Below are 288,358 nucleotides of genomic sequence, written 5' to 3' on the forward strand. Positions count from 1 at the left end.
GTTGCTCAAATATTGAATCCTCATCACATCTCTTCCTTCATTGTCCTGTAATATGGGGTTTGTGGAGCAAAGTGATAGGGAGGGAAGGAGTAACCTGGGCTGTACCTCAAACTGTGAAGGATATGCTACTGCAGTGGTCTGAATTAAGAGCTACAGCTGATAGGGTTATGTGGGACATGATCCCATATGCTCTATGTTGGTCTATCTGGGTGGAAAGGAATGGAATGATCTTTAATAACAAGGGCTTTAGTGCTGAAAATGTGTGGGATATGCATACTACTCGAATAGCTTGGTGGGTGAAATCTTGGTGGTGGAAATGTCCTTATAGTGTCGCTCAGTTTGTAGCGGGATTCCAGCACATTGCGCTTCCAAAGAAAGAAAATATACGGGGAGAACAACAATGGCAACCGCCGGTGGACCCAACTTTAAAGTTCAATGTTGATGGATCTTCTTTGGGGAGTCCGGGAAAGAGTGGTGTTGGGGGTGTCTTGAGGAACTCCCGTGGGGATTTTTTGCTTTGGAGGTGGGGATTATGTGGCCTTACGAAGCAGAGGTTCATGCTATTTACCATGCCTTGACATTCTGCAAGCAATTCAATTTTTCCTCAATAGTATTGGAAAGTGACTCACAAATTGCAGTGGGGTGGGTTCAGAATACAGGAAAGAGACCATGGAGGTTGTTTCATGTGCTGGACAGAATTGATTTAATGTATTCTGAGGTGAACTGTGTGGAAATTAGGCATGTTTTGCGTGAGGGGAATGATGTGGCGGACTTCCTAGCAAAGAGTGGGAGGGATGGAGTCGTGGTACTGTGGCAGGTTTGTGATTAAATGAGGGTATGGCCTTGATTATGCAAAGCTGTCTTCTGAATAATTTCAGCAGGGATACGGTGTGAAGGTGTTGGGGGATATGTGGTGTGAGGCTCAGTTAGGACACTTTTGGCTTGGCTATATGGTAATTGTGGAATGGTGTAGAGGATATAGAAATGTGACGTGGTAGCCTCCAGGAAAGGAAAATGTGGATCACTGTGATATTGACAGTACATGTTTCTTTGCATTATGATATATGGGGTTGGCCTTATCTATGGTCTGGAGGTATGATGTTGCTGGATCATTCACTGGTTTTATGCAGGATCAGGGGATTGAATTTTCATTCTGAGTTATGTTTGGTATTGGGATTTGTAGTATAACTTTTTGTTTTTAATTTTTGGGAAGGTTCTAAGAATTTAGGATGGTGTGTTGGAACTTCATCAATTGGGGCACTCTTTTTCCTCCTTAGGTTTTTATCCCATTTGGGTTTTTCCTTGGGAGGTTTTAATGAGGCCCAACGCTTTGATGTCGTTTCGCACTTTGGTGGGTGTTTGGAGATAACTTTTACATGAGAGAGTTGTTCTCATGGTTCACTTATTATTAATAATATTCACTTTTGATGTCAAAAAAAAAAATATTTGATTTATTATATATTAGTTGAAATGTCTTGAGAAAGAATAACATAGTAAAATAACTATGACTAAAGTTGAATAAATTTAAGTCTAATAAATAATTCTTTACACTAAAAAATCATTTTTTATTATAAAAAATTAAAATTACTTTATTGTGGATATAAAGTGTAAAAAATATGTCATTATAACTTATTTATGATCTTAAAAACTTATTACTTGAATATATTTCAAATTCACATAATGAATTTATTTATTTTTAAATGAATAAAATATTAAGACTACTTCAATACTAATTATTTAATATCAATATCAATTACTAGAGTCTAGAGAGAAATGCACGCGTGTTTAATAACAAAGTTATTTCTCTTGAACATATATGAGACTATTGCTTGGTTTGTGTGTTTTGGTGGGTCAAGGGGAAGTGAAATGATTGTCGATATGATTTGGAACAGTTTGCTAGAGGCTTTGAGCGTATTGAATGACCATGAAAACAAAAGATGCCACGAACAATGTATTGGGAGTCACCGTCAGCCACTGTTTTGAAGTTTAATGTGGATGGGGCGTCGAAAGGGAACCCAATGGTGAGTGGTATTGGCATGGTTTTGAGGGATCAAGAAGGGGAGGTTTCAGGTTACTTTGCAAAATGAACTAAAATGTTGTGGGCTTTTGACGAAGGTTCAAGTAGTGTTACATGCTTTGTTATTTTTCCAGCAATTTAAATTTTCAAATGTGGTGGTTGAGAGTGATTCCTCCTTAGGGTTGGATGAGTGTCTAGGGGAGATAGGAGGTCAAGGAAATTGGAATATGTATTTAATCATATAGATCATTAGATGTCTATAATTCAGTGTGTTGGTGTGGTGCATGTATTGCGTCACTCTAACAAACTTTTTGGCAAATCAAGGGTGTGGTAGAGAACAACAGATATGAGTATGTTGTGATCAAATGCAATTATCTAAATGAGAAGGTTGTTCTCATTTTTATTGTGTTTCAATAAAGTTTTCTTTTTTTAAAAATATCAATTATTAAATTTGAGTAAACTCGAATTCTATTCAATGAAATGTCTCACCTCCATCAATATCAATATCAATATCAATATCAATATATATTAGAAAAGAAGAACTCTCATCAGACTGATTTAGTGACGTGTCATTCACACGTTAATTCTTGGTGACGTGTCGTTCTCACGTTAATTCTCATAAAAAAAAACTCACGTGTCATTCTCAGGTTAATTCTCATAAAAAAATAAATTTTTAAATTTTAGATTTGATTAGGATTTAGGTTGTTTATTTCTTAATTTTATCTTAATTTATTTTTAGAGTATTAATTAATTTTTATGGTATTTTTATTGAATTTTCAGATTTTTAATTAATTCAAGATTTTATGAGCTTTTATTGTGATTTGCTATATTTTGATAGTTTTTATCTATATTTATTTAATACCTTTTTTAAATTTTAGATTTGATTAGGATTTAGGTTGTTTATTTCATGATTTTATCTTAATTTATCTTATTATTTATTTTTAGAGTATTAATTAATTTTTATGGTATTTTTATTGAATTTTCAGATTTTTAATTAATCCAAAATTTTATGAGTTTTTATTGTGATTTGCTAGATTTTTATCAATCTTGACCTATTTTGATTTCAAACCAAATCATCCAAAAAATTTATTATATTTTTTTATCTCACGTGGCCTGATAATATCATTAAGAGTTGATGTTTATAATAAAATAAATAATCTTTGAAAGATAGAATACCAGACACATGAAAATCACGTTGGGTCATAATAACCTTATAATTGGATGTTTATAATAAAATAAACAAGAAGAAAAAAATTGATACATATTGGTGGGAAACATTAATAATTATAAAAATAGAAAATTGAAAAGGAGCTACCAAATAAAACGTCAAATTTTTTTTGAAACCAAACAAAACGTCATATTGTTAAATTAGATTTGTTAAATTATTATATTAGATTAAATTAGAGCATATAATGTACCTAAAATTTATTTCCATAACAAATCTTGAAACCGATTTTTTAAAGGTAATTTTAAATCTAAGAAACTTTTTCATAAAATATTAAAATTACCCTAATTATATAATATTTATGTAGATTAAATAAAAAAACTAAAAATTCAATAAAAATAATATAAAAATTAATTAATAAAACTACCAAATCACAATAAAAACTTATAAAATCCTTAATTAAATAAAAATCTGAAAATTCAATAAAAATCACATAAAATTTAATTTAATTAATACTCTAAAAATAAATTTTTTCTACACCTAAAATTTATTTCCATAACACATCTTGAAACTGATTTTTCAAAGGTAACTTTAAATCTGAGAAACTTTTTCATAAAATATTAAAATTTTAAAAGATTTGTCTTAATTATCTAAGATTTATGTAGATTAAATAAAAAACTAAAAATTCAATAAAAATACTATAAAAATTAATTAATAAAAACTACCAAATCACAATAAAAACTTATAAAATCCTTAATTAAATAAAAATCCGAAAATTTAATAAAAATAACATAAAGTTTAATTTAATTAATACTCTAAAAATAAACTTTTTCTACACCTAAAATTTATTTCCATAACACATCTTGAAACCAATTTTTCAAAGGTAATTTTAAATCTGATAAATTTTTTCATAAAATATTAAAATTTTAAAAGATTTGTCTTAATTATCTAAGATTTACCTAGATTACTCCTTACTAATACTGCATTAGCCATCTCGTCCCCTATATGTCTCTACTGTGAACCGGTTGGCATGGAGGAAAAATGAGGAAGATTACTCAAGTATGCAACTTGCTTCATGTGGTGTTGATAATTGTATAAGTTGATAATTGTGTAAGTGTTTGCCATAAATGTTGTTGAGTAATTAGATTATTTTCCTCATCCTCTTTTGATATATTTGTTAGAATGATTTTCATCATCCAAGTCTATTTTATTCTCTAAATCTGATTCTTATATGCTCTTTTGTTTTCTCTTTTGTAGGTCTCAAGTCGCCCAAGGTTCTCCATGCTTCTATGATGAATTATGGTTATACTATTTAAACGTGATAGCACAAATTATGGTTCCTTTTTTTTTTTGTTAATTTTATGTTTCTATTAAATGTTGAGTCAATAATTTATGTATTGAAACTTTCATTTGATCAATATTTCAAGCCCTAATAAAGCTTATACTATTTGAATGTCCGATTCAACAACTAAGCTAAATAGTACCCATGACGAGTAGTATTTGATGGATTTTTGAAGAGGGTCGACTTTTAAAGCTGGAGATATTGTTTTAATCATGTGAGTCTCCTTTCTGTGAATCTACTTTATTTAATTTTATGTGAAATTTAAATTTTTATTTGATTTATGTACTCTATGTTTCTCACTTGAGTTGCCTGTTATTGAGATTTTTGGATTTGATGAGGGATAAGAAAACTTCCTCATCTATAAGTGATTTTGTAGTTTATTTTCTTATTAGGTTTGAATTACTTCAGTGAATTTTTCATCATGTATTTTTTTTTTTGAGTTGGACCCCAATTAATTGGATTCATCTTACATCTTGAGATCAGGTATTTTTAGCCATGTCCATGATACTATTGTTGCAACTGCCCTAATATGTACTTCCCATGAACTATTCTCGCAACAATATTCTATTCTGAGAGCTTCAATTACAGTTTGTGAGTATGTAGGCAAGGTAAGTCTTTATACTTATTATTTAAAGCAAATGTTTTGATTCTTTATTTGTATGTAAAGATACCAATTTTCCATGCCAACCTGAAAATATTTGAGGATGAATTATCATTGTTAGTAATGATGTAATATCAGTTTCAGATTATGCACTACATGTTACCCCGGTTCTCTACAAATGTTACTTGGTGGATCTGTCACAACTTGACTTTCTTCACATTTCTGATTGAATGGTGATTTGTCTCTCTCTTGATTGCAGAGCATTGATTTCTTATCTCTTTTCTACAGGAAAAAAATATGGACATTCGTTGTGACATTGTGTGACAAGTGTTCGTTATGATGGTGTTACATTTGGTCACCCAATTTTTTTGAATCTGCTAATGAATTTTGCTCATGATGGTGATAGTCACACACTTGAGCCTTGAAGTATCGATTTTTGAGCTGAATGAAGATTTTCATGTGGCTGATGCATCTCCAAACGAAGTAAGTCCCCCTATGCTCTAACTGCCGCTAAGAGAATATTTGAATCTGTCCCAAGAAGCACAGTTGGAAGTTGCAGTCCAAAAGTTTTGAAGTTTGTGAAAATTTTCATTTATATTGTTAGCAATCTATCAAAAAAATTCAACTTCAACTATCATTGATAGTAATCTACCACATTAACTTGGTTGACATAGCTTTAATCGATCTAAAAACCAACTAACCATAAGTAGGATCTCATTTTGATAGGTACATTTAAATTTTCATGGCAATTATGAAAGTTTTTCCTTAGGCAGAATTAGCTGTCCTCGAAAACATTCCAATTCAACTGGAAATATCAAAATAGTGCATCATTTCAAAAAACTTTTTAACTTATTTCTATATCAGCATGTTAGAATCTCCATGCTTACCATTATTGGTTCTGTTGTATACAGGTTGTTGTGAATGAGATACATGGCAGGGAAATGTTATGAGGTTTCCTTCACACAGAATGCTCTCAAAGATTTTTAAAATTGTAGGAACAATACTAGCAATGTATAGATGCTTCCATTAGATTCCTTTGTACCAATAATCTAATAGTCGGTGCTTCCATTTTGGATTTTGTTTGAGAATGAATTTAGTTAATTTTAAATATATGCTTATATTTGGTGCTTACTAGACAGAGATTGCCAATATAAGATGAAGCATAAATTTAGAAGGTTATAAGAACCAACAGATTTTCTATAAAGATAAATATTTCTTAATAATTTTCTAAATGGAATTTAAATTCATAAATCAATATAAACTCTATAGTCTACATTCATTTTTGTTCAAATTACTCGGTAAAAAAATACCCATGGGGAGTTATAGTTTTATTCAATTGTATGAATCATCTGTCGTAGTTAGTTGTTGTGGAAAAAAAATTATTGGATGTATTCGATCTGAGTGTGAATATTTTATTCAAGCTTTGATTGAGATTTAAGGTTTTGTTTTATAACAACTTTTGAGAAATAGTTTATTTGAGGCCATGGCCTGTGAAAAGTGATATTTCAGTTTTTTCAAATATCAGACTCTAGGTTTGCTTTTGGGTGATATTTAAGCTTAACTAACCACCTTATTTCAAACTCTAGGAGGTATGACTCAATCTTTGAAGCATTGGGGAAAATTGGTCCGGTCAATAAGAATTTGGTGGATTCTTCACCAAAGAGGAAACTTTGCCATTTTTCAACATTGACCAATGGAGTTGCTTTTATTTTAAAGGGACTTGAAGGTCCCCTCCTTGAGCCACCAAGAGAGGCTCTTGACAATTCAAACAAGAACTTGAAGATCAAATACATATGTACTATAAATTTATGACCTAAATTTATTAGTGCTAACATATTAGAGTTACGAGATGTCACGGGAAGGAACATTTTACATGAAAAATGAAAATTTGTACGAGTTAAAAAAAATATAATTTAATTTTCCTATAACTTAAGTGTAATTTTAATAATTTAAACAATAATTATATATTTATGTATAGTTTTTTTTTTGAAAACAGAACAAGTAATCTATTAAATGAGAGAAAAGATCATGGGAACAAGACTCTCCCATGTAAGTCAACTGATAAAACAAAAAAGAAAACAGATAAAAACCATGGAGACGAGCCAAACCTAAAACAAACCAAAAAAAGCCCTAACGCTAAAACATCAAGAACACAAATCAGGGGAAAAAGCATAGGAGCCAAAAGCTAAAAATCTCCGGGACTGTACAACACAAAAACACAACCCGAGAGGCCAACAAATGGAGCAAAAAAAAAAAACAGAAGCATGAAGCATCAAAACCCCTTAGAATTGAAAGAAAGCTCCAGGGACAAAAATCACGCCACCTGCATTAAAATGTCGATCCCTCACGAAACTTTATGAGACGCAATATGTTTAATTAACCCTTGGAGAACCACCTCATATGAACACTGAAACACAACACCCACTTTTTTACTCACGATTAGAGCCCTTTTTGCTCTTGTGAGCACGCCATCAGAATCCTCCGCCTCCGGTAAAATCAAAGAATTATCACTGAATGAAGAAGGGATCTCAGACTCCCCCGACAAAGAAGAAACACTTGAGACTAAACCACAAAAACAACACCCTATATGTCAAGTATACATCTTCGCAAACAAAATTCAGTTATACCTCACATATGCAAAACTTAAAGATTTTGGAATATTAACTCCTGTGTTTTTCAAAATTTTTATATTAGTTAATTCAATGTATGCTTACAAAACACTAGAATTGAGTGTCTAAATTTATGCTCTTTAAATATCTGCATCTTTATTATGATTGTTCTTACATTCTTAGTATCTTAAAATTATTATAGTTTAAAATATTGATCGATGTATCAAATACAATAGACAAATTCCCCGTGCAACGCGCGGGTAAAAAGCACTAGTTATTATTTAATTAATTATATTTTATGATTACACATATTTTAATATTTATATATTTATTAAAACAATAATAATCATATATAATTTTTAAAAAATTATAAATAAACCCGTGCAACGCACGGGTATAATTTCTAGTGTATTTTAAAGAGAGGTTAGATGAAAGGTTAACTATATTCATTTGGTCATATTTCAAACTTTTTTCTTATTTGAGGCTCATGTACTGGATGTTGGTGGAGTTAAAAATGTTACTGAAAATGATCATTTGAAAGTTGAAAAATAAATAAGGAAGAATGCTCAAACTGTTTAAAATTGCTTATGTGACATGAAATAAGAGCAGATTTGTTTAGTTTGGCAGCTCCACATCTCAACTTCAAATTTAATATATTATTAAAATAAAACATGCGCAATGTCTGAGCATATAATTACTATGTAAGATGGTTGAGAGATTAGAAAATATAATATTAAACATATAAAAATAATAAAATAATAATACTTTTTTAATTATTTTCAAAAGTCATAATCAATTAGATAATGCACTATTGTATTGCTAATAAGAAATTAAATTACTATAATAGATTTATATGTACTTTCTAATTGTATTTAATTATAATGGAAATTACATTTAGAATAGTGGATGATGAAATATCTCTAGTCTCTATGAGGTGACAATTAAACTAAATATGTGATGTAGCTGAAGTAAACAACACGTGGTAACGCTACATTTCGCGCTTCAGAATTTATATATTATAATAGATAAAAGATGTATTCATACTGTGTTCCTTGGTTTTCCTTGAGAGCAAAGGGTGCTAACTCAAACTGAGACCCTGGTGACAACTAAGCTAAATATGTGATGTAGCTGAAGTAAATGATATGTGACAACGCTACATTTTGCGCTTCAGAATTTATATATTATAATAGATAAGTAATTTATATATTATAATAGATAAGTAAGACTATGTACCAAAAAGTACCAAAAAGTCATAACACAGTTGGTAGACTTCTCCTTAAGCATTTAAATGAGAGTTCGATTTTTTATGATGAGGATGGAGAATGATTTATTGGGAGAGATCTTCCCACTTAATGTGGTATCCGAGCTTTGAGAGAATTAGACTCATAACTGTCGACTGCGGGGATACCTTAGTAATACCAAAAAAAAGTAAGGTTATATTTATCGTTTATCTAATTGTTGACACATAAAAATATGCAGCCGAAAAGACATGTCAGCCGCTAGAGCAGTATTAACTGTTAGAGAAACATTCGAAGGCTCAGAGTTTGCCATTCACACGACAAGGTGAAATGGCAAGGCAAAAGAAATCATTTATGAGGACAAGATTTGAGGGAAGATACAAAAGCTTGGACACGAAGCTAGAAATATCTTAAAGCTTCTAGAATACCTTTAGGTGCGGAAGTCACCAACAGGTTCAACCCTGTGAAAATAGGGAAGGTGGTTTCAACCATCTATGAGTCCTTATAAGGATTGGGAATGTCGGTTAGTAGCAGGTGATTATCAACTGCTGTAAGTTAGGCAAATTTGGCCCCTACAAAAAGGGGAAGAGTCATTTGCACAGACACAACTCAACAAACAATCAAAATCTACAAATTTCTTGCATTCCTTTTAACCTTCAGTATTTTACCTTTCAACACTTTACTTTGTTTACGATCTTTCAACCATTTACCATTCTTTCACTTTATTTATTCTGCTTTCAGATGTTTATTTCTAGTTGTTTGAGTCTTTTATTCATCCATTTTAGTCATTTTTTTAGTTCGTTAGCCTTATTTCGTTCACATTTTTTCAATAGTGATCACTTAAAGCTTTTAAGAGTGTCTTAGAAACCTGTATTGAGGAACTGAATCACTTCCTCGTGTAGTCACTTGGATAAGAAATCATTATGTTGGTTTTTCAATCGACTCACACGGGCTACGTAGTCTACAAACTATTTGTAAACCAACACTAATTTAAATCATAACCTATAAAATTTAAATGGTAGGATGGCAACGGGTCCGTCTATGAATAAACGGGTACCCGTTTAACGGGTCTTAAATGGGTCCGGGTACCCGCGGGTCCCTATATCTTTTTTTTGTTTTATTTTTTTTTATTTATTCCATACAATATTTTCTGCTCCTTTACTTTAAGAAATTCATTAAGATATACAATAAATCCTTCATGCTAGAATTTTCACATATCACAAAAATAGTCATAAATATGCATGTATTTTGTTTTGGGAAATTTGTTCATTGGAATTATTTTATTCAAAGTCTAACAGATGTATAAAAAGTAAAATCATGAAACATAGGTTTGTGTGTCAATTTTCTGGAGCATAGATCTTGGGGGAAAATGTTTTTGTTATTGTTGTTGATTGTGATGAGTAGAAAATATATCAGAACTTTGAGATACCACTAGAGATAGTTTTCATGCGTGTTTTAAAATCATGAATAATACTTGTTGAGTTTATTCACGTAGCAGAAAGTGCTCTTTCTTGTAGACTTTTTTTTTAAAGGTCTTTCTTGTAGAACCAAATGGAATAAAAATATCTATGCTACTGAATAATAGTCACCCGAAATAATTTTTTTAATCATAAATGGGTACCCACGGGTACCCGGAGCCGCCCGTTTCTAAATGGGTAGTAAAAATACCTGCTTCATCTTCCTGCAGGTCCAATTACCCAAGCGGGTATTTACCCGTGGGTCCGGTTATTTTTGCCATCCCTAAATAGATAGATACCCTTTTATTCGTTTCCATGTACTCGTTGTGTTCTACTAAGACTTTAGTATGTTTTTTTTTTCAAAAAAAAAAAGACTTTAGTATGTGGTTGAATACCAATTGAGTTAGCGTGAAAATTAGGGGGCATTAGGGTTGTGGTTGACTCGATTAATCTGGTTGACCCAACCCGATCCGTAAAAATTGGGTGGTTCTGGTTCACAGGTTAGTTCGAGCAATTTTTCATTCAATCCGACCTTATTTGTTCACATCTTGGGCTCGGAGAATTAGAACCCAAACAAACCTGGAACCCCCTACAATATGCTCACATTTTATTCTTTTTGGGCCTGACTCTTTCCTCTTTTTTTGGGCCTGACTCTTTCCTAATCTGTGTGAGATTTTTTCATCGTGTGTGTGTCTCATTTCCAATTGCCACTCTCTTCAAACCCTAAGAAATTTTTCTTCCTTCTCTCGGCACTCTCTTCCTTGGTTCGTATGTCCTCGCCCAAAACCCGATCCAAATAGGCCTGTGTGCACCCCTAGTGAAAATACTTTCATCCCAATTTACAAGAAGAGTTTTCATTCACCTTTTACCTCGAAGTGGGTGATAACATCGGTTGGCACTGGAGCATCGGGTATCCAAACATAGCCTTAGTCTCCTTAGGTAGCGTAGTCTTCAACGGCCAGAAAGTAGTTTCTGTATCACAGGTAAAGAATTTATCACCTCTAATGTCAATTGCCTTTCTATGCTACTGATTAACATATCATTAAAGTACCCGATCGAAGTGCAAAATCAGGAGTCAGGACAGAAGTTGCATATACAATTTTCATACACTAATACAATATTCATACACTAACACAAAGAAGAATCCAAGTTTGAAGATAATTTTTTATTAAAAGAAACAACGTATCTTTATATTGGTGAAGCTTTTAAGACTACACAGAAATATTTGCTGGGTACTCTTTTGGATGATTTTTTACAGTCTCCTTCAGCCATTGCTCCTGCTCACGGAGATTGGATGGAGGGACATCATAAACATCACTAAAAATGTCCCCAAGCGGAGGTTTTTCTACACTCTCCGCTACCTGAATTGTATGCAGAAGCTGTAGCAGGAAATTCCTGAGTTAGAACTATTGAATAATGATTTTAAGAATCCACCTAAATTAAATTCAAAAATAATAATAACGTGATTGTGATAATGATCATAAATTTGCAAGACTCTTGGTAAATTTAAATCCAAAACTAAGTCATAACATTGTCCACACAACTCATTATTCCAGTAACATTACAGGTCTATTTAAGTGGGAGTAATTTACACACTACTTTTAGTTTTCAGTTTTGCTAGGTCGTTCAACATATTTTCTTATCAACATCAGTATAGCATTAAAATTTTAAGCAGCCGAATATTTAAATCCAAGAAAGTTAAATAATCTGCCTAAGGTTAACGATAAACAATAGTGTTATAGAGAAATGATACATGTTGAACTTATGAGGAAAGCATAACTACTATATGTTACGAAGGGAAAATGCAAGAAATGCTGATGAGGCAAAACTAGTATTATTTGACGGAAATCATGGAGGGGTGGTGAGTTTAACTTCCACTTCTAGTGTTTCGTATCATAACATTTAGCATCTTCCTAAGAAAAATTAAGGGTATCATGAGAAGATAATTAAGAGCTATACCTAGCTATTATGAGAACAGTTAGTTACAAATTAATAAAGTTGTTAATGGGGAATGCTGCACTACTTGATACAGTAGTATGGCATGTAGTACAAGCCAAAGGATTTATAGAGATGGATGTTTTACCTGCTGTCTCAAACTGTTTCTAAGCTCTGACTCAGCCACAGCATTCCACCAACCATTCCTTTCTATCCACTTTCTAAATTTAGCCACAGGATCGCGTGCCTGTCTCCACCATTCAATCTCACTGGCTGGACGATACTTGGTTGAATCATCCGATGTGGAGTGGTGTCCAACTCTATAAGTAAGAGCCTGTGAAAGCAAAAGTCAGACAAAATTGCTCTGCCATTAACATGATTTAATATGAGACCACAGCACTAAGGTTTGGCTTCAAGAAGTTATATCACATTACTTCTATTAGAACTGGTCTCTCTTCACTAATTGCCATTTGACGAGCAGCTTGAACAGCGCTATAAATGGCCAAGGCATCATTGCCATCTACGCGGATGCTACGAACTCCATACGCTTGTCCTTTCACGACAATACCATCACCTATGTTTAAACATAAAACACTATATGCCTTTAGACAATGCTAGAGACCTGACCAAAATGAAGATGCTGAAATAGAGAGAAAGGAAAATTACTTCGAAATTGATCTGACGTTGGGGTGCTAATAGCCCATCCATTATTCCGGCATAAAAAAATAACCGGGGCCTCCATAACAGCTGCAAAATTTAACCCAGCATGGAAATCTCCCTGTCAAGGCACTATATTAGAAAAGAAAAAGTGAAAACAAATCTCTTAACTTGCTGAGGATCCTTGACAATGATTGCCAATGAAAACAAAAAGCACTCTGGTTTTAACCAAGATATCCCCAGAACTGGTAGCCGTGAGACTAATCTTTTGCCCCACTGTCAGAAAAGCGGTAGGAGGCTGACTAATAAAGTTGTTCCATTCACAAGAGTTGAAAACAAAACGCACTCTATTGTACTCATTTACTGCAATGAGGTAAATGAATTTTTTTTACATAGGCAGCACTTTATAACCAGAAAGATATTGAGAGCTGAAAAGTGTTAGCCCAAAGAGATACTGCATTGCCTTAATGCCTTAGAAAAAATTCAAAAACAAAGTTTTAGTTACAAACTTTGTTTTTATCCCTTTTCAGTAAGGGGAGTAATGAGTCTGTTATTGTAATGCAGTTGAGTAATCTACCTCACTTGAGCCACCATCTCCAAAGTAAGTGACAGCGCATGCATTCTTTTTGTCCATCTTTAAGGAATATGCAGCTCCAACAGCATGGGGAATTTGAGAGCTATAGATCAAGTCAAATTTTGTAATTTGCAAATGTCATAGTCATGGTGCAAAGAAGGGGAAGCTTTCAGTACTTACGCAACTGTTGATGCCACAGTAATGTAATTGTGCTTGTTGGACCCATAATGGGCTGGCATCTGCCTTCCTTTCCCATTATCATATTTATTGGAGAAACACTGGTTTGCAAATTCTTGCAGAGTAAAACCGCGCCATAACAAAACTCCTTGTTCCCTGTACTGCAAGCAATCGCATTTCTTGTTGTTAGATCACACTTAAGATCATGATGAAGCAAGCGAATTATGATAAATCATGAGGACTAATCCCTGACGAGAATACAAAATTCATACTAGGAGAATTCTTGCATAGATTTCTGTATAAATTGCTCTCACATAACATTCAAGTGAAATGAAGATTATAAGTACACACATCATTTTCTTAGGGTCTTGTGGTTGTAACCTGAGGGAAAATAACATCATCCATGGTAAGAGCTGCAGCTGATGCAATATTGATAGCCTCTTCTCCAACGGTTGTTACATAAAATGATATTCTACCTTGCCTTTGTGCTTCATAAAATATAGTGTCCATAGTTTGGAGTGTCACCATGTCATTATACATCTTGACAGCAACTTCCTTGCTGACCTAATATTTTTTATAGTTCACTTTAATGTATTTTCCTGAAGTACATGCAAGAAAAATGAAATGGTTGGTCAAGTATGTAAAAACCTGTGCAAAATTAGTTCCCGAAATTGGCTGCCCATTGTCATCAAGGACGCGGTAGCAGGGTGTTCTCTCAAGAGTTGATTCAGGTATAAACCTCATTTCAGGGGTGAATTTCACCGTTCCACCAGGAAAATCTATGGCCTGCCATATGCAGTCAGTATGCAATTATTCATAGAGAAAGAAGGACGTCATTCAAGCCCACCATCCATGTATACATTATGGATCAACAGTTTAATGATTTTAAAATGAGTGACATCCAATCACAGTATGATAGGTAGGAGAATCTGTTACATTTTTTAAAATTTTAACTAAAATTAAAATATATTTCTGATTTAGCGGAATTTAATTAGATGTCTGTGTAAATAAATTTTACGTGCATACTCCTTTAATTCTTTTTAAATAATAAAAGTTGATTTTTATTTATTCATTTCAGATTTTCTAAGTTTAGAGTTTAGACACAAAGGGTCAAGATTTTTTATTCTTAGCATTATTAATATTAAGTATTAACTTTTTATATAGCTATGTTTAAAAAAAAAACTTTTTATATTGCTTTTTTCCCTTTTTTCCTCTAAAAATGGAAAAAAAAAAATTAGAGTTTAATGGTTATACACTGTAAATGTTTTACCCAAATGTTCAGCCGAGTACCACGTATTCAAAAGCATTTTTATTCATTTTTATTTTAATTAAATTAAAAGTTTATTTTCTGATTTGGCAACTCATAATTAGATGCATGTTTAAAAAATGTTTACGCTTACGGTGCCTTACCATTAAATTCAAAAAATTAAGTCATTGGAGAGTAAGAAATCTAGCAATCGTAGATGAAAATGATAAAATAATTGAAGAAAGTAGACAAAAAGAGTAAATCTGAAATGTCAAAAATAGTGAGATAGAAAGTACCTGATTCTGATTGGAATCATCAACCATGGGATTTTGCGCAGTAGTGGAGGCAAAACGGCGTGAAGGGAGAAGGGTCAACAACGCATTGCGATTTGGGTCAGGTTGATTCGGAGAACTGAAGAAGCGTGGAGGAAGAGAAGGAGAGTAGTTTATCTTTGATTTGAAACGGGCGAGGAAGGTGGTGGTGGATTTCCTCATCATGGCAACTTCAAATTCAGAAACAAATAACAGAGGAGATGATAATTGATTATTGAAGTGAAGTGATTATTGGGTGGGAGAAACAGAAACAGAGTATTTTGCAATTTACATATAAAATTGGTCTTGGTTCTTGTTTTTCAGTGTTGTAGGTTGCGGATTGATAAGGTCTAGTGTAGGATGTTACTGCCACGTAAGTCCATGTTGGTGTCGTCATTCGTCAACATTCACCAATGCAAATAATAATTATAAAAAAACGAGTCATTGTATCAAACTCCCAATCTATAATTCAAGGAATAATGATTCATAGACATCTAAATAGTAGAAACACCTCAAACACCCCTTTTTTCTGCGGATTTGGCCAAATAATACACTGAACTAACCACTTAAATACACATGACTAACCATAAAGCACAGAACCGTGTAAAGTTGAAATTCCTAAATTAGGAATTTGGCTAAATAATACACTGAACTAACCACCTAAATACACATGACTAACCATAAAGCACAGAACCGTGTAAAATTGAATTTATGAATTTCAACTGAGTTTACACGGTTATGTGCTTTATGGTTAGTCATGTGTATTTAGGTGGTTAGTTCAGTGTATTATTTGGCCAAATCCGCAGGAAAAATGGGTGTTTGAGGTGTTTCTACTATTTAGATGTCTATGAATCATTATTCATAATTCAAGTGTATGTGTATGATTCTCTTTAAATTAAGATCTCAATTTTGAGTCTTATATATGAATACAAGATGTTAGGGGTGTACAAGAAACGGGTTGGGACGGGTTTCGGTTAACCCTAACCCGGCCCTAAATGTTGATCGGGTCATTTCATAGACCCTAACTCGTCCCTAGACCCGAAGCAACTCGACATTATGCGGGTCCAATTTAGGACGGGTCTATGTAGGACGGGACCGGGTTGGCCCGAGGGACAATAAGTTTAACACTATTTGATACTAATTGTAAAATTTAAAGATAATAACATACTAAAAGAGTTATAAGTTGGAACTACTTTTTAGAAGAAATAACTTGAAAGGATCAAATTCTTTCATAATCTATTGCACTTGAGATGTTTACATTTTGTTTGATCATTTCTTCACTTGTCTCACATATGCATAATACACACACATGATTTTCTCTTGTTAGAGCATGAAAGTGTCCATAGTTTGACCAACGTTTATTTAATTCATAAGGTAGATGTTAAACATTTTAATCTCATTTATATGGTAAGATAAATTTGAGTACCATGTATCACATTTTAATCATTATAACAAATTAAAATTTTATAAAATATATATGTGGGACGGGCCGGGTGACCCGAGTGTCAACCCGAACCCGACCCTACCCGAAGTCGGGTAACTCGAAGATCAACCCGAACCCGGTCTCTTTTAATGATTGGGCCGGGTTAGGACGGGTTGGCGAGTAGGGTCGGGTCTTGTACACCCCTACAAGATGTGATCTAGACGTTAACTAGTCAAATTGTCTTATTATACACGAGCGGTTCTCAATCAAATAAACACATTTATGATTATTCAATTGTTGTTTTTGTTATTTATTAGAATTTGAGTTGTCGGAGTTCTAACTTAACTTATAAATTAATTTAAGAGTTAATGATCATCTTCTAATATATAAAGGTTATATTACTCATATCTCTGGTTAATGTAAAATTTCTAAAGATTCTGCCTATAAGGCTTAAATTGTCGTCACCAACTTTTCTTTGCAAGATCTAGGAATCACATTTGAGTATTTGACAATCATTTTTGCATCTTCGTTTTATTTTCATATCTGATTGCATTTGCTTGGAAGCGCAAATATCAAATTGTCAATTATCGCATTTCTGTCTCTTTACTTACTATTGGTGATCCAATTAGTTTCAAGGAACAAATTGATATAATCATGGAAGGTCGTCCTTGTGCAACAATGGCTATGTTTGGCACGTCTAGCTGAAAAACTAGTTGAAAGCTAAAAAGCTAGTTGATAGCTGAAAAACTAGTTCAAAGCTGAAAAACTAGTTGATAGCTGAAAAGCTAGATCATAGCTGAAAAGCTACATAATTTTAACAAAAGTGTTTGGTAAACTAGTTGTTGAACAAGCTGAAATTTAAAAAATTACATAAAAGGACATACTTGTATAATTTTTTTTATATTTAACATTACTTTATTTTCACATTAATACCTATATGATATTAATATTAAGATTATTATAAATATTTTAATTTCACTCAAGTTATTTATCAAATATAATATTAATTTTTCTTTATTTAATTTTCTATGTTTTTATTAAATTAAATAGAATAAAACAAATTATTTTTATTCCAATTATTTGTGTGCGGAAACCGTGTGCATATGATGCTATAACTGATAAGTAAATAGGTTTAGTAAAAAACATATAAGGCTAAAGGTGGAATTTTAATAGTATAATAATGATAAAAATGAGAATATATTTCATAAGCTATAAGCTTTAAGCTACCTGAGATAACTTATAGCTTAAAGCTTTAAGCTACTGAAATAAGCTCATTCACCAGACACTTTTATAGAGTTTTTAAGCTAGTCAAATAAGATTTAAGCTAGTCAAATAAGCTATAAACTAGCTGAAATTGCATGCCAAACATAGTCAATATATATACACACCTCATTTTTTAAACATTACATTTCCACCTATTTTTGACTCTATCTCTCTCCTCTTATCATCTATCACATCACATACTTTCTCTCTCATACTTTTTCTTTTCTTTCTATCTCTCTCCTCATTCCACCTCTTTCACCTCAAAAAGAAGTGTGTATTGTGTAAGTAACCTTATTGTGTCCTTGTGAGTATGAATCTTTAGTGAACCTGCTGAATATGAGTGGAAAATTTCAGTCACTAAACATTGATGAGATAGAGGCTCTTCTTCTTACTCAACAGTTAAGATTGAGAAGAATAAGAAAGCTCATTAACTAGAATTTTTTAGTTAATTTGGCTCAATCTTCTATACTTATATTATTCCTCAATCATAGCAAGTTAATACCAGTGTTTTTAATGGCGGATAGCGTCGCGTAGTGACGAGTCCAAAATCCGCAATAGCGCTATAGCGTGTCGCGCTATGGCCGCTACTGTTGTTACTTTTTGTTGTCTGCATTTTGTCAAAAACAACCTGATGTCGAAGCAGATGCCTTGACATCTAATTTCGTGCAGCTAGGACATTAGTCCTTTGCTTGGAACGTGTTTGTGGGCCCTTGAAGATTTTATGAAGATATGTTTTGTAGTTACTTGAGGATCAAGTAGCTGTACCAGAAGGGTTTTTATTTGTGGGTTGTTATTTGTTGAATTAAAAGATTTGTTTCTATCTTTACTTTTGAAAAACGCAACAATATCTTGGAGATTCAGTTTTGATTTGTTTTGTTGTTGCAATCTGTTACTTCAGCCCAAGCAAACCCTAGTGCCTATACTACTACTGGTGAAGTATATAAAAGGATGAAGACCTCAAACAAGGAGACTACGAAAGCTAATAGAGAAAGATCAAGTGTTTTAGGGTTGTTCATTGTTCTTTATCCTTGTTTCTTGTGAACAAACTTTGCTCCCTGATTCTATAAAGCAAAGTTGTGTTCTGTGTTCTTTGATTCTTAAAACTCTTATTGTTGATTGTTTGTTACCAATCACTGTGGCAGTGATTGAGAGAAAGTGAGAGAGACTCTCATACTTAGATTGAGATACTAAGTAGAAATACACTGGGTAGATTAGGAAGTGAACAATGAACTGTTGTGTTCATGAGTGTCTGTAATTCCTGAATCTTGAGATAGTGGATTTCCTTTCTTTGGGTGCATACCCTCCAAACGTAGGTGAAGTTTCACCGAACTGGGTTACCGATCATCTGTGTTCTTCTTTATTATTTTGCTGGTTTTGTTACTGTTAGTCAATTGTCGAACCGGTTGTCCCAGCATCGCGTTCGACATCTGTCCTGTGCGAGAACCAGAATTTCAATTGGCATCAGAGCAGGCACCCTATTCTGTTGGGTGAGCTCCAGGGAATATAATCTGTTCTCAAGGACAACATTATGGATGGAAGAAGATCAATCTATATGCCACCAATTTTGGATGGTACCAATTATGACTACTGGAAGGCTCGAATGATTGTGTTTCTCAAATCTATGGACAGTATAACATGGAAGGCAGTCAAGGGGTGGAAACATCCTGTGATAGCATCCACAACTGAATTGAAGCCTGAAGAAAAGTGGACAAAGAAAGAAGATGACGAAGCTCTTGTTAACTCCAAAGCCTTGAATGTTATTTTTAATGGAGTTGACAAAAATATGTTCAGGCTAATCAACACATGTACTGTGGCTAAAGAAGCATGGGAGATTCTCAAGACTGCCCATGAAGGAACATCAAGAGTTCGTATGTCAAAGCTTCAGCTTCTTACAACTCAGTTTGAGACTATGAAGATAAATGAGGATGAATCCATATATGAGTTTCACATGTGTATAAGGGATCTAGTCAACTCTTCTTTTGCCCTAGGGGAACCCATGTCTGAAGAAAAGTTAGCAAGAAAGATTCTCAGGTCTCTCCCCAAGAGGTTTGATATGAAGGTAACTGCCAATGAAGAAGCCCAAGACATCAGTAACATCAAGGTTGATGAACTCATTGGTTCCTTGCAAACCTTTGAGATGACTCTAAATGGTAGATCTGAGAAGAAGGCGAAGAGTATAACTTTTGTGTCCAACATTGAAGAAGATGGAGATCATATGGAGAAGGATACTGATGCAAACATTGCAGAAACTATATCATTACTTAACAAAGCGTTGAAGAGTTTGGGCAGAATGTCAAATACACATGTCCTGGACAATGAGTCGGACAATGTGAAGAATACTGAATTTCAACTCAAAGGCAAACATGAGAATGATACAACCAAGGCTATTCATGTAAAGGCTCTCATTGGGAAGTGTTATTCTGATGCTGAGTCAAGTGATGGTGATGAGGAAGAACTAGTTGAAACCTACAAATTGTTGCTGGCTAAGTGGGAGAAATCATGTGCGTATGGTGAGAAAATGAGAAAAGAAGTCAAGGATTTGATTGCTGAGAAGAAGCAACTTCAGAGTAATAACTCCAGTTTTCAGGAAGAAGTAAAGACCATCAGCAAGTTGCGTGAGGAGAATGAGGAACTTCATATCACTAATGCAAAGCTGCAGGAGGAGGTAACATTACTGAACTCAAAGCTTGAAGGTATGAAAAAGTCTATTCGTATGATGAATAAAAATACTAATGTGTTAGAGGGGATTCTAGAAGTTGGGAAAACAGTTAGAGATATGGAGGGGATAGGCTTCAGCTACAAGAGTGCAAATAAGTCTGCTTCATCCGAAAAGCAAACTAAGCAACCAATGTCAGACCCAATGTCGCATCATTCTGTACGACATGTGTACCCTCAGTTCAGAAAATCCAAGAAATCTACTTGGAGATGTCATCACTGTGGAAAACTTGGCCATATAAGGCCCTACTGTTACAAGCTATATGGATATCCTCAATCTCATGATCAACCAAGGACTAATCCACAAGTAGCTCCAGCAAGGAAAGAGTGGAAACCTAAAGAAGGAGTTAGAGTCAAGTTCTTCGGCGAGGAAGAGATGTCTCCACAGCCATCTAGGGTGAATAGATCATATTCAAATGATGTTGCTCTTCTTAAATCTCAGAGTTCTGGTGTAGATGTTATGAAGGAGTGGAGGAAGAAATTTGTTGCTGCAAGTTCTCTTGAAGTCTCAAATGCACTAGCAACTGTTCATACAAGCATAGGTGAATCTGTAAGTGCAGATGCTAATGCTATTGTGCCTAATGTGATTCATGAGATATCAGTTGAATCCGTTTTTGTTCCCAATGTTGAACCCCATGTCGAGACATTAGTTGAGACTATTTCAGATGTGAATATGGAACTCTCTGCTGGAAATCCAAACCCCATTGTTGACACATCTGAACTTGATCTCCAAATCCATCAATCTACCTTGGATTCTAAACCATCTACCGGTTATAAGAAGTCAGTTATTGAAAATGTTCATGAATTGTTGTCATTCTGGTCTTAGAAGTGATGGTTTGTTTATGTTGTGCACCCTTTGTCAAATTTGTGTTAAAAAGGGGGAGTAGTTTGTGGTGAAGAATCTGTGTTGTTTCTATTGCATGTTTGTTTTCTGTTGGTAGCTTTGGTCTGTAATAAGTTGAAGACTCTTTCAAGACAAGGCAAGTAACTGGTTGTGTAGTACTCCAAGCTGCTACTGTTTTATGTTTAAGTTGCTACTGGTTTACTAGTTTGCATTTGTTGGTTAGTTAGTGTGTTTTTGCTGCTATGTTCTTTGTTCCAATTATGCCTTTTGGAGTATGATTGTTGTTGGTATGGATGCATCATTTGAGGGGGAGTTCTGCTACTAAGGGGGAGCTTTGGTTCTCTTTGTTTACCCTCTTTGATTCTCAAGTTGTTTTAGACAAAATTCGACAAAGGGGGAGATTGTTGTTACTTTTTGTTGTCTGCATTTTGTCAAAAACAACCCGATGTCGAAGCAGATGCCTTGACATCTGATTTCGTGAAGCTAGGACATCAGTCCTTTGCTTGGAACGTGTTTGTGGGCCCTTGAAGATTTTATGAAGATATGTTTTGTAGTTACTTGAGGATCAAGTAGCTGTACCATAAGGGTTTTTATTTGTGGGTTGTTATTTGTTGAAACAATCTTTGTTAAAAGATTTGTTTCTATCTTTACTTTTGAAAAACGCAACAATATCTTGGAGATTCAGTTTTGATTTGTTTTGTTGTTGCAATCTGTTACTTCAGCCCAAGCAAACCCTAGTGCCTATGCTACTGCTGCTGAAGTATATAAAAGGATGAAGACCTCAAACAAGGAGACTACGAAAGCTAATAGAGAAAGATCAAGTGTTTAAGGGTTGTTCATTGTTCTTTGTCCTTGTTACTTGTGAACAAACTTTGCTCCCTGATTCTATAAAGCAAAGTTGTGTTCTGTGTTCTTTGATTCTTAAAACTCTTATTGTTGATTGTTTGTTACCAATCACTGTGGCAGTGATTGAGAGAAAGGGAGAGAGACTCTCATACTTAGATTGAGATACTAAGTAGAAATACATTGGGTAGATTAGGAAGTGAACTATGAACTGTTGTGTTCATGAGTGTCTGTAATTCCTGAATCTTGAGATAGTGGATTTCCTTTCTTTGGGTGCATACCCTCCAGACGTAGGTGAAGTTTCACCGAACTGGGTTACCAATCCTCTGTGTTCTTCTTTATTATTTTGCTGGTTTTGTTACTGTTAGTCAATTGTCGAACCGGTTGTCCCAGCATCGCGTTCGACATCTGTCCTGTGCGAGAACCAAAATTTCAACTACGCTGTAGGAGGAGGAGGAAGAAGGACAGAGCAAATCTCAGTTTTCATCGTGAAAAACAGAGGAGAACGCAGAGACAAATTTGAAGAAGGTTCAAAACGTAGCATTCCAATTAAAAATGGGAAAGCCCCATAATGCCCTTAAAAAGTTTGAAATAATGTTTTAAATCTAGGGGCATTTTGGGGATTTTGCCCTAAATAGAAGGGTTTTTATCCCTCACTTGAAACGTTGCATTTCATTAAAGAAAGGAAAACCCCAAAACGTCCTTAAATAGTTTAACCTAATGTTTAAATTTAGGGGCATTTTGGAGTTTTCGCGCCTGAATCTTAGGGTTTTTCTCTCTCTTTCTTCCTTGCGCCGCTATTGCGCCATTTCAGCGATTTGCTCCGCCACGCTCCACTGCTATTGCGCCGGAATAGCCCGTTGTTGACAACCCTAGTTAATACTATCTCCTAATTTTGGCTATCAAATTCAACAATGTTTGCAGTTATAGTTCTTGAGTCTGTGGTCGTGGTAGAGGCAAATTTGGTATTTTAAGATATATTAAATTTATATAATAACTTTACAGAGTGTGCCAACTTAAGGAAATAAACATTTTTGGTGGGCATACAATTGCCAATCCTGCACACAAAGAAGTCCTAATTATATCGTTCAAAGGCCCATAACTGAGACATTGTCACTAAAGTGCAAGCCCAGAAATATATCTATATCTAGCGTTACATACATATTATATACACGGAGTCTAATTTAATTTGTCATGCTAATTATTTCTTCCGGATCCTCATCCAACGAAAGATAAACTTCATCAAGCCATGAAAGCTCGGATCCACTGTCATCGTCATCGCTGCAGCTGCAGTTTACACATTGTTTAGACCTCTTCTTTTCATACACTCTGCATAAAACCCACTTGCTCCAATTCATGTCCTGTCACACACCATAATTGATTATTAACAAGGATATGTCTAGCATACATAGAAAATGGTACACGGTTTATAATTACAACATCAATCAAACTGGTGTATGCTAGAATTTTTAAATTAGTAGAAGGGTCATATATCAATTTAAAAAAACTACTAAACTCACTCACAGGTTTCCTTCTTCCCCAAGCACTTGGATATGGTGATGAGTCCAACCCAGAGGAGCAAATATGATATTCTTGCATCATCCAACTGGTTTCAGTGCCTTGTGGAGGTTCGCCAATGTAGAACACGAGGTACTTCTTAATTCCCACTTTCTCATCAACTGCTGACAAAATAGGTTCTGTGACACCTATTTCCTTCCAATACCCAATTTCTGTGGATCTGTTTCCATTTACTTTGCTGAAGAAATAGTATTGATTTCCACTTGAGAACGCCTTACCTGTACATATATGTTCAACATATATGAAGTTCATTAGGTGCATGCATTCAGCATATCTAACTTACCCTTCAATAATGCTATGGCTTTGTCTATTAATGATCAAGAAAAGTCTGATTTTAGCACATCAAAAACACATTGCAAATAAGATATAGGAAATGAATTTGTCTATTGTGACTCAAGAAAAATGTACAAGTTAAAATAGTTTCTCTATAAATTAATTTTAGCATATAAGAAGCATATTGTAAATAACATGTATTAAATATTGGAAGTAAAACACATGGTTCATGTATGGACCAATTTTTAACATAGTCCATCATAAAACTGTCCAATAAATTTTATCTTTTATAACAGTAAATATATGATTCGTAGGTGAACCAATTTTTAAACGGGCTGCATACCATAGAATTATCCATTATTTTATTTGTAACAAATTAAGTAACTAAATAGGTGTAATTTCAATTAACTTATCTTAAATAGTATTATATTAATCCACCTAAAATGAGTTTATGTAAAGGAGATAGATTTCAGAGATGGAGAAAGATAGGAAAATTAAGAAAATCTAAACAATTATAGTGACAAAACTTAAGCATACCATTTAATTCCCAAGGATCAAGCAGAGAGTGATGAAGTTCAGGGATGATGTTTGGATGGCAGGGTAGAAAAGAAGCCTTGCAATGGAGAAAATGAAGGACAAGTTCTTCATCTGTTGGGGAGAAGAGAAACCCAGGAGGAAGATTGATGCTAATTCCATCTGCCATATCTTCTATAGTGTTGAATTTGTTTTCGGTGGACTTTGGCAATGCATGAGATTATATAATTTTGTCAGTATATATAATAGCTAGATAGAGTAGAACACTTGAGAGAGATTTCATGGATAATTAATTTATTATTAAAAAAAAGGACTTGAGTAGTTGTTGGAAGAAAGACGGCGGTACGTGTAATACCATCATAAAAAGGCAGGTCCCAGAAGAAGAAAGGTGCCGGCCCAAGGTAACTAACAAAACAAGTGATTATAGCTATATTAATAATTTAACATTAAATTATTGCATATATAATTATCAGCAATGAAGGATAATTAGTATTGAGACACTTTGATACCCACCTTTATATGTGCATAATACATCTTTTCTCCATGTTTGTTTAATTATCATTTCATATAGTTGGTTCATGTGGTATATAGATATGATTTCTCTACAATAATGTCTCATGTTCGAGTTATATAAATAAAAAATGTTCTTGCTTAAAGAGTATATAACCCCATAATGTGGATGATTTAGACGATTTTCCCGCTCAAACAAGATTGATCACAATATGGTGAGGAAAAGAATATGTTAATGTGTTACCTTAATTTGTATGCAAATTTACGAGAGGAACAGGTGTCTTATTTAAATAATCTTGTATAAAAGGGGTTTTGTTCACTTTAATTTGATTGAAGTACAGAAAAAATTGCAGTCATATAAAAGCATCGTTGTTATTGACAGCTGCCCTCGGATGTGGCCAAAACAATGGTACAAGTGTGTGGCGAAATCTAAAAGATGTGCTCTGAAGTGAGAAAAGATGGCACTCAATGTTAATAAATTTGTTTGCATCTAACTAAGAACTTTACCATTGGAGGGGCTGACATGAAGCTTAATTCTTAAAAATAAGAACTCAGTTCTTATATGAGAAGTTTTGCTTTTGAGTTCTTAGCTTAAAATATTAATTATTTCTCTCTCATTCAAATTACTTTATTACTTTATGAGTTTTGTTTTTTACTTTATGAAAATAAAAAGTATAAATAATGTGGTTGGTGTGACCAAATGAATAGTGGTAAGAACTAATAACTCATGATTGGAGCAAAATTACTTGAGAGTTGTTTAAGCACATGTGATAATACGGGCTAACATAAATAGTGCTAAGAACTAAAAAATAATAACTAGGATTGAAGTATTGGAGATGCTCTTTTAAAAAAGAAAGGTACTAAGATTAGAAATAAAGGTGTAACGCGTCAAGTTAGGTGTTTATGTTGCCATGTGTTCACTTAACTCAATGGCACACTATTCATCATAGGACAAATGTTTGTTTGATTTGCTTTTTACTAGTAGTAATAGTGAATGATACTATATATAATCAAGTTACTTCTGTGTCCTGAGCTAAATTGGACAAATTAATATAAGAATTTATCAATCAAAGGTGGGAACTTTGATGTATTACGTAAACAACAAACCAATGAAAAGATAAACTTTATATATGGCTTGATGTGTGATCATCCACGCTTCAATAAAAAGATGATGTGCCCCCTAGTCATGAAGTAGTTGGCATGTCACATTATCCGGCACTGAGTTGATCTATAGACAAGTGTTTTAACTCTGTTGTGCTTGCTTTTCATCATTTTGATATTGGATTTGAACCTTATCCCATTCCCATGGCCCTTCAAGCCAAAGCTAGCCAAGAAAGAAAAATCATCAAATAATGGGGAGTTAGCTAGTGGCAGAGTTTTGTTTGATAGTATGAAAGAACTTAGAGTTGTTAAAACGGGTTAGTCGTTCGGCACAGACAAGCTAACTCGTCAGGGTTGGAAAAAATGGGTTTGGATAGCTCGACTCACATTTAAACGAGCTAGCAATTGTGGAACTCAGTTTGACCTGCCGGTTTTGTTTTAAGGGAAAAAAAGGAATTTTTTTTGAAAAATTTATAAAAAATTACTTATGACAAATTTAGAATGGCTGAAAATGTCAAAACATAGTTCAAATGTACAAAATGCAAACCAAATATTTAAGTCCAACATAATTTAATAACAATACTGAACCCGCGAGTTAAATGAGTTGGATTTGACTGGTTCGAGGTATGTCCGAGTCATATTTTAACCAACCCAACCGCCTACGAGCCGAGTTTGACAACAGGTTGGAACCTAATTTGACAACTCTAAAGGAACCTTTTCAATCACATTTACAATAACCTTCTACTACAATATCGATTTTTGGAATGTTTTCCTTTCCCTCTTCCACTAAAAGGATAGATTTATAAGACTCTTCACTAATTGGCCAACATCGAGAACTAGTGGCGGCGGCGGAAACTTAAGACTAGAGGAGGCAAAGATCAAAGAATATGACATGCTTACAATAATTTATACAACTCACATACATATTTACCACATGTAGAAAAAAAAAATTGAAAAGCTGGGAGTCACGGGTACTAGTCATGGCAGTACCATATGTAATATGTTTCTAAAACTATTCCTAAAATAACTACATGTAGCTCAGCATATGTTCCTAAAACTACACAAATAATTAAGTCTATATTTTCCTTGAACCAAACGCTACAAAATTCTGCTTGTTTTATTGCCACTGTAAATAGCTTGATGTATTACTGCTTGTAAATAATCATAGTTACTATAGTTAGTTTTTTTTTTAACAAACTCAGTTACTAACTAAGTAAAACTAACTATGGTAACTATGGTTATTTACAAGCAGTAATACATCAAGCTATTTACCGTGGTAATATGTTTTACTATTTGTGAAATCACTATAGTAAGTAAGGAATATATATGATCGGATGCAGCACATCATACATTGGTAGAAGGAATAACTGTCTCACCAAAAAGACAAAAGAACTGGCCACACATAGCATCTTATTAGGGACACGTGTAACCTCAATTCATTCTTTTTCTAAGAAAAGGAAAACAGACTAACAGAGACAAAAGTCTAAAGTGGTGATTTGGCCCACCAATTTTTACTAAAAAAGCTTGCTTGTCTAATCAAATAACACACATTCAATTTCAATATCTAAATTACTTTAGGTTCATGGGCAAGTATAATGTTTTGTTCTTCTTAATCTCCATGCCAGTATGAATACTATTATGTCATAATAAGCTGTTCATAACAGATTAACAGAAAGGGTTCACGAGTTTTTCTCTATGAGACAGAATCACATATGGCTATTTTTCCTCTTAATATTGTATAGATTCCTTATTGGACTAGCTGGACTATATTTTGTTGGGAATCACTTTGGTTTCCATTTATTTAAGTCAATTCTAGATGATAATCTTGCAGCAAAAATCTCATCTGCTAATGAAATTTACCTAAGGAAGACTTTCCCGATTCGTAGGTGAAATCTCAAAGATTATTTATCTAACAAATAAGACATCGTTACATTTAAGAATCTCACTTTTCAATTCAAGAGCTTAATGACTTGGTCACATTGCAAACAAACGAAGAGTTTCTTTGGTTTGAAGCATTTTGAGTTGAAACTTGAAAATGACTTTCTAACTTTGTTTGTAAGAGGGATCAGTAATCATATTTTATGACAAGTTTTCATCAAAGATAACTGTATTCTACAAATCGTCGGACTTTAAGACAGAAAAAATTGGTGTTCTTGTCAAATAACAAAAATTAAGATAATCTGTTTGGTGTTTCTAGCATTATGAAATTTCATCCACAAATTCCCAAAGGGACCACTTGGTAAATGTTCAATTTATTGTGTTCTTACATTTAACTAAAACTCCTATGGGTATGAACTTATTGGTTATTCTACAATTACATCATTAGCCTTTAAGCCTTTAATCTCATTAGTAATCATGTTCATGAAATTCACAAATAAAAAAATTCTGTACTTGTAAGCTAAAGCTAGTAAACTAAGCAGAAACTGTCCCTCTTAGCAAGACTAAATATTACATTCTCTTAGTTCTAATTTTGCATTGTTAAATGACTTATCCAGTGTGTGTAATGTATAGCCGTCCATTTTAACAAAGAGAAACTGAGAATATACACTTGAACATTATTATTTGATTTTGAACAAATCTAGTTACTATGTCAATTTGGTAGAGGAACAACATGAACAAATATGCACATGAACCATGTATACAACCAAAAACTGCTTAGTGTAGAAGATGTTCAGGAACCAGGAGATGAAACAAAAGCTGAACAAAGATCGTGCAGAGAACAGAGACGAAACCAGAAAAAAATTGGTAAGAGGACCGGAAATTTAATACATAAAGTAAAATCAATAGACTAATTGAATGAGGCAATATTAAATATTATAGGGGAGACAGAAATATAACATTTGAATACTATTATATTAAGAAAAAATATCTCTTAGGGGCGATCACCCCATTTTGCTCTAACCTCGGTACATCCCTGGCAGTGGAGTTAGGCATGTCCTCAAGGATGTGTATAGCATGGCCAAGCTGTGGAAAATTCTGGCGATTGTTGGGCCAAATGGAGCTGGAAAATCATCCCTGCTTGAGATTCTAGCTGGTAGAGGTAGTGCAAAAAGTGGGTCTATCTTGGACCACGGTGAACCAGGAGCATGTAGATAAAGCTCAGTTCAGGAAGATTTCAGGGTATGTTATACAAAAGATACCTTGTTTCCTGTACTTACTGTTGAAGAAACCATGATGTTTAGAGCAAAGCTAAGGCAAAATCTTGCTCATTAACAACTATGTTCCAGGGACAAGTCAATGATTCAGCATAAACAAACTAAGTTTTTTTGGAGGAACCCTTACCTCAAATATCTAGCCTCCACTGGATTCTAAGAAAAGAAAGTTTGATATCAGATCTTTCAACTTTCTTTGTAGGATACCCAAAGCTATTAGCCAAAAGAATTTTATTTTATCCAACTGCAGCATCTACAGCCATTTCCCTTTCACAATGCAAGCTAAGTTCAGAGTCGCTTTCCTCCTCCTCACAAATCTCATCATCCTCAACTCCCGGCACATAGCCAGCTCGCTTCATCTGTTCTGTGAGAATTTTCAAAATTGAATAGATATCTTTCTTAAGAGGATGCCTTTTATCTTTCACCATGAAAACATGCACATGACTCTGAACTTCAATCCAACTACAACCAGGTTGCTTAATCACTCCCAGTTGCCTCATTTGTTTTCGGACTATAGCCACATCTTTCCATCTACCAAGCTCAGCATACATATTTGAAAGAAGAACATAAGGTCCTGAGTTTGATGGATCAATCTCTAAGAGCTTTTCCGCCACATACTGCCCTAATGTAATGTTCCCATGAACCTTACAAGCAGCAAGTAAAGATCCCCAGACAACAGCATCAGGCTCCATTGGCATTGCCTGTATCAAACTGTTTGCTTCGTCAAGGCAACCCGCACGACCAAGTAAATCAACCATGCAGCTATAGTGGTCCTTCATTGGTACTAAACCATGATCAACACTCATTGAATGGAAGTAATGTCGTCCTTCTTCAACGAGTCCGGCATGGTTACACGCAGATAGAACTTCGATCATAGTAACACGGTCTGGCTTTTCTCCAGATACCAGCATTTTCTTGAAAATTTCAATGGCCTCTGTACCATAACCATTTTGTGCATATCCCATTATCATGGCATTCCATGAGACATTATCCCTCTCTACCATGTGCTCAAAAACCAAGCATCCTTCTTCAACCATTCCACACTTCATGTACATGTTAATGAGAGAATTCCCCACAAAAATATCTGATTCTTCTCCAGACTTGAACCAAAACCCGTGCTTCAAAATGTGAGCATGAGCCTGTTTACCGAGCTTCAGATGAGCGAGATTTGCGCATACGGTGAGGAGATTGCCAAAGGTGTAATGGGTTGGCCAGACAGATTCCCTTTTTAGGAGGAGGAAAAGCCTAACTGCCTCTTCATTCTCCCCATGATGTATATAACCTGCGATAAGCGCATTCCATGACACCACATTCCTCTCCATCATATTTGAAAACATCAATCTCGCATCTTTCACACTTGCAGCCCTTGCATATCCGCTAACCATGGAGGTTTCAGACACCACATCCCTAATTGGCATCCTATCAAAAACCAATCTAGCTTCATTAACTCTACTGCATTTTGCATACATATCAACCAAAGCATTTCCTAACACAAGGTCCTTCCGAAATTTATCCCATTTCATAACATGAGCATGAATTTGTGTACCTTCCCTAATTGCTGACAAGCTTGCGCAAGCACTGACCACACTGGCAAGAGTAACCTCATCAGGTTCAACCCCGCTATTCATCATCCTCACAAAAACCTCTAGAGCTTCTCCTGCAGGACCATTTTGCTCATAGCACGTAATCAAACTGTTCCAAGAAACTCTGTTCCTCACTCCCATGCCATCAAAAGCCCTTTGAGCAGAAGCCACCGCCCCACACTTGGAGTACATATCAACAAGAGCAGAACCGATGTGAACATCAGACAAGTAACGAGACTTTGATGTCAAAGCATGGACTTGAACTCCCATATTCAAATCTGTCAACCCTGCACAAGCACTAAGAGCACTGCCAAACGAATACTCATTGAGCATAAAACCCTCACGGTGCATACCAGCAAAAAATTTCAAAGCTTCCGCAAAGCGATCATTTTGGGCAAAACCTGACACCATAGCATTCCACGAGCACTGGTCAGGCTCAGGCATACACTTAAAGACGTCCAGAGCCTCATCAAGGTCCCCACACTTCACCAACACGCCTAATATCGCGTTCCAACTGAAAGTGTTCCTCTGCGGCATACGATCAAACAGCTTGCGTGCATCCTCCAAACAACCACATTTCCCATAAACATCAACAAGCCTGTTCTGAATAAAGACTTCAGATGAAAACTGAGTCTTAATAATTCGAGCATGGACGCGACGAACCTCAAAACCAGACCTGTACCTAACGCACGAGTCTAACATCTTCGCGAAGAGTGACGAGTCCATGAAGGAAAGGTCACCCACAACTCTTCGAACCAACCCATGTCTATCCATTCCATATATTTCAAGTGTGGGAACTGTTTAGTCTTCGTTAATAGGCGCTCCTTTGACCCAGAGAAAGCTACAAGGCCATGCTTCCCAATGATATCGGTTTCTTCATTGAGAAATACTCATCTCTGATTTCTAAGTGTGTCACGGTGAAGAGCTTAAAGCTTGGCAACGCCGTGCACTCTCACCTTATCAAAACCGCGCTTTTCTTCGACCTCTTCCTCGCCAACGGGCTCATCGACGCGTACTCGAAATGCGGCTGCGTAGAAAGTGCCCACAAAACCTTCGATGACCTTCCGAACAAGAACACACGCTCGTGGAACACGCTGCTCACGTTTTACTCGAAAACGGGTCTCTTCGAAAAGGCTTATAACCTGTTCGATAAAATGCCGCAACGAAACCTCGTTAGCTATAACTCGCTCATCTCAGGTTTCGCGCGCCACGGCTTCCATGAAGATTCGGTTCATCTCTTCAGGGCAATGCAAAATGGTCGTGACGGTTTAATGTTAGACGAGTACACGCTTGTTAGTGTTGTTGGAAGCTGTGCTAGTTTGGGTAACGTTAAATGGTTACGTCAGGTGCATGCAGTGGGTGTTATAGCTGGCGTGGAGTGGAATGTTATTCTTAATAATGCTTTGATTGATGCTTATGGAAAATGTGGAGACCCCGATGTGTCGTGTTCTGTGTTTTGTTGGATGCCAGAGAGAAATGTTGTGTCTTGGACATCAATGGTTGTGGCTTACACTCAGGCATCTAGATTGGATGAGGCGTGCAGGGTATTTAACGACATGCCGGATAAGAATGCAGTTTCTTGGACCGCTTTGATCACGGGTTTTGCGAGAAATGGGCGTTGTTGTGAAGCTTTAGATGTTTTTCAACAAATGTTGGAAGAGGGGGTAAGGGCTAGTGCTCCAACTTTTGTTAGTGTCCTAGACGCTTGTGCAAGTGAGGCTCTTATAGGAAGAGGTAAACAAGTCCATTGTCAAATTTTCAGATGTAGCAACTTGTTGTTGAATGTGTATGTTTGTAATGCTTTGATTGACATGTATGGTAAGTGTGGAGATATGAAATCAGCTGAAAATTTGTTTGAGATGAGTCCTGTGCGGGATGTTGTGTCTTGGAATACATTGATAACTGGATTTGCACAGAATGGTCAAGGGCATGACTCACTTGCTGTTTTCAGAAGGATGATAGAAGCCAACATAGAGCCCAATCATGTCACATTTCTTGGGGTGCTATCTGCTTGTAGCCATGCTGGTTTAGATAATGAAGGGCTAGAGTTGCTTGATTTGATGGAAAGGAAATATGGAGTGAAAGCTAAAGCTGATCACTATGCTTTGTTAATTGATTTGCTTGGGAGGAAAAACAGACTCAAGGAAGCAATGTGGTTAATTGAGAAAGTGCCTAATGGAGTTAAGAATCACGTCGCGGTCTGGGGGGCGGTGTTGGGTGCTTGTCGCGTTCACGGGAATTTGGACCTTGCTGGCAAGGCTGCAGAAGCTTTGTTTGAGTTAGAACCAGAAAACACAGCTAGATATGTCATGCTAGCAAACATTTATGCTGCATCTGGCAGATGGGGTGATGCTAATAGAGTTAGAGCAGTAATGAAGGAGAGGTGTTTGATGAAAGAACCAGCTCGTAGTTGGATTGAGTTAAGGAATGGGAAACATGAGTTTGTGGCCAAGGACAGGTTCCATCCACAGATTGAAGAGATACATGAAGTGAACAGTAAATTAGTTCTTCATTTGAAGGATGCCGGATATCAACCTTATATCGATTACCCTTTTCTTCCTGATGAGGATGATGGTTTTCTACTTTAATTTGATCAGCCTTTAAGGCCTCGTTGATGAGAAGTCTCCATCAGAATGTGATATGCCGTTTGCACTCGTATTAACGAGTATTCAAACATAGCCTAAGTTGTTACAAGGTACGACCCATATTCAATGAAGCATTTGTTATCTGTCAAAACTAGTAATCCAGAAAGCAAGAAAATGTTCAATGAATTTTTTGTTACATTCAGTCTCCTTATTGGCCCTCACAGTTAATTGCCGGCTAATTTGTAAAATGGTATCATAAATAATATTATCTGTTTTCAGTCCTGCGTTGACTCTTGTAAGTTTAAACTGATGAAAGTCAAGGTTTCTAGATAGAGTGACAAGTTTATCTTGGAAACTAAAGTACTTTGAAACTCTTACGGCCAAGTACTTTGAAACTCTTACGGCCCTGGATCAATTTTCTTTGAAACTTCCTGTTGTAATTCTAGAAGCCTTCCAGGATCAGCTTATTTTTGATAAAATCATTCTTGATACCCATAAGCTACTTACAGCAGCTTCTTGCTAGAATTGATATTGTCTTTATAATGAACTTAAGAAGGATTTCCAAACATGCACTTCATATCAATGTAAGCTTTGGTGCTTATCAAAAAAAAAATGTAAGCTTTGGTAGAACTCTGAAAATGTAGAGTACCCAGCTATCTATTTCTATTTCAAAGCTACTCACAGAAGCTTCCCACCAGAATTAATTTCGACTTTAGAATCAATTATGGAAGGACTTCCAAACCTGCACGAAGTGCTTCTTGAAGATGACTTCACTAACGTGAAAAATATGTCATCCCAGTTTTTCTGGAAAAGTATTTGAAAGATATGGATGTGGAAAATGAGTATTTTGACTTGACCATTTACTTTTACTCCCATAGTAGACGGCAAAGACCATCAAGAAATAAAGGCATTGACTTGATTTTCCTATCATAATGTGGACCTCTCTTCCGTTTCTATCTACTCAAAATCACCATTACCTTTCTCCTTTCACTCATCTCTCTCAAACCATGAGCTCAACCAAGCAAGCACACACTCGTCATGAGAGTGAAGAAGACAAAGAATTCAGTTTCTGGGGTTCATCAAATACCATAGCTTCTGAAAATGATTGTGATAGCAAATTTAAATTTGAGCACTCACCTTTTCTCCCTGGTAGTTCAGACCCTTCGCGGAGCAAAGCGATCGCTGAAGGAAGGAGGGAGCTAATGGAGTTGATGCAAGACATGTCCGAGTCCAGCTACGAACTCTCTTTGCAGGACATGGTGGTTGAGCAGCAACCACAACCTGATCAAAATGAAAAGTCTGTGGACAACACACTCATGCAAAGTAGTGGCAATAAAGCTCTGAAGAAGAAAAAGAAGAAGAAAAGCAAAAGCAAAAGCAATAAGCCCGATCGGATAATGCGGATTGAAAGCATGGAGAGTGAAACCTTCCTCCTGAAGATGTTCTTTCCAAGTTCTCTTGATTGGATGAAGAAGGCTAAAGTACAGCAGAATGTCTCCAACTCCAAGGTTTCTCAAAGACCATCATCGAAGGAATCCATAAAACAAGTAGATAAAGAATGGAGAATCAAAAGATTTTTCCTTGCAGGAGACAACAAAGGGGACACTGAAGATGGACTAAGTCAAAACAAAAGCAGGTACATAAGGATTTTTCCTCAGAAAATCTTTGTTAGAATGTGATAATGATCATGAAGTAATTGAATGCATAAAAAATTTCAATTGCGGTTCAATTTATAGCATATTTGGATCAGTTTCTCTTTTATGAGAATCAATTCTGGCATTCCCCATAATTGGTTTTGACTTCAGAATCAACTGCAGAAGGATTTCCAAACATGCATTTAGTTGAGAAATTTGCAATAGCATATAACATCTAATGGATTTTTGCATTTTGCTTCCCCAGGTATGTTGATCGCAGCTTCTCATTCTCACATGGTTGCTGGCCATTCTTTCATTATATGAAAGGCAAAGCAAAGAAACTGGGAGGATTAATTGATTAAAAATATGAACACTTTTGTTCATTTGTAGCAATGGCTTTCATTTTGCCTATTTGATCATTGAAATTTCTCCTCTCATGTGTGGGAAAGATGATGGAGAAACTGTGTAGGGCGTGTAGTTGAAGCCACATGAATCTGCTTCTTTCACTGTATGTCTGTATGTATCAGCTAAATATTGGTTAGTTAAAAATCCATTAGCTCATTATAATGAGTCAAGGAATTAGGACACTTGCCCAATCATGATTTATCTTTCTTTACATAATACGTTGTATCCGGGAATGCTACTTTATAAATTTATTACACTATGACCTCAATCAATGTCTCATCATATTCATAGGGATAGGCAAGAACCAGCAAGTCAGCAACTAGAAGATGAGATATTGTATTACAGAAAAGACTCTAAATGAAAACTACTGGGAAATTACCGTTGGAAAACTGGTATGAGACCACAAGTACCATTTTTCTAGTGGAAGAAATAGTCAAACAGATAAAAGCCTAAAAATGATGTCAAGAACCCCAGAAATAAAAAAGAAAGAAAAACGTGACACGCAAATACTATGTTAGTGCACACAAAAGAAATAGTCATCATACTTAAGACCACTATTAGGATGACAATTTTCACCCGATGGGAGATTCTCGTGGGGATTGCCCTGTTTAGAGTTCTGATTTTGGGAAATTTTTCCTTGTGGGGATGGTGATAAGGACGAAAATCTCTCTTATAAGAATTTGGGGACGGTGATAGAGATTACTCTCCCTACCCTGCGTAGTCACCACCCTGTATATATAAGTTAAAATACAATAACACACTTATAAATATTGAACTACTTACGATACAATTTATCCCCTCAAGTGGTAAGAGTTAGGGGACATAAGGGTTTGGTGGGATGAAGGGTAAGAGTCAAGGGTTCGAACCCTTGAGGATGGACTAATTTACTAATATTACTAACAACTAACATTTGCCTATAAAAATTAAACTTACAATACGACTTCACTTTTTGGATGAGTTAAATGCTCGATAGAATATTTTGGGTGTTAGACTTCAAATATTTTATGAGTTGAATGTGGTACTTTACATTTCAAATTATTTATTTTATTGACTTCATATATGATGAATTTTGTTTAATCTTATTTAAACTTTATCATATATTTATATGAATTTGATGTAGTTGCATTGTCACCTATGGTCTATAACTTTATTGCATAAACTTGTGCTTTATGTACTTAATTTAAAATTTTAATGACATGTTAGGGATCCTTTGGGGAGATGGAAAACATGGATGAAGTGAAAATTCACTCCACAGCGGGGAATGGGGATGGGGAGGGGGACAGAAAAGAGGTGTAGGGACGGGGAGCGGGAAGACATTTCCCAAATATCTTTATTTTTCACTTTATTTCTTTCTCTTCTTGTCACATCACGTCATATATCACATCAATTACTCATCTCTCTTTTCTTCATATTTTACTCTAAATATACATATATACCCCAAGACAAATCATTTTTGCTTGGATATATGGTGGCAATATCTCTTTGCACTTGTGTAAACGAATGTCAGTAGTATGCATTTTCACTCAATTGTTTTCCAAACACATCTTTAGAACATGTTTGAAAAGTCATTTTCTGCTAGAGGTGTTAGGATCAACAAGTTAGCCTTAGGACTCGTTCAGTACACCGTATTAGGCATGATAGTATAAGCTTATACAATACATTATGAGCTTATCCATTGTTTGATACTCACATTGTATTGTATAAGCTTATACATCAATCTCCTCTTATACATCAAAATGATGGATTATATAATCCACCCTATAGATGATGGATAAGACATGATAATAGTGTAATGTATAAACTACTTCAATATATTTAATCGACCGTCACCACAATCACCACCGCCTCCACCACCACCACTGCCACAGCCGCCACCACTGTCGCTGGTACCACCACCACTGTCACTGGCACCACCACCACCACCACTGTCGTTGTCACCACAACCACCATCCACCACCACCACCACCACCACCGCCTCCCCCACTACTGCCGCCACCGTCGCCGCCACCACAACCACCATCCACCACCACCGCTTCCACCACTACCACCGCCACCACCACCACGCTCTAATCATCGTTATCGCCACTACCACCACCCTCCACCATCATCGCCGCCATTACTGCCACCACTACCACCACCGTTGTCGTGACCACCACCACTGTCGTCGCCGACACCACTGCCACCATCGTTGAAACCTCCATACCACCACTGTCGCCTCCACCACCACCGCCGCCACTAACACCACCATCCACCACCACTGTCACTATCACTACCGCCGCTGCTACCACTATCTACCACCACTACCACCACCATCACCTTCCAATACCACGACTACCACGCCACTAGTGTTGCGATCAAACTATACAATGTATGACCAAACGTTGTATTATATTAAAATTTTATCAAGCCTTATTCTATCAGGCCTAATACAATCATGTCTTATACTATCAAGTCTTATATTATACAACGTGCTAAATTGTTTTTTTTCTTCTTTACTTGTATTGGATTGAATTACCCCTTGTACTTCTCTTCAATACAAGTTCATTGTTTATCAAAAAAAAAAAAATACAACGTACTAAACAACCCTTAATATCCGATCAAAAATATAGATTGACCAACAAGTTAGCCTTATTGTTTAGATTTGCATTAGTTCGATCCGAAATTTGATTGGTCTGGCACTCTGGCCCAATTCATTTTCACTTTCTTTTTCAACAAGCAAAATCGATTTTTTAAAAATATAAAGTGAGAAATTCTCACGTATCAGTTTTAACTGAAAAAAATGTGTGAAATAAAATATTATTCCCTCCATTCCTATTTAACTGTCTAGGAAGAGAAGAAACACATATTGTTCCGGGAATGGACATTCAAGAGAGGTATAGTACCCAGAGGTAGAGGGATTGTGCTAAGAGAGAATCAGAATGAGAGAGAGAGTGTGCTGAATTTCAAGTGTTATTTCATCAAATGAGCCAAAAGTCCTATACACCTGATAACTACCTCCTATTTATAGAGCTTGGGTACTACCTATTGGGCCAATTGGGCCTCCGAGGTCAAGGCCCATCTGAAGGCCAGGGCCCCGCCTCAGGGCGGGATACATGCTGGGCGTTGCCCCTCTAGGGGCTCGCCCAGTCCACTAGTCCACAAGACACCGAGCTCGAGGTACGAGAGCTAAGGGTGTCTTTTAAATGCTTTTACATATGTCTTACAGTACACCAGAATCTGCACTGCCAACATGGCTTGAGCAAAAGGAAACTTGCATTTTCAGTTACCCAGTCCACTGACTTGACGAGCAACCCGAGCTGGCAAGTCCACTAGTCCACAAGCGGCGAGAACGACTACTTTGTATTGGTGATAAGTTGGAGCAGGTGCATGATCGCTCGCCGGCGGGAAAGGTGGCAGGCATGGGTCATGTGCCGATCATTCAATCATTGACTGGCGGTGACCCCGGCGAGCGACTGAACCTCGTTGTTGGTGTCAATCGTCAGGCGATGGCGTTTGATCCTTATAGTGGCGAGGCTTTTCGCGCTTTCCCTTATTTTAAAACCCTTTCAAATTTCTATCTGCCTCACGTGGCTGCCCCACGTGATGTGTTGGTTACATCAATTTCCCTCTTTCTCCGGAACCGTCACTTCACCTTTCATAACCGTCTCATCGTGCGCAGTAACTCCCCTTTGCACGCGACCCACCTCCCCAAAACCATCATGACTTCCAACCTTCCACACGCGTCTAACACGCGTCACCCTTCCAGCTTCTCCCCTTCTCCTATAAAAACCCTTCTTCCCCACTGTCATCCCTTTCCGAGACCCCTCTTCACTTCCCTAATCGCTACCAAACTCCCTCTGCCCACTTCCGCTCCGGAGCCGTCGCTTATCACCCTTTCCGCTACCCACTCTTCACATCCTACTCCGGTGAGTCCCACTGTCCTTATCTTTACATCGCACACATACTGATCTTTTCCTTTCTTTCACCTCACTGTCTTCTAAAAATGGCTTCAAACCCTACCTCCCCTAATCACTCTTCTTCCTCCTCCGAAAGCGACCCTGACTCCACCGCTGCCGGCGGCCTCCGTTTAGAGGTTCCGGAGATCCCAGCTCACCGACTAAAAACTTACGCCACTCTGCCCCTTCCAGTCCAAGCAGCCCCCAAACACGAGGCTATAGATCAACCTTCCATCTTCCAAGATAGCGATCCCATTGTGCAATTCGTGAACTCCCTGGGTGGCTTGTCCAATGACGATGAGTTTAACGCCAAACTCAGGATCTGGGTTTGCAGTCCCGGGGATCGCCCCTGGCTTCACAAGCCAGACGGCGACGTAAAGAGATCCCATTTTTTCTTTGCGTACGAATACATGTTTAGCGAGCTTGGAATCAGGCTTCCTTTCTCGCCCTTTGTCCAAACCGTCCTCCGCGACATCAACGCGGCTCCCTGTCAACTCCACCCTAACGCCTGGGCCTTCATTCGATGCTTTGAAATCCTAAGCGCCGCTGTCGGCATCGCCCCATCCCCCACCAGTTTCTTCTACCTTTACGACGTCGACCCCAAGTCCATCAAAAACAAAGGATGGATTTCCTTGAAGGCCCGAGCCGGCCGGAAGTGTTTGCATCCCCACAAAAGTAACGCGAAGTCCTCCTTCGCACGAAAGTACTTCCGTGTGGCGGTTCATCCCGCCTACCCAGAGGCATTCACCCTCAGAGACGGGACCGCCCTCTTTCCTCTTTACTGGACAGAGAAGCCCAACGGGATCACCGATCCTTCAGAGGATTCCTTGTCCGCCAACGATAAAGCCTTTCTTAATCTCCTTGCCCCACTTCCCATCCTTGACTGCACAACAGTCCTTGAGGGCGCTGACCTCTCAAGAACTCCCAAATACTTAGGTTGCCCATAGCTCACTTTTATTATTGACATTTCCTTTCTCGACTCCTATGTTATCACTGATCGTTTTTTTTTTTATTGTTACAGAAGATATGAATTTCACGAACGCCGAGCTCCTGAAGGCCCGCGAGAGGAGAATGGCTCGCTTTTCCCCAAAATTCAACACTGAGGGCGACGCGAAAAAACAGGGCGGTGCTGAGAACCAAGCCGAGAGCACCAAAGCTCCCAAGAGGAAAAGATTGACCAAAGCCTCCTCCAATGCCGACACATCCAACCCTGGCGCTCAGCCCACCACTGCTGCTGCGCCCAAAGGCAAAAATGTCGCTGAAGCCTCTGTCGCCGCAGCTACCGAGCCAACCGCCGTACCAGCTTCTTCTCCTGCCTCCGCCGGTGCGACCGCTGCTGTTGCCGCAGAGTCCTCTATTGGCGTCACAGCCGCCTCCGCCGGCGTTAACGCCACAAAAGCTGCTGCGTCTTCCGACACTCCTATTGGAGATAAGGAAAAAGAAAATGAAACCCCAAAGTCTCCCCCTCGCCAAGATGCGCCTCCTAGCCCGCCCTCAACACATGATGCAGGCTCCATGCCCTCCCCGCCTCATCAAGGGGAAAAATCCTGTCCTGGCGCTGCCACTACCTCTGAAGCAGCTCAAATTGAACAAGCCCCTGCTCCCGAGGTCGGTTCTTCCAGCTATTATAATATGCTCCCCAACGCCATTGAACCCTCAGAATTCTTTCTTGCTGGTCTCAACCGTGACGTTATAGAAAAAGAAGTTTTGAGTCGGGGCCTGAATGATACTAAGGAGGAGACCCTTGCTTGCCTCCTACGCGCTGGGTGCATCTTTGCCCACACGTTTGAGAAGTTCAATGCCGCCAACGTTGAAGCTGAGCGGTTGAAGGTCGAAAGTGCTAAGCATCAAGAAGCCGCCGCTGCTTGGGAAAAGCGTTTCGACAAACTAGCGACGCAGGCAGGAAAAGACAAAGTCTATGCCGACAAGATGATTGGCACGGCGGGGATTAAAATCGGCGAGCTGGAGGATCAGCTGGCGCTGATGAAGGAAGAAGCAGATGAGCTTGATGCAAGCCTTCAAGCTTGCAAGAAGGAAAAAGAGCAAGCTGAGAAGGACTTGATCGCCCGAGGCGAGGCGCTGATTGCAAAGGAGTCAGAGCTTGCCGTACTGTGCGCTGAGCTGGAGTTAGTGAAAAAAGCGTTGGCGGAGCAAGAGAAAAAGTCTGCGGAGTCCTTGGCCTTGGCGAAATCTGACATGGAGGCGGTGATGCAGGCTACGTCCGAGGAGATCAAGAAAGCGACCGAAACTCATGCCGAGGCCCTCGCCACGAAAGATGCTGAGATTGCTTCCCAACTCGCAAAGATCATAAGTCTAGAGGACGAGCTGGCGACGGAGAAGGCCAAAGCCATTGAGGCGAGGGAACAAGCCGCTGACATCGCCCTTGACAACCGCGAGCGCGGTTTCTACCTCGCCAAAGATCAGGCCCAACATTTGTACCCGAACTTTGACTTTAGCGCCATGGGAGTAATGAAAGAGATAACCGCCGCAGGACTGGTTGGTCCCGACGATCCTCCCCTGATTGACCAAAACTTCTGGACAGCGACTGAAGAAGAAGAGGAAGAAGAAGAACAGGAGAAAGAAAACAATGAATAATGTAATTTTAACATTACTTTAGCTTTTACTGTCACCTTGTAGTGTACTTTTCCACCATTCGTCTATGTTTAAGCAACCCTTCGCCATAGCTTTTTATATCGCCGTTGGATATTTTGTAAATCATGTTGGAATGCTTCCGCCGTACATTTTTTAGTCGCCGCCGCATCGTCATCACCATCTTGCTTTAGCCTTATAAGAAATTAGTTTGACTTGCTCGCCACTCTCAGCGTAAGGCCGCCACCATTTTGCGGTAGGTCGCTACCCTCATTTTTGGCGGTAGGTCGCAACCCTCTTGCGGTAGGTCGCGACCCTCTTGCGGTAGGTCGCCACCATTTTGCGGTAGGTCGCTACCCTCATTTTTGGCGATAGGTCGCGACCCTTTAGCGGTAGGTCGCCATCCTCTTGCGGTAGGTCGCGACCCTCTTGCGGTAGGTCGCCACCCTTAGCGTGAGGTCGCCACCCTTTTGGCGACTTTTGTGTGTCTAAACTGAGTCTTACAGGTCGCCACCCATAGCGTTTGGTCGCCACCCTTTGGCATGAGGTCACCACCCTAGCGGTAGGTCGCCACCCTTGGTGTGATCGTCCCATTTTGGGACTCAAAGTGCTTTGGGTTCCAATGGCCAGTTGGATTACCAAAGCGGTGCTCAGTAGAATGGGCAATTTGTACCCCACACATCGCCAATGAATCCGGTGGTTACGTGGGCTTTTCCGGGGCTAATTTAGTTCATCGTGAAACTTGTTTCACTTTGTAACTAAATCGCGCCATCAGGAGCTTGTCCCACCCAATAACAAACCGCTTATGGAAGAGTCTTCCAAGTTTCATAAAACTTTAATGGTGTGCCTCAATTCACCCACTCCTTCTCTTTGATCCGATTTGCTCCTCTCTGTCTGAATCAAAACCAGTGAAGACAATATAACTTCTAATATCAACTTCAAAATAAGAAAATTAGGAAATACAACAACTGAGAAGGGAATCAAATGAAAGATGGAGGAAAAGTTTGAAGGAATTGGAAAATTTGTTGCCAGCGATCTTAACCATAGCAACGCTTTACTCGCCAAACTTCCACGGCCAAAACAAAACGTGCCCGCCAGAATTCCGCCGCCAGAATAAAACGTGCTTGCCAGATTCCAACGCCAGCGACGTTCTCCCGCCGCCGAACTCCATCGCCAACAACACTTGCTCGCCGCCTAACCTCAAAACGTGCTCGCCAAAGCCAACGCGTGCTCGCCAAAGCAAACGTGCTCGCCAAAGCAAACGCGATCGCTAAAAAAAACGTCTCGGGATTGGCTCTGCTCTTCATGTATTGTGCTCTGGACAGTTTCCTCGCCTTCGTTCTTTTCTTCGTCATTACCAATCTGCTCTCCCTCGCCTACATGCTTCCTCGATCTGAAGCATCACCTCTGTTGACGCTCTTCATGGTCGGTCTGAACCGTGTTGCTCTGATCTGCCATCGCTGGATGCGCCTTGAAGAATCTCGATCTGTCATTCTCTCGTGAACGCACCTTGTTCTTTCCCCTCCGCCTTGCCACCGATCTGAAACTCCTCCCTCCGCCTTGCCACCGATCTGAAACTCCTCCTTTTATCACTGCTTGGGCGACGTGTCGCCCTTTTCCAACTTCGCGCGCTTTCTTTTGAAAGCGTCGTCCTCCTCATCAAGAATATAAGTGCTGGCGCGAGCACGCATCTCCTCCATCGAACGCGCCGGCTTACGTGTCAATTTGCTGTTCAACCCTCCCGGTAGCAAACCGTTTTTAAATGCTAAAGCACAAGCTCGAGGCTCCTCGTCCTCAACCTTGACCGCCGCTGCGCTGTACCTTGCCATGTACCCTTTCAGTGATTCTCCTTCTTGCTGGCGAATATTATATAGGTCGTTGATCGTCACCGGCTGATTCTTATTCGCCGAGAATTGCACTAGAAACTTGGATGAGAAGTCTCTGAAATTTGAAATCGATCCGCGCGGCAAAGTTGTGAACCACGCCATCGCCGTCGATTTGAACGTCGATGGAAACATCCTGCACTTCACCGCATCTGACGCCGCACTTATCACCATCTTCGTATTAAAATACAGAAGATGATCCTTCGGATCGGAATCTCCGCTGTAAGAATCCAGAACTAACGTTTTCATGTTATCCAGAATCGCCACACTCTCGACATCTTCCGAGAACGGACGGAACTCAGCCACGGAATCTGCTTCTCTGCTTCCATCACCTCGCTGCTCGCGGCGGTAGAAATCTAACTGAGCCTGTAGATGCTCATTCCGCTGCTGGATGTTGTCAATGCTGCGCATCAAATGGCGCCATTGCTCCTGCGTCACCGCCGGTTGTTGTTCCGGAGCAGGCGAATTCTCTGGTGAGCGCTCCAGAGATCCCACCTGTGAAGGTGATGGAGGAGGAGAAGGCGATTGTACTCCTGTCGTTCGTACCGGAGAATCCAGGACCACACGATGAGGCCGCCGAGGCGGCGAAATCCGCTGTCGCATTGGTGAATGATGTTGCCTCCTGCGTCGAGTCTCCATCCAAACCAGAAACGATGCAAACTCGATCGGAAAACCAATCACTAATCACAGAATCAAAATCAGAAAACCAGAGAATTGCCTAATCACAATCAGAGGTAACTTCATGCACAATCAATCCACGTGAATGGGAGTAGAGAATTTACGATCCCCACAGACGGCGCCAAAATGTTCCGGGAATGGACATTCAAGAGAGGTATAGTACCCAGAGGTAGAGGGATTGTGCTAAGAGAGAATCAGAATGAGAGAGAGTGTGCTGAATTTCAAGTGTTATTTCATCAAATGAGCCAAAAGTCCTATACACCTGATAACTACCTCCTATTTATAGAGCTTGGGTACTACCTATTGGGCCAATTGGGCCTCCGAGGTCAAGGCCCATCTGAAGGCCAGGGCCCCGCCTCAGGGCGGGATACATGCTGGGCGTTGCCCCTCTAGGGGCTCGCCCAGTCCACATATATTAAGGAGTGCAATTAATTTTGTTACTTTCCATAAAAATATTATTTGATTTCCTATTTCACCCTTTAAAGTATATATTATCTTTCTCATTTATTGTTCCTGCAAGGGCATTTATTGGAAAAACATTATTTAATGTCCTCTTGAAACACTAAATAGACAGATATATAGGAACAAATTTGTTTCTTCAAAGTGGACAATTAATAAGGAACAGAGAGACTACATTGGTTAACATTTGTAACAAAAAAACATTGGTTAACATTTTCTCTTGCTATTACAGCTAGATATTGAATAGTGTGATATTCTAGATCTCACGCGCTTCCTTCAAATAGAAATGGATAGCTGCCAAATTCACATGTCTCATGTCTCATCTCTCATCTCTCATCTCTCATCTCTCATCTCTCATGTCTGGTCAGTACTATATATTATTTCCTGTATGAAGCATGCGAAGAATTGGTAACAATCCACCAAAATCTAAAACATGATAGCTATTCCAGTAGCATATATTATCATATGATACATTCAAATTTATCATAAATTCTACAAATATTCAAACCCTCGTCCATGTCGGTGGTGGTGTGCACTCTCCAAACCAAAATTTAGCTGCACTCTCCAAATGGACAAAATTGACATAAAATTATTTTCCATTTTTTCTAAGAAACAAGTACAAATTGAAAAAAAAAAAAAGAAGGTATGGCTGTCACGTTCTTGATCCCAGTCTTGAGGTTCCATTCCCGATATATTGTGAGCTGATTATCAAGCTGAATCTGATCGTAGTTTCAGGCTGAAGCGAAAATCCAATACTATTTGCCACTTGCCAAATGATAAATTAAATTGTTTTAAAAATAATTTAACTAATTATGTTTGAGAATGTACGCTTTCAGTGGAAAAGTTCCCGCTAACATTGTCGGTTGTTTGTTGATTCTGCTCCGTAGGCCTTTGGTCAAAAGCACAGAGTCAACTTCTTTAGGCTGTTTGGATTTTTTTTTGAATGAATTGGCCTATTGTAGAGTGAGGAGATGAGGATTGGCTTAAGGTAAGGAAAATCATGGGACTCAAAGTATTTAAAGATGAATGTGTTGTGCTACAATCATTAATGACGGTTATTGATACAATGAAGTTACTTTTATTTGCATTTTTATGAGCTCTTCATTATTTGAGATTGAAAAGGCTTAAATAAGTTTGTAAAATACATTATTTTTTTCGTCCTTATAATTTTTTTTTAAATTCTCTCAAAATTATACGCTTTTTTTAGTTATTGTTGTCACGTTTTTCATCCAACCTAAACAAAATTACATGTGGCATGAGTTAAATGGTTATTATTTTAAATGGTTATTGTATTTATTCATTTATATTCTTCCATTAATTGTATTTATTATGTTTAGGTTGGATAGGAAATATGACGGTGAAGGCTAAAAATAAAACTTGTAATTTTAGGAGGATGTTAAGTTAAAAAATGATTTTATCTAAGGTTGAAAAAACAAAAATGATACATGTATTTTGCACGACGAAAAACTTATTTAAGCTTTTTTTATATATTTATTCACATTTCCTATCACATCACTATCATATTATTCCTTTCTTTTTCTTCTCTTCTTATCTCACACTTAGTATCCCCTCCTTGTAAAAAAATATATAAGTAAAATTAAAGTACGAATGAAATATGATTTATTTCGAAAGATAAAAATAGTAATTTTTTATAGAAAAAAGTAATTATAAATTGATAAAATATCCTCTTTAAATAGGGTCTATGGAAGGCAATCTAATTTTATTTACACTCCAATTTCATTTATATTTCGATTTTTCCCCAATTAATTAAGAGGGTTAATAAAGCCAGAAGGAACAGAAAAAAAACAAATTACAAGCCTCTATGATAAATGATCGAGGCAACATCTAACAATAATTGAATTGAACAAAAATTAGGAAGGACTTCAAAAAACAGTGAGAGACACCAACAAATCTACCATGCTTAGCTAGAACACCTACAACATAATTTGCTTCCTTGAATATGTTACCCCAAGTGACGTAAGAGAAATTAGTCATATCAAGACAAATTAAACCCATCAACTGCGCTTAAGGATGTGAGTCTGCACACCTAAATCTCAAAAGACTGACGCTAAAGGAAGAGTCTAACTCAATAATAACCTTTTGGAATCTCCTTTCAACAACAACCTTAACTCCAATAAAGTCAAATTTCAATTCATACATTACATACCTCATTTTTTATCCACCTCAATTTCACTAACTTTTATTTCTATATCTTTTATCCATTTTCAATCACATTTCAGGCTTTCTTATTTTTTTTCCTCTTATTTTTTTTTTTTCATTCTATCTCTTTATTACCACTTGATAACAAGTGTGATTGAAATTTGAAACAGTAATCACAAAGTCCCTGCATCAAAAGCTCATAAGGATCGGAACCTAGCTTCTATGTGAAAGCAAAAAGGAATGCACCTACATTTGGATAGAAATAAGATGTGATATTATAATTAATTCAAAAAAAAAAAGATGTGATATTATAATAATATAAAAAAATAGACATAGACATAAATTTAATGGAATGTGGGTGAATAAATGGAGATCTCATGGAAAAGCATCACCAAGTTGCATGTGGCTTCGTTTTCGTTTAGCTGGCTACGCAGTGTGTTTAATTCTTTCCTCCTCAGTCCTAGATTCCGCTTCCGTATGTCACACTCTCCACCCTCCGGCCATAACGATCATTTTTTATTTAATCTCTTTGGTTAATTACTCGAATATAATTATTTTTTAATTTCCGTCGGTTCGGCAAATCTGAAAGATATTTAATTTAATTTAAAATTAGGTAATTCATTGTGACTTTGGCAGCAGAGCAACTAGCTAGCAACTAGCAAGCAGCAACTAAATTCTCTCCTTTTTCCTCGACTCTCTCTTTCTGTATTTAAACACCTTCCCCTTTCTCACACTCTCAACCAACACCTTCCATTTCACACCTCTCCCTCTGCGCAAGCACCATGGAGAGATAACACCACCTCTTCCAACAACCACAGGTACGTACCCGCCATTTTTACTCTTCAGATCGCATTCCTTCTTTCAACTTGTGCATTTCGATTCGAACCTTATCGTTTTACTCTATTAAGCTTCGAATCTTGTCCAGTGTTAGCGTCAGATTTTCAGTTTTTGTTCCTCACAATCTAGATCCATGTGGTTTGATTGTTGTTGATTTCAACTTCTAAATTTGTCATGATCTATTCTCGCTTTGTTGATTTTATTCTGTGTTGATGTTGAATCTTGCTGGTTATCATGCAAAATATTTAGTTTCAACTTTGAACTGTGTAAACATTCTGATCTGCTTGTTATATGCTGTGGTTTTATGATCTCACTTGTATCTGATACATGTGCCATGTCCTCCAGGTTTTGTTAGGTGAGCATTAGGTTCCTTTAGCTTTTTAGGTGTTTGGATTTATTAACTAGCTATTGCGCCGAGCAATTTGGTTCGCGATAGTTAGTTCGTATCGTTATATTTTTACTAGATATGGTAGTAATGTGGAAGGGAAATTGCTTTATGGTTGCTTTGTCTATATAAGGAAATTATGAAAATCAGTTCATGGTTTCCTAACAATGTGAGTGGTGTTCAATTATTGTTTGGTTTGTGATCAGGTATAAGTTGTCTGTGAATTCCCTCGACGACATGGCGATAGGGAAATATTCTAGAGTGGATGGCAGAAGATCATCAGGTTACTGTTCGACGGTGACTGTTGTCGCGTTTGTGGCTCTATGTTTGGTGGGAGTCTGGATGATGACATCGTCTTCTGTAGTTCCTGAGAAAAGCGGGGATGTGTCTCAGGAGAGTAATAACGAGGTGAAAGAACAGACTGAGGTTAAAGAACAAGTTAGCGAGACTGATAATAGCAGCAGTAGGCAGTTTGAAGATAATCCTGGTGATTTGCCTGAGGATGCAACCAAGGAGGACAGCAATGTCTCCTCGGAAGATAGCTCTAACTTGCCAGAAAAGCAAGAAGAGAAATTGCAGGAAAACTCTGTAGATAATTCTTCTGAAGATGCAAATACAGAAGAAGCAGATAAGAAAAAAGAGGATGAAGGTTCCAAGACAGAGAATCTTGAATCAAACGCAGATACTACAGATAGTAACAAAGAAGATAGTGGTGATACTTCCAGTAAGGAGTCTGATTCTGATGAGAGTGAAAAGAAAAATGAATCAGATGATGACAAGAAGTCTGATTCAGATGAAAATGAAAAGAAAACTGATAACTCTGATGAAACAACAGATACTAGGATAGAGGAGAAGGTGGAACAAAGTGATAACAAGGAATCTGATGGAAGCTCTAGCGAGAAGAGTACAAATGAGGTATACCCTTCCGGGGCTCAGTCAGAGCTTCTTAGTGAAAGTACAACACAAACTGGGTCTTTTTCAACTCAGGCTGCAGAGTCAAAGCATGAAAAGGAGGCTCACGAATCCTCCAAGCAGTACAAGTGGAAACTTTGCAATGTCACCGCTGGCCCTGACTTTATCCCATGCCTTGACAACTGGAAAGCGGTTAGGAGTCTTCGGAGTACTAAACACTATGAACATCGAGAAAGGCACTGTCCTGAAGAACCCCCTACCTGCCTTGTCAGTCTTCCTGAAGGATATAAACGCCCAGTTGAATGGCCGAAGAGCAGAGATAAGGTAGAAATTAACTCAAACCTTATGAATTATCATTCTCTGTTCGACTGTTTTCTCATTCTTAAAATAATAAGTTGTTCTCATGCAGATATGGTATTACAATGTTCCTCACACTAAGCTTGCTGAAGTTAAGGGACACCAAAACTGGGTTAAAGTTACGGGGGAGTACCTTACTTTTCCTGGTGGCGGAACCCAATTCAAGCATGGTGCACTTCATTACATTGACTTTATACAAGAGGTAGAATGTATATATATTTTGTGTCAATTGACTTATATTTATTTCTGTTGTTGTCAATGTGTCCACAAATGTCCATATAGTTTGTTTGTGCTTAAGTATTTATGACGCATTCAGGGTTTCAGACTTTATGACCAATATATATAGACAACTTAATTACTAACTTGTCATGGACCTTGAAGGAAACATCATTCACAATTATTGCATCTTAAAAAGCTGTGTTATGATCCAAGTATAACAAAAAGAAAGTGATGGCAACTCAACCCTGCAGACAACTTAATTCCTAAGTAGGATGTTCTACCACCAAAACTCAATACCAATAAAACTATCATTAGATGTTCTACAATGCGCTTCTTTATCATTAGAAGATGTGCTGCATAGTATAACATGTTGAGAAATCTTTATGCTTTCATCCTAGAACTATTCTAAACTATTGTAATATGTTTACTTGATGTGGGTGACCATTTTACCTAATAGATCTTTGATGATGCAGTCTGTACCTGACATTGCTTGGGGAAAGCGCACACGTGTTATATTAGATGTTGGATGTGGTGTTGCTAGCTTTGGAGGTTTTCTCTTTGAAAGAGACGTACTTGCAATGTCACTCGCACCAAAGGATGAACATGAAGCTCAGGTTCAATTTGCTCTTGAAAGGGGTATTCCTGCTATATCTGCTGTGATGGGCACAAAGAGGCTTCCCTTCCCTGGGAGAGTATTTGATGCAGTCCATTGTGCAAGATGTAGAGTTCCATGGCATGTAGAAGGTAAGCTTGCATAGCAGCATGCATAGCTTTTATTTTGGTGAATTGATGAATTCATTGTATAGCATTTTCAAAATCAAATTCATTTAGGCATTTCACCTTCAAGATAACATATAAATTGAAGTGACATAAAATACATGTAAATGCAACTACCTTTTCATCTTTAACAGTTACTATTTTACTACTGCAGGTGGTAAATTACTTCTGGAGCTGAATAGAGTATTGCGACCTGGGGGTTTTTTTGTGTGGTCTGCCACTCCTGTTTATCAGAAGCTTCCTGAAGATGTTGAAATATGGAATGGTAGATTATTACTAGACTTATGTCTGCTCTTTTATGCATCTTCATATTGGTTTGTAAATCTTGATATTTTATGAATTCATTCACAGCCATGAAAGCACTAACAAAAGCGTTATGCTGGGAACTTGTGTCGATCAACAAGGATCAACTTAATGGAGTTGGTGTAGCTGTATACAAGAAGCCACTTTCTAATGAGTGTTATGAGAAACGATCAAAGAATGAGCCTCCGCTCTGTGGGGACTCTGATGATCCTGATGCTGCATGGTATTCTTCTTTAACCTTGTTTAAAATCCAAAACTGAAGATAGAAGGTGATTTTACTGAGTTAATCGGCGAATTCACCTTTGACTACATTGTGAGAATAAACTTCAAGAACAAGCTGATATCTATTTCCCTCTCCCTCCTGTTTTGTTGAAACAAAGGAACATTTTTTAAACCAATATTTATAAAAATGAAACACTGAAACAGGACTTTGGATACAGTTAGAAAAACCTAGATGTTTCTGCTTCGAATGAACAATTTTTGTAGTTGCAGATTTATCAGCCAAAGATTCTAAAACAATAGTGTTACAACGTCTTGTGTGACAGGAATGTTAAATTGCAAGCTTGTATGCACAAAGTGCCAAGCAGTTCAAGCGAAAGGGGCTCAAAATTGCCAGGGCAGTGGCCGGCCAGACTGACCAAAGTGCCATACTGGTTGTCGAGTTCCCAAGTTGGAGTTTATGGAAAGCCTGCCCCTGAAGATTTCACTGACGATTATGAACACTGGAAACGTGTAGTGTCCAAGTCTTACCTAAACGGCATCGGAATTCAGTGGTCAAATGTGCGGAATGTCATGGATATGAAATCTGTCTATGGAGGGTGAGCAAAAGTCACTTACAAATGTTACTCTGAATTATATTTACTTGCTAATATGTCCATTGTGTTTGACATCTTCCACTCATTGTTGTGGCTTCCAGATTTGCTGCAGCTTTGAGAGATTTGAATATCTGGGTAATGAATGTAGTTTCAATAGACTCCCCAGATACCCTTCCCATTATTTATGAACGAGGTCTTTTTGGTATATATCATGATTGGTGCGAATCATTTAGCACCTATCCTAGGTCGTATGATCTCCTCCATGCAGATCATCTGTTCTCGAAGGTTAAGAAAAGGTACAAATAACTATTTCAGCATTCATAACCAGCAAACTCTTGGTTACTTGTTTAGTTTAAAAGTTTATGCTACTCAGGATTTGCTAATAATGCTTATTGGTCACACAGGTGCAGTTTAGCTTCTCTAGTCGCTGAAGTTGATCGGATTCTCAGGCCTGAAGGTAAGCTTATTGTCCGTGACACAGTTGAGATCATCGACGAGCTTGAGAGCATGGTAAAGTCTATGAAGTGGGAGGTTCGCATGACTTACTCCAAGGATAACGAGGGCATGCTATGTGTCCAGAAGTCCAAGTGGCGCCCTAAGGAGGTGGAAACACTCAAGTATGCTATTCTTTAAGCATGGATGAGAAGCCAAAATTCTTGGGTTTTGGGTGCTCAAAATTCCTGTATAACAGTGTACTTCCACTATTAGTCATGTATCATGTTAGTTAGGAATCTGTATTAGTTTTTTCCTGAGTATTAATTTTGATATCCCCTATTTATATTTAGAGATTAGTGGCTTTTACCTTGTAACATGGTGCCATAGTGTGAAGGAAATTTGATCATGTTCTTGCAAATGTAGAGAACATTGATTTATATGCACAATAGCTATTATTTAATGTCTACCAATCCAGTAATGGTAGCACGTATTGCTTATCTAGTTGAGGCGGTCTAGCTGTTAAACTCCAAATATTTCTGATCAGTGATTACGCTCGATGAGCAGAATCACTGTAGTTGGAGACGTTTAATTTGCTGTCCTACCATAATGGTTTACTCAGGGCACTGTAGAGCTAACTACATAGAAAATAATATGATCGATATTGGCCAAAAGAGCTCTCCTTGAGTAATCTACATATATACAGTTGGACAAACGTATTGATATATGGTGGAAAAACCACTGAGACTCTGAGAGTCACAATTGATGTGAATAAAAACATTTTTTCTTAACTCTTGTGTCTGTTTACCACAATTTTGACTTCATTATGGTTTTTTAATGTGTATTCAAACATGCATGTAACTAGTTGACATGTTAGCTGCTAATATTGAAATGGCAATATGAACATGATCATCGAAACTTGCTACCTGCTATTTTTCTGTGCCAAATTGTGAAATAGGCATCTAGGAACATGCAGCCTGGTCAAACGGCAGTGATTTAGCGGGGTGGCATCAGCTTCTTTAAGTCCAAGAAGTTCAGACTTATAAATTGGCGGAGACTGCGGAGTAAAGAGCAAATAAACAAATGGGTAGTTTGGTTTAGAGTAATAGGAAGAAGGTTCATCTATATTTAAACGGTAATTCGGTTCATTTCCCCCGAGGGTTAGCTCAAGTGGTAAGAGTTAGGGGACATAAGGGTGGGGAGGGGAAGGTCCAGGGTTCGAATCCTGGAAGGGAACTTTGAAGGGAATTTCTGACTTACTAACAACTAACCACTAACATTTGCCTATAAAAAAAATTCGGTTCATTTCATTAAATGCGTTTTTAACTTATAAAATGCATACTAATTATCCTTAATATTATATTGTGATAAATACATTTTCTTGAATGCACTTTATTTTTGTTTTTTAAGAGCAATGCTACATAGCACGACCCTTTACCATGCACGATAGCGGAATGCTAGACTTTTCATAGTCTTACGGCTCATGAGGGGGTTGGAAGTTTACCATCCACACATTGATTTAAGAGACTAAGAGCATAAGTGGTCAATGACATCATCCACATACATTCACCACAAAACCTTAAAGCAATGGAGTTCTTATCAGTTGGGCTCCCGAAAAGAAGTTGCAACTTGTTGTCATGAGTAGTACCAATCAAATCTTTTATGCCCTCCTCAAATGTATAGTCCATCCCTACACAGTCTCGGAATACCTCTTGTTCGGGTGTGAGATCGGCTCATTCCTGTGACCCTCCGCCTAGAAGCCTGCGATGAGTCGCTCCTTGTTCGTGCCTCACTGCACCGACGATCACTCCCCGCCCTCGTCAGCCCCGGGTGTCACAGGCCCACCAACTTCTGCTTGGTTCGTCCTCGAACCACACCGTACTGGGAGAGGTTGGCTCTGATACCACTTGTAACGCCCCGATTCCTTGAGTGTCACACAGTAAACCAAACGTCACCATTTTCGTAAAGAATTTTCGTCGTTCAATTATTAATCTTGAATTTATGACAAAAGTTCATTAATTACGAAACTCTTGGAACTTTACGAAATAAATTTGCGGAATAAATAAGAAATGCATAACTGAATAAAATAACTCGTAAATAAAAGAAACCATAATTCCAGTACATAAATTAAACCCTGGGCTAAAGCCCTACATCAAATGAAATCCCTGAAAATAAAGACTGATAAAAGATAGTTCAACACTACGAAACACTCAACCTCCAGCATGGCAACATCAGTCACTCGTCGAGCCAACCGCATTGTCTCTGGCGCTTCTTCACAGGGGCCCTGACCTCTGGTGCATCTCCATGCCCCTCCGTCTCGACATCCCTAGGTGCATCAGCTACTGCAGCGTACCGTGGAGCAAAGTCCTCCATAGGCTCAGCAGGGACTGGAAGGGACTCTAGAGGCGGAGCTGGAAAGTTGTCAATGCGTGCCCACCAATCTGGAGCCCCGAACGCCCGTGAAGAAACCTCCCCTCCTGCAACCCTCTTTGGAGAGTTTGAGCAAGAACCCTCATCTCCTGGATGCAAGAAGCGACAAGGTACAAAGGGCATCTTGACCTTGCCCCACTCCATGATCTGAGTCTCGACGACGTTCCCATGCCGGTCACGTCCCGTGATCGTAGCGCTGCCGACGTAGATGCGACGTACCTGGGCAGAGTCGGTCTGCCAGGCGTTGTCCTTATGCTGGTCATGTAAATCTATCGTCCACGAGACCACTGCACTCTTGACCTTAACCATCTGGCCCCCCCCAGAATAACACATAAACAAATAACAGGGTCAGATCTCATATTCTCGTATAAACATTCACATAATCATGTAACTCTCATAATCAACAAGGTATAATAAGCATAGTTTTTAGGTTATATCTCAGTCAGTCACCTAAGTTCAGTTAGGCTAGCGACCTCACCATTCACACAACCACCTCAACACTAATGACCATATTCACGATCATCCGCAGATGAACAATTCTCGGAGGGGACACACCGTACAACCCTCAATCATGTGGGGGGACACACCGTCCGCCGGACACACCGTCCGTGCACAGAATCACAAGGTGACTGCAGTCAACCAAATCACGTGGGGACACACCGTACAACCCACAAAAACACCCTCGCGTGCAAGTAACCGTTTGTCTCTAACGGTACCATTGTTCTCATGGCCCATAGTCTTCACTAGACCTATGTCCAATTATTCACATTTACTTGCAAGCGATTAAGTTCTCATTTCTCTTTATTAGGGCTCTAATAGTCAACCTAGAGTCTTAACATCTTCACAAGACTTATACAACTTAGTCACAAAATAATCACAGCACCAAAGGGGATTACAGCTAGATGAGGGACCTTTTGGCAATAACCAAGTTAAACATAAATAAGCTATACTAAGCACTTAGTCATGTTCTCATGTATAGCAATACTTCAGTTATGACAACTTCATAAACCAAGCCAACACATAAACTTGTGCCTGATATGGAAGTAAGAAAACCTACCGAGAACCACAGAAATGGCTCGGCTGAATCCTAAAGGACTCAAGGGTTTTCAAAAACACTTTCTTCCCTCCGTATCAAGTCCACAAGCCAATGTCCAGCCAATCAACAATAGGAAATTCCTCATAAAATTCCAGAACTGATCATGTTACAAATTGCATGTTAAAATCATGTGAAAAACTAGGCAAATTTGGCATAAAATCATGGTTTTCACATACAAGACCTAGGTTCATTTGCCAAACATTAACCTACTGATCATGGCATCATACAAGCATCATTAATATGGTAAAAATTCCAGTAGCAATCAGCAACAATCCATACATCAAAAAGCTCAAGAAAAATTCACCAAAACCCAAGGTTTTGGCCTAGCCGAGAGCACCATTGCCCTAGGTTTCTCTCTTTTTTTTGAAAACATTTTGGCCATCATCTAGGCCTTTGTACAGCAGCAAGAGATCATGCTATTCATCATCATAATCAGCCTTAAACATACAAAACAACACATAATTCGTTCTAGGTAAAAACATGGCAAAGTTGTCAAGTATGGCATCAATAGCAAGTGATCATGGCATCAAGCTTTGATCAATCTCATGGCTGCACATATCCAATACCCTAAGCATGTTCTCTAACCTCAACCCTCATACATCACCATCATCACGAAATTCAGATCATAACCATGTAAATCATGCAAACCTTCATCATTTTGATCCTAGACTCTACCCACTAGATCCACCCCTTACCTTGGCTTTTGGTTGTGAAAGAGATGATAGAAATGTGATGGAAAAGATGAATGGAGAAGCCCTCTCCTTGCTGCACCTTCATCCTTGACTTGATCTTCTCCTTTCTCTCTTGATCTCTCTTGCTTTCACTCCTTCTTCTTCTTCTTTCTCTCCTCTAGCCGCCACCCTCTCTCACTCTCTTACTCTTTCATTCTTTCTTTTTTCTTCTGAATGTGTGTGGGAAAATGAGGGTTTGTGTTTGGGTTTCTCACTCAGCTCCTTTTGTTTCTAAAAAATCAGAAAACTCTCCCCCTTTTACCCTCAAACCCGCGGCTATACACACCCCTCCTAAGCCTTCACAAAACTTCCACCAATTTGAAAAGAGACAAGGCATTAATGGCTCATCATTTGCCTATAATTCCCTTGTCCCAAAACTGATCAGCACTTAACTAAGAGACATAACTCCCAAATTTCCCCTTGATTCATGCAAACCAAGTGAACAAACACTACTCTCCTTCCCTAAGTGAAATCGGCTAGCATACATCATGGGCTAGGTTTTCCTTTTATCTTCTCCTTTCATAACTTGGCCCAAGTCCAACTAATTACTCTCCTAACTACTGATTAAAAGTATAAAATAAATCAAGGCAAACTCCTTCCCTTGATTTTAAAGAAGTAAATTCGGAATTAAGAGAATTTCTTCTAGCAAAATTGCTTGTACAGAACAGCCTGACCTTCCGTCACTAAAACATGGCTATCTCGGGCTACAGAGGTCGGAATGACCTGAAACCAACGAGAGAATTTAGCTAACTCAGAGAGCTACAACCCTCATGAAGGAAGCTTTTCAAGATTAGGTCTTTAAGACCTCTCAAAAATTCACACAAGGTCACGGACAGATTAGCAATTAACTCAAACTTCACTAGAAATTTCACTTTTATTCAATAAATCACTTAAGCAATACATAAGCAAGGTTAGGGTCTTACAATACCACCCTCCTTAAAATAGTTTCGACCTCGAAACTATGGTTGTACAAACAACTCGGGATGTGACTCCCGCATCTTACTCTCAAGCTCCCAAGTAGCGTCCCCCGTCGTTTGATTCCAAATCACTTTCACCAAGGACACCTCCTTGTTTCTCAAGCGTTTGGTACTCTTGTCGACAATCTTGATGGGTGGCAACACCATTGTCAGATCATCCTTTAGCTGAATGTCGTCAGGTTCAAGGAGAAGGAGGAGAAGAGTTTTTCGCCGATTCTTGCCTGATCGTTCCACAGTTCGTTGCTACGCGTAGGCCTCAAGGTACTGATGTTAATCCTTACTTCTGATCGTCAATTCTGTCGCTTTTCTCTATGCCTTTTTGTGCTCTAAGTTTTGAGCTTTTTGCAAAACTATCCAAATAACTTCATCTCTCTATCTAAACTTATTCCCTGCATGCCCAAGAACATGTTTAGCGGATTACATTTCGCCGAATCTCGCCGAATTGCCGCCGAGTTTCAATTCTGCTTGAAAAAACCCATTTTTGGCCAAAGCTTCGCCCTTTAGACTTAAAACTCTCGACTGAGCTTAGCGTTAGTAGGATTAGTCGTCATAATCGTCGTTGGTGTCGACCCCATCTAATTTGTTTTTCGAAATTCTGATTTTGAGTTTCCGAGCTAAAAATCTTGACCAAAATACCCCTGTCATAGTTTTCGATCCGATAATTTTTCTGAGAGTTTCCCTGGCCTAGATATCGCCTAAGAATACCTAGGAATTGATTTAGATCAAAGAAAAAGTTCAGAAACCCTATTTTTGAGAGTGGCCGAAACCTATTTGTTAAGGTACCATGTGTAACACCCCGATTTCCGGGTGTCACTTAGTAACTTGAAAATAAAATAAAGCGGAAAATGCAGGTATATTTTTTTTCGTTTTCTTTTAGAATAAAGAACATTTTAAACTAGAGACTCAACCCCAAAATGCGATAAACATAAACTAATATACAATACTATTACAGTCCTGCTGTAACTAAAAGCATCGTCACGAGTATCCTCAAGTGACGGCAAGGTTTACAAGTTTTCAGAAAGCATAATTAGTTTGAAATATTATACAAGTGACAGAAGGGAATAGTCAGCCCCAGATGGCCTCCTCTAGACCTCTACAACCGACTACTCCATGTGATTCCCAACAACGGAGAACCACACGAAAGTAACGTGTCGGGGACCTACCCTGCCCCAAAATATGAATGACGAATCAGAGCTATGACAGTAACAACCAACTCAAAAGACTCTAACCACCCATATCCCACGCTACTATCATCGACCCTCCCTCGATCAGGCATGAAGTCCGGGTCCTCGTCGAAAGCTTCAGTAATAGTCATTTCGCTCCGGGTCTTTCCCGCACAAAGAATCATCATGAACCGGCTGACGGACGCCTGACAGCAGGCCGACCGCCCAAACACAAACATACAAACAAAGCCAAGGCGCTAGGGTCAACTTACAGAATACAATAGATATACAATCAACATGCGATAAAGGGGGTATATATATATGTTGTATATATACATATAAGTTATGTATTGCCTACCCTAAGGTATATACATAGCATGTTATCAAATCTCTTACACAATTCAATCATCAAAACACATAACGATGTTTATCAACATCAAATCATCAAATCTCCACAACTATAGTTAGAGTGCGTGGTATGTCATGCAACGTCAATCATAATAAGATGCATTGTGTGCCAATGCAGCATATGCTGGCACAAATCCGAATAACGTCACTCTGCTTGACGACGGGACAAACCAACGGTATTGCCACTTAAAGGCTGGGCACCTCGAGACGGTCGTAACACTGGCCTCGTGTTTAACCATTTCTGTTCGGGCGTCGCTTATCACCTTTGGCTATAGTCAAGACGATCCAACTCTACACGGTTCGACCATTTCTGCTTGCTATGCCGGACATCAACAGGAGCGATACAACTCTACACGGATGATCGTTACTTCCTGCTGTGCCAGGTATAGTCAGGACCGATTCAACTCTACACGGCTGATCGTTGCTTCCTGCTATACCGAAGTACTCCGCTTGGCACTTCATCGCGTGTATGCATATGTGCAATATGATTAGCAAACAACGATTCGTCCTCACAGGTAAAAAAATTGGTTCATTGACCAAAGGCTTCTACAACGAGAAACCTAGGCTATAGTCAAATCGGTTGTGACCCTACGGGTTTAACCATCCTGCTTGCTATGCCCGACATCAACAGGAACGATACAACTCTACGCGGCTGACCGTCACTTCCTGTTGTGCCAAGTATAGTCAGGGACGATGCAACTCTACACGGTTGACCGTCAAATCCTGCTACACCAAGAGTATTCTACTAGGTACCTTACCAACGCCCAGACCCTTGGCTAAAGCCCGTCCACAAATTCTTTCCCATAAAATGAGTTCCCTTAAAAATAGTTCTCTTATTAGGTAAAATGTTCCATCGTAAGTTAGTCCATTATGTCGTTAATTCCAAAGTTCAGTTTTTATTTCCAACACCTTTCAAAATAAAGTTCCCAAAGCTAGGATCACCGACCCATTCCCGTTTTCCAAACTCACTTTCATTCCTAAGTCTTTTCCGTTGAATCATCGTCATTAATTAAAAGCATTATATTCTTAATAAATATATTATGGATTTATTTACATGAAACAGATTATGATTATTTTCGGTCCAAGACTCTATAAGTTCAAAGTTCCCATCAAACCCAAACAACTCCCCGAGAAAACACCAGATCCCCTAAGACAATAAAGGTTCAAACCTTGGTTCGACCTAACAAACATTCCCAAAACAACCCGTCACTGTCATAACGAAGGTAAGTGTATTCTACACTCCAAAAGTGGCATCAAAATGCACGAATATAGTCAGCACAATTTAATCACAAATGCAAATACATCAAGCTCTATCGAGCGATGAATCAATATGGCAGTGCTGTAAACATAACATTGTCATATCCACTAGAAAGCGATAAGATAGAAACCAGTAAACGGCCGAAGCCTCTCAGAAAAGGAGACACGCGTCTCATATAAGTTCACTCGGCCGAAGCCTCCAGAAATCATTTTCTCAGTTCCAAGCAATAATCGAATCAAGCAATATTCAATATCAACACAATAACCAAGTCGAATTAATCGACGCCTAGTGACATTATCTAGCAAGTAAGTTGCCCTAACCTCGAGTTTCTCCAGCCTCGTGGTCTAAGTTTCCTTCACACAATTGCTCTGAGAAACCCAAAGTTCCTTCAACTGAACCTCGGAGAAAACAAAGCAGAAATCCAAACAAAATCGATTAGCTCGATCGCAACACAACTAATTAACGATAGACAAAGCATTCGAAGCTTCGGAATACAACAATCGAGTATGAAAGGACAAGTTTTCGAAAGCGAAAAACTCCCCCCCCTCACTAACATGCTCTCGGCCAAAAGAGGAAAAGAGCTCCGGCTCTTTTTCTTCGATCTAATCTGATTACAAGGTAGTTTTAGGGTAAAACTAGGGTAAAGAAACTGTCGGAAAAATTTTCGGACAATCGGATCGAAATACGGCTATTCAGGGGCGTTTTGGTCCAAAATAAAAGCTCGAAAACTCAAAGTTAAAACTTCGGAAAACAAATTTGATAGCGATGTTCCTAACGACATTTGTAGCAACTAATCCTAAAGGCACGAAGTCGGATTGCGACTTTTCGACATTAAAGTTTCGATATGTGCACAAAAAGGGTTTTGAATCAGTTTTTTAAGATCCTTGACAACTCGATCAAAATCGGCGAACAACGGCGAGTGTTATAGATTCTTGGGCAAGTATAGAAGATACCCCAAGCGAAAAATCAAGAAAAACGGATAGTTTTACGAAAAGCTCGAAACTTTGAGCATAGAAATAGCTAAAGAAACGCAGTAGAAACAATGATCAGAGTTAAGAATCAAGCTAGTTACCTCGATACCTTGAAGTAGGAACAAACAGCTCGAAGATCGGTCGAGTTTCGGCGAAAATCTCCCTTCCTCTCCTCCCCTTCAAACCCGCGGCCTCTATGGTGGAAATGAGGAGATATTTTGATTTTTTTACTATTTATAGGAAGGTGAAATCGCGGGAAAATGAAAATTTCGCGATTCTGATTTTTGCAGCACGTTCATCGGTGAATTCTAAGCGAGATTCTGGCGGCAGAATTTCAGAACTCAAAACAAACCTCTAGAATTAGGGAAAAACGATCTCTAAAACCCCAAAAGCGGTGTAAGTTAATCTGTCCCGAAAAACTACTTTTTGCTGTGAAGGTCGGACGACAAAACTTCGTTCTGAAGAAAGATTGGAAACATCGAAACAAATCTGGCAACGTGGATAGAAACTTCGTTAAAAGCTCCGAATAGAAAAAGTCTTCATTCAGTGATTGAATTTAGGGTTTTCGAAGAAAAGAAATTAGCGTCGTCGGACTTCCGAGAAGTGAATACTATCGTGCGTACAGTCCAGGGTTCCGAAATGAAACACTGGTCGAAGGAAAAATAAAGAGAACTTCTTAATTTTCCAAGAATTTGAAATCTCACTTAAACGTTGCTTTAAGAGCGAAATTAGCCTATTATGGACACTCTCGCCGTAAGGCAGGTGTGCAGACGACTCGCACTAACTCCTAAAACGACTATGGTACTATCCTCAAGCAATTCCTGAACTTTCTTCTTCATTAATCTTTCTCAAACGGCGAACTCCTGTCACGCTTACACTGATCCTACGCGTGAGTCGAAAAGTAAACGGTTCTGTAAATCCGGGTCTCACACTGTGTCCACAAATAATTTTTGGGTCTCTATGACCTGAGCCATTGCGTAGCTCTTTCAATTGTCGAAATTTTGGCGTTGGTTTCGTGTCATTCTGAGTTCTGTAGCTCGAGTTATGCTCGTTTTAGCGAACGAAGTGTCCGTTGTCCATTCGTGCCCAAATGTGAACTCTGAAGCTTTAAAAGCCTTCTTTACGATTTCGATTAGTATTATTAGATCGTGTTGCTCCTAGTGAGGCTTGTGTTGATGATTGTGTTTCCTTGTTCTAGGTTCACAACTTCCATGCACAACTTCTACTCACGAAGGTAAGGGTAACTCAGTTTTAGCGTGTCTTTGAGTCTCTCCTGCTTTTATCGCACTGCCTGCGTTTGAGATGAAGATGTTTATATTGATTGACATTGGATTATGATTATTATGCTTGCAATGTTGTATGCTTGCTTATGTTGAATGTTTCTGAGGCTTGTGCCAAATGTTTTCTGAAGGCTTCGGCCGAGTAAACTTATTGAGACGTGTGTCTCCGTTTTCTGAGAGGTTTCGGCCGTTTACTGGTTTCTGTCATTGAACTGAGTGGGTATGCAATTGAATTGAGTTATGTTCGTTGATAATAGGAATAACATGTGGTTACTCCGAATTAATCATTGGTTTGGGCATTGTTGTTGACTGACTTGGCATATAGGCTTTGGTCCTTAAGTGGCGATGAGGTGGGTGTGGTCCCGCGTGATTGTCCCGTCTTTCAAGGCGTTATAAAGTGGCAATGAGGTGGGTGTGGTCCCGCGGGATTGTCCCATCTTTCGAGATGTTCTAAAGTGGCGATGAGGTGGGTGTGGTCCCACGCGATTGTCCCGTCCGTAGTGGCGTTAAGTGGCAATGAGGTGGGTGTGGTCTCGCGCGATTGTCCCGTCTTGAGAGACGATATTGATCGATCCATTTTGGTAGCAGCATATAGTTGCATTATAGGGAACTAACACCTGACACTATGTTGTTGGATTTTAGTTATTGGTTTATCGATATCTGGATTGATATTATATTGTTGAGGTTGTTGATATCTGAATTGATGTTATATTGTTGAGGTTTTTGATATCTGATTTGATGTTATATGTTAAGTTGTTGATATATGAGTTTAGTTATGTTGCTAGTTTATTTACCATGATAGGTAATTAAATTTGAATAGCATGATTTTCTCTTTCATACATGGTAATTGCATGGAGTTAACCCTTTCTATTTGCTACTTGTTGTTTGGGCGCTTAACGCTATTAGGCGATGGAGAGCCTTCCGCTGAAGCTTAGCTGTTCGAGTTGGAGACCGTGACCGTGGGCGGTCGAGTAAAGGTGGATGAAGCAGTTGCTTCTCCCTTTTTGGTGGACTATGTCTGAGTTTCTTTCTCCATCTGAAAACTCTGTTGTTTAAACCTTATCTTCACCACTCTTCTAAGTGAGCGTACTTATTTTGGAACCCCGTTTATGGTGTTGTGAACTACTCTATGTTATGTACACTATTATTATATGTCGGGAACGGGTTGTTTAATAAAGTCTATGTTATGTATTCAACTATGTTTAGTTGTTTCGAAAAGAAAAAAAAGATATATCGTGTTTTCTTAGGATTACGAAATAGTCCTTAGACTTTGTTAGGTTACTAATGTGACTCCTCAGTTGAGAAACTGAGGTGTTACAACAATGGGTGAATGGGTCCTTCCACTTGTAAACACTTTAACTCTTGCTTACATATCCAATGTGGGACTATTTCCTTCATTCACACTTGCATATTGTAACATCCCACACTCTAACCAATCAGGTGATGACCGTTAGTCGACGAATTAACCTTAGAACTAGGAATGGACTCGGATTAGGACTCTAACTAAACCTGAGGTAGTATAAATATCTATCTATATATATATATATATATATATATATATATATATATATATATATATATATGTGTGTGTGTGGGTGTGTGTGTGATGTGTGTATGTGTGTGTGCTTGTGTGTATACATATGTTTTATTTTCTATACACGATTTACGATGCGACGATAAAACGTCAATGTGACGATTAGATCGACCCGACAATTGAAAGTACCAAAGACATGGTTGTAACGCCCTGAATTTCAGGGTCTTACAGTGGTCGTCATGACTCCCATTTAATTGAGTAACTCGAGTAGATGAGGATAGGAAACTACTCCGATCAAATCTCTTGACGGTAGTAACACACTGTCTCAGATCGATCGATAGTCGGACCAACGAACCAAACCCTAGTATACAATATGTGTTAGTATTAGGCATTTAGAGGGGAAATACACTACTAGAGAGCCCTCAGTAATCAGAAATGATGAAGCATAGTAGCCAATTCGTCCCGACTTGAAGACAGAATAAAATAATTGACCTACGGGTGCCCTAGGTTACTATTCATCCATGATGACACAATATTATTCATCAATAGTAAGCATCATGATGACTTCTAGTTCCCATAAACCCCTCCTGAATGATGCCTGGACGTGTTCAGACCTGCAACAGCCCCTGGAACCTTGTGATAATCAGCTTGCATGCAATTCCATAGGTGGTGCAACTTAGTTAAGCTCTTAATCTTGATTTGCTTAATTTAGCCACTTATAAAATGGTACCATTCGAACCTCTTGAGCCTCAGAATTTCCATTCCAACACTTAGCTTCCTCATATAGTGCCCAGAGAGCTCAGAGTGAGTGAGAGACCGAGAAGAGCTTCACAAGCTTCTTCTCTTCGATTCTCCCAAATTACTGAGTGTTAGAGAGTAATTTTTGGTCCAATGAGTTCCTGATAGGGTGAGGATTCGATCGGGGTTAGTTTTGTGAAGTTTTGAGCAAGAAAAACCCAAAACTGAGAGCAACCTGCAACTTCGGCGAGCATTCCCCAGAATCCGGCGAGTGCTCCGACATGCAACTTGACCTTTCTCGCGCTCCAGACCTCCATAGCAACACTCATTGGCACCAAACTCATCACCATAACCTGTAGATCAAGTCCCAATGCCTAGAACATCACATCGGTGACGATTTAGACATCTCCGATCGTCTTCTCCGGCGAGTGAGTTTCTGCAACTCCCTCATTTTCACGTTGTTTTCGATTCAAAACCTACCCTTAAGCATGTTAGGACATTTTTAGGAAGCTTTAGACTAGTTTGGAGCCTCGAATTAGCATGAATTAGTGGAACCAATATTTGAATTTTCAAGCTCGAGCATGCTATCGGGTTGAGCTTCAGGCCTCGAATTAGAGTGCCAAATTGATTAGTTTATGCTTCTGGAACATGGTAGAACCTTTTAGGATAGGTAGGAACGATGATAAAGCTCTGAGGTGAAAAACCCCAATTTCACCTCACGACCGATTGGAAAACTGGCCAATTGAGGTAGTTACAGTACTCAGATGCTTCTGAAAATGGTCTAGATGAATTCAGAAGGTTGGAAACTATAGGAGTAGAGTATCAAAAGTTAGTTTTAGCTTAGTTTGTGTATTTCTTAATTTGCAAGTAAACTTGGAATTAATTTGAACTTAAGCTAGATTAATCAGCTTAATTAAGTGATTCTAAACTTGATTATGAGATAGGAATGTTAGAAATAGAATAATGAAAAACCAGTCAGAGGTTAGTAGGCTAGCATAATGAATTAGAAAGTTAAGTTAAGTAAGTTAATGAATAAGTGATTTTAGCAAGAATGGCTTAAAGATTAAGTTAAAAAGTTTAGAAGTAATTATTGACTTAAGAAGCTGAGTAAAATAACATGATCAGGTCAGCAAAGGGAATTGATTAAGTCTAAGAGTAGAAGGGTAATAAAAAGAAAATAAAATTAGTACATGAATTAGTTTAATATTTTTGGCTTAATGAATTTATAACCCGACCATAATCCATGATGCAGAGAGTGAAGAATCAGGCTCTCGAGTTTCAAAAACCATTGAGTCACAGGTAAGGGGAGTTCGACAAGACCTTGTCTTGGTACATGACGAATAAGTAACCGTTAAAGCGATAATAGACATATTATTATTTACTCGCCTGTTTACAATTACTGTTGAATTTTATGAAGTGATGTTGAATGTTTTCTTGTGATTCATATGTGAATGGCTTGTGGATGTTGTATTGCTGCATTATTAGAAAGGAGACAAAGTATACCATGGGATATGGTGATACTTAGGAAATTGACCTAATGGCCCGAATTAAAGGATTTGTCTTATGACAATATAAAAATTAAAAACATCTGAGGTAGGAGGGTACAGGGAAATAATTCGCCGGCTTAATGTGTTATCCTTACTTAGTTTTGAGACTTGACCTACCCGTCACATGCTAGGAATTACCTTGGGGAGATAGACCATAATAATAATAAAATGAAATTAATAGACGATAGGTGACAACCCCTTTTTATCAAATCAATTATGAAAAGTACATAACCATTACCGGAATGAATAAGTATTTCCTGCCTTAAACCCCAACTACTTGGTCCCCACAGATCTCGCCTCCAATCATATTGAGGCGTACTGACTTGAAGAGTAAGGTACAAATGTTTGTTTCTAACTGCTAGAAACTATTAAGAAGAATAAGGGGGCGATGGATGATGTTTGTAAACGAACTCGTGGAGCGACAAGGAGTAGGAAAGTGCTGTCACTACCACTGATGAGAGTGGGAATACAGAGACGCCAATGGTGGTCTTGTTCAGAGATGAATAGACTTGGGACTTACACAATGACTCTACCACTCCATCAGCTACCGGCAGTGTCCGGAGGGCCGACCTGATGCAACGTACCAAGGGTCGCGAAGTTGTGTATTTCTGTCCGTGAGCTATTGAGCGATCATGTCCGGTAAAGAGTGGACTGTAAGGAGTGTCCATGTTCCCGAGACGACTTTCCGAAGATTTAAGAAGCCAAGGCTTCGGGCCCTATAAAAACATACTCATCACATGATAAACATAAATAAAAAGGTTGGCGATGAACTCACCATTTCGCAAAGAAGTAGTGAGAGAAGTCAATTCGAAAGACGAATGTATAAGGCGGTGAAACCTCATACTATGTGTGATTTTGTATGTGCTTGTTAACATGCTTGTTTTTAATAGTATGTTATCTTGAACTTTATCGTTTATTTGTTTGACATGTGACTTGCACAAAGTCGCGTTTGACTCACCCTTGCATTATTTTTATCATAAAGCAGATTACAGGTTAGACGATGAGCCTCCCTCCAGTGCTCTCCATTCACGCTGACTTTCCATCCCGTACTGGCTAGTATCTCGACCCCATTACCGGGTTTTGCTTTTACACATGACTGACTATCTTGTGGTGCAGGGTACCTGGATCTGACGAACTTGGCTACCCAGTGACTATCCCTCTCATGTTTTCATTCTACATGCCGAGGCATGCCAGGAAATTCCGTCTGCCCGTTCCTAATCTGCCACCACAGCCTCAGCCGGAGGTGGATTTAGCGCCCCAGACCGGAGCATGTCCCGATCCGCGAGTTGGTGTGGATCCCGTGCCCCAGGAGGAGCCATACCGACCAGTGTCAATCCGAGTCAGGAGCCCACAAGAACTCTTTGCGCCTGGTCAAGCACCGCGGGAGTCAGTAGATTCTCTGCCCCGGAGGACTGCACCGTGCCTCAGAACCACAGCTAGGAAGAGGGTTCGATCACCAAGTTTTTTCAGGGATGCCCGGATTTACAGACAGCGGTTCGTGAAGCCCGATGGGTTGGGAGAGGGAGTACCTATGCCAGTGTCGGAGGAGGGGAGCAACGGAGAAATGGAAGAGGATCCGGAGGAGGAGGAGGTTGGGGAATGAAGCCGAATGGTCCGATGATAGTTCTCACCAGTTTTCTTGATTAATTAAGTTTTTATTTGATGATGCCTCGTGGGGATACATGTGTCCTCACTTGAACACTCTATTAGCTTCTGTCATTTGAACTCTGTAGTGGCCTTGGCCACGTATGCTATGTGTTGATGTTTTATCTGTTGCTAACTTGCTTGTCTTAGGATACGGTCATCCATCTGAAAAGGTTAGAGGGGAACTCTGCGACTGTGAAAGGTCGTAAGTGGTCTCTGAATCGATGCGTAATTAGAAAGGGTAACACTAATACAACAAAATAAAAAAAATTGGGTCGCTCATTCATAAGTGATAGGAGTTGGGCAAATACATCACTTGTGAAAGAGGGACGCCACACATATACTTCAACAATTCAGTTAAATAGCATTACTTATTTGATTAGTTTTAGTCCTTACAATCTAATGTTTAGGTTAGCCTATCGTGCACCATAATAAAGTGGTCCAACTTTGAACTTCTTATTTTAAGTGCATATAGCAAGCCCTCTCCAATAACTCGATGTCTCGGCAAGACATGGACATTGTTCGATGTCATCAGCAGGAGGAGTCGAAGGTCCTGCTGGAGGCGTTTCAACGGAAAGCATCAAACGACCTTTGAGTGGAAAGTGTTGGACAAACTGATACCGCGGTGGCCAAAGGATGACATTGCAGCACTAGTGGTGTTGGCAGGGAAACTGGGTTTAAAACTGGGGAAGGGTATGAAATGGGAAAGTGTCAGGAAACACAGAAATGAGAAAATTTGATGGAACTCATATCTTGTACACCACAAAGTACAAGCCTTGTGACCGGGCGTATTTCCAATGCCAACGCAATCACTAACTCGATTAGCTTCATTGCTCCCCCTCCCTCTCAAATCTGACCTCTTCAGGTAACTCCATAGACCTCGTCGATTTGTCGTCGTTCTCCACCCAGCAATATCCTTCACTACAAATCCCCACCATAATTTGCGGTCACCATCTTGGTTCAATGAATAGCTTCTCCTCACCTAACCGCTCCTTTCCGAGTTTCCCACAACCATCCGCAAAACGACCACTGTTCCGAACCTAGGCTGTAAAGCCACTGATGTTGCACACCCTCGACGTTGCGCACAAATCTAATTAAATCACACAAGAATTGTTCTATGCGTCGACTATGAATAATATTTTTATTTAATTAATTATTGTGTTTAAGTTTAATTCGGTGGTTGTGTGAAACAACTTTTACAATTCACCTAACATTTTCACTTTCTCTTATCAAGAAATGCATGTGTATATCTTTTGTAAATAATGAGTCTTTATTTGTTGGATTGAGTCGTGGCAGTTCCATGAAGTGCTCCACATCAAGAGCGAGTTCAAGGGGTTTCAGTTTTAGAGAGGTCAAAATCAACGGTATCCATTTTTTTCTTCTTTTACTTGCAACTCTTCCTTCTTACTTGCCTAATTTTGTGCTCTTGTTTCATTTTTATCATCTATGCCATCTCATATCTTCTAACAGGCTATGGAAGATGAGATTCATCATAGCAATTTGCCAAATGGGCTCATCACAGAAAATTACCCTGTCTCAAAGAACAATCACCACCACCAACACCACCACAATAGCAACAAAGAACAAGATCGCTTTCTCCCTATTGCCAATGTGGGCAGAATCATGAAGAAAGCAATCCCTTCCAATGGGAAAATCTCAAAGGATGCAAAAGAGACAGTGCAAGAATGTGTGTCAGAGTTCATAAGTTTTGTCACAGGGGAAGCCTCTGACAAATGCCAAAGAGAAAAAAGAAAAACCATCAATGGTGATGATGTCATATGGGCCATAACAACATTAGGATTTGAGAACTATGTGGATCCATTGAAATTCTATCTTGTGAAATATAGAGACATTGAAGGAGAGAAGCTTAATCTTCCAAAGCAACAACAACAACATCGTTCTTCACAACATCATCACACTCAAGATCATCAAAATAACCATCTACCTTTAAATAGTGTTGTATATTCCTCAACAAGTCTCATTTCTCAGCCTCCATTTGTAGCCACGGATCCGATGTTTTCTCTACCATTCTCATCAAATTCAATGCAGAAACAATTGCAGCAGCAACAGCAGCAAGACCAGATTGATTCAGTGGGGCAATGGTAAGATTGGGATCGACCAGGGTGTTGGATGGACCAGTTTTTCATTTTCACTAGTTAATGAAAATTTTACATATACTTGTATCAATATGTATAAAATTAAAGCAAAAGTTTGTTATACACACAATATATATATGTCATGTTTGAGTTAATTTTCAAGGAGAATGCTTAGAGTATCTTGGTTTGTATTGATTAATGACATCAATTTTCAATATTGTCAAGTATAAATTCATTCTCTCGAACTCAATCTTATGAACCTTAAGTTTAGGTACCAAACTTAAAAATAAACTGATTAAAACTCAAACACAAAGATACCTTGACACACGACAGAAAATTGAATTTCAAACAAACATCTGTACAGGGTACTCAAAACAAGGGTATCATGATTCATACTAGACAGCTAGTATGCACAGGTAGTAAATACCCTCCTGATATCACTTGACAGAATAAGAAAAAGGAGCGAGACTTGAAGTATAATAGTACTAGTGACCAATAACTAGGTCTTAAATTGCGGTTGTGTGCAGACAAATGCGGGTTGATGTGACCGCAATCGAAAACCCTGCTAGTGACATTAGCCAATAGCAATGGTCATGAACAGCTAGGCAACTAGAAATTGGATGGCTTGGAAGAGCAATGCCATTGAATGAAGCTTTGGAGAGTAGTAACATCAGCCCTGTAGTGCTTTTGTGTGAATTCGAACAATTTGGACCATGTGAAATCAGGGTACTTCCTTGGCTCATTTCTGCTTAACAGACTCTCTGGGGGTCTCACCACCTTGTCTTCTCTTGGGGACACAAAGAAAACCAATGACCTCCTCTCCAGGTATGTGTTAACCAATGCCCTGTGGAGACAACTCTTGTATCTTCCATTTGACAATGCCTATGATTAAAATGCATGGAAACTTAATCAAAGATTGATTTCTAACTGATAAGCTAGCTGAAAGATGAAAAATTAGTTAAAACTTTATAAGCTAGCTAAAAAACTAGCTGATTGAAAAAAAATGTTTGACATAACTAAATACAATTTTACAATTTCAGCTCTTGTATCTCCCATTTGACAAGGCCTAAGATAGATAAAAACTTGTATTCGAGCACACCTATTTGGTAGTTCAGAACTTACTTGTAACCAACATATTCACCATTGCACATAGACATACACATTTCATCAGACATCTATGGGTCGAAATACAACTTAAAGGTGATTTTTACCCTCGGCTAAGTTTTGCAGCAGTTAAAAACCATTACTAAGTTATATGTCCCAAGAGTGTCGGCCAAAATGATATGTCTGCCAATCATTTTTGTAAATCTTTTGTGCTTTTGCATAAAACCAAAAACATGATCACGAGGTGATAATAAGGTTAAAAGGGGGGAGTAATTTTTACCATGAAAGTGTCACCAATGTTTATGACCAAGGCTTGAGGTCGAGGTCGAACAGCCATCCATTTGTGATCTGCAAAAACTTCTAGACCTCCAACTTGGTCTTGATGAAGAATGGTTAGTGATGTCGGGTCTGAGTGAGGGCCAGTTCCAAGGGTGAGGTTGGAACTGTTGCAAGGAGGATAATAGTTGCACCTCATTATTGACTCACCATCATGGAAAAATCTTCGATAATGCAAACGATCCACCCCCAAACTAATGGCCAAAAGCTCCATAATTACTAAAGAAAGTTCCTTCATTGCTTCACAGTACTTCTGATACACCGTCCTATTCCAATTTAAAAAGAAAATGTAAAAAAAAAAACGAAAAATGATGCATAGTGCAGACACTAGAGTGGAAAAGGAAGAAGAGAGAAAGAAGCAATGAATGTCATATATGATGGATGTGATCAGAAAAAAAGATAGAGAAAAAAAGAGATATTGAAAAAGAACATATCCAAAAGTTTGTTCTGTGTGTGACTGTAACTATTGCTAGTGAAGTTAAATGTAATGGAGTTTGCTTGCAATAATTGTGGTATATCAACAAGTTGGTTGTCCTTGTTCAAGTACTTTCTGTATGGCTCACAACAGTGTTCTGTGGGGTCCTAATGAACTTTATCTTCGAGTAATGATATATACACACCTCATCTTTTAAACACTTCATTTCCACATAATTTTGTTTTTATCTCTCTCCTCTTATCATCTATCACATCTCATACTTTCTCTCTCATACTTTTTCTTTTCTTCCTATCTTTCTCCTCCTCCACCTCATTCTACCTCATTTTGAGATAACATTTTCCTTTATCTTCAGTTCCCTGACCATAAGAGGAAACAGGTGGTGGCCAGCCAATGTTAAGGATAATCTCAACTGACATAGTAACAGTTGTTTTTATATAGATAAAGATAACACTGTTTTTGCTTTGTTTGGTTTGGTTCGAAGATTAGTTCCGAGAAAAGTGATGAGAAACTGAAAGATATTATGTTATTTGGTATATAAGTGAAATAGAGAAAAACAATTGTGTCTCTTCTCTCATTTTATTTAGTTAAGTAGAGTGGAAAGAAGTATTATTTTATACAAAATAATATTTTTATCTTATGAATAAAACGGGAAAGTGCGTAAAATGATAATGAGTCTCACTTATTTTTCTCACTCCCGTATATGTCGCATCTTTTATATCATTTTTATCTCATCCATTTTTAATTAACACGATATTTTAAATATCACACATTTGAATCACCAACAATGATGAGATACAAATAAAAGAAAAATAAATAGGTGAGTGAGAAAATAAATAAGGTGAGTGAGAAGTGAGTCTCATAAAAGAAAATTGATGAAGGACATATAGTGGGGCAAGTAACAACCTAATGTAACAAAATTGTTCCTTGTCATATAGTAATCAGTGAAATCAAGACCTTACCCTGTGTGTTGAAGGTCTTCTCCTAAGACAGACATGAAGTAATCAGGAATTTGGGACTTGGAGTTGTTTTGATGATTGTATAGGAAAGAAAATGTCTCTTTCCATGGCAATTTGGAAGAGTAGCGATCTGCATGAGCACCTGAGTAGCCAGAGACCCCACCAGGTTCCCTCTTAGCACTGAGCTTCTTGCTGATGGGGAGCTTGAAAATGGAGTCAGTTTCATGATAAGCAGCATGAATGAGATCTTGATCAACACCATGGTTGATCACTTGGAAGAAGCCATGCTTCATGCAGGCTTTTCTAACAAGCTCTGCAGCAGAAGCAATAGCTTTTTCATCACCTTTTTTCATGACACTTAAGTCTATGAGGGGTTCCTTGAGCTCCTCTTGGGTGGTGTTAACCATGTCACCACATGGCCAAAAGAACTCTTTGGGCATGACCTGCTTTTGCAGCAAATTTGAGTCAAAAACAAAAGCCTCATTCTCATCTTTGGGTTCCTCAGGTTGGGATGCAGGGTAAAGTACTAGAGTGGAAGTGCTTAATTCCATCATGGGAGACTTTTTTTTTTTGAGTTAAGAAAGAAGGAGACTAGCTCTATGAATAGCTAGTAGGGGAGTATAGTTTTTCATTTATATAGAGATCAATATGTAAAGGAGAGTTGAAAAAATAGCATTAATCACATTAGCAATAAGAGCATTAAACACATTAAGAAAGACTATGAAGTCATAAATTAAAAATAATTTGTTACCAACTTTTGAGTTTCTTATAAAAAATAATTTGTTAAGTATCAAATAAAAATAGTTAGAATTTTAATTATTAATAATAAATTGAGAAAAATTGAAATACTTTTTAAAAAAACAAAGAAATATATTAATATGTAAACAGTATTAAAAATTAGATTAATTAAGTAAAAATAATATTTCTTAATAAAACTCATTAAGAAAAAAATATTTGAAATCTATCTATCTCTCTATATCTATGGGCCCGTTTGGTGATTAGGACATGATAGGATATGACAGGATAGTAATCATATCATGTTGTTATCTGTTGTTTGTTGCGTCAGCAGGATAGGATAACACTATCCTGTCTCCTATCCTATCATGTCCAGCTAGGATAGAACATGATAAGATATCAGTTATATATTTTCTTTCCGTATCCTAACTCCAAATTAATTTATTTTAATATTATATAACTTATAATTTATAATCATATTAATTAATAAATATAAAAATATTAATTTAACTAAAATAAAAAATAAATAAAATTATTATTCATAAATAGTAAAATAGACTACTCTCTTGCAAATATTTTTTTAGTAATAGTAATAGACTAATTTAATATTTTCATCTCCTATTGTTTAAAAATTATTTATCTACTTATATAATAATTTAAATATAAATTATTTTTAAATAATAATATTTTTAATTTAGTTAATTTTTATTAATTTTCACGTGTCACAATTAAGTGAAAACAAATTGGTTACAAATATTGATTTTTTAATAGTAATAGAATAATTTTCTATATTCATCTCCTATTATTTAAAATTATTTAGCTACTTATATAATAATTTATAATTTAAATATAAAGTACTTTTGAAATAATAATATTGTTAATTTAGTTAACTTTTATTGTTAATTATCATGTGTCACAACTAAGTGAAAACTAATAGGTTAATTGCATAGTTTTATTTAAAATATAGGCTATCTTCAAAACAATAAAATATGCTAATTAATAATATTTAAATTAATTTAGTTATTTTAAAATATAGACTCATTTATGAAAATGTATAAAAAAATAATTTTAATATAATGATCAAATTTTAAATGTATTTTTTATTCAAATATAAATTTGTTACATTTTTTCTTATCATATCATGTCCTTATCATGTGCACCTCAAACGCAGGATAGGATAAGAGTCTCATGCTCTTATCCTATCATGTTGTTATCTTGGTCACATATCATATTCTATCCTGACCACCAAACGGGCTCATAATATCTATATACATATGGAAAGGAGACTTGAAAAAATAGCATTAATCGCATTAGCAATAAGAGCATTAAACACATTAAGAAAGACTTCAAAGTCATAAATTAAAAATAATGTGTTACCAACTTTTTAGTTTCTTATAAAAAAATAATTTTTTAAGTATTAATTAAAAATATTTATAATTTTAATTATTAATAATAAATTGAGAAAAATTTATATATTTATAAAAATAAATAAATATATTTATATGTAAACAGTATTAAAAATTAGATTAATTAAGTAAAAATAATATTTATTAATAATATTCACTAAGAAAAAATTATTTGAAATCAATCTATATCTTCTTTAATATACATACGTAAATGAGACTTGAACCGTAGCATTAAGTACAATAGTAGAAATTGGACTGGGCGAGACCCCAGGGTCCCTCGCCCAGGATGCTTACACTCAAGCGCGGGACAGACCCAGGTCTTTTGGGCCTCGCACCCCGAGGCCCAACTAACCCATTTAAACAGACTAAAGGCGCGGAGGCCCGACTCAGCCCCTATAAATAGAAGGGGAATATCAATTGTAAGGGACTCTTAGCTCATTTGGCAATAACAACATTGAAATTCAGTTATATTTTCTCTCTCTAAACAGTTAGGAGTTCATCTCTCTAAGATTTCCGATCACACTCCACGCACTCTAGGCACCATGCCCTGATTCTATGTTCTTGACCGGAACATTGGCGCCGTCTGTGGGGACGGTAGATTTCAATTCCCGGACAACGTGGATCACGATTTCAAGGAAGGTGCAAAATCTCTTGTGGAATTTTCTTGAGTTGATAGGAGCCACCATTGGAATCAATTCGATGGGAGGGTATCATCGATTGCGTGGAAGACAGTCAAAGCGTGTGCGCGATCAGCCAAAACAAGACGTAAGCCCACAGGAACGAGACGAGCAGGACAAGCAAATGCCAGCAAGCGTGAGCACGCAGTTTCCAGAATTGGAGGCTGACGGAAGTTGGCAAAAATTGATCGGTGAAGTCGTTGGCCGTTTGGAACAACAAGATGAGGCAGTTACCATAGTGGACGCGGCGTTAAAACCTAGCGGATTATACATGAAAAGCTACCGAGGTTCCGTGAGGAAGTTAGAGTCTTCTTCGGCGAGGGATAGGATGACGGAGGAGTGGTGTGCTTATCACCAAGTTTCTGGTCATGATACCGGAAAATGCAGAGCTTTACAGCATGCAGTTGCGAAATTGATAACACAGGGAAGACTATTAAGGCACAATCGCCGGCAGCTTTAGCGGAGGATGAATCACTAGTGCAGCGCGCAAGCGATACCTCAGAACGGTAAATGTGGTCGCGGAAGCGCCTTTCGGTTTCCAGCATCCGGACATCACGTTTTCACCTGCTGATTTTTTCGGTTTAAAACCACATCTGGATGACCCGATCGTGATCTCCCTTCGGGTTAACAACTTCGACGTACAACGAACACTCCTAGACCAGGGGAGCTCAGCAAATATCATCTATAACGGAGCGTTTACGCAGCTCGGAATAGGAGAAGGAGACCTTATCCCGTATGAAGGGACCTCGGTAGGATTCGCAGGTGAACGAGTGTGGGTAAAAGGAGTCATAGATCTTGATACCACATTCGGTGAGGGCAAGGATGCCAAAAAACTAACAGTAAAATACTTGGTCTTAGAGGCAGAAGGTTCATACAACGCGATCATTGGAAGGAACACTTTGAACCGACTGTGCGCCGTGATATCAACAGCTCATCTAGCAGTGAAGTACTCGTTGGCGAGCGGGCGAATAGGACGGATTGTGGTGGACCAAAGGGTTGCGAGGGAGTGTTACTGTAACGCTGTGGATCGGTATGGTAAGAAAAACGCCTCAACAGGACATCGTTGTAACGAAGTAGAGGCTCAGGAGGACGGCTTGGATCCAATGGGCGAAGGGCGAGTCAATAGACCACCCCGATAGAAGAAACCAAAGAGTTGAAGTTTGGCGAGAAGATACTCAAAATAGGGACCAGGCTAAGTGAAAGCCAGGAGCAGAGGTTGTCAAAGTTGTTGGGAGAGAACCTGGACCTTTTCGCTTGGACTCACAAGGATATGCCTGGCATAGACCCGAACTTCATCTGTCATAGATTAGCACTGAATCCAGGGGCGAAGCCGGTAACCCAGTCTTGGCGACGCATGGGCGATGAAAAGGAGAAGGCGACCCAGCAAGAGGTGAACAAGCTACTCGCAGCGGATTTTATTCGCGAAATTAAGTACCCTACCTGGTTGGCGAACGTGGTAATGGTCAAAAAAGCAAACGGGAAATGGCGAATGTGTGTGGATTACACAGACCTAAATAAGGCATGTTCGAAGGATTCCTACCCTCTACCTAGCATAGATAAACTGGTGGATGGAGCCTCCGGGAATGAACTTCTGAGTTTAATGGATGCATACTCGGGGTACCATCAAATCAAAATACATCCATTTGATGAAGAAAAAACGGCTTTCATGACCGCAAGGGTAAATTACTGTTATCAGACCATGCCATTTGGGTTGAAAAACGCGGCGGCGACGTATCAGCAACTGATGGACAGGGTGTTTGAGGGGCAAGTAGGAAGGAATATGGAAGTGTACGTCGATGACATGATCGTTAAGTCAGTTCTGGGGTCGACTCACCACGAGGACCTATCGGAAGCCTTTGGCAAAATCCGGAAGCACGACATGAGGCTCAATCCAGAGAAATGTTCTTTCGGAATACAAGGGAGTAAATTTTTAGGCTTCATGATTACGTCAAGAGGGATTGAGATTAATCCGGACAAGTGCAAGGCGATACGGGAGATGAAGAGCCCAAGCAATGTGAAAGAGGTGCAGCGGCTAACCGGGCGAATCACAGCTTTGTCTCGATTTCTGCCTCATTCGGGTGATAAGTCAGCTTCGTTTTTCAAATGCCTTAAGAAGAACGCAACATTCGAGTGGAGTCCAGAATGTGAAGAAGCTTTTACTCGCCTCAAGGAAATGTTGTCAGCACCACATGTCCTTTCGAAACCCGTCCAAGGTCTTCCCCTGCATTTGTACTTCTCCGTGGGAGATCACGCGATCAGCTCGGTAATCCTTCAGGAGGTAGACGGGGAATAGAAAATAGTTTACTTTGTGAGCCACACGTTTCAAGGGGCCGAAATGAGGTATCAAAAGATAGAAAAGGCGGCGCTTGCCGTCCTTGTCACCGCCAGACGTTTGCGACCCTACTTTCAAAGTTTTCAGGTAAAGGTGAGAACTGACCTTCCTTTGAGACAGGTATTGCAGAAACCAGATTTGTCAGGAAGGCTCGTCGCATGGTCAGTGGAGCTGTCAGAGTATGGATTGCAGTATGATAAAAAGGGAAGAGTTGGGGCGCAGACCTTGGCAGATTTTGTGGTAGAATTGACTCCCGAGGAAGGAGAAAGAGTAAACACACAATGGACGTTGTTCGACGATGGTTCGTCGAACGACAACGGAAGTGGAACCGGAGTCACACTGTAGGGGCCGGGAGAACTGGTGTTGGAGCAATCTCTCAGATTCCAGTTCAAGGACAGTAACAACCAAGCGGAATATGAAGTTCTAATTGCAGGACTAAAGCTGGCGATCGAGGTGCAAATTGACAGTTTGTTGGTAAGGACGGACTCGTTGTTAGTGGAAAATCAGGTTAATGGGGAGTTCCAGGTCAAAGAACCGGCTTTGATAAAGTACCTAGAGCGTGTGCGATCGCTTAAGAGTCGAATAAAGGAGATTGTGGTCGAGTACGTGCCGAGGACACAAAATCAAAGGGCTGATGCCCTAGCTAAGTTGGCTAGCACCAGAAAACCCGGGAATAACCGAAGCGTGATTCAGGAAACACTCACCAACCCAGCATAGAGGGAGAACTAGTGGCCTCAGTAGATCGCCAGGCAACTTGGATGAACCCCATCATTGATATCTTGGCGGGTGAGCCAGGCGATGTGATAAAATACTCAAAGGCTCAAAGGAGAGAAGCAGGGCATTACACGTTGCTCGATGGCATCCTTTTCCGGCGAGGATTCACTTCACCCCTCTTAAGGTGCCTACCGCCAGAAAAGTATGAGGATGTCATGACGGAGGTTCACGAGGGGGTTTGCGCGAGCCACATCAGGGGAAGCTCTCTGGCGGGTAAAGTCCTCAGGGCAGGTTTTTATTGGCCCACGATAAAAAAGGACTGTGCGGAATTTGTAAGGAAGTGCGAGAAATGTCAAAAATTCGCGGATTTACCTAGAGCCCCGCCGGAGAAATTGGCCATGATTAGTTCCCCTTGGCCCTTCGCCATGTGGGGAGTTGATCTCGTCGGGCCTTTTCCCACTGCTAGATCGCAAATGAAGTTCATTCTCGTGGCGGTGGATTACTTTACTAAATGGATAGAGGCTGAACCTTTAGCAAGCATAATGACAGCCAAGATAATAAGTTTTTATTGGAAAAAGATTGTGTGCTGATTTGGAGTGCCAAAGGCGATCGTCTCGGACAATGGGACGCAATTTGCAAGCAATCAGACCAAGGAATTTTGTGAAGAAATGGGGATCCAGAGGAGATTTTCGTCGATGGAACACCCTCAGACCAACGGCCAGGCGGAGTCAGCGAACAAAGTCATCTTGCGAGGATTGAAACGCCGACTCTCGGATGCCAAGGGGGCTTGGTTGGACGAACTTCCGATCGTGATTTGGTCATATAACACGACGCAACATCCGTCTACGGGAGAAACATCGTTCAGGATGACATACGGGGCAGATGATATGCTCCCCGTGGAAATCGACAACAGCTCATGGCGAACAGCGCCAAAGTTTGAGGGCGAGAATGCATCGAATATGGCGATGGAGCTGGACCTGCTGTCAGAGACACGCGACGAAGCTCGCCTAAGGGAAGCGGCGATGAAACAGCGAGCAGCGGCTAAGTATGACATGAAGGTGCGACCAAGAGAGATGCAAGCAAGGGATTTGGTGCTTAAGAAACGAACAGGGATTACGGGAAACAAGTTGAGCCCAATCTGGGAGGGACCATACAGAATCTTGAAGGTCCTAGGGAAGGGAGCTTATCACCTGGAAAGCTTGGATGGGAAGCGGATGCCAAGATCGTGGAACGCTGCCAGTCTAAAATACTACTACAACTAACGAGGTCAATAAAAAACGCCGAATCCGATGCAAAGATCGGCAGCAGACTTGGCGAGGGAAAATCCTTTTGTACTTTGTTCAAAGAAATTGTTGGCCGAAAGTGCCTGAATGGTAAAAACAAAGACACGTTCTTGTTCTCCATCTCGGGAGTTTGTTGACTATCACATCTGATTGAAAATACAAAAATTGTATCCAGCAATTTCAATCACACTGAATTGCGGCGAGGGCTCGGTGGGAAAACTTCCCTGAAGGTGGCAATCCCAACACGACCTTGATGTCTGGGGATTGCTCCGGAAAGTCCGACGCAGCTCGCCGTCACTCGTCGGTGATGTGTGCGGATAAGCTTCTTATCCCGATAATCTCCCCGAAATATGGGCGAGCATTGTTCAAACTAGACTCAAAAGACTCGAGTAAACCCATATGGCCATTGGGCCCTGAGCAATTATAAGTCCTCGCCTAATAAGGCTGGCGATGCCACACTTGATCTTACGGGAAATATGCGTGTGAAAGAAAGCCTCAGTTCAGAAACTGAGCCAAGAGCCCTAGTGGAACCCAACACACCATCAATGTCGTCAGACGTAATTCAGAAATTAATAAACAAAGCAGGGGGGAAAAGCGAATAAAAATCGGAAAACATTAAACCATGCGTAAAACGCAAAGACAAGTAGGAACTAAAATAAAGCAATTCAAAGTTAAATTACAATGATCCAAATAAGTAAAGAAGCATTATTTTTATCTATGTTCTCATTCCTGTTTGAACAGCATCCCATAGGTCAACGCCAGCAACCCCCGGAGGATCTTCAGCACCTTCCAGCCCAGCAGGTGTAATCTTCTTAAAAACTCCCAAAGAGTCAAGGTTAACATCAGGATGAAGATGTTTGACTTGAGCCTTGGCGATCAAGAAGCCCCAGATGCGTTCAACAGCTGCTGTCTGGGCTGCGTCGTTCTTCATTTGCTCCTCCAAAATTTTGGTTTGAGCATCTTTATCGGCCAGAAGTTTGCACTTGGACTCTAGATCAGAACGAGCGTCGGCGAGAGCCTTGTGCCTGTCCGATAAATCCTTGCGCAGTTGGGCAATATCTTCTTCCTTGCTGATAAGATCTTTCTCTTGAGCAGCTAGGCGGCATCCTTAGTTTCAAGGGTCTACTTGAGTTCGTCAATCTTGGCTTCCAAATGCTCTTCTTTCTCATCCGCCGCGGCCCGTGCCAGTTTTGCCTCAGCAAGTTTCTTTTGCATCTTTGACGTTTTCTCCGCCTCAGAAGCTAGCTGGCGGCGTAGGTTGGAGCAAGTTTCATCGAATCGAAGGTTGGCGGCGCGCAGATAGAGGGCGAGCCTGCCAAGCTACCTGGGCAAATAGGCAACCCGCGTGAAGAAGGTTTGACACAGCTTCCTGAGCCACATCTTGCGGGTTCTGACTGGGAACTTCCCTCAACTTCTCAAGATATGGATGAGAGAGAAGGAAGGAAAATGGATCGGAGTTGGAGTCGCCAGAGGGGCCCTTTGGGCGATCAGGCGAGGTTTCCTTCCCCCCATCGACATTCTTTGGAGAAGGAGGAGTTGGTAAAACATTGGTGGGAGAGTTCGGGCGATCACCAGACGGCGAGGGGTGAGCTGTAGCAGAGGCATTCGCCTCGCCCTGGTGATCGGCTGCAGGAGACTTGCCCGCATCTGAGGAGGAATAAGGGATGTGAATGATTCCTTCTTCGCCAGAAACAAGGGAGATGACGGAGGGATTCGCTTCGCTCGCCTTACTCTTCTTTGGGGCACCTTCGTCAATCGGCGAGCTCTGTCTTTTCTCCCCGGCATGGGCAGAGGAAGAGGCCTTGGAGCTGCTAAGAACAAAGGCACTCAACAATTCAGCAGTAGAAAACTTCATTGATCTACCTGAAAAAGGAAAGGAAAAACAGTCATCAAGGGGAAAGGCGAAGAAGAAAGTAAGCGACAAGCATACAGAAATCAGGACCTAATCGAGGAAGCAATTTAGATCCTGGGGGGGCATCAAGCAGGTCAACACAATTCAGGAGCGGGAATTGAAGTAAGGTTTTCAGGGCAATACTGTCTCTGGGGGAAGGAGACATGGTATGGGGGCCATTTAAAGATCGAGGGGATGAGGTCCAGTAAAGAGGGAAAAGGGTTTTTCCTTCCCTCTCCGTGAATAACGAGGGGTAGGCAGGGTGGATAACGATCCGGAAGTATCTTCGAGCGAGATAAGATTCTGAGCCCACCCCGTAAGGAGTGAATCGTTCTCGACCGGGCCTAGGGTCCAAGACGACCCAACCTTGAGATCTTTGAAGATCCACCTCAAAAAGAGGGAAAAAAGGGCAGGAGAAGGCGCTACATCAACACTGTGGCAAAGAATCTCGAAACATCGTAGGTAGGCCCAGGAACAAGGGTGAAGTTGGTAAGGGGAAACATTGATGCTGCGCAACATGAGGGTGAGGAAAGGGGAGAAGGGAAGTCTTATGTTCAGATCAAGGAATAGGTATTCATGGATAAAGAAAAAGTGAGAGTATCTGAGATCGTTAAACTCTCGGTGCTGCCAAGGGCGGTCTTGTTCTTGGCAGCCAGTGGTGCGAAGGAGGTCATTAAGCAAGGAGGAGTAGCAAAACCCACCGACTTGATGGGCAAGGTTAGAGACAGATTCGCTGGTTGACAGTTCAGATGATTGGTCAAGGATTTCTTGGTTGGGTGCCTCCATGATAAGGGGGAGAGTGGCGAAGGTTCCCAAGCGGTGAGCCTTGATTTCCTTTAGAGAGGACAGAGCCCCTGCGGAGAACATGAAAAATAAGAAGGAGAAGAGAAAAGAACTAACCAGAGGAGGGATTGTGGTAGGAAGAGCAGGAAGCGGAGCAAGAGATTCGCAGGATTAGTAAGGGAGGCCGGCACAGGAATCAGGAGCGAGTGGGGAGATAGTTAACAAGGAAATAGGGGAAATGTGGGGAAGATAATTTAAAGGCTGAGAAGATAGAAGGTGAAGGCAACGTGTCAGGCGAAAAGTTGTAACCGTTGATGCTGATTGGTTCGAATTCAAAAATGTCAAAATTAGACGTAACGCATTAAAAGGAAGGTACAGTAACGGAAGGTTATCGGTCGAAATTTGGGTTGGCAGGGTTCGTTGAGATTTGAAAATACATTTCAAAAGTGACAGTTGAGATTCAGTAGATTTGCTGACTTAGGCATCACTTCAGGGCACAACGCGTGGCGAACGCATGACACTTGGCAAGATATCATGATTCAAGGCACGTTCGCAGGGCTGGCGAGGCGAGCGGGTCGAATGCCATCGTCGTGAGATTGCTTGTGGACTCAATTTGCTTGAAGAAGGGATGGTGCAGCGAAAAGTTTGAAATACGTAGATTTTCGACTTTATTCTCTCGGCCATGTTTGCAATTGCTTTGTTATTCTGTTAAGTTTTGGCGTTGTTTAGTCTTTTATAGTCTTCGCCTTAGATTCTTCTGTTTAAAGACACACTCAACTCTCATACTTCGAGCTTGGTGTCTTGTGGACTTGTGGACTTGTGGACTGGGCGAGACCCCAGGGTCCCTCGCCCAGGATGCTTACACTCAAGCGCGGGACAGACCCAGGTCTTTTGGGCCTCGCACCCCGAGGCCCAACTGGCCCATTTAAACAGACTTAAGGCCCGGAGGCCCGACTCAGCCCCTATAAATAGGAGGGGAATACCAATTGTAAGGGACTCTTAACTCTTTTGACAATAACAACATTGAAATTCAATTATATTTTCTCTCTCTAAACAGTTAGGAGTTCATCTCTCTAAGATTTCCGATCACACTCCACACACTCTAGGCACCATGCCCTGATTATATGTTCTTGACCGGAACAGAAATGAAGACCCCTTATTTAACTCTTAAAAAAAACTCATGACTTTTTTCATTTTTCATATTGCTTACTCACTATCTTTAATGATAAAAAACCAAATTTGCATATATAAACAAATTAGACACTCATAAAATGAAACTAGGTAATGTTTTCATATATGAACAACTACTGAGAATTAATGTTAATTATTAATAAATTATTTAGACAAAATAATGTAAAGATTAAAATTTTCGCAATAAGGTGTTTGTGTATTATTTGGAAAAAATTATATATTTTTTGATCTATTATATATTAGTGAAAATGACTTAACAAGGAGGAAGCTAATTACAAACAAAAAATTTACGTTATTTAATTTTTTTTGAAAGAACTATTAAAGTTACAAGTTATTATAATTTTAAAATTACTTTTTTTGTTGTTGATAAAAGCACATAAAATATGTTGTTTTTTTTAGTTGAATATGTTGTTATTATTATAACTTATTTGATAAAATATTTCAAACTTACATAATTTTTTTAATTTAAAAAATAAATTAGTTATTAAAAATAATTGAAAACTAATTATTAAAATAAATTATTGAATTTGACTATGTATTTATTCACACAAAGAAGACTCTAAATTGTCTCCATATTTTTATAATACTTATAATTTTTTTTAATATTCCTTTAAAGTATAATAATTTTTTTGTAATGTTAAAACATATTGTAAATAAACTCGTGCATCGCACGGGTATTATATCTAGTTAAAAATAGTAATTGTTAGAATATAATATAAAACAATTAAGGTACCCTTACCCAATAGCTTAAGCTTTTGAGATTAGTGGTTGCTTGACATGGTATCAAAGTCTCTAAGGCTTAGCGGTCTAGATTCTAGAGGTCGATCCTTACTCCCCTCATTTCCTAATTAAAAAGTGAAATTTAAGCACATGGTAGGCGGACCTGTGCATTAATCCACGCTTTAAGCCCAAATGGTTGTTGCGTGAGGGAGCGTGTTAGAATATAATATAAAGCTATTAATGTGATCGTTACCCGACCGGCTTAAGCTTTTGGGATAAATGGTTACTTGAAAGTAATAATTGTTCCCGACATATGTGTTGGGGAACGAAAGGTCTAGAGGTCAATCCATGTCGGACGCGATTTAACTTTCCTATGTAAAAATAAAATCAACATCAATATCAATATCAATATATATTAGAAAAGAAGAACTTCCATCAGGCTGATTTAGTGACGTGTCATTCTCACGTTAATTCTCATAAAAAAATTCCACATGTCATTCTCAGGTTAATTCTCGTAAAAAAATATTAATTTTTATGGTATTTTTTTTGAATTTTTTAAATAGAGATAATATCTATTTAAATAAAGATAGGTTTAGATAGATTTAGTTTCTTTTTATCTCTTTGTTAGATTAATAATAAACTAAATCTTAAAAGATATTCAACAGAGTCCTTATATATCTTTGGCTTCTATACATTTTCAGGACTTTTGGGTTAAATAACATTTGTGATTTTTTCTCCTTGATTTGTAGGTTGATGAAAGTATTCGTAATGACGGGATTAATCCCATGGCAGAGCGGTGTGATTACCTTTGAGACTCACGATATTGCTCAGGTTGGTGCTACGATCTATGATGGAAAAGTTGATGTATGGATTCTCATCATTTATTACTTTTTCCCTTTTTTTAGATTTATGATTTTGGAAAGTGATATCATTTTTTCTTCCTACTTTCAAATTTTTTTTATGGCTCAAAGACAGGTCAAGGTTGATGGGGATATCTAGAAGAAAGAGCATGGGATGCTATCATTGAAAGGTTTGGAGTTTACATGACATTTACTATTTAGTTTTTAGATTAATGTCATGCCTTAAAAGTAGTAATCTCCTTAGCACATGTGAGAGAAAATTAGATTTGGGTTTTTGGGTTTTGAGAAGCTAATTTCAGAGCTAGAGAGAAATGTTATGCTTATATGTTTCCCTTTTTTCATTCCCCTATCTGTTTGACTGTAGTATCTAAAAAGAAAAACTTATCACTCCTTATATGCTTCTCAAAGAATAACATGATTATCAAGTAGAAAAAGTCTATAATGTTAGCTTCCAATGAAGTTAATTTGAAAGTTTGATGCATAAGAAGATGAATATATAGTTGATAGCTTAATTTCGTTGTTTGTCTCATGTTTTCATGTGTCCAATTGTCTAACATTTGTGTAGCAAAGATCTGATCTTTCAGTTCCTATTGGAATTGTTATTATTGATTCTTATGTTGGGGGATGAAGGATACTTATCATTCATATGAAAGTTTTGAGATCCATTTATATGCATTTTTTTTCTATGTTTCTGGCCATTTATATTGATTGATTGTCTTTTCCTTTATATGCATCTTCTATAAACAATCTACAAAGTGTTTAGTTAGTAATTATGGGTGCTAAGGTAACATATGTTCTACTATATGATGGGTGTCTGATTCAGATTGTAGGCTTAGACTTAATGTAGAACACCGATGTTGTTATATGGTAGAACATAGATGAAGTACCAACCATATTGTTGTGTTTTTAGATGATTTTATGATATTTTTCTTGCATTCTTACAACGTTTTCTTTAAAACATTGAATGCATTATTTCCCTGAGAACAATAATTTTAAATTCAAAAAAATTTAATTTTTTATGGTATTTTTATTGAATTTTCATATTTTTAATTAATTCAGGATTTTATGAGTTTTTATTGTGATTTGCTAGATTTTTGTAGTTTTTATCTATCTTTATTTATTACATTTTTTAAATTTTAGATTTGATTAGGATTTAGGTTGTTTATTTCTTGATTTTATTTTGGGTCTTTTATTTTATTTTGAGAGTATTAATTTTTTATGGTTTCTTTATTGAATTTTCTGATTTTTATTTAATTTATGATTTTATAAGTTTTTATTGTGATTTGCTAGATTTTGATAGTTTTTATCTATTTTTAATTAGTACATTTTTAAATTTTAGATTTGATTAGGATTGAGGTTGTTTATTTCTTATTTTTTCTTAATTTGTTTTCTTTTTATTTAATATTAATTCCAGGAAAAATGGAGCTGATCTGGTGCTAAGGGTCCATAGAGCTACCATGGACACGCAGAGATTTGATGGTTGCTAGGTGAATTTGGCAGACTTTCTCATTAGCTGCGGACTGCGGTTATTTCTACATTGTTTCCATTTATCACCTAAGAGAAGTGTGTTTACTTAAATTTTCAAACTCATGTAAGGATGTAACAGAAGGGAAAATTAATCAAGGACTGCTAGGTTAGTTAGATGTTATTATAGTAGTTACTTAGTACTAGGACGAGATGAGCTATAAATAGCGGGAAATCAAATTTGTATGGTATTTTTATTGAATTTTTATATTTTTATTTAATTCAGGATTTTATGAGTTTTTATTGTGATTTGCTAGATTTTGATAATTTTTATTTATCTTTAATTAGTACTTTATTAAATTTTTTATTTGATTAAGATTTAGATTGTTTATTTCTTGATTTTATCTTAATTAAAAAAAGATTTTCTAAAATTCGACCTGGAAATACTGGGATGCACACTCCTTTAATTCATATTTTAATTTCATTCGATAAATATATCATGCACTCATGAATTAAAAATAAACACTTTCAAAAAAAAAGAATTAAAAATAAACATGTAATATCAACGTTTTTTGACTAGAAATTACGTAAAATCAAAGTAAAAACTAGCATAAATCACTAAAAAAAATTCAGCCACTATGTAACATTATATTTAATGTAAATGAAAATTTTAAATTCCTCATCTCTTGATTGTAGAGTCGTGCTATTTTAGGTGATAAACTAGGTAATGTATTATTTTTTGTTTATAAAAAAATTTCATGTGCTATTCAATTAGATAGCTTCTCTTTTGTTGACACGTGTCATTCCAAATTTCAAAAGATTTTATCTAATTATCTAATATTTACCTAGATTACTCCTTACTAAATTTATTTCCAAAACAAATCTTGAAACTGTTTTCATTATCTCTTCAAATTAGGAAAAGTCTCAAGCCTAATTTACTGCATATTTACCGGAATCCCCTGATTTCTCCTTTTATTCTTTCTCACGATCTACAATATATAAATAAAATATGTAGTGCTGAGATTATTGAAACATTAAAATTTTAAAATATTTTTCCTAATTAACTAAGATACTGCATCAGCCATCTCCTCTCTTATATGTACCCGCAACTCGACTTAAAATTCAAAAAGCAAACAAATAACTATCATATCTTATTTCTAACAAACTCAATCTCCTAATATCATAAATTAATTAATTCCATTATAATTTTAATAACCAATATAAGAAAATAATAACCGACTCAAAATATATTAAAATACACACTCAACCAAGAAACATGGATAATTGAACAAGAGTGTTACCGGAATATGAGTCCTACATGAGTGTTTTTAGTAATCTAAATTCAAAGTTTGATATATTGAGCATTTGTTTGTTCAATTTAGAAGCCAGTGTGTTGGTTTATATTATCATTCTTTTTATCCGCGCGTTGGATCAATCTTTTTATTAGTTATTCAATCGCACGAATTTCAATCTATGCAACAAGGGTTTCAATTTCAGACTTTTTGACCACTTTGCTTAGAATTTTAGACTATTCTATTTCATATGTTGTATAATATGTTGGTAATTCCTTATATCTATGATTTGTTCTATTGTCTTCTTGTTTATGACGAATGTCAAACGAATTTCTGTTGATCTGAATCAGGCTTAAAAGAGAAGTCTTTTTGTTCACTTTGCTTTGCATTTCATACTCTTCTATTTCATTTGTTTAATATATTTTTTTAAACAGCGTATTGATTAACGTATCAAATACGATAGACATATTCCCTGTGCAACGCACGGGTAAAAAATCACTAGAATATATTTGAACCGTTCAGATTACGTAAAGAAAAGTTAAGAGTAATTATATTTATATATGTATAGAATTATAATAATTTGATAGTAAGAATAGTATGATGAATAAAAAATATTAATACATATGTACTATAAATTTATGACCTAAATTTATTAGTGCTAACATATTTGAGTTACGAGATCTCACGGGAAGGAAAATTTTACATGAAAAATGAAATTTTGTACGAGTTAAAAAAAAAATTTATATAACTTAAGTGTATTTTTAATAATGTAAACAATAATTATATATTTATGTATTGTTACATATTTAAAACACAAAAGCAATACCTTTTATGCAACACAAGTATACATCTTCGCAAACAAAATTCAGTTATACGTCATATATGCAAAACTTTACAGAATACTAGAATTGAGTGTCTGAATTTATGCTATTTAAAGATCTACATCTTTATTATGATTGTTCTTACCTTCTTAGTATCTTAAATTTTTTATAATTTAAAATATTGATCGATTTATCAAATACAATAGAAAAATTCCCCGTGCAACGCGCGGGTAAAAAACACTAGTATATCAAAAAAGAAGAACTTCCATCAGCCTGATTTAGTGATGTGTCATTCTCACGTTAATTCTTAGTGACGTGTCATTCTCACGTTAATTCTCATAAAAAAATTACACGTGTCATTCTCAGGTTAATTCTCATAAAAATACATTTTAAATTTTAGATTGATTAGGATTTAGGTTGTTTATTCCTTGATTTTATCTTAATTTATTTTTGATTTATTTTTAGAGTATTAATTAAAAAAATTCACGTGTCATTCCATTTGATAGATTCTCTTATGTTGTGTTATTTTATCTTGAAACCGAATTTTAAAAGATATGCCCTAATTATCTAGATTCACCTAGATTACTCCTTACTAAATTTATTTCCAAAACAAATCTTGAAACCGTTTTTATTATCTCTTTAAATTAGGAAAAGTCTCAAGCCTAATTTACTACATATTTACAGGAATCCCGTGATTTCTCCTTTTATTCTTTCTCATGGTCCACAATATAAAAAAAATGCAATGCTCAAATTATAATCCATTAAAATTTAAAATATTTTTCCTAATTATCTAAGATACTGCATCAGTCATCTCCTCCTCTATATATTAATATATATTATTAAAAAAATTAGATAACTTATCTTTTGTTGACACGTCTTTCCTAATTCCAAAACAGATTTTGAAACCGAATTTTAAAAGATTTGTCCTAATTATCTAAGAGTTAAACAAACACGCATAACCACATTCATGATTAATTGATATATCAAATACAATAGACATATTCCTCGTGCAACGCACGGGAAAAATACACTAGATAAACTCCACGTGTATATTTGTTAGACAGCAAATTTCACGTGTCAATTTGATAGATAGTTTTTTATGTTTAAATCTAAGAAACTTTTTCATAAAATAATAAAATTTTAAAAAATTTGCCCAAATTATCTAAGATTTACCTAGATTAAATAAAAAACCAGAAAATTCAATAAAAATACCATAAAAAATAATTAATAAAAATTATCAAAATCAACCAAATCACAATAAAAACTCATAAAATTCTGAATTAAATAAAAATCCGAAAATTCAATAAAAATACCATAAAATTTAATTAATACTCTAAAAATAAAATTTTTCTTCACCTAAAATTTATTTTCATAACAAATCTTGAAACCGATTTTTAAAGGTAATTTTAAATTTGAGAAACTTTTTCATAAAATATTAAAATTTTAAAAGATTTTACCAAATTATCTAAGATTTACCTAGATTAAATAAAAAAACTAAAAATTCAATAAAAATTAATTAATAAAAACTCATAAAATTCTGAATTAAATAAAACTAAAAAATTCAATAAAAATAACATAAAATTTAATTAATACTCTAAAAATAAACTTTTTCTTTACCTAAAATTTATATCCATAACAAATCTTGAAACCGATTTTTTAAAGGTAAATCTGAGAAACTTTTTCATAAAATATTAAAATTTTAAAAGATTTATCTTAAAGGTAACCAATTTCTATAAAATTTTTACAATCTATTTAATATTTGATTGGTTTTTTCTAATTGATAATTGGTTGCAATTACATTGTAACAAACTTTATTCATGGGTTAGAGCAACTTGCCTTGAATTTGCTTTTCAGTTTAAATTTCTCTTTTGATTGGGATGTATCTTTGTTTTGTTACATGATGCACGCAAGTTGTTTTTTACTTGGAAAAGAGAAGGAGGTGGATTGTTAGAGATTAATTGTTAAATATTTGAGGAATAGTTGTGATAATAACTTGATGATCTAATAGGAAAAATCTTTATCTGCACTACCGAACGATAAACAGGGTATTTTCAAGCCGTCGTTGTGCCATTAAGTTATGTAACATGGACACTTGACACAAGCAATCCAAGTAAGCCTAACCACCTGCAAAATTAAACTAACTAAATAAATTCCAAGTTAGCTTTTTCAGTAATACAAGAATGTAACAAGTTGTTAATTTTATTTGTGCAGATTCTATATAAGAAAAGGGCTAGAAATTTAGGTTTCCTAAGTTTGTCTCCTTTGGGATGCTTGCCAACTCTTAGAGCACAGAATCAGGAAGCTGGCAATGGTGGTTATTTTGAAGCAGCTTCTGGACTTGCTCTAGCACACAATAATGCTTTGAGCAGTATTCTCACAAGCCTTGACCACATACTTAAAGGGTTTAAGTACTTTCATTCTAATTTCTATGATTGGCTTCAAGATAGAATAAAAACCCTGCAAATTATGGTATGTATTGAAATTTGCTGACCGCTCATTTCCCAACCATACATATGCAACCAAATAGTTTAGACACTCAACTAACATCTCATTTTTCACTCGGGGTGTCTGCTAGGTGTCTTCAATGTGCGGATGTCTATGAATCATTAATCTTAATTTCTCTACTGCGACTGTATTTCAATCACAATGTATAGACCAATTCAATTTTAATTTTCGTTGAAGGTTTTAAGGAAGGAATTAATGCTTGTTGTGGGATTGGCCGATATGAGGGCATTTTTACTTGTGGGGGCACCAAGAAAGTTAAAGAGTATGATTTATGTGACAATAGTGGTGAGTATGTATGGTGGGATTCTTTCCACCCAACATAGAAGATCCATGAGCAAAGGAGAAAAATTACACGTGTCAATTTTTTTTAAGGCATAAGTTTTATTAAATAGAATGGTTGATTGTACAAACATAACTCAACAAAGTGAACATAAGCCCCTCCAATGTTCCCCAAGAACACCTAAAAATCACATTAAACAGGTCCTAACCCGGATCAAGCACTAATCGACCAATGAGAAAGACCAAATGTCAGGGACATAGATGTGGTAAACAAAAACCACATAACCTAACAAATATGGAGCTCGCTATTGGAGGGGACGCGAAACAACACACGACATCAACCAGAAAGCAAAGGCAAAAAAACCTAAAGGGAAAAACACCAGACAACGACCCTAAATAGCACACGCCGACCCGAAATTTCACCACCTTCACCGTTGACCTTGAGCAGCACTCCGGCAGCCCAGAACCATAGCGCCCAAAACAAGAACCATAACGCCCCAAAACGATCTATGACAAAGAACATCTCCGCACCGGTTGCGTCGTGCCTTCAGCCATAACTCTACCTTGCAACACTTCACGAACAGAGCTGGAAGAATCATCAGATCTTCCGTTAACACCAAAGTTGCAAAAAGGCTGAGGGGAAAAACAACATTTAGCACTCCGAAGCATCAATCTGAACAAAAACACGGCGCAAGAAGCATCAAACTAGCTTCATAAAGGACCCTCTGTTGACAAATGCAGAACACAGACCAGCCATAAAATTAGGAACCTGAATCCCACGTGTCAATTTGTTAGATAGCAATATAAATTTTTTAAAATCTATTTAATATTTGATTGGTTTTAAAAGGTGTATGATGAGCAACTAAATATTGATTTTTTTAGTTAACAACATCATTATTAGTTTTTTTTATTTTTTTATTTTCTAAATCAAATAGATATTGATTTTTTAAAAAAATTTACATCATCAATATTTTTTATTTTGATTTTCCTGAAAAAAAAATTATTTTGTATATATTTGAAGTAATTCATATTTTAATTCGAAAAAAATTAAAATTTTAAAATTAATATTCTATATAATTTTTATAACAATATAAGAAGCACAAAATTATATAAATTTCAAAATATATACAAAATAAAAACTAAATAGGAAATAAAAACACAATAATTATTTTTTTAAGGAAAAAAACATTAATTATCTGTCTAGCCAATTAAGAATAAATAGAATCAATATATGTCCGGTTCATAAAATAATCAATAATATGTCAAGATAATATCAAGCTTATTTTAGAAGATGATATTAAGCTTGAATGAAATGAGCTACTGATTATATCTAATATGCAGACAGAAAATTGCTTTCAACGTCAATATTGACTCAAACTTGGATGACTTGGAATAAACACAATAATGTCATACTTTAAGATTTATCTTTCACAATTCTGATCTGTGCTATTATCACATTCTTTTTTTTTAAGATTAATATGTTGCTAATTCATTATATTTGTGATTTGTGCTATTGTCTTCATATTCACGAACAATGTGAAACGAGTTCCTGTTGATCTCAATCAGGCTTAGAAGATAAGTCTTTATGTCCACTTTGCTTAGCATTTCTGACTCTTCTATTTCATCTTTTGTTTAATTTTTAATAATCAAGGTATTAATTGACGTATCAAATACAATGGACATATCCCCCGAGCAACGCGCGGGTAAAAAAACGCTAGTAAAATAATAAGGATAAAAAAATTTATAATAGCATTTTCATAATTATATTTGTTGCTGCACCCTTTGTACGGATTTCTTGTACAAAAAGAGTTATATTTGTTGTTTACCCTTTGTACGGATTTCTTGTACAAAAAGAGTTATATTTGTTGTTTACCCTTTGTACGGATTTCTTGTAACCAAGAGAACAGATCTTTGGGATGAAAAAAAATTGGTGCTACTTTGGATTCTTACATTAGAATCTGTTCATATCAATCAAGGTCTAATGTGATTTATAGATTGCAAAGAACTGACAAAAAAAGTAAACTTATTTGTTTCTTTTTATGCTCAAATAGCAAATGAAGAAGTTTTTGTGGGATGAGTGAGTTGTTAATTGAAAATGATAAACTATATCAAAACCCACATGTCTAGGGAAAAAAAGTCCATTTGGAAATGCCAGTGTGTATTAGTGATGCACATCTGGCAGCCATGTGGGGTTTTCATCTAAATTTTTATTACACTTGGCTCATTCATACTATTAAATAAAAACTCGGCTTAATTCAAGTTTGGGTCTCTGATGTTTCACAAATGTGCGATATGTATCCCTTGTGTTTAAAATGTGCGGTCAAGCTCCCTCATATCTCTAAGTTGCGATCTAAGCTCTTCCGTCTGTTGACCAAACGGAGCTCACCGCCACGTCATTTATGTCCGGTGTTTAATGAAATAATTCATTTTTTCATTTTCACTTTCATCCTCAAACACTCAAACCCAGAAAAAGAAAAGAATTTTTTCATCATTTTCATCCTGCAGCAACAAATACCGAGAGCTAGATTTGCCACCCCAACCATTGGATTTCACACCCCCAATTTTCGGATTTTCAAGTTCCGAATTATTTCGGAATCTTAGATTCCGAAATTAATTCGTGATTTTTAGTTCAAAATACATCTAACACCACACTTTTGAGTAAAAAACCACACTTTTGAGTAAAAAACTGCTTCGGAAACCTTATTTCCGAAATATTTCGGAAACTGAGTTTCCGTAAGTGGGGTGACATTTTTAATGATTGGGGTGTCAAATCTAATGATCACAAAAACCCAGTAACCAACATCATCACATTCATTCTTCCAGAAACCCCTCTCCTTCCTCTCTAAGAAAAACCCGAAGACCTCTCTACCCAATCCAGCGTCGCCGTCGCCGTGACCACTTCCTCTCCTCCTATTCCTCGCTGCCACCACCCTCTCATTTCCTGAAGAGGGATTGAAGAGCAAAAAGAAATGGCAACTTTGCTTCAACTGATGCATCACAACTTCAAATCAATGAAGATAAAGCCAGATCTAGAAATGGCACCTCCTCTAGGTGTTCAAATTGATGCAAATCGATTCAAAACGGAGATTTAAATCTAGATTCAAATTGCCACCTCCTTTACCCAATCCAGATTTGGAAATGAAAAACTCAGATGAAGAACTAAGAAAAACCCAAATCTGTTTGCAGAGGTTGAAGAACACACCATGATGAAGATGAAGACAAAAGTGGGACGGCGACGGATCTGCTGCATGAACAAGGATTTCAGCGTGCGGTAGCAAAGTTCCAATGCAGCGGTGGTGGAGGAAGAAATTGATTTTGAAGAGGGGTGGAGAGGTGAGAAGCGGAGGAGAGTGGGTATGGGTTTGAGGATTAGGGCAGTGGCGGTGGTGGTGGTGCGGGACTACGGGTGTAGAGGAGGGAGGGGTGGAGAAGAGGAAGATAAGCCATCTTCCAATTTCCCTAGATGGCCAATTTCCCATGCGCCCTCAATTGAATTTGTGGAAGAGATGGAAACCAAGGAGATGGGGGGAGAGAGAGAGAGAGAGAGAGAGAGAGAGAGAAAGAGAGAGATATTGACGCTCAGATGGTCCCTTTTACTATGACCTCGCCGGCAACGGTGGTCAGTCTCCTAGTGCGACACGGTTTGAGTACGACGTCGTGAGATTGCGGTGGAGATGACAGAGGTTAGAGAAGGAAATGTGTGCGAGTGTGACGAAATTTTGTGCTTTGTTAATGCTTGTTAGATTAATTAATTTGAACCATCAGATGTATCTCAAGTCTCAAGCCATCTTCTATTTTTTTTGGTTAAAATAAATGTTTAAACAAACTTTTACTAAACACTGGACAAAATGAATGACGTGGTGGTGAGCTCCGTTTGGTCAACAGACGGAAGGGCCTGAATCGCAACTTTTAGAGACATGAGGGAGCTTGACCGTACATTTTAAACACAAGGGATGCAGATCGTACATTTGTAAAACATCAGGGGCCGAAACTGGAATTAAGCCTAAAAACTCAAAACAAAAATAAAAAAGAAGCAAATAAAAGCCTAGAATATGGAGAGGGATGACCTCTTTTCCGTGACGAAAGTGTTGAGATCCTCATTTCCTTTCCTAGCTAGTTGGTAAGAAAAAGTTAAACAACCTTGGGGTGAACGGTAAACATCATTACTAAGGGATGAAGTGAAGAAAAGGAAAGGGCAAAATGACGAAGAAGAAAAGGAAAAAAGGAAGTGACGGCCCATACAACCAAGGGTTTTGGTTGGGTAGGGTTAGTTTTTTTTTTTTTTTGATAAGCGGTTGGGTAGGGTTAGTGATGTTTGATTTAGTTGGAGGGAGTTAATAAGATAATGACGGAGGAATAGGAATAATGTTGTTTTCACACTTCTTTTTGAGGTGGAATGAAGAGACAGTTGGATGTATAAATCCACCTTCGTGTTTTACCCTTATTTACGGGTATTCTAGTCCGTCCAAAAGGCTCAATATCAACTCAGTCAACCTAAAGATTTCACGACTAAGTGAGTACCTTAAGGGCGGGCTAGTTGACTAAGCCAAATGAAAAACTCGTCCTAACTAAAAGTCGATTAGTCATTTGACGACCCAAGGAGTAATGAATAAGCAAGGCGGCCTAAACCAAACCTTGTACTCCGGAGACTATTCATATCGGCTTCCTAGAAACTTGTAGAGACAACAACGACGAACTTCGGGCATATAAGTACAATGCTCTAAGTTCTTCTTAGATTCAAAGATATTCTCTTTACTCTCTCACTGACTTGAGCATCAAAGTGTCTTCTACAAGTACGTCCTCCATTGTGACCACACAACTCTACTCCACTAGCAAAGCCGAACAAAGCGACGCACGACCACCAGGGGGCGGGGAGAATCTAGTGATCTCATTCACCGAAAAACAACGGGATAATTATTTTACAATGATATGGAGTCATGTTTTGACATTAATTAAAGAAGCTTAAGCTTAATTTTTAAGTAGATTTCTAATTTTAAAGCTTGGATTCTCTTAAGAGAGCTTGGGAGTGGAGGATTTTGCAAAATTTAGAAGAGTTCTCTCATTTCTCTAATCTTACTCGATTAGACACGGTTGCTGCTTAATCTTTACTAGTATTGAATTCATGTCATGCACAACACACACGTATATATATACAATAATTATTTGTCCACACCTCTAAATTGAGGTGGAAAAAGGTGGAGAAGGAGAGTGATAGGAAGAAAAGAAAAAGTAAGAGAGAGAAAGTATAAGATGTGATAGATAATAAAATGAGAGAGAAGAAATAAAAATAGGTGAAAATAAAGTGTATAAATAAGGAGGTGTGTATATATCATTACTCTATATATATATATGAAGGACATGAATTTATAATAAAAAGATAAATTAAACATAAATGTATGTAATTTAGGATGAAAGTTTATGATCAAAATTTGAAATACCTGCTATTAGACAAATCTTCGGCTTTGAATATCAGTTGACTTATCACGAATCGTAATAAATCAAAATTTCAGATAGTCACAGTGGCAATTTTGAATGAAATAAATGTATTTTTCTAAGGAGGAGTCTAACGCATTACATTTTCTACTTTCATTCGCAAACAATTGACATGTGTATTTGACTCATTAGTTGACAATAATGGTTAAACAAATTAAATTTGAAGTTTTCTTAATTTTATAAATAAAATTGAATGATTTTAGGAAACTAAGTAATTGTAATGGCTAAATTTTGCGATAGAATTTATTAGGTTTCTATAATAGCAAAAATTGAAATCAATAATTTTGAAATTGTATCAATTTATTGCCAATTTTCTACAACATGACACTATGATTAATTTGCTATTTTTAATAGTAAAAGTAAAAAATGTGCATAAAAATTATTTATGACATCACCACGGACTACAACAAAATTGGTTTTTACCAGCAATCATTATGCAGCGGTTCAATGAAAACCGCTGTTAGAAGTAACTTTGCGGCGCTTCCTGAGGCAGTTTTTATAACTACAACAATTGTATTACATTTTGCGGCGGTTTATTTTATTTAGCGACGGTTTCTAAAGGGTCAAACTTGTAAATTAGAAAAAGAAGCATATAATTTAAATAGGTTGAGAAGGTGCCACCTATAGAGACTTGTCACTTTTTGGGTTTTAATTTAAATTATAGTATTAGATTAGATTTTTCAGTAAATTTAATTGATTGTTGTGTTGTGATTGGAATTCTCTATTCTTAATGCTAGTGTGTGTTTGTCCAACATTAAGCTCTAATTTACAGTTGCATGTTTTTTTTTTATAAGCATTTAGAGTTGCATGTAACATAGCATTATATCGTGTTAGCTTTTCAACATTAGTTGAGGATTATTATAGTTATAGAAGTTCTAAATTAATTGAGGATTGAGGATTATTCTTGTTATAAATAGAAATGAAGAATTAGAAGAGTAAAAACCATTATGATATCTCGCTGTTGAATCCAACAACTTCCAGAGCTCCTTCTCATGCCTCCTAAGTCTCATTGAAGTTCTCTCTCAATTTTCTCTAAGTATCTCTCAAGTTCTTCCTCTTTTCCTCTTAAAAACAACATTTTTATGAAAAGTAGCAGGGCTAGGTGCTGAACCCTTTTTTCTGAGTACTCAATGTCATTTTTTCGTTAAATTGGAGTTTTCTTTGCGGTCAGAAAGGCACTGAGCGCTCAACTTTTTAAAAATCTCAATTTTCTCAAAAAAAACTTAAATGGTATTCCTGATTCAACCGTTCAAATTAAATTTTCATGTATTGTGAACCACATATCTAAATTTTAACTTGATCCAACAATTAATTAATGAATGTGGTGTTGCAATTTTTCTTGGACAACTTTGAACTTTCAGTATCAAAAAGTTGGGATTAGAATTGAACATGAACATAAATAGCTACTAAACTAACCGATTAGGGATTAAAATAATATAAAATGAAACACACAAGTTAATAAGTGTCTAAAATGATATTCAAATATACGTAAAAATAATGCTTACAAAAAAGACACAAAATTGAGTTAGGAGGGAGCCCTCCACCACTCCGCTCATCGATCCCCTCCCCTCATTTCCCCTCCAACTAAACAGTATGTAAAGATGGGGAGAGAAATAGAGAAGTCACTTCCCTTGAGTCAATCACAGCCTCATTAAAATAATGATTGACAATAGTATAGTGAGTTTTAAAGCTCCCGAAATTCTAAAGGTTAGGAGGGAATTTTTAACAGTGATAAGAGCATCTCCAATGCTAGTTCTTATTTCTTAGTTTTTAACACTATTTATGTGGGCCCGTATTGCCACATGTGCTTAAGCAACTCTCAAGCAATTTTGCTCCAACCTTGAGTTCTTAGTTCTTAACACTATTCATTTGGTCACACCAACCACATTATTTATACTTTTTATTTTCATAAAGTAAAAATAAAACTCATAAAGTAATAAAGTAATTTGAATGAGAGAGAAATAATTAATATTTCAAGTTAAGAACTCAAAAAGCAAAACTTCTTATATAAGAACTGGGTTCTTATTTTTAAGAACTAAGAGCTCCATGTCAGCACCTCCAATGGTAAAGTTCTTAGTTCTTAACTCAAAAATAAGAACTACGAACCTTGCATCGGAGATGCTCAAACATAACAATTTTCATTTAAACTAATGATCTCAAATTATTTCAAATTATTTTAAAAAACTTAGCATGTTTTAGCAATTGATATATGACCTCACCAAAAGGATATTAATTAGTATGCGATTTAAATGAATCTAAAAATTTTAACATAATCATATCCTTCTACTCATCCTAAAGTTGTTGAGGAAAAAGAGTACTGTTGGTAATTTTAGAATCATCAATGTATTTTAGTAGTAATGTGATATACTATAGGCTGATGCAATTACGCGTTAGGCTCGGAATCGAGTCAGGTTAGTGCGGAGTGCACGCTCGGTGAGCCAACGCATAATTGACCGTGAATACGAACCTGGTCCAAGGGCCGGAGCCCCTGGCTGGGGTCCCGCTGGAAATTTTTCTGAACGTTTGTGACCCTAGTTTGAAATTGTTTGAAAAATTGTGAACTTATTTTCGAACGGTTGTGATCATTTGTGCAAACACAACCTCTTATATAAGGTTACTTGCAGCCTAAGGAATTCTGTACAGAAAAACCAGAAACAGAATACAGAAACAGAAATACGAAAAACAGAACATCTCTACTTTCTTTATCTGTTCTCTTGTGCCAAGAAACAGATTGATTGTCAAGTATTATCCCAACAAAGATTTCGTGAACCCAGGCAATTATAGGGTTTCGGAAAGTGGACACTCACGATTCTTGACTTTATCCAGGATTATCACAACCAGTTTTCTAACATTTACAATGGTCAGTGAAACTTTTCTCTTCCCTCCTTCCTTAGGCGCCATTGCCTCTCCTAGTCCCTCATGTGACATATCGTCTCCTAGTCCCTCATGTGACATATCGTCGATTAAGTTAGTTCTTCGATTAGGTTTTGTCAACTAACAATTTAACGGGACTGTTAATTGTTAATGTGGCATGTTGGATGGCAACGTAGCAAACTATATACTTGGCAGCTAGTGATGGCCCAACATTTTGTTAGTATCTAGTATCTACACACACTATTATACATATCTTTAGAGTATCATCAAATGGTTACGGTGGCTGGAATGAGTATCTACGTAAAACAATGGTATATATACATAAACGGTTTGTTTTTGGACTCGAGCCGCCAAGAGAGCATGACAAGGCGTTCAACATTTTAGATTTTTAAGCTTTAAATTACCAAGCCATGTTGGCAATTGCTCTTCATTTCCATACCTTATGTTTAGCATTAGTTAGCTTTTTATGGCCATCGCCTTGTTTTCTTTTGTTTAAAGACACACTTAGCTCTCATGCTTTGAGCTCGGTGTCTTGTGGACTTGTGGACTGGGCGAGACTCCAGGGTCCCTCGCCCAAAAGTGATGGCCTAAGGCGAGGAGCGGACCAGGGACTTGGGCCTTCATCCCGGAGGCCCAACTGGCTCATTAAAATGATTTAGAGGCGCTAAGCCCAACTCCCCCAACTATAAATATGGGAGGGATACCAAATGTAAAGGACTCTTAGCTCATTTGAGAAATAACAAACTTGAAATTCAGTTACACTCTCTCTCTAAGCGGTTACACTCTCAATCTCTCTAGGAATCTCACATCACGTTCCTTGCACTTTAGGTACTATACCTCATCTCGATGTTCATGAAGGAACATTTGGCACCGTCTGTGGGGAACGGTAGATTTTGATTCTCGGACTACGTGGATCGCGATTGGATTTAGAGAAGTTCGATTCTCTATGTGAATTTTCCTCAGTTTTAGTTTTCCTCTTGAAATTCTCCAGTTCACTAACCAAGATTGATGGAGACACGTCGTCGACGACGCGACGAGGATCAGGAGCGGCGCCGCGGTTCGCCTCCACATCGCGTGAGAGGCAGGCCGCGACGCGAGCAAGTTCGTCGTGAAGAAACCGATCAGTTAACTCCTCCTCCACCACCACCTCCACCTCCTTCTCCATCGCCTCCGTTACCTTCTCCGCCAACTTCACCGAAGCAGCAGAGATCACCAACGCACTCACTCGGAGCTTCGGGGGAGGAGACTCCGGCACCGCAGGCACCGATCTCCGACCAAGATTGGAGGCGCTTGATCCGTAGCGTTGACGATATACGGCAGCGAAACGATTATTTACAAGAACAGCTAGAATATTATCGTTCCGAGCAGCAGGATGAAGGGGAGCGCGAAGCGGAGGCCGTAGCTGAATTCGAGCCGTTCTCAGCGGCAGTGAGGGAGGTTGCCATACCAAATAAAATGAAAAATATTGTCCTTGAAACCTATAGCGGGAAAGCTGATCCCAAGGAGCACCTGTTATATTTCAAGACAAAGATGGTGATCAGTGCCGCTTCCGACGATGTGAAGTGCAGGATGTTTCCAACTACGTTCAAAGGCACAGCCATGGCGTGGTTTACCACGCTACCCCGAGGATCCATTACTAATTTCCGTGACTTCTCATCAAAATTCCTTGTTCAGTTTTCCACAAGTAAAACCAAGCAAGTGACAATCGAAGATCTCTACAACGTCCGCCAATCTGAGGGCGAGACTCTAAAGCAGTACGTAAAACGATTCAGCGCGGCATCAGTAAAAATTGAGGAGTCAGAGCTGCACGCCTGTGCGCGTGCCTTCAAGAACGGGTTACAGCCGAGGAAGCTGAATAGCAAGATGAGCCGCAAGCCGGCTCAGTCCATGGCGGAGATCCGGACGCGAGCAAACACCTACATTCTAGACGAGGAGGATGATGCTTTCAAGAGAAGGCGCGCAAAAAAGGAGAAAGACGGCGAACAGGAGGACGCTTTGCCAGAAGAGAAACAGAGTAAGGAGAGAGGAGAGGGCAGCAAAAAGCGAGACAGGAAGGTGAGGACAGGAGAGAAGGTTGCGAAGGAATCGTTGTACCCCAAGAAGGAAAATTTTGAGCGCCGCAGACCGTGACATCAAGCTGACCCTCGCCGGTGAGAAGAGTCAGGGAGGAGTCTAAATGCACATTTGACAGAGTTGCTTCGAGAGGTCAAGGCAACCCACGCGGTTGAGGAAGGCGAGAAAGAGGCTGACCCGCCTCGAACGGCGTTGGATAAAACGAAGTGGTGCGAGTATCACCGCTCGGCGGGCCATGACACGGGAGATTGCTTTACCTTGAAGAACGAGATTGAGAGGCTCATTCGAGCGGGACGATCGCAGATGAACGACCATGGCGATCGGTGGAATGGAGAACGACAACAAGGGAACCGGTACAAAGGGGTCGTCAGCAGGATGACCGCAGGCGATACGAACGCCGACGTACGCCAACCGCTGACAAAAAGGAAACACTGGCAACAAGGAAGAAGGGGGCGGAAGAAACCTTTAATAAAGACCTTGAGCCGCCAGTTGGGACAATAAACACAATCGCGGGTGGCTTCGGCGGGGGCGGAGACACAGCGTCGGCAAGGCGAAGGCACGTGAGAGCAGTGACATCAGTGCAACAGTATGAAACTCCATTCGGTTTCCAGCATCCAGACATTGTGATATCGTCGGCATATTTCGAAGGGATCAAGACACACAAAGACAATCTCGTGGTTGTGATGATAAGGATTAATAGTTTTAATGTGCGGAGGGTTCTTTTGGACCAAGGAAGCTTCGCTGATATCATCTACGACGATGCTTTTGATCAATTAGGATTGACGAACAAAGATTTGATGCCCTATACAGGAACGTTGGTAGGCTTCTCGGGCGAGCAAGTCTGGGTACGCGGATATGTAGATCTGGACACAGTCTTTGGTATCGACGATAACACCAAACTACTCAGCATAAGGTATCTTGTGTTGCAGGTTGTGGCATCCTACAACGTCATCATTGGACGGAACACACACAATCGCCTCTGTGCAGTAATTTCGACGGCACACCTGGCGGTGAAATATCTGCTGATGAGTGGAAAAGTGGGAAAGGTTGTAGTTGATCAAAGGAGGGCGAGAGAATGTACAACAACTGTCTCAGCTTGTATGGAAAGAAAGGAGTTGGCGAGGGACACAAATGTCATGAGGTTGAGGTCGTCCAAGGTAACCAGGGCAGGCAAGGGGGATCGAAGCAGGGGGTTGACAGGAAGATAGCCAGATCAGGGAGCAGCCAAGGACGGGTCAGGATAGATGGCAGGACGGGCAGGGACGGACAGTTCACGGATGCTCATGCAGAGGAGCGTTGGGCGAGTGTGATCATAGATTTAGAGGCGTATAAATTCGGCAGGGGGGTGTTGGTGATCGAGCTCAGGCTCACGGTTAGTCCAGAGAGACGCTTAGAGAAGCTAGTAGAGGACAACTTTGACATCTTCAGCTGTAGCTCAAAGGACCTAGAACTCTAGAAAATGCCAATGTTCAGGAAACCGAATCTCTCGAATTCAGGGCGAGATGAGCAAAAGGGAAAAGGAATCACGGTTCAAGGAATGGGTCAGAGAATCGTCTAACATGGCAGCGGCGAGAAAAGAGATAACAGGGCGCGCGAGCGGTCTAAGGACAAGAGGAAGGCGAGGAAAAGGAACCCAGTGAGTCATCGCCCGGGTAAAGCAAAAAGAGAGTCAAAATATTGGAAGCCTGTGGGTTTGGTAGTTTTCAAGCCAGGGACGTCCAAGCGCGACAAGCAGAAGGGAAAGATAGGAGAAGTTCCTCATTGTCACGAGGCGGGCATGGAAGGAAGCCAGCCCAAAAATAATGAGGAGTGGATAGCGAGCACGTCGGGCTCGAAAGATGTGGTGATGGGGATAATACTTTGACCCGAGGGGCTGGAAACGGAAGCGTGTGGAAAGCAGGGCCGAGGACGCAGCAAAGGAAGCAGGAACGAGGACACAGCAACAAAACCAAAAATTAGGACCAAAAATAAAGATGCACTATTTTTCTCCAACACGAGAGTTTTTTAATGAGGCATCCCTCTTATGTAAAACTTTTACAAATCAAATACAAAAGGATATTCTCAAGTAATACTCCTAGCTGGACTACCATACGACGGTCGCTCGGTGGGAAAAATTCCCCAAAGGTGGCGATCCCAACACGACCTTGATGTCTGGGGATCGCTCCGTGAAAGTCCGACGCGAGCCGCTGCTACCCAGATAGCAACTCAACTTACATGTCACGTTCGCCCGGTGGGAAAAATTCCCTTAAGGTGGCAATCCCAACACGACCTTGATGTATGGGGATTGCTCCGGAAAGTCTGGCGCGAATCGTTGACCTCTCGTTGGCAATGTGTGCGGGTAGGCTCCTTGTCCGAGGACAAGCAGTTTATCCCAAAAGTCTCCCCGAAATATGGGCAAACGAGACCTCCCCGAAATATGGGCGAGAACAAAAACTAGGCATAAGTCTGGGCAAACCTATATGGCCATTGGGTCCCTAGCACCGTAAGCCCTCGCCGAGATAAAACCGGCAAGGCCACACCTGCTCTTACGGGAAATATTGGTGTGAAGGAGAAAGCCTCAGTCCAAGGCTGAGCTAAAGTCCTAGTATCGCTAGCACACATTCAAAATCGCTACACGAGCACAAAATGCAAAGCCCGAAGGGCGCAAGGGCGCGAACGAGGAGAGAAATGGACAAACGAAATCGCAGCAAATTTTCATTAAATAACGTGGAGTGATATTAATTACAAAAAAAGGGGGTTAAGAGAAAAATCAATACAAAATATTTACACTACATTAACGTCTTCTGCTTCTCCTGCGTTTTCAGCAGTCGCAAAATATGCAGCATTGAAACCGGGGGATCGTCCGGGCCGACCAATCCCTGGGGGTAACCTTCTTGAAAGCTCCCGTCCCGCTGAGGTCAATCCCCTCATAAAGATATTGAACTTGAGCTTTGGCGAGGAAGAAACCGCGACCACGCTCTTCCACGGCCTCAGCAGCAGCCCTGGCCGCCAGCCTTGCCCGGAGAGTTCTGACCTCAGAATTCGCACGGTATTCCACGTCCGCAACAACTTTGGCCTTCGTTTCTAATTCAGATCTCACCTCGGGAAGAGATTCGTTCGTCGACCCCGTCTCACTTTGAAGGAACGCAATCTCTTTGTCTTTGACGAGGCAGGCAGCCCTGCCCGCGGCAATCGCCTCAGCCTTGGCTTTCAGTTCCCGCTGCAAATCGTCTCGCTCGCCTTCCAGCTCTTCCGTTCTCTCTTCACAAGCGGACAAGTCCTCCTCGCGACAGCTCATCTCGATACCCAAGTTGTTCAGTTTAGTCAGTTGGGCCGCAACTTGGGTCAGCAACTTGTCACGCTCGCCATACGCTTCGAGTGTGGCGTGGCGGTAACCCTCAGCCCTCTGGCGGAGCTCTTCAACTTCAACGGCTGTGGCTGAATCCTGCGACAACCTGGCGAAAATACACCCCGCACGCAAAAGGCACGTGATGGCTTCTCGCTCCACACCATCAAGGTTAGGAGTCTGAGTTCCTCTTATGCTGCCAAGAAAAGGGTCAGTTAGCATAAAGTCAACAGGGGAGGGTTGCTGATTTGAAACAAAGCATGTCTGCTCGTCAACAATCGGATGGCTAGCGACGGGGGAAGAATGGCGAAGCGGAAGCGAAGCAGTGGGAGTTTGGTCTTCACTACCGTCACTCATGGTGGGAACATGGGAGATCCTAGGTGGGCTTGCCTGAGCCTAGCGACATGAACGATCAGGGGAGAGGGTCGTTTGGGGAGCGCTATAGGGAACGTCTTCAGAAGCATGTTGATCAACGATGACTTCCTCAGGAAAGGGCGAGAACCCCGCATCGCCCATGGGGTCTGGCTTTTCCCCGCCCACCAGGTCTTGGCGAGGGGCAGATGTTTCGCCAGCCCTTGGTCTTTTGGTTTTCTTCTTCTTCTTTCTTGACTTTGGAGACGAGGGGGTCACGACCCTCGATTTCTCATTTGTGTCAGGGGCGACCCTTTTGGATTTTTGGGATTTTCTTGTTGGGGAAAGTTGAACAGCATCGCCGGTGGACATCGGAGCCGGCTCGTCAATCTCAAGCGGAAGGATGGGGTCTGGTATTGAATCGCCAGACCCCATGGCAACGACGTTTGGGGTCGCCACAGCCGTTTCAGAAGGGGCAGCACCGGATCTTCTGGTCCGTTTCTTTTTAGGGGAGGCGGCGACCCCAGCATCAGCATCCGCGACAACACGTTTCCTCTTAACCCCGTTAGTATTAAAAACGGGAGGAAACTCAAGTGAGTCAGCAGCTAGGGCATGCTTGAGCGCGACTTCAGTGAAGTTCATTCCTCCTAGAAATGAGCGGAGGGTGCTTTTGCGAGCGGCTTCAAGCAACTGTGAGCACTCAAGGATGGGGAGCCCAGCGAAAAAGCCAAGGATGGCTTTATCTTCATCACTCAGCGATGTATCAGATGGTTGCGGGACATCGCGAGGACTCATGGTCCAGTAGAAAGGGAACAAAGCGGTCCCGTCCCGGCGGGTGAAAGCTTCAGGGTAGGTAGGATGTACGAGTATGCGGAAGTACCGGCGCCCGGGTCCCTTCTTGATGTTGCTCTTGTAAGGGTAGAGGCGTTGCCGACCTGTACGAGATTTCAGAGAGACCCACCCAGGAGTCGGGGTCTTCAAGGATTTTGGCTCCACACCGTAGAAGTAGAAAAAATGGGAGGTTTTTGCTTCAAGACCGACGACGTCGCAGAGAATCTAAAAGCACCGAATGAAGGCCCAAGCATTCAAATGAAGTTGGCTTGGGGCTACATTGATTTCCTTCATAACCTGGCAGAGGAAAGGGTAGAAGGGTAGTTTGATCCCCAGGTCAAGGAAGAGGTACTCGTAAACATAAAAGAAGTGGGGTTGCTTCACGCCTTGTTCGATTGTGCGGTGCTGCCAGGGGCGGCGGATTTCCAATCCCCGACCGGTGATGAGGACATCTTCGAGGGACTTCTCGTGGCAAAGTCCGCCGGCCTGGCAGACTGTCTCGGCAATAGACTTATCAGTGGATTGCTTAGAAGGTTGGCAGATGGCCTCCTGAGTGGGGTCTTGAGTTATGGACTGGGGTAAGGTGGCGAAAATTTGGTGCCAGAAAGCGTTCTTTTCATCTTCAGTAAGGGGAAATCCCCTAGAGGGGGGAGGGTTAGCCGGAGAAGGAGATGCGGGAGCGGCGCTGCGGGATCGAGAGGATCCTTTAGTTCGGCGTTGGGGGGTCATTTTTGCTAGGAAGAGGGTGCTAGTTTGTCAATTTCAACAGATTGTGGGAATTTCAGAAGTGGTGAATGAGTGAGGGAAGGAGATTTTAAAAGTTGAGATAAGCAGCGGTTGGGGAATCGTGCCTCATCATGGCAAAGGTGGAATGATTCACTCAAGGGAGTGTGGCGCGGATTTCGGGACACGAAAGCAGCGCATTAAATGAAAAGTTACAACGGTTGAAGCTTATTGGTTTGTATTCAAATTGTCAGGCTTCACTATGATTCGAAGGGAAGTTTCAAAGGTAGTGGTTGAGATTTCATGGATTTGCTGACCTTTGCGTCACTTCAGGGAGCAACGCGTGGCGCAGGCCCGACACATGTCAGAAAATCACGATTCAGGGCACATGCGTAACTATGGTGGGGCGAGCAGATCCAGCATCATTGCCACAAGTTTGTTTGTGGACTCGAGCCGCCAAGAGAGCATGACAAGGCGTTCAACATTTTAGATTTTTAAGCTTTAAATTACCAAGCCATGTTGGCAATTGCTCTTCATTTCCATACCTTATGTTTAGCATTAGTTAGCTTTTTATGGCCATCGCCTTGTTTTCTTTTGTTTAAAGACACACTTAGCTCTCATGCTTTGAGCTCGGTGTCTTGTGGACTTGTGGACTGGGCGAGACTCCAGGGTCCCTCGCCCAGAAGCGATGGCCTAAGGCAAGGAGCGGACCAGGGACTTGGGCCTTCATCCCGGAGGCCCAACTGGCTCATTAACATGATTTAGAGGCGCTAAGCCCAACTCCCCCAACTATAAATATGGGAGGGATACCAAATGTAAAGGACACTTAGCTCATTTGAGAAATAACAAACTTGAAATTCAGTTACACACTCTCTCTAAGCGGTTACGCTCTCATTCTCTCTAGGAATCTCACATCATGTTCCTTGCACCTTAGGTACTACTCCCTCTGGTCCTTTTTATAAGAAACACTTTGGAGATTTTTATTGGTCCTTTTTATAAGAAATACTCTTATAAAATTAAGTCAGATAATCAATACCAATGCAAATGGACTTATTCCCAATACAAAAATATGGAGGGAAATTGCAAGCACCCAATAGTTATGATCAACATTTATGGTAATTAGCATGATTGTTCTTGTAAAAAGGAAAAAACATCATTGGAATTAAGCATAGTAGTTAATTTTATAAAAAAAATTAGTTTCCTTGGTTTGTGTGATTTTGTCCAAGTTTTTCTTATAAAAAGGACCGGAGGGACTAGGGAGTATACCTCATCTCGATGTTTATGAAGGAGCAGAAAAGTAAAATTTAATGGATCAGAACTTGTCATTTGCTGATAGTTCCACCTGTCTTTACTTGTTACTAGAAATAATACCCGTGCAACGCACAGGTTTATTTACACTATTTTTTTAATATATTATAAAAATTATTATTGTGTAATTAAATTTCTTTTATATTAACATTGAATTAATTTTATAAACTTTGGTGGTAACCTATTTATTGATTTGGGTTCTCTATTTTTAGATTTATTATTGTAATTCAATTGTAGAGGGGCTGATTTATCATATATCCGGTTGTAAACATTGATACTCAATTAGGGGAAATATTGTCCCCAAATGTTATTCTATTTTTCAATATCATAACTAATCTTTAAAACCCAATTTAATAATTTGAAAAATCCTTAAGTGAATTTGAAATATTTTAAATCAAGTAATAAGGTTTTAAATAAGTTATAATAACATATTTTTTTTATACTTTTTTATCAACAATGAAATAATTTTAAATTAAAAATTATAATAAGTTATAAGTATCGTAAAATATTATTCAGTAAATTTAAATTTATTCAACTTTTGTTATAATTATTTTTCTCTGTTATGCTTCCTCAAGTTATTTTTACTTCTATATAATATAATAGATCAAAAATCATATTTAGTTTAAAAAAAGAATCATATTAAAAGATTTTTTTTCAAATAATATATACATTCGATATAGTAATAATAATATCTTATAGAGTCATTTTGTTTTTAATTTTCAACTATTTTTTCAACATTATTTATTAATAAATATTTTTATAAGAAAAAATGTAGTAATAAGTTTTATTTTTTATTTTTTTTAAATTTCTCAACTTATGATTAATAACTAATAAGATTTATAATTATTATTAACAATTAGTAGAGAATATAAATAAATTATTATTAACAATCTATTATTGTCATTAATGGAAAGCTAGTCAATTTCAATTATTATTATTTTTTAAAAAAATCGCCTCAAGTTGTGATGAATAAATAAAATTTAAATATTTTAAATAAGAGAAATTGAAAAATTTTAAATTTTAATATTTACTTTTTTTTTGGTTACTTAATATTTACTTTTAAATATGAGAAATTGAAAAGTTTAACAATTAATAATTAATATAATGAATAATAAAGTGGATGTAGTTTTTATTTTAGTTTTCAATTTTTTATTTAATTTTTTTAATTCAAAAGAAATTTACTATTTTTTTATGTGTTTAATGCTATTTTTTCAAATTTGCTTTACATATGTATATACATAGAAAAAATTTTATTTTAAAAGTATTTTATCTAAATTATTTATTAATAAATATTTTTTTAAATTTTTGATTTTTCAAATTTGTCAAATGCAAAGCTCAAGTCAATTTTAAGTCTATGAATGTTGTTATTTAATATAAGTAGTTGAATAGTTTTTTATAATACAAATTTTTTCAGTTTTTAATTTATTAATTTATTAATTTTTTAATGTATTTAATATAAAGGTATGTGAGGTTTTGTGGATTAATACATTTATTGCATGCAAAAACACAAGTGTGCTTAACATATATTTATAGATTTGAAGAGCATTTCAATTATAAATAACATATACTAACATTATGAACACTTTTTAATCAGTGATTAACTTAAACTATATACTAAAACTGGATAGAAGAGGCACCCCGTGAGCTTGATGTTTTGCTCCAAGCTGATGTTTCAGCCGCTTTGGCTCCTTGAGGTTTTAATGGAATTAGAGTTTCAAAAAAAAAATATACTAAAAATGGAACCCACCTTAATTAGAAAGAAAAGACGGAATGGCTGCGCGTGGATCTGTGGGTGATTGTTGGATCGCAAAAACCAAAAAGTATAAAGTTTGGGATTCTCCACATTAAATTAAAAAGCAAATGATAAGTTGATTGAGCACTAAAATATTTTATTCAAAACTTTATATGTATTATGTATAATTTTTCTTAGTTATAAACTGTTCCAACATTATATTTTTTATCTATTGTGAGACTTCTTTCTCATACTCATACTTGATATTTCAAAAGTGATGATAGTATGAGATTACTTGTCACCAACTTATAATCTCTTCAGCGTCTCACATTGCTGCCTAGTGCATGCCCAATTGCAGATAAGATATGTCAACCACCCACAAACGCAGCATAAGCCAAATGGCTTAACATATGCTAGGCACGTGAACCCGACCACAAAGGTTGCTACGATACGATGGGCGATGGCTTCGATTTATGCCTAGAACAGGTTGTCTTGTTGGATTTTTATGAAAGTTGAATAATTGTGATGTTTAGTACTTCTGATGTCTCATTTTTGTCGTTTGTGTTTCATGGGATTCTTTCACTAATTGAATTATTAGTATGATGATGTACATAAGTAGTAAACTCTAGCTATTGTGAGGGGCCAACAATGATATATACACATCTCATTTTTAAAACATTTTATTTCCATTCATTTTTATTTTTATCTCTCTCCTCTTACTTTTCATTTTCTTTATATCTCTCTCTTTATTTCACCTCCAAAAAAAGTGTGAATGAAACATTATTCGTGTGGGGCAGAATTAAAGAGAAAATTTAGCACATTAACTAAAAAAAATTATCAATTGAAGGAAAAATAGTAAAAAAAAAAATTATTGAGTAAAAAAAAATTATTGAGACAAAAACAACATTTAAACATTATTTATTAAAAATGAAATTACTTGAAGGATAATTTCCCATTTTACCCATGTCCGTATGTGTATGCATCTTTGAATGTTTTTTTTTGGAACGTTAAAAAAAAGAGAGTAGTACCCAAGTTGAAGTTGAATGTTACTCTTTCCATCTCCTTCTCTCCTTTTATTAATCTCGTACTACTATCTACTTCATTTATACATCACATAGCATGATTTGAGTTCCATCTTATCAACTTCATTAATCAATTAATGAACATTTGTCCGTGAGTTTGAACTTTGAACCATAAAGTGATTTCGAGATGTTTTAATTGGGAAAAAACAGAATCAAAGATGAAGGATGGGGTCAAAGGATTCTTCATTTTCTAAAAATCATTTAAGGTTATGTTTAATTATTAGTTGAACTAAAGCACGCTTTCTTTTCCTATTTTGGATTATTGCAAAACACTATAAGAAAAGTGGTCATTAGCATCGGCCTAGAACATATGCTAAAGCCGAATTAGAATTGACTTAGTGTCTGTGTTGAAATTGACGGTAAAATGTTTGAAACAAACATTCTACACCAGTTGCTGGACCGAAGCTACAACTTATCGTTGGTTAAGATAACTCTAAGCCGACCTACATTGATGCCCATGACATATGCTAAATTGTAAATATTGGTAGCTATCGTACAGACCGACAATACTTTAACATGCAAATTCATGTTCAGAATGATATTTATTATACTAGAAATGATAAGTGAACATACAGATTTCATCTACGACGTTCAAAATCGCTACTAACATTTGTAACGGTAAAAAAACCGCCACTAAAGTGTATGGTTATTGGATGTTTAGTGAAAATTGAATGTCTATATAATCTTATAAGACTCCAGCACTTGTTTGTTTCTCGAGTTGAATAGTTTGATAATAGGTGACTAATAATTAAGAAACATGACTATGGGATTAATCTAATGTGCCTTTTCTTTTTTAGGATCTTTTATGACTAGGCAATTAATGTAATGTACTTTTTCTTAGTTTATTTCATAAGATGAAAGATACTAGTAACAAAATGGTAAAATAGATATTGATCATACTTTGTTATTCCATTATTTTTTATTGACAACCACTACATAGTAAAATAAAACTCATATAAATTAGCATTCAAAATCACTTGAGAAAAAATAAAATTCACCAATAGAATTAAGCACTCATGACCAGATCGAACCACGCAATCCCAAGCTTTAAAAAAACTAAGACTTGGAGAACATAAAGTACACATTACATATTTCAAATCCTCTTAAACACATGTTCTAACTTAAGCGTCGGAGTACCATTGCAGGGACCCCTCTCGAGCACATCAGACAAATGAGCACCATGAAGATCATCATCTTGCCTCCCTTCCTCGCCAAAGTTTTGCAGTTCCTCTTCAATTAACACCCTTCAGGTGATTTAATCATATTTGTCTGATCAATACTTGAACGATTGAAAATTGATTTTCAATATAATGTTAATATTAATTCCTTAATTATCAACTTCTTCTTTGATTAAATTAAAAATCCTTAAAATCATAACTAACGCATAATCTGGTCAAACAACGCATTCTAGTAATAGACTTTGGTTGTTTTACTCGGTCATTCTTCTTCAATTTTTTATGATGCCATATACTCGCTCTATTACAAACTAATTGACGTGTAATGATGTTTCTACTAGTGTTTTTGACCTGCACGTTGCACGGGAAATATGTCTATTGTATTTGATACATCAATAGTCATGAACGTGATTATGCGAGTTCGTTTTCCGTTATTATTTTTTAAATTCTAACATATCTATGTTTTTTTTTAAGTTGTTCCCAATATATTATCTCTTATTTCCCTATTAATTCTCCCTTAATTGTCTATTTTTCTCCCGCAATTTCGTTCCTCTCTCTTTTCTCTCTTCTGACATTTTAAATTTTCGGTTTCCCTATATTTTTTTCCTATTTCCCCATTAATTGTCCTTCTCCCCCCCCCCTCCCCTCATCCCTTCTTTCAAATTTCCCTTTCCCCCATTTATTTTTCTATAATAATTTCTTACTTCTGAAATAATTATTAAAATCTTTCATTTTCTTAAACATTTGGAAACCAATCAAATCAAATATTGTAATCTTCCCGTATCCATCAAATAATAACTGCTTTATTTCCCCAAAATAATTAAACAACCTAAATCAACAAATTTCCCTACGCCTGTAATTCAACATATTTTCATTACAAAGAATGCCTCGAAAATCTAGTGAATCATAATTCTCCACAAATCCCAACCAAGTCAATGTTTGTACATTTACCAAATCTACAGACAATGACAAACCAAAATCTATCATTCGAGATGCTAAATTTTACTTCCACTTATATTAATAAAAGAACTATTTCCCCACAACCTTCCCACTTCTTGTTTCATCTCAATCATAGCTCTACTTGCTCTCTTTCACCTCAACATGCTTCTTTACCGCCAGATGTAATATAGAATGCAACAAGGCCAACTCCTCGCTAGCACTGGGGAATGGTGTGCTTCTCCTTTGGTTAATGCAAGTTTTCTCTTATGTTTCTTCTACTTTTTCCTTTGACCTTCTTCAAAGAAATACATATTCTTAGTGTTTGCTCTTAAGATGGGCAAGTTCTAAAAGATAGAAAATATGAGGAGATTTTAGATATTCGTAGAAGTAAAAAAACTTGAACAAAGCAGATCCCACCAAATCTACAGAAACAAACAACTATTGCATTCGAGTTTCTACCACATCTAGCGGACATCTAGACTAGCTGGTAGAGTTCCTGCAACAAAACCAGCATTGGAATCATCTCCCAAATAAACTAAGAATATTTCTTCAAGTCTGCAAAGCCAGAGTAGTTGGACTAAATAAAAACTAAAACCAAATTCAGTTTCCAATATGCTTTCCTCAAATAAAATGTGAATCAAATCCATATGGTTTCATCCTATCTTTTCTTATAGAAAAAAAAACCGAGCAAACCCACTAAAAAAAACAAAAAAAATCCAACAAAATCTATTTTCTCATACAATTAGAAAAGAGAAGAATTGCATATCTAAAGAACTTCTGCAAATCACAGCGAGTAGATGCCATCAAAAGAGAAATACAGAGGGAGAACCACATATTGCATCCGTCCTCACTTTCTACAACTTGTTCAAAGATGCAATACTTATTCGTGAGAAAAATCACACATTACAAAACCACATGTAAAGAGACCCCTTATTTTAAAGTAAAAGAGACATACCAAAAAAACGTACTTCAGTCAGGTGGTTCATGGCCAGCGCCACCACCCACATACTCAAATCCTTGTATCAAGCTCTTTAAACTACAACAGAAAATTCAGGCCTAGGCGCACTTATCACAGTAGATTACAATAACAAAAAAACTCAAAGCAAACTAACTAATACAGAAATAGAAAAACATAACACTAAAGATTCGAATAATCAATTCACAAAAATCCTTAAATTAAGAAAAATTCACCGTTAGACAAAAACATCAATCTCCAATTCATGAACTTTGTCTAATCTACGTAGTTTTCACCACTCCACACATTAGCAACTGCATGGGTTGTATGAGAGCAGTTTCTTAAGCATTCCTTCTCACACTGTTCGAAGAAGTGTTTCTCGGAACTCGGAAGAGACTCTAATCCAGAGATTTCTGATATGAACCCAACATGAAATGCAAAAATAAGAAAATGCTCAAGCTTTTACTTAGCACATGTATAGAATGATAAGAAATAAGAAGTAAAACTGCATTTGACACCAAATTTTGACGGGCCTATCAGCATAAAACACTTCTGATATTTGCTCTGATGTGTGATAATCAACACTGGAGTACAATTGTGCTACTAATCAAATCGAGTGAATCAGATTCACATCAAAAGTTACAAAAATCAAAGGCACATTTTAGTCAAGTGAAAAAAAAAATGATGTAATGCCCCTCATGTGAACACCACAAAAAATTATTCATATATGTGAGAAAAGAACAAAATCTCATAATTCCCCCATCGAAAATAATTCTATCCATAGGATCAACTATAAGTATCAAGACAGGTTAATTCATAAGTTATGTAATGCCAAAAGTAATTGTGATTACTTCACCAATGAACTTATACTAAAATCAATTTAAATTGAACTAAAGGAAATATATAGAGTAAAGTAAGATATGTCACCCAATTGACGTACTAAAACATGATTGATTATATGTAAAGTTGATGAGTTTCAGGGAAAGATGAACCAACCTTAAGAATGAGCTAGACATGCTCATGAAGATTAAATATGAGCTCTTCACATGCTTTCATCAATTTGAGTGACATGTGCATCATAAAAAAAAAATCATCAACCTTGCTTCTTCGTAAGAATCAAAACTGGAACCGGATCAGGAATATTGGCTACGTTTCAGACCCTAAGGAAGTTTTAAAGGAAAAAAAGTGAATCAATTTTTGAAATCAAAGAAACGTAATCACAATATGCACAAAAATCTTCGATGGAGGAAGGCGCAATCTTAGATAATTAGGGCAAATCTTTTAAAATTTTAATATTTTATGAAAAAGTTTCTCAGATTTAAAATTACCTTTAAAAAATCGGTTTCAAGATTTGTTATGAAAATAAATTTAGGTTTTAATATTTTATGAAAAAGTTTCTCAGATTTAAAATTACCTTTAAAAAACCGGTTTCAAGATTTGTTATGAAAATAAATTTTACGTGAAGAAAAAGTTTATTTTTAGAGTATTAATTAAATTTTATGGTATTTTTATTGAATTTTCGGATTTTTATTTAATTCATAATTTTATTAGTTTTTATTGTGATTTGGTAGATTTTGATAGTTTTTATCAATTAATTTTTATCGTATTTTTTTGTTTTTTACTTTATCTAGGTAAATCTTCGATAATTAGGGTAAATCTTTAAAATTTTAATATTTTATGAAAAAGTTTCTCAGATTTAAATCAAAATATGTCAAGATTGATTTGATTTTGAAATAAAATATGTCAAGATTTTATTTAGTAATTAAGTGTGACACGTGTCAAAAGAAGTGAAGCTCAAATGAGAATTAATCTGGGAGTGACACCTCACCAAATTGACCTGAGAATTAATCTGGGAGTGACACCTCATCAAATTGGCCTGATGGAAGTTCTTCTTTTCTAATATATATATATATTGATTGATATTGATTGATTAGCATCTCTATACAAAACTTCTTTCCTTGAAATAAAACCGCAAAAGTGTGCATATCACTATTACAAAAAAGGCGTTGGGTAGTGGTTAAAATATAGGGTAGCGGTTCTGCATGCTGTGCTAAACAAGACGTTGCTAGAGTTGGGCAACAGTTAGAAACCACTACGAAAAGTAATAGAAGAAAAACGGAAGGGAAGACCTATATTGCAGTTAACAAATACTAGAAATTTCAGAAAGATCACAAACCTGGGGAAAATTAAGATAAACATTCATATGTTTCTGATCAGGGAAGGACCAGCTCACTATACCGCCTATATTTTCTCAATCAAGGAGTCCAATTCCTCAAGTTTAACCCGTAAATATCATTTCACTAGGAAATTGAATCTATAGACATTAAGTGAATCAATTTCGTAAATTGTATGTTTTGGCAGAAAAATGTTCTACGTTCAAATACCCCCTCCCGGATGCTGACGTAGCACTTAACGGTCACATCGTCCATTTTTTAACATCAGAAAACAGGATATAATTTGTATATCCTCTATATTGGCGGGAATACTTTTAACTTCAAGTGGTAAAAGTTGGAGGACATATGGGTTGAGGAAGGGAAAGTCAAGGAATCAATCCTTGAAGGGAGTAATTTATCCTTCAAATGTAAAAAAAAGATTGTAAGGTGTTATTACTTTTTAACTAATAATAATAATAATAAGACTTATATGAGTTTTGTTACCCGAGATGTGGATGTTTCCAGGGACATGAGTTTTTAGTCCCTTATTTTATGGTTAAATTTAATTTTAGTCCATGTACCATCTAATTTGTATGGTTTTAGACTTTATTTTGATAAATAATTTTGGTTTTGGTCCAACTATCAATGCCTCATTTTTAATGTGGTTAACAAATGCGGAGTATTTTTTCATGTATCTTGTTTTTTTTAATTTTCTACCAAAGTATTATCACAGTCGGTAATTAGACTGATCCTCTCACGACTCAAAGATCACATTAAATGAGTAGATATCTTCTAATAAATTATTCTATGTAAATACCGTTCATAAATTCAACTTTCAACTAAATGCTTAAAATATAAGTTCAGTTATCTGTGTTAGACCTTATTAATTTATGTAGCCTATTTTGTTGTCAAAGTCAAATTTCAAGCTACCTCTTTTACTAAACAATATTTTCATAGCCATACAAAGCCTCTGAAAATTAAGTTGTGTGATCATAGAAAAACTCATTATAAAAGTTAGCCATTAGAAATGACTTGGCAGCAAAATAGGCCACATAATATTATTCTAGATATGTGGCAATGATGACATGGTCTTTTGTTTGTCACATCACCATAATGAGGGTTGAAACCAAAATCATCAATAAAATAGGAACCAAATAAAATGAAAGACTATAAATTATTTAAACTAAACATTAAACCCAAAAATTAATTACATATTTCGGGTTTAACTCTCACCTCCCTATAGATTGAGAGTTTGAATCTCTCTGCGTCCAATAAAATCTTGTGGAAGTCTCTCGACGCTCCTACCAATAAATGAGTTTCTACTTGTCTCCCATAAGGCGACACCCTACTTGTTAAAAAATAAAAAAAATTAATATAACTTCTAATTATACAACTCTTAATAATTTCATGTGCAAAGATGCTCCGAGACCACGTTTACTATGGCCACCTGCCACTTACAAACAAGAATGCTGGAGTCAATAACATAAGATTTTTTTTTTTTACTCAAACCCTTGTCACAACAATTTACAGTAGCCCTTTATTAAAATTCCTAGTAGTTTTCCGGTTTGCTATTAGGGAAGGGAGACAACTAAGTTTCCATTATTTCATGGAGGGCAGAGCAAAAACTAAGTTTCTCTCCCTTCATTGAGGACTCTCTACACACAATATGTGAGTTTTTCCTCCCTCTTTAGTGAGTGTTATCCCTCTCTTCTTTGAGAGATCTTTTCTCCTCCACCTTTCCCTCTACTCCTTTACGCCAGCCCCCACTCCTTGTCGTGTTTGTCTCTCTTCTCTTCTCCATTTCCCTACTTGGACTCTTTATCACCATCAGAGCCCAACTGCTTTGGTGAAGTAAACATCTACTGCAATTTTAGAGAGGTTCGAGAAATCGATGATCATGGCCTATTTTTTATGTTTTGTGGGGATGGATTTTATCATTTATCTGTTTTTACTTTTTAGTTTCTAATCCTATTTAGTTATATTATAGATTTAGATCAAGCAAGTCAAATTAATTTTCTATATGGATTGCTGTAAAAAAAAATTGTATATGGATTGTGTTTTTTTATTGCTTTTATCATGATTCATTTATCCTGTACTTATAAGTGTCGTTTCCCAAGACTTTAATTTAGGAAAAAAGAGAGCACCAAATTACAATTTTCAATTTATTTAGAGTTTGATTTCCATACACTATCAGGTGTCAGTGTAACCGACATTCAATTATAATATGACACATAGAATGAGCGGTTAAAATTCTTTTTAATTTTAAATAAAATAAAAATGTACTTTTTTTGTTTTTTTTTTCTTTCAAAAAATGTACTTTTTTATATGACAGAAATGAATTGAATGTGGGCTTCAAAAAATAAGTGGATCAAGAAAACAAGTGCATCAACTATTTTAGTGATATAAATTTTCAAATCAGAACCGTTGATTTTTTAATATTGCATCGAACGGTGTATAAAGCTTCTCACAGTGTGTAACCTGGTTATATTTCAGTCCTTCGCCCTAGCCTCAGCCTCTCTTCGCCGCCCTCATTTCTCTCCTCTTGAGGTTCGTCTCCTCTTCATCTTGTTTTCCGATCATCTCTCTGTTCCCAAACTCATTCCCTTCGTTTGTTTCTTCATTCTGGTTCGATTTTGCGGTGGATTATGTAACTCTAATGATTTGTTGTTGTTGTTTTTATTTTATCATTTCTGCTTTTGAATCTGATAATATCTAGGCTAGGGCATGTTAAGTTTTGATTTTTATTTTGTTGGAAATTTCAGTTCTTTTGCTTTTCTTCCCTGAAAGTTTTTAGCTTGAATCTGATGTTGTTTTTTCTTGAATGGTAGATAAGGTAATCCCAAAGGGTGTTGTTGGATTTATTTGTCTGGTGTTCTCTGATTTGTAATCGAAAAAAATTGATCTTGGTTTATAAAAATTCCACCTTTGAAATTTTTTAATTTACTTGTGTTCATTTGTTGAATGCCACTTGTGTGTTTTGAAGTGATAATGTAGCATCTTCGTATTTTTATCCGTTACATGCACAAGTGACTGGGTTTATGGTGTTATCTTTGTGGACATGAATAGTTGTTCTTAAACAAGTGTTCCTAACCCTAAATATACTGAAAATTTTATCTGTTCTGATATAATGTGAGTGTAGTTGAAGCATGCTGATTGTTTAGTTTAGCTTTTGTTTTTTTTATTGTTAGCAGTAGTCGCATATTGAAGCATGTTGATTGTTTGTTTTATTGTTTATTTTTGACTTAGTAATACCAATTACTCTGAATTGTCCCCTTTTGTTGCCTCCCTTGTGATAAAACCTATTTAGCTAAATCCAGTGTTTTGATGTTTCAGCACATTTTTTCTGCGGGAAAACAAGACTAGTCAAAATGGTAAGCTGATGAACTGTGCTCTATGAAATTTTGTTTATTTAGTTTGATTGGATATTCATAAGCTGATATTGAGATTTGTTTGTTTTTACAGGTGAAGTTTACAGCAGAGGAGCTGCGGCGGATTATGGACCTTAAGCATAACATTCGTAATATGTCTGTCATTGCTCATGTTGATCATGGTATGAATTAACATAGGTTTTTTTTGCTTCCTGGTTACTTTCTCTATGATGCACTTTCCTGATTGTTGTGATGTGTTCTCTGACCCTATATTTTGATGAAGATATGATAGAGTGCTTTTGTTTTAGATTATAATAAAATGATGTTTAACTGTTAAATTGATGCTAGTTTTTAGAAATGTAAAGAAAATGATAAGCTGATTTGTGTTTAGTTACACTAATTTAAAGCTCTTTTTTATTTTCCCTCATACATCGTAACAACTTTTTACTTGATAAGCTTATCAAAGTAGCTTTTTCAAATTATCTGATTTCAATCTTAATTGAAATTCTTTAAAAAAGCTTACACAAACACTTAAGAAATTGAATAAATGTTTGATTTTTTAAGGAAAAAAAACTAAATCAGATTCATTCATAATTGGTGTTTGTTTGACAAGAATTATGAGTTATATTTTTGAAAAGTTCCCTTGATATAATAGTAAAAAACTGCCTTTGATATTTATTTCAGTTTTCTTTTGAACACCCATGATATCAACAATGGTTTGTCGTACAAGTGTTTAGCTGTTTGTTGGAGTGCTTTGTTCTTTGTCATATTATAATTATCATATGTTTTCTTGTCTGGATAACAATTTATGCTTTTGGTTTCTTATTGTAGGAAAATCAACTCTCACGGACTCTCTGGTAGCTGCTGCTGGCATTATTGCACAAGAAGTAGCAGGTGATGTCCGTATGACTGATACCCGTGCAGATGAAGCTGAGCGTGGTATTACAATTAAGTCCACTGGTATCTCACTCTACTATGAAATGACTGATGAGGCTCTCAAGAGTTTCAAGGGAGAGAGAATGGGCAACGAGTATCTCATTAATCTCATTGACTCACCTGGGCATGTTGACTTTTCATCTGAGGTTACTGCTGCACTTCGAATTACTGATGGAGCGCTGGTTGTGGTGGACTGTGTCGAAGGTGTCTGTGTCCAAACTGAAACTGTTCTGCGACAGGCCTTGGGAGAAAGGATTAGACCTGTTCTGACAGTCAACAAGATGGACAGATGCTTCCTTGAATTGCAGGTGGATGGAGAGGAGGCATATCAGACTTTTAGCCGTGTCATTGAGAATGCTAATGTGATCATGGCTACATATGAAGACCCATTGCTTGGTGATTGTATGGTCTATCCAGAGAAAGGAACAGTCGCTTTCTCTGCTGGTCTCCATGGATGGGCTTTTACTCTGACAAACTTTGCAAAGATGTATGCCTCTAAATTTGGTGTTGACGAGTCAAAGATGATGGAAAGGCTCTGGGGTGAGAACTTTTTTGATCCAGCCACAAAGAAATGGACCAGCAAGAATACTGGCTCAGCTACCTGCAAGCGAGGGTTTGTTCAGTTCTGTTATGAGCCTATCAAGCAGATAATTAACACTTGTATGAATGATCAGAAGGATAAGCTGTGGCCTATGCTGCAAAAGCTTGGAGTCACCATGAAATCTGAAGAGAAGGACCTGATGGGTAAACCATTGATGAAACGTGTCATGCAGACATGGCTCCCAGCAGCTAGTGCACTCTTGGAAATGATGATCTTTCATCTTCCATCTCCATCAACAGCCCAGAGGTATCGTGTTGAGAATTTGTACGAGGGTCCTCTTGATGATCAATATGCTGCTGCTATCAGAAATTGTGATCCTGAGGGACCTCTAATGTTGTATGTCTCGAAGATGATTCCTGCATCTGATAAGGGTAGGTTTTTTGCTTTTGGCCGTGTCTTCTCAGGTAAGATTTCAACTGGTTTGAAGGTCAGAATTATGGGACCAAATTATGTTCCTGGTGAGAAAAAAGACCTGTATACCAAAAGTGTTCAAAGAACTGTCATTTGGATGGGAAAGAAACAGGAGACTGTTGAGGATGTTCCTTGTGGTAACACAGTTGCTTTGGTTGGTTTGGATCAATTTATCACCAAGAATGCTACATTGACAAATGAGAAGGAAGTTGATGCCCACCCAATTCGAGCTATGAAGTTTTCTGTCTCACCTGTTGTCCGTGTCGCTGTTCAGTGTAAGGTTGCATCTGATCTTCCTAAGCTTGTTGAAGGTCTTAAGCGGTTGGCTAAATCAGATCCTATGGTTGTTTGTACTATTGAGGAGTCTGGAGAACACATTGTTGCTGGTGCAGGAGAGCTTCATCTTGAGATTTGTTTGAAGGACTTGCAGGACGACTTCATGGGTGGAGCTGAGATTGTTAAATCTGACCCTGTTGTGTCTTTCCGTGAGACAGTTCTAGAGAGATCATGCCGCACTGTCATGAGCAAGTCTCCCAACAAGCACAACCGCCTGTACATGGAAGCAAGACCATTGGAGGACGGGCTCGCAGAAGCCATTGATGACGGCAAGATTGGACCAAGGGATGACCCCAAAGTTCGATCCAAAATCTTGTCAGAAGAATATGGTTGGGATAAGGATCTCGCCAAGAAAATCTGGTGTTTCGGACCTGAGACCCTTGGACCAAACATGGTGGTTGATATGTGTAAAGGAGTCCAGTATTTGAATGAAATCAAGGATTCTGTTGTTGCTGGATTCCAATGGGCCTCAAAAGAAGGTGCCCTGGCTGAAGAAAACATGAGAGCTATTTGCTTTGAAGTGTGTGATGTTGTCCTGCATGCTGATGCCATCCACAGAGGTGGTGGTCAAATCATTCCTACAGCTAGGAGAGTCTTCTATGCTTCCCAGTTGACTGCCAAACCCAGGCTTCTTGAGCCTGTTTACTTGGTTGAAATCCAGGCTCCTGAGCAAGCCCTTGGTGGTATCTACAGTGTTCTTAACCAGAAGCGTGGACACGTCTTTGAGGAAATGCAGAGGCCGGGTACTCCACTTTACAACATCAAAGCATACCTCCCTGTCGTTGAGTCCTTTGGATTCTCCGGCACTTTGAGAGCTGCAACATCAGGTCAGGCTTTCCCACAGTGTGTCTTCGATCACTGGGATATGATGTCCTCGGATCCATTGGAGTCTGGATCACAAGCTGCAACGCTTGTTACCGACATCCGTAAGAGGAAGGGCTTGAAGGAGCAGATGACTCCACTCTCCGAGTTTGAAGACAAGCTTTAAATTATTTAAACTAGTTATGATCTACTTATGATGAACTTAGCTGAGTTTTACATTGTTATCTTGAGGAGTTTTGTCCGTGGTTTCATCCATGAATCGCTGTACTTCGTACTTTTTGTGTCTGCATCGATGTTTTTTGGTCCATACTCCACTGGATTTGCTTCGGTGTTGTTTAATCTATTTATGCCAAATTTTTATTGATGATAATGATTGCGTTTCTTTTTTATGAGATGGTTCTTGTGTGGAGAACGATCTAATGAGAATGAGGTTTATGATATGGTGCATGTGATAGGGAACTTCCGATTATAAGTATCCTTGATAGAATGTTTGGTGAATTAATTAACCAATCACAGTTAGGTGGGTAAGTAGATTGCGAGCCTGTTTTGCTGTGAGGACACTGATTGATCGAATCTAAAGTATTTTTTTATTATTGGATGAAACGTGCTTGTACAAAAATCTGATTACTTACACCCTTTAATGAGTTTCTGGCCACTCTAAATAAAGTGAGATTATTTTCCGATGTACCAAAAAACAAAGTGAGATTTGGTTGTGTTTTGTGTCCAAGTCTCTTAAAATTTTGAAAAACATTAAATCTCTCTTAAAGTTACAATATTAACTGAACTTTTTTTTTGTCTTCACTGTCACAGCTGCCGGTTAGTAGTCGCGAGATTAATTTTCATGATAAAAGCGCACTAAGTGAATATGGGGCTAACAGTTTTTTCCACTATTTTAATTGCATAGAGTAAGGTAATTTTTTTAACTACCTCATTATATAATGATGATGGAAACAAACAGCTTACTAGGTAAGGCAAGGTTTGTTTGTTAATTGAGACAAAGAGAGCGTAAAGCAAGAAAATTGATTCAGATGGATGGGTTTGGATCCTCTCATGTGTAAAAAAACTTGAGAGTGTCAAGTTTCATCATCTCACCATTAATTTTATTTTATTTTATTTTACATTTATTATCTACACAAAAGTTAATGGTGAGATGGTAAAACTTGACACTCTCAAGTTTTTTTACACTTGAGAGGATCCCGGCTCCAGATGGATAATTATGCAACCGCAGTTAAGGGAAGGGAAGCAGCAAAGCAACGCGTTTTCAACGAGTGCACGCATAAGAAAGAGAGTAGCCACCACGTCTAACCATTAAAATATTACTTACTACACAATAATAAAAAACAATGGTCATGGTCATTACCCCTCTCTTCTCTCCTCAACAAAGTTTTCAACTGCACCACCCTCAAACTTCAGAAAAACCAAACAAAGCAAACCAACAACAAGGTCACCTCTCTCTCTCTCTCTCTCTCTCTCTCTCTCTCTCTAGCAAATCAGAGACAATCAGGATTATAGGATTCTCAATCCTTGTATGTGTTTTTTTGGAAAGATAAGGTGATTTTGGTGTTACTTTTATATGCAGCTGACTATTATTGACTAGTTCTGGGCTTCTTATTTAACTTGTTATGGTAGATTTTACTTGAGAAAACATCATAAGGAAGTTGTATGCTGCTCAGTTTTTGTTTCCTTTCTTTTTATTTTTCCATTAACAGGATTGAGCTGTGATATTCTGGTGCTGTGATTTTTTTATCCTACTGTATTCATTTATTTATTTATGTTGATATTGGTGAAAGCAGGACAGTCATTATGGGAAATGCAGAGTCAATGGATGAATCTCAAGATAATTTTTACCAACAATCCCCTTATTATGCTGGGAGCTCAGTTGTGGATAACAGCTATCATCAATCCTCTTCTTATGCTGGGAGTTTGGATGATACTACTATTACTACCCATAATCAACACTCTTCTAATGCTGGGAGATCTGTGAATACTCGCCATCAGCAATCTAAACACATAGCTGACAATTTCAGCTCATTGGATCAGGTTTTCACTGCTTCTTGTGCTCGGTGAAGTTTTAGTCTTTAACTCTCCAAGACTCCAAGTGTAGTCACCATTTGTGAGCTACATTGAATGGTTTCAAATTGCAGTCTGCAACTGCAATTGTGGCCGCATTGGCATCAGGGCCACAATTGCGATCGCATCAACCTGCATTTATCTGCAATTCCGCGACGCAGCGGCAACCGTGACTACAACCACAATTTAAATTGTATAAAACTTTTTGGTAGAAGCTCCATGCTTATAGAAGTTATGTGACATTTTCAGGTTGTTTCTGCTCTCAGAGAAGCTGGTCTGGAATCTTCAAATTTGATACTTGGTATTGACTTCACCAAAAGCAATGAGTGGACAGGTAATTATTCCTTTCAAATATGGAATTATTGTACATGCTTTATATCCATGAGTGTAGAGAATCACACCTTGATAATTGTAGGCAAGCACTCGTTCCACAGGAAAAGCCTTCATCGTATTGGAAACACTCCTAATCCGTATGAGCAAGCAATCTCCATCATTGGCCGTACTCTGTCTTCTTTTGATGAAGATAATCTCATACCGTGTTTTGGATTTGGGGATGGTGAGTAGATGTTTCCGACTTTAGAGAAGATAAAGGCTGTTGTGTTTTCTCTTCTGTTAATTATTGTGAATTTACTTTTGCAGCTTCTACACATGATCATAATGTGTTCAGCTTTTATAATGGTGATAGATTTTGTCAAGGTTTTGAGGAAGTACTTTCACGCTACAGACAGATTGTTCCACACCTGAAATTGTCAGGTTTGTTTTACAAAATTATCTTCCTTTCTGGCTAGATTTTTACAGTTTTACTAGAAGTATCTGTCACAAATGTATTTGAATTTTTTCTACAAAATAGCTTACCATAGTTGTTCTAGATAGATAGAATTATATTATGGTTTACTGCATATCATGATTTTAAAATTTCAAATGCCTCTGAACATAGGATCTGTTGGGACCTAATCCTTGTTGAGCACAATGATTGAGGTTGAGCTGCTGGTTCTAGACCAGTCTGATGCTATGCTAAATTGCTTATTTTGTACTTCATTATTGGCTTACATAAACTTGAAGAGTTCTTTGACTGTAAACACTTCTGATTTACTACTCGTAGAGACATTTCCCAAATTATAATTGTAATACTTTTCCTTTATACTCAGTTGTGGATATTGCTTGTTTGAGGGTTTGTCAAAGCTCCTTCTAAGGTTAAGTTTTTTGTCTGTCTAGTGGTACATACTAGGATTTACACGCTCAAGATTTTTTAAAATAAATAGCCATATATCGAAATTTTGAAGGTAGCTTAGAGTTTATAAAATAAGCAGTATGCTATCTGAAACTCTGAATAAATATTGAATCTGTGCACCTTATTTGTTAGTCTTCATTTCTTATTATGATTGTATGCTGACGGTGATATGATTTAATTGTGAAAACTCGCTCTTTTTTTCTATAGGTCCAACATCATTTGCCCCTGTAATTGATGCAGCCATTGACATTGTGGAAAGGAACAATGGTCAATATCATGTTCTTGTCATTATTGCTGATGGACAGGTTTTATCTATTCTTTTTCGCAGTTCTTTTCGTGACATGAGTTGATTGTTTATTCCTAGCTCTCTTTTCCTTATTCTAGAGTGTCTTGTTTTTTCTTCCTAAGGTTACTAGAAATCCAGATACACCACATGGAAAGCATAGTCCACAAGAACAAGCAACCATTAATTCTATCATTGCTGCAAGGTAAAGCAATTTTCTTATAGTCTTTTGCCGTTGTTTATCGTATCTGTCTTTCATGTGGTGATTTTCTGATTGTCAGTCACTATCCTCTCTCAATTATTTTGGTTGGAGTTGGAGATGGACCATGGGATGAGATGAAGAATTTTGATGATAACATTACTGGGCGCTTATTTGATAACTTTCAGGTACTTATACTTGAACATTCAATATTGTCTGCTTTATGGTAACTTTCACCTTTGATATTGGAGTTAGAAGGCCAGGAGTTTGGCATATTAACGACAGTGATGATATTGTGTCAGCTAATTCCAAAACCAAGATCAGATGTGTGATGTGTCTTTTGTCTCTAATTTATTGGACATTAGTGAAAGACACTATGTATAGTTCTTGTTTATATTATTTGGTTTCAAAGCCGGAGCATGTTCGGATCTCTAATTTGAAATGTTTCCAATGATCTCGAGGTTTGAGATTCTTGTTTATATCATTCGGTATCAGAACTTGCGCGGGTTTGAATCTTCAAACCTTCCTTAAGATGGAGAAAATGGTATGCCCAAAGGGTATGCATATTGGGTTTGTGGATCTAGTGGCCCATGCCCAATAGGGAATAGCCTGTTTTTGATGCAGGGTGTTATGGGTCAAATTCTAGTATTATGAATTTTCTTCTGCTTTTATTGATGAAAATGATATATTTTCTACTTTGTTTTCCTTTTGATTCCTTTAGTTTGTGAACTTCACAAAGATCATGTCTGAGAACACAGAAGCATCAAATAAGGAAGCAGAATTTGCACTTGCTGCCCTAATGGAAATTCCATTTCAGTACCGGGCAGCCCAAAATATACAACTTACCAAGTAAGGCATGGACTAAAGGCTTCTCTTTCTATATTCTAGATATATTTACTGAGTGTTGAAACTTGATTCATTGATGCAGTAGAGACCCAGATCATTATCAACATAAAAGGCCTCTCCCTCCACCTAAGGAAGTAACAGATTATGATAATGCAGTCACAGCAATTCCACACATGACAAACTTTGAATCAGTAGAACCAACAGCTCCAGATGTTGTGGAACCAGTATGTTTACTTGCCCCTTGTTGGTATCTTTCTATTCCTATAGATTCATATTGAGATCACTAAGCAATGAGATAAACATATTTCCCTTGTTCAAGGTATGCCCGATTTGCCTAACGAACCCGAAGGATATGGCTTTTGGATGCGGTCATACGGTAAGTCGATTTATTGAATCTATTTTGTTTAATGCTTTTGTAGATCTATAGTAGGCAGTCTTACCTTGCATTTTTGCAAGAGACTGATTTCAAGGCTCAAACCTGTAACCACAAAGTCACATGACAACAACCTTACTGTTGCACCTAGACTCGCCTCTTTCATTGGGAAACCAATCTCTAATAAATTTGTTCATAAAAATTAACAAATGGCAGAAAAAGCTTTTCATTTTGACCCACCAAGGGGAATTGCCATGCAAAGAAGAAAATTGCATATTCATGTATCCTGCATGTAAAAATGTCTTTGGTGTTCATTTACCTTGTTTTTTATGCAGACTTGCAAGGAGTGTGGTGCGACTTTATCATCATGCCCTATTTGCAGGCAGCAAATTACAACTCGCCTGAGATTATACACTTGAGCAAGATTTCTTGTTGATTTATTATGTATCATTATATTTCCACCATTAATGGTGGACAATAGCAATATCCATTATATCATTTCTTAACAATTCACCTTACGAATGAGATGTACAGAAATGTTGTGTTTGTGTAACACTGCTTAAACAAAATGCATAGAAAAAAATTTAGGTAAATTTTACCCAAATTATGTTACTACTCATTTTGAATTCCTATAATTTACCCACAGAGCTATACACTATGTCCTGAAACATTTATGTTCAAGTCCTAAACACGATAATTAATCAGAATTTGTCTTCAAAGTTGGAGATAAACACATATTGTAAAATGTGAAAAATCATGAAAGATTCTAGGGAAGTCTTGAAAGCAAGGGGGATTTAAAGGGGGACGTAGACGTTGGGAATGGATTGTGTACTTAGTTTCCCATTTGTGTCAATACAAATGGAAAAATACAAATATGAATGCAGAAGTAAGATTTTATCAGAATTTTAATGTGGATCAACATTGAGCTCAATCAAAATTTAAACACACTTTGTGTATTTGATTTCATAGTATATTGTCATATGAAAATTTGATGTCCATATTTCAGTCAATAAGTCTGGTTCTTGGATAAATATCACCCTAAATTACCCAAAAGTCCAAAAAGTCCTTGATCATTGCCTTCAACACTATGTTTTGTATCCATTGAAAATACAAAATGCTCAAACTCTCAATTCAAATTTTTTTATGCGATCTATTATCAATGCTACCTGCAAACCATTATATCACTTATGGATTATGTGTTCTGTTCAAATTATGTTTTGCCTTTGGTTCAATTATTTTCATGGTTATTTTGTTTTGTTGATTTTGTATATGTAATGTTAGGGATTTTGGCCATCGAGAGGAAATGAAGTTATTAAATTCATTTGATATGATGGTGTAACTATATAACCCAATTATGTAAATTACTTTGTGTAAAATTTTGTTGGTTGACTATTATATTTTACCGTTACTTTTAATTAGCTCTAAGTTATAAGTTTAAGAGGCTTATATTCTTATTTTTAACTTTTCATTTATTTGCTCACTCGAATTTCCAACTAAGACTGTCGTATGCAAAGAACATTGGTTTTTATTTAAAACCATTTCTCACCTTTATCTTCAAAAGAACTCTTCATATCAAAGGAAACAGATCCAATAAAAGCACCCCCATTAACTCTTTTGATATTCATTTTTTTTCATCAACCAAATCCTCATCAATTTTTTAACATCAAAATAATCGTAACTACTGCTTACAGGAACAAATTTACTTTCATCCAATAATTAAAAAAGATAATTTGAGAACCAATCTGATGTCAATATCCATTAGAGAGCACACTTAAGTTCACAGAGTCTTTCTATTTATCAAAATGTAAGTACTCTTGTGGTGACATTAGTAGCTACTGTCGCCTTCCCAGAATCACGAGGTCACATCCTGCACTACATGATCAAGCAAAATCATAACTAAACTACCCTATGCAGAAAACACACCTTCTGCTATATGTACTTTCTCTCCAAAATGTAGAAGTTCCATATCTGTGACAAAATCTAGAAGTTCCATCTGTCCAATTGCAACCTTGCTTCAGCCATATCTTTCTGCGCTTTTTTACGTCGATAAAAAATGGGACAATCCCGACTGCAATGCCAATAGTGCAGCATAAATCAGTGGTAAGTAAATGCAAGGAAAATGTAAGTTTATGTAAATTTTCTCATAAAAACAGATAGGGATGTGATTGATTAACACTGTCATATGGCACTCTTAAAATAAAAAAATTGTACTCAAGCCGCCCAAGCAATCCCTTGACATGAATTTCAAAGAAATATAAACCATTATAATGATGAAATACCTTGTGCATAGAACATCTTGATGAAGTGAACCTTGGCACTCCTGACATTGTGTCCACAACCTCCCAAAAAGCATCTCTAGGTCAGACACTGCAGCCACAACACCACTTATTTTAGCCAAAAAAACAGCTAGAGCCATCCATTACAACAAAACTTGAAATCGGTTTGAAATTGGGTATGCAGGGCTTAAGACATGCTACCTTGAGCTACTGTTTTACAGTATAGTTCAGGTTCCCTTCCTTTGCAATGTGAGCAGAGAGTGTGGTTTCCATTGCTGAGTCAAATGCAACAAAAAGTAGTATTATTAGGCCTTTATAATTATCTTAATTCATTAGCATCAGAATACATACACAAATAATCACTAATAATCATCAACATTGAATCACTTAAAAAGCAAGACCAAAGTATTATCAAGAATAGTACTTGGGAAAACTACAACTCGACAGATAAAGGTGCGAAGTCTATCATCTCAATCACTTGACAACAATTGGTTTTATGTTCCCAAAACACATGAAGAATCTAGTTTTCCTTTTAAGACTTATAAAACCATAATAAATACTCATGGAAACTGGCATCAAGAAGATATTCAAGATCTCAAAGTGGCTCAGACTAACAGCACCTCCTGCGATGCGGTATCTCATTAATGGTAACTAGTGAAACAGATTATTGAAAAGTAGGAAATTTGTAGAGAATGATCAACAATTATGTCACTTAGATGCTCTAAACTTCTTAAATGTTCATTACAATGATGTCTTAAGGACTTGCATTGCATCTATTACACATGTCCTGATGTTTTTTCAGCTTTCTTCTCTTTTAGGCTTGGGGGATGCTAACATTCATAAAGCACAGTTATTTCCATAGTAGGTGACTTACACTGTTTCCTGTGCCTTTTCTTTACTATAATTAAATGAAGTAGCTGTTAAATATATATATATATATATATATATATACATAAAATTAACCAGAAAAGTTTTAGAGCTTCAAAACAAAACAATAAGGAGAAAAATTGATACCTAAGTAAAGCTTTGCAACCAATGCAAGTAAGTTGTTTCTTAGCAAATTTCATTATACCACCGTTTGTCGGAGTAGAAATAGAAATAGATCTTGTGTGGCTTCCATGGAGAAGTTCATTGCTAGCATTCTTCAGAATTGGCTCAAATATTCTCAGAATTGGCTGCAACATGAATGGAGCTAATAAGGGAGTGTAAAAATTAGAGAAATCTAAAACATTTCTTGAACTAACCTTGCTAATTTGATTCTCAAGATAGTAATGAGGATCTATTGGAATGTTGTTCTCTAGGACAAAGATGGGATCTTCTGATTTCTCATAGTTCTGATTTACTCACACGGTTAGTCCATAGAAAATCTAAGCGAACGATTCATAAACATGTCCAAGAAAGAGTAGGAGGGCAATGTGATATTACCTTAGCACCTTTTGCAGCTTTAATAATAACATAAGGTACCCTATCTCCAACATTTGGAGCAGTTGCGGCATCTCTCTGTCAATAAAAAATCAAATAGAATACATTTATGGCCCAAAACAGGAACATGACATGCTCATTAAAACCTAAACAATCATATTATCATCTAAAAGGTAAAGACATGATTTTATATTACACTTCTAAAACACTCCCTCACACCTTGTGAACGTGAATATGGACATTGCACAGAACTGCCAATCTTGTGCTACAATTTAATTTTTAGTAGGAGAATGGGGGTGGAAAGGGATGAACTCTATAAACCACTTGGTACCATGTCATGTACCAATTATCCTGCAAGTTTAAGCTATAGGGTGAAGACACATGAATGAATGGTTTTATATTTATATTTCTAACATATATAAATCTATAGCCGTAATAAACACTGCATAGGTCCACATCTGAGCAATGACAATACAGAACTCTATCATCTAAGTTCAAAATTCATTGTTCTCTCTCATGTTTTCACACATATTGTGCATACGATCATATACTGTCATACTAACTTGTTTTTACTTTAAAAATGAATCTCTTTTGTAAAAAAAAAACTACATTTTACTATCACCACCTACCTTGCGCATCCTTTCAGCAAGTTCAACATGAGCTGCCTTCACTTCATAATCATCACCAGTCTTTGTCAAACCCTACTAAAGCAAGCATACATATTAATTGCAAGTTTAAAGCGAAAGTATTCTAGAAGTGCACTTACAAGTTACATCAAATTCAAATATCAGAAGAAAGCTCAACAAGAAGCAAATAGCAATATAAAAGATTATTATAACGATTTTCTACCTTTGTAATAACCAGAAGTGATAAATCCATACGGTTCATGAGAAGATCTGAAATCGCATTCTTGACATACTGGACTGCCCCAGGAATATCCCTGTCAATGAGTATTTTGTGAAGGCAATCGTTAACCAGGTTCTTGACCAATAAGCAATTGTCTCTTCGAACTGTTTCAATACCTGTTAAATGAAATTGTAGCGTAAGAGGACCTTCAACAAAGCACTAGGAAGATAATGATTAATGTTTACCTTTAGCGTCCATTTTGTCAAATTTGTCCGGTTTTGTCCAAAACAAACCAGCATATCTCTTCTTGCTAATCAGGAGATATGGAAAGTAAACCTTCTCAAATTCTAGTTTGATGGGCTTCAAAATCAAAATGATTACAAATACATAAGTAAAATTTTTTTTAATTATAAACACATTTAAACAAGCATAAAAAAGTACAATGGCAACTCGGTGGTCGGTGCTATAAAGGTCCCACCATGGTAGCACCCTGAGTAGGATCTGACCTATTTTGGGTCTACTGAAGGCGCAACTTGCATTTGCAAGAGGCTAATCCCATTGCTCGAATATGTAACATCCTAGTCACACAACATCTCCAACCATGGCGGCAATGATCCCCTCTATTTAAATCATCTTACAGTGACATTTTCATTCTTGTTTAAACAAAAATGAAGTTCTACAAAATCTCAAGAAAATCTAAGTTTAGAGATTTCTTATTTGTCATGAACCTATTATCCCAAAAGTCTAAGTTATTGGGTAAAGGACACATGAATGAGTTTATTTTATATTTCTAACGCACCCTCTCACGCAAGAGTCCACTTAGACTTGAAGCGTGGACAATGCACATACCCAACTACCATGTGCTGAAATTAAACTTTTTTTATTAGAATAAGAATAATGGGGGCAACAAAGATCAAACTCTAGACCACTTAGTCATAGAGGCTCTGATACCATGTAATGAACCAATTATCCCGATAACGATTTTATATTATATGTCTAACAGTTTTAATCAGTTGGTAGAATTTAGACATGAAAAAGCTGCAACTTAAAATTCAAATAGATCAAGATCAATACCACTTCAACAACTGTTCTTACAACTCGATGCAAGTCCCTGAATTACACTGTTGCTATTCATCTATCTATACAATACAACTAGCAGACTATGATGCAAATTTTGTGAACTGATTATCAATTAAAAAATTCCCATGTAAATTGATGAAATAAAACATAATAATCCCTGAGCCTGAAATATATGAAGAATAATGTAATTTTTTGTTTTGATTTCGAAAGAGTAATGAATGATTGGAAGAAACAGAACTAAAAAATATATTTGTTTTGCAAGCCTATGGGGTACATATATTACAGTCATGTGTTAAAAAAATTATTTGAGTCAATCATTAAATCATTGTTTGGAGAAATTAGAAAAAGAAGAGCAAATTATGACTATTGTGATGAAAAAAATAATAATATTCAATTGCCATTTTCATGAAAGTCACAGAAAATAATAGTTTTCATGCTCAAGATTTCATCGCTTTCACATTTCAACAATTCAAAAGCAACCATATAAGGGCCTCACATGCTAGGAACTAAAGAAAAAGATAAAAAGTAATATGAACTGTTACTTGTATGAAAGTTCCACTAATATATTCAGCAGCTTCTCTCCCCAATTTCATAGCCTCTTCTACAGAAGAAACACCAAACTGTACCATGACTGAATCTGTGTCTCCATATATTACCTAGCAGCAAGAATTAAATTATTTTGCAAGTCATTCGAGAATCTGAATTAAAATCTGCCCAATTGATTATGATAATAGAGCTCAAAAGTAGACTAAAGCTACATTAAATCAAACTCAAAAATATATATGCATAAATAAAAATTTAAATTTTATTGCCAAGGATGAAATTTTACACCATTGACTGATTGATTCAATGTTAAACTTCCCACGCCATATGCAGCACTATAGAACTATAGAGAATCATGTTTTGGTGGAAACTATATAAAATCCAATGACCAAATTAAAGCCTAATAGAGAGCACAATCTTTCAAAGACCAACACGTTATTTTCTAGCTGTTTAGCATTTATCAGCTAAAAATTATCAACGATGAAAAATTGTTATCATGTGAATGAAGTTTGAAATAAGGAACAATAAAGACACCTTAGGTCCTTAACTACTAACCCATGAAACCCCATAGAACATGGTGGGCATCAAAACAAGAATTTCTAAATATCATACCTCAGCAGTGTGTCCATAACCATTCAGCATTGTAAATTTATCTTCCACAAGTTTTTTAGTGTGCTCGATCATTTGCCGACCTTTGCAAGGCATCAACAATCCACATAACAATAAGAACTCAATGGAGTTGTTAATTCAATTCAACAGCAGGATAATTGTAAATAAAATACAGCATCACAAACTAATAAACGGGAGCAATACCATAGCTAGTTACACTTGACGATATCTCTAAGCATGGCAACTGACCAATAGTAGCTCCTGTAAACCCATATACAGAATTTGCACTAATCTGAAGAAGAAGAAAAAAAGAAAAAAAAAGAAATTTAAAATGTTACCAAGAACTAGTCCAGTTATTATATGCGCTATGCAGTAGAGCAAACTAAACAACTATCATAAGAAAAAGACATAGAAAACAGACAAATTAAAATGCATAGCTTACCTTCAGGGCTAGCTGTCTACCATCTAGCACAGCCTTCTCAAGGGGATCCTTTGCCTCCTAAAGTAGAAATGTAGAAGACAAATCATTCAATAACATAAAGAATATAATATAGTAAATTCAGAATTGATGAAATTCTGCACTTGAAACCAAAACAAAAAAAAAAATAAAAAAGCCAGAGTCAGTATTCATATATGTACAGAAAGGATACCTTTAAGTCTGCTTTTGCCCTTTTACGGGCTGCTAATAGCTCTTCGAGTATTTCAGGAAGTATGCCCTAAATTTATTCTCATTATATCAGTGCCTAAACTTCATTTAAGCTTTACCTTCTAATATGAAACTTGCATTCAGCCTTAGAGGAAAAAGATCAATAGTAATTTTTACAAGCAAGATACCTTTTGTAAATTTGACTTAACAAATGTTTCACCAGATGGAGTTTTGTTCACTGACTCAGGAGGAATGTTGAGCTTTCGAGCATCTTCCGGGGTCACCTTAAGAACAAAAAAATATAAGAACTTCTACCAATTGTTGCACAATTGAACTGAGCCGATGAATAAATTAATATTAAAGAAATGCGAAAAACACTTTGAAGTCTCAAGTAGAAACTATAAAAAGTGAAAGATTTACCAGAGTGCAATAACATAAGTTGTAGGCCATCATAATGGACGGATACAAGGATGCAAAATCTAAAGTAGCAATTGGCTTTTCATAAAATCCAGCCTGTGGCTCCAATACCTGCATGTTGCAAAATTTAAAAAACATGCATCAAAAGGCAACAGTAGGACAACTAAAACATCTAAAAAGCAAATAAGGAAAAATGTGTGGCAGCAATACTTTCTCCAAAGCTCACGTTAAGATACTTAAAATTGAGCATGCTTTCAAATTTCACGTATTAAAAGAAGAAAAAAAAATTAATAAATCATGTTTCACGTATAATAAGTGCATATTACATGAACCTATATAAACAGCAAAAGTTACTCTCAGTAGGTGAAACATTTCACAAACTGTGGCCTCTATGGCTGAATTACGGGTCAAAATCTAATAAATCATCACAGCATATCTGCATTTCTGCATCTCTGAAAAATCAACACATGTTTTTCATAATTCAATGTCTCTCAACCATTAGAGAAATGATTAAATGAACTAAATATCTCAATTACGCTGTGTTTGTTAGAGATGGATTGAGTGGAGAGAATGTGAGAAGAGAGAGTTAGGGTGGAGAGAGGCAATCCAACTGCGATTGGTTGCTGTAAAGAGAGAAGAGGGAGAGAGATAAAATGCAGGCCACACTACTTTTCCAAATCTTCTCTGCGATGCAAAGAAATCTGAGGGAGAGAGGATTTTCATTGTCCCATTTATACCCTCTATTAAACTGAATAGTTTATTCATAATTAAATTTCAATATTTTTATGTTAAGGGTAAAAATGTCATTTGACTTAAAAACATCTTCTCTGTTCCCATAGGTGGAAAGTCAGATAGGCTCAGGAGGTTTTACATCCACATTGGGCTAAGATCACAAGTGATTTGGACATCATCCACGTACCTTCACCACAAAACCTTAAGGCAATAGGTGAGTGGGTCCTTTTGCTTATATACTCCTTTTCCCTTGCTTTTCCATCCGATGTGGAACTTTTTTATTCACATGTATACTGCAACACTCCACCTCCCCCATCAAGTGTGAATCCATTTTTTTCACCTGGGCTTGTACTTAAGCGTAACCTCAGGTCGCCGAACTTGTGCTCCTTCATCGGAGTCACAGAGGCCTTACGGTTTGCTTTGTTTGGGCTTGTACTCAAGTGGAACCCCAGAGGTCATTGGACTTGTGCTCCTTCGTCTTAAATTGAGTCTCAAAGCCCTATGACTTGCTCTCTCTTTTCTTATTGAGCCCATTCTTTTTTTGGATCATGAGCCATTTAGCATTTTTGGCTCTGATATCATATTATACTTAGGTTATTGTTGGGTGGAGAGCGAGATAGGCTCAGGAGATTACATCCACATTTGGCTAAGAGCACAAGTGATTTGGATATCATCCACAAACTTTCACCACAAAACCTAAGGCAATGGGTAAGTGGGTCCTTTCAATTATATATTGCCCTTCCCTTATTTTTCCATCCAATGTGAGACTTCTTTGTTCACATTTGTAACCAAGTGTCCACAACATTCTTTCTCTTTTTTTTCTATTATACCAAACAACCTACAAATTCTACTATCTTTCTCACTTCTTTCTCTCTCCTCATGTTCTCTCTTCTCTCTTTCTTTCCTAAACCAAACAAAGCATTAATAGAAGTCCACCAAAAATTCGAATGCATATTATAAACTGGCATAAAATAGAGTAAATAAAAAGTTCTGCAGACACTGGGGGTTGGTTCCTCTATTAGGAGCAACATAAGGTTACCAAACTCACTTGACCGGCTTATATGAGGCCATGCACCAAACTGATGATGTATATAATCTAATTTGTAGTGACAGAAATGTAAAAACATAAATATTACTTTTAGAAAATAGAAGCCATCGATTAATTCTACCACTGGATTGCAAATAAGACCTTGTATTTTAATATCAAATTAAAAAACCCATAGAGAAAAACATGAATATTCCTTGTTCTGACCCTGACCCTGCCTGTTTGACGTAAAGAATAACTTACAGTGGCACCTTCAAATGTTCCTTGTTCTGACCCTGACCCTGCCTGTTTGACGTTAGGAATCACCATATTTCTCTGTTTTGCCTTCCTAAGAAGTTGAGAAAGTACCTGGAAGGGAAGACAAAACAAGATTAGTGCTAAAAATTACATGTTAATTATTTTCAAATTTTTATCAAATGATATGAAAAAAAAGAATTTTAATGATTACCTTAATACTTTGGCCCCTAGAAAGTAGAAAAGAAATTGGTACACCAGTAACTCGAGCCATCTCAACATAATTGTAAATGAACATCAACTTATCCAAAAGTCTCTGGGGTAGATATGCATCCTGCAATCAGACAAGCAAATTATGATTTTTGACTAGTAAATTTGTTTCACTTTTAGTTTTCGTTCATGTGTAATATACTCATAGACCATAACGGATAAATCATATTTGTTTCCCAACACCTTAATGGGTAAAACCGTAAAATGTTCATGTAACTAAGTACCTAATATTCACATTGTGATATATGTAAATAAAATTCAGTATTTAGAGTCAAAAGGTTCCAAAATGGAATTTAGGTTGACAAAAAAAAAGTTGATGAATCCATTAGCACGGGAAAATAATTATTTCATCAAAATTTGTCAGAATGTTAGGTTATGCTAAAAATTCAGGTCAAAGAAGTAAATGAAACCGAGCAGCCTCATTTACAACTTAATGACAGAAGGCAACAGCCACCAAAGAACATGGCAATTCCCTTCCTAACGAAGTAACTATAAAACTCAAGGTTATTAAAACCGGACCGGTGATCAAACCGGTGAAGGCACCGGTTCAAGGTTCATTGGTTCAACCGTAGTTAAACCGTGGTCTAACCGGTTCTACCGCTATAAATTAAATAATATGATTTTAAATAAATATAAAATATAAGGTTATATCAAAATCCAAAATATATCAAAGTAGAGTAGTAATATAAAATTATGTGAAAAAATCTAGAAAAAAAATTTGATGGATTAGTCCGTTGGAAAACAAGCAAGTACTTAAAAGATGACTACTAGTATATATCAAAGCTCTCCTTCCAATGTCAAACGTGACAGCTTCCTAGAGCCTATTAATTGCTATACTAATTGGAAAACGGGAGGTTATGGACAAACCTAAAAAGTAATTATAACCTATACTGATAGACAAGGGGAAAGCACGCATGAGACACACTTGCTCTCACATCATAGCTTAAAAATAAAATTTCACCCACAAGGCTTCTCCCGTTCTCCTCTCCCACCGTATCAGATCTACTCAGTGTTTGCAGTTCACAACATTGCTTAATGGTGCACAAATTAGCACCAACAATATAAAGGAAGGCTGGGAACGTAGTGGCACACGCCTGGGAGAAGCCTGGATGAAGAGGAAAACCGAGCTGGAGATGATTGTCGCCGTTCGGAGCTTTTATTCCAGAACCAGTTAAACCCAGTGGCTGCACGACAGATCTGATGAAGACAATGAGAGCTGCAGTTTCTTGCCTTTTTTTTCAACCTAAAGATCAGGATCTAGGGTTTCTTGCCTTGTTTTTTTAGACCTGATGTCTACTGGAATGAGCCCATCCTTTGTTTTTTGGTCTGTTAGACCCATGTTTGTCTAAAAAAGCAAAAAAATATAGCTTTTTCATTGGACCGCCCTAAACCGCCAACCGGCCGGTTTTCACCGGGTCGCCCGGTTTTTGACCGGTTTTCCGGTTCGTCTCCGGTTTTCTCACTACACGGTTTTATGGTTACTTTAGACCGGCAGAGGGTCCGGTTCACAGTTCAAACGGTTGAACCAGCCAGTCCGGTTTTAATAACCATGATAAAACTTACAGTGCCTATCACATAGACCACAACATGAATTGGCAAACTGTTTACCTAGATGGATAACTCTCACCATTAATCAACACTCCAAAACTAAAAATCCTTGGGCTAATTATTGTCAAACTCAAATTTTATCTCCAAAAAGTTTACATACCAATGAGAAACTAATCAGAAAAAACTGAACAATGAACAATTAAACAGAAGGTAAGGTAGCAACTAAGAGCAGCCCAAGATAGAAAGAAATCAGAATATGAACCTTCAAACAATACACAGCGAGGCGCCTCCTAGTTTCTGCATTTCCATTTTGAAGATCAGATATAATTGAATGATGAACATCTTCTTTCTGCAGAAGATAAACATGCAGAGGGTAATTTAATTTGTTTATTCCACAAATCCAGAAAAAGATGTACACACACAAACATACAAACAGCACAAAACATAAGCAGATAGAAATTTACTATGCTAAACACAAAGCCAGTGTAATCCATGTCATCTCAGATAATAGCTAGCCTACAGTATCAGGTAACTCTTGCACCAAATCACGATGTGCTATATCTATGATTACCCCACGCGGGGGGGGGGGGGGGGGGGGGGTACAAGATCTCTGAAATGTTCCTTCGAATTAGTTCAAGACTTATAAATAGTTCCCACCTGTATTTGAAGAATAAATAACAGAAAGAATATAATTGCTTGAATGATGGTAACAGCAAAACTTTACCTGCTCAGAAAGGAAGTGAGCCGAGACAGAATTCAATGAATAAGAACTTAATTTATAGTCTCTTTGCATAACCTGTAAATAAAAAATAACGAATAAACTTATTTAGCAATAAGTTTCAATTTTTCAAGCATCAGCTGGTTAGAGCAAAACTAAATATTGACAGAACCTGGAGCAAATCAAACTGCACTCTCCCTTCAACTGTTACTTCTTTACTTTCCCTGGTCCCTAACTGCCTGCAGAACCAATAAGTATCACTAAGGGGTTGAAATAATTGAAAAGCCAAAATATAGAAGGATAAACAAAGTAATTCCCAAATTCACAAAAAAAAATTAAAAAAATTAAGGACATAGAATGTTGTACTAAGGACTGCAATCACTTGTAGAACTAAAATCCTGCTTACAAAAAATTTGATGAAGCTAAATGAAACCTACCAACCCACATAATACCAGAAATACAAATAGTATACTACAAAAATAATGGGAGACAATTACAAAACAAGTGACTATATCTCTACCTTGATGAGAAAGTTGTATCTTTTACTCGAACTCTACTGTTCCTGATACGGCCCAAAATTGGGAATTCTGCTATTTTCAAGGTGGCAGCTCTCTGAAATCAAGAAAAGAACAAATTAAATTATAACATGAATCATAACCAAAAGCACAGAACTTCCAACTATCATCTCTAAGCATACTGTTTAATATCAAAGTTAAATCAACACCTCAATAAGATATGGCAAGTCAAATTTGCATATGTTATATCCAATAATAATATCAGGATCCACTTCACGGATAAAATCCTGCAAAAAGAAAAATCATTTCATCAATCAATAAAAATGTAATAGATACAGAATTATAGTTCATTCAATAATTGCACAATATCAAATAGACTCATGACTTCCAAGTTCAAGAGACAGATAATGATATTTAATATCGTCTATGATTGATAAAGTTAAAAGCACTACAAAATACCATACTATGTCGCAAGACATGAAGAGTGTTAGATATATAATTAGCATATCTTAATAACTACTACTTTATTTAGGGGGGAAGGTAAGTAATCAAACTTGGAGTTTTGTTGAAATTCTCATATACATTCAGTCATACACAAGAAAAGAGAGAAAATAAAATACCCTCCAAGCTAACAGGACTTCACTTTCAGTATCAAATGACATCACATCAACACCGACAATAGGAGAACATGACTTAAGGGTCATAACATTACGAATAAAAGGTTGGTCTTCTCCTTGTAAAGTAACCAGATTAGCTATCTGTAAGAAAATAAGAATTTTCAGTTCAAAAATAAAAAATAATTGACATTAGGCATCGATGTTCAGCTGTATAAAGAGAAGCCAATTGACCTGGATAACAGGATCATGGGTAGGCTCGGGAAAATGACCTTTACGACCAGCACACTCAATATCAAAACTCAAAATACGAAATGGAGCCATCTTTGAATATTCACCTTCTGGAGCATGACTGATCAATTCGGAAAACCTATGACATTGTTAAGGAGACATCTAAAAGTTTGGAGTTCAAAATAACCCTCTTTTATCTAGAAATTGGATGTTACACATGAAAGGATACAAGCAATCAAACTCTAATTGGCAGTGAGACAAGGCTTTCTTTGCCTTCTTATATTTTCCAGCAGGAATTTCAATCCAATTTCCACCAACTACGTTGCAATCAATCATGAAACGAAGGGCAAAGAGTACATTGCTTTCATAAGTCATGAAGCTTTTCATGCCCAGACCATCAAGCTGAATACCTCTATCAAGAATACCTGCCAAGTTTTGAAATTTTGGCAAGAGTCAAATTAACCATGAGTTAAGTTCTACTGACAAACACAGCAATTGTCAAAACAAAAATGCCAACATATTATTGTCAAGATGCAAAAAAAAAAACAATTTTACCAAAAATAATGTGTCCGTCATGCTACCATGATATAACTATTCACCAAATGAGAACTAAAAGATAGCTCAAACATCAATAAGGTAATAGTGGACACGATTAATATATTGGATATGACACGAAATGAATACAGATAATATCCATGTTTACCACGGCAGCTGGCCACCATTGTAGGGAGTGCAACAACAATTTTGAGAAAGGGTTGGCAATCCAACTGTTGATAGTACATAATACTCCTTCTCTGGACCATTTCGATACGGCGAACGAATTTTCCCACATTATTATTTCTATTGGCTTCTCTCATCCTTGCCTGAAGAATTGCAAGTTGTAAAAGCAAGTAAATAAAGGCAAATTCAAAGTTGAAATGATGATATTTTCTTAATTTAAAACCTGAAAATACTTTTATCTTCAAACACTAAGGCATATACCTCAAGATTTTGATGAAGACGGGAGATATCATCTGGACGCATTCCAGGAGGGCAGCTTATGTAAAAATATGGCTCAAACCCATGAACATTACAGCAAACACTGTGTCCTAACAAAAAAAAAACAAAATATAAGGTTTTTATAGAATTCCTATAAGGCGATGCAAGATTGAGAGCCATAATTAATAAGTGTAATGGTATATAATTTTACTTCAAAGTTTAAAACAAACACTTGATTAGTTCTTTAGAAACAGATATGATTCTAGGAACTGATACTGATGCATGTAATGTAGCTTGATGAATATCATATGAATTATACTAGAAAGAAACTGAGTATGCAAGAAAGTGAAATCCTTTGATGTTCATGTTTTAAATTAGACAGTAAGTACCTAGGATGTCAACATTTATGCAAAATACACCTGTAGACCTTCAAAAAGGACAATTTGGAATTCATAATTCATACCATTTTCCCACACAATTAAAGTATATTTCTTAAATATTAGTTGCAAAATCATGTTGGGTTCTATTTCAGGAGTAAGAGAGGGGAGGGATGGATCAGCACTAGTTTGACAGAGCATCATTTGCCCTCTTTGAAGTATTGATCACCACATATCTAGACTCTGAAAATATTGTTTAACCTCAGAAATTAACTATATATATTGACTGGTAAAATTTAATTCAGCAACCAAAAGATGAAAATTGAACAACCTGAATTAGTTTTGTTTCCTTTATGTTGATATGATCTGGTTAAGTTTTCCAACTATGTGTAGTACTGTAGTCAGCTACATAGATCAAATGACACTATAATGCCCTGTCATGAATTAAGGCCTCGTTTGGAAGAGCTTATTTTATAGCTTAAGCATTTGAGAATTAAGAGAGCTTATGTAAATAACTTATGACCTACCTATAAGGTGTTCTAAGCTTATTTGCATAAGTTGCTCTCATATTAGCTTATGAATAAGTGCTTATACGTGCCAATAACATATTTTGAGCTTATTTCAATAAGTCTCTCAAATTAATTTATGAATAAGCATTTATGGCAATAGAAGCTTAATTAGGGTATTTATCAAAACGCACGCTAAGTCTATCAATAGACCATTTGACTCTAAATCTCTCTTGAATGAGTTGACTTCTAATTTTCCTTAGCCTTATTCTCTCTCTAAGTATTAGACTATCATGTATCTAGTTAATCCTTCAGACCAATACTTCTATAAATCTTTTCCATGTATGCCTAAACCATCTAAGAGACTTTATTATCTTTATGGGAATTCATGAAACCACTCGAACTAAATAATTAGTTATATATCCATCTGTTGTCTAAAATATACATATTTACAGATAACTAGATTTCAACTCTTTTTACAAAACTCTTCAGTTATTTTAGTTTATCTGTCTACTGATTATACATTTAATAATATCTTTAGGGAAATTAGTTGCTGAATGGGTCGGAAAATAATAGATATAGTGAAGTCAAATTGGAGTTTATCAAAGAAAATAGTACTTGATCAAAACCATGTGGGACTAAACCGAACCAAACCAAATAGGACTGATCTTGTTATGTTTGATTAAATTGTCTAATTAGAAGCAAACCAAATGCTCCAAGCACTCAAATTTATTAACCATTCCCTTGTCAAATGAGACATTCATAATTACTTCAACCCAACACATAAATTTGCAACTGTCAATTGCGACCAAAGTTTCGCTGCGCGGAAGAAAACAAAAAAACACAAGCTAACCTTCCTTTGTAACTCCAAATATTCTAATAATGGCAGCAGGTCCAGACGAGTTCGGCAACAATTCTCTATGAGTCTCTCCAATCACATAATCAATCTCCAATTGCTGGAAAACTAAAACTCAACAACAGGAAAACAGAAAATTATCAAATTACAAAACAGCCCAAAACCCTAGCATCACAGAAAAGGGGAAAATTGACAGAAATTGCAGCAGTGCAATCAATTACTCACGGACGCTACGAGATTGCGAGATGTAGTCCGGTGAGAGAGGAGGACGGGTCCATTTGGAGAGACGAGCGGCGAGGGCCTGGCGCTGCTCGATGTCACGGAGGATGAGGGACTCTTCGTCTTCGGAAAATAGGGTTTCGTTCAGGAACACGTCTTCGTCGACGAACTCGTCTTCCTGAGAGAAGGCCCGCCTTGTAGGCGGGGGTTGGGACGGTGGCGCCGTCGCCGGCGTAGGGCGTTTCTTGGAGGCGTTGTTGCTCATCGGAGAGTGGGAATGGAAGTGAGTTAGAGAGAGGATGAGAAAGTGGAACTGTGGGAAGTGTGATGAGATTATGAAATTCCCGCCATTTTATGTTGGATGGGATGAAAATTGTCCAAGACTTTACTAGTTTTTCTGATTACAGTTTTAAGACAAACTGTTTTCTATTTTAAAAACTAAAAAAATTTAAAATGTCACAGCTTTTCTTTAAAAAACTGTTTTTCAAACAAATCTTAATTTTTAATTTTTAAAACTAAATATCATAACATAATGAAATTTTTTAAGTACAATTTTTTTAATATTGAAAAGCATTTTTCAAAGATTTTTTTCTATTCTTTGAAAAACAGTTAAAAAACAACCTTAAGCTGGGTTCAGTTTTGCTTACACTTTTTTTTTGGTCAAGAGTTTTGCTTACACTTAAAATTTTAAAATTTCAAGACCTAACTGTTTTTTTTTTTTTTTCGAAGGTGGAGCACCGGTTCATTAGTTCATTTAGAGTTTTAGACCTAATAAAGATGTGTGGCCCACGAAATAGTGTAGCCCACTTTTGACACTTATGTTTGTGGTGGTTTAAACCGCCACAAAAATGGTAAACTTGCTTTTTGCTCCATTTCTCACTTTGTAAAGTGGGTGTCCTAACGTGGTCACCACTGTATCGTGATTCGTGTATCAAGATTATTTTAGACCACTGGAGTCATTTGATATAATATTAATTAAATGGACAAATAAGATTGATGACCCACTACTTGTACTAGTGAGTATTGAAGATTTTCAATCAATGGGTTTGTCTCTTCTAAGGTGTAACTATTCAAGTATTTATATTAGGTAATCACTATTAATAGTGAGTTACTTTACTCACTTTAGATGAGTTAAATCCTTAATCAATATCATCTAAAGTAATTGTCCATAACTGTAAGAAAAAAAGTGATTGTACAATTTGATTTTCTTGACAATTGAAACGAGAGTTTTGGCCAAACTTTTTTAATTTATGAAAATTGGATCATTCTATTAGAAAAGCGTCCAAAATTTAACAAAGTATTAGTATGTTGCAAGATTTTGAGGATGGGCAATGAATCACGTTAGTGTTTTGGCCATGGTTCAGCTTCCAATGATCACGTGACCACTTTCCGATAAGTTCTTCACGCCTCCGTGAGTGCCAACTCCTCCCTGCCACCTTCCACCACCATCACTGAATCTCTTCTTCACCACAACATCCTCGTCATGGATGCGAGTTTGGAACAAACCCAAAAATTGAAATTTAAAGGAGATTCTCACAAGGGTTTTTGGGTTCATTGCTAATGAAGGAGCTTCTCTCATGATAGATGCAACTCTATTTCTAATTCTTCCTTCCCTTTCAATTTCTCATATTGTAATCATGTCATTTTCTTTTTCTAATTTTTCATTCACTCTTTGCTATTTCTAGGTTGTTGGCTACATGGGGTTGGTCGATCGATTGGAAATAGGGTTGGGACTTGGGAGTGAAGAAGGAGAAGAATGGGTGAGGGGGGATAGGGGTCAAGGTTAACCGCCATGGTGGTGATATGACTTCAGAAATGCGTCATAAAGAAATATAATAAGAACACAACTACAACACAAGAGTTTAACGTTAAACTTTTTTAAGTAAAAAAATTATAACACTCTAATTTAATGGTCGTTGTCTATACCAACAACAACTAGAGAATAACACTAAGTAAAAAAATTATAACACATGAACTTTCCTCTCAAACACCCAATGACCCCATACACCCACATCCCTAAAGAAAAAAATTAAGTATATTAACAACACTCTAAGACAAGTGTAAAAGAAAGAAAAAAGTCAAATACAAGGTTAAAGTGTTTCAAGTGGTGCTAGATATCATATATTATATACTATTTTTGAAACAAAAAAGTGACAATTCCGACAAGTATCATCTCCTCATGTTCATAAGTTTTCTCTCTCATACTATTATTAGTAGGTAAATGATGTCATATTTATATTTTCTAATTTTTCAGTAATTTAAATATTTAATAATTCCATACTTTCAAGAATAATTATTGTATTAATATTTCGAGTTTATGGTCGGAGTCGGGTGCTTTATCCTTTCTTTTGGTCCTTGAGTCCTTCTGGTCTGTAGCTTTGGTCTTTGCTATTTCGGGATCGTTTGTTTTTTGTTGGGTTTAGGGTTCTAAGTTGTTGTTTAGCTTTTTGGTTTGGTTTCTTTTGGAGATCGTACTTCATTGGGGGGTGATTAGCTTTTTGTTTTTACTAATCACCCCCTTGTTTGCTTTTTTGTCTCCCTTTTAGCTTTGTTTTCAAAGCTGTAAATAATACACTCTTTCACTTTCTAAAAAAATTAATATGTCGTTTAACGATTATTAATGACATTAAACTAATTAACAAAATTCAATTGTGTCCCCGTACGATAGCTCAAGTGGTAGGAACAGAGGGACATATGGATTGGGTGGGGGGAGTTCCAGGGATCGATTCCTAACGGGTGCAATTTATCTTCCCGATGTAAAAAAAAAGTCAACTGTGATTTTTTTTCAAAAATAAATACTATATTAATATGACATTTGATGATTATTAATGACATTAGAATAATTAACATAAGTTAATTGTGATTTTTTTACTAAAATAGTTTATGTAATTTAATGGTTATTATTGGTATTAAACTAAAAAAAAGTCAATTGTGACTTTTCTACTATTAAACATATTTAACAATTATAGTATAATATTTTTATATCAAATTAGTTTAAGAATTTTTTTAATGATTATGGTTATTTTTTTAGGATTACGAAAAAAGCGAATTATTTAAATGGTTGTTAAATAACGTTGTAAATGTGGGTTGGAAAAAAAAAACATTGTGAATGTAACTAGGATCCTAAACATACCCTTTTTAAATGGCTAATAATTTGTAACGTAACTTTTTGTAATGATTAATGATTTGTGACATATCAATGACTTTGGATTAGACACAAAAGACAAACTAGTGTGTTTCACCCGTGCGTTGCACGACAGATTTTTATTTTCGGATTTTACCTATGATGATTGATATAAAAGAAAAAATAGTTTCACGAAAACAAAGATATGACTTTCGTGATTGAAATACAACGATGACAAAAATGTTGTAAATTGAAGATTTAAATACAGATAAACAAACAAACGACAACAATTAACGAATGATATAACATTGGAGTCAGCTACCATTTAACATATATAGATTAGTCTAATGAGTAGATAAATGTCTTGATAGAAATCTTCAAAGTTAACTATGTAGGGAATCCAAGTCTCCACAAACCATGAAGTTGCAAATACATAGATTTGTATAGATTAGATTAGGTTTATATGGTAATAAACAAAAGTTAGTTTCAATAGGCATTAAAATAAAATAATTTCTTTCAATTATAACATTGACTACTTTGAATACAAATTTTTTAGTTAATTTATATTAAAGGTTAAAAAGCACTTTTGACCCCTGATGTTTCAAGTTTGTGCAAATTCTGCCCTACTCTATTTTTGTCGATAATTCTACCCTCAATGTTTCACAAATGCGCACTGTCTACCCCTCTGTCTGTTTGACGTTAAAAAATTAACGGAAGGGGCTTAGTTGGCACTAGCAATGCCACATCAGCATCTACGTGGCGTGACACATCACTAATTATAATCAGAACTTGAAAAAAGAGGTGAGAGGGATTCAAACTCAAGTCATGTAAGTGGAAAAACAAACCCTTTTACCAGTTGAACTACATACATAATTGTCATATTTTGCAACACGATTTTATTTATATTATAACTTTTGTTCTTCCTTCATGCCACGTAGATCCTGAGGTGGCATTGCTAGTGCCAATAAAGCTCATTTCATTAATTTCTTAATGTCAAAGTGGCGGAGGGGCAGACAGTGCAAATTTTGGAAACATCGAGGGTAGAAACGTCGACAAAAATAGAGTAGGGGTAGAATTTGCACAAACTTAAAACATCAGGGGCCAAAAATGTTTTTTAGCCTATATTAAATGTTGTTTCCACTATGTAAAAGGATGAACGAGTAAAGATTGATTTTTTGACTTTTTTGTTACAAAATAATAACTGATTTTAGGATCAAAATCATAATGTTATAAAAAAAAACTTAGATCATTAGAAAACAAACCTTTTAGATGTTGTCAAACACTTCTTGGTGTACAACATTCTTTGTTGCATTTGAGAGGTTTCCTTCATCATCTAAAATCAATAATTTCAGCTTTTTTCTTGACTTCACTCTTGAAATAGCAACATAGAGCTCACCATGAGTGAAAACTGGTCTAGACAGATATAGGCCAACATGTGATAACGATTGACCTTGACTCTTGTTTATAGTCATTGAAAAGCATAATGTGACAGGAAATTGCCGTCTTGAGAATTTGAACGGTAAACCAGAGTTAGATGGTATTAAGTTCATTCGAGGGATAAATACTTTTTCTCCCATTTTTTACCTGTTAGAATTGATGTTGCAGTGACATTTTTTGTCAGATCTGTTACTATCAAGCGAGTTCCGATACATAAACCAATGGACTGGTCTATATTCCGAAGAATCCTAATTGGAACACCAACCTTCAAATTAAGTTTGTGGTTTGGAATTCCTGAACATTTGACTTCATTCATGAACTCAGAAGTGAACCAATCTCCTTCTATCTCTATGACCTCATCTGACTTTCATGTAGTGTCAAAGCTCAAATATTCCTTATCATCACCAGGAACCATGGAAGACATGAAATTATTGACATGCTCAACACTCTCCAAAATTAAGGGTTGGTGCCAAAATTGCTCTTTCTTCAAAGAATGAATGATTTTTCATGTTGGCAATCATTTTAGGATAAGCAAAATTCACCAAGCTAAGTATAGGATCATCTGATTTTTCTATCAACAAATATGGAGGTATTTCTATCATTGTTTGAGCATCATCAATTGTGTTCATCGTACCATCTCCAACTTGTAGAATCCATTATGCAAACTCCCTAGTTTTTTCATTGGTTGATGACGATGCAGAATTTTGTAATCTCATGTATTTGGTCAATTTCAATACTTTGCATGAATTCCATAAGTATGAAGAGTTAATTGAAGATTCAATGATATCTGCTCGGCTACCTTTCGGAACAACAGGAAGAATTTGCCTAAAATCACCTCCCAAGACCACAACTTTACCACCGAATGGTTTATCATAACCAAAATTCAAACGGATTTTCATGAGGTCATTCAAAGTTCTATCTAATACTTCAAAACAATGTTTGTTCAACATTGGTGCTTCATCCCATATGATCAAACTTTTCTTTTAAAGTAATTCAGCCTTTTGAGATCCTTGTTTGATATTACAGGTTGATATATCATTAATTGATATAGGAATAGAAAACCTTGAATGAACAGTCCGGTTTGTTTTTTTAAAGCATCAAATTTGCAAAAGAAAAGGAAGTTCACATAGGAAACAATTAGTATAACTATATGTGGAACACGATGGGAGTTTACACATAGTGGGTTGTTTTGGTTTATTTTTTAAATGCAGAAATTTGAAAAAAAAGGAAGTTCACGTAGGAAACAAATAGTATGGAACATGATAGAAGTTTATACATGGTGGGTGGTTATCAAAGGAAATAGACGTAGTGGGAGTTTAGAAAGTTGGTTTGTTTTTTAATTGCATCAAGTTTGGAAAAAAAATGAAATTCAGGTGAATAATGGAGGTTGAAATTAGGTAGTTGATTTTTTAAGTGAGTGAGAAGTTATTTACTAAGTGGGTGAGAAGTTATTTTTGTAGTAGCATTGTGAACAAAAAAAGTTACCCACTACATGATAGAAGGACATGTGGCAAGGAGGCTCTGAAATTTACTTTCGTAGCAGAATCAATGTGGTGATGCCACGTGAAAGGATTCTTCTTGGAGTGATTTTACTTTATATTATATATAGATGTGGTTTTGCTATCTATCTCAAAAAGAAAAGAGTTTAATGGTGTTGCACTGACAGAGTAAACCCACTTTACACAAACATTTAATAGCATTCTTACTTTTTGTCACGTCAGTTTAATATATTTTCTTGTAATTTAAAAAGTAAAAAAAAAACTCCCCTCAGCCATTAACAGGTCCTGTAGCACGGGGATTTTTGCCTTCCGTTTTCAATTCACCCTCTGAACCTTGGTATTCTCTGAATTCCGTTTTCTACTCCTTGTCTCCTCCAATTTATTCTTTGGTGGTGGCACAATCCCGGCGCTGCTATTGGCATAACAACCGGTACACCATAGGTTGGCCCAACCCAGTCCTCTCGTACTAGGGTTGGCTCCTCGCAGTTCTCCCTTTAACACCAACGGTAGATATGAACCGAACTGTCTCACGACGTTCTAAACCCAACTCACGACGCCGGCACAGTGCACCCATTGGTGTCATGACAGTCCGGTGGAGAAGCCCAATGACGGTACACGGTTGCTCTGGCCACGATTTGGCGATGGTGACTCAGGCTTGGGGAACGTCATTGATTGGGTTCACGGCGATTGCTACCACTGACAATGGTCCTGCAATGGTAGAGGTTAAGGTAACGATGAGATCTGGGTCAGTGAAGCTTATGGTTTAAGATTCAAATGCACTACCGTCCAGATCTTATCAGATGGGGGTTCAAGGCAATTCATGGAACAGGGAGAACGTGTTATGTTTTTTACCTGAATTTTATTTTTAATTGAACAAAATTATTTTAAAATAAATTTGACGTGGCAAAAGGTAAAAAATTAAGAATCATATTGGATGTATGTGTAAAGTGAATTTACATTGTCAGTGCAATTCATGGAACAGGGAGAACGTGTTCTGTTTTTTCCCTGAATTTTATTTTTAATTGAACAAAATTATTTTAAAATAAATTTGACGTGGCAAAAGGTAAGAAATTGAGAATCATATTCCATGTATGTGTAAAGTGGATTTACATTGTCAGTACATTCCCATTAAATTCAATATGTTGCTGTCAAGGTATTATAAATACCCAAGGCTTAATTGCAGTTTTCGTCCCTGATGTTTACCTCTTGTGCAATTTTGGCCCCCTTTGTTCTGATTGCGCGATTTAGATCATCTATGTTTCAAATTGTTAAAATTGGACTCCTCCGTCACATTGCCGTCCAATTTTTAACGGGACTACTATTCTCACCCCTATTTTTACTAATTACACCATCCACACATAATTAAAAAATTATAAAAAATAAAAAGAAATCAGAAGGTCCATCTTCTTCTCTTCTCCTCAACCTTCATCATCTTCTTCTTTTCTCCTCCTCACCCAACCACCACCATCATTCTCCTCACCACCCAACCACCACCACCACCACTCTTCTTCTCCTCCCCACCGACAACCCCCCAACCCAACCCACAAATTGCAAACCCAAAACCCCAACATCTTTGATCTTCATCCCCATCTACAAGCAAACAACAACAACAATATATCCAGAACAAATCAATAAATCAAACAAAGAAAACCCATAAAACCCCAATCCAGAAAACCTAGATTAGAACCCAAAAAATCCAGATTGAGAAAACCCATGACCACCAAGATTTCAGAGGAACGAAGAAGAGAAGGTCTGATTTAGATTCAATCTCTGAAGATGGGAGATGATGTTGCAACGAAGATGAAGAGGTGGGAGGGTTGAATTGATCTCTGGGTTGAAAGAAGGTGAAAAGGTGGGTGAGAAGAGTGAGTGGGTTGGGGGCGGTGGGTAGAGTGGGTTGGGTTGGAGAAGATGAAGGTGGGTGGCGGCGGCTGGTGGCTGTGGGTGGCGGGGTGGATTGGGGAAGATGAAGGTGGGGTGGCTGCTGGTAGCTGTGGGGTGCGTTGGGGAAGATGAAGGGGGGGTGGGGGGCCGTGGTGGTGGGGTGGGTGGTGGCGGTGAGTGGGGGTGGTGGCTGGTAGAAGGTGGGGGAGGTGAAGTTGAAGAAGGGGTTGTGGGTGGGGTTGGTGGTGGGTGGTTGGTGGAGTTTTGAGTGTGAGAGAGAGGGGGAAGAAGATGAAGGGGTGAGGGTAAAATAAAAAATTTATGATTTACATTTAATGATAAAATAGAAATAATAATTTTTTATTTTTTTTATCTCTGAAGGAGGGGTGCAAATAGTAAATGAAGGAGATGAAAATAGCATTGTCGTTAGCAATTAGACGGTTGACTAACGGAGGGCCCAATTTTAACTATTTGAAACATAGATGATCTAAATCGCGCAATCAGAACAAAGGGGGCCAAAATTGCACAAGAGGTAAACATCAGGGACGAAAACTGCAATTAAGCCAATACCCAAATACATCGGGGTAGTTATCCAACGAGTTTTCTTTCAACAGTTTATTTTTTCTATCGTTCTTTGCAACTTGGGTTTTTCAAAAAACATAAATCCAATGGCTTTTTTGTGTGAAAATATCAAAAGCATCATACCTAGGAAGGATGTGAAATTCATAGTAATAATTATCCGGCTGTGGTCTATTCCAATTTTAAATGATTTTAGTGTCCCATATAATATGGACATGACTCTACTTAACGCAAATGTTGTTTTGACACTCTTTCTTTTAATTTTTTCTCATCAAAACTGTGTTTACAGTGTTCTCAATTTCCTTATATTTTTTCCCATTTTTTCAGGGTGATAAAATTGAAGCTTCCATTGACAATAAAATTGTAAATACCTTCTGAGACCAAACAAGTGTTGAAGATTCTTGCACCTGATAATGAGGGAAAGACATGTTCAACAACAATGAATGTAGTTTACAACAATGTTTTAATAGGATTTGATTTAATTATTTTTAAATGTTTTTATGACGTACATGTGTTACTTTATCTTTAAATTATACAGTCTTGTTCTTCATTCTCCATTCGTGCATGACACGGGTTCAATACTAATATTATGTGATAAAGAAACTGAACTGAGGAGCTCGTTATTTACAAGCACTCCTCGATTACTATGCATACACATTTTGTAATTTTATGGTTATTATGCACTTTGAGTTAAATCACTCTACTCCAGTGATAGATTAATCTAAGACTAAACGTAATTTAACCTACACTTTCCTAAAACTCCATAAAATATTAGTAAAGTTATACAATCAAAAACATCCAAATATCAGTACATGATCCCTTTAAAATAAAAAAAAAACATTCAAATATCAGTACATTATGTCCTATAAACGAGGGAAGATTGCATGAGATCTTACTATTTGTAACGTCCCGAATTTCAGGGGTTACGGTAGCAATCTGATAAAGTAAATATGCAATATTTTCCAAAAGAATGTATAAACACGAGTATATTTTTTCTTTTCAAATGTATTTCCAAAACATGTCATGCATACTCCCAACTACAAAGGGATTTACATCAAGCCTTGAACAAGGCGAGTACCCGAAACCCCAAATATAAATTTCTAAAATCGTTATGCAAGCTTAAACCAATAATGGTTAGCTCTCTAATTCAAGGCTCTAACTCTACACCCGACTCTATTCTTCAAGTCTTCCACAGTTCTTCAAGTTGTCCTCTCTGACTCGTACGAAGGTCAAGCTCCATCGAAGATTCTCCATCGCCTAATAGCGTTAAGCGCCCAAACAACAAGTAGCAAACAGAAAGGGTTAACTCCATACAACTACCACATATGAAAGAGAAAATCATGTTATTCAAATTTAATTACCTAGCATGGTAAGTAAACTAGCAACTTAAGTTAATCCAGATATCAACAAAACCAACAATATAACTAAACTCATATATCAACAACTTAACATAGATGAACTCATATAATAATAACCTCAACAATATAACATCAAATCAGATATCAACAGCCTCACAATATAATCAAATCAGATATCAACAAACCAATATATGAGTGCCTCGTAGTACAACTATGTGTTACTACCAAGACAGGTCCAATCAAAAGCGTCTCGCAAGACGGGACAGTCACGCGGGACCACACCCCACCTCATCGCCACTTTATGATATCTCGCAAGATGAGACAATCACGCGGGACCACACCCCACCTCATCACTACTTTAGGACATCTCGCAAGATGGGATAATCACGCGGGACTACACCCCACCTCATCGCCACTTTAGGACATCTCGCAAGATGGGACAATCACGCAGGACCACACCCCACCTCATCGCCACTATATAACGTCTCGAAGGATGGGACAAATCCACCCCATCGCCACTTTAACGTCTCAAAAGACGGGACAATCGCGTGGGACAAATCCACCTCATTGCCACTTTATAACGCCTCGACAGACGGGACAATCTCGTGGGACAAACCCACCTCATAGCCACTTCAAGCAAACCAAAACATCTCATCCAACTCAGTGGTCACTCAAACATCAATCTCAAATTCAATAATCAAATCAACATAATCACATGTTATTCATATTATAAACAAACATACTTCTCATCAAAATGCACACTAGCTCAGCTCACTATTTCAACATAACAACAATCAAGGTATCAACAATAATAATGTTTTATCCACTAGAAAGCAGTAATGACAGAAACCAGTAAACGGCCGAAGCCTCTCAGAAAACGGAGACACACGTCTCAATAAGTTCACTCGTCCGAAGCCTCCTGAAAACATTTTCCCAGTTCAGCACAATAATCATAATCCAATGCCAATCAATATAAACATCTTCATCTCAAACACAAGCAGTGCGATAAATACATGCAAGACTCAAGGACACTCTAAAACTGAGTTACCCTTACCTTAGCCAATTTCTTCATCCAAGCTCAACATCTTAGTCCAATCCAAAATAAAGCTCCCGAACTCAGCAAGAGGATAAATAAGAACAGATTCACATTTAAGAACAAAACCTCAAGTTTGCAAACACAAGAATATTAAAAAGCATAAGACTAACTATGGAGTTTAGCAACTCATAATAGAAAAGAGAGAGAGAAAGGAGGAGGAGGAGGAGGAGGAGGTTATGGTGAGATGGTGTGGTATGGTGGTGAGGTGGTTCCTAAAAAAAGCATAAACCTCACTTATTTATACTAATAGATAAACTTGTTCATCAAGTAACAATCCTTGTTATCTAAATCTTCACAAAATCGGGCCCACATAAAGGAGTAAGCTGCTGAACAATCAGGCATTCGCGGGTCCTACAAGAAGTCTGAATCTTCAATCGAGGTAAACATAAGAGTTATAGCTCTTTAAGTTAGCTTCACGGGCCTTCAATTAGATCTTAATTCGGATTTATGTAGCCCAAGATATGATTATTTTAGTGCAGACTGTTCCAGACTCGCAAGATCAGCGACTGAAACTTTACAAGGAAATTATGACCATGTTAGAAGCTTTTTCTAGAATTGTGCTGAACATCAAAGTTGTAGGGCTTCGAGTTAGCTTTCCAACGACATATTATTCATCATATATAGATATTTATAACTCCAGATTCTACCTGTTCTAGCAAAAGAGTCACATAAACTAAAAGTGTAGAATTAAGCACTTTTCTATGAATAATCCAATTAAGCACTAATGGCCAGAACATGGCTAAGTGATAGCAATTAAGCACAAAAATGTATATAATGAAGCTTAGAAAGACAAACATAAAGTGCATCAATTATACGCTTCTCAAATTCCCCCACACTTAGTCTTTTGCACTCTTGGGCAAAACTTAACTTCAAAGAAGAATCAGGAAATCACTTATGATGACAAGTACTTCCTAAAACATAAAAACTGAGCTCACACTTTTCTTTGAGAAGTAGATATTCAGGCTTATGGGCAAGAACACAACCACTTTAATTTCCACAGAGATTAGACAAACAAGAACTCCATCACCTACATTCCAAGCCAACAAGTATTGCAAATTGAACATCAAAGTTGGATGCAAGTGTTATGCTCTCTACTCTCAAGTGTTTAGGCTTGTGTTTAATCATGCTTAAGAAACTCTCATCATCTCATGAAAACATACATCTATCATAGGCTTGACAAGATTCTAACACTCCAATTAAATTGAACAAATGCACACAAAGATCAAATGACTTTTCAAGGTTGTAATGAGGCCAGGGTCAAGGAAGGATTTATGAAAGATATTCAGAGTTAAAACCTTAGTAAAAATAAGAGCAATGGAGAATAATTCAAATTAAACTTACTCGCAATCCCAAGAATTAACACATTCTTCCTTTTCACAACTTTCTTTTTACAATTTTAAATTTTTTTTTTCCTTTTGCAATGAGTACCTTCCTTCACTTTGTAACTTCACTTTTTTTTCAGCATTTCCATTTTTTTTTCTTTCAACTTTTTTTCAGCTTGCTTACAATTTATCCACAAGGAAGGTACCTCTTTTGAGCAACTTAGACCATGCATTCAAATAATTCACCCCCACACTTATTGAATACTCATTCTCAAGACAACTCCAAAGCTCTTACATTCCCTAAGGTAAGGTATCATCATTGTTTTTCACTTAGGCTTGTAATGAGCTACAAAATAATGAAGATATTAGGCTCAAAGGGGCTAAAACAAAGGTTAAAACATGCAATGTTAGCTTTTAAGCCAGTAGCTTATTGAAAAAGAATGCCTTATCACTTCAATGTATGCACATGAACAACAATTTTAGTCAGAATCAAGTCAAGTTCTGCAGTGCATATAAACATGAGGAAATCACACAAGAAAGAAGAGAATCAAGGCAAAGATATTACCATTCAAGTGTTTGGTCCAAAATCTCACAAGGTAGTCTCACATGGCAAGCATATAACACAATGAATCCAACAAATCAATTCTCAGTGCAAATCATGATGAACTCAAAATACAAGAAACTTCATCCAAGAGAGACATGAAACTTAACAGAGAAGTGATTATATAGCTCACAAACTCAGCATCTCTAAAACTCATTGAAAAAGTGTGAACTATTTTTTTGAAAACAATAAAAACAAAGCAAATAAATTGAAACTGCAAACTATCCTAACTGAGGTTCTACTACTCCTAAATAAGATTCCCACCCACACTTAAATCACACATTGTCCTCAATGTGAGGCACAAATCATCAAATAAATTAGACAAGTGTAATAAAAGAGAAAGGTTAGGAAAAACCAGGGATCAAGGGAGCTGGCGGCGCATGAAACCTGGTAATGCTCTGAAAATGCTATCGCCTGGGTCCGGTGGAGGCCTTGCATTAAGAGGAAGCTCATAGTCTTGAGGCATAACAGCAACAATCCACAAGTCAGGTGGCTTTGGAGGGATCTCATCATCAAAAGGCTGAACAAACCCAAACTGCTTTCTAGCACCTTCAGCATGTCTCATGAAAATGATCAGTTTCAGTGAAAACTTTTTTCGAGCATGTGTATCACCTGAAATAAGAGTAAATGAAAAATTAGTACATTCAACAATCAACTCTTTGTCTGGAGGCTTTGGTAGAGGTTTCAAAAAGTATTCCTCCATTGAGGTAGGCTCCTTGCAATCAATCCAATAAGCACAACTTTTTAAAAAATGTCTAGATTAATTAAAAGCGGCTTATGTGGAAAAATTGCTAATTTAGATTCACGTTCTACATCCATCTTCTTAACTTCATCCCCTGCAAAACACTTGTTGAAATCATCCAAAATTTTATTTTCTTCTTCACCAGGATACATCTTCTCACTCTCATAAGTTCTATGTGGAAGAGGGAAATGTATTTCTTGTTTGTTGTCTTCATCATTAGAATTAGCATCAGAAGCAACATTGACTTCAAACTCATTAACATCACCAGAACAATCAGTGCTAGCATCAAGATGAGTATCAACACAAGGATTAACTTCATCATCGATCTCCGCATCAACTTCATGTTGCAATTTGTGAGCGCGTGCGGCTAGCAGTGTGTTTAATGAGGTAGCCATCTGTCCTAATTGGTTGGTTAAATTCTCAATGGAGACCTCTTCTCTTTCAATGAAAGACCTAGTTTCTTGAATGAACGATCTAGTTTCTTGTTGGAATTGCATGTTCTGGATCGCGAACTGCTTCACCAATTCTTCAAACGACGACTCTTTAGATGGTGGCGCAGGGTTTGCTTATTGATGGAATTCCTCTTGTGTATAGTAGCATTGTGGAGTATAAATAGGCTGCTGGAATTGCCCTTGTGGATGATAGCAAGGTGGGTCACACTAAAAATTTTCAAAATTCTCTTGTGGATATCATTGAGGTGACTCAAACTGTTGTTGATGGTTCTTGAGCAACATTTGTGAAACAGAAAATAGTAGCTCGTCGAGTCTGGCTTCTAGCTTATCAAGCTTACCTTCCATCACTGAAAAACTTCAAAAAACTAACACTGGTTCCATTACTTTCAAATCTTTACCAAAAAAAAAAAGATAAACAAAAAAAAGGATAAAACAAAAATATGTTATTGGGAAAAAAATAAACGTTAAAAAAAATAATAAATAAAAATAAACGAAGTTAGTAGCGGCAAATATATAAAAGAAAAGAAAAAGAAAATCTAAAGCAAAACCGAAAGGATATGAAACAAAAAAAAAAGTTAGTATACCATAGAAAAAAAACAAATAATAGTAATAATAGAAAAATAAAATAAAAGATAGAAAAGATAGAGAAATAAAAAAAAAGATAATGATATAAAAATAGAGATAAGAAAGAGAATTGAAAGATATGAGATTGGGATAAAAGATATGAGATAGATATAGAATTGGAGATATAAAACCAAAAACAACCTACAATCTAATAAATAAAAGTTAATCTAATAAATAAAATAAAATCTAATAGTAACCGCTGGTCTCTTTTTTGTTTTTTTTTAATAAAAACGAAAAATAAAAATAAAAATAAAAATACTCTAAAAACAATTAATAATCACCAAAGTCCCCGGCAACAGCGCCAATTTGACGAAGGCACTGTCGCAGGTGCGTGTCAAAGTATTTTTGCTTTGAATGCAGTACAAGGTGTTGAACACCAGGATCGTTCTCACAAGGACTTGATAAATTATTAATTGATATTAGAGTAAAACAAAAGCAAATAAAAAGGGGGGTTTTGATTGATTAGGTAGAAGGTAAAAAAGCAATAATTAAATAGATTAGATTGAAGAAAGAAAGCGTTAGTCATCGGATTATAACATTCAAGTGCAACAAACCTTCATTGGTTACAAAACATTAATTCTTTCTTATCAATTCCCTAATTCGTGAGAACTAATTAACTAAGCGAAAATTAATTCACAGTTTCCTAAACTAAGCGATTAAGAAACAGTTACGAACTAACATGAACTAAGCGAACATGCATCAAGTCTTATTTCTAAAACTACGGAATTAAGCAAACCCTAGATCAGAAATAGAGATGAAGAGGATAAATAAGAACAGATTCGCATTTAAGAACAGAACCTCAAGTTTGCAAACACAAGAATATTAAAAATCCTAAGACTAACTATGGAGTTTAGCAACTCATAATAGAAAAGAGAGAGAAAAAGGAGGAGGAGGAGGAGGTTATGGTGAGATGGTGTGGTATGGTGGTGAGGTGGTTCCTAACAAAAGCCTAAACCTCACTTTTTTATACTAATAGATAAACTTCTTCATCAAGTAACAATCCTTGTTATCTAAATCTTTTCTAAATCTTCACAAAATCGGGCCCACATAAAGGAGTAAGCTGCTGAACAAACAGGCATTCGCGGGTCCTACAAGAAGTCTGAATCTTCAATCGAGGTAAACATGAGAGTTGTAGCTCTTTAAGTTAGCTTCACGGGCCTTCAATCGGATCCTGATTCGGAGTTCTGTAGCCTAAGATATGATCATTTTAGTGCAGACTGTTCTAGACTCGCAAGATCAGCCACTGAAACTTTACAAGGCAATTATGACCATGTTAAAAGCTTTTTCTAGAATTGTGCTGAACATCAAAGTTGTAGGGCTTCGAGTTAGCTTTCCAACGACATATTATAAATCCTATATATATATTTATAACTCCAGATTCTACCTGTTCTAGCAAAAGAGTCACAGAAACTAAAAGTGTAGAATTAAGCACTTTTCTATGAATAATCCAATTAAGCACTAATGATCAGAACATGGCTAAGTGATAACAATTAAGCACAAAAATGTATATAATGAAGCTTAGAAATACAAACATAAAGTGCATCAATTATACGCTTATCACCCGAGAGTCCTCCTCAGTTGTGAAACCTCACCAATTGCTCCAAAGTCTCTTCCCTCAGCTCAACTCGTTCCAAACCTTAAGCAAAGTATCATTGCTTAGTCGCTAAGAAACAATACAACTAATAACACTATCAAAACCCGAAAAGAAGCTTTCGAAGCTCTAGAGTTCGACATTTAGGCACGAACGGACAACGGAGACTTCGTTCGCTAAAACGCGCATAACTCGAGCTACAGAACTCGGAATGACACGAAACCAAAGCCAAAATTTAGACAATTGAAAGAGCTACACTATAGCTCAGACCATACTGACCCAAAAATTATTTTTGGACAAGGCACCATAACACTAAGTTTCGGCCACTTTAGAAAATAGGGTTTCCGAACTTTTTCTTCGGTCTAATTTAACTCCTAGGTATTTTTAGGCGACATCTAGGCCAGGGATACTCTCAGAAAATTTATCGGGTCGAAAACCAGAACAGGGGTATTTTGGTCAGTGTTTTTAGCTCGGAAATTCAAAATTAGAATTTTGAAAAATAAATTTGATAAGCTTGATCCTAACGACATTTATAACAACTAATCCTACTGGCGCTAAGCTCATTCGAGAGTTTTCAAACCAAAAAGCAAGGTTTTCTCATAAAATTGGGTATTTCTACAGAATTTGATCTCTGCGGAGATTCGGCGAGATTCACCAGAAAACAACTGGATATTCATGTTCTTGGGCATGCAGGGAATAAGTTTAGACAGAAAAATCAAGTTATTTGGACACCTTTACAAAAAGCTCAAAACTTTAAGCACAGAAAGACAAAGAGAAAAGCAATAGAATTTACGATCAGAGGTAAGGAATAACATCAGTACCTCGAGGTCTACGTGTAGCAACGAACGACACGTCGAACCGTCAAGAAATGACGAAAAGCTCTTCTCCCCTTCTTCCTCTCAAACCCACGACCATCTATGGTGGAAAAAGTGATTTTTTTTTGTTTTTTCTTCTGTTTATAGGAGATGGAAAACGCTGGAAAATGAAAATTTTGCGATTTCGATTTTTCCTGCACATTCCTCTGTGAATTATAAGATAGAATCCGGCAACATAATTCTAGAACTCAGAACAGGTTTCTTGGAATTTAAACAAACGATCCAATAACGGTATTAATCGATTTAACCCGAAAAATTACTTTTTGCAATTGATATCGGATGAGAAAATTTCCTTCTGAAGAAAGATTGGAAACATCGAAAGAAATGGGTGTGCGCGTGTGGAATCTTCATTTGAAGCTCCGAATAGAAAAAGTCTTCATCCAAGGTTAACTTTAAGGTTCTTGAGTTGTCAGGAACTTAGTTTCGGCAAACTTCTGAGAAATGAAATCTATCGTGTGTACAGTCCAGGGTTTCGTATCGAAACACTTGTCATGGAAAGGAGTGAGAGAAAATTCTTACATTCCTCTGAAGATTTTTGAATTTCGTTTCTACAGCGCTTTAAGAGCAGATTAGCCCTTTACTAACGCTTTCGCCCTAAGGCGGAAGTGAATAAAGCTCGTGCTAGAACCTATAACGACTATAGTACTATTATTGGTCATTTCCTGAACTTTCTTCTTCATAATACTAATCCAAACACCAAACACAAGTCAAGTTCCCCTCACGCTTACACAAAATCCTATGCGTGAGTTGAAAATTAATTATTTATTTAATTCTAAAATCCTGGGTCTTACACTATTTGTTTCAACAAATATGCAAAATGGAAAAACTAAGGCATGTTTGATTGTGTTTTCAATTTTTTTGTTTTCAAAATAGTTTTCTAAAATATTTTTTAAGAACTACTTTTCAAAACAATAAAACAAAAAAATCTATTTGGTAATATGATTTTGAAAACAGTTTTAAAAATAAAAAAGCAATAAAACTTGCTTGATAAATTTCTTCCAAAAATATGTTTTAGAAAGAAAAAAATAGAAAACTCGTTTGATTGCGTGCTAAATTATTGATATGAATTTAATGAGTCAAATTAATTTTCATCATAAGATAGAATAATACATTGGAATGACATCAATTTGCATCTGCATCTGCAGATCCATGCCCAACCATTGAATGGCAATTTTAGTCCTAACCTTGCAGTATTTGTATGCGAGATAAGAAGCATAGCTACCTACTTTCAAACTTCATCCCATTAAAACAAATTTAAGCATCAAGAAAAGGCACACGTCCATGTGTTCAATTGAGTTCAGATCAAAATCAGCGCCTCTAATTCCACTTTTTAGAATTGGAGGGTTCATGTCCACGAGTTAGTTATTTGTAGATGGCATTGTGAACTGAGATTAACTGAGATCAAAATTATGTTAGATAGCATTGTGAACTGTAACTGGAATGATGAAATGTGCAGGCTGTGTATTTCAGATCTTGAGTCTCGAAGGGGAAGGGTGTGGTGTGTTGAAAGCAAAGACGGAAATTATAGTGGGTGAAGGGGTTCAGTGGAGAATGGATTTTGAGAAATTTCTCCTTCAGAACAATCACATTGTCTGCTTTTCAAATGACAAAAGGATTTCATGTTCCATAGAAACACAGGGAGAAAATCAGAGAAGCAAAGCCAGAGGAGATGAAAAGAAGGAAGAAGCGTTCAACTTTGAAACCCTTATTTTTCTAATTGCTAATAATTACATTTGTTCCATTAATGAGAGAACACAAAACATGTTGTTCTCCGTGTTTTCTCCCTTCCAAAACAGAAATTAGAAAATAAAAAAACAAAAACAACTTTTTTCTGTTTTGATTTTCTTGTTTTAAAAACAAAAAAATAGGAAACTGTTTTTAAATTATTTTTTTACTGTTTTTAAAAACAGAAATCAAACAAGCCCTAAGTTACCTAAGTTAATACTTTAACATATATGCATGAAGGTTGGAAGGGACTAAATATTTTTCTTCTACCCTTCTATGAGTTGAGGCCAGCATCAAGATTTTGTAAATGTACCACCCAAGGTACAATGCAAACATGATAGTAAGTGAAAAGAAGTGGGTGATTAATTGGTATCCATATAGCAACATTCGATGAATATTTAAAAATTCTTCTACAATTAATTTTGAACTCGATCAGAATCAAATATTGGGAAAAGGTTCTTTGAATAACTTATGAATTGAGATTTCGAATTGATTATGAACAAAAAAATAATCCAATAATACTAACTAATGGTGGCATGACGGGGTAGTTGAAGCTAAAAATTCCAATATGATCAGCCGGTCATTGATTTTGCCAATGGCATCTCGCTCTCATGCGAAGCAATAGTTATGGCCCTATTTAAACCACTATTTTGTTGTGTTACAACCCCTGAATTCTCAGGTGCATTTCCAGCCCCAACGCCAACTCTAAATATAAATCCATAACTCTGAGAAGATTCGATACAAGGAGGTGAAAAGCCAAAAAGCCCAAGGTAAACAAACCAATGTGACCCCAACAATCTCTAGCAAACGTGTCATTTGTGATTCAGGAAGGACCAAGTACGTTGTGAGGCACCCTCCTCCGGCAAGTATAGAAAGGAACAGAACACACGTGATGAGCCATATGAAAGTGCGCTCGGAACTTGGACCAACATCAGGCATTTGATTAAATGTGTGAAGCCTAGATCAAGATTTAATTTCTTCTCTATCATCATCCATAACTCTTGGTCCCAATCCCAGTAAAGGAAGATGATTGTGTTAGACCTCAACAGCCAACGTAAAACTAGTCAGTATCTTTAATATGGACCATCATTGATTATGTTATTGTTAATCAATCGATGGGTATATTAATTTTTTATGGAGGAGGAAGAGTGGCATGGCGATATGAGAAAGTTCCAATGTTTGGAGATGTTTTCCAGTTTTTCTTCTTTGTGAGATGTATATGGGCAGACGAAGAGCCTGAAAATTTGGGAATTTGTCAAATTGTTGTTGACTGATCCAAAAGTTGTTTCCACCTTAACTAAAACATGGTTAACGTAAAAACAAATTCGCCCACAAGAGCGGGGTTTCGTTTATGGTTAATTATGCTCGTTGGGGGTTTGAGTTGGTTTGAATTTGATAGATGTGGGTGAGGTTAGTAATAACATAGGAATAGGATGGTGTTGAAGTATATTCAATTTAGGAATAAATAAACGTAAGATTTAAATGGGAAAAAAAAACGATAATAAGATATGACATAACTTAATAGGTTATTAAGCCTTTGCAAATGGAAAAAATGTCACGATACGATTCGTTTGGTATGTCGTATTAAGCTTAATAATGTAAGTGTATACAATATATATATTATGACTTTCATTATTTGATGCTATCATTGTATTGTATATGTATAAGTTTATCCATCAATTTACTCTCATATTTACTAATGGATCATTTAATATAATTTACAGATGAAGGATAAAACCTAATAATATTGTTCGGCGTATAAGTTACTTGAAAATGTTTAATCTCATTTCACAAAAAATGTTTAATCCACCACCACAACCACAACCATCAAGGCGAAACCAACTTCGTAGTACATCTTTTTTTTGTGATTTTTTTTAGATTAACAATTCGTATGAACCCATCCGACGAAACCGTTATCAGTGCAAGCCGAACCTGAACAACCCGTAGGTGGTGGGTTTGGTGTCTTGATATTTTTCACCTGAAAAAACCGACTATTTTGGCCTGAGTCCGACCAAAATCGACCGATGGAAAGTTGAAAACTATCACCCTTCATTACTGCCACTACCGTCTCACAACACTGGGGCATCACCACCACACTCTCCACAACCACAACCATCACCCTCCACCACCCTCCACCACCTTACCGCAACCATCGACCACCGTTGCCACTACTGCTATCGCTATTGCTCAACCGCCACCCTCCAATGCTACCACTACTACTAGTGTCGCCACCACCACCATCACCACCTCTAGCTACCGCCCTTAACACAATAATATGATAAATTATATAATGGTGACCAAACGCATGATAATGTTCAATTACTATCCAACTTTAGGCTATATAGCTTATAAAAAATAAAAAATAAAAAACTTTAGGCTATATAACATATCTATTACGCCTTTAATTTTTTCTGAAGTGAGTAGACTTGAATACTTCAAGGGGTGGATAAGCATATATAAGCCAACTACATCCGGTAAAACCAACTTGGTGGAAGGGTACACTTTAGGAATAAATAAATGTTAGTTTGAAATGAGACAAGCAATCAAATGGAGAATACTTGCAGTCAATTTAACATACATCCACGAAGAGAAAACCCGGCCTATATAAATTACATATTGCAAAGTCTAAACTTTATTTTCTCACCTCTCATTTGGTCTTTCTGCTCTCACCACTCACATATTCTAAGCTCGGACATTTCTCTGTCCCTCCACTTAGTACACGCACATATACATTCGGTATTTATAGAACAGAATGAGTATCAAACCAGCACACAAATATTGACAAAATTTGATGCTTCGAGACAAGGCATGTGCAGCCTGAAATGCATGAGGCGTGGCTTTGAACAAGAGCAAGCAAGATTTATGGACTCCAACAGACCAACAGTAACATGATTTCCACCTTATCATTCATTTCCACCTCAGCAAGACACTATACCAGTAGTGTGACCAAAAAAATAATGTTAGAATCTTTGCTTTCACATTTCACTTTATTGTTGATTCTTCTTGATCATGTTAATTTATGTATGTTTAATTACCACCATTTAATTTTTCATAATATCAATCAGTCATGATTCTAGTTATCATATAAAATTCTTCAAATATATAGAAAATCGAAAATAATAATTTGGACTTGGGTTCAAAGACTGCAACAATAGCACGACACATGAATCAATCCCTAAAATGAGAACGTTATTTATTGTATGAAAACACCATGTTGGGATTTCTTCTTTATGATCTTTGCATGCAGTATTTTTGTGTCCTCTTGTCCGACAAGGCATACGAGTCAGGGAGGGACAGAACTACATGTTAATTAGGAAATGGCCTCCCAAGAAAATTTTTGTGTGTTTTTATCTGGCACAGAGAATTTTTTTGTTTCATATAATAATATTTAAATGTTATATTAGCCTCCTTAAAATATTTATATTGTCTATTTCAATTAGTGATTTTTTATTTTGCTTAATGCATATTTTCACTCCTTTTTACCAACTTTGTCGGGTTCCATTCTTGGATGCTGCTGCGATGACTGAACACCATATGGAGGTTGTTAACCGACCATTGGACCCAAATAGCACAAGACACAAATGTTCCTGTGTCTGAGGTGGCAAAACATAAAGTTCAAAAGAGAGAGAAAAATGATGGTGAAGGGTCATGATGCTCTGACGAGGTTCTTGTATTGTGGCTAATGTTAGGGATGGCAATGGGTCGGGTAGGGTGCGGGTTTTGCCAAACCCAAACCCAAACCCGAAATCAAAAACCCACACCCGCACCCGCACCCGAACCCGAAATGGGTGGTGAACTTAAACCCACACCCGAACCCATTGGGTTTCGGGTTCACCCGACCCGTACCCACACCCGCACACAACCTCAAACAAACAGTTGAACTCGGAAACCCGACCTGAAAAAGACTGTGAAGAGAGCTATATTATGTAATGTAACATTGTAATTGTCATGTTACTGTTAAATTAATATGCAAGATGCTGCATATATTGTACTGCACAAGCAGAATACTTAGGTTTCACTTATACAGATCCGGGTTCGGGTAGGGTTCGGGTGCGGGTTTGGCCAAACCCAAACCCGAACCCGAAAGTGATCGGGTAAAACCCGAACCCGAACCCGAACCCATTTAACTCGGGTTTTCATCCAAGAAATCGGGTCGGGTCGGGTGCCCATGGGTTCGGGCTTCTCTGCCATCCCTAGCTAATGTCCAATGAATTATACACGGGCTGAAAAGAAACAAAGGGAGATTAAAGGAGGTATGATTTATTTACACTCACATTTTATTTTTGTTTTCACTTTTTATGTATATTTTTCTTCTAGTTTCAATCACATCACAGTGATCACACCACTCATCTCTTAATTTCTCTTTTTTTTCTTCATATCTCTCTTCTCTCCATTCTATTTTCACTTATATGAGAATATGAATGAAACTTAATTTGAGATTGAAGTTAATTTTGATACCGTTCTATGCATTCTATGCACACTACAGTAACTATGACTCTCGGTGGAAATAAATAATGTGATGAGTTTGATTGGAAAACAGTACAGCAAGGTCACAACAATAGCACCACAAAGCGTGTACATCATGAGGTTGTTCTAACTTAAGCAAAAGCCCCAAGTTCAAGTCTATGTAAATGCAGCTCCGACATTAAATACTTGTTAAAGAGAGCTTTGTCGCTCATAGTAATCAATTGGAATTTCGATCACTGCTTCACTGCTAAGTGCCAACTATAATTTCCCATACCACGAGATTGAAAATTCTTTGATTTCATTTGCATCAGGATCATAATTACCTGTTTGAAACTACACTTCTATTTTAAGTAAAGTACATACAATATCTCCAAAGTCTAAACTCACAATACGTTTTCTTTGACATTCGGCAAAGAATAGGGGAATCTGTTCAAGTCCCTTACAACATCCAAGTTACTTGGTTACTTAAAAGCTCTCCCTATGGTAAGGTTCAAGGAAGAACAGCCTAATTAAACGACCTATGATTTATGGTGGAAAAAATGAAATAGATAAATAGAGGCATATATGCCAACTTTCAACATAGGACTAAGCCAAAACGTATAGTATATGTGCACGCAAACAAAGACTATATTGCCAATGAAAGTAACCCTTGTGCTTTCAGTTTTATCTACACCACAAGAAGGAAACTAGTTACAGTTAAAAATGGACAAATAGAGCTACACATGTTTTGACTATAAAGAAACAACGCTCTAGGCTGTGGAGTTTGGATGTGACACACCATTGAACAAGAAGCAAGAGGTCATTCTCTCATGGTACAATAAATATATACTTTTCGTAGTTTCTTTTTTTGGTAATCTACACAATTAACCAGTTAGAATTTGCTCCAGAAAGCCTAGATGCTCAACAACATGAAGACTTTCGTAAGTTAAACCCTTTCCGTAGCACACGAACTGTGACGTAGCTACATAGTCAAGGAGGGGGACAAATTTGTAGGACCTCTCTTCCAAGACCCAATCAGAACTTCGAAGATCTAACCTAAGAAAACAAAATAATAAGTGTGAAACATACATTTGATTCTGCTATTGTACCGCAACGAAGTGGTTAGTCGAAACTAGAAGAGCGACTCCATCTTCCCTGCAAATAGTCCTCCATTGATACATTCTGCTCACTGCTACTGATAGAAACTGCATCATCCTCCAAGTCCAGCAATGCAAGGTTGAGGTGGGACTGAATATTGGTTAGAACCGGTTCCTCATCAAATCCATCATGTTCCTGTGGTGCACTAACTTCTAGTTCTGCCCATCTTGTCACTTCTTCGTCACCACGTAGAAGTTTCAATATCTGCGATTACAGATGAAACATGAATGGTATTCAAAAGGACATAAAAAGGAAGGACAAATGGATTGGAGTAAATTTGCACAGGCAAAAGACTTACAAGGCTGATTTGAGGTCGCAATCTAGGAGCTCGTCTGACGCAGAGAGTAGCAGCCAAAACCATTCTATTGATTTGGCAATGATCGTAATCACTACCTATGCTTGGATCAAGCAACTGGGAAAGCTTCCCATCTTTCAAAATTGGTGTTGCCTGAATAAGGTCAAGATGTTAAGCTCTTGTACTAATGAATGTTTCATTTATTTATTTACAATGTTTAACAATCTTATGCTAAATTTATAACACAGAAAAGAACTTACCCACATAACAAGGCTCTCCTGACCCTTTGGAGATTCATTGTTAATGGGCTTCCTATTTGATAGAAGCTCAAGGAGTACAACACCAAAAGCATATACATCAATCTTGTCTGTTACTTTACCGTGCATAAAGTATTCAGGTGCTAGGTATCTGCCAGATAAAACATGATTAGACCAAATTGCAAGTAAAGGTAAACAAGCCAGAGGAGGAAGAAGGAGGCATGCTACGTTGCTACTCACCCAAAAGTTCCGGCCACATCAGTACAAATAATATGGGAAGAAGTAGAAGAATCCCAACTAGCCAATCCAAAATCTGAGAGCTGAAAAAACAAACACATGACTTTGAGAATTGTCTCAAGTGGAAAATTTTCATAGGGTAACAGCACCTATCCGAGTAAGGGGTGAAAATACTTTACAGCACCTGAGCTTCAAAATCATCTGAAAGAAGGACATTTGAAGATTTCACATCCCTATGGATCACAGCCTGTGCACAGCTATTATGCAGATAGTCCAATGCCTCAGCTACATCCACAGCCACCCGGTACCTCTCTTGCCAACCGAATGCATTATGGTCCTTCTTATTACCTATGCCAGAAAGCACAAGGAAAACAAATTAGAGGATGTGAAGATATATGTAATCCCAAGCAGACAAGGCCAAATAAATACTTACCATGAAGGTTTTCTTCTAGGCTTCCCCTTGATAAAAAATCATAAACCAGTAGTAAATAGTTGTCTTCTAAACAAAAACCAGACAGTGAGATTATGTTCTTGTGATTCAAAGTTGTAACTATCTCAATTTCCTGAACAAACTCTTTAAGCACATTTTCAGATGGCTTCAAAATTTTCACAGCCAATTCCTTGCCATCTGGAAGACATCCTCTGTAAACATTACTACTACCACCTTTGCCAACCAAATTTTCTGAAAACACAATGGAAAACAACAGCTTATCAGAGAAATCCTAAACAAGTGACTATAGTGACAAAAGTTGAAGTGATGAAATCTAACCGTTTGAGAAGTTGCCGGTTGCAGATACAAGTTCCTGCAAACTATATATTCTGCATGAAGATGAGTACTTCTCTTGCAAGCCCATCAATTCATCAGGCAAGCTATTCAAGTCACTGCAAAAGGATGGAGCAGGCAAAATAGAAGTAGATCCAAATGGCACAATGGCACCACTCACCCCATCAAGGGTGGAACCATCATTCTGCTCAATAGTAACTTCTTTATCATCTGGATGGACTACAGCTGAAGAATGATAACTAGGTAATGCCCTTTGTAGAACAAATGAATTTTTCATGGAAGACTTGGGACTATGCTTTCTGGGATGAAACACCTGGCGAAGAAATGACCAACCAGGTTTTGACTGTTTAGAATCACCCACTGTAATTGAATAAGAACAAGCATCATCATCACCATCAAGTTTCTGATATGGTACCATAGCAAGTGGATTTTCAGGAACCCCTTGCTCAAATTCAGATTCAGAAGCCTCTTGCAATGCACAAGTTTCACAATTCTTCACCCTTCTTCTCTTTGTATAAGGCACCAACGATTTCGTTGAGAAATTTAGATCATCATGTAATTTATCTGCCATAACAATAAGAATATGTATCATTCTCAACTATTAACAAAGATTCTACAAATATACCAAAACAACTACTAATCATGAAAGGAAATGCAGAAAGGGAAAGGGTAAAGCAAAACCTTGTTCACTAGTACTACAAGTTCTAGAAGCTTCTCTGTGGAATGCAATTTTGCCATTATCAACAGCAAACACAGAGACACACTTAGGCAATTTCTTTGCGCAGTACTTAGCAACCTTTGCCGACGACCGAATCGGATGATGAGACTTCGAAGTTCCGAGAATCACCGTGGCCACGCCGGAAGACTTCGCCTCCTGTACTAGAAGCTTCCGAACCGATTCGCCTCTAAGTACTTTGAGCCTGAGATCAACCTGTTAAACAAACAGCACAGCACAATTTCAATTTCCTGGTTTTCTCAGCATCCAAACATAGAAGAGTGAAAAGCGAACCTGCTTTAAATTGCAGAAGCCTTCGTAGACGGCGAGAACGGAATCGAAGGTCTTCACGAGAGAAAGCAGCGACGAAGTTCCTTCTGCAACAGAAATTCAGATTTTTCAGCAAGAGCAAAGTGGAAGGAGAGAGGGAGGGAGAGAGATACCGGTGATGGTGTCGAGGACGTGAAGAGCAATGACGAGGTCGCCGGGCTGTGCTACCTTGACGAGAGCCCAAGTGAGCAGTTCACGGCTCCGGGGATCTAGCTTTACTCCGACGAGTACTTTCCGGCCACCGCCGGCGCCACCGTCGCCGATTAACTTCATCGGAATCAGTTATGGTTTTCTCTCTCTTTCTCTCTCCCACTCACACACACTTTCTTTCTCTCTTTGTGTTGGATGCTTTATCTTGGGAATGGCGAGAGAACAACGAATCGTGCTCGAGGACCGTAATGGCGAACTGTTTGAGAAGAATGTTACCATGATTCTCGCCTCCATGTGGCTGATTTGAGAATCGATCTGGGCCGTTGGTTTGGATGATCGTGACCGGACGGATAAGTTTATTCGTATGTAGTACTTGGCAATTATTCATGTTGTTCCTGATTCTGTAAAATGTTGGTTAGGACTAATTTAATTGACATTTTATCTAACCATAATAACTAACTTGACTGGCATTTTAAACAATCACCAATCACAATTCTAATAACAAATTTATCAATGTCTAACATATTTAGAGATCAATTTGATCATTTGTTCATTCCTTCGCAGTACTTAGCAGCCTTCGCTGACGACCGAATTGGGTGTTGAGACTTAGAAGTTCCGAGAATCACCGTGGCGACGCTGGAAGATTTCTCCTCCTACACCTGTAGCTTCTGAACTGAATCCCCTCTAAGTACTTTGAGCCTGAGATCAACCTGGAAAACAACCCGCACAATTTCAGTTACAAAAAGTTGCATTTACATTTTCACTTTGTGTTTTTACTTTCCCTCGTTTTCTCAGCATCCAAACAGAAGAGTGAAAACTGACCTACTTTAAATTGTAAAAGGCTTCGTATACGGCTAGAACGAAATCGAAGGTTTCACGAGAGATAGCAGCGACGCTGTGTTTTCTGTACCAGAAATTCAGATTCTAGTTTCAGCAACACAGAACAGAACAGAGTAGTGAAAATGTATAGAAGGAGAGAGAAAACCGGTGATGGTGTCGAGGACGTGAAGAGCAATGACGAGGTCGTCGGGCTCCGCTACCTTGACGAGAGCCCACATGAGTAGTTCACGGCTCCAGGGATCTAGCTTTACTTCGACGAGGACTTTCCGGCCACCGCCGCCACCACCGTCACCCATTAACTTCATCGGAATCAGTTATGATTTTCTCTCTCCTTCTCTCCCACTCACACAGTTTTTTACTTCAGAAAGGTTGTCAAATTTGTCTATGAAAGTATTAGGCGCTGTCAAGTTTATACATGTATTTAGACAGTATTTTTGCAGTTTTTGACCGTGTAAAATTTCGGTTACAACTAACTTGACAGACATTATATCAGATTGCATGAACTAACTTGACCGATAACTCTATGGTTAAAGCACAAAACTACACCCAAGAGCCCTGTGATGAAACAACCCGCTGCTTCGGCAGGTCCCCTCCACGTCGGCCCGGATGTGAGTTGCTTGTTGCCTAATCAAATTAAATTGTTTCTTAAATATCTGTTGATTAATGTTTAATTAATTAATTTAACACCCCACCCAAGAATTGAAAAGATCAAAACCACACCCAAGAACCCTGTGATGAAACCACACCACAACCAAGAACCATGTGATGAAACCACACCACACTATTGAGTATTTCTTTCTACTAATGACAAATTTATCAGCGCTAAACACCTCCCTGATAGATGGTTATGGGAGCCAGAGTTGGGAGCCTGCGCCTTCTAGAGAGAAGGATCATATTGTGGATTTCATTCAGACGTTCTCCTGGCACTGGATTAAGGCAAATGCGAGAGGTTTTCAGAACTCTTTGCTTAAATGTGAGATAAATACAGTTGCTTGCTTATGAGTTCTGTAATTTTGGGTGGGGAGTTTGAGCCGGTGCAGTCTTGCATCTTATAGGCTTGGTCATGTTTGGTGGTTTTTTTGGTCTAGGCCTCATTTGTTAGTTGTGTTTTAGTGGGTGGTCATTACCTTTGTTATTTGCATGTCTTTGAATTTCTAGATTTGTCTTTCTTTTCTTCTTTTCTTGTATTTGGGTTTAACACCCTTGTGTTAAGGTTGAATATAATTTATCGGCTTATAAAAAAACCTTTTAGGGACCAATTCAATCGCTAATGCTTGTGTACTTGGATCTAAGCTCCGAAATTTGCTTTTCTTTTGAGATGTTTGTCAACACGGTAAAATATGCATGCTTGATTTTGAGTTTTTCAAATTGATACTTTTTTTAAACCTAAATTGATAACTAAATTACGTAAAAAGTTGAATTGATTGTTATTTTGTACTATAGGCTAAAATACATAACATTCAACATACTTTCTTTTTAAAGGTGCTGAAATTGTTCGTTGAGACCACATGCATGAGTGTCATAATCTCAGAAGATTTCAAAATAGGGAACCTGATTCGGAGTATTAATTGATAAACGTACGGATTAGATTTGTTTCCTTCATTTGGCAAATAATTTGGCATGCTCTGATGTTGATTATGAAGGTTGGCTAAGATATTATTTTGTGACGATTCTAATTAATAAAAATGTGTGACAAATAATAGTGTTAGAGGTCAAGTCATTTAAGAGAAACTTTAATATGTGCGGGGTCCATCTTTATTTGGAATGATTCTTGACCGTTTATGTGAACAATGTTGATTTGATTAGTGGATGGAAAATGATGACGAAACACTATTTTTCTATAGTATTATTAAAGTTCTCATCAATATTACACTATAAGTTTGGTATTAATAATGTGTTATTTAATTAACTGATTAATAAGGGGTTGTCTAAATGACCCATGGTAATATTTGAGTTAAATAACCCATGACCTAGGTGGACCAATCACATTTAAGATAATGAGTTGAAATTTTTATATCTTATTGATTAATTTATTTAGGGTTAAATATGTTTTTGGTCCCTAACTTACACATAAATATAAAATGGTACTTAAAGAAAATATAAAAATTTTAACCCTTCAAAATTTTATTTTTCATCTAAAATGGCTCCATTGAATATTTTTACATCTATTTTAGTCCCTTAAAATTTTCTTCAATCAAATTAAGTCCTCTTCTCCCCTCATAATTATGAGGGGAGAATGATGTAATTTGATGGAAGAAATTTTTGAGGGACCAAAATAGATGTAAAAAAAATCCATATGGAACAATTTTAGATCAAAAATAAAATTTCAAAGCACTAAAATCTTTATATTTTTTTCAGGTACCATTTCATATTTATGTGTATAAGTTAGGACCAAAAACATATTTAACTCTAAATAAATTAATTAATAAAATATAAAAATTTGAATTAATTATCTTGAATATAATTGGTCCACCTAGATCATGGATTATTTAACCCAAATATTACCATGAGTCATTTAAACAACCCCGATTAATAATTAGTGTTATTTAATTAGCTGATCAGTATTATGCTGTTCTTTAGAAAAAACTATTATGTTGTTAAATACAATTTTATCCATGATTAATCAATCAAAAGTGTGTAGAAAAACTGAAAAAATGTAGTATATATATAGATAAAGTAGTTCAATAGTATATAGCTTCCTTTAATAAAGTATCCTTCTAAAAAAATAATCTGAAAACCACCTTTTATAACCGAATATTCTTCACCTCAAAAATTAAATCATGAACAAAACTAGTATTAAATGAATCATCAAAACTAGTCAACAATTTTTACAAATTTCAGATAAGTCTATTGCAGTCCAATAAAGCCAAACGCACACGAAAAAACAGAGTATCATAACTAACTAGGTAACATACTATTAATAACTAAACTAATTTTGGTACTTACATAATTTTATAATTCATATATTAATTACATGCACACGTATATAATCTAAATTTTAACGATTTGTTCTTCAAATGGTTGCAAGCTTTATCATATTTTACATGTGATTACCGTCCACAATAAATGTATATCGCCCAACATAGGTTTCCATTTATTTTGGCCACCCTTTATTCAAGTTTGTCATCCATCATTTATGGTTGTTATCAGAAGGAATTGTTTAATCATAGAAGTTTAGAATAATAATCGGATGAAACTCGGAGATAATGAATCTAATTTATGACTCAATCTACCATCACTCTTTATCTCGCTGTTCTTGTTTCTTGTTCTTCATTTAACTTATATAGCGCTTGTGATTAAAAAAAAACTTATAACCCCTTATTATTCATCTAACGGGTTATGGTGCAATAGTTTTTCTCTTATTGCCAACTAAAATCATGTTTCAAAAAAAAAAAAACTAAAATCATCGTAAAAATCTACACGATATATTTAATTATCAATCAAATTTATCATGGTTCAAAGCTTGTGTGAAACTACTGTTTTTCTGTTCAATAAAATAGAGGAAACATCATTGAAATGATAATATATAATAAGTAAAATCACACATAGCTAAAGTATTACGTGTATATCAAGAAAAATGAGGCGTGGGAAAATATGATGCTTATGAATTATGATTCCAATTGGAGGAAGGTCACTAAAGAATGTGCAGAGAGCACCACAAGTTGTTTTTTGTTAATATATAGCCGTTCCAAAAGCATATAAAAGACGACATATTATAAGAAAGTTGTGGGAAACCATGGATTGCTTATGCCGTCAGAGATACCCTGAAATTAAAAAGTTTGATTCTTTCCCCTCACAAACAATAATATTTTGAGTATACGGTATTAACAATGTTTATTTAGCCGTTGCTCTGATGAGTTAAGTTTGCCCGTTATAACTATTGTAGGGTTGGGAAAATCACAAAAGTTAGGAAGACTAAGTTTCATTCCCACTAAGTGTGAATAGGGTGGAGGAAATAGAGATATGAAGAAAATAGAAAAAAAAGTGATAGAGAAAAGAGATATAACTAAATAAAAATGAATGTGAAAATAAAGTAAGAGTGTGAATGAATCATAGCTATCCTAGAAAAAAACAAAATATTTACCACATGAAAAAAAATTCAATACTCGTGCAGTGGCGGAACTAGAAATTTTAGGAAGCCTAGGCAAATTTTATGATTAAGTCCCTAAACTTTATCTTTTCTTATAAATTTGTCTTTTCTTTATTTTTTTTTGGTCAAAAAAACCTACCTAGTCCAAAGAAATTTTCATTTTTTTTTCTTTGAGCCAGGGCATTGGACCTACCAAGCCCTGTGGTAGGTCCACCCATGTACTCGTGTAAAATAGCTAGAGTGTTTGGTACTCCTTTCACTCAAACCACATCAGTACACCATCATGTGTGGTTAATTAGCTATCCATACTTTAGTATATTTTTTTTTTAAATTGATAATTAACTCTGATTTTGTATTAGGATACTAAGTGCTCAATACTAGAACACTAAAGATTTTCTCAATTTCTAAAAAAAGACAACTCAAATTTGTTAGATTGTGAGTCTTTTCTAGGTAGTTGCATACTAGCATAACCCCAAGTAATAAGAGTGTGTTTAATTCTGCGTCCTCTTCTTCCAGAATCGAGTCTGGGGCACTAAACGTGTATCTCAAGCAAAAATTGATGTTTGGGTGCTCTATTTTGAAAATCGATTTTATCCCCAAACTTGGATCTTCGTGAAGCAACTTTGAGTCGCTTCTCCGTTAGAGAGCCGAAAACTTGATTCCATTTATGCCTCTTTCTTCCTTGCCATTGATATTGACAACTTATATGGAAGTGTGGAAGTTGCCACTGATATTAGCAACTTGTAGTGTGGCAAATATTGACAATTAGTCACTATTTGCTTGTATGTTAATTAGTCACTAATATAAAGTTAAAAAAATGATGCAAGTACGTCATGTACTTAGTGATCATTACTTGATTAAAATCGATTCTAATCAAAGTTATCCAAATAAAATTTTGTTACGGAAATCAATTCACAATAAATGTATTCAAACATAAATCACGTCATTCAAACTCACGTTTACTAGATTCAATTCTGGTCAAATCTAATTCTGCTACGGATCTATAAACACACTTAGACAATGCATACACTGATTTATTTTTTTATATAAAATGGATTAAACAATTTTATCATCAAATGAAATTTGTATCATGCACATTATTTTCATAAAAAATACCAATCCACGGATTACAAGAAATATAGATAGGTCCTTTTTTATGAACACAGAAGATAGATTAGTCAAATACCTTATGTAGTTTGCATCCAAATATCAATGAGTCTAGGTTACTTTAATACCATTATCCTAGTCCCTTCCTTCTCAACTTTGTGTTTATTTTTTATAGAAAAGTAAAATATATTGAACTTGGTATTACCATTACCATTATCCTAGTTTGCATCCAAAGGTGCTTGCTGTGGTACCTTAATCCAGATCAAGGTGTGGTACCCTAAAATTATATAGAGCAATAGAAAACATACAATTCAAACTTAGAGGAAGAGGATGGAGAAAGATTTAGATGTTTAATATGGGTGGAGCATGAAGGAAGAAGATCCGGACATTAAAGGAATTTAGATGATCTCTCAAAATTGCAAGTTGAACTAAAAACCGTAATTTTTATATTGTGTACTGTATAACATAAACAAGCTTAAAAAGTGTATGTTATTATTCATTAAGTCGATTATTAACCTTTTTAAAATTGCAATAGTAAATCCTTTCACCTTTTTTCAACAAAATTATAACTTAAAATATCACATAGGGTACCACACCCAGAAAAAATTCTGGGTACCACAGAATTTACCAATTTACTTTACATGTTAAAGTGTGCACATGTAGACAACTTGTCCTATGTGATTGCGAACCTGGCTAAACCATCATCTATGTACATACCTAACCTTGGTAGGGATGGGATCATTAACCTTTTATTGCAGCGAATTCAAAAAAAGTGAAGGAAAATTTTAAAAAACTCTAAAAACAACATATGAGAAAGATCTTTTTCCCCTCTCTTCGTGTTGGAAAATGATGCTACCCACTACCCTTTGGAATGGTCGAAATTGCACTCAACGAAGCCAAAAGGCATTACTTTTCAGGCTATAGAATAAGCTACTTTAATCTATACGACCCTTTGAGTTGGTGAAAAATTATTGCCAGCTTTGGACATGATTAATATGTTAATTTCGTCATCAGTGGATCTTCCAGTGCATAAATAAAACCCAAGGTGTCCACTTGTTGCATTAATGACAGGTTTATATGCATAATATTGTTTTAAAAGTACTCTCTCCGTTCCTATTTAACTGACATTTTAAGATTGTTGCACAAGTATTAACAAATAACAATTAATGTTCTTGTTTTATTAAATTTACAATCTAACTTCCTATTATACCCATTATCTCTCTTATTAATTCTACTTTTATAATTTTCCTACCACCAATAAATGAAGGGTACAATTGGTAAAGTATAATTAATGCTCTCTTGAACTTTGTAAAGTGACAGATAATTAGAAATAAAATTCAGATAGAAATAGTGTCAGTTATTTAGAAACGGATGAAGTATTAAACACAAGTTTTTTGTTTTTTTAAATATAGTCCTTGCAGAAAGCATACAAACGTGTACTGTTATGCTGAAAAAGTTGAACGGTCAATTATTCTTAACAACAATGTGTTGATCCAGAATGGAATGGACTCAAGCCTCTTAAATATGTGGTATTGAGTTTAATTTCTGAACCTATTTTATTATTTTTTATAATGAATTAGACTGAAATGAAGTACAAGGGTACTTCAACAGTACAAACACATTTAAGAGAGGTTCTCACTTGAGTGCCTACCAATACTCCAAGAGATTAGTCACTTAATACTCTAGGAAACCGTATTACCCTTGCTATTACACGAGAAACACAGTGGGGGATGGGTAGCTCACATGGTTGAGCCAAGGATAATTATAGATGAAGAGTTAGGATTCGAACCCTAACGAGAGATAATTTACACTAATTTACTAACAACTAACATTTACTATTAAAAAAAACATGAGAAACACAGCATCGTTATATATAAATATCAAATTGCTTTAGTAAGTCACAAACCGACTACAGGTTTAGTCGTTATAAAGACTTCAGAATGTTCTGCCTTAACATTCCCTTATAAAAGGCTTATGATTAAACAAGAGATTAACCTTCTAGCCCTATTATTTTTCCGTTCAAATTCATTGTGCACCCGGGGTGAGAATTACTTTTTTGTTTGAAAAAAATGATTGTGGCCCAAAAAAGACGATATATGCAAAAAAAAAAATCAACAGTTCAACCCACATGCACAATATTTTAAAAAATGCAACAAATGATTAGATCAGTAAACACGAACAAGTTGAAATGTTTTCTAACAGGAATAATGATTCAATGGCTCTAATCTCACCATAATAAAGTACAATCAGCTTAGTCTAACAGCTCAAGTTCCATCTCACATAGTGCTACCATCATGCACATGCAAGAATTCCTCAATAACATAATATCGAGAAGAATATTGAGAAAAAAATTCAGGGTCTCGTTACAGAGTATGAATTGATTCTTCCCTCCTTGCGTGCAGTCAAACAATTCCTCGCACATGTTCCTGTAGATCTAGCAAATGGATTGTTTTGTGACTGCATACCCACCATGTGCTTGATAGAAGGACAGCGTGACTAAATTTCCAGAGTTTGAAAATGATTGAACCTAAATATTACAAAATACACACTGGTTTAATGCAAATAGAACAGAACTATGTTTGGTGTTGCATGCAATGCATCTGTGGTTCTCATCTTTGACCTAAATAAATACATGAGGAGCAGACACTACAGACTCTCTTTTATGTGAGCAATAGATATGTTTTTGAAGAAAAAGGATACTGGTCCACTCATGAACTAAGTTTTTGCAACTAACATTTGGTGTACATTAGTTACAATATGGTCTTTATGTACTAAAACTAATTTACAAAGAAGTTCTTCTAACTTAAAAGCCATATTTTTCTTGATCCACGGTAGATAAGCCTAATCTTTCAGTTTACTTTTATATTTTAAAAAGTTGATAAATTAGAAGTTTTTTTCTTGAAATAGAAACTTAATCTCATCCTTCTCTTTCTTTTAAAAATCGTTCATCCAAATTCCAAACCCACCCTTGAGGAAGAGACATTATCCTATTTAACCGGCTTCCACAAGGGCTCATAACCATATTTTAGATGACCGTCCAATGAAAACATATTGACATGAATAGAAAAGTCTCAGGTTGTTACATTAAAAACCCTATCTACTGGCTTCAAGGGCATAAATGCAAGTAATGGAATTTAAAATGATATCTTTTCCCTGGTTTCGTCTACCGTGTGTCAGTTTCAAACTGACACACGGTGCTGCAGTTTCATTTTTCACCAATGGATATAATATTTTTTTAATTCAATGGCCAAGATTAATTAACATTAAAAGAATTTATTTGTTAAATATATATTAATTTACTAAAACACCCCTACTTCTTTCTATTCACCCACATTATTATTTCCTGTGACATGTTAACTCCGGCCACCACCATTCATGCGACCCACCACTTCTTCTTCCTCCACTGCTACCCTTTCTTCTCTTTCCCACGGCTCTTCATGTTGAATATATTTTGATGCAAGATCTGGAAATTTTGAATTTGGGATTCATCATGTTGCAGCTAAAAATTAAAATCAACAATTCCAAATCTACTTTGCTCATACCAAAAGGGAATAGAAATCTCTGTAATCGTAATGGGTATTTCCAAGTTCCAAAATTGCAACCAAAATGACATCAATTCCAGCATGATAGAGCAATTTAGCTAAATAGGGGTGCAATTGATCCATCAGTAACAATCTGAACAATCCTCTTGAACGCAATATATATTGAAATTCCAACACCCCCAAATCTGTTGAAATTCCAACCACCGCCTCTCCCACCGAAACCGCCACCGCCGCTGAAAGGACCATCTCCACCACCGCCACCTAATAAAAACCCAACATAAGCAAGAATGATGAAACAATCAGATAAATCTTATATGCATGCTGCTCCAAAGAGAGAAAACCAGAGAAGGGTTTTGAAGAAAGAAGAGAGCAAGGGTCGGATATGATTTTGGACCCTTTCATTTCGACCTCAAACAGATCGGAGATGTTGGCGGTGGCTCAGGTTTTGCAGATCGGAGATGAAGAAATTGTCTCGACGCCACCATCCTCTCCGGTTCCGCCGCTACTGGTTCTGGATCTGGGTATCATGGGTGTGCGATCTTGAGTGGTGAAGGCGGAGGAGGGTGGCAGCACTGGCGGGTGGAGGTTGCGGCGGCGGAGGAGCTGGGGTGGAAAGGGAGGAACAACAATAACAGTGTGTTGGTGACGGTGGAAGGAGAAAGATGGAAAAATTTGAGCAAGAAAGGTTATTTTTGTCTTATCCCTCAAATAGTAAAACTGAAGCACCGTGTGTCAGTTTGAAACTGACACACGGTAGGCGCAGCCCTTTTCCCTATCCAAAAAACAAAATTCAAGTTGAAAATGACTCTTCAATGAATTAGTTTTGAATATGCAAATGCTACAAGTTTCTTTATGCCAAAGATAAATGATGAGAGAAAACCAAAAAAAAAAGATAAATGATGAGAGTTTCAAAAAAAAAAAAGATAAATGATGAGGCCATTCAAAAAAAAAAGATAAATGATGAGTGAATAAAAGAAATAAATAAAATCGACAGTTAGCATTGGCATATAAAAACAGTACCAACTTTTTGTAATGCAAAAAAAATTGACGTAAATACTTTGTCAATGCTTAAAAAACACTAAAAATAGAAAGGTTTGGAATGCCCAACCTAGTTTTCTTCTATACAGCTGATAGGAATCACTGAGGAGACATCAGGCTCCACGATTGGGGCAGACATTAGCAAAGTGAGATGGATCACCACACACAAAGCACCTTCTACCAGAAACAGGATCCCCGGTGGCTGACACAAAAGTCCCATTAGAAGAGTTGGACGCATTCTGTCTACCTCTGCCACGAGATCCACGGCCGCTATTTCGGTTAGAGTTGGAAGGTGGAATATTATTTGAACGTGAAAAACTTCTTCCTCCAGTTCCGTTGTTGAGGCTATCCTCCCATCTGTAATAGAGGTGATAAGATTTACATAAATAAACAGCCATCATCCCAAAGCCATGCAATATGTATAGTTTCTCTATAAGCTGCTCCAGACATCATTCATCACAATCACATAATTGAAACCAGGGTTAATGTCTCTACAAAAATTAGATTCCCAGATTACATAATGGTGGTTAGAATTAAATCAATTTCATTAATGTTCGCTCGTGCTATTTGTGGATGAAAATCAACCAAGGGGAAAGAAGTTGGCAGGTTAACCATTCTGGCCTATACAATTATTAAGAGTCAACCATGAGATAGGTAATTAGTAACAGCAATTTGGCAAAGATAAGGAGTTCACATACACAAAAAAGTTGCACTCCTGTGATGGACATGAGTAGAACTTCCTTCCCCTATTATTTGCTGTATTTGCAGTACGCAAAGCACATGGTGTTCCACACGAACTGCATGAAACAGAAGTTTCCCCTGCATAGTAATCCATCCCCCAAATCCAAAATCAGTGTTTTCCAATCATAAAAACCAGAATCAGGATCTTCATCTACCATTGTTGACTATCACCAGCTTGCTCATATCCCTATGGCCACACTAAAATATCTGACAAACACGTTTCTTATTTTGCTAGACTACCTGCACTGTTATGGCATTTTTGAAGTTGCAGAGACCTTACCACTTTGTTGGTTCATTCTAGGATGTTGGGCATTCCTGGAGCGTAAAGTCAATGAAGGACAATCATTAGAAGCATGCCCTGTTTCTTGACAGTTCATACAAACTGTTTGCCTTGGGTTATTATGGTTGACGTTGCTGCTGGTTGATGCAGTGGGTCCCCGAGCTCTTGCTGGAAAACATGGTTATAATCAGAGGATTCCAATAATTATTCATGATGAAAATTGGAAATTGGAATAGCTACTAACAGGTTAAAACATGAATTCTGTCTTGTCAATGACTCGTGACCACAATTGTTTTAGACTTATTTTATGCTGTAGATCAAAAGAAAGGAAAATAAAAAGGCGAAGCATATAAACTTGCTTAAACGCAATAAAAATATTCATTAGCAAATGTTAATATCTCCCAAAAATGCTTGAATGTCATCATTCAAATTAGTCAGAATTTGGACTAAAGCTGTCATATACACACAGGTTATCTAAGGAGTTTTTATTAGGTATTAAACACTTCAAAGTTATTTGATTTATTAGTTATCAAGACACTTCGGAAACTGATACATAGTGAGAAAATGAAGTTGGTTGTTAGACCCCTGAATGCAGCGGGGCCTTTGGTGCAAGATAAAGGTGGGCCTAAGACTTGGTTAGTTTATTCTAGAAGGAAGAAAGGAGTCACCAAGCCACCTGGCAACTGATTGTGCTAGATTCTAACAGAAAGGAGAGAGGTAGTGATTGTAGCCATAACTGTATAAGAAGGTTTAGAGAGAGGTAGAGGGGGATTCTGAATCATTGTATTTCATTCGATGGATAGGAAGCAATGAGCTTCCTATTAGGAGCCTAGCTCTTGTCAGATTGAGGAAACCATTCCTTCTCTGTGTTTAACCATTTCACTGTTAATAAACAATCACATTCAGTCCAATGATTTGCAATTTACTTACAGTTCCATTGTTAGGAAATAGTTTCCTAACAATTTGGTCCGACCTGCCGGATATTCTTGATCGGAGACGGTGAATGCCACCGAAGAAGACGAAGGCGGCAGTAATCCAGATGGAATCGAAGATCGATGCGATGGAGAACGAGCTGGCGGCGATACGCACGTCATTGGCAGCCGTTACCACTGCGATGAAGGACCTCCCTTCGATGTTAGTCACGATGGTTGACAAGGCGATGGGAAAAACCATTGCAACGGAAGGGAACAACATCAATGCTTCGCCGGGGAACGTCGAATCTGGGAATCAAACCCTGGGTTCAACGCCAGATCTGGGAGGAGGGGGCACGTATCAGCTGCACGGCGATGCCCTCACAGAATTTAGACAAGCGGTGAAGAAGGTGGAGCTACCGGTTTTTGACGGCAAGGACCCCGCCGGTTGGATTTCTCGCGCCGAGGTGTACTTCCGAGTACAGGGAACATCACCGGAAGTCAAGGTGAGCTTGGCCCAGCTCAGTATGGAAGGAGGGACTATTCATTTCTTCAACTCTCTTCTCGAATCCGAGGAGGTACTGACATGGGAACGTTTACGGGACGCACTGTTGGAGCGATATGGTGGAAACGGAGATGGAGACGTTTACGAACAATTATCTGAGCTCCGCCAGTGCGGCACGGTGGACGAGTACATCTCAGATTTTGAATATCTCATTGCCCAGATCCCAAAGTTGCCCGAGAAGCAGTATCAGGGTTATTTTCTACATGGGTTAAAAGAAGATAATCGGGGCAAAGTGCGCAGCTTAGCGGCCATGGGAGGGATGAATCGGGCACGTTTGCTGGTTGTGTCAAGAGCGGTGGAGAAGGAGGTGAGAAGCGATGCTGGATCGGGCCAATCTCGGAGCAACCGTTTTGGCAACTCGGGGTACCGTTCTGGAGGAAGCGGGTCAGGAAAGTCGGGTGGAGCGGATTGGGTGTGGGTTAAGGGGGCAAAGGAAGTGGGCTCGGGAAGTAACAACCACAACAACACAAAAACTGAGCAAACAAAAAATGGAGGAGAGAGAAGGGTTGGGCCTCGCGATCGCGGGTTCAACCATTTGACATACCCACAATTGTTGGAGAGAAGGCAAAAAGGCCTTTGTTTCAAATGTGGCGGATCTTACCACCCAAATCACCAATGCCCCGACAAACATCTTCGCGTGTTGATAATGGAGGATGACGAGGAGGACGCCGGCGACGGTAACATCCTGGCGATGGAGATCAACGAGGAAGCAGACGAGTCTGAGGCGGAATTGAGCTTAATGAGCTTGGGGAGCATGGGAAGAGCATCAGAAGAAGTTCCGCAAACCATGAAGCTTTTGGGTTCCATCGAGGGAGTACCAGTTCAGATTCTGATCGATAGCGGGGCTACTCACAATTTTGTGGATAGCACCCTGGTACGCAAGATGGGATGGAAGATTACGGATACGCCTCGTATGTCAGTAAAAATGGGAGATGGGTTTCGGTCCCAAGCGCAAGGACGCTGTACAGGGCTGAAGATTGCGATGCAAGGGTATGAGCTTGAGTGTTCTCCGCAATTGTTTGAGCTTGGTGGACCTGACATCGTGTTGGGCATCGAGTGGCTTCGGACGCTGGGAGACACGATAGTCAACTGGAAGACGTTGGCGATGAGTTTTTGGAGTGGTCAGCGGTGGGTCAACCTGCAAGGAGTTCATTCAGGAAGAGAAGATCTTGGTTCACTACAAAGCCTTTTAACCACTGGGCAGGCTAAGGAGCAGGGAGTGTGGCAATCGCACTCAGAGCCAACCTCTCCAGCTGCCAAGGGAAGTCTCAATCCGGCGCAACAGAAGCAATTGCAGGCACTGTTGGTACGCTTTGATGAGGTCTTTAGGGACAAAACTGGGTTGCCACCGGGGCGAGGGAGAGAGCATCGTATTACAGTTCAAGAGGGTCAGGGACCTGTCAATGTTAGACCGTATAGATATCCACACCATCAGAAGGCTGAAATTGAGAAGCAGGTGCGCGAAATGTTGGCATCTGGAATCATAAGGCCAAGCACGAGCGCATATTCCAGCCCAGTGATCCTTGTCAGAAAGAAGGATCAAACTTGGAGGCTATGTGTGGATTATCGAGCTTTGAACCGTGTTACTGTTCCCGATAAATTTCCCATACCCGTGATTGAGGAATTGCTTGATGAGCTCCATGGTTCGCGCTACTTTTCCAAGCTTGATTTGAAGTCGGGTTATCACCAAGTCAGAGTTCAAGAATCAGATGTGCACAAAACCGCGTTTCGCACACACGATGGTCATTATGAATACTTGGTAATGCCATTTGGCCTCATGAATGCCCCATCAACCTTTCAGAGTTTGATGAATGAGGTTTTTCGCCCAATGCTGCGCAAAGGTGTTTTAGTGTTCTTCGACGACATCCTGGTGTACAATCAGTCATGGGAAGCACACTTGAATCAGTTGGGAGAGGTTCTGCAGCGCCTACAGGATCATAGCTTGACTGCAAATCGCAAGAAGTGTCATTTTGCTACGCAAACAGTGGAATACCTAGGTCATTTGATCTCTGAAAATGGTGTAGCCGTTGATCCAAACAAGGTAGCAAGTGTGAAAGCTTGGCCTGTTCCCAAAAATGTAAAGGGAGTTAGGGGATTCTTGGGCTTAACAGGTTACTACCGGAAGTTTATCAAGGATTATGGGAAAGTGGCACGGCCTCTTACGGATTTAACCAAAAAGGACGCGTTTCAGTGGGGTGAGGCAGCTCAGTGTGCCTTTGAAGAACTGAAAAATAAACTGGTAACTGCTCCTGTACTTGTGTTGCCTGATTTTTCTCAAGAGTTTCGGTTGGAGTGTGACGCCTCAGGGGTAGGACTTGGAGCAATTCTGCTTCAAGGACATCATCCCATTGCTTACTTTAGTAAAGCTCTAGGCCCTCGAAATTTAGCCAAGTCTGCTTATGAGAAGGAATTGATGGCGGTTGCTCTCGCAATTCAGCACTGGCGTCCATACTTGTTGGGGAGGAAATTTGTGGTGTCCACTGATCAGAAGAGCTTGAAGGAGTTTTTGCATCAAAAGCTTGTTACCGGGGATCAACAAAATTGGGCTGCAAAACTCTTGGGTTATAATTTTGACATTGAATATAAACCAGGAAAGACAAACAGGGGTGCTGATGCTTTATCGCGTATGACAGAAACAGGGGAATTATGTGCTTTGATTTCTTTTCCAGTTTGGGGTGACCTTAAGGAGGTTCAAGCTGAAGTAGACAATGATGAGCGATTGAGGACAATCATTCAGAAGTTGGAGAAAGAACCACAAGCTCATCCAGGTTACAAGCTCACTCAGGGAACCTTGTTTTATCACAATCGATTGGTTTTATCTTCAACTTCTAAATTCATCCCTGATATGATCAAAGAATATCACACTACACCTCAGGGAGGTCATTCAGGATTTTTGCGTACTTATAGACGCTTGGCAGCGAACCTGTACTGGCTGGGCATGAAGAACTCTATCCAAGAGTTTGTCAGAAGCTGCGATACTTGTCAGCGGCACAAATATCTTGCTGCGTCTCCTGCAGGGCTTCTCCAACCGCTTCCTATACCCAATCAAGTATGGGAAGACATATCCCTTGACTTCATCACAGGGTTGCCTCGTTCAAAGGGTTTTGAAGCCATTTTCGTAGTTGTGGACCGCCTCACAAAGTATTCCCACTTCATCCCAATCAAGCATCCTTATACTGCAAAGAGTATGGCAGAACTTTTCGTCAAGGAGATTGTGCGTTTACATGGCATCCCATCTTCGATTATCAGTGACCGTGATCCCTTGTTTGTGAGTCACTTTTGGAAAGAGATGTTTAGATTGCAAGGGACTCAATTGAAGCTTAGCTCTGCGTATCACCCCGAAACGGATGGGCAGACCGAGATTGTGAATCGATGTTTGGAAACATATCTCCGATGTTTCTCCGCTGATCAGCCTAAGACCTGGGCCACTTGGCTTCCATGGGCAGAGTATTGGTACAATACTTCGTATCATTCGGCAACGCAAGTGACTCCCTTTGAGGCTGTGTATGGACGGAAGCCACCAGTGCTTACGCGTTGGGCTGTCGGCGAAACCAGAGTGGACGCGGTGCAACGCGAGTTGTTCGATCGGGACGAAGCTCTTCGTCAATTGAAGCACCATCTATGCCAAGCTCAGGAGCGCATGAAGGCGCAGGCAAATGTCAAACGCAGGGACCAATCTTTTTCAGTCGGAGAGTGGGTTTTTGTCAAGTTGCGTGCACATCGTCAACTTTCAGTTGCTAACAGGGTTCACGCAAAGCTTGCACCCCGCTACTATGGCCCTTACCCCATCATTGAAAGGATTGGCGCGGTGGCATATAGACTGCGGCTGCCGGAGGGCTCGCGGGTCCATCCTGTGTTTCACGTCGCATTGCTAAAGAAGGCAGTAGGCCAATATGATGTAGAGCCTGATTTGCCAGACCAGTTGGATGGCGATGAACTGCCTGTCGTGCAGCCAATGGATATACTTGCTCAACGCGTGCTGCATATTCAAGGGAGTGATGTACCTCAGGTGTTGGTTCAGTGGCAGGGGAAGTCCATTGATGAGGCCACTTGGGAAGACAGGGTTACAATTCAAAGTCAATTTCCCTCCTTCAACCTTGAGGACAAGGTTGGCTCTGCAGAAGGAGGTATTGTTAGACCCCTGAATGCAGCGGGGCCTTTGGTGCAAGATAAAGGTGGGCCTAAGACTTGGTTAGTTTATTCTAGAAGGAAGAAAGGAGTCACCAAGCCACCTGGCAACAGATTGTGCTAGATTCTAACAGAAAGGAGAGAGGTAGTGATTGTAGCCATAACTGTATAAGAAGGTTTAGAGAGAGGTAGAGGGGGATTCTGAATCATTGTATTTCATTCGATGGATAGGAAGCAATGAGCTTCCTATTAGGAGCCTAGCTCTTGTCAGATTGAGGAAACCATTCCTTCTCTGTGTTTAACCATTTCACTGTTAATAAACAATCACATTCAGTCCATTGATTTGCAATTTACTTACAGTTCCATTGTTAGGAAATAGTTTCCTAACATTGGTAAACACAGAGAAAGCTCAAAGCTTGTTCCAGAATCTAACTATTTTCTGTTATCACTCAATTTGACTTGTGAACAGAATTTACACGTATATAAAACTGATTAACAGCCTAACGGAATCGGATTCCTATTGACACTTAAAGGTGGCAGTAACTGTGTATAGATCAGAACTGTACAGTACATAATGTACAGTTTATTAACAGAAAACTAAACTGCTATCAACATACTCTAATAGACTAATACTACTTAACTGCAGTATTTACAGAAACAGTATTTCATATGAAACAAAGGTAAAACCCAGCTATAGTAAAGTCTTTCCAGTAACAACTTAGCCTTTCATACAAACCTGGCATGCGAGGGCCAGTGCCACATATTTCAGTCAACTGTCTGAGAATCTCATCACAGCCACCAATGCAACCTATCATAACACAAGCATTTATATAACATGAGTGTTTCAATTCAAAAGGGTTCTAGTAGTCATCATATATTCATCAGTTCATGAAAGAACCAATAATTAAAAAAAAAAATCCTTCAGACACACACACACACACACACACTCATCATTCAAATTGTTCTTTTAGCATACATTAAAAAGTTAAATTAGGTGAAAATTTGACCTAGCAGATTCAGCAGAGTTACAATGGATATATTTTGTTATTATGATATAACAAGATTAGATATGAGATGTGTTTTGTTATGATACGATTAATTATGGTAGGTATTATCATATTATCATGTACCATAACTGATTAACTTAGTGGATAATGTTAGGGATACACTAGGAAACATTATTGAGATAGAACTAGAACTAGGACACTTATCTATATATTGTACTTCTATGTCACGCAAGCGTAAAACACACATTAATAGAGATAATGAAGTGGTAACTCAAAGAAGTCCCACATTGCCAAGATTAGCAAGTGCACAAGTGCATATATAATAAAGAACACACACACCCATTGCCTTAAGCCTAAGGTTTTGTGGTGTTGTGTGGTTCTAACTAAGGATTTCTAACATGGTATCAGAGCTGGTCTGATCCAAGCCATGACTTCCGCTTCCCAAAAAAAAAAAAAAAAAAAAACGAAAAAAAAAGTAAAAATCCGAGAAAAAAAAAAAGCAAAAATGGCAGTCCCATTTGCGCAAGCCAAGGCCTCAGACTCAGACGAAGGAGCACAAGTCCAAGGAACTCCGATGCTCCCACTAGAGTACTAGCCCAGACAAAGAAAGTCGAAAGGCAGACTCAGACGAAGGAGCACAAGTCCGACGACCACTGATGTTCCCGCTGGAGTGCAAGGCACAGGCAACAAAAAAAAAAAAAAAAAATGGAGTCCCAATTGAGGGGGAGTAATAGAGATAATGAAGTGGTAACTCAAAGAAGTCCCACATTGCCAAGATTAGCAAGTGCACAAGTGCATATATAATAAAGAACACACACACCCATTGCCTTAAGCCTAAGGTTTTGTGGTGTTGTGTGGTTCTAACTAAGGATTTCTAACACACATCAATCATATCATCAATCAGAAAATAATATTCCTTTAAGCTTATATATTTTTTAGGAAACCTTAAGCTTATATATTTAAGGAAAAGGGAATGGAAATTAATCTCACAAACTAAGACTATCAAGAAAATCCATCATAAATAGGAGGTATGCCTACCCAAATGGTTGATATTGTAGTTTGGTGGTATTTCCAGCTGCCGAAACTTCAACTGAATCCGGTAAACAGGACCTGTGATATTTTATACAATCAAAGACGAAAACAATGTTAAAAACAAGACACTGAACCAAGATCACTAAACAAGGATATATTAAATAATACTGTCATATGCGCGTGTGTGTGAGAGAGAGAGAGAGACATATATATAAAACTGTGTTTCAATTCAACTAGATCATCATGGGCTCGATATTTATACAATAAATGTAATGAATACAAAATTATTTGCATAATAAACTGAACCCAGACATTTCGATAGCAATACATGTATCTAACACTACATAGCACCAAGCTTATCATAATATTCAAGGACCTCCCAAAGAGTTTGTAAAACAAAAAGTAAAATTGACCTCAACGTGTTTGGTTCTCTCATGGAAAATAAAGCTATAGGTGATATGCAGGCACCTTGGTTATCATAAAGTGTCCCATATTGATGCTTCTTCAAAAGTTGCTTTTTAGCCAAATGAGATCACAAGTGATAGCTATCATAGGTTTGTGTTTAGCTTTAGCACTACTGCACTAGACCCCACAACCACATTAGTCTTGTCTTCTTGAATTTGGGTTACGCCTCAATCCTAAAAGCTAGCTCGTAAGATGAGGATTGCCAAAGCATTTATAAGCTATACTTTGCCCATATCTTTTGTCAACATGGGTTCTCAATACACCCTCCCATCATGCCCAGGACTAGACATTGGAGCGTGGAGATTATAGATCTCATTTATTTTATCGCACATGAAATCCGCGAGGCCAGGTTGATTGCATACGTAGAGCCGCAAGACCAGATAGATTGTATTGGGAAATCCACATGCCATTTGACTTTTGGACAGCAGTAGATGGTCCAAAATTTTGATCTAGGAGGATAGGCTCTGATAACGTCTTGAATTTAGGTTAAGCCTAACTCAATCCCGAAAGCAAGCTCGCAAGGTGGGGATTGCCAAAGCCAAGCTTTACTTTGGCCATATCTCAAGTCAATGTGAGATCTCAATATACCTTTTATTTTAGTTAATATGAGACCTTTTCTCAGAGCCCTTTAATATACCTTGAGATATTGATCATAGTATCCTGAATTCCTAATATCCAGCACATACTGGCTATCCAAATCCAAGCTTTACTATGAATAATTTTCATTTTATTGATGTGTTGTTAGACTGGGTGTGTTGCAAAAAATAAAGCACTAGCCATTCTACACTAATACTCAACTCTGGATCCACATTAAATAAGGAAATAAGGTAAGAGAAAACTAAGATACTCTAACCTACTCTAAGATCCCATTATGATATGATGGGATGTTTTTCACATATTCCAACACTCCCTCAAGCTAAAGCTTATAAGCTTTAAGTTTGATAGAAATAAAACCTTTAAAAGGAGAAAACTTTCTACAAACCAATCAGTGTTATCAAATATCGGCCATGGTGGAATCTCATGCCAGGTTTTTGGCTCTCCGCCATGGACAATATCCGCCACAATCCACCATCATTATTCGTCAAATATGGAGGGTTTTTGGTCCACCATTAACATTGAAACCAATATAATCCCGAATTGGAGACCAGTAGGCCCAAACAATGTTGTTAATCGCGGATCGTGAAAAACAGCGAAGAGCCAAAAATCTGCTATGTCAAGCCCTCAAGGCGGAAAATAGCAGAGACTCGGAGAGCCTTCAGAGAGCTATGCTATAGCTCTATAGTGTCGCGATATCCACTATTTGACAACACTGGGCCCAAACAACATTGCAAAAATCTATTTGGGGCACTTGGGACACAGATTGGTAGAGGGCGATTGCACCAGGTCTAAAAAGGTTGGGGCTAGATTGTATCAAGTCTAAAAAGCTAGGGCTTGACTACATCTGGGACAAAGTTCAAGGGTCAGCTACATTAGGGACAAAAACTTGGGGCAGACTGCATCTAGAACAAAAGTTGGCGGCTTAGCGATATAGTAAAGAAGGAGATGAGTCTTCGATGGGAAGGTTGTTGGAAAATCCAATGGTGATGAGAGTCCAAGTTTGCCAAAAAAACAACACAAACAAATTGATAGTTAGGTAATTGATTGAACAACTTAACATAGGGAACAATAAAGTTACGAGCACTGGTGGGTAACTATTAAAGAGAAATATTGGCGTTAAGAAGGCATGACCGCCAAACTTATATGGGAGAGATGCATGTGCTAACAAAGTTAAACCAAGTTTAACTATATGTCTCTGTTTCTTTTCAACAACATCATTTTCTAGATTCCGGTGAGACTAGGGTCCAATTAGAAAGAGGCTCTTCATGCCATATTAAAGAATGAGAAGGATACGAGTAGTTCTGATATTAATTGATGAATGAATTGTGTTATAGATACAAGAATACGTAGGAAGGGATTACAGCGGTGAGAGCTGTAATATTAACTGCCACTAGAACTCTAACTACCACTAAAAGCTTTGAACATGTACTATCTGACTGAAGCTAAGCGAGGATAGGATAGTGATCTTATACAAACAGATGTACACTAGCCTGTATAGTCCAACAGAAGGCAGCTAGGGGTTTGCAATGAAGGCGGAATATCAAGTCCAATAGGATAGACTGATGCCAACTCAAAAACTGAGTGATCAAAATTTTATTCACTGATAAATATACAAATTACAAGCTTTAATATTCATAGACTAATATACATGAATTCTAATAAAAGATAATCAGAAAAAAAAATCTATACGCATAATTACACTATGCACATGACGAAAAATATATTCTACCCAAGAATAGACTATTTACAACATGATATCAATTTTCCTAGTTAGTAGATTTATAATATATGATGAACCTAAGTATTTACATAACCTAACACATTTCTACAAATACTTCATCTCATTCCAGTGACAAATAAATGAGCACTGTACCCTAATCGAACACGATCATTAATAAAAATATAGGGAAAAAACTCAAGAGTATAAGAATAAGAATATTTCCAATATTCAAGCTTTGAAAAAATAAATTTCAATATCCCTCATGATGCATAAATGATTTCAAAAGGAATACTAATTCTGTATCAGAAAAACCAAAGCAAACAGACAGTAAATATCTAAAAAATCTGGTAGGGTGGAGATGAGCATGTAAAACTGCATAGGGCCCACAATCATTTAATTCAAGGCTTTTTTTATTAAAAATAGAAAGAAGAAGGCCAAAGCCATTCTTAGCATGCAAGCCAGGGATGTATTATTTCCAGTAAGAATCTAATCATGCATCTTAATACTAGTTGTTGAGTCACAAACCAGGAGTGCAGAAGTTGCAAGGATTGGTGGTCACAGCTGCTTCTGATACTGATCCAGGGAGCCAAACGGCATTCCTACACTGTTTATCCACAGACGTCAGTCATGAAGTAGAGAAATAGAGAAAGGACAAGGGAGAAAAAGACATGATACATGAAAAAGGCAATAACCATTTAAAATAGCATTCAATTTGATTTTGAATTAATGTGAAAGGCATGATACATGTCACGCTTTGGTGAAAATGTGTCTTCATAAGAAAGAAGTATAAGATGTAACTTCACGAGATATAATAAATAAATATATAGGGAACTGAAATAACCAGAACACCGACCTGAGGGAAACCCAAGCATCCGACCATAAAATTGCCATCCTGGTAAATGATAGTATAAAAAATTAATCAGATAAAAGTTAATTCCTACATTTCTTTCAAAAATCTAAATTACACCAATTAAAAGGACAGGATCAAGACTATGATTAACCAACCCTTCATACACACCATACAGAAAATTAGCAAATATAAACAGCATAAGTACACCTGTGAGCCAAGGGGATACGGTTAAATACTTAAAACTTAGACCAACCAGACAATACATACTGACTTTACTCTTTTTTCACTTTCATGTCCTAAACCATAGAATTCTTCACTAGCCTTGCCAAAAACCTAGCTTCCTTAACTATTTTCCTTGTTGTCATGGTTCACATTGTAACAGATTTACTGCTGCATGATCCAGCATTAATGGAACAGAACTGAGCCATTTATTTAAATTCCAAATACTATGCATAGTTTGTTTAAGCTTAATATAACTTTAAGGTTGATTAAAAAAGAAAATCATTTTATAGAGATTTTATGTAAAATGCAGGCAGTTCTTTATTTAATAACAATTAAGAGATTTTATGTAAAATACAGGCTATTTTTATTTAATTACAATTTGCAATTATAAAAAGCATATTTTATTTTCAAAATTAGTTAGTTATAGCTCTTTTTTATAGTAGTTTCTCAAAATTATCACATTCAAACTCTTTTCATATTCTACAAAAACAAAGACATATCCAGAATAAAGGTGATTTTTCATTAAAATATTAAGTGAAGCGCACGCGCTCTATAACTTGCAAGAAAAGAATAGAAAATCACTATAAACGATGTCCAAATGCTTGTATTTGAAATGCTATTATTTCCTTCATTCCTTGTTAGGGAACTACAACTACCTAAAACACATACTCGATTTTTCTTTAGCACCATGTCTGATTCTTGGCAGAGTCCACATCGTCTAACAACTTCTCCAGTTGCATGCAGCTCATCACCGGCAGATCTATTTGATCTGCAAGAGTAGTTGAAGATTCATTAACATTTTATGTGAAGAAGCCATGAGGCTGGAAGTATGAGGGATAATCACCTTTGGAAAAATATTGACATGGCCTCTAAAAGTTTCACTTTATTCAATCTTGCCTGTATATACGTACAGGGTGTCAACCATTGAAGTTCACAATCTCCATAGCAATATAGCCTTATTCAGATAAATTACATGCAAGACAAAAGGCAGATAGAAGCATACATGTAAGAAACAAGCTTTCATCTTATCCAAGCTAGTTGCCAGAACTGCATCTTTGCCTTTAGTCCCTTCACTAACGGATTTCATGTCACTTTCCATAGCAGATCTAAGTTCTGGTTTCCATAGTTTATACCTGAAGCCTCAAAATATAGAATAAGAAAAATGCACCACATATGAGTTAGGTTGACAGTCTCTAATGCAAATGGCATATCTTAACCTAGCCAGTAAGTAAATAGGCTGCTGATAGGGAATAGTGCATACAGTTGGAGCTGTAGGAGGAAGAATAAAGGTGAAAATCACATCTTGGATTCAAACATAAACTAGATATCCTTTTGTTAATTAAAATATCTAAGTAAAGAAGCATCATGACATGTAATAAGAACAACAAAATCCTTTTCCCACTAGGTGAAATGTGTTAAATGAATCAAATGATATCATAACATCCTATTACGAATCATGTCAAATGAAAAATCATTAAAATCTAAAACGTTCTAAGGTTTGACATAGTTTTTTTGGGTCACCCTTTATCTTTATTATTGACCTACCCTTCTCTGATCGACTCTCCTTGTTGGGGAGGCTTCTATAGTTCTTATCCACAAGCCCAAACCACTAAAGCGAGATTGTACCATATCGTTGGTAATAAAAGCTACCTCAGCTTTCTCTCTAATGCATTCAATTAGAACCTTATGCTATTTTGTGATCCATTCATCCATAGTAACATCTATGTGACATTGAACTTTTCATTAGCATTTTATAACATGCAACATAAAGTATGCAAGAAACTAATAATAAACCCCATAGTTTACATAGTCTATAAGAATATAAGTGCAAAAATTTAAAAGTGTATTCTTTTGCATTACGAGTAGCCACATTTATTATTGTTGCAGGATATATGATATTTTATCTTTCATTCAACTAAACTTTAAATGATTATTAACACTATATGTTAGTTATTATTTCTTTTGTTAAACATGTGTTAAATTTTCAACCCCCGCCCTAAACCCTGACTTTATTCGATAGTCAATACACTGCGCTTTTTTGGTTCTTGGAAACAATAAACTAATTTAACATCACGAATCTCAATAAGAAAAGTGTCATATAATAAAAGTAGATTACTAACAGTATCCACATTTCCACAAAGGTGCTGGCATGGCTAGCTAATATAGTTTTTTGCCATCTCAACCCAACCCCTCCAGCCAAGAATGTCATGATGAGAAATTTGAAGTGCCCAAATTGACATTTTACTAAGGCTTGAAAAAGAGGAACGAGTATGAATGTCTAGTATCTAATGAAACTAACAATGTCAGTTGTATTTAAACTAGAGAAGGAGGGGACAGGGGGGAAGCTAAATAATTTTGTAGGAAGATTGTTGAACGGAAAACGGGTCCTATGGATCAAGTGATCCGTATAGCCAACTCACTTAGTAGGATACAGTTTTGTTGTTGTTGTTTGCATAACATATCATCCAAAATGGGCCCATTTGTCTAAATATACCCCACTCACGGTCCTTCCCAAAGTCTGATATTCAAAGCCAACTCATTTCATCAATATGATTGAAAATATACGCATGAAGCATGATTTGAGCAAAGTAATTCTTAGAAAGTTGGTCTCCAAATTAAGACTAAAACCCAAAATGATAACTTAAGTCAAGTGCTGGTTAACTAATAGCCACCCTTTCAAGTTTGAATATCATTAGCCAAATGAAACACTATATGAGACACATCTTGAACACAAGTAGTGAATGGTTAATTTTTCCGAAACTATAAATATTTTTATGAAGAGTTTATCTTCTATATTATTTCAAAGAATTTATTGCATCACATCGACATATTTTTATCATGAAAATTTTATAACATAACATACACTAACGGAGATAATGAATATGCTAAGATTAGGCATTAGACAAGAGAAACTTTTAGAATAAAGGGAATTACTTACGCCATTTCAATGTCATCGTATCCCATGACAAGTGCCTCACCCTACAATAATATCAATCTCATGATCAATAAAAATATGTGCCACGAAGACATATCATACATTTTATTTTGTTGACTGCTTACTGCTTATCCCAATGCAACTACATCTTTGAATCAAATACATTATTAGTATGCTAATAAGAAAAGAAATTCTTCAAGCATTAACATGATGAAAATATACATGGGTAAAATTTTCAATTTTTTGCAATATTGATCTGCTTCAATTTGAATGTAAGTAGAAGACCACTAGGATACAGCAACAGCTTATCTAAAAAATCAATAATCATGTCCATGTAGGAAACAAAATGATAAGGATAGGCAATCGCATGGCCTGATGCCATGTTATAGTAAAAATTCCTTTTAAGTGGATCTCCTGTGATAGATTTACCCTTGCTCATGTGACTGTATGTTTAGTTTAACCAAAACTAATGTAGGACACATACCAATTAAGTAGGTCTTTGGTAAAGATTGTGACCTATCTATAAGCTCTTTTAACTTTTAAGAAGCTTCTAATATTTGCTTATGAATAAGCGCTTATACCTACATATAAGCTTTTTGGAGCTTATTTCAATAAGCATCTCAAATACGCCTATGAATAAGCACTTACACGCTTACCCAAATGCACCCATACTCATCTTCTTCATGTTAGAAATGCACCTCTCATAACTGTAAAATATGCTATATGGTAAGAACTAATGTACAGATGCAGGCGCAGCAGCTCTCATAACTGTCAAGTAAACAATGTTAGAAATGCAGCTCTCGCGATCAATTTGTAAAGTAATGCTTAAAAGTGAATACAGTGTCTGCATGACCCTCATAAATACTGCCCACTACATACTTTTTCTTAACAGCCGTCATGGAAATAAATGACAAGAAAGAAAACATTTTCTTTCAAAATTTGCAGTATGAGCTTACAAGATTAGTTGGTGTGAATCGAGTGCTAGCATCTTTAGTTGCATAAAACCGATCAAGCAGCTTCTTTATGTGATCGTGCATGGTGGCATCTGTACCAATACCTTCCTATGGAAAAGAAATAAAAACAATTAAGCAATTGTCAATATTTAATATAACACGTAATTGACTTACAGGCAAATAATTATCAAGTTCTTTACTAATTAATTCAGTCTGTAAGATTTTATATTATACCTTGTCCATACAACTCAGCAGATCAGCTTCACTCAGAAGTGGTGGTGGTCTGGTTACTCCTGAATCAAGGGTCAATGCTGTTGGAGTGAACTGTAGTATCAAAAGCACTGCCATGAATGTTTTACTCTTCCGACTCAGATGCAATTACCATACAGTGCAAAATAAAAACCAAGGAATATAACAATAATAATAAAGTATATAAAAATGCAAAGAAATTAGATTCAATGATGCATATGTTCCAAAACAGCCCCCCTAACTCCAAATCTGAGAAAAGGTTATAACAATAACAACTTGTCCATGTAGTGGATTGTTAGAGATAAGTAGGGTACACTGGTACTATGTACCCTCCCTCCATCCACCACCCTCCCCCCCCCCCCCCAAATTCTAACTTGGTATCAAAAGCATAGTCACTGGCAAGAATGGCTTCCGGTGATCCTAGCTCACCAACTCCAGCGCACGTTTCTGGTCCAATGCCGCCCTCATCGCCTATTCCGGTGGTGGTGATCACTTCTCACCGAATGTATTAGACTAGTTAGTAAGACTTGTTGTGAGGTCAGCACATGACTGACTCCACTCTCATCAGGTCTATATATAAGACCTTATAGTAATATGCACTTTGTGAAATAAATTTACAGATTTACATTCTGTTAGAGTTAGTTACTTTCTGTTTCTCTCTCTGTTCTCATTCTTCGAACATGGTACCAGATTGCATCGCTTTGTTGTCAATCCAGTGATTCCTTCGAAGTTCCTCCCCGAAGCCGATCGTGATTCCAACACCTCTCTGTTTTCACTTAGTATGGGAGCAACAACATGCTCATTTTCTATCATGGCTTCAATCCACTTTTGTCGAGTGCATTCCTCGTCAAAAATAAAATGATTGCATGCAAGCATTCTAACCAGCTTTGGGATCGGCTTCACAGTAGCTTTGTCTCACAAATAGAGGCAAAGGCACAAAAGAGATTATAGGTAGTCAAAAAAATTTATTAAGTAAATACCTGCGCAAATGTTTATACTATAAGATAAGCCTAATTTCCTAAATGAGCTCTTCTGAGCACCTCCAAAATTTAACGACCAAAAGCCATCCTAGAGTCAAATTGATGGTAAAGAAGAGTAAAGTCGTAAAAGTAGAGGAAAACAAGGGTAACATACACTTTCTCAAATGTATTTGCACGGTAAAATGGACACTTAAAGTACAAATACAGTTATGTTTGGATAACTTTGTCTTCACTTTAAATCTTCAGCCTCTAATAAGGCACTACATAAAACAGTGAAGCTTACACAAGAATATAAGTGCAATAATTTATCTAAAATAAGGATACTGGGATTTGTTGTGCGGAATTCCGTCAGGTATTTAACATTTCGGACAATGAACTTGGGATGGAAATGGCAAATGCCAGATATAATATGAAGAAAAATATAAGAAAACAATCAACCAAAAATAAAGGAATCTTGCATATAATCTAATGCAATAATCCAAAACATACCTGTTGACCAACAGTATATGTTGGAATCAATGATCCACCCCAAGTTTCAAAGGGATAAACATCCAAGTAGTTTTTCTGATCAAATTAAAACAAAAAAATAACATATAACTAGAACTGTTGTAAGTAGTGCGAATAGCACTATTTTAGGATACTATATGCAGCATGAATGAAAAATCTCACCTCTAGAATCACCCTGCCACAAGCAGAAAATAGTTCACCAGCAATGTCAATTTCTACCGTGGTTTCAGCTCCAACTGCAGGCTTTGAGACACATGCCAGGAAGTGGCGAACAACCAGCTCATATAGTTTCTGTAGTAATTTTTAGAAATAAATAATGAGCATGAATGTCAAAGCCAAATGCAAGGTAATAAAATAAATAAGTGGTAAGAAATCAAGTCTGACGCGGTGATTTTGGCTCCATCCTGATTCCCCGGCAGAAAATTTTGTGGGGTGGATGGGTGGATGAGCCTTGTCATCATGTCCGCCACCTCTAGGGTTTCTCCAAAGTCCCGCCTCAGGGTCCAACAACCGCTGTGCATATATTCCCCATTCAGGATGCCCTTGTTGTTCTTGCACAATTGCCTACAATCGAAAGAGGAAGAAGAAACAAAGAGAAATGAAACGCCAGTCAGAAGGGAAATAGACGATTAAACGTGGAACAAGAATATTGTTAACACAATACAAGTTGTCCAATGCAAGTGAAAAATTTAAGGTGCAATAATTAAGTATAGAAGCTTCAAAAGTAAGATCTTCTTCACTTACTTAAAATCATAGGTTTTATCATTATCATAATAAAAATTATAAATAATCATGTATGCTTTCTTAGAATTAAGGTTAGGCCTAACTCTACTCCAAAAGCTAGCCCTGGGGAGAGGATTATCTATCCTTTATAAGGACTTATTTGGCCATATATCTCTAGTGGACCTTTAAACACGCCCCCTCCCCCTCACACGAGATCTGGAGCATGAAGTTTGCAAGATTAGACATCCACGGGTGGCCCAATAAACGGATCTAGTATAGACTCAATAGTTAGCTCTGGGATGAGGATTGCTCTACCCTTTATAGGGACTTATTTTGTCATATCTCTACTCAATGTCATACCTCTCAATACTTTACAATGTGCATCTACCTTTAGCACTAGGTGGGTTCAGCTACGCGGAAAAATTGATGCCACCATGTCCTATGATAAATCATGTTTACCTCTTAAATCTAAATCCATCTTCATGGATGTACAAGTAGTTATATACCCATATTATATTAAAATAAGTTCTCAGCAACATTCAAAGCCATAAACTCCCATAGTTCATTTCTTCCGCCTACATCATAACATTAACACTGCCTCTTCAAAGCCATAATCCCTTTACCCCTTTTTCTTCTAATTCTAGTTTGACACACCGAAAGAGTGGACACAGCCCATGTTAGACAGCATGTTTTCCACAGTCAGGAAAACAGGGGTGTGTCATCCTTCCCTTACACTAGTTGATGCCTCACAGTTCACAACCACATGCAACTTTGCAACAATACAAGCCCTTTCCTGTATCTATTAAGTCCAAATCCTAGGACGGTTACAGCTGTAATAATTATGCATGCTTGAAAAGAATACAGATGTTACCCACATGCAAATTAGTCCTTGGAGAAAAGCTATCAGTTTCTGTACGAGGATAACTGATGAAACCAGTTTGGTAAAGTTCTTCTGCCACCTTTAAAAATTTAAATAAAGTGTAAGCAACAGAGAACATAAAAACATGAAACCCAAAAAACTATGTGAAACAAGAAAGTTGGGAAAAAAAAACCATACATCTGTGAATTTGTCAACACAACAAGATTTGTCTAAGTACATTTGCTCAGAGATACATTTAAACAGTAAACCATTGTTCAGATGTCTAAAGATGCAAGCAGAAAACCGGTTATAACAATTGGTGAAGGCGTCAAGCACTAATAAGATAACCAGAAAGGGTGAGGAGAGAGAGAGAGAGAGAGAGAAAGAGAGTAACTAACTGTAACTGAATTTGTTATTCTGTTTTCACTAACTGCATAAGGTAGCAATACAGGTATTTATACTACTAAGGAAGAGTATATCATGAAGCTAAAGCTTCTTACATAAGCTACTAACTATAGCACTCTATCACTCCCCCCTCAAGCTCAATGTGAGGTCCTTGCAAAGGAATCTCTAAAATTCAGGTTATTATTTAGAGCTTGTAATTTTATTATCACTGAATAAAATTCAGGTTATTATTTAGAGCTTGTAATTTCTAAATTATGAGTAAACAAAATTCATATTACTATCCGGTCCTTCCAAATATTATGCATGCACACACAACCCTCACATATGATCTGCATTTAGAGAAACATGGACCGGAACTCAATTTCAATTTTTTTGTGCCAGTGTGTAAGTTTCTTATTTCATATATTTCTTTGGCATCATCTACTTCATCTACTAATAAAGAAAAACAGAGAAAGTATATGATTATGGAAGGAAGTAGAAGAAGATAAAAGAACTAGAAGAACACAGTTTTTATCGGGCATGCAGCTGTAGACTTGAAATAGACACTACTCATCAGTACAAAACATGCAAACAAATGGGTTCCCAACATTTACTCACCTTCATTGTGTGTTCAGAGCTCATCCGGAAGTATCGTGAAGCTCGTTTCTCAAGCTCAATAGTATTTAGAGGATGTGGAGGATACTTCAGCTTTTCTTGGTGTCTAACATTCGAGACCTGAATGGTAATTAATATGTATAATGAAAAGGAAAAAAAATCTCTGAATTTGGCATATGTCCAATTACAGGCTATAAGAAACACTCACAGTTGCAGTTTGTCCCTCAATGCACATCTCATAGATTATAACTGCACAAGTATAATCAAACACATGGCCCCGCCTGCCAAATAAATTCAGATTATATCATGAACCTGCACTTAGTAAAACTCAGCAAAAATTGTGAATGCAGCAAAAGCTTTGTATCTTACATCCAGCTGAAATTAGCAAGGCCTTCATCTGACCTATGAGAGCAGTTGATTGTCCAAAACTCTTCTGGCTCATGTGCTTGTATCTCCCAATATCTTTCCACAACAAATCCAAGTGTAGGGAACTGCAGTCAAAATGGAGGTAAAATATAAATCACCATAACCAAAACCTGCTTAAACACAAAAATCACACTATACAAATCATATTTTCAACAGAAGCGCACCTGGCAAGGGCCGTAACTCAAGACAAGATTTCTGCCATCTCCAGCATTGTCAATGACAAAAGCATCTTTCAACAACATGGTCTGGAATCTGGTGAAAGAGGCCCCTATACGAAGATCTATTTCCTGCATTAAAATCATCACCAATATCTCAATCACCCCCACAAAGTGACAATATCAAATAATACTATTGGATTAGTTCTTTGAAGAACAAAAATGAAGCATGGAAAAACACAAGGTCGGCCGGCTCCCTCTGAGTTAGGAAAAGGTGACTCACTTGCCTAGCATCAACAGCATCCGCAAAAAACTTATTCGGCTCAACAAGATTCTGCACAGCTTCATGGATATCCCTGTCATTTGAAGTAAAAACAACAGTCAAATACTATAATCTAACTACTACAACCGCGCGACGACAAAATGTCGAACCTCTCAATCAGTGCAGAAAACCGAGCCCTCTTGATCGTGAGGCGAGGATTCACCGGCCTACATACGTCGACCACTTCAAACGCAATGTTCTCACCCTCTCGATCGCAATCGAGCCACAAAACAAGCCACTGACACCGCCTAGCTTCCTCCTCCAATGTCCTCTTGATATCCTTCTTGTCCTAGGGTTAGCAACACAATGGAAATGGAAAGTTGGCCACAGCAGAAAAACGAGAGAAACAATGTAACTGTAAGAATGAAGAAGAAGGATGAGGAGAGAGGAAGAGGAAGAGAAAGTGAACCTCGGGAACGGTTTTACGGACTTCGGCTTGGAAGAGATCGGCGGGGTCACAAGAGTGCCATTTGCGGTAACGCTCTTCGAATTCGAGCTCCATGAGGTGGCCGGTGACGGAGGTGAAGAGCATGTGGCAGGGTTGGCCGCGGATGTTGTAGTTGAACTCGAAGATCTTGTTGTAGCGGGAATGGCCATTCCTGACTCGTAGACCCTGGTTCTGTGAGAGTATGGTGGCCACCGATTTCGCCACCGAGGGCTTCTCCGCCACGTTGAGGACGTTGATCCCCATGGTGGTGGTTGATTAGGGGAGGTGGAAGAGGAGGACGGTAGGGTTTGGCCGCCAAATGCTTTTCATCAATCGGGTCTGGATTTTCCCGCCGAAGTTGTGGGAGTATCAGAAAGCAAATGCCATCATTTTGAAATTCAGTAATGTTTTGTTTTTGAATTTTATCCTTGTAAAAAATGTTTTCTATCCCTCCAAAATTTTGATTTTTAGTTTTTGTCATTGACTTTAGTTTTTCCTCACAAGTAAGAAGGGAGTCCAAATTGGTCCGACACGGTTTTTTTTTTAAGGTAAGCCAAAATTGTATTATAGGAAGACCAAGGGGTCTTCGAACTCATAAGTCATAATCTATATACTTTAGAAAAGAGGAAGGTTGTAAGCCACACCTAGATGATTTAACACTCCAAGAATGATTCTCACCAAACCCCCTCTTTACATGACAAGTGTCACACTCCTATTCATTTGGATCAAAACATTTCAAGCTCATTTTCATTTGCATTTTGTATGGAGGCCCATATATTTAAAACTCCATATTTTCCTTCCATAATTTAAGCACCGAACTCGAATTTGAAAAATATTAATAAATAAAAAATGTTACACATTAATTTCAATGACTACTGTATTCAATTGTTTCCATATTTGAGAAACAATTTTCATTTCAAAATTTATACTATAATGCTAATTTCAAATTCGAAATTGACACTCACTCATTTATTGGTTTCTCCGTTGGCATTGGTTGATTAATCAGTGATTGATTGTCGTTTTTTTTAAAACACTGCAATTTATGATCGGTTTTAAACCTCCCTATTTTCCTTCCAAATTTTAAGCAATATACTTGATTAGCAAAATTAGTAATAATTAAATAACGTTACAAATTAAATTAGGAGAAGCATCATTTCATCAAATATTCAACCATTAATGGTTAAAATTATTTAAATCAAAATCTTATGTAGATATTTATTTTTTTAATTAAATTAATATTTTTTTAAAAAAAATTGAGTGTACCCATTAATGGTTAAAAATTTTATTTAAGTTTTGTATCGAGGCTCATTATTGAAAGATTTTTTTTGTTACAATTATTGAAAGCATTTTGAATAACCTTTTGAATGCTTAAATGAATTTGAAATTGACCCCATCATTAATGAATTTCTTCGTTGCCATTGAGCAGCGTTGATTCTGTTTATTTGTTTGATTTATTTTTATAAAAAATAAAACAGCTATTTTGAATGAAAAAGACAAATTGAAATGGTAGCATTTAAAACAAACAACTATGGAATACAAACAGGATTCAAAAAACCGCAAATCAATCAAAAAAGTATTGATTTGCATTTATTTATTTGATTTAATTCTCTTAAATAAAAACCACAAATTTTTTTGGAAAAGTCAAATTAGCATTGATTCTATTTACTGCTATCCAAATTTGAGCATATGTTCGTATGGAATCAAATTTTCATTTAGTCATCTTATTCAATTCAAATTCAAATAATTTCGGTTTTCTAATAGGAATCATAAAAAATAATTATTGTATTATAAAAAGTCAATGGAGTATTCTTTACACCTTTTCTCATCATTGTGAGCCCCACCTAGCTGATTACTATATAAATCATCTAATGTTATTCAACTTCATCAGTCCTTCCATTTTTCACCAACTATTAGCTTTAAAATATACTTTGTTCTAATGACAATTGACGATCTCGCCACCCTCGATGCCTCGAAGGAGAACTGGACTATTGTTGCAAAGGTGAACCGTTTATGGCTTAGTCCGAGCTTATATGACTCGAAGCTTCCATTTTCCATGGACATGATTCTTATGGATGACAAGGTATATTACTTTTTCACATAATCACCATGCTCTAAGTTATTTTTTTTAATGGTTGGTAAATCTCTTATGTTATCTGTTTATTGAATTTCAGGGTTGTAAGATTCACGCTTCGGTTAGAAAGACTCTTATACACCGATTTCAGGTATATACTCTTTTCAAAGAATTTTGGTTTCAAATTACTGTTCTAAAAGTTGGATTAATATTTTTCTGATTTAGCAGATGTGATTGGAATTCTCACCGGTGCAACCGGTGAGCAAGAATGAGAAGGATGGGGAAAAACAGAAGAGAATTACTATTCAACTTGACCAAGATGGGTACACTCAATGTTCAATGCTTATTCACATTTAATCCATTTTTAGACAAGTCTCCAAAATGTTTATGGGGCTACAAGGGTTCTTTTTAATTCTCTCATACAAGAAGCTGCCCCTCTCCGAGCTCGGTGAGTTTTATTCTGATTTTTAAATCTCTTTCATTTTTTTATTCATATCAAATTATAAAATCGGCTATCTTCCAGATTCTTGGAATCAAATGATACTGCTGCACATGTGATTAGCCCACTGCAGGACTCGGCAAAAAAATCTACTCATGAAGATGATTTCCTAAAACATAATGATGGAAGAACCATTGAGCAACTCAAAGATCTTGCTGAGGTATACTCTTGAATTTACAATTCAATAATAATTTATATTCCATATTTAGTTACAACATATATTACACGTTTTTATCTTCGAATTTAATTTTGCATAAGCCATATTGTGTTGTTCTTGGTATTGTTACCCTGCGTGCAAATGTAGCAAAAAGGTATATCTTGCTGACGGAATGTATTTCTGTGAGCCATGTAATCGTCACGTTGTTTCTCCGGCTCACAAGTTAGACTACAACTTCGTGTGATGGATTCAAAAGATACTGCTACCTTTGTCATTTTTTATCAGGAGACTACTGCGCTTCTAGGCAAATCATGTGCAGATCTGCTTGAAACTACTGTACGTATATTTTTGGTAGCGTATGATTCAATTTAGAATTTATGTGTATATTATTAACAAGTTTTTAATATATTTTTTCCACAATAGCAGGGTTCTGATCCTTTAAACATTCACACAGAAATTTTGAATTTCATTGACAGGACCTTTTTATTCAAGATTGAAGTCGCAAATAGTTTCCATTCTAAGTTTGAGAAATCATACTGTGTCAAAAAACTCTGTGCTGATCAAAAAATTATTAATCAATTCAGAGCGGTAATGACCTTCCTGCCTTTAATTAGTTTACCTTAATATAACATTGGTGGGCTAAACAACGTTTTCTATTTCACATTTTTAAGTTGGTCTATTCACATATATTCTTGAACCTATTCTCGGTTGTACAACTATTATACAAATATATCTACACAATAAACTAAATCGTCGTGCAACGCACGGGTAAAAAACACTAGTACAAGAAGAATAAAGAGGGAGAAACAAAATACAATAGATGAAAAAAGATTAAATAGCTAGTGCGAGATTAAAACCAATACACCAGCAAAGGCAAATAATCCCGCCCAACTCAACAAAACTAACACAGGAACCAAAGGGAAGTAGACCCCGTATAAATCCAGAAACAGAAAGAAAAATGGTTAAACGTGAAGAGATGGTCTATTCACATATATTCTTGAACCTATTCTCGGTTGTACAGCTATTATACAAATATATCTACACAATAAACTAAATCGTCGTGCAACGCACTGGTAAAAAACACTAGTACAAGAAGAATAAAGAGGGAGAATCAAAATACAATAGATAAAAAAAGATTAAATAGCTAGTGCGATATTAAAACCAATACACCAGCAAAGGCAAATAATCCCGCCCAACTCAGCAAAACTAACACAGGAACCAAAGGGAAGTAGACCCCGTATAAATCTAGAAACATAAAGAAAAATGGTTAAACGTGAAAGCCGTTCCTGAACTTTGAACGAGATTTGATTTTCGTCTCTCGCCGGAAAATCTTCCTATGGACACCCTCGAACTTAGGTTTTTTGTTTGGAAACTGTCATTGCCGTTAAAAAGCTCTTGCCACCATGTCCAGGTGTCCGTTTTGAGCCTATGTGGACATGCCACGTCATTTCATTAAGTGACTTGTAATTTTTTTTTTTAAAAAAAAAACTAACTAATTTAATTTTAATTAAGTCCCCCAAATCTTAACTAATTTAATTTTTAACCCCATAATCTTCTTCACCTTCTTCAATCTTCATCATCATTTTCTAGAATTATCTTGACCTTCAATCGTCATCATCACTTTTCCCGTGTCACACTACCTGTTCTTTTCCCCTAAACCTTAAATCCCTAAACCGCATCACACGCAGTGTTACACTACCTGTTCTTTTCCCCTTTCTCTCACTTTAGTCATTGCATCAAATTCCCTCACACCTTTTTCCCCCAAATCCCATTTTTCTCTCAATCATTCCAGTGAAGAAGAAAATTATCCCAACCCCAATCAATCAAAAACAAATTTTTTGTTCACAATTTTGAGTTTTCTCTTTTGCCAACCTAGAATTTCAATCCAAGCTATGACTCTGATGGGCGCTTAATGATTCAGTTTTGGTGGAGATGATTCCTTGGAGTTGGCATCAGTTGTTGTTTGAGTACTCGTCCTTGGTGAGGTTCCGGGTGGCCATGAAGGCGATGGCGACGGTGTCGCCGAACACCATCTGAATCGTTGTGGAGGTAACAGGGGCGAGATTGAACGAGCATAGCTCGCGTTCAAGAGGAAGGTGGACATTCATGTCGCAGAAGGAGGACAGGGGGTTGGGGTTACCAGAGGTGAGGGCAATGAGGCGAGCGCCTTTGTGAAATTCAGATCCACCAAGTGTTTGATGTATGTCTTGTGGACTGGGCGAGACCTCAGGGTCCCTCGCCCAGGAGCGCTGGCCTGGGGCGATGAGCAGACCGGGGACTTGGGCCTTCCTCCCGGAGGCCCAACTGGCCCATTAGGATGACTTGGAGGCGCTAAGCCCAACTCCCCCTACTATAAATAGAGGATGGATACCAAATGTAAATGACTCTTAGCTCATTTGTGAAATAACAAGATTGAAATTCAGTTATTCTCTCTCCAAAGCGGTTACGCTCTCATTCTCCCTAGGAATCTCACATCACGTTCCTTACACCTTAGGTATTATACATCATCTCAATGTTCATGATGAAACATTTGGCGCCGTCTGTGGGGAACGGTAGATTTTGATTCCCGGACTACGTGGATTGCAATTTGGTTTAGAGAAATTCGATTTTCTGTGAGGTTTTCTACGATTTGAAGATTTTTTGTCGAATTCTTGGTTCATCGTCGAAGCCTGATGGAATCGTTTCGCCAACGGTGTAGCGAGGAATCGGAACGGAGCCGCGTTTCTTCCCCACGCACCGCAAGGTTAGATAGACATCGCCGGGCAGAGGCACGCCGTGCACTGAGTGGCGACGTAAGACTGCAAAATGAGTGTCTGCAGGAGCAATTAAAGTACCATCACCTTAGGCAGTGGAATGAAGAGGAGAAGGAGGCTGAGGCTGTTGCGGAGGTCAAACCATTCTCGGCAGCAGTACGAGAGGTGACCATACCGGACGGTATGACAAGCCTCGTGTTGGAGACGTACGACGGACGAACCAATCTGCAAGATCATCTGCTACGTTTCAATGTGAAGATGGTGATAAGCGCGATTTTTGATGCGGTAAAGTGTAGAATGCTTCCGTCCACATTCTGAGGCACAACAATGACCTGGTTTATGGCCCTGCCACAGGGATCCATAAAGAAGTTTTGCGACTTCGCGTCGAAATTCCTGGGCCAGTTCTCTGCCGGCGAGGTTGAGGATCTGTTTCAGATTCGGCAGGAGGAGCGAGAGACGTTGAAGCAGTACATGGAACGGTACAGCGCCGCGTCCGCAAGATTTGAAGAGGCGGAACCTCGGACATGCGTATGCGCTTTTAAGAGCGGATCGTCGTCAGGAAAGCTGAGCTGCGAGCTGAGTAGGAAACCAGCGCGCTCGATGACGGAGGTACGTACCCGAGCGAGAGACTACATCATAGAAGAAGAAGACGACGCATGTAAGAGGAAACGGTTGAAGGCGGCAAAGGTGTCACTGGCGAGGAAACAGATACAGGACAAGGAAGCAAGTAATGTGCGGAAGGTTAAGGAAGTTGGCCAATTAATTAAGGAATTCAAGGGAAAGCCACTCTATTCGAGAAAAGATAGTGTGGAGCGCAAGCGCTCTCGGCGGGCAACTAACTCTCGCCGACGAAAGAGGCCAGAGGGGGACGCGGGCGATGAATTGGCAAAGTCACTCCTGGAGGCGACGAATGCGGAAACAGGCGAGGAGGCGAGGATGGCGAGTACGGAATTGACCCCTGGCACGACGTCAAAGGTCGGTCCAAGTGGTGTGAATATCACAACCTGGAAGGCCATAACACCAGTGACTGTTTATCTCTAAAGGGCCAAATTAGGCAGTTGATCAAGGCGAGGCAATCACGGGTCGTAGGACATGGGTTGGACAGGGACAACATGAAGCGAGCACCAAATGCAGGAAACGAGAGGATAAATATGGTGAAAAGAAAGGAAGCAGAGGAAGACGTCGACGACAGGGGCGGGGCGAAGCCCAGAATGGTTAACGCAATCACAGGGGGCCTTTACGGCGGCGACATCACATCAGCGGCAAGGAAAAAGCGGGTAGAGGCGGTGGCATCGGTCCAGGGATATCCAACTCCATTTGGGTGCCGACACCCATATATAGTAGTATCATCCTCTGATTTTGAGGGAATCAAAGGCCCATACAAATGATCCGCTGGTGGTAATTGTAAGAATTAATGGTTTCAATGTGCAGAGGGTGCTTTGCGCTAGCCACATAGGAGGAAGGTCTCTGGCTAGCAAAGTCCTCAGAGCAGGTTTTTACTGGCCTACAATAAGAAAAGACTGTCCAGAATTCGTGAAAAAATGCGAAAAGTGTCAAGTGTTTGCAGACTTGCCCAGGGCCCCAGCGGAACAATTGGCCATGATTAGCTCTCCATGGCCCTTTGCCATGTGGGGGGTTGACCTCGTCGGGCCTTTCCCCATCGCTAGGTCACAAATGAAGTTCATCCTTGTGGCGGTGGACTACTTCACCAAGTGGGTGGAGGCTGAACCCCTTGCAAGCATTACTGCGGCCAAGATCGTAAGTTTTTACTAGAAAATAATCGTATGTCGGTTCGGGGTACCACGAGCGATCGTTTCGGATAATGGAGCGCAGTTCGCAAGTAATCAAACCAGAGAATTCTGCGAAGAAATGGGTATTCAGAGAAGATTCTCTTCAGTGGAGCATCCACAGACTAACGGGCAGGCAGAATCAGCAAATAAGGTAAACTTGCGAGGTTTGAAGCGCCGGCTCTCGGAGGCAAAGGGAGCCTGGTTAGATGAACTCCCGGTTGTGATCTGGTCCTACAATACGACGCAACACTCAACCACTGGGGAGACTCCGTTCAGGATGGCTTACAGGGCAGATGTCATGCTTCACGTAGAAATAGACAACAGTTCTTGGCGAACAGCGCCACGGTTCGAAGGCGAGAACTCCTCGAACATGGCGGTGGAGCTAGACTTGTTATCAGAAACACACGACGAGGCTCGCATCAGAGAGGCTGCGATGAAGCAGCGGGCTGCGGCGAAGTACGATACGAAAGTGCGCCCGAGGGCGATGCAGAAGGAAGACCTGGTGCTTAAGAAGCGAACCAGGATCACCGAGAACAAGCTGAGTCCAATTTGGGAAGGCCCCTATAGAATTCTGAAGGCTTTGGGAAAGGGGGCTTATCACCTAGAGAGCTTGGATGGAAGGCGAGTTCCACGTTCCTGAAACGCGGCGAGCCTGAAATACTATTACAGCTGAAGGATCGACAGGGAGCTGGCTTCAGCGCGAGGACGCGTCTCACAGAGATAGGGGGATCAAAAATGAAGAAACATATTCTTGTTCTCCATTTTGGGAGTTTGTTGGCCAAAGCGCCTAAATAGTAAAAACAAAGACACGTTCTTGTTCTCCATCTCGGGAGTTTGTTGACTATCACGTCTGATTGAAAATACAAAAATTGTATCCAGCAATTTCAATCACACTGAATTGCGGCGAGAGCTAGGTGGGAAAAATTCTCTGAAGGTGGCGATCCCAACACGGCCTTGAAGTCTGGGGATCGCTCCGAAAAAGTCTGGGGATCGTTCCAAAGATAGCGGTTGAGATTCCTTGGATTCGCTGACTTTTGTATCACTTCAGGGCGCAACGCGTGGCGAAGGCTCGACACATGTCAATGGGTCACGATTCAGGACACATGCATGACTATGGCAGGGCGGACGGACCGAGCGTCACCGCCACAAACTTGCTTGTGGACTTGGTCCGCCAAGGGAGCGTGACAAGACATCCGAAATGTAAATTTTTAAGCTTTAAATTACCAAGCCATGTTGGCAATTGTTCTTTGTTTTCAGACCTTATTTTTTAGCACTAGTTAGCTTCTTATGGCCATCGCCTTGTTTCTTCTGTTTAAAAGACACACTTAGCTCTCATGCTTTGAGCTCGGTGTCTTGTGGACTTGTGGACTGGGCGAGACCCCAGAGTCCCTCACCCAGGAGCGCTGGCCTGGGGCGATGAGCAGACCGGGGACTTGGGCCTTCCTCCCGGAGGCCCAACTGGCCCATTAGGATGACTTCGAGGCGCTAAGCCCAACTTCCCCAACTATAAATAGGGGAGAGATACCAAATGTAAAGGACTCTTAGCTCATTTGTGAAATAACAAGATTGAAATTCAGTTATTCTCTCTCCAAAACGGTTACGCTCTCATTCTCCCTAGGAATCTCACATCATGTTCCTTACACCTTAGGTACTATACCTCATCTCAATGTTCATGATGGAACATCTTGAATGAAGTTTGATCTGTATATCAGTATGCAATTGATATTGCTAGGCTTCAGATATGAAGAAATAATAAATGGGTTACTTGTATTGATTGTTGATGATTCTATAGAGTCAGTGGGTGTTTGATATATGTCTTGAAAGAAGTTGATATGGTGGCTAATTAGCGGTGACATGTTTGCGTTTGGTGAATTGAAGCAGCTTCTGTGGAAGTGCATCAGACCTACAAGCAGTTTATAGGAGTTGTGGTGGACTTGGTTGATGGAGAAATTCCATCTGAGGAGTTCCATGAGGTGGCGCTGGCGGTTTACCGACTTTTCGGTAGACCAATGGAGGAGGGGGGTTCTATTGACAGAATCCTTTCTGTAAATAAGTTAGTGTTGGCTTTTGAAGTTTTGACAGTTGTTACAGATTTGAAGCGCTTGAACTTGAATAGTGTGTTTTTTGTGTTTTCACTTGCACTTTGTGACCATGTGTTAGGTTGTGTATGTCTTTTTGGATCTAAATAATTTAATGAGTCTTGATAAATATCATTTAGAGGACTTGAACACATTGTTGTGGGGAAGTTCTATAAATTTGTATTGCTAGGTGCATATTGCAAAATGCAGAGGCCATATATAATATGGTTTAATTATTTAGTTGATTAATGTCACTGTTTTGAATGTTGGAGAGATTGAAGTATTGTTCAAAATACTAAACACTCTTGTGTGTGTAGCATTGGTACGCAGGTTAGAATTGCAAAAACTTAATTGCTGATGCCAAGTTGAGGCAAGCTGCTTATCTAGCACAGAGACTTTTAGATTTGCAGCCTGGCGATAAAAACTCTGCCTTTTCTTCGGAAAGAAATCTCTGCTTATCTCGTTTCTTGGTTGATGTATCCTTAGGGCCCATTTGGTGACCAGGACAGGATATGATAGGACAGGATAATAATCATATCCTGTTGTTATCTATTGTTTGTTGCGCCAGCAGGATATGATAACACTATCCTGTCTCCTATCCTATCCTGTCAATAATGTGTAAAAGTTATCCTGAGAGGGGAGTTAGGATAGAGCAGGATAGAATATCAGTTATATATTTTCTTTCAGTATTTTAACTTTAAATTAATTTATTTTAATATTATATAATTTATAATAATATCAATTAATAAATATAAAAATATTAATTTAACTAAAATAAAAAATAAATAAAATTATTATTCATAAATAGTAAAATAGACTACTCACTTACAAATATTGATTTATTAATAATAATAGACTAATTTAATATTTTCATCTCCTATTATTTAAAAATTATTTATCTACTTATATAATAATTTAAATATAAAGTATTTTTGAAATAATAATATTTTTAATTTAGTTAATTTTTATTGTTTATCACGTGTCACAACTAAGTGAAAAACATTGATTACAAATATTAATTTTTTAATAGTAATAGATTAATTTTTTATTTTCATCTCCTATTATTTAAAACTACTTATCTACTTATATTATAATTTATAATTCAAATATAAATTACTTTTGAAACAATAATATTCTTAATTTAATTAACTTTTATTGTTAATTATCACGTGTCACAACTAAGTGAAAACCAATCGGTTAACTGCATAATTTTATTTAAAATATAGGGCATCTTCAAAACAATAAAATAGGCTAATTAATAAAATTTAAATTAGTTTTGTTTATTATAAAATATAGACTCATTCATGAAAATGTAAAGAAATTAAATTTAATAGAATGATCAATTTTAAATGTATTTTTTATTCAAATTTAAATCTGATACATTTTTCCTTATCATATATTGTTCTTATCATGTGCACCTCAAACACATGATATGATAAGAGTCTATCCTACTCTTATCATATCATGTTGATATCCTGGTCACATATCATATCCTATCATGACCACCAAATGAGCCCTAATGATGAAGGAGATATGATAGATTTTAAATATACAGTTTATATATCATCTCAAAAAAAAAAATGTATGTGTGTCACAATATGATAAAAATATAAGAGATAGTTTGAAAATGAATTTTTGAAAGAGAGAAAATGATTGAACCTCTGAAAAACATATTTGAAAAAGAAATGCGTAACTGACAAGGAAACAAAGAAATAGTTTGTAAAGGGATATATTATATACACTGTCTGTGTCTGTGTAAACAGATTTTACACAGTTATTCAATTGAATTCCGCCACATCATAAAATGTATCTTTGTTTTAATTAAAATTTAAAATAAAAATCATTATTTCTCCTATGTGGCATGTTGTGATTAGTTGTCAGTGTAAAATTATTTTACACATGGTCTATACATCACAGCATGGTCTATAAACTATTTTACGGCGACAGTGCATATCCATTAAACTGGAAATATAAAAATAAAAATTCTTTAAGTTTCTAGTTTATATGAAAGAGAAAAAGAGTTTGAAGGTAACTTTTAATCATTTTTGATAGGATGACTAACTAAACATTTTTTATAACGAACTAACTAAACATAAGTAGTATTGGTTAGATTTTAACTATGTAAAAGATAAGCACATGTGTCACAATATGACAAAAAATCTGATTTTGTAAGAGAAAAATGATTAAACTCCTAAAAAAAATTGAAAAACAAACTCGTAACTAACGGATCCCGTAACTAACAAGCAATATACCAAATAGTTTTTGTTTTGAAAATAATTCTATGGAAATAGATTTTATATCCTTAATTTAACAAAATCTTTTTTCAAGATTAAGTATATCCGGCCATTATCCAAATGAATGTAGATTGAGTTTTATAATTAGAAGATATTTTGGGCTCATAAAACTCGGAAGATGAGAGTTCAACTATATAAATATTAAATACAACACCCTTTAGACATAGCTCTTTCATACTACCTATAATATTATTCATACTACAATATCATCAGTGCGAATCAATATCGATGGATGCGGATGCTCTTTCCCGGTTTCATGAATTTCGACCCGTGTTTTTGATGAATGCAGATGCTCTTTCCAGGTTTCATGAATTTCGACCCGTGAACAACGTGCGTGGTCGCTTTACAATGGAGATCCATGGCCAGATTTTGGGGTTGAAGCCCGAAACTGATGAACATCAAGAAGATTCTTTTGAAAATCTTGAAAGGTTCATAATTGATGCAAATACAGTTAAAGAGTACTCAGAGTGTTCAGTGTGTCTTGGAGAGCTTTCAATTGGATCAAAAGCAATTCAATTGCCAAAGCCTTGCTCTCATGTCTATCATCAACATTGCATCATTCAGTGGCTCAACAATTCAAGAACATGCCCCTTGTGTCGCAGAACTATCTGAAGAAAATTTGTAATGCTTTTTCATTAAGTACTGGATCATATTCTTTTATGTACTGTTGTTTACCGTGATATTTGGTAAACAAACATCTTCCAAATTCGACTGGAAAAAGTTTAAGAGTTTTGCGAATTAAGGGTTCTTTTGGGAAAACGTCTTGCCAAAGCGCGTGTGAAATTGGGTTTTTCAACAACCGCGTGTCAAAGGATAAAAGAAAATAAAGATTCGAAAGCAAAACGCAAGACAATCGAAAGTGCTTGAAGATAAAATTCACTAATTAAAAAGCTTTACATCAACCCAAACGCATAAAATCGACAGGAAATCTAACAAAAGCAACAATGGCAACAAATTCGAAACTATCTAAGTGCATGAATTGTAAACGGCTGGTTCGGCAACATACTCCTCCATGATCATGTTAGGCTCGTTGAGTCTCTTTGATGCGGACATGAGAGCTTTGTAGTGATTTTTAGAGCTGAGTTGGGAACCCTTTTTCTGAATTGGATTCTTGATGACCCGGGATTTAAGGCTATTTTCCTGGTTTATTTGCATGTAGTTTAATATAGTTTTTAGGATATTTCGGTCATTTTAGGATACTTTAGGCTTAGTTCATGCATTTTAATGTTTTCATTTAGTTTTAGTATTTTTCTATATTTTTTATGTTATTTTTATAGATTTTATTAGGATTTAATCAAGTTATTTGAATTCGGTATCTTACTCTATCTTCTAGTTAATCTCTATTATTGGTTTTTAATTAATTCCCTTTATTATTATTGTTATTTTAGGAGAAGATGTGGAATCAATGAGCAAATCAAGGGAGAGAGCCAAGAATCTCGAAGTCTGGAGCAATCTGGATTTCTTTGCACCAGTTCTGCACCAATTTCCTGTTGCATTTCGCGCAGACGCGCCAAGGAAGTAGCTGCTGGAAAATTCTGCGCCAGTTTTGCGCGAGTTCCTTCACGAGGTTCGCGCATTTACGCGAAATATCTGTCAGACTCTATTTAAGTGCGTTTTTAACCTATTTGATGGATCTTTTTATCTTTTCTTTTCTCCTAAACCTAATAAACACCTTTGGGAGACTTGGAGGCAATTTCTTGGTGGAGAGGAAGGCTAGGCCCTTGAGGGCCGGTGTCAGGGCCATGGAGGAGGTGACAGCTTCTCCGGACGTCCATGGCTCCGTTCTATTTTGGGTTTTGCTTTTCTCTTTACCTATTTTTGTGTTTTGACTCTCTTTTGGTATTTGGAATGATGTTAGTTTGATTTTACTCTTAGTCAAAACATCTTTATGCAAATATAATTATGAATTTTCATTATTTGGTGTTTCTCTCTATGTTTAATGCTTCAATTGGTTAATTGATAATTTTAAGGGTTTATATTAATTCGTAAATAGATTGGGAAATTGATATGGGTTAATATAGACTTAGTTCATAGAAAGGGGAAAAATTCCTATGTCTTAGGTTATTAATTCTCTTTGCGCGTTCATGTGTCTTTTGCCAATATGATGATTTTTAGGATTTGCATGACAATTGAAAAGTTGGTGTGAGTTTAGTTAATGAGAGAAACCACTCTTGCATCAGTCATCTTAAGAAAGACATGTCTTAGGTAGGGTTGAGGTTTTCTAGGTGACAATAGGAGACATTAACTCTTAGGTATGAATATCATGAGTTGGAAAAGAGATATAAACCGAGTGACTAGTCGGGATACTCACCTCTCTAGGATAGGATTATCTAGTCGGAACTATTAGGATTTCTTGAGTGACAGTCAGAGATTCTATCCACTAGGACATGAACTTCTTAGGTTAGGAACAGAGCTTGGGAATGTCTTATCGAGTAGTTATGTGCTATAATGCTCCTTTTATGATCACTAGGGCTTAAGGAATTAAGGCTAGGTTCTTAATTGGTAGATTCACTTAGCTAAGAAATTAGTAGGTGAATAGCTCTTATCGGCATCTTAAATGTTAATTTCATCTTATAAAAGTATTTTGGTAGAGAATAAGTTGTAAATCAAGTGAACTCATTTTCCAAATACGTTTTCTTCTTTGTTTGCCTCCGTGAAACTTCTTTTATCGCTTTAAATATATTTTCTCTTTTATTTACATAAAATCACATTTTACTTGTTAAATCGATCATCCAACATCTAGCTAGTGAGATTAATACGTAGCAACACAATCCCTGTGGAGACGACAAAACTCGATACTATACTACGATTGAGTCTTGAAAGGGATTTGATAGTAGCTAGTGGAGGAAAACCTCTTCATTAAATATCCTTTCATCAATTCTCCTATTTATAGAGCTCCATGTCCCGCGTGTCCTTGGCGGTTTTCTTCCTTGCTGGATGGGTTAGTGGGTCTGATTCCCCCACGATCTGATGCTTGCCCCGGAAGTTCCATGCGTAGTGGTGAGGGTCGTGTTCTTCAACTGCTTCAACTGCTTCTTGGCCACGTAATGGGCCATCGTGGTGGGAAACACATGCTTTCCTAACTGACTCAGTCAATGCTGCACGTGTTAAATATGCCTGTGTTTGTAGCAACGGTTACCAGTGTACCTTTGTCGAATTCGACTACCTATTTAACTTGGCGTTTTTTCCCTAATTCCCTTGGTCCATTTTCGACTGCCCCATGCGTTTTGGGCCAAATATTTTGGGCCAACAGATGCCCCCCAAAAATGTTGATTCTCGACTACCAGGCCTTGGAGGGATCAAGCATTTTTGAACTTGAATTTCGAACGGGACTGTCATTCGTTTGCAACCTCTGCCCTTTTGACTTCATATCCAATCAGAAATCATAGCGTCTGACTTCACTCCAATCAGAAGCTTTAGCGTCTGACTTCGCCTGCCCATTCGTCGTCTCTACCCTAGAGTAATCATGGCTCCTTTTTAGCCTACATGTTAGGGCTCTACGGTTATATAATAAAATAACCGTTGGATTTCAAATTTTAGGCAACATTACGTAATGTGGCTTCACGTCCGTTTCTTCGTTTGCCTATAAATACGCCATTGTTGCTTCTTTGCAAGCTTTACAACTTCTGAATCGTCCAAGCTTCGTCTGGTTTTGCCTGCGATCATCTGCAATCGACTGGTTTCTGCTTCTTCCTTTCTCTATGGTGCATTCTCTGACCGCTTTCATGGCTTCTGATTCTGACAATATCATCCCATTGGCTGCTGCTTTTGAAATGAATGAAGCCAAACGGGTCCCTATTCCAGACCCACCGTATGAGGCGGAGAAGAGGGCTATCTGGAAATCTCAGGTACTCATCCCTATCTCTGTTAATGGTACCTTACGTGCCATCTTAGGTCCTTTGAAGAAAGCGAAAAAGGATAGGCTTACTAGTCTTCCTGATGGTTACGAACAATTTCACCCAAGTATTCATGGGGAAGAGCTTATTCTTGCTTTTCGACCTTCCTATCGCTTGCCCTTTCTGAAAGATCCCAAAAGGGCTTTTAGATCTGCCCCGCCCAATCCGACTGCTGGTGACGGAGCCTATTTGAAATGGCTTGATAGGGTGGAAGCCAGTAAGTCTGGGCATTGGAAGGTCACTGGGATTTTCGACCTAATTCAGTTGTCGAGGTCGCCGATCTCTTATAATCCTGCTATGCTCTTGAGCTCACTCTTCTTTTGGGAAAGATCTACCAACAGCTTCCATGTTCCCTTTGGCATGATCACTCCCACTCTTCTCGATGTTGCTGCCATCACTGGCCTTTGGGTTGTGGGTGATGATTATCATTCCTCTGCTGTCCCAACGAAACCCATCGCCATTTCGACAGACAACATAGCTTTCAGCAGATTCATTAAGGATCATTATGTCGAAGACGGTGAAGTTTCTGACGCTGAGCATGTCGCGTTTCTCTTATATTGGCTTTCTGCTTATGTATTCTGTACCAAGTCTCTGAGGATTCCAACCAAACTTCTTCCTTTGGCTAACTTGTTGCATGAGGGTCGAAAAATTGCTATGGCTAGACTTGTGCTTGGCAACCTTTATCAAATGATTAATGAAGCGGTAGCCGATATCCGAGATCCCAAAGTTGTGTCTCTGAACGCAGCCGGTCCATTGTGGTTGCTTCAGCTTTGGATGAATGCGGTTTTCGAGTCGTTTCTTCCAGCCAAGAAACCTCCTTCCATGGTGTCCAACACAAGGATTGATGCTCACGGGCTTGAAACCCTAACCCCTCCTTATGATGCTTCTACCTTTGAAGCCGATTTCAAAAAGTATTTCACCGTGTTCTTCGAACTGAAGCGCTACTGTTCCAGTTTTGCACCATATAGTAAACCCTCTTATGGCCCTCGGTGGCTAAGAAACTCCTATCCCAACCATCCTGGCTCAGAGGATGTCTCTCAACATCAGATCGAACTCTGGCAAACCATACTATCCCCTAGGGTGCTGACTATCAATTTTGCCAGTAACGACTTCACCTTGTGCGGTTATAATCCTCAGCTTGTTTCTTGACAATTTGGACTGAGTCAAGATTTTCCCAACACATTGTTCGATCAATCTCTTGTTCTTTATCCTGGCGCCATCACCAAACGTAGTGCCTTTGACACCACCATCAACTACTACAATGAGGAGCTGATTGGCCTTAGCCCTTTTAACTTTACTCCATCCTTTTATGTCACCAAGGCGTTTAAAACTTGGTGGTCTGCTTATTGGAGCGACATTTTGATGCCGATTGAAGATTGTTTCCAGCGCATAACAAATGTTTTTCTTTTGCAGAAACAAGCTCCTAAGAAGACCAAACGTATGCATACGTCTGAGATCAACGCCTTCCAGCAATTCTTCGGTGTAGTATATTTTCCGGGTCCTCGACTTCAAGAGACTGTTGTCAAAGCAGCTCAAGTTCTCAGGCAAATGTGAGAATCTAAAGCCAAGAAAACTCGATTGATCATCCCTTCTGATGAGGATGGTCTTTCTTTCATTATTCGAAAAACAGGCTTTAAATTCCCACTATTGCCTACTTGTAAGTATGCTTTGGCCCTTCCATTGGTCCTTCCTAAATGGGTTGACCATGTAAGTATCAAGAACTTTTATCATAGCGTGTTGCCTCCTCGGAAGCGGGTGACCTGGACTAAGTTTTACTTATGGAATTTTCCTTTCCATGTGCCGGTCGAAATCTTCAACCACATATCGATAAGAACGCTTATTGGTCAAGGTAACTATTTCGACCTGACATTTTTGCGATATTTATGGCTTAACTCTTCTTTGCTCTTTTCTTGCAGCTGAGCCAATTCCTCGATCGACTTCTCAAGCCTCTCCCCGAGTGACTTCCGCTACTGTTGAGATTGATGATGATGATGATGATGACGTTAGTCTGGCTGATAAGCTCAAAGTTCCCAAGGTAATATCTAGGCTGTGGAGCTTCGTTCTTTTTCGATATATACCCTTTATGACCTTATGCTTTTATCTCAGAGTCGAAAACGCGGGGCCACGTCTACCACTTCTGCAAGCCAGAAAAGGGCCAAAGGTGCTGGTGGGTCTGCTGTGAGCAATCCTTCCCCGGTTAAGTCGTCTAGCTGTCATGAAGAGATCCAGCAAGGTGATGATCAACAGGCTTCCAACCCTCCTCCTTAAGACACTACACCTATTCCTGTCGAGATGGCTTCGGCCAAGAAGACCTCCAGGAAGAAGTCTGGTCACAAATCTGGCAGTTCCTCTTCTCGCCATTCTAAGAGTTCGACGAGCTCCAGTCCTCTTAAAGAGTTTGCCCCTAAGGTAAGTTGTCGTGATTCACATTTCATCTCGATTTGTTTTCTTTTCTTCCCCCTCAACTATTTCCACTTTTATTCTTCAGAGGGTTGGCATGTCTAAAATGGCTGTGCCTCGAGCCACATGGTTTCCTCATAATCCCCCACCAGTTGTTCTGTCTAGTTCTTTGAGCAGTTTAGAATCCTCGAGCTCGAGTTTAGACTCTAATGAGTCGGACCCTGTGTGGGACAAGTTGACATTCTATTTTAACTCGAAGCCAATCGCTTGGCAGCATCCTGGTTGCGAACCTTATTATACCAAAGAATGTCGAGATAATTTTTCTAATTTTCCTCCGTAGGATACCCAAAACGCGTCTTCCCCAGTTCGTGAAGGAAATATGCCACATGTCGAAGTACAGAGTGGCGAAGGTCAAGTGCCCCCAGTCACTCAGCCTGACCGGGTGATTGGTGTCATGCCTCCCCCAAAGGCTGATGCTCTAGCCTCGACACAATCTGATCCTTCTCCCCAGCTTCAACGGGATGCTAGAGCCGCTTTGCTTTCTCCTCATGCCAAAGGAGGTTCGGCTTCTTCCAAGACAGCGGCTTCTTCTCACACTTATGGTGAGAGGCTTAATGCCCTTTTGGTCCAAGACCCACTCGCCACCTTTCAAAGTTTCTTTGATGGCACTCTAGATCTCGATTCTCCGCCACATCATACTGAGACCACTAAGACTGCTCAATCTAGCGGGGTAGTCAGTGCCGGCCAAATTGAAGAAGCTTTAAGTAAGCTGAAGGGGTTAATCTTCGACGAGGGTTTCATCGACAGTGTCCGGGCTAACCCTCAACCAGGCCATGAAGTCAAGGAGTTGCTTACTTTCCTGTTGGGCCAGCGGCTCGACCAAGTTCAGGCAGATGCTCTTGTCGAGCTTCAGACTTTCTTGGTTGACCTTTTGGCCACACTTGACAAGGCCAACACTATGGAGCAGCTCATCAAGACTAAAAAGGCACAAGTGGCTTCTAACACCAATGGGCTCTTGCCTGCATAAGATGAAATCCTTAAGTTGACTGCCAGGAAGACTCTTATAACAACTGATCTGTCAAGTGTTGATGCTCGACTGGATGAGCTTCAGAGGGAAATGGTAAGACTTGAGAAGGAGAAAGCAATGCTGATCGAAGAAGGTCCAGTCGTGGATGCCCGACTGAATACTCTAGCTGCTGAATGTGCAAATGTGATGTTGTCGACATCTCAACTCTCCAAGGAGGTTGCAGCAGAGCAGGGTCTTAAGCAGAGCTTGGATGCCAGGATCGCTGCTGCCGGTGTTCAACTTGAAGCCTTCAAATCGAGGATTTAGGACTCTTTACTTTCCATTCATTGCCTTTGAGGTTGTAATGGTCATGTGTTTGTATGGCCTTTGTTGCCAATGTTGTAATGCCCGTACTTTATGATGTTGTTTGACAATGAATTTGCATTACTGATGTCGACATGATTTGTCTTCTGATTGAGCTTTTATTGTCGAGTTCTCGTTATCTTGTTAAAATACTTCTTTGCGTAGTATTTCTGAGTTTCATACCATTTAGCTTGGCATGTAATCTAACTTTCCATCTTCCAAACCATTAACCAACTTCTTGGAAAGTAGGGTAATTTATGACGCTCTTTTACCACGTTCTTGTTCAACGACGAAAGAACTTCCTCCACTCACGGTAGTGGCTGACGTGGCTACCTGTGCTTGGTTAACGATTTGGCAACTGCATGCCATGCATTAATGCGGCTGTTTATCTCATTTCTATTATAATTAAAGCCGTTTTTTACCTTTTCTCATCAGTAACTTCTCCTCTCCATTCTCATCTTCTTCCTGCCACTACAACCTTCATTTTTGATTATGGATAGCAGACTTATCCTTCACCGCATCCGAGACATGGCCTTCCACCATAACCTCTTCCATGTCATGTATGAATCTTCTTCTCGCCTCGATGAGCTTTTAGGGCTCATTGATCAACTGCTCCAAAGGCCTATCATTGCACGCGTTAGGATCCCTCTTCAGGAGTTCCGGGGGCTACTCTTAGAAGCCAAGCCTCTGTTTGAAGAATTCAGGGAGCTTTCCGTGATGGTGTTTTTCCAGGAGTATCAAATAGATGAGCTGAAGGAGAAGTTCAATTTTCTCCAAGCCTCCTTGGACCAGCAAGACCCGGAAGGTCTCGTTCGACTGGCTGTCGAGATATCTGCGGTCCCTCTTGAAGACCTAGCTGCTCGTCAAAAGAAGGCTCGACTTGAGGGCCAGATGGCAGCGCTGGTGAATCGACTGGAACCCATGCAAGCTAGATATGATGGATATAAAGCCAGTCTTCCGCTCTAGGCTTTTAATTTCTTTTGTATCTTGCCATACTTGTAATGTCCTATTTTAATTAATGAAACATTTTTTGTTTGGCAATCTCGACACTTTCTTTTATTCGATTTTGACTTCATGCAGCATTGGCTTATACGCTTTTAGGTACTTGCCATTTATTGTAACAAATTGACGCTGACTGCTTAATTCTTTAATCACGTAGGCATTATTAGATAGTGCTTTCTCGACTTTAAACGGCCCTTCCCAATTGGGGGCCCATTTCCCGTAGGCCCTATCTTTCTTATCCATTAGGAGGATAACTTTCCACACGTAGTCCCCTGTGACAAAAGATCGATTTTTAACCTTCTTGTTGTATGCTTTAGCTATGCGATCCTTTTGCCTCGTTAAAACGTCTAACGCCAAGACTCTTTCTTCGTCGAGATTTACCAATTCGTCTAGCATCATGTTCCAATAGACTTCGCTTGGGATTTCTTCTTGTCTTTGAATTCTGCACGATTGCAAGTATACTTTTGCAGGTAGCACGACTTCTAGGTCATAGGCCAGCCGAAAAGGTGTTGTGCCTGTTGCTTCCCTTGGTGAATTCCTGTAAGCCCACAGGACTTGGCTTAAGGACTCATGCCAGCTTTTTGGCTTTCGACCCACGTGCTTTTTAATCAAGCTTATTAGAGTTTTATTGGCGGCCTCTACTTGGCCGTTTGCCTGAGCATAGTAGGGGGTCGAGGTTAGAAGCTTTATGCCCCAGGATTCTACAAAGGCTGCCACTTTTCGTCCTACGAACATTGTACCTTGGTCCGTTGTGAGTGACTCCGGCAATCCAAAACGATACACAATGTGATTCTGTATGAATTCGATCACCGTTTCTTGCGTCACGCTCTGTAGTGGAATGGCTTCAACCCATTTAGTAAAATAGTCAATCGCTACAATTATATACCTGTGCTGCCTTGACGAGGCTGGGTGAATCTCGCCAATTAAATCTATTGTCCATCCCCTAAAGGGCCATGGCTTGATAATAGAGTGTAACTCGCTAGTTGGCACGTGTTGGATTCCTGAATGTTTCTTTGCCCCTGCTTGGTGAGCGCCACATAGGCCGTCGTGAGCGGCTGATACAGCTATGAACGCATCGTCCTCGGTTAAGCACTTTAACAACGTGCCGTTTACATTCTTCTTGAACAATTCATTGCCTATGATGGTATAATTTAGAGCCATATACTTGACTTTCCTGTCGGTTGACCCTACAGGGTTCTGCAAGTATTCGACGATTGGCTTTCTCCAATCATTGGGAGTAAGGTTATCGATAGCCATAACATCAAGATCCAAAGGACTCAATTTCTCCTTGATCCTAATCAACTCTTTCAATTTTTGTTTATCTATCATGTACCCAGAAGCAATTTGCAGTAACTCATTAGCTTCTTGATTGCTTACCCTAGGTATGTAGCTAATTCCTACTTGGTCAAAATTGGCTAGTAAACTCATGGCCTTTACGTAGTATTTTGCCAAATTTTCACTTATGCACTTATATTCCTTGGTAAGTTGCTTTACAACCAATTCTGAGTCACCTTTAACTTCGACGTTCTTTGCCCCCAAGGCCAACAGTATTTCGAGGCCTGAGACTAAAGCCTCATATTCAGATTCGTTATTGGAGCAACTTTCTCGAATGCGAAACATGAATTTGGTTGGGATGCCTTGTGGGAATACTATGAACATACCGATTCCTGATCCTTCCTTATGGCTTGAGCCATCGAAGAACAACTTCCAAGGCTGTAATCCTACGTAAGCTATCTCTTCAGGCAAAGTGTGATCTGCCAAGAAATCAGCGACTGCTTGCCCCTTAATTGCCTTTAAAGGGGCATAAGTGAGCGAATATTCGGTTAATGCTAAAGACCATTTACCAATTCGACTATGCAAAATAGGCTTGGACAACATGTGTTTTATTATATCAAAGTGAGAAAAAACCATTACATCAATTGGCTTTATATAATATTTCAGCTTGGTACAAGAAAAGTACAAACACAAACATAGTTTCTCGATCATAGTGTATCGAGTTTCAGCATCATTTAACACACGACTTAAATAAAATACGGCTCTTTCGATGCCATCTTCATCTTCTTGTGCCAACATGCTGCCAATGGTTTCATCTGTAGCCGAAATATATAACCTCATTGGCTTCCCTTATATAGGAGGAATCATCACCGGAGGGTTTGCCAAATAGTTTTTGTGCTTCCCAGCGAAAAATGTCTTCTCTCTTTAGTCGAAGAAGGGATGAGAACGGCTTAGTTTTGTCACTAAGGTTAGCAATAAACCTTCTGAGGAAATTGACTTTGCCCAAAAGCGACTGCAGCTGCTTCTTGCTAGTTGGTGGGCTTGTGTCGAGAATGGTTTTGGCCTTGTTCTTGTTGATTTCGATGCCTTTCTTGTGCACCACAAAACCCAAAAAGTCACCTGCAATTACACCAAATGCACATTTAAGAGGGTTCATTTTTAAGACATGTATCCTCATTCTCTCGAATGCCTTCCTCAAATGCGACAAGTGTTCATCCCTGGATGGGGACTTGACCACTATGTCATCAATGTAAACCTGCATAAAAGTTTCAATAAAGTCATGGAAGATAGTATTCATTACCCTCTGGTAGGTCGCGCTAGCGTTTTTCAAACCAAATGGCATGACCACCCACTCATATGTCCCTAAAGCACCAGGACATCTAAATGCTGTTTTCGACACATCCTCCTTGGCAATGAAAATCTGGTTGTAGCCAGAATATCCGTAAGAGACTTAAATATTCATGGCCTGCCGCTGAATCTACCATCATCTCGGCTATGGGCATGTGGTATTCATCCTTGGGTGTGACAGCATTCAGATCTCGAAAATCTATGCAGACCCTCATCTTACCATTTTTCTTGATTACTGGGACTACATTGGCCAGCCACTCAACATATTTGGCAGCTCTGATGAACTTGCACCTTAGCAATCTTTCGATTTCTTCCTTGATCTTTAATAGAACGTCTGGGTGGAATCTCCTGGGCAGTTGTTTTATTGGCTTCCTGTCCTCTTTGATTGGCAGTTGTAATTCCACCAAGTCTCGACTCAAACCAGGCATCTCATTGTAGTCCAAGGCAAAACAATCTTTGAATTCTTTCAACAATTCTATCATCCTGCCTCTAAGCTCTGGGTCGATCAAGGAACTTATATAGGTTGGTCTTTTCTTCGAGCCGTCTCCCAAATCTACTTCCTCCAAGGGGTCCTGAGCCTCCATTTTCATGGCGTCCACTAAAGGTTTTTCGAACCCCAACGGACCATCATCATAAATGCAATCCATCATCAGATCATACATATCTTCTTTGGCCTCTTCACTTGGCTCATTTCCACGTGCACTATCCTTTTCATTCTGAGATAGCATCTCGACAGGTGAAACTGCAACTTTAATCTTTCCTTTAATGGCCATGTTTTTAGCCATTTTGTCGGCCTCTAGAGCCGTTTTCATCTTGTTTTCGGCCGCGTAAGCCGAAATCCGAGCCAAGCACGAATTAATCATCATTGTGCTGTGTTACCACATTGGTGGCAGCCTCATCACTTGCCACTTCTTTAGCGGCAACTTCTTCTTCGTCGATGTGCCATCCACTCATGGCATCCGCTTTGCATGATTCATTGAGGTGCAATCCCCGAATTGGATCTAGTGTCACTGAGTATTCTGAGTAAGGGTTGAAGGACTGATTGACCACTGTGTCAAGTGGAGCAATTGTAGCCAAACTCTTCTCAAAATTCTTCTTGTCGACATAGCCTGCTTCTGCCAAATAGTAACTTTGGTCAGCTTGTACATTCTCGACAACTTCATCTGCTATCCATATGAAGATTCTCTGATGTAGGGTAGAAGGCATTGCCCCTACTCCATGGATCCATTCTCTGCCCAATAAAAGGTTGTAGTTGGCCTTTGAAAGCACAACAATGAACAAGGTCGATCTACTTACTGTCCCCACTGTTATATTCAGCATGATTGCACCCATGGAAGTGCTAGTCTTACTTGTTGGCGGAGGAATGACGCACTTGGTTGAGAAACCAAGCAGGGTGCTTTTGGAGAAGTAGAACACACACAAATTTACGTCCTTTGGGCCTCAACAAAAACTCTTTTCTAGCGGGGCATAAAAAAGTACTCTCTACTTTTATTCAACAAGAAACAAACGTTAAATACAGAAAAAGTGAAACAACAAAAACTTAGGGCGTTTTAAAGCCTAGAGCACTAGATGTAGTAGAACTTCAAGTTGTTGGCGTTCCAAGAGCGGAATATAGCACAGCCTGTGTAAGACCCTAACCTTACTTAAGTATTACTTAAGCGATTTATTGAATAAAAGTGAAGTTTCTAGTGAAGTTTGATTTTATTGCTAATCTGCATGTGACCTTGTGTGATTTTTTGAGAGGTCTTAGCGACCTAATCTTGAGACGCTTCCTTCATGAGAGTTGTAGCTCTCTGAGTTAGCTAAATTCTCACGTTGGTTTCAGGTCATTCCGATCTCCGTAGCCCGAGATATACATGTTTTAGTGACGGAAGGTCAGGCTGTACTGTACTAGCGAGGTTTTGCCTTGATTTATTTTTATTCTCTTAATCAGTATTAGGAGGGTAATTAGTTGGGTTTGGGCTTAGATCATTAAAAAGAAAAAGAAAAAAACAAAACCCTAGCCCAAGGTTGTGTGTGTGCCGCCAGCCACACTAAAGGGAATAGGGGGAAATCCTTATTTTTCCCTTTTGTAATCAGAAGTAGACACCCCATACTATTCACGTAACTCACATACAGTAAGGAAGAAGAGAGAAAAGTGAGAAAGAAAGAGAGAAGGAGCGCGAGATCGAGAGAGAGGAAGAAGAGTGTGCGATCAAGGAGGAGAGAAAGAGAGAGATCGGTTGGGAGAGAGAAAGGAGAGGATCTGGACAGCAGCTCTTGATCATCTCTTCATCTCAAAAACTTATGTTTTTCATCACCAAACTAGCAAGGTAAGGGCTGGTCTAGGTTGGGTAGTTTGACTAGGATATTTGACATGTTTTACCATGAGAAGAGCCATGACTTTGATGTCTTTTGCATGAGTTTTTGTATGTGTGATGCTTGCTGGATTTTCTACCTTGGAATACCATGTATACAAACCTCTATTCGTTGTTCATGCCATGATCTATGATTTTATGTGGATTTGCTATGACAACTTGCTAATTTGGCTTGTTTTTCCTCTTGTCATAACATGATGTTTGATACATGACCTTTGTTGTTAAATTCTGGAATTTTGATGATGAATACATGATGTTTGTTACTGGAAAATGGTCTAGGAGACCTGGACTTGAATCTTCGGAATTTAAATTTGAGGCAGAAGTGACTCTGCCAGTTTTCTGTACTGGACAGCGAACTTCATGGCACATTATCACCTAGTTCTGGTCTTCAAATGCAAACGTGATAAACTAGAAAGTTGTAGGTTTTTAAATTAGCTTTCCAGGCATGTGTATAACGTAAATTTTGGTTGAGAAATGAGTTCTGGAGATCGTTTTTAGTGATTGTTGTACCTGCTGTTTTTTTTTTTCAGAAAACGACTATGACCCTTGATTTCAGAAAACTTGTATCTATCTGTTATTTAGTTGAGTGTTCTTCTGAATTTTGAATATCTAACTTACTGGTACTGTTTGGATGTAATTTGTTACTGGCTGGAATATTGTATAAAGGGTCGCTCATCTAGCTGTAATTCCCATTGTGACTGTGATGATTTTGTCGTACTTTTATTCGATGAATGTTGTAAGACTCTAGGTTGACTTTAGAGCCTTTAACAAAGAGAATGAGATTAATCGCTTGCAAGTAAATGAGAATTAATGGAACATAGGTCTAGGTGAGACTATGTACCATGAGAACGATGGTGCCGTCAGAGACGAACGGTAACTTGCACGCGAGGGAGATTTTTGTGGATCATTGCGGCTCCACGTGATAAGGTTGACTACGGTCTCCTTGAGATTTTTGTGGATCATTGCGGCTCCACGTGAACTGTGCATCTGAGGATGTACGAGAATGGCCATGGTGTTTTGGTGGGTTGTGTGATGTGAGTATTCGTTATCTTAACTGAGTAACTGTTATGAAAATAATTCTATAAGGGAATGATTAATGTATATTGTGAAATGGTTTATAATATGTTGTTCTTGTGACCTGACCCTTGCACTACTTGTCTTTGTGTTATTTGTGTGTGGGGGGTAGATGGTCGTGAAGATAACGGCGACGACCCATTCTTGGGAGCTGATGCTCCGTGACGAGCCACTACCGGATGAAGACTACACTTCTGATGAAGAGGAAGAGACAAAGGAATAGGGTTGGGTTGAGAGACATTCATTTTCTCTTTGGGTTGAGAGTACCGAGTTCGGGAAGCATTGAACAATTATTTTGTTTTCATTTGGATAAATAAAGTTGATGTAATTTACTTTGGTTTTAGACGTATGTTTCATGCTTGTTTTATTTAATTCAAAAGTTTTGGGATGATGTTTACTTCCGTGAGATTTGTAAAGGTTAATCTTTCAAGAGTTTCGCAATTAATGAACCTTTGTCATTAATCAAAGCTTGATAATTGAATCGACGAAAATTCTTTACGAAAATTGGATTCATTAATTACTGTGTGACACTCGAGAAATCGGGGCGTTACAACCTGACTGCACAGGTTAGCATGGCTATCGGAGTCATGACTGGAACTCCTATGAAACTCGCATCACGGGTAGGACTTGTCAGCATTTTTCTAGGAATTAGTAGGAAATGGAAATTTGAATGAATTCGGTTGCGAACGAGTTACCTCCTTCTGGGTTTGGCTACGAGGAACCTTCAAGGGAGTGAACTCTTAGTCCTTCTGTCTTGTCCATACATTTCTCCTCACGCTGTTGGTGTTCTGTCGGCCCGGACTAGTTTAGTCTTCACCCTGTTTGCCTTGTCGAAGGTCCCTCGAGCGGTAAGGGGATCTGTCCGTCTGGGTTGGTTGGTCTGATGACGCGCTCCTTTCTCCTTATCCCGATCCGCTTTCAAGGGGTTGCTCTCTTCTGGTATGATGAGCGGTGTTGCCCTTCTGCGAATTTCATCCAACGATTGCGCATAACAGATGGACAGGTCCTCGTTGAAGGGACCCGCTGACAAACCATTTTCAAATGCCTCGGTACAGATTGCTGGATCCTTATTTTTGGCCTTCATGAAGACATTAGTGAACCTGAACAAGTAACTTTTCAACGTTTCACCTGACTTTTGACGGATGTTAAAAAGGCTGGCTGAGGTGATCTGGTTGGCCTGCTTGGCAGATAAATGAGATAGGAAATGTTGGGAAAAGTCACTTAACGTGACTACAGATTTGGGTGGAAGGCTGGAGAACCATGTCAGGGCCCCCTTCCTTAGGGTTCGGTTGCACCGTTTATCAACATCTTTGTATTGAAAACAATGAGGTGCTCCCTAGGGTCTGTTGTACCATCGTAGGAGTCAAGAACCAAGGTCCTTAAGCTTTCCGGAATCTCGACAACTCTGGTGCCGGCTGGGTAAGATCTGCATCCCTCTTGTAATTCCTTGTGAGATCCTCTACCTAAGCTTGTAGGGTTTGGTTTTGTTGAAGAACCTCGTCCACCCCTGCAAGTCGTGCCTGCATGTCCCGGTTCTGTTGTCGGAGCTCTTCCATTCCAGCCATCTGGGCTTGCATCGCCTGGTTCTACTGCTGCATCTGGGCAATCAACGCGTTCATGGTCTCCTCCGTTTGTGGAGTCGGACCATTTGAGCCTTTGACGTGAGATCTGGTATCTACCATGCTCGTCAAGGTTGAGAAGAAGGTTAGTGTACCTTGAGGACCCAGGAAAAGTTTTACTGAGGTCCCACGGTGGGCGTCAATCTTCCGATAAGGGTTTCCAAAGGGATCGGAAGCATAAAAGACTAAGAAAAATGTATGGAGTGTTATTTCAGTGTATAAAAGATGGGTTACATAGAAGGGCAGAGGTCTCCCTTTATAGCAGATCGACCTGCAAACCCTAATTGACACCGCCATTACATGGTCGATTGACCTAGGTGCCAATCATGCCCGTTAATGGAGCGTAATCACTACAGTGTCGGTTGACTTGCGGACTGATCTCGTCCATCAGGGAAGCACTTTATCACATGGTCGAATGACTTGGTGTTGGGCTGTGTTGGTCAACAAAAGTCATGACCTTTGGCCATGTTCATGATCAATGGTCGGTTTATTTTCTCATTGACAGTCGGATGTCTTCGTAGTGGAGTGGACCTTTACATTAGTCTTCTAGCATGTAAGCCCAGACTTCGTCTGTCCAGCCCAATCCTAAGATGGCAGCCTAGCCTTCCAAATGTTCCGTTAAGGGTTTCCAAAGGGATCAGAAGCATAAAAGACTAAGAAAAATGTATGGAGTGTTATTTCAGTGTATATAAGATGGGCTACATAGAGGGCCGGAGGTCTCCCTTTATAGAAGATCGACTTCCAAACCCTAATTGACACCGTCATTACATGGTCGATTGACCTGGGTGCCAATCGTGCCTGTTAATGGAGCGTAATCATTACAGTGTCGGTTGACTTTTGCGGACAAATCCCGTCCATCAGGGAAGCACTTTATCACATAGTCGGCTAACTTTGTGCCGGGCTGTGTTGGTCAGCAGAAGTCATGACCTTTGACCATGTGCGTGATCAACGGTCAGTTTGCTTTCTCATTGACAGTCGGATGTCTTCGTAGTGGAGTGGACCTTTACATTAGTCTTCTAGAATGTAGGCCTAGACTTCGTCTGTCCAGCCCAATCCTAAGAGGGCAGCCTATCCTTCCGGTAGGGACCTAACCATCCCGTCCAAAGTCCATGACGGTGCAATTATGAAGAAGCTGTGAAAAATGAGAAATGGAGGAGAGCTAATAATGTGGAGATGGAAGAAACAAAAAAAATTATACACGGGAATTGATGACTTTACCTAAGAGAAGAAAGAAGATAGGAGTGAAAGGGGTATATAAAACCAAACTTAATGAAAATGGAGAGGTTGATAAATACAAGACTCGACTCGTAGCGAAGGGATATTCTTAGTAGTATGGGGTAGACTATACAAAAGAATTTGCACTTGTGGCATGAATGGAGATTACACCGTGAGTTGAACGAAGAGGTTTTTGTGGAGCAACCTTGTGGTTATGTGCAAAAAGGAAGTGATGAGTAGGTTTACTAGTTAAAGAGTGCTCTTTACGGGCTTAAGCAAGCACCCCATGCTTGGTATAGTTGTAAAGAAGCCTATTTCATCAAGGTTTTATAAAGTTTGACTACGAGCATACCTTGTTCATCAAGACAAACGAAGAAGGTAAAGTCTTAATTGTAAGTGTATATTTTGATGATCTCATTTTTATTAGAAACGATGAATTGGTGTTGAATGAGTTCAAACAATCTATGAAGAGAGAGTTTGACATGACAGACCTTGGTAAAATGAGGTATTTCCTTGGTCTTGAAATCTTACAATGATCTGATGGTAGCTTTGTTAGTCAGAAGAATTACTCATTACATGTTCGGCACACGTTTAGAATGGACAAAAGTAATTTTGTTCATAATCTTATTGTTCATGGTCTTAAGCTTGGAGAGGATGAAGCGGGGATTAAAGTAGATAAGACCTATTATAAACAATTTGTAGGTAGTCTGATGTACATCACATCTACATTGCAGGGAGTCTAATTAGTAGGTATCTGGAGTATACTACTGAACTTCATCTTCAAGTGGCAAAAAGAGTTCTAAGGTATGTACAGCTACAGGGAACAACTCGATTTGAGATTTTCTACAAAAATGGAGGAGATGATGAGCTTATTTGTCATACTGATAATGATTATGCTGGTGATTTGGAAGGTAGAAAGAGCACTTCAGGTTATGTGTTTTTATTGAGCTCAAGAGCAATATCTTAGTCATAACGTTCAAACTAAATACGTTTAGAGAGCGTACGGAGAATGGGAATGTGGAGTTAGTACACTGTGACACACAAGACCAATTGACTGATGTGATGACTAAAGCACTCAAACTGAATACGTTTATCAAGCTTCAAAGGCTACTAGGAGTTTGTTCTGAAATAGATATATACCTTATAGCATTCAGTTTAGGGGAGGAATTGTTAGGGTTGTTTCTTTAGTCCACTTGTTAAGTCAATAAATCCCTTTATTTAGGAAATTGGTTAGTTTTTATTTTTGAATTAGTCTGACCACGTTAGTAGGAGCTGAGACGTGGGTATAGTTGTTTAATTCTGTAACTGCGAGTCTGTTTATTAGTCAATCTTGTTATTCAATAATACAAGAGATTTTTCTCTAAACTTGTGCATTTTTTCATTAGCTTTGCCTATCATATTTTGCACATGAATATGTTAGTTGTTGAGATGTGAGCTAGGATGCACATGAATATGTTAGTTGTTTCCTTCCCTCACCTTTGATAGCAAAAAGGTGAGGGAAGGAAACAGAAGCACTGAGAGGAAGGAGTGAAGGAAGGTCGGAGGAACAGTGACAGAAAAGAGGCGGAGCGCCGGCAAAACAGGAAGGACTGGTGCGTACCCAGTGCAGGTGCGTACCCAGTTTCAAAGTACTCGTGATTCACAGGATGTGAGACTTTCAGAGATATCATATGAATATTATGTTGACAAATATAATGGTTCTTTGGTTATCTTTCCTTTAGTCATTCTCATTTGTTTTCCATTATCATTATTGCTGACTGATTGCATGATTGTTGCACTCTTAAGAATCTTGTTGGTTACAACACCCATGGCTTAAAGAAAGTGGAAATGCTTCTGACAAGCCAATAAACTGAAAAACTTGCCCAATTCAAAATAACTGAGAGTGATCTCATTCACATCAAATGGAACATATTCTACAATAACAGTAGTCTAAGAGAGAGTGATCTCCCTACACATTAAATTAAAGGGAATTAAACGAAGTAAAATAAAACTAGATAGATAATAACCTATGTGTTTATTTATGATTGATTGCCTTCAACTCAAGGCCCAGTAGGAAATTGGCAGCCATACCCCGCACAGTAAAAAATAAGTAAGTAAATTTTATTATTGAGACTAACACACTATACTAAGAATACAATTAAGAAACAATACAACTAACACATGACTAGTCAATTAACATTAACAGCTCAGCTAACCACCTTGAACCAGTGTTTATAGATACATACACACAGTGTTGAGAGAAAGATGGAACAAAAGGTTGAGAGAGAATGTTATCTTAATTCTCATTAACAGAATTACAAAGCAATTAGTATTTTTATAATATTAGTTTAACTAACTAATCACAACTAACTAACTCTAAAACAAACAACTAATCAAGCTTTAACATAACTAACTAAAAACAATTAACAAGTCTAATTGGAACTGAATTAGGCCCCGTTTGGAAACACAGCTCAATTAAGCGCTTATAACATAAGCGCTCATTCATAAGCTATTCTAAAACTTTTATTAAAAAAAATAAAAGTTACATATGTGTGTGTGCTACGTGTGTGTAGATAGATAGATAGACATATTGACATTCTCAAAGTCAATAAAAGTTAGTCTCTTTACCAGGAAAACATGAAACCAATTTCCCAAACTCTATATGAGCTTTATAAAAATACTAAGAGGAACCATTTTACAAAGTAACATCTTTGTCTAAAACAAAAAAGAGCCGCACTTCACCATATCACCTAGGACAACTGCGAATGTTAGCATCATCCCCATGGTAAAGGATAACATCTCAGGCACATGGGAAAGTCTAAGCTTCTTCCAGACATGAAGTATCAAGAAGTATACCAAAGCGGTCGTGAAGAAAGAAACACTGCACAAATCTACCTTGCTCCTAGGACAGTCCAATCAGAATGAGCAGCTTTATCAATGGTGGAACTGATCATCACACAGTTGCCCAGGAAATAGACTTTGAAGAGAACTCTTGTGCAAAAAAAAAAAAATTCTAGATATTTTTTCACCGGCGTAGGCCTGGACAGAAAAACACAAGACCAAGCTATGAACATCAGAAAAGTCCCAGATTGATGAAATAGATAAGGGAATGCTATGACCATGAACAAACGACGCTTGTGAAACTCATATGATAATCTTGGAAATAATCATCCCATCGCAAAGAAAAGCCACCTTAATATCAAGTAACATGTATAGTTTGTCCTATTCGCAACTGTGGTACCCAAGTGCTCCCTCCTAATTGATCGGCATGGTGGAGTTATGTTTAGGAAGATGAAGAACTGGCCTTAGAGGTTAAAATTCCTTTGGCCGATGAAGATGTCTGTGCTGGCTAATTAATATAAACTCGTTCCACCCATTTTATGTTCTTCTTCAGACAATGTTCAGAGGAAGGTGGACCGGAGACATACACAACAAAAATAGCAATTTGGAAAACGTCGGGGGTAAACCCAATTGAAGTAAAAGGGATATATTTTGAAGTAATCGCACCAACCAAGTTTTTAATGATATATGTCAAGTGTTGGCCAAAACAGTTCCACAAATTGTAAAAATGTAATTACTATTTGGTATATACTATATATGAAGCACGAATTCTAACACGACACGACACTGATACCCTGACACGATTAATCTTCAAAAAGTAGGACACTGGGACACTACTTATATACATAATTGTGTGTGTGCGTGCTACGTGCGTGTTACATGTGTAGATAGATAGATAGATAGACATTCTCAAAGTCATTAAAAGTTAGTCTCTTTACAAAGAAAACATTAAACCAATTTCCCTAACTCTATATGAGCTTTATAAAAATACTAAGAGAAACAATTTTACAAAGTAACATCTTTGTCTAAAACAAAAAAGAGTTAATCTATCTAATAGTTTTCACCTCCTTCTTGACCATCCCCTCTAGTTCATCAAGTGAAAAATGTAATTTCTTTTAGGGTTTGACTTCTATTTGTTTAAATTATAAGTTTCTAGGTATCCGAGCTAAGAAGAGGTGTCATTTCAAGTGTCCGAGTGGTAAAAAAATATTATTTTATTCTAACACTCTAAAAATTGTTTGACACGCGTCGTGTCAGTGTGGTAGGAGCAGGGACAAATGCATGTTAATTGGGAGGGGGTCAAATGCTCCCACGTCATTTTGATTTTTGATTAATACCATAGTGTATTGATGTATTGTAAAATAGTAATTTTCTCCCACACACTTAATAAATGCCCCCATAGCTTGATAAATTAATAAGAATAATGTTTTGTTGATACTTCTTTTCATTTACACTTGAAAGAAATAGGAAGAGAAATGAATAAAATGGGCAATATGATATGTGATTTAACAGGAAATACATAAAAAGACATGAAGAAAAATGAGCTGAAATGATATGAAATAAAAAGTAAGATGTGAGTGAATCATTATCATACTCAATTGATAATGTTCACATATTCTATATTGCTATTTTTTTTAAAGGATAATAATATATATATTGAAATTTGAAGAACCATGAGAATACCCCTCTCATGGGAAAGTAAGGCCCCTCCTCCCCCCCTCACGCAATGAAAGGGAAAGGCACAAAAACTGATACAGAAAAACTATTTTATATTACTATACTCCCTAGCAAATTTTATTGTATGAAATTATGAGAATGAAAAAATTATGCAATGTTTCCAAACATGAAAAACAATTATGATATATATTTAAGATTTTAATAGTAATATGTTATTTTTATTTCTTTAAATTCATATGTGTATACTGCCCTCACAAAATGAAACTCCTGGATCCGTCTTTGCGTACGAATGTCGATGTCATGGACACTCTATATCTTAGAGGTGTCCATGCTTCATAGATTTAGCATAGAGTAATTAAAAATGTAATGTATAGAAATATGGAATCATAGTGGCAGAATGTAACGTATAGTTTTAGCATTGAGTAATTAAAATTTTAAACGATTTTTACGATTTAAAGGTTATATGTGGATCCGTATATACTTTGAAAATCATTTTAAACGGAGTTCTTGAATACAATTATTATAATATCTTATTGAACATTGTTGTAAAAAACCAAATGTTGTGTTGAATCGAGAATCGGTGAAGGAAAAAAATTGGCATGTATTAAAATTGGTCAGATCAAACTAGGGATGGCAATATGGGCCTAGCCCGCCCCGCCACTATTTTGGGGCGGGCTGGGCTGGGAAATGTAACCCACTAACCCATCTAGCCCGCCCCATTTTGGCCCGCAATTTAACGGGCTAAAAGCGGGCCAGGGCGGGCTAGCCCGCGGGTTCCTTACTTTTTTTTATTTTATGTGGAGGGGTTGTATTATTCTATTTCATATAGATTATAAATACATTGAAGCAAGTATAAGTATAATTTGTTATACTTCTTGTGCTTTTTTCTCGTCCTCTTACTACACGAGATGTATTTGATTTTGATTTGCAAGTTGATTAACTTGCACAAATTTCTATTTCATGGACAAAACAAAATTGGAGGTGGGTCTCAAAACAAATTTTTATGTGCTACTCTATTTCTCTTTATAATCTTTATTTTGTGAACAAAACAAGTTTCTTGTTGGATATGTAACTGTGGGTCATTTTGTTCTCTTTTGATATATTTAATTTATGATGATGGTTGATACATTAGTAAATTAAATATGGATTATGTTGAAACTTTGTATTTCATATTTTTCACAAAAAAAAAATTTCCCTTAGCATAGTGGCCCATGGGCTAGCCCGCTCTTTAGCGGGGCGGGCTAGGATTGAGAGCCCACTTATTTTGGCGGGCCAGCCCAACCCGTCCCGTTTATGGCGGGCTACAGGCGGGGCGGGGCGGGTTAGCCCGCTTTGCCATCCCTAGATCAAACCAAACAAAACAAGTAGAGTTCCAGCTTTTTACCTCAGAGGGACCAACAAACTAAGCAAAGAACAAAGTGGTGAAGACGACATAATATGCCTTTGCAAATTTGAATGGTGGTAGCAGTGTTCTTATCTGTCATTTGCCACACATAATACAACTTATTCATTGCTGAAAATTACAATGCTTAAGCATTAACTAATAAAAGCACATAGTAGAAGCATAACAAGGAATAAAAACCTTTATGACCGAAGGAAAGCACAACAAGAGCAGAATCAAGAATGTCTATACAAGCAATCAAGAATAAATTATTTTGCGTTTTCAAACGTCAAATAAATAGAAGAGGGAAATAATGGTCAAAACAATCACTAGAGTAATGAACTTACCACATAAAGTATTGGCTTTGGGAAGGCTCTGTCAAGATCCAAGAGCTTGAATGACAACCTTTTGCAGCTGAACATGACTAAATTTCAGTATAGTCACAGTAGCTGCCTCAACCAGACTTTATTGTTAATCACTCCTGCAAGATTAACTGTTAGGCAAGGACTAAACCATCGATCGAGCTTTGCATTTTAGAGGGAATTTTAGTTGGTGAGGAAACTTGTAGTGTGTTTATCTATAGTGTAGTATGTAATTCAATCTTGTAACTGCTGCTGGAAATCTTTTTCTGCTCAATTTTGTAAATCGTTACAAGTTAGTGCTTGAGAAGAAAATATCAACACAATTTTACTTTGCAGGTTTCAGGTAGATAATTTATGGAGTTAACTTGCACAAATGTTGTTTTAGGTAGCATAAACAGAGAAGAAAAATGATGTAGAGAGAGATTAAAAAGAAAAGGGAGAGTCTCCCACAAGAGTTTCCTTTATAAGCTTGATTCTGTTATTCAACTTACAGAATGAATCAAATTACACCACTGATTCCTCTATCTAATTGTTGAATATTCACACATTTCAACCCATGCTTCAACAGGTTGAGCCCTCTTATATTGGCAGCTAAATTTTGTACCAAAATCACAAACTCTTAGTAGAGCAATAAAATAGCTTGAACTGGCCTTGATAAAATATCATTCTTACAATTGATAATGAAACAAAAACATGAACAAGATGCAAATTGAAAGAGAGTGAAGCATCAAAATAAAAATGATAAAGCAAGATTCATATTTGCAAATAGTTTCTTTCTCATATATGATGTATGCAATTGAAGATATATTCTGTATACAAGTAGTTCTTAACATAGAACTCATGATGAAAGCTCTAAGCATACACAATCAATAATCTATTTGCTCAATCGGAGAAGATTTTCCTTATAAATTACTATTTGACTATAAAATGACTTTCCTTTGAGGCCAATCTCTTGGATCATCATGGTACCTAAATCAAACCAGACCATTTCTTCATCATTCTTTATGAAGAATATATCACCCTTCTTCCCCGTTCCAATAGGATGCTCAACGCAAGGCAAGGGTCCAACAGTGAAAAGTTTCATCCATGATTCCTTCACACCAACCTCACCCAAAACTGTTATGTGAAAAATAGTGGTTTCATAATAGTATGAGATCACCGCAACAGACCCATTCAACACCACCAGGTGTTTCAAAAGCATTATATCACATAGATCTAAGGGTAATGTTGTTGTAAATGAACTCTCATTGCAAAAATTAAATGATACCAAATGTCCTTCATCAGTGTCTTCGTTTGGTGAATACAACCAGTGACACACTCCGTTCATGTAAATGCTATCATCTCCATACATTCTGCGCATATATATCGATATCAAGTTTCCTCCATGAGTTACTTCTCAAGCTATATATCTCCCAAAGGGGGTTTGGGTCTGGGCACTTTGGCACTTCATCCCCACCTTCAAAGTCTGTGAGGTATTGAAGAAAACTTACTTCTCGAATCACCTTATAGTCATCTGTAACATGGTCATAACTGAATCCATGAAGAGTAATTAAAATTAGCATGTGTATTATCTGCTTGAAGCAAGAGGAGAGATGTGTCATCATAATAAGAATGAAGTTTAGATATGAAATTGGTGCGGAACATGGTCATGAAATAAGAATTTTCAAGTAAAATAGAGAACGATTTGTGGATGCAGATGAAACGTTTGAGGGATTTGAGAGGTAATTTTGATAGAATTGAGAAAGCTACTTCATCTGGTACGGGTATCTCTTTTCCAAGAGGAGCCATAGATTTTTGCGAACAAAATCATGAAGGGTTAAGTTGAATTGAGAAGAAAAAATGCACCGCTGAGTGAATTAAGCAATCGAATGGGGAAGCAATGAGATTGGGAAAGATTACTCAAAAGAGACTGAATATAGATATCAAAACCCTGCCCTCACTTGCAAATTCACCGCCTATCTTAATTCACACGTAATTCTTCTTTTGACCAAATAATTGATACACAATCTTATACTATATACTATTTCCAAAACCAAAAAGGGACAATTTCGATAAGTGTTACCCTTTATGTTATGTCTTTCTTTTCATACTATTATTCGTAGGTAGATAATGTCATATTTATATTTTCTGATTTTTAGTAATTTAAATATTAAATCATTCCATATTTTTGAAAATAATTACTGTATTAATATGACATTTAATGTTTATCAATGGCAATATAATAATTAACAAAAGTCAATTGTGACTTTTTTAAGAATAATTACTGTATTAATTTGACAATTAATGGTTATTAATGACATTTGAACAATTAATAAAAGTTTAATTTTGAATTTTCTACCATTAAAGGTATTTGACATTTATATTATACAATTTTTATATCAAAATATTTTTCGACATTTATAGTATATGTTTAAAATATATAATATTTAATATATAATTTAATTATTTGATGATTTTATTCAAATATTAATTAGTAATAAATAATAATAATAATAATAACAATACCCTCTCATGCTTCGCCATTCTTAAGTAATTTTTTTCCTCATACTATTAGTAGGTAGATAATGTCATATTTATCGTTTTTAATTTTTCGGTAATTTAAAGATTCAAGAATTCCATATTTTCAAAAATAGCTACGGTATTAAATGTAAAAAAATTAACAAAAGACAAATGTGAATTATTTACTGTGACATTTAATGGTTATTATTGATATTAGAATAATTAACAAAAGTCAATTGTGACTTTTCAACCACTAAACGTATTTGACATTTAACATTTAATTTTTATATCAAAATAATTAACAAAAGATGTATGCCGACAATATATTCTTTTTTTAATGGTTGTTTTTATTTTAAAATTAGAGACAAAAGTCAATTGTGACTTTTCTATCATATTGTAACGTATTTTACATAATATGTGAACTAATATAGTTATTTTAAAATATAAATTATTTTACTTGAATTTAACAATTTTGGCTAATAATTAATCTGTGACATGATTAATTTTGAAATTTAAAAAATATTTCCTAAAATGATGTTGTAAATTAATACAAATTCAAAATAATTGATCTAAATCATTTCTTAAAGTTTATAAATATTACCCCAATAAATTGGACATCTTAATTATTTAATTTAAAATTCAATAAATTAAATTAAATTAATGCAAAGCTTCTATTTTGAGTCTGATCAGGGAGGTTGGCTAGATTCAGCTCTATGCAGATCAATATGTGAAGGAAATCGCACAAGCTTTTGGCATGATAACTGGTCTGGCCCTATTACTCTGGCAGTAAAATTTAATCGTCTCTTCGGACTTTCTTCCCAACAGAATGCGCTTATACATGAGGTAGGGAATTGGGGTGATGAAAGTTGGGTGTGGCACCATTTCCAACTATCAGACATTCCTTATGTGTGGCGCCAGATTGGTTAAATTAAATGTGTTGGAGGTTATTCAGTGGAGGTCTTGGAGATGGATTACTGATGCAGGAGCAAATTAATTATGAATTTATTATTTTTAGTATTTTTAAATATATTTAGGATCATTCCGAATCTATTCTGTTTTTAATTAAGTTTAGGATCAATTTGTTAGGATTTGTTATTTTTAATTACTTTCTAATTGAGTTTAGGATCTTTTAGTTAGGATTTTCATTATTTTTAGTTTCATTAGGGTTTTCCTATTTCTCTATTTAAGCACGTGTAAGGCAATAGCCTATTCAGTTTATTATTGATAATCAAATTTGAGATTTTTCTCTCTTTACTGGTGGATTCCAGAGTTATCTTTTTAGGGTTCAGTGTTTGCTAACCCTTACTTTCTGGTGGATTCCAGAAACCTTTTCTTTTAGGATTTGCGCTTGCAATCCTAGTACGACTTCCGCTGCATCAAGTGGTATCAGAGCAGGCTTTCTCCTGTCTCTTTTCTTTGCTTGATCAACCATGGAAGATCAACCAATGACCAAAGCAGACCTAAAGGATGTTACCGCGGCTCTTACCGCGGCCCTAACTGCTATTACGCAACATATGACACAACAAATGATACAACATATGGCGACGTTCACGGCGGCTTTAACGGCGCAGATCAACAATACCAACAACGGTAACCGGCGACGAGACAGGAGAGGGAAACCACATAGGTTTCCGCGCGACAACAACAACAATCGTTCCGCTATATCTTTACCTTCCCAATCTTTGCATTCACCATCCGTATCTCATCCTTATTACCAAGTTCAGTACCCAACCTCTAAAACCACCGAAACTCCACACCCCCAACCTGCTACATCCAACCTTATCAATCCTTACCCCAACATATCACCGACTGCAAATCCAATTTCCTTGCCACAACCCCTACCAAAACCTATTTCAAATTCATGTCCATCTGCAAGACCTATGTACGCAACTTCTTCGGAATCAGATTCTCAAATTTCATTTGCGCCATCCTCTATTGTTGACATGGAAGATGAGGCAAAAATGTTGGTGGATGATTTGGTACCATCTGCGCAGAAACCAAGGGAAGTAGACGTTACAAAAGGTGAAAACTTTGGCCACATGAAGTCCTCAGAGTTTCTTACATTCAAATCTTCAACTCCGCTTCCTACAGGAGTACAAAGCATTATCCCCTATAATTCAAAAGCCCCCAATGTTATTTTGGAGAAACTGGAGAGGTTAGAATTGCTTAAAGATAGTGATGGTGCTCATGAGATATTTGTTGAAGGAGATGATGAAAAAATAGTTCGAAGTTGTAGTAATGGTGTTGTTCGTTTGGTTGGTTTGCATATTGAAGCCTTTTATTTAGAAGAGAACTTGTGGTCAAGTTCTTTGGAAGAAGAGGAGAATGTAAAGACATCAGAGGCACTTGGTTGTGACGCATTCATGCGGACATCAGATAGTTCTACACAAATTTGGGTATTTGACCCTGGCATTCTTAATGTCGTTCATGAGTTCCGAACAGAGGCCTCCTTTGTTTTTTTTTGTTACGTTAGAACTCGGGGTCGAGTTCTTCACAGGAAGAGGAGCCTGATGCAGGAGCAAATTAATTATGAATTTATTATTTTTAGTATTTTTAAATATATTTAGGATCATTCCGAATCTATTCTGTTTTTAATTAAGTTTAGGATCAATTTGTTAGGATTTGTTATTTTTAATTACTTTCTAATTGAGTTTAGGATCTTTTAGTTAGGATTTTCATTATTTTTAGTTTCATTAGGGTTTTCCTATTTCTCTATTTAAGCACGTGTAAGGCAATAGCCTATTCAGTTTATTATTGATAATCAAATTTGAGATTTTTCTCTCTTTACTGGTGGATTCCAGAGTTATCTTTTTAGGGTTCAGTGTTTGCTAACCCTTACTTTCTGGTGGATTCCAGAAACCTTTTCTTTTAGGATTTGCGCTTGCAATCCTAGTACGACTTCCGCTGCATCAATTACTGCCATGAATAAGGATTTTCGTTGCTCTCTATACGAATGAACTTCTGAACCTCGTGTTTGTATAGCCCAAATTGGTCCTTAATGTTGGTATCTGTTGAAGGCTTTGTTGGTATCCTCCTTGGAGTGTCTTTGAGTTTAGAAGTCTTGTACTCTTTTTCCTAACTAGGTTTTCCCAATGGGGTTTTCTCCTAGTTAGGTTTTAATGAGGCAACTTCTATTCTCTTCCTCCTTGGAGTTGATGGACTAGGATAGTTTTTTATGTACTTAGTAGTTTTAAGCTTTCTTTTCCCTCTTCCTTCTTTCTCTTGTATTAGGTTAAAGTAGGGGTGGCAATATGGGTTGGCGGGTCGGGCAGCGCTCAACCCGCCACTAACCCGCCGAAATGCGGGCTGGGTTAGGCTAGATCACTTTTGGTATTTGAGTTCAAAGTCTCAACCCAACCCATATTTTGACGGGACGATGGGTTGGCGGGCTAGCTCACTTAGAAAATGTAGTGAAATAAAAAAAATTGTGTGAGAAATTTTAAAAAACCTTTCACTTTTCATATGTTGGCACATGAAAAAATTAGAATTATACTTGTTCTTTATCTTTAAATGTTATGAGTTCAGCAAGAAAGTCTCACCAATAGCAATAACAAAAAAATATTTCTCATGCGTGGTTATTAAAATTTGTAAAACTGTAACCTCAGTAGCAACTATCAAGTGTAAGTGTCAATAACCTTCATCAAATCATTGATAAATGTCATTTTTCTTTGATACACACTCACTTAATATTACTTAACATCACTTGATGTGTTTTACAATAATCAACAAGAGTTTACTTTAGCCAATAATAGTCAACCAACAATTATAAGCGATAATGTCGAGTAGTCATGAAAGTTTTAGACAAAACATAACCTACAAATAAGAGCCGCAACTTATATAGGTGAATCAATGGAAGGTCATCATTGACTAGTTTTCAAAATAGTTTTTTTTTTTAGTTTAGGTCTGCCGTAATATACGCGCACCTTAAAATAATCTACTTAAAAAATAAAAAATAAAAAAAAAGTGAAAAATAGGTTGGCGGGCTAACCCAACCCGTCATTAACCCGCCAAAATGCGGGTTGGGCTGACCCACTTTTAAAATTTGGGTTCAAAATCTCAACCCAACCCGTCAAAAAAGGTGGGCCAAACCCATTTTGCCACCTAGTTTGAAGTACCCTTTGTACTTCATATCAATATAATTCTTATGGCTTATCAAAAAATAAATGAATTAAAATATAAATAAGATGTAAATTCAACTAGGATACCCAAAAAGAACAAAAATTAAAATACCTAGATATTTAAATTATTTTACTTGAATTTAATAATTTGGAAACAAAGATATTAAGTTCTATTATTAATTTATGTTAATTGCTTACATTTGAGTAATTCTTATTGCTACTGCCACTGCCACATGTAGCTTTCGACAGCTGGCTTTTATCCGTCATTACTCACTGGAATAGCACCTTGGGCATGGCAGTGTTATGGTGGCTCTGGCGGTGGCGCAACATGAGCGTGTTCGAGACTCAAGTGCTTCCGTTGAACCAAGTGTTACGGTGTATCCTTCGGGATGATTGTCTTTGGCGTACGTCAATGCAGAAACAGCAGGTACAACCGGGGACGGATGTGAATGTTGTTGATGGGAGCTCTCCTTCGAGAGTGCACGTAGCTGTGGATGGCAGCTGGAACCCGCAGTTGGGGCGTATGGGTTGTGCGGCTGTTCTTCGCGATAAACATGGCAATTGGATTTCTGCAACCTCAGTGCGCTATGGTCATGGAAGCAGTTTCCTAGCTGAGCTCAAAGCTGTGGAGCTGGGTCTCAAGGAAGCGGTGGCGCAGGGCTTCAGAGTTGTGGAGTGTAAGTCTGATTGTCTCCAAGTTGTTGAAGCTCTTCAACCAGGGTGCGATCTCAGCGGGTATTGGGACCATAGTTGTCAATAGCGGCAAATAGCGCCGCTATCGCGGCGTCGCGTAGCGGCTGCTACCCGCGATTCTGGGCAAATCGCGTCGCGGAAACGAATCGCGGCCGTCGCGGCGCGAATCGCGGCCCAATCGAGGCGAAATCGCGGCCAATCGCGGCCTGTAGCGCCGCTCCCATATCGAATCTTTAAATGATAGAAAAACCCATATTTTTAAACCGTTGGAGTTTTATAATCAGGGGCAAAACAGGTAATTCGAATGAAATTAGGTCTACTTTATTCTTCCTCTCTTCCTTACTCTCTCATTCGTGTTGAGCCGTTCACGAATCAGTGTTCTGCTTCTTCCTCTCTTCCACCTCTTCCTCTCCTTCTCCGGCGCTCTCCTTCTCCGGCGACAAGCTCTCCGGCGAGAGCTTCTTCTCTGGCGACATACCAACGAGGTTAGTTGTTTTCTTCCTTCTCTCTCTCGGTTTCCTCTTCTCTCTTTCCCTCTCTGTTTTTTTTTTCACTTTTCTCTTCTTTCCCTCTGTTTTTCGTTTACCTCTTCTTTCCCATCTTCCTGTTTCTATTTCCAGCATCTGTTCTATTTTTCATACTCTGTTCTGTTTTTCATTTTCCTCTTCTTTCCCCTCTTTCTGTTTCTATTTTTGGTTTTGTGCTCACTTTCTCTTCACTACAATAATGCTCTGTTTTAGTAATGCTCACTCCCTATTCTGATTTCTGACCAGCCATGGCATCCCCCTCTGAACCAAACGACTGTGAGGTTGTAAATAATTGCAAGCGGACTGAAAATGGGCTTTACAAGCCTATAGGAGACAACATTGATATATCATGGCAGTGGAACAGCTTGAAGAATCCACATGATAGGAAGAGAGTAACATGTGATTTCTGTGGGGTGACAACTTCAGGAGGAATTACAAGGGCAAAACGTCATCAAATGAAAAAAAAGGGAGATTGTAATTCATGTAGGAAAGTTCCAGAAGAAGTGATACTATTGTTGATGGAAGCTCTTGCTAAGAAACAAGGGCAACAAGAACACTTGACTGAATTGAATGAAGATGAAGAGGAGGAAGATCAGTTGCAAGAAATTGTGTCAATTAAAAGTGGGAAAAGACCTATAAGTTCAAGTGGGGCTTCCTCTACTCTTCCTAAGAAGCCAAATGTTAAAGGCCCCTTGGATTTACTTTTTATGAGAGATCCGGAGACAAGCTTGAAGTTGACAAAAGCGAAGAATCAAACAAGCATGATTGATGCATGTGATAAAGAAGCTAGAGCAAGGACAATCCAATATATTGCTAGATTCTTTATTCGGAATAGCATTCCATTCAATGTTGTGCGATCAAAGAGCTTCAAGTTGATGCTTGAGGCCGTTGGAAGCTATGGCCCTCACTTGAAAGCTCCAAGCTACCATGAGATGAGAGTTCCCCTCCTAAAAAAGGAGTTGGAATACACCAAAAACTTGATGAAGAAAAATGTGGAAGAGAGAGGAAAGTATGGTTGCTCGATTATGTCCGATGCTTGGACGGATAGGAAGCAAAGGACTTTGATTAATTTTCTAGTGAATAGCCCAGCTGGATCTATGTTTGTCAGGAGTGTTGATGGATCTTCATACATGAAGACCGGAGAAAAGTTATTCACTCTTTTGGACAGCCTTGTTGAGGAGATTGGTGAGAAGAATGTTGTGCAAGTGGTGACCGACAACGGAAGCAATTATGTATTGGCCGGTATGTGACGTTAACTATTACTTTGTTAATTACTTTATTAGTGTGTTAGTGATAATGTGTTGCTCTTGCTCATTTCAATTTTTTAATTTGGAATTGGGTCTTAGGTAAAATTCTACAAGCTAAGAGGAAGCACTTATTTTGGACTCCATGTGCTGCCCATTGCATTGATTTGATCTTTGAAGACATTGGCAAGCTTAAAAGAGTTCAAAAGACCATCAAAAGGGGTATAAGTCTTGTTGGCTTTTTCTATAATCACACTTTGGCATTGAACATCATGAGAAAGTACACCAACAAATCAGAATTGGTTAGACATGGAGTTACAAGATTTGCCACCACATTTCTCACTTTGCGAAGGTTGTACACTCAAAGAAACAACCTTAGAAAGATGTTCACTTCCGATGATTGGACAAATACTACCTTGGCTAAAGTCACTAAGGGGAAAGGGGCAGCAAATGTGGTTCTCATGAACACATTTTGGAATGACGTTGCTTATTGTCTTAGGTCTATGGGGCCATTGGTGGGTGTCCTAAGGCTTGTTGATAATGAAAGGAAGCCGGCAATGGGTTACATATATGAAGCTATGGATAGGGCTAAGGAGGCTATTAAAAGTGGTTTTAAAGGAAATGAAAGCAAGTACAAGGAGATTTGGGCAATAATTGATAATAGGTGGGAATGTCAACTTCACCATCCATTGCATGCTGCGGGACATTTTCTGAATCCGGAATACTTTTATGATAATCCGGATATGGATCGTAATCTAGAAATCATGGAAGGTGTCTACAAATGTATTGATGTACTTAGTGAGAATGATGAAGTGAATGATAAAGTTACGCTTGAATTGGCTACGTATAAGGTGGCTGGAGGCTTCTTTGGAAAGAAACAAGCCGTAAGAGCAAGGAAAACAATGTCTCCGGGTAAGTGAGAACCATGCTCCTTATTTAGATTAAATCTTCAAGCATCATGAACTAACTTATGTTGCATTATCATTGTAGCTGAGTGGTGGAGGTCCTTTGGACAAAGTACTCCTCATTTGACGGCACTTGCTATTAAAGTGCTAAGCTTGACGTGCAGTTCATCCGGTTGTGAGCGAAACTGGAGTATCTTTGAGCATGTAAGTTAATACTCTATTTATTTATTTTTATAAAGTATTAGTTTAGAGTTTAGAGTTTAGACTTTAGAGTTTCATAAAATAATTATGAAACTAACATTTATTTTATATTATAATATAGATTCACTCAAAGAAGAGGAGTCGCCTTGAGCATCAAAAGTTGCAAGATTTAGTCTATGTGAAATACAACCAAGCTCTTAGAGAAAGATTTGATTGCCGTGATGCCATTGACCCCATTGTCCTAGATGGCATTGATGATAGTAATGAGTGGTTGTTGGGAGAAATGGGTGGAGATGGAGAAGAACATGCTGAAAATGATTTGGTTTTTGAAGATGATGACTTAACTTGGGGAGATGTTGCAAATGCAGGAGGTGTTGATGAGCCCTTGACATATACTAGAAGGACATCAAGAAGGGGAATTGATGCTGCCACTACATCTTCTACTACTAGGCCTTCAACTTCAACCACTAGAGGCCGAGGGAGAGGACAAAGAAGAGGCAAGGGAGTGGTGATAGAAGAAGTTGATTTGGAGAGTGAAGAGGAAAGTGAAGAGGAAGAGGAGGTGGGGGAAGAAATCTACCACACGGACACAAGTGAAAGTAACAATGAAGAGGATCCCGAGCTAGAAGAAGATGATGATTGATGATTTCTTATGTAGCTAGGAGTCTAGTAACTCTTATTTTAAATTTCAATGTTGTTGTTTCATGTTTTAAATCTTGGAGGCTTGAACTTCTTTAGTTTTTAAACCTTATGACTATTAGGTATTATGAATGTTATGAATTTTAAGTAATATTTGTCATGTTTTAGTATTTATATGTATATTGAATTAAACTGTTATTTATATTTAAAAAAAATCAAAATAGCGGTCATCCCGCTATCCGCTATCCCGCTATCCCATTTTTGGGGCCGGCCGCTATGCGCCGCTATCCGGGATTAACTACTATGATTGGGACAGGGAGTATATCAGTCAAGTGCTGGAGCATATGCGAAATTTCCAGAGAAGTAACGTTTCTGGTAGAGGGTTGCATGCTTAATGAGCTTCTATAGCTACATCATTTATGGGCCTCAAGTTACTAGGCCAAATATAATTAGTTAATATTATTTCTATGTTTATTTCTAGTTTGTTATTTAGATCATGTTCTAGAGTATTCTACTTTCTATGATGGTGCCACATGTAAGGTCACCTTTCATCCCTTAGAGTGGATAGTTAGTATAAGTTGTATGGTTTCCATTATGAAATATTAACAAGAAAATTGACAAAGTTTTATTTTATCTTCTTTTCTTAGTTTTCTTTTGATTTTCTTCCTTTGATTTTACTTGGTAGAGTTTCTCTCTACCAATTTGGTGCTTTCATTACTGATCTCTTGCTTCCATTGCATCATGGTGCTCAGCTATGATGTATTATCATCCATCCTCTCCGCACAACGTGATCCCCGATCCATCTTCTACGCCCATTCTTCACCTTCCTGTCCCGCCATTAATGGTGGATTTTCAGGGCCAGTATCTGAAAATCCTTGGTTCATGGACCAAGTAGCATACCAGTACATCCACCCACCTTCAATCCCACCACAACCCCCACCACCACAATATTTTATCCCATATGAAGCTGCCAACTACACACAACCTTCCTCACCGTACCCACACAGCAACCCACATGGAGTTTCTTCCACAGCTTCAGTTTTCCCACCCATATCAGAACCAACGCCCCCACATGTGATTTTCTGCCTTTGATTTTACTTGGTAGAGTTTCTCTCTACCAATTTGGTGCTTTCATTCATGATCTCTATGCCTCCTGTTAGAGATTCACCGGTTATGCCCACTGTGCTTGATGCCATAGACGCTAAACTTGCTTCCATGGCCACCAAGTTACAGGTCGACTTTGATACTCGACTTTCTGCCATCTCAGGGCTCATTGATCAGGTATCGTTTCTAAATGGCCACCTTCGCTCCATCCCACCACAACCTCCACCTATCTACCACCACAACCCAGCTCCATATCACAATTATCCATCCCAGACGCAACATTCTGCACTCTCATCGCCCCCATTGAAACTTATCAAGTTCTCTGGATCCGATCCTACTTTTTGGCTATTGAACACTGAAGTGTTTTTCCTGCAGCATCCATGGCCACTGGAACTTCGGTTTCAGTTCATTGCCCTGTATCTAGAGGGACAAGCCTTAACATGGTTCAATTTATGGCGCAACCAGCTTGACTCATGGGAGAAATTTCGCGAGGTGTTCAAATTGCAGTTTATACAATTCAGATCTGAGCACATTGCAGCATCAAGTGGGATTGTGCTTGAGAAAACAACAGTTGTTGTGCCTCCACGAAAAGGTGTGACAGTTTACCATGACGAATCGGAGACAACGGCAGACCCACAACAGAAACCTCAGGTTTTATCTGATGCTAAGCCTCACACCCCAACATCTATGGCTCTTTCTTCTCCGGTTTCTACTCAGAAGGTATCAGCTGGAATTATTCACATAGAACACTTTTGCCCAACAGTTTTTGAGACACCACCAACAAAGAGGCCTCTGGATATTTCTACTCATTGTTCCCAGGTTATCTCCACACCTCCACAGATCAGGTCTGATTGTATTATCAATTCATTTACCCCTGATGCAGTTTTCTCAAAAAAAGTACTATGTTTCTACACGCCCTCCCCAACTGTTTGATAAAATGCATGAGAGAAAACTATTTGACAACATGCATGAGTCTGAAGATGAAGAGAAACAAGTTGACTCTACTTATGCTCTTGACTCTCTGTTATTTAAGTTCTTGGCTAAACCTGGCTTATTCATAATATCTTTTGATCCTGGAATTTGTACTCACACTCCTAAGCTAGCATATAGGGCCTTGACTAAATGTGTTGCTGGAGACTTCATATTAAGCCACCATGTGTTTGACAATAGCTCTGAGCGGATTTATAAAGAGCAGCAGGTTAACATTGAACAATTTCTAATGCATTCCATCATGCCTAGGACTCCTAACCTTGATTCATTGGTTCTTGCATCTTTAATTGGAACTTCTCTACCTGCTTTACTTGGCTTCATTATTACTTCCTTTGATCCTGGTATTTGCAATGCTATTTTTTCTCTATCCTATGGTGACTTCTCTAAATGTGTTTATGGAGATTCAAGGTTGAGTTACCTAGGTCTTATTCTGTTGCTAACTGTTGCTAAGTATGCTACACATAAAGAGCTGAAATGCAATGCTACAATTGCACTATCATGGTACAATTGCATGCACCAACAGTTTCATACTCGGGAGAAATTTAAGGAGGAATTCAGATTGCAGTTTGTAGCATCTAGATCTGCCACACTTGAAGTGAAGAGCACTGACATCTTATCTGTAAACTCTGTTGGAGCACAGTTTGAAACTTCAATAGTGGTGGAAACCCCATTCAGATCTCAAGAAATTGCTATACCAGAAATTGGTTTGCACAGTGAAACTACCATGGTGGTAGGATCTGAATCAAGGGATATACAGAACTGCGTTGCTGCTCATTTTGACATGCTGTTAGAAAAGTGCTTCAACCTCAGTTTACTAGAATGGAAGATGATGAGACCTGTGATTTTATTTTCAGAAATTAAATTGTCTCAGTTATATGGAAAAGTAATTTCCCTTTTTGATCCTGGTATTCTAGCTGCTACATCTATTCTATCATATGGTAACTTTTCTATGCAGTGTATAGGAGATTCATGTTTGAGTTTCCTAGGTTATGTTATAGTGGCCTGTGAAGATCATTACCACTCTACTTTATCTAGTTCAGCCCTGAGTCTTCAAACATCGCACCAAAGGTCCTGCTTTGTCACGGCTGCAAGAGCTCTTTTGGTCATGCCCTACTTCTGTCACTCCTCAGATGGTACTTCTCCTAGAATACAAACCATCAAGGACTCAGTGAGTATGGGAAACTGCAACAAGATACAAGAGGCTGTTATGTGTCCGTTTACAAGTCAGAATTCAAAGCTAGATACAACAGCAAAGTTCTATGCTACTATTGCTCATGTTTTACAGCAATATGAATCTCAACAATTTGGCCTAGGCCACCTATATTTATGGATCATGGATTATTATTCTGATGGATTGGGTCCTTCTTCACTACAGCTCTTTCTCCAACAAAGCTTGCTAGCGTGGCATTGGGTCAACACATATATGGTCTCTCTTGGGCAATGTCATCCTACTGGAAATAGCTTTTTTTGGCATAGCATTGTTGATGACAAGTTCATTAGAGCACCTTTGGCAATAGGACGTGGCATTGGGACTTGTTTCTCTGAAATGGAATTAGACAATACATATTGAGTTTGTTCCATGCCAGAGTTCACTTCACAGACTTTGTACTCCTTTCATGGGCTTTGGCATAGCACTACACTTCTTGAGTGGATTCTTATTATTGCTTGGATAGTCTATTTCTCATCCTTGAGGACAAGGATGTTTTCAAGGGGATGGTAATGGTAGAGGGTTGCATGCTTAATGAGCTTCTATAGCTGCATCATTTATGGGCCTCAAGTTACTAGGCCAAATATAATTAGTTAATATTATTTCTATGTTTATTTCTAGTTTGTTATTTAGATCATGTTCTAGAGTATTCTACTTTCTATGATGGTACCACATGTAAGGTCACCTTTCATCCCTTAGAGTGGATAGTTAGTATAAGTTGTATGGTTTCCATTATGAAATATTAACAAGAAAATTGACAAAGTTTTATTTTATCTTCTTTTCTTAGTTTTCTTTTGATTTTCTTCCTTTGATTTTACTTGGTAGAGTTTCTCTCTACCAGTTTCCCATATTACGCGGGACAGGAACAACACAGCGGATACCTTTGCACGTGAAGCTAGCATGTTGGGGTCTCCTTTGCAAGTTTGGAGTCGGCCACCTTCCTTTGTTTATGCATCGTTGTTTCTAGATGCAGTTAGTTAGTCGCTTTCTTTTGTTAATCTTCCTCTTGTAACCAAAAAAAAAATTCTTATTGCTACTATCCAGATACTTTGCAATGGACCTGGAACTTGCATTCACCTATGTGCAATTGCATTTATATTTAAGGTCCATATTCCCATCATTATTCTGTTACTGTTTCCTTAATTTGGATAGTCTGATCCATTTGATAATTCATGATATTACTGAAGTGTGTTTAAGCTTTCTACTGTAGGTGCTGGAAATCAAAGGGTCATCAATTTTCTACAGAGTATTGCGAGAGTGAGAAGGCTCTCCTTGAGTGGCTTGCTCCTGTACAAGTTGCGGATCGCTGATCAACTTTTTCTTCAATGGACATAGGCACATAGCTGCAACAATAATATTTGCGAGGTACCTATGTTGGTCGACTCATGTAACCATTGGCTCCTTTGATCTCATTTAAGAAAAATTTGTATTTTGTCAGCCCGCAAACTGAACAATGTGTATTAGAAGTCACACATTAGCTAGAGATAGAGCATAGATATCCTTTATAAGGGTAGTGCAAACCTTAACTCTTGAGCTAGCTTTTGTGGTTGAGTATAGGTCTCCCAACTTCTAATATGGTATCAAAGCATATCCTAGATCCATTTGTTGTTTGTGGAGACCTCCCATAATTGAACCACCCGTTGTTGTTGATCCCACGTTCCAGATTGTTCAATCCTGGATGTGATGGGATGTGTTAGAAGTCACACATTGGCTAGAGATAGAGCATAAATAGCATTTATAAGGGTAGTGCAAACCTTAACTCTTGAGCTAGCTTTTGTATGACTTCTAACAATGTGCTCAAGTATAAGCAACTCATTCTATACTAATATTGGAAAAGTTCATGTAATTGAACTTTCTTTAGTTTTTTTTTCTCTTTAATTTTATGCTTCTGCTTTCTGTTACTTGCAAACCCAATTTAATAACTTATAGGATGCTAGATGTTGTTAACTATGAAGTAACAAGGCATCTTATGGAGTCGTGATCAAGAAATGACCGCTTGAGCTGCATTTTATGGTTGTACTGATATCAAGATATGGGGTGATCGTGAGGGGTGAATAGTTATCTAAACGTTCTTTCAAAGGTTTTCAGGTTGAATTTCATTATCTTCTTGAGGCCGTGATTTTTCTTTATTTGCAGAGCCCGTCCTGCTCAATCACCTTTGAGCCCTCCAAGTGGTCTTCCTTATTGACAAATTCAGTGGGTGTTCTTTGAATTCTACCATCGTTTAAGCCTTTAAGCTTCCCTTCCTGCTACCTTTTTCTTGATGGCCATGTGTAGCATTATGTTTGAAGCTGGGCTAGAGATGGGTGAAGCTTCATGATAGAACCGGGAAAGAAAAAATTGCTGGATTCTGTTTCACCTTGTTTTATCCAAGCTTAGGAAGTGAAAGTTCTGAAGCATATCCTGACTATTGATGATGTGATGAATGAATTATGTCATGCAAAGTACAAACGAATGCAAGCTGAGGGGAATATTGGAAGGATTGAATTTAATATTTTTTTTTATCAAGAGAGATTATATGAAGGGTCTCATGACAATTACGACTCAAAGGGTAATCAAACTGAGCATCACAAATACTCAGTACAATACAAGCTCTCTTACTCTAAATCAACTTCAATATATAATAACAGAAAAAGAAAACATATCAATAAGTGAAGGGACAATGACTTGCTTTCGTTTCCCATTTAACCTCCAGATAAGTATCCGCGCCTATTTAACACTAGATGAAGCAGAAGTAAAACTTTATCCATAGTATATTAGAGTACAGCAAGTGTCAAAAACAAACCCATAACTTAAAGCCCAAGAAATGGGGACAAAGGTGAGCTATAAAGGCCAAGAAAACGTTAAACTCTCCTAATTTAGAGTAAAATACACTCACCTCCCTCAAGATTTGTAAGAATGACACTCCACCCCATTCTTTTTAAAAATCTACACTCCACCCCATTTTTTATAAAGGCAAATTTTAGTGACGAAAACAAATTCCTCACTACTAAAAACTAATTACTAATTAGTAAAAATTTAAATAAATTTAATGCATATACACTATCATACATTAATTTATGAAAATAATTTTACTGAATTAAATTTAAAAAAACCATCCACTCTGTCTGTTAAGTCCACGTCTCATCTATCTCCAAATCATATTTCTCACCACAAACGGCCACCACCAAGCCTTTACTCCCTTTAACACGGCTCCACTGTCCCACAATGTGAAACCCCATGGCACCTCCATGCCTCAAAGTTTTGTTGCGACCTGAACCCCAGAACGTGAATCGCACATCCCTAAAGCCACTTGTTCAACTACTTCTTGTGAATTTCACCCCTTTAAGTTGTGAGCGAACGCTCTGTTGGTCTTAGATATTGTTGGATTTTGTTAAAAACGATGCTCCACCGCCTCGTTGGGCTCTAATAACCTCAGATCCACTTCATATTTTCATAATTTTGTTTCTCTATTTTCTTCACCCATTTGTGTTGTTTTTTTGGCCTACAACCCAATTTTGAAAATTGGAGGTATAAAGAGATTATTTTGATTAAAATTGAATTATTACCAAATATGAAAACACAAGCATGTTTCACTATGTTCGAGATATGGTTTGTAAATCGGGCAGGTGTGCTATTGCATAATTTGCATTATGAATTTACGGAGGAAAAACGCGATTGAGAGAATGAGGAGGATTGTGATGTTTTCATTTTTAAATTTATTGGATTATATTGATTTTTTTTTTGAAATTATTGATTAACAATTTAAATAATAACTAATTATTAATGAAAAATATTTTTCGTCACTAAATTTGCCTCTATATAAAATGGGGTGGGATGTAGATTTTAGATAAGAATGGGGTGGAGTGTAATTCTAACAAACCTTAAGGGGGTGAGTGTACTTTACTCCCTAATTTAAGCTAGTTCTCTTTTTTCCTATCTCAAGACACAACAGATAAACCTGATGCTTCAGCAATAAATGCAATTAGTGCTACATGTAATAAAGAAATGTCACAGGTAAAGTTTTGATGTCACAAGTGCAGCTGTGACATTATTATAATTCTTGTATGAGTCAGTTCTACCTATTTGAGTTTTCTTATTACACCTAGAGTACTTATTGAAAATGGAAAAATGCTCCAAACAGTGCACAAAGACATCAATTTTTTGCAGACAAATGGGCTATTTGTGAAATGTTTAGGGTATTGCTAAATACATACATATATTTTGGATAGTCATGATGCATCATCTTGATAGTTATATCTCTCGTAATCTAGTTAGTTGAGTTGAGAAACATTTCAGTAATGATATTTTAATTGAGGGTTCACAATGAATTTGTTTTTCAATTAACTTGTGCCTTAATCTAAGTAGAATTCAGTTCTTGCAAAGTCTATTTCCATGGTTTGGAGGTTTCGTGCGGGAGGTTTATTGACACCTTCACAACATATCCTTTGTTTGATCAGTTACGAGTTGGAGATGTCCAGATATTGGATCAGTTATTTACAATGATAATGAGTCAGTTCAAGAGAACAGTAGTGCAGGATGCATAGGGATATACTTCTGGTTCATGAATTTTAAACTCTCACATCTTTTATTCTCTTTTCCTAAACACATGACATACTTCCAAAGATTATCTTTTTCTACATGTCATAGTAGCTTGATCCATTGATGTATTATTCATTCTTCTTGTCTTGAATCCTAGTGCACTGAAGGAAGGTTTCAAATGTTTGATTTGTTCTTTCATTCTGAATATTCGTTTGTAACCTTCCTTAAGGTGGAGCAATATCGCCTGGATTCCTTATTAGCTGAAGCCTATGCTGTTCGTTGGTGTCTTCAAATGGCATCTGAAATGGATTTGGAAAATGTGATTGTGGAGTCTGATTCATTAGCTGTAATACATGCCTTACGTACTGGTTCATGTCCGCCAGATATAGAAGCAGTGATACAAGATTGTAAAGTCTTATTTTCTTTGTTCCCTGTAATCTGTTTCAGTCATGCTAGAAGACAGGCAAACAGTGTGGCCCATGAACTGGCAGCTCTAGCTAGTAATTTCCCTTTCCATGTTTGGTGGCATGAGCCTCCACCTGTTGTTGCTCATGCCTTGGTTGTAGATTCCACTTACATTGATTAATGAAATTGGCTAAGGCCGAACCTTTACTCAAAAAAAAAAAAAAATACATTGGGTTGTCCATATTCTTAGAGAAGCTAACTACCTAGCAGGTTATTTGGCTAAGTTTGAACTTGCTGTATTTTTCTTTTCCTATGTTCTCAAGCCTATCTCTTAATAATCTTTAGCTTCCTAAAAGAAAATTACAAAACAAAACATATCAAATACAATTTGAAAATTACATTGTAATGACAATTATCCTTCCCATTGACAAAAAAAGACAGAAGAGGCAGAACAAACAAGTATAGTAAATGTGATTTGTTTTTAAAGTTTGATTGTCTCTCTCACTAACTTACTCACATTTGTTAATTCATCTGATTCAAAAATTCCATATATAATCTTTTAGGTCATTAGATAAAACATGGAGCGGCATCATGAGTCATAACTATAAATAATGAGAAGAAATCACCAACACAATTTTACTCTGCACGTTTCTAATACATAATTAATTAACTGATTTAACAAACATAAATATTGTTTTAGGCACCATGTAAGGAATTAGCATAAAGAGAGAAGATAAATGATGTAGAGAGATTAAAAGGAAAAGGGAGAGTCTCCCACAAGGATTTCCCTTTAAAACTAAGCTTGATTCTGTTATTCAACTTAAAGAATGAATCAAATTACACCACTGATTCCTCTATGTAATTGTTGAAGATTCACACTTTCCAGCTCATGCCTCAACAGGTTGAGCACTCTTACATTGGCAGATAAATTTTGTACCAAAACCATAACTCTTAGTAGTGAAATAAATTAAAGAAATAGTTTGAAGAGAAAGGCAAGCTTCCTTGTTTACATGAATTAAAACCATCATAAAGAAACAAGCAATCTTGGACAATCTATCTATATATATTATATATTAGTAAAGCTCACTTGAGCTAAGTATTAAGTACAAATACACATATGTATTAAACCATAAAAGCTCACATACCTTTATATTAAATACATTAAAAAATAAAAAATTTAATAAACTAAAAACTGAAAAAAATTGTATTATAAAAACCTATTCAACTACTTATATTAAATAACAACATTCATAGACTTAAAATTGACTTGAGCTTTGCATTTGACAAATTTAAAATATCAAAATAAAAAACAAAATAATATTTATTAATAAATAATTTAGATAAAATACTTTTAAAATAAAAAAATTTCTGTCAATATATATCTATCTATATTGTACTTGGGGTTCTTATTTCCCAAAGTAATTATATATATATTTGATTTTTCCAAAAAAAAAATATCTATCTATCTATATATATTATTAAAGCTCACTTGAGCTAAGTATTAAGTACAAATACACGTGAGAACCTACATACATTAGTAAAAAAATTGGTGTTTTAATGAGATAGCTTAGTGAGTGAATGAACGGGTAGTGGAAACTTGTGCACTAATGATTTCAGTTTTAAACTTAATAAATATCAAATGTATAAGCAAAAGAGTAACATCCATGCCAAAAGTGCAACAGACCACAAAGTTATATCTGCAAATGGTTTTAGCACAGTACCTTAAATTAAAATCAAATTTAATGTTAATTTTAAACTAATATCAATTTAGTCCAAGAAAAAAAAACTATTAACAATAAAGCATACTTCCACCAAAATTAATCTTGATATGCAATGGTCTTAGTTTGCTGTCCAATTTTCTGCATGAATATATGTCTATTTTTCTTAAACTCACAAACTCTTAGAATTCCTTAACATAGTAACTCCGAAGAAAAACTAACATTAAATTAAAAATAGTGGCATGATGGCAATACCAGTGTCAAAAACTGAATAAAATTGTTAATGTCAGGAGGCTATTCAACTATCTACATTAAATAAATAAAAAATGAAATGTATTATATTGAACCATGCATCTATTATATCTCTATATAAACAAACCAGTGAAATCACTCACAAACTCAAATTATTCATATTTCTTAGACTTCAGCTGCTGGTGAGAAAAAAATGACAATTGTCTCTAACTACTTCAACAAGTATGTCATTTTTAATTATTTTAGTTAATTTCAAAATTGCTTTTTTTAAATTACTCATTCTTATTTCTTTATTGCAGGAGAAAGATCATCAACAACAACAAGAAACACACATTACTTAGTGATATATCCCCGTTGCAGATGATTGGAAAATAAAACTGTGAGTTTCACATATATGGTAATTTACTAAACAATTCTTCTCATTCAATTGAAATCATACAAATATATCATCATTTCTATATTTATATGACACAAATCAGTAACAAAGTGTGAGCCACATAAATTTATATACTGCACTAGAAAGATAAGTGTAAAATGTAGTACTCACTATATTCTTGATAAGAAATAGGAATTTTTCACTCCTCAATATTGTCATATTATGGAAAAAAAAAATAGCAACTTAATCATTCAAAGGGAACAAATGACGTCCATCCCGCAGTTAGATAGAATCTATTTTTATGTTCGTGAAAGTGATTTTAAAAGAACTTCTATGCCACCAACAATGGTAAACAACCACATCAATCTTGATAAAAAAAAAATTAGCACAACTGATAACATCACTGCAACGACTAAATCAATATTAGAAAAAAAAAATAGTAGACTATCACGTTCATTTCAATACTAATCTAATTAAGTAATTAAATTTCTTTTATATCAAAAAAAAAACTACTCTCATTTCAATCTCAATAGAAATCTACCTATTTTTTCTTCCGATGAAGAAAAAGAAAAAGAAATCTACCTGTTTGATCATTTTTTCCCTTATTAGAGAAAGAAAGTGTGAGAATATCATAACTCAATTATATTTAATTATACATCTATTCTAAATATTCTTCTAAATAATAGATTTCTTACCTTTTTGCAAATTTAAATATTACAATTAAAAAATACAAATTAAAAACGAACCCGTGCAACGCACGACAATAGAAGATAGATAATTCCCACTGATTTTGATTCGTTATTAGTTCCTTAAATCTTTGCATTATTCTTCAATGTGATTTGATGTTAGTATACATCTTTTTTATAATGAAAACTAGTACTTTTGACCCGTGCGATGCACGGGAATACTCATTTTTTGGTTTGTGGGTTTTTTTTTAATTTTGTACTTTTTTTTTAAGATATTTTATTAATTATAAGAACTAAATTTATTTTGATATAAGAAATCATGAATTTACATGTTTTTTTTACTGTGTATTCATTTTTGTTCTTTTTTTTTGGTACATCGGAAAATAAACAGACAAGAAACAAAAACTACAAAGCTAACAAATCTCTAGCCAGAATCGGCTGAAGCTCTTGAGGAGGGCTCTCAAGACAAGTCAGGGGGCAAAGGAGGCTAGCTCCAAGTCCTGCGAGGCAATCAGCTGCTGCATTCGCCTCTCTAGGGACGTAAGCAAGAGTAACAGTCCAATCCCGATCCAGGAGAAGACGAATATCCAGGAGCTCAGACGCCAAGGCATGAAACTGATACCTGTAACACCCCGATTTCGGTGGCGTCACTTTAGTAACCAAAATAAACTTAATGCGGAAAAACGTAAATATTTTTTTTTTCCGATACTAACTAAGACAAGACTGAATTAAATAAAACCCAAATGCTAAAAGGTAATACAACTAATATACAATATATGAACAGCCCCCGCTGTAAGTAACAACCTCGTCACGAGTAACCTCCAGTGACGGAAAGAAAACTGTAATGCCCGTAGGCAATATGTACAAACCAAATAAAAAGGTGAAGTGTCCGCAACACCATCCCTCAAAACTGAGAATAAGTCAGCCCAGATGGCCTAAAACAAGACCTCCTAAGTCCAACCAACTCCCTGTGATTCCCGTAAAGAAACCACACAAAAAGCTATAGGTGGGAAACTACCCTGTTCCCAAAGGAACAAATGATGTTCAGAGCTAGGACTCTACTCCTACACTAATCCCATCTCGAGGAGCTCACACTAACACTCAATCCTACATGCTAGCATGATCGTCGTCCGAATTCGAAATCCAGAACGACCTAGTCTACATACACCATCCGTCCTCCTCTCGCAACCGCGATACGCTCCAGTTCCTGCATCTCAACCCTAGTTCCTCCCGAAGGATGAACCATCATGAATCAGCCCGCCAAAGACATCTGACAAAGGGCGTTTGTTCGCCAAAGCACACACAGAAGACGCGAGGGTCAACTCCAAAGAATTATATAAATAATACCACCGATAGATATAGATAAGGAAATAGCCACTTAGGCTTATAGCTAGGGATAACATCCTAGGGTTGCACATTCCACAATAACATAAACAACAATAATAACATTTAGCATGTTCCAAATAGGATTAACAAATAACAATCACATTCGCCAACTAAATTAGTATGCATGTTGCATGATATGCAAATGACGGTTAACCCAGTTAACCAAATGCATTCCGGAAACGGATGGACATCAAACGGATCAATCCTAGCACCAGCAACGGTGGGACCATTTCTGCCCGCGTGCCTCTTACACCAAACAAAGGTATGGACAACAACGAGTTAATCCTAGCACCAGCAACGGTGGGACCATTTCCGCTCGCGTTCCTCTGGGATGGACATCAACGGGTCAATCCTAGCACCAGCAACGGTGGGACCATTTCTGCCCGCGTGTCTCTTACACCAAACCAAGGTAGCCAGATCAGCAGTAAACCCGTAGGTCTGCCATTTCGGTCTGCTACAAGAGTCGTCTACAAACGCTCTTACACGGCATTCCGGGTCTTATGACCATTTTGGAAACCGACGAGGTCCAGAGTACGTCCTGTGTTAATACCTCATTAATGTTGCATGAATGCAGGATGATTAGTCAAACAACGTCTCCGAATCTCACTCGACACGTCGCCACGTGTTCTAGCTAAATTAATGTCTCTAAAAGCTTACCCTAAGGTAAAGTCGATTCTGCGACAAAAGACACTTCTTCACAACAAAACACATGTAACTCATGATGATCTCCAAATCATCCGACTCATCTCAATCCGATGGTCAAAACTGCTCAACGAGCACAGAGTATCACACTCTCGGAAACTAACGGTTTCCCGGACTTATCCCCAGGATAGCCCAACAACATAGCTGCTCCAACAGCACAACAACAAACGCTGCTCCAACAGCACCACAACATCTACATACTCGAAGCCTCTCAACTTTCTCAATACTGGGATCCGACGACACTTCTCATTTTCCAAAACTATGATTTGACTTCCAATGCCTTCCTTCGAGGTTGTTATCATTACTTAAAGATTTTGAGGTTGTTTAAGGTCTTATGAATTTTCTTTATAAAATAGGTTCCATTTTGTCTTATCGCAAGTCTTATACATTTTCAGGATCTCCCAATCCCAAGTCGCTTCCAGAGGATGTCTCGATCCACTAAACAAAATTAAGGCCCGAACCTCGTTCGTCCTATCAAACTTTCTCAAAACTCTCAAAATAAAATCGGCATGACCTGCCCGCTATTCTCACCATTCAGAATCTCAGATTCCAGTACAAAGCATATTTAAATCATCACAATCAACAACATGTCATATATCAATAAATCGCATCATAAACACTTAGCACTTAGCATATAAAGCATGCACCACACATCCTAGATTACCCACATAGCACATAGCATGTAAGACAATCTCAAAAACATTCAGTAGATGAATCATCTACATTGTCAGCCGAAGCCTCAGAAAACATTTTCCAATCACACACCATCCAGTGCATAAACAGTAAACAATGTCGAAACATCGACCCTAAGCATTAACTAGAGATTCAGTGAGAAGCCCTCACCTGAAAGTTCTCCAGAATGATCAACTAGTGCTTCCTCGCACTCAAAGTGTTGGTCCTCGGGGAAATCCTCAAAAGTACCTTTACAATGAAATCACAGAATACTATAAGAATCTATCGGAAACTAAGCTATCGATACTTACTAAGGTTACTCGAAGTAATCTATACTCTAAGGTACGATAATCTAGCGCGAAAAGACAAGTTTTCGGAAAAGGAAATTTCCTCCTCCCCCTCTAATAGGCTCGGCCACTTTTCACAATTAAGGGGCTCGATTTTTCTTCGATCAAACTTGGTTCCTATGCTTTCATAAGCCGTAACTAAGGGTATTCTGAACTCGGAAAAATTATCGGATCAAAAACTGTCGCAGGGGTATTTTGGTCATGATTTTTAACTTAGGATTTTCAAAACTGAAATCCCAAAAATAAAATTTTGCAGGGACGTCACCAACGACGTTTATGACAACTAATCCTACTAGCACTAAGCTAAGGCGATAGTTTTCAGCCTAACGATTGAAGCTTTACTCCAAAAGTTCCAAAAATGGGTATTTTAGGTTCAAATTGATTCCGGCGGAATTCCGGCGACATAACGGAAAATCTAATCCGGCAGAAGTGATCTTGGGCACATATAGAAGAGGTTTAGAATCAGAAATGAAAGATTCAGGATAGTTTTGCAAAAACCCATAAACTATCCACTCAGAAAACTCTACAGAAAAGCTATGGAAAAAGCGATCAGAGGTAAGGATTAGCGACTATACCTCGAAACCTTGAAGCAGCAACTGATTAATCAACGATCAAGCAAGGATTGAACAAAATCTCTTCTCCTCCTCTCCTTAGCAAACTCGCGGCCTCCTTGGGAAGAAATGGGTAAGATATTTGTTTTTTTCTCATTTCTTGGCTATATATAGAAGGTGGAAATTCGCGGGAAAATGAAAGTTTCGCGAATCTGATTTTTCCGGCGTCATTCTCCATGAATTATTAGATATGTTTTGGCAAAATAATTCCAAAAGTATAAAGAGGTCTCTTTGTATTTTTGGCAACTAAAGCATAGTCGGTATAAAACTATTTTACCCGATAAGTTGCTTTTTGCATCGAATGTCGGAATAGAAAACTTCCTTCTGAAGAAAGATTAGAAACATCGAGAGAAATGGGTGTACGCGTGTAGAATCTTCATTTGAAGCTCTGAATAGAAAAAGTCTTCATTGTCGGGTGATTCTAGGGTTTTGAAATACCAGGGTTTCGTTTTCGGCAAACTTCCGATGATTGGAATCGGACGTTCGTAGATCCTAGAGTTTCGCCTCGAAACGATTGTGATATATGGAAAAAGAGAAGTTCTAACATTTCTCTGAAGATTTTTGGAATTAACTTCCATCATGCCTATAAGTGAAAACTAGCTATTTACTAGGGTTTCTGACCTAGGTTTAAGCGTATAACGATCGTGCTATAACTTTTATCGACTTCGGTACGATCCTCAGACTTTTCCTGAACTTTCTCCTTCATATATTTATTTCATTTGGTAAACTCTAGTTCAGGTTTCCCTTCACAACACATCAACCCTAATCGTGAATAAGATTTTATTCACTTAGCATAAGCTTAAAAACTTGGGTCTTACAATACCGATCATTCTCCAAAGCTTCCACAATATCCAAACAATCAACTTCGCAAGTAGCTCTCCTAACATTGGCATTCCACAACAGTGTTAGACCATGTTTTAGAGCTGCAATCTCCGCCCGAAGAGCATCTCCTCCGAGGCTACCTGCATAGAAACCAGATATCCAAGCACCATAGGCATCCCGAACAATGCCACCCATTCCCATTCGATCATCATCATGCTTAAACGCCCCATCTGAGTTCATTTTGTACTCACCGGAAACAGGGGGAGCCCAACGGACTGGAGCATCGTCGACAATGGACAACGACAAACCTCTCGTGAGTAATAGATCATAGTCCCTGTGCTCCGTAATAATCCAATTCACAGTGCTTACCACTGTCCAATCGTTATCACCTAGTGTAAGATCAAGTTTTGATCTAGTAGTACAACTCTATGTTTTGATGATTACAAGTTAACCTTTTGATATGAACAATTGTGGTACTCTAACGTGTTTTTCTGAGTGTGCTATTTACAGGCTCTGACCCTGACTCAATTTCACACAAATCAGAAGCACTGTGTATAAAGGGTAACCCAAGCAACGCTTTCGCATTCACCATGTTCAGTATGAACAGTGGAAAAGCTTCAGAAGATCTGAAGCTATACAAACTCTGATGAGGACTCAGTCGCTAGAAGCTCTGATGATCCAGAAGTTCTGACAACCAAGAAACACTGAAGGTTCAGATGTTCTGATGGTGTAGAAGACTCTGAAGATCCAGAAGCTGAATAGTGGAAACTCTGAAGTCCAGAAGCAAGAAACTCTGAAGGCCATGTTCTTCCCTCTGAGTTCAGAATCAGAAGATACAATGGTCAGAGGATCTGTGCTTTCCCTCTGACTCTGATCAACCTGCTTCACAAGTTCCAATACGAAGCATTCCTCTGATCAGAAGTCTCCTAGGTTAAAAGGTCAAGTCGCTATCCAAGTACAAAAGCAAGTGTACCTTCCTGACGACCTACCTAACGTTCTCAGCCACAGCAGAAGCTGGATTTTCCAGAACTGCCCTCCAACGGTAGCATTTCCCATGCAACACTCAACCCTAATCCTTGGAGTATATATAGAGGCTGAAGATTGAAAGAAGCGGCTAGAATAGAAGAAGAGAAGTGAATACAAGAAGCAACACACGCGCAAGATATTCAAAATATTCTAAGCTTTCTTTCATCTTGTAATTTATTTTAGTTTACACTCAGCTTATTCAGAAGCAAACCCTTGTAAACACCAACCTCAAACAGTTGTTTGATTTTTCCTTTAGGAGATCAAGGTTGATCGGATCCTAGAGAAGACTAAGAGAGTGAATCTTAGTGTGAGCTAAGTCAGTGTAATTGTTAGTCACTTGTAGGTTTCAAGTGCAGTTGTAACTCTTACCTGATTAGTGGATTGCCTTCATTCTAAGAAGGAAGAAATCACCTTAACGGGTGGACTGGAGTAGCTTGAGTGATTTATCAAGTGAACCAGGATAAAATCCTTGTGTGCTTTTCTATCTCTATCTTTTGCACTTAGTTCTCGAAAAGATTTGTTAAAATCTTTAAGGTGGTAGTTTTGTACTGAAAACGTTATTCAAACCCCCCTTTCTACCGTTTTTCATACCTTCAATTGGTATCAGAGCGCAAGTTCTGATTACCACACCTAACAGTGTTCAGTGATCCGGGCCGGTGTGAAAAACAATGGCTGCCACCACCAGTGAAACTCAAAGAGATGGTTACAACGCAAAGCCTCCTATGTTCGATGGTCAAAGGTTCGAATATTGGAAAGATAGACTGGAAAGTTTCTTTCTGGGTTTCGATGCAGATCTCTGGGATATTATTGTGGATGGCTATGAGCGTCCAGTTGATGCAGATGGCAAAAAGATCCCAAGGTCAGAGATGTCTGCAGATCAAAAGAAGCTGTACTCACAACATCATAAAGCAAGAGCAATTCTTCTAAGTGCTATCTCCTATGAGGAGTACCAGAAGATTACAGATCGTGAGTTTGCTAAAGGCATTTTTGATTCTCTGAAGATGTCTCATGAAGGAAACAAGAAAGTCAAAGAATCAAAGGCATTGTCTTTGATCCAAAAGTATGAATCCTTCATCATGGAGCCAAATGAGTCCATTGAAGAAATGTTCTCCAGATTTCAACTGCTTGTAGCTGGCATACGTCCTCTCAACAAGAGCTACACAACAAAAGATCACGTCATAAGGGTCATCAGGTGTCTTCCTGAAAGTTGGATGCCTTTGGTGACTTCAATAGAGCTCACGAGAGATGTTGAGAATATGAGTTTAGAAGAACTCATCAGCATTTTGAAATGCCATGAGCTGAAGCGCTCAGAGATGCAAGATCTGAGGAAAAAGTCCATAGCCTTGAAATCCAAATCTGAAAAGGCTAAGGTTGAGAAGTCAAAGGCTCTTCAAGCTGAAGAAGAAGAATCTGAAGAAGCATCAGAAGATTCTGATGAAGATGAGCTGACTCTGATCTCCAAGAGACTCAACCGCATCTGGAAGCACAGGCAGAGCAAGTTCAAAGGCTCTGGAAAGGCAAGAGGAAAGTCTGAATCCTCAGGTCAGAAGAAGTCATCAATCAAGGAAGTCACTTGCTTTGAGTGCAAAGAATCAGGGCACTACAAAAGTGACTGTCCAAAATTGAAGAAGGACAAGAAGCCAAAGAAGCACTTCAAGACCAAGAAGAGTCTGATGGTGACATTCGATGAATCAGAGTCAGAGGATGTTGACTCTGATGGTGAAGTCCAAGGACTCATGGCTATTGTCAAAGACAAAGGAACAGAGTCAAAGGAAGCTGTTGACTCTGACTCAGAATCAGAAGGAGATCCAGACTCTGACGATGAAAATGAGGTATTTGCTTCCTTCTCTACCTCTGAACTGAAACATGCTTTGTCTGATATCATGGATAAGTATAACTCCTTGTTGTCTAAGCATAAGAAGCTGAAAAAGAACTTATCTGCTGTTTCTAAAACTCCTTCTGAACATGAGAAAATCATATCTGATTTGAAAAATGATAACCATGCTTTAGTTAATTCTAACTCTGTGCTTAAGAATCAAATTGCAAAGTTAGAAGAAGTTATTGCCTGCGATGCCTCTGATAGTAAGCATGAATCTAAGTATGAAAAATCTTTTCAAAGATTCCTGGCTAAAAGCGTAGATAGAAGCTTAATGGCTTCAATGATCTATGGTGTAAGCAGAAATGGAATGCATGGCATTGGCTATTCTAAACCAATTAGAAATGAGCCTTCTGTGTCTAAAGCTAAATCCTTGTATGAATGCTTTGTTCCCTCTGGTACCATATTGCCTGATCCTGTACCTGCTGAAGTTGCTAAAAACCCTCTTAAAAAGGGATCTTTCTCTATGACTAAATATCATGCAAATATTCCTTTAAAATATCATGTTGAGACACCCAAGGTGATCAGAACCTTTGGGGTAACTAACAAAAGAGGACCCAGAAAGTGGGTACCTAAGGACAAGATTATCTATGTTGCAGATATCCTTGATAGCTCCACTGAAACACCAATCATGGTATCTGGACAGTGGATGCTCGCGTCACATGACGGGAGAAAAGCGTATGTTCCGAGAGCTGAAACTTAAGCCTGGAGGCGAAGTTGGCTTTGGAGGAAATGAAAAGGGTAAAATTATTGGTACTGGTACTATTTGTGTAGATAGTAGTCCATGCATTGATAATGTTTTATTGGTAGACGGCTTAACTCATAACTTATTGTCTATAAGTCAATTAGCTGACAAGGGTTATGATGTTATATTCAATCAAAAGTCCTGCCGGGCTGTAAGTCAGATCGATGGCTCTGTTCTGTTTAACAGCAAGAGGAAGAACAACATTTATAAGATCAGATTATCTGAGTTGGAGGCTCAGAATGTGAAGTGCCTTCTGTCTGTTAATGAAGAGCAGTGGGTATGGCATAGACGGTTAGGGCATGCCAGTATGAGAAAGATTTCTCAGCTGAGCAAGCTAAACCTTGTCAGGGGCTTACCCAATCTGAAGTTCGCTTCAGACGCTCTTTGTGAAGCATGTCAGAAAGGCAAATTCACAAAAGTCCCTTTCAAGGCAAAGAATGTTGTCTCAACCTCAAGGCCGTTAGAACTTCTGCATATCGACCTGTTTGGACCAGTGAAAACTGAGTCTATAGGTGGCAAGAGATATGGGATGGTTATCGTTGATGACTATAGCCGCTGGACATGGGTAAAGTTTCTAACCCGCAAGGATGAGTCTCATGCTGTGTTCTCTACCTTCATTGCTCAAGTGCAAAACGAGAAGGCTTGTAGAATTGTGCGTGTCAGAAGTGACCATGGTGGAGAGTTTGAGAATGACAAGTTTGAGAGTCTGTTTGATTCCTATGGAATTACACATGATTTCTCTTGTCCCAGAACTCCTCAACAAAATGGTGTTGTTGAGAGGAAGAACAGAACTCTTCAGGAGATGGCTAGAACCATGCTCCAAGAAACTGGCATGGCTAAGCACTTTTGGGCAGAGGCAGTAAATACAGCATGTTACATTCAGAACAGAATCTCTGTGAGACCAATTCTGAATAAGACTCCTTATGAATTGTGGAAGAACATAAAACCCAACATTTCTTATTTTCATCCTTTCGGCTGTGTTTGTTATGTTCTCAATACTAAGGATAGATTGCATAAATTTGATGCTAAATCTTCTAAGTGTCTATTACTTGGTTATTCTGATAGATCTAAAGGTTTTAGATTTTATAATACTGATGCTAAGACTATTGAAGAATCTATTCATGTTAGATTTGATGATAAGCTTGACTCTGACCAGTCAAAGCTAGTTGAAAAGTTTGCAGATTTAAGCATTAATGTTTCTGACAAAGGCAAAGCTCCAGAGGAAGTTGAGCCAGAGGAAGATGAACCAGAGGAAGAAGCTGGTCCCTCTAACTCACAAACTCTGAAGAAGAGCAGAATCACTGCAGCTCATCCTAAGGAATTGATTCTGGGCAACAAAGATGAACCAGTCAGAACCAGATCTGCCTTCAGACCCTCTGAAGAGACCTTGCTAAGTCTGAAAGGATTGGTGTCCTTAATTGAACCCAAGTCCATAGATGAAGCTCTTCAGGACAAGGATTGGATTCTGGCCATGGAAGAAGAATTGAATCAATTCTCCAAGAACGATGTTTGGAGCTTAGTGAAGAAGCCTGAGAATGTCCATGTTATTGGAACGAAATGGGTATTCAGAAACAAGCTAAATGAGAAAGGAGATGTAGTCAGAAACAAGGCAAGGCTAGTTGCTCAAGGCTACAGCCAGCAGGAAGGAATAGACTACACGGAAACATTTGCTCCAGTAGCAAGACTGGAAGCAATCAGACTATTGATTTCCTTCTCAGTAAATCACAACATAGTTCTACATCAGATGGACGTAAAGAGTGCCTTCCTAAATGGTTATATCTCAGAGGAAGTCTATGTTCATCAACCCCCAGGTTTTGAAGATGAAAAGAAACCAGACCATGTGTTCAAATTGAAGAAATCACTCTACGGTCTGAAGCAAGCTCCCAGAGCATGGTATGAGAGACTTAGCTCATTCCTTCTGGAGAATGAGTTTGTAAGGGGTAAAGTAGATACAACTCTCTTTTGCAAGACTTATAAAGATGATATCTTAATTGTGCAAATTTATGTTGATGATATTATATTTGGTTCTGCTAATCAATCTCTATGCAAAGAATTTTCTGAGATGATGCAGGCTGAATTTGAGATGAGTATGATGGGAGAATTAAAGTACTTTCTGGGAATACAAGTTGATCAAACACCAGAAGGAACATATATCCATCAGAGCAAGTACACTAAAGAACTTCTGAAGAAGTTCAATATGCTGGAATCTACAGTGGCCAAGACTCCAATGCATCCAACATGCATTCTGGAAAAAGAAGATATAAGTGGTAAAGTATGTCAGAAGCTCTATCGTGGCATGATAGGTTCACTTCTGTACTTAACTGCATCTAGGCCAGACATATTATTTAGTGTTCATTTATGTGCTCGTTTCCAATCAGATCCAAGGGAAACCCACTTAACTGCTGTTAAGAGGATCCTAAGGTATCTGAAAGGCACCACTAACCTTGGCTTGATGTATAAGAAAACATCAGAGTATAAGCTTTCAGGTTATTGTGATGCTGATTATGCTGGAGATAGAACAGAGAGAAAAAGTACTTCTGGAAATTGTCAATTTCTGGGAAGCAATCTAGTCTCATGGGCAAGCAAGAGGCAATCAACCATTGCTCTATCAACTGCAGAGGCAGAATATATCTCAGCAGCAATATGCAGCACTCAGATGCTCTGGATGAAACATCAGCTGGAGGATTATCAGATCCTTGAGAGCAATATCCCAATCTATTGTGATAACACTGCTGCAATTTCGTTGAGCAAGAATCCTATCTTGCATTCAAGGGCAAAGCACATTGAGGTAAAGTATCACTTCATTAGAGATTATGTGCAGAAGGGCGTACTTCTTCTGAAGTTTGTTGATACTGACCATCAATGGGCAGATATCTTTACAAAGCCCTTAGCTGAAGATAGATTTAATTTTATTCTGAAAAATCTAAACATGGACTTTTGTCCAGAGTGAAGATAGATCAGAACCTCTGACTATGATACTTCTTGATCAGAAGATGTCTAGTCCAGAAGGTAACTCAATCAGAGTGTGTGTGCCCACTGGTACTGACTCTGAAGCTGAGACAACAACACGTGCGTCAGAATTTCTGATGCATAGTTCCTTGTGCCCGTGTGACAGTCTGTTGTGATTGCGTGTAGATATGCTTATCTTCAGTGTGTGATTGTGTATTTTACTGTTACTGTCTATCTTTAATTTTCAACCGTTGATCTTAAAGTGCTTTTTGAATCAACAACGGTTATTTGATAAAACCCACTATACACACACGTTCTCTCTCACTTCCGGTTTTCACTCTCGCACTCCCTGCTTTTCAAAACCGCCTCCTTCGTGATTTCTCTCTCGATCTCTCTTCATCCTTCAAACTTCATCTTCTACCTCAAACCTTCAACCTCTTCAAAATGGTGAGACAAACCAGAAGATCTACTGCAGATGCACCTTAGTTCCCTCACATGGTAGTCGGGTTGGCAACGGGTCAACGGGGCTCTGAGAACCCAGCACAAGAACAAGCTCAAGCTCAAGAGGAGATTGTTCCTATTGCAGAACGGGGCTGTGCCGTTCACTGTGTATTTCCTCCTGAGGAACTCCAAGTCCTTGCAGAATGGAGATTCAACCTCGACAACTTGGCTGCAAATGGGTTTGATCTCCGTCCTGAAGTCCAAGCTCAAGGTTGGGGTAACTACTTCAATCGACTTCGAGGACCGGTGTATGAGAAGCTAGTAAAGGAATTCTGGAAGCATGCTGATTGTGATGACACTCAGGTGGTCTCTTACATACTGGGTAGGAAGATCATCATCACGGAGAAGTCATTCGTGAATCTGCTAGGTGCAGAAACTGCTCATGGGTATCGGTTCTCACTGACGGAATCGAAGCTGAAACCCAGAACCAAGGACATCGTCAACAAGGCCCTGTACACCACCTTCAAACCGGGCAAGACGAGCTACAAAGTGATGGACCTTCAACCCAAACTGAGAATCTGGCACAAGATCCTGCTCAACTGCATCAATCAACGACCAAAGGGCAGTTCTCCAGACTACATCAACTTCAATCAGAAGGCGATGCTGTTCTTCATTCAAGACAAGGAGAAGATCTGCCTTCCCTACTTCCTGTTCTCCTATTTGAAGGAATGCATCCGGAAGTCTCGCACCACCTCCTCCATCAAGTCAGCCATCAAATATATCCCTTTTGGGAGGCTGCTCTCAGACTTTCTCATTGAAAGCAACTTGGTGCAAGATTTGATCAATGCTGGTTGCACAGAGGACTTGAGCACAATTGTTAGCGATGTCTTCACTGCCAACTCTCTGAAGAAGATGGGCTTGGTCCAGAAGAAGATTGCTCCTGCTCATGAGGACACATCTTCTGAGATCAGAGGAAGAAGAATGCCTCTGAATGACTACCCTCTGTGGACTCAAGCAGACCATCCTGAAGCCATCAGATGCTATGTTGAAGACCTCAGGGCTCAAGGATTCGAGATTGACCTTGATGATTTCGTCAGCAGACTTCCACCAGCTCCAGAGTTTCCTTCTCCTCCCAAGAAGAAAACCAAGAGGAAGATGGTTCTGGACGAATCCTCAGAGGAATCTGATGTCCCTCTGGTCAAGAAGGCGAAGAGCAAGCCTGATGATGATGATGGTGATGATAGTGAGGATGGTCCTCCAAAGAAGAAGCAGAAGAAAGTCAGAATTGTGGTGAAGCCTACTCGGGTGGAACCAGCTGCTGCAGAGGTCAGAAGGACTGAACCTCCTGCCAGAGTGACTCGATCATCAGCACATACAAGTAAGCCTGCACTTACCTCTGATGATGATTTGAATTTATTTGATGCACTCCCAATTTCTGCCTTACTCCAACACTCTTCAAATCCCCTCACTCCTATTCCTGAATCCCAGCCAGCCGCACAAACCACCACTCCACCACATTCCCCAAGATCTTCATTCTTTCAACCTTCTCCTACTGAAGCACCACCCTGGAATTTGCTTCAGAACCAACCCTCTAGGTCAGAAGATCCAACCTCTCTCCTTACCATTCCATACGACCCATTACTTTCTGAACCCATCATCCACAACCAACCAGAACCCAAACCAACAGAATCACAACCCAGAACGTCTGATCACTCTGCTCCCAGAGCATCAGCACGTCCTGATGTCAGAACCACGGATACAGACTCTTCATCAGCCTTCACACCTGTATCCTTCCCCATCAATGTCTTTGACTCTCCTCCCTCCAATACCTCTGAATCACTTAGAAAATTCATGGAGGTTAGGAAAGAGAAGGTATCTGCCTTGGAAGAATATTACCTTACCTGTCCAAGCCCTAGGCAATATCCTGGCCCTAGACCTGAACGTCTAGTTGACCCAGATGAACCTATCTTGGCCAATCCTATCCAAGAGGCAGACCCCTTAGTCCAACAGGCTCACCCTGTCCCTGACCAACAAGAGCCAATTCAACCAGACCCTGAACCTGAACAATCAGTATCTAACCAATCCTCGGTTAGATCACCTCACCCTCTGGTTGAAACTTCAGACCCTCACCGTGGAACCTCTGAACCCAATGCTCCCATAATTAACATTGGTTCTCCACAAGGTGCCTCTGAAGCTCATAGCAGCAATCACCCAGCCTCTCCTGCACCCAACCTCTCCATCATTCCCTATACTCACCTTCAACCCACATCTCTCTCTGAGTGCATCAATATTTTCAATCATGAAGCCTCCTTGAGGCTCCGCAATGTGCACGGTCAGACTGACCTCAGTGAGAATGCTGAAAATGTGGCTGATGAGTGGAACGAGTTGAGCACTTGGCTAGTGGCTCAGTTTCCCGTTATGCTGCAGCTCCTGCATGCAGAGGGAAGTCAGAGCATTGAGGCTGCAAAGCAAAGGTTTGCTAGGAGGGTGGCTCTTCATGAACTCGAACAGAGAACCAAGCTTCTTGAAGCCATTGAAGAAGCCAAGAGACAGAAAGAACAAGAAGAAGAAGCTGCCCGTCAAGCAGCAGCTCAGGCTGAACAAGCCAGACTTGAGGCAGAACGTCTTGACGCTGAGGCTGAGGCAGAGCGACTTGCACCAGTTCCGTTTACTCCTGCTGCTTCTGCTTCCATTCCAGAACCTCAAGCTGCTCAGACCGTTCCTTCCAGCTCTACTCCGACAAGCTCATCCAGACTCGACATCATGGAACAACGTCTTGACACTCATGAATCCATGCTGATTGAGATGAAGCACATGATGATGGAACTTCTGCGCCGTACTGACCAATCTTAGTTTTTTAGGATCTCTTCTTTTTCTTCCTTTTCCTTTTTATTCCTTTTCCTTTTTATTTAACGTTGTTTTATTTAAACTCTGCTTATTTACTTACTTTAATTTGTTCATTTGTGATTATATATGCATATATCTATATATATTTGTGGCACATATGTTTGCAAAACCTGTTTTATTCATAATTGTTCTATGTTTACATCATAACTCTTTCCATCATACATTATTCCCTATATCTAGAATGGAGGATCCTTCCTCATTCTTCTGCATTCTTGGCGCTGCTCCACTCTCTCCTTCTCCAGACGATCCAATGCATACTCTATGTTGCCGAGTTTGATGCTCAGATCATCTTTTTCTAGACTATCTTCTGTCGTCTTAAGTCTCTTTTCCACAGTCTCCTTCTCTTCCAGCAGATTCAGCTCCCGCTGGCAAAGCTCCTGAATCTCTTCCACGAAGCAGAGGAACTCCTTCAGATCTTTCTCCATCTCTGGACCAAGATCTTCTTCCAGCAGTGTCTTCGTCAGCTCTTGTATGGTCTTTGTACCATCGGGATGCCTAATATTGAGGAACATATCTTCCTCAAACGCCTTCCTTCTGAGCTCTTCTAATGCCATTCTGTATGATGCCATTTTTTCTTACTGAAAATTATTCGAGATGTGAAGCTTACCTTTCTCTCCAACGTTTTTATAGGCTTCACTTTCTCTCTGAAAGTTAATGCTCTTACAGTTTCTCGAGGTTAAGTACTTGGTAACTGACCCTTCTATTTACTCACTTGACCGGTGGTAAACGTTCATCCCTTGCATTAACTCTTCTATTTATTATCGCCTCACTCTGATTCTTACATCGTCTTCATTTTCTTTCAACTTAGACCTTCTCTAAGGGGGAGTACCTTGTACTTCAAGCTAAGTTTTTCACACCCCGAGCTTTTTGCTTATGACAAAAAGGGGGAGTAAACCCAGTTTTTGATGTGTAAGATGTGTTAGTGTGACTTATTTTTCTTTTGGAGATTTTAAGAGTTCCACCTTCATGACCATAGATGTGTCACTGGGCAAATACAAGGAATACATTTCACTTCTTCTGAAGTGATTCTAAGTTGACTCTGATACCCAAGACTCTGATACCTTGTCCATGACTCTGATCACTTATGCGCTCTGATTATTCGTTTTTCATCTATGTCATAAGCTTTTCACTCTGAACTCTTATATGATTTAGCTCAGAATCTAGACTTTACTAACGTTTTCATCAAGTATTAGATTCAGGGGGAGCTAAGCTCAGAATCAAGCAGTGACTTGAATTCAGAATGAGCAAGATAAACTATTCACATCAGGATAAGTCTTATTCTATATCTCTAAACTCTGAGTGAATTCAGTTTAATGTTTAAGAATTGTTCATCAAAAATCTTAGTTTTGTCATCATCAAAAAGGGGGAGATTGTAAGATCAAGTTTTGATCTAGTAGTACAACTCTATGTTTTGATGATTACAAGTTAACCTTTTGATATGAACAATTGTGGTACTCTAACGTGTTTTTCTGAGTGTGCTATTTACAGGCTCTGACCCTGACTCAATTTCACACAAATCAGAAGCACTGTGTATAAAGGGTAACCCAAGCAACGCTTTCGCATTCACCATGTTCAGTATGAACAGTGGAAAAGCTTCAGAAGATCTGAAGCTATACAAACTCTGATGAGGACTCAGTCGCTAGAAGCTCTGATGATCCAGAAGTTCTGACAACCAAGAAACACTGAAGGTTCAGATGTTCTGATGGTGTAGAAGACTCTGAAGATCCAGAAGCTGAATAGTGGAAACTCTGAAGTCCAGAAGCAAGAAACTCTGAAGGCCATGTTCTTCCCTCTGAGTTCAGAATCAGAAGATACAATGGTCAGAGGATCTGTGCTTTCCCTCTGACTCTGATCAACCTGCTTCACAAGTTCCAATACGAAGCATTCCTCTGATCAGAAGTCTCCTAGGTTAAAAGGTCAAGTCGCTATCCAAGTACAAAAGCAAGTGTACCTTCCTGACGACCTACCTAACGTTCTCAGCCACAGCAGAAGCTGGATTTTCCAGAACTGCCCTCCAACGGTAGCATTTCCCATGCAACACTCAACCCTAATCCTTGGAGTATATATAGAGGCTGAAGATTGAAAGAAGCGGCTAGAATAGAAGAAGAGAAGTGAATACAAGAAGCAACACACGCGCAAGATATTCAAAATATTCTAAGCTTTCTTTCATCTTGTAATTTATTTTAGTTTACACTCAGCTTATTCAGAAGCAAACCCTTGTAAACACCAACCTCAAACAGTTGTTTGATTTTTCCTTTAGGAGATCAAGGTTGATCGGATCCTAGAGAAGACTAAGAGAGTGAATCTTAGTGTGAGCTAAGTCAGTGTAATTGTTAGTCACTTGTAGGTTTCAAGTGCAGTTGTAACTCTTACCTGATTAGTGGATTGCCTTCATTCTAAGAAGGAAGAAATCACCTTAACGGGTGGACTGGAGTAGCTTGAGTGATTTATCAAGTGAACCAGGATAAAATCCTTGTGTGCTTTTCTATCTCTATCTTTTGCACTTAGTTCTCGAAAAGATTTGTTAAAATCTTTAAGGTGGTAGTTTTGTACTGAAAACGTTATTCAAACCCCCCTTTCTACCGTTTTTCATACCTTCACCTAGGACTTCATTATTCCTCCATCTCCATATACCCCATATTGCTGTCAAAAACAGAGAAGCATGAGGACCTTGAGCTTGCGATTTTACCCAGGCTTGGGCATTACTCACGAAGAAGCCTGGCCACCCAAGAGCATTAAGCCGAACCCATACATCACGCGCAATCCTACAGTCCTTGAGGCAATGCAAGATGTCCTCGAATTGATGTTGACAGCGCGGGCAAGCAGGGGAATTTGCAAGCTTGCATCTGAACCGAAAGCTATTGACTTGGATCGCACCCTGCATGATAAACCAGATAAAGACCCGAATTTTTTCCGGAACCTGAATTTTCCAAATCCATTTCCAGGAATCGGGTGTAGAGGGATGGGAAGAAGACTCAAGAAGCCAGGAGTATGCAGCAGCAGCAGTAAACACACCTTGTCTCCCCTTCTTCCACGTCCAATGATCATGGAGTCTATCATCCACCAGAGGAGTGATGTCGTGCAGCTTCTGCAGAATCAAAGAAGGGACAACAGTATACAAACTAGTCGTGACCCAATCCCCTCCAATCACCAAATCTCTAAGAGACACATGGATGTCATGAATATCCACATAAGGGATGTGATTTGCCAAGTTTCCATGACCACTCCAATCATGGTACCAAAAAGAGGACTCACTGTTCCCCAACTTGAAACCAAACCCGTCCTTTAATTCATCTCTAGCACGCAACACCCCTTTCCAAAGGGAAGAAGAACTAGGCTTGGCCGAGACTTCCAACAAAGAATGGTCTTTTATGTACTTATGGGTAAGCACTTGGACCCATAGTTTGTCAGATTGTTGTAACAAGTTCCACACTAGTTTGCCAAGCAGGGAGGTATTTGCAAGCGCTGCGTCTCTAATCCCAAGTCCTCCGGCATGCCTGGGCTGAGTAACAATCTCCCACTTAACTCGATGCCACCCACGGCTAGCAGCAGAGTTAGACCAAATAAAGTTTCGAGCCGCTCTATCAATCGAATGGATTGTCTTCCTGGGGAGCCAGACCGCTTGCATATAGTAAGTGGGAATTGCTGTGATAACAAACCTAGCAAGACAAATTTTTCCTGCTGTGTTGAGAAGGCGACTCTTCCAGCCTGCTAATCTCCTCTCAATTTTGTCCATAAGAAAATCAAAATCACCATGAGATACTCTGCCACTGATCATTGGAAAACCTAAGTACTTGCCCAGGTTCCGAACAATTCTGATGGGACAAACAACTGCAATATCTCGACGGGTACTTTGGGGAACCCCTTTAGAGCACAAAGCCTTTGATTTCGCAGCACTAACTTTCAAACCTGATGCCGAGCCAAAGTCCTCCAAAATTTCAGCAACCATCTCAACTTGTGATCTAGAGGCCTTGCAAAAAAGAAGCACGTCATCTGCAAAGAAAATATGAGAAAGAGGAGGACCACCTCTAGAAAGAGATACTGTTTCATTTTTGTTCTTTTGAGTTACTGTTTTGTTTTTATCTTTTGTACTTGTTGTTTTAAATGCTGGATTGATGTTATTTTTGTTCTTTTGAATAGTTTATTTCACGGATTTTTTTAATAGCTTATTACAGGGAGTTGAAGTAACATGTATGTGCTAAGAATAGCTACTGAATATTTTGATGTTATTATTTGACAATTAGAATAATTTAATTAAAAATAGAAATGAGAGCGTAACGTTGCACATTTTCTACAAAAGATCTTCTTCATATGACATTGTGAACAACTTCTTTGTAAACTACAGTTGAAGTACTATGAGAATTGTTGCCATCACCATCGCAAATGAGATTTTTAATCCTTTACGGTGCATGACTCTAGAGAATGCTACATATAACTGGTCATGTGAAAACACTGGTTTTGACAAATATAACCCCACTTTTTTAATGATTGTCCTTGACTTTAGTTTATTGTCATGGCAAAAGAGAGTGTTATAGGAACATGTCTCCTTTGAAATTTGAAAGAAATTCTCCTATCTGATGGAATTAATGTTAATCTTGGTATGAAGACTCTTTGTCTGAGATTTGTTCTAGATATAACATTTACTTCCAAAACATATCTCCATTCGAGTATTAATCAGACATGTACCATCACACAATCTTGATCGATGTTTTTTAGAAGCATTATTAGAGCACCAATTTTTAGCTTTAATTGACCTAAAGAGTTTATTATTTTTAAAAACTCTCGGTGTGTGGATATCATCTGACATGACCATTTGACCTGTACGATGCATAAGGATATTCATTTTTGTTTATAGCATATCATTTTAATATATTCATATTATTTTTCTTAAGTTTATTAAAATATAGTTTATGAATTAAAAGAATAAATTTAATTTTATATATGAGAAAACATATATTTGTGAGTATTTTCGTGATGCACGTCTCATAATTTGTATTGTAGTACTGTTATATTAATTTGTGTTATTCTTTATTATTTATGATTGTGGGCGGAAGAGAGTTAAAAAAAAATGTAAAAACAATTAAGATTATGTTAAAGTGTATTTTTCTGCTAATAATCATATGTCAACCTAATCTTGAATAAGAAGTTCATTCCCATGTTATTTTACATTTATTTACATATAAACATTAATGTTTTTTTCAGCTTCGTACATAATACTTTCACTGTTAGATTATCATATATATATATATATATATATATATATATATTAATGACATATTTTCACAGAAATTGATAAAGCATAATGACTGAACTTCAAAAATTAACATGAGCAATCATATAAAATAACTCTTATACCATTAGAATATAAACTTTAGAATTATCTGATACAAATAGAAACACAACAAAAGGATAAAAATAATGAAAACTAATTGGGGCTTTGTTCAAGTGAGGAGCTCTAAATAGATTACATAATATCCCTTTTCTTACAACTTGCAGTTCCCTTGTTAAAGAAAATACTCTCTAAACTGTATTAACGTCACCATTTTCCTCTTCTTTACCTCTGTAAAAGCTCTCAAGCTCATTCCTCAATTTTTCCAGAACAACATTTTATCCTCAAATTAATAATAAGCCTCTGTATCATGTCACAATTAATCAATTGAAACTTGAAAGAAACAAACAATAACACATGAATTAAAAATTTGGCTACTCAAAACCATCTTGATCAAGAACACGTTATCCAGGTACTTCACACATGCTGTTATCTAATGAAAACCGCGGCTCAAAATAGAGCCCACATCACTTCAACCCTCGAAGGACTTTCAGCTGAAGAAAGATGAAAACAATTATCTAGAGCACCAAAATTTCATTGAATATGTTGAAAGTTTATTCATTTTACATGCAACAACCCAACAGATTGGAGAATGAAAAAATCAGGGAATGGTTTATTTTCGCACAGGCTTCCATCTGTCATGTAATGTACATCATGCACAATAATATAATGGATCTTCCAATCGTAGACTTGGCAGATTCTCTTTTTCATTGTGTTATGTGATCAAATCCATCAGTGTGAGTACAAAGACAGCGCACTCACCAGTCTACAAAATGAGTAGTAATGCTCTACATTTATGTTTAATATACCACTGCAAATGTGCAACTTCCTTTGAAACTTCTATCCCTTTTTTGCTGAAAATAAAGAGGGGTGAACTGAAACTCAGACTCTTTCATTGATACTTAGGTCACTTAAATACATGAAACTCATAACTAATACTCCCTCCGGTCCTATTTATAAGCAACAAAAAAAAAATTCACATAGTTTAAGAAATGTAGTTAAACTAGATAAAATGCATTAAATTTGTCTTAAATTAAAATGAACTTCCAAAATTACCCTTTATTATTAGTGTTGGAAAGTGGAAAAGAGAGTGAATAATTAATGAGACACATTTTACAAGTTAGAATTAATAAGGGCATCATTGGAAAAAATTAATTAATATAGCTCAAACTTTCATTTGGTTCTTATAAAAAGGACCAAGATTTTTCTTCTCTTTCATGCTTATAAATAGGACCGGAGGGAGTAATTGCCTAAAATTCTAACTATTAATCTCAAAGATAAATAACAAAGGTAAATACTCATAAAAATGTAACAACTCATAACTCTCCACTACAACCACTAACTATGCTCATAATAGTAAGAATTGTACAAAGAAAGCTTCTGATTCTAGGAGGAGTGTTGAGAATATGAATCGACCTATTTATTAGAGTTTATTAGATTTAATTTTAAAATTCCTATGAATACCTGGGGGGTACAACAATACTTAAAATCTTTATTAAAATCAGTTATTAATGGGGCGGTTCCAACTTCTAACCTCTACTTGTGGGAACTTTCTATTCCATATAGTTGGGAAAAAAGCACAGAAGCTTCTGTTTTTTGTGAACTAAAATGGCAAATAAGCAATGCAAAAACGCACAAAATGCCATGAGTTGTGCCAAGCACTCCCTCCCTTTATATTTAGATGGAACTGGATTCAAATATAAAGAGGTTCAAAATGGTATAATATGGAACTGAAACTAATCACATGAACAAGTATCTTACCTAAATCCCATTTCCTTAACTCGGATCCTGGGACAAAATTGTAGGGCCCCTCCCCTGGCATCAGAAATAGTTCCTCTGCCTTCATGACAATCTTCCGGGTAAATTTGTGTATTGCCACCTGAAACGTTACATATGCAAAACCAAACAATGATAGTCGTGATCTTGCATTGTGATTAGCATCTTTCTTATCCAAGGTGTTCAACCATGAATTTCTAACTATTAGATACAGGCAATTTCATATATATTAGAATTTGGAGCTTAGAGGTCCCTAATCCTTGTATCATGTAACAATTAAACATTTTAAAGTGAGAAGAATTCATTCTTACTGAATGCACAATTTTACATACAAAACAAAGGCCAGTTCAAAAAAGTCTAACTAAACCCCAAGCTAATGCATAATCACAACATCCATATAGTTGGGCCAGTCCATATGATTAACATTCGCTAAAACCTCCTCTTGCTGCTCATCCTGCAACCCTACCTACATGTAAGCAAACAGTTCATATCAACTGGATAAAGGCAAATACGCATGTTATACAGAGGTCAAAAATCTTGCCATACCTTCTCCATGCCCTATCCCTTGACATCATAGTTGTAAAACTTCCCAGGAGGTCACCCATCACAATATTGCTCCAAGGCAAGCACACTTAACCATGGAGTTCTTATCAGTTGGGTTCCCGAAAAGAAGTTGCAACTTGTTGTTATGAGTAGTACCAATCAAATCATTTATGCCCTCCTGTATAGTCCATCCCTATACAGTCTCGGAATACCTCTTGTTCGGGTGTGAGATCGGTTCATTCATGTGCCCCTTCGCCTAGAAGTCCGCCAGGAGCCGCTCCTTGTCCGTGCCTCACTGCACCGGCGATCATTCCCCGCCCTCGTCGGCCCCGGGCGTCACAGGCCCACCAGCTTCCGCTTGGTTCGTCCCCGAACCACACCGTACTGAGAGAGGTCGGCTCTGATACCAACAAAGAAGCATGACTCTATCTATCTATCTATCTATCTATCTATCTATCTAGCCCGTTTTTTCCTTTATGGCTTCCATCTTCCTCCTCTTTTAATCGTTCATTCTGGTGAGTAAGGCGTTTTTCTAGCCCTTTTTGTTATTCTTGATTTCGCCCGTTTTTGCTTTTAACTCCTTCTCTTCTGATCTTTTCTGCCGCAATCAGGGATTCCGTTTGCATTCTACCGCTTCTTCCTCTGTTTTCGTTCTGACGCTGTGCATACCTTCTTCAGATGAGTATGAATGTATGATGAAGGCTTAGAATATGTATTTTTTCCTGTTTCGTTTCACGGTAAATAATAAGTTTGGATTTGTCCTTTGTAAATGAAGGTTGCAGGTCATATTTTGAAACAATACAAGAGAAAGTTCAAAGGAGGGACTTTTACAGTGACATGGAAGTATTTGAGTGAAAATGTTATGAAAAAAGTAAAAGCCAGATTCAATTTGAGTAGAATTCTGCTACTAAATGTTTGATAGTATTAATGCCACAATTAATCCACCAAAGTGAGTATGACTTGGATAGGAACAGCAAGAGGTATAATGCAGAAATTACATTAGAGAAGAAGGAATAAGCAGAGGAAAAGAAAAGTACACCATAGGGAGGTGCCTCAAAGAAAGAAATGGTCTTTTGGCCTATTTTGGATAGGTTGTGAATGAGACATTGTCATTTTCCCTCCCAGGCAGAGATTGTGGTATCGCATCAGGTATATCAACCTCTTCTCTTTATTTAATGGTTTTGAATCTTACATTGGAAAGTAGTAGTCTTTTTGGGCTATGATTTCTACTATCTGAAAATGCAGTTAGATGGTAAAATTATTAACTAAACTATGACAAACAGATGGTGTTCAGTTGTTGGCAGGAAATGACGCCCGAGATAAGCTTTTATTCTTCATCCTACACTGCAGCTGCTAGGGCGATATACGTTGGAGTTTTGATCAAATTTCATGTCAATCTGTGATGCAAGCTTGAGGGTTGACTATTGGGAATTTATTCATCACCAAAGTTGCTTCATATACACCCTTAAATGATTATTTGATGGCCGCAAAATTGAAGGATCATGGTTTTCAGGCTTCAAAGGGAGAAGTCAATTGTCTCAATTTGGCCACAGAAAGCATACATAGAGTAAAGATCTCTCATCTTGCAATATTTTATTTTGGATAATTGTTTTGATTCACAACTAATAATGTTCTTTTATAATCATTCAAGTTAACAAAACTAATGCACGACCTAATACCTCTATGCACAGTTTAATTACCTTTGTTATTGGTTGTGTAGGCTGAACCTAAAACAGATGAAGTATATGATCAGGCAACTTTGCTTCCTGCAGCAGATGTGAGTGTGCTCTGACTTCTGCCATTGGATTGATTGGCACATCGATTGAGGTACTACACCCGAGAGCTAAGAATCAGAGTAAGAGAGTCCTACTGCTAACCTTATTTTAAAATCTTTTATAATTTTATTTCAGTTTGAAGCATCATTTACTGATTATAGAACTTGATCCACATTGTCAATTTCCCTCCCAGACAGAAGTTGTGGTATCACATCTTAAAGTTTGTTCTTTTCTCACTAGCTTTTCTTCTTTGCATATATTGTCTCTGCAACCACAACTTTTCTTTTTGTAGATATTATGTCTGCAATCGATCGCATCCCTTTGCTGCTTCAATATTCTATAAATGCTTCTCCTGGATGTTCCCAGTTGCATTGTTTTGGATTCTCTTTGATTCTACATCCTTGGATGATCAAGTAGCCAATTAAGGTTTGAATCTTATCTTGGTGTCTTCAATCCATACCATATTTTTCAACAGTGATGCGATTAGAGTAAATGAAACTCCTATACTTTATCCCTTTTTTCCTCATTATGCTTGCACATGCTCTTGACTTGCTTTTTGCCATGATTCCTAAATTCGTTAATCTGCTTTCAGAAAATGTTACTATGCAGCATACAATAAGGTCTTAGTAGAGAGTGGAATGGAGGAATGTGCTACCCTGAATTTATGAGTTGTATCACTACCAAGAATGGTTATTTATTTTCAAGTTAGAGGGAAGAAAAATACGAATCACATAGCCATGCTGTTCGATTTTTATTTTGGTTTTGCATTCATATTAAGCATATGCATGCTGCATCTGAAATTTTAACATAGTGATAAAGCTAATGAATGAAAGATTAAAAAAGCACATGATAGTAGCTTCTTGGTTTTGATTGGATATGTTCCTGTTTATTTTTATTTTCGCAATTCCAAGTATCAAGTCTCAAATGTAAATGCGCGCTAACCTGACTGTTGCAAGGTTTTGGATTCTCTGATTCTGCATGCTTGGTAGAATGAGTAGGAAATTAAGGTGGTGAATCTTATCTTGGAGTCTTCAATTGATATCACAACCAACTATATTTTTCAACAGTGTGATTCAAGTGTATCATCTTATCCAAGCTAAAGACAGATGTTCTCAGGAACGAAAAAAGTAGGAGTAACGAAGAAGATAAATGGGAATGGATATGAGAATTCTTACTGAATGCACAAGTTGCAGCATTGTTGTCTCCCGCCAAGGTATGAATCATCCTTCTTTTTACTTTTTTCACCTTTGCTATTTCTTTCCTCTTTCACTCCCATTCTTTATGTTTTTTTTTGCCTTCTTTGAAGTTTTATTTTTCAGCTTATGCATTCCAAAGACTATTCACAAGTACAATGATTATAAGGATGTTGGTTTTTGTACTAACTGATTATATGAATTAGAATTATGTGAGCAGAGAGAGAAGGATGGGACAGAAAAATGCTAAAATGAGTGATTTTAGATTGCAAGAACTTCAATCTTTAAACAAGAAAGCAAAGTTCTCAGCCAGCAGAGGCAACATCAAAGTGAAGGACAAGAAAGTAGTGGACAGAAAGTTCATATCTCTGATCAATTGTACCAAGTGAGATGCATTTAGAAACTGTACGAGTTATTGTTGTTGATTCTCAAGAGGATGATAG

The 288,358-nt window shown here is 37.7% G+C and overlaps 18 protein-coding genes, 1 long non-coding RNA gene and 2 pseudogenes across 28 annotated transcripts in view; 11 read left to right on the forward strand and 10 right to left on the reverse strand.

Annotated features, from left to right (window-relative positions):
- Window positions 1-11,490: 11,490 nt before the first annotated feature.
- LOC130713228 (2-oxoisovalerate dehydrogenase subunit alpha 2, mitochondrial-like) lies at window positions 11,491-15,664 on the reverse strand. Its single transcript, XM_057563017.1, has 9 exons — window positions 15,315-15,664; window positions 14,421-14,558; window positions 14,154-14,336; window positions 13,776-13,933; window positions 13,599-13,698; window positions 13,031-13,142; window positions 12,799-12,938; window positions 12,513-12,698; window positions 11,491-11,808 (listed from the first exon to the last, which is right to left on the reverse strand). Exons 1-9 carry the CDS (start codon window positions 15,513-15,515, stop codon window positions 11,641-11,643), a joined length of 1,386 nt encoding a protein of 461 aa, XP_057419000.1. The 5' UTR covers window positions 15,516-15,664; the 3' UTR covers window positions 11,491-11,640.
- A 7,714-nt stretch (window positions 15,665-23,378) lies between these two features.
- Window positions 23,379-25,024, reverse strand: LOC130732066 (NAC domain-containing protein 104-like). The gene is made up of 3 exons (XM_057584190.1): window positions 24,806-25,024; window positions 23,942-24,213; window positions 23,379-23,778 (listed from the first exon to the last, which is right to left on the reverse strand). The coding sequence occupies exons 1-3, from the start codon at window positions 24,969-24,971 to the stop codon at window positions 23,602-23,604; spliced, it is 615 nt and encodes a 204-aa protein (XP_057440173.1). The 5' UTR covers window positions 24,972-25,024; the 3' UTR covers window positions 23,379-23,601.
- Window positions 25,025-29,052: 4,028 nt separating this feature from the next.
- On the reverse strand, window positions 29,053-31,922 carry LOC130713237 (pentatricopeptide repeat-containing protein At2g13600). The gene has a single exon (XM_057563025.1). The coding sequence runs from the start codon at window positions 31,920-31,922 to the stop codon at window positions 29,802-29,804; it is 2,121 nt and encodes a 706-aa protein (XP_057419008.1). The 3' UTR covers window positions 29,053-29,801.
- A 77-nt stretch (window positions 31,923-31,999) lies between these two features.
- Window positions 32,000-33,753, forward strand: LOC130713243 (pentatricopeptide repeat-containing protein At2g21090-like). Its single transcript, XM_057563031.1, has one exon. It carries the CDS (start codon window positions 32,000-32,002, stop codon window positions 33,734-33,736), a length of 1,737 nt encoding a protein of 578 aa, XP_057419014.1. The 3' UTR covers window positions 33,737-33,753.
- Window positions 33,754-33,839: 86 nt separating this feature from the next.
- On the forward strand, window positions 33,840-36,245 carry LOC130713252 (uncharacterized). Its single transcript, XM_057563037.1, has 2 exons — window positions 33,840-35,369; window positions 35,633-36,245. Exons 1-2 carry the CDS (start codon window positions 34,666-34,668, stop codon window positions 35,727-35,729), a joined length of 801 nt encoding a protein of 266 aa, XP_057419020.1. The 5' UTR covers window positions 33,840-34,665; the 3' UTR covers window positions 35,730-36,245.
- An 11,859-nt stretch (window positions 36,246-48,104) lies between these two features.
- LOC130713289 (probable methyltransferase PMT26) lies at window positions 48,105-53,013 on the forward strand. Its single transcript, XM_057563070.1, has 9 exons — window positions 48,105-48,294; window positions 48,905-49,934; window positions 50,020-50,169; window positions 50,660-50,930; window positions 51,118-51,228; window positions 51,315-51,489; window positions 51,812-52,084; window positions 52,183-52,377; window positions 52,486-53,013. Exons 2-9 carry the CDS (start codon window positions 48,936-48,938, stop codon window positions 52,712-52,714), a joined length of 2,403 nt encoding a protein of 800 aa, XP_057419053.1. The 5' UTR covers window positions 48,105-48,294; window positions 48,905-48,935; the 3' UTR covers window positions 52,715-53,013.
- A 16,678-nt stretch (window positions 53,014-69,691) lies between these two features.
- LOC130713324 (nuclear transcription factor Y subunit B-3-like) lies at window positions 69,692-70,548 on the forward strand. Its single transcript, XM_057563102.1, has one exon. The coding sequence runs from the start codon at window positions 69,764-69,766 to the stop codon at window positions 70,394-70,396; it is 633 nt and encodes a 210-aa protein (XP_057419085.1). The 5' UTR covers window positions 69,692-69,763; the 3' UTR covers window positions 70,397-70,548.
- A 133-nt stretch (window positions 70,549-70,681) lies between these two features.
- Window positions 70,682-73,814, reverse strand: LOC130713315 (gibberellin 20 oxidase 2-like). Its single transcript, XM_057563093.1, has 3 exons — window positions 73,222-73,814; window positions 71,771-72,092; window positions 70,682-71,268 (listed from the first exon to the last, which is right to left on the reverse strand). The coding sequence occupies exons 1-3, from the start codon at window positions 73,770-73,772 to the stop codon at window positions 70,996-70,998; spliced, it is 1,146 nt and encodes a 381-aa protein (XP_057419076.1). The 5' UTR covers window positions 73,773-73,814; the 3' UTR covers window positions 70,682-70,995.
- Window positions 73,815-82,832: 9,018 nt separating this feature from the next.
- On the forward strand, window positions 82,833-92,215 carry LOC130746980 (GDSL esterase/lipase 5-like). Its single transcript, XM_057599789.1, has 3 exons — window positions 82,833-82,973; window positions 91,599-91,856; window positions 92,042-92,215. Exons 1-3 carry the CDS (start codon window positions 82,833-82,835, stop codon window positions 92,213-92,215), a joined length of 573 nt encoding a protein of 190 aa, XP_057455772.1.
- A 9,331-nt stretch (window positions 92,216-101,546) lies between these two features.
- LOC130746989 (uncharacterized) lies at window positions 101,547-102,668 on the forward strand. The gene has a single exon (XM_057599795.1). The coding sequence runs from the start codon at window positions 101,547-101,549 to the stop codon at window positions 102,666-102,668; it is 1,122 nt and encodes a 373-aa protein (XP_057455778.1).
- A 17,004-nt stretch (window positions 102,669-119,672) lies between these two features.
- Window positions 119,673-124,029, forward strand: LOC130713359 (elongation factor 2). The gene is made up of 4 exons (XM_057563132.1): window positions 119,673-119,732; window positions 120,519-120,556; window positions 120,648-120,735; window positions 121,385-124,029. The coding sequence occupies exons 2-4, from the start codon at window positions 120,554-120,556 to the stop codon at window positions 123,823-123,825; spliced, it is 2,532 nt and encodes an 843-aa protein (XP_057419115.1). The 5' UTR covers window positions 119,673-119,732; window positions 120,519-120,553; the 3' UTR covers window positions 123,826-124,029.
- A 941-nt stretch (window positions 124,030-124,970) lies between these two features.
- On the forward strand, window positions 124,971-129,276 carry LOC130713368 (E3 ubiquitin-protein ligase RGLG3). 3 transcript variants are annotated; one of them, XM_057563149.1, is made up of 12 exons: window positions 124,971-125,102; window positions 125,453-125,699; window positions 125,979-126,063; window positions 126,145-126,285; window positions 126,369-126,482; window positions 127,168-127,265; window positions 127,369-127,448; window positions 127,525-127,630; window positions 128,164-128,291; window positions 128,371-128,512; window positions 128,608-128,664; window positions 128,997-129,276. In XM_057563149.1, the coding sequence occupies exons 2-12, from the start codon at window positions 125,463-125,465 to the stop codon at window positions 129,078-129,080; spliced, it is 1,272 nt and encodes a 423-aa protein (XP_057419132.1). In that variant the 5' UTR covers window positions 124,971-125,102; window positions 125,453-125,462; the 3' UTR covers window positions 129,081-129,276. The 3 variants fall into 3 exon arrangements, with proteins under 3 accessions (XP_057419132.1, XP_057419129.1, XP_057419123.1); XM_057563146.1 differs by having other exon boundaries at window positions 125,055-125,210; window positions 128,374-128,512; XM_057563140.1 differs by having other exon boundaries at window positions 125,056-125,210.
- A 976-nt stretch (window positions 129,277-130,252) lies between these two features.
- On the reverse strand, window positions 130,253-145,687 carry LOC130713381 (DNA polymerase delta catalytic subunit). 2 transcript variants are annotated; one of them, XM_057563153.1, is made up of 30 exons: window positions 145,350-145,682; window positions 145,122-145,232; window positions 143,389-143,495; window positions 143,111-143,270; window positions 142,637-142,832; window positions 142,411-142,546; window positions 142,183-142,320; window positions 141,772-141,849; window positions 141,568-141,659; window positions 141,220-141,286; window positions 141,054-141,125; window positions 140,592-140,678; window positions 138,726-138,845; window positions 138,521-138,625; window positions 136,504-136,611; window positions 136,272-136,367; window positions 136,088-136,153; window positions 135,880-135,936; window positions 135,642-135,729; window positions 135,441-135,520; window positions 134,828-134,941; window positions 133,451-133,565; window positions 133,209-133,381; window positions 132,989-133,060; window positions 132,363-132,437; window positions 132,182-132,271; window positions 131,952-132,112; window positions 131,139-131,212; window positions 130,941-131,028; window positions 130,253-130,729 (listed from the first exon to the last, which is right to left on the reverse strand). In XM_057563153.1, the coding sequence occupies exons 1-30, from the start codon at window positions 145,606-145,608 to the stop codon at window positions 130,642-130,644; spliced, it is 3,273 nt and encodes a 1,090-aa protein (XP_057419136.1). In that variant the 5' UTR covers window positions 145,609-145,682; the 3' UTR covers window positions 130,253-130,641. The 2 variants fall into 2 exon arrangements, 1 of the variants encoding a protein (XP_057419136.1); XR_009010918.1 differs by lacking the exons at window positions 130,253-130,729; window positions 130,941-131,028; window positions 131,139-131,212; window positions 131,952-132,112; window positions 132,182-132,271 and having other exon boundaries at window positions 132,382-132,437; window positions 132,989-133,063; window positions 145,350-145,687.
- A 4,045-nt stretch (window positions 145,688-149,732) lies between these two features.
- Window positions 149,733-150,854, reverse strand: LOC130746997 (uncharacterized; annotated as a pseudogene).
- Window positions 150,855-169,326: 18,472 nt separating this feature from the next.
- LOC130713420 (protein kinase STUNTED) lies at window positions 169,327-172,870 on the reverse strand. The gene is made up of 10 exons (XM_057563191.1): window positions 172,588-172,870; window positions 172,439-172,521; window positions 172,111-172,360; window positions 171,415-171,993; window positions 171,079-171,327; window positions 170,830-170,993; window positions 170,649-170,728; window positions 170,412-170,559; window positions 170,155-170,304; window positions 169,327-170,060 (listed from the first exon to the last, which is right to left on the reverse strand). The coding sequence occupies exons 1-10, from the start codon at window positions 172,745-172,747 to the stop codon at window positions 169,821-169,823; spliced, it is 2,103 nt and encodes a 700-aa protein (XP_057419174.1). The 5' UTR covers window positions 172,748-172,870; the 3' UTR covers window positions 169,327-169,820.
- Window positions 172,871-180,816: 7,946 nt separating this feature from the next.
- LOC130713443 (DNA topoisomerase 3-alpha) lies at window positions 180,817-205,703 on the reverse strand. Of its 5 annotated transcripts, XR_009010920.1 has the most exons (26): window positions 205,277-205,702; window positions 204,978-205,156; window positions 204,829-204,901; window positions 204,555-204,677; window positions 204,334-204,455; window positions 204,173-204,245; window positions 203,968-204,084; window positions 202,982-203,065; window positions 201,768-201,947; window positions 201,546-201,674; window positions 201,366-201,440; window positions 199,882-199,971; window positions 199,651-199,755; window positions 198,698-198,738; window positions 196,763-196,892; window positions 196,604-196,656; window positions 196,429-196,528; window positions 195,541-195,579; window positions 195,213-195,291; window positions 191,912-191,983; window positions 190,603-190,674; window positions 184,263-184,430; window positions 183,940-184,060; window positions 183,312-183,598; window positions 182,612-182,806; window positions 182,168-182,464 (listed from the first exon to the last, which is right to left on the reverse strand). XR_009010920.1 is itself a non-coding variant. In XM_057563218.1 (25 exons), the coding sequence occupies exons 1-24, from the start codon at window positions 205,556-205,558 to the stop codon at window positions 183,355-183,357; spliced, it is 2,751 nt and encodes a 916-aa protein (XP_057419201.1). In that variant the 5' UTR covers window positions 205,559-205,702; the 3' UTR covers window positions 180,817-181,188; window positions 183,312-183,354. The 5 variants fall into 5 exon arrangements, 4 of the variants coding, with proteins under 4 accessions (XP_057419201.1, XP_057419194.1, XP_057419211.1 ...); XM_057563218.1 differs by lacking the exons at window positions 182,168-182,464; window positions 182,612-182,806 and adding an exon at window positions 180,817-181,188; XM_057563211.1 differs by lacking the exon at window positions 182,612-182,806.
- An 11,461-nt stretch (window positions 205,704-217,164) lies between these two features.
- Window positions 217,165-217,548, forward strand: LOC130747006 (uncharacterized). The gene has a single exon (XM_057599818.1). It carries the CDS (start codon window positions 217,165-217,167, stop codon window positions 217,546-217,548), a length of 384 nt encoding a protein of 127 aa, XP_057455801.1.
- An 8,109-nt stretch (window positions 217,549-225,657) lies between these two features.
- LOC130747025 (uncharacterized) lies at window positions 225,658-229,010 on the reverse strand. Its single transcript, XM_057599843.1, has 4 exons — window positions 228,360-229,010; window positions 228,179-228,298; window positions 227,998-228,133; window positions 225,658-227,432 (listed from the first exon to the last, which is right to left on the reverse strand). Exons 1-4 carry the CDS (start codon window positions 229,008-229,010, stop codon window positions 225,658-225,660), a joined length of 2,682 nt encoding a protein of 893 aa, XP_057455826.1.
- A 12,484-nt stretch (window positions 229,011-241,494) lies between these two features.
- Window positions 241,495-242,676, reverse strand: LOC130732067 (F-box protein CPR1-like; annotated as a pseudogene).
- A 6,139-nt stretch (window positions 242,677-248,815) lies between these two features.
- Window positions 248,816-251,560, forward strand: LOC130747033 (uncharacterized). The gene is made up of 4 exons (XM_057599854.1): window positions 248,816-249,809; window positions 249,914-250,723; window positions 250,802-250,920; window positions 251,039-251,560. The coding sequence occupies exons 1-4, from the start codon at window positions 248,816-248,818 to the stop codon at window positions 251,558-251,560; spliced, it is 2,445 nt and encodes an 814-aa protein (XP_057455837.1).
- Window positions 251,561-285,176: 33,616 nt separating this feature from the next.
- Window positions 285,177-288,358, forward strand: part of LOC130713656 (uncharacterized) — a 3,269-nt gene continuing 87 nt past the window's right edge. Inside the window, exons 1-8 of one of the 3 annotated variants that reach the window (XR_009010951.1) lie at window positions 285,195-285,462; window positions 285,559-285,637; window positions 285,723-286,096; window positions 286,231-286,514; window positions 286,668-286,802; window positions 287,015-287,148; window positions 287,790-287,935; window positions 288,122-288,358. The exon at window positions 288,122-288,358 is cut by the window's right edge and continues 87 nt beyond it. This is a non-coding gene — a long non-coding RNA (uncharacterized LOC130713656). Of the gene's footprint in view, window positions 285,463-285,558; window positions 285,638-285,722; window positions 286,097-286,230; window positions 286,515-286,667; window positions 286,803-287,014; window positions 287,149-287,789 lie in introns of all 3 variants that reach the window. The other 2 variants (XR_009010944.1, XR_009010945.1) reach the window with 2 other exon arrangements.

Source organism: Lotus japonicus, chromosome 1 (assembly GCF_012489685.1).
Source record: "Lotus japonicus ecotype B-129 chromosome 1, LjGifu_v1.2".
NCBI classification, from domain to species: domain Eukaryota; kingdom Viridiplantae; phylum Streptophyta; class Magnoliopsida; order Fabales; family Fabaceae; genus Lotus; species Lotus japonicus.

Coding starts and splice junctions, on each gene's coding strand:
- LOC130713228 (XM_057563017.1), bottom strand. CDS start 15,515: ATGATGAGGAAATCCACCACCACCTTCCTCGCCCGTTTCAAATCAAAG. Junction 14,559..15,314: donor ATGATTCCAATCAGAATCAG/GTACTTTCTATC, acceptor TGCATATGGCAG/GCCATAGATTTTCCTGGTGG. Junction 11,809..12,512: donor GAAACAGTTTGAGACAGCAG/GTAAAACATCCA, acceptor TTCCTGCTACAG/CTTCTGCATACAATTCAGGT.
- LOC130713324 (XM_057563102.1), top strand. CDS start 69,764: ATGGAAGATGAGATTCATCATAGCAATTTGCCAAATGGGCTCATCACA.
- LOC130713420 (XM_057563191.1), bottom strand. CDS start 172,747: ATGAAGTTAATCGGCGACGGTGGCGCCGGCGGTGGCCGGAAAGTACTC. Junction 172,361..172,438: donor GCTTCTGCAATTTAAAGCAG/GTTCGCTTTTCA, acceptor TTTGTTTAACAG/GTTGATCTCAGGCTCAAAGT. Junction 170,729..170,829: donor CAGATGATTTTGAAGCTCAG/GTGCTGTAAAGT, acceptor TTGTTTTTTCAG/CTCTCAGATTTTGGATTGGC.
- LOC130713252 (XM_057563037.1), top strand. CDS start 34,666: ATGTGGACCTCTCTTCCGTTTCTATCTACTCAAAATCACCATTACCTT. Junction 35,370..35,632: donor CTAAGTCAAAACAAAAGCAG/GTACATAAGGAT, acceptor TTGCTTCCCCAG/GTATGTTGATCGCAGCTTCT.
- LOC130746989 (XM_057599795.1), top strand. CDS start 101,547: ATGGAGACACGTCGTCGACGACGCGACGAGGATCAGGAGCGGCGCCGC.
- LOC130713315 (XM_057563093.1), bottom strand. CDS start 73,772: ATGATGGAATTAAGCACTTCCACTCTAGTACTTTACCCTGCATCCCAA. Junction 72,093..73,221: donor GAAGACCTTCAACACACAGG/GTAAGGTCTTGA, acceptor AAATTGGAATAG/GACGGTGTATCAGAAGTACT. Junction 71,269..71,770: donor ACATTGGTGACACTTTCATG/GTAAAAATTACT, acceptor TTTTAATCATAG/GCATTGTCAAATGGAAGATA.
- LOC130713289 (XM_057563070.1), top strand. CDS start 48,936: ATGGCGATAGGGAAATATTCTAGAGTGGATGGCAGAAGATCATCAGGT. Junction 50,170..50,659: donor ACATTGACTTTATACAAGAG/GTAGAATGTATA, acceptor TTGATGATGCAG/TCTGTACCTGACATTGCTTG. Junction 52,085..52,182: donor ATGAAATCTGTCTATGGAGG/GTGAGCAAAAGT, acceptor TGTGGCTTCCAG/ATTTGCTGCAGCTTTGAGAG.
- LOC130713368 (XM_057563140.1), top strand. CDS start 125,188: ATGTGTTTTTTTGGAAAGATAAG. Junction 126,286..126,368: donor GTGTTTTGGATTTGGGGATG/GTGAGTAGATGT, acceptor TTACTTTTGCAG/CTTCTACACATGATCATAAT. Junction 128,513..128,607: donor CTCCAGATGTTGTGGAACCA/GTATGTTTACTT, acceptor CCCTTGTTCAAG/GTATGCCCGATTTGCCTAAC.
- LOC130747033 (XM_057599854.1), top strand. CDS start 248,816: ATGGCATCCCCCTCTGAACCAAACGACTGTGAGGTTGTAAATAATTGC. Junction 249,810..249,913: donor AAGCAATTATGTATTGGCCG/GTATGTGACGTT, acceptor ATTGGGTCTTAG/GTAAAATTCTACAAGCTAAG. Junction 250,724..250,801: donor AAGGAAAACAATGTCTCCGG/GTAAGTGAGAAC, acceptor TTATCATTGTAG/CTGAGTGGTGGAGGTCCTTT.
- LOC130747025 (XM_057599843.1), bottom strand. CDS start 229,010: ATGGCTAAAAACATGGCCATTAAAGGAAAGATTAAAGTTGCAGTTTCA. Junction 228,299..228,359: donor TGCCCATAGCCGAGATGATG/GTAGATTCAGCG, acceptor GGCTACAACCAG/ATTTTCATTGCCAAGGAGGA. Junction 228,134..228,178: donor CTAGCGCGACCTACCAGAGG/GTAATGAATACT, acceptor ACTTTTATGCAG/GTTTACATTGATGACATAGT.
- LOC130747006 (XM_057599818.1), top strand. CDS start 217,165: ATGGATGCGGATGCTCTTTCCCGGTTTCATGAATTTCGACCCGTGTTT.
- LOC130713443 (XM_057563218.1), bottom strand. CDS start 205,558: ATGGGGATCAACGTCCTCAACGTGGCGGAGAAGCCCTCGGTGGCGAAA. Junction 204,902..204,977: donor TTTTCTGCACTGATTGAGAG/GTTCGACATTTT, acceptor TTCAAATGACAG/GGATATCCATGAAGCTGTGC. Junction 199,756..199,881: donor TGCTGAGTTGTATGGACAAG/GTATAATATAAA, acceptor TCTTTTCCATAG/GAAGGTATTGGTACAGATGC.
- LOC130746980 (XM_057599789.1), top strand. CDS start 82,833: ATGGATAAAGAAAAAGTGAGAGTATCTGAGATCGTTAAACTCTCGGTG. Junction 82,974..91,598: donor CCACCGACTTGATGGGCAAG/GTTAGAGACAGA, acceptor TTATTTGTGCAG/ATTCTATATAAGAAAAGGGC. Junction 91,857..92,041: donor TAAAAACCCTGCAAATTATG/GTATGTATTGAA, acceptor CACAATGTATAG/ACCAATTCAATTTTAATTTT.
- LOC130713243 (XM_057563031.1), top strand. CDS start 32,000: ATGCTTCCCAATGATATCGGTTTCTTCATTGAGAAATACTCATCTCTG.
- LOC130713237 (XM_057563025.1), bottom strand. CDS start 31,922: ATGGATAGACATGGGTTGGTTCGAAGAGTTGTGGGTGACCTTTCCTTC.
- LOC130713381 (XM_057563153.1), bottom strand. CDS start 145,608: ATGAGCAACAACGCCTCCAAGAAACGCCCTACGCCGGCGACGGCGCCA. Junction 138,846..140,591: donor TCGCTGTGTATTGTTTGAAG/GTTCATATTCTG, acceptor GTCTGATTGCAG/GATGCATATCTACCCCAGAG. Junction 133,061..133,208: donor CACTTCTGGTTATTACAAAG/GTAGAAAATCGT, acceptor TTGCTTTAGTAG/GGTTTGACAAAGACTGGTGA.
- LOC130713359 (XM_057563132.1), top strand. Junction 120,736..121,384: donor CATTGCTCATGTTGATCATG/GTATGAATTAAC, acceptor TTCTTATTGTAG/GAAAATCAACTCTCACGGAC.
- LOC130732066 (XM_057584190.1), bottom strand. CDS start 24,971: ATGGCAGATGGAATTAGCATCAATCTTCCTCCTGGGTTTCTCTTCTCC. Junction 24,214..24,805: donor TGATCCTTGGGAATTAAATG/GTATGCTTAAGT, acceptor ATATATGTACAG/GTAAGGCGTTCTCAAGTGGA. Junction 23,779..23,941: donor CTTGGGGAAGAAGGAAACCT/GTGAGTGAGTTT, acceptor GGTGTGTGACAG/GACATGAATTGGAGCAAGTG.